At 41.1% G+C, this 288,358-nt stretch overlaps 2 protein-coding genes and 4 long non-coding RNA genes across 12 annotated transcripts; 3 read left to right on the top strand and 3 right to left on the bottom strand.

Annotated features, from left to right (window-relative positions):
• Positions 1-18,848: 18,848 nt before the first annotated feature.
• On the bottom strand, positions 18,849-38,816 carry LOC144291415 (uncharacterized). The gene is made up of 2 exons (XR_013358672.1): positions 36,475-38,816; positions 18,849-19,815 (listed from the first exon to the last, which is right to left on the bottom strand). It is a non-coding gene; the product is annotated as an uncharacterized LOC144291415 (long non-coding RNA).
• Positions 38,817-39,783: 967 nt separating this feature from the next.
• USP38 (ubiquitin specific peptidase 38) lies at positions 39,784-69,721 on the top strand. Its single transcript, XM_077860911.1, has 10 exons — positions 39,784-40,493; positions 42,809-42,944; positions 48,762-48,891; positions 50,097-50,198; positions 53,847-54,005; positions 55,865-56,058; positions 58,037-58,130; positions 60,425-60,531; positions 61,736-63,083; positions 68,013-69,721. The coding sequence occupies exons 1-10, from the start codon at positions 39,812-39,814 to the stop codon at positions 68,172-68,174; spliced, it is 3,114 nt and encodes a 1,037-aa protein (XP_077717037.1). The 5' UTR covers positions 39,784-39,811; the 3' UTR covers positions 68,175-69,721.
• On the bottom strand, positions 60,414-77,314 carry LOC144291414 (uncharacterized). Its single transcript, XR_013358671.1, has 2 exons — positions 77,040-77,314; positions 60,414-62,088 (listed from the first exon to the last, which is right to left on the bottom strand). It is a non-coding gene; the product is annotated as an uncharacterized LOC144291414 (long non-coding RNA).
• Positions 77,315-100,138: 22,824 nt separating this feature from the next.
• LOC144291882 (uncharacterized) lies at positions 100,139-110,890 on the top strand. The gene is made up of 3 exons (XR_013359439.1): positions 100,139-100,308; positions 109,848-109,962; positions 110,480-110,890. It is a non-coding gene; the product is annotated as an uncharacterized LOC144291882 (long non-coding RNA).
• A 1,822-nt stretch (positions 110,891-112,712) lies between these two features.
• LOC144291412 (uncharacterized) lies at positions 112,713-153,030 on the bottom strand. Of its 2 annotated transcripts, XR_013358668.1 has the most exons (3): positions 152,917-153,030; positions 116,278-116,384; positions 112,713-113,973 (listed from the first exon to the last, which is right to left on the bottom strand). It is a non-coding gene; the product is annotated as an uncharacterized LOC144291412 (long non-coding RNA). The 2 variants fall into 2 exon arrangements; XR_013358669.1 differs by lacking the exon at positions 116,278-116,384 and having other exon boundaries at positions 152,917-153,017.
• Positions 153,031-153,946: 916 nt separating this feature from the next.
• Positions 153,947-268,706, top strand: GAB1 (GRB2 associated binding protein 1). Of its 6 annotated transcripts, none has more exons than XM_077860905.1 (12): positions 153,947-154,089; positions 230,484-230,778; positions 241,099-241,324; positions 241,699-241,779; positions 245,280-245,881; positions 247,082-247,167; positions 247,359-247,662; positions 256,814-256,903; positions 258,642-258,735; positions 259,682-259,805; positions 264,776-264,898; positions 266,685-268,706. In XM_077860905.1, the coding sequence occupies exons 1-12, from the start codon at positions 154,018-154,020 to the stop codon at positions 266,841-266,843; spliced, it is 2,256 nt and encodes a 751-aa protein (XP_077717031.1). In that variant the 5' UTR covers positions 153,947-154,017; the 3' UTR covers positions 266,844-268,706. The 6 variants fall into 6 exon arrangements, with proteins under 6 accessions (XP_077717031.1, XP_077717033.1, XP_077717034.1 ...); XM_077860910.1 differs by lacking the exon at positions 153,947-154,089 and adding an exon at positions 161,574-161,704; XM_077860906.1 differs by lacking the exon at positions 153,947-154,089 and adding an exon at positions 205,112-205,129.
• The last annotated feature ends 19,652 nt before the right edge of the window (positions 268,707-288,358 follow it).

Genomic DNA, 288,358 nt, shown 5'->3' with positions numbered 1-288,358 from the left:
AACCAAGAAAAGATAAAGTATACCTATTACCCAGAACTACTATTCTGGACAATATTACTATGATAGGCATGGAGAGAGAAACAAGAAAAGGGACATAGAAGTATATTAAAGTACCTGTCTTATGAAGAGTAATAACATATATATTAATAAGATAAATTAGTTGGGGTAAATAAACATCAGTACCTGTCTTAAGGGCAACAGGCATTACAAAGGAAACCAGCATGAAAATAAAATATAATATATAATTTTAAGTCAAAAGAAACAAATCTGATCTATGTAATAAAAAAATAAGAAAAGGGTGGGGAGAAGGTATAGTAAATAGAAAAATATGCAATGATATAGAGCAATAAATCCTAGCAGAACTATATAACATGGGGATGCTTGGGTGGCTCAGTGGTTGAGTGTCTGCCTTCCCCTCGGGGCATGACCCCAGGGTCCTGGGATAGAGTCCCACGTCGGGCTCCCTGCATGGAGCCTGCTTCTCTCTCTGCCCGTGTCTCTGCCTCTCTCTCTGTGTCTCTCATGAATAAATAAATAAAATCCTTAAAAAAAAAGAGAGAGAGAGAGCAGGCCCAAAATGGAGTCACTTCTGCTAAACCCCATGTCTGCAAACCAAGACTTCATACATAATATAAAATCTAATTACAGTTTCAGCCACCCAGGAGTGTAAGCATGAGCCAATCAATCTGGCATTACCTGATCAGCATTAATGAAGTAATCCACCCAAAAGGCCTTTTCATTCCCCTTGGGAGGGTGACCTTGCCTGAAACAACACATTCTTTACTATTAATCCTCTTTCTGCCCCTTCTCTGCCTTTAAAGACCTTTTCTTTTCTACAGGGCAATGGAGCTCTTTTTGATTGCTAGATGGGATGCTGCTTGATACATGAATCATTGAATAAAACCAATGTGATCTTTAAACTTACTCGGTTGAATTTCTGTTATTTAATAACAATAGGTGGACATATGTGTGTAAATACACACACATATATATATTTATTGTACATATGCATGCATATAAATGTGTATGTACGTACATATATATAAAATAAGAAAATACCATAATGTACTGGCAAAGAGAACAACAGAAAAAAGATACATTTATCTAAATGTAAATGTACCTAACAAGACATCCTCAGAATTAGGTGGTAGCAGAGTTGAGAATGGAGCAGAGTAACTTGAATTTGGGATATGTTTAGAAGATAGAACTGAGAGGACCTGGTAATGGACTTGCTTGGGTAATGAAGAGGAAAGAAAAGAATCAAGAATTATTGAGGAGGGGAAAACTAGAGGAAGAGCCAATTGGCACGTGTAGTGGATGGTGGAAATTAAGTGCTCAGTTTTGAAGTTGTTAAATTCGAGATGTTCATTTGAAGCAACAAGCAGGCAGTTGCATACGTAGGTCTGTGGCCCACGGACAGTGCAGCAATGTAGATAGAGATTTGGGAGTCAACACAAACAGCATTTAAAGTAATGAGTCTAGATTAGATTGCATAAATAGAGGAAACATAGAGAAGACAGTGGGCTAAGCACTGAACCCTGAACACCCACTATGTGCAGATCAAGCAGAGAATGCCATGAAAGCAAAGGAGAGTAAAGACAAGCCAGCGACGTCTGAAGAAATTGTGATGGTGTGTTTTAGAAGCCAGGGACAGGAGTTTTCAAGAAGAGAGGAATCAGCTGAGACAAATATTGCTGAGAATGTAACACAAGGGGAGGAAGTTCAGCATCAGATTTGGCAAGAAGGGGCTATTGGTTGAGCTCAATAAGAGCAGTTTTGATGAAATAGTGGAGAAATCAATATCTTTTAGGCTAGTTGAGTGTGAGGCTTATCACCTCTAGGGAAGTAAATCAAAATCAGTTTTAAAAAAAGATTTCTATTTATTTATTCATGAGAGACACAGGGAGAGAGGCAGAGACCCAGGCAGAGGGAGAAGCAGGCTCCATGCAGGGAGCCCAGTGTGGGACCCCGGGGTCACACCCTGGGCCAAAGGCAGACACTCCACCGTTGAGCCACCCTGGTGCCCCCAAAAGCAGTTTTTTAATTGATTGGAAACTCAAAATTTGAATTGAATTGGAAAGATGAATGCAGTGATCTATTGAGATGCTGCCGCCTGGTGACACCCACTGAGAAAATCAGTTGCCAACCTTTATGTATCCTTCTGTCATGTTTTGATGACTTAGAATGTAAATAGAAGTTTTAATAAGATACTTTAATTGCACTGTGAGACTCTATGCTAACAGTAATCTAACGGTTAATTCCTTTGTCAAGTGAAGAATCCGCTTAAAAACCAATTGATCTCTTTTTAAATAAATAAAAAATCTTAAATATATCATTATTATATCACTTTCATGAAGGATGCACTTGGAGAGCAAAAATGGCAGTACAAATCACAGGCCAGTTGTGCAGAAATTCCAGGCTTATAATAGAGAGTGGAGGGAAAAAAATGGAAGATTTAAGAGCACAAGAAGTCTGCTTTCAAACTCCAAGTAATGGTTTATTCAGAATTGAAAACCTATAGAAATGTGATCACAAAGAACGACACATCCCACTTACTAGAGTGCTGAATCAAGTGGGTGGGGAAACAGGAATGCGCTATAATCCAACAAAGGTCTTTCCTCTCTAGAGGACCTGTGAGCCACAATTAGGGGAGGGGCCGGGGAGGAGAAAAAGTGAATAAAGAAAAATATCTATCCTATCGCCACCATTCTTGGTCCTCCTCCATCAGCTTCTGTAGCTCCATGCCTCATTCCTTACTTTTCAAAATCCGTATGTACATACTCTCCTTTTTTCACCTTTTCTGACCTGACACACCTGTGAAAAAGACTAAAAAAGTCTCCCAGTATGACCAGTATGAGAGAAAAGATGGATAAAATTCAGTGATAATGAAAACAAATCAAAATTGACTTTGCCTATATGAAGCCTTCCAGTATATCTCCTGCATTTCCTCCACTACTTTAATATAGTGGTTTTCTCCATAGACAGAAAGACTAATATTTTGAAGTGAAAGTTGGGTAAGAAAAGCAAGAAAATACAAGTGATTCTGAAAAATAGTGGAGCAACTAGAAAATAAAATACTAGTTAAAATTAATCTAAAGATGAGATTTGTGCTTCATTCTGCATTCCTTCTGCTACTTTAGAACATATTTTCATGACCTCACACTTGGATTATTATGAGATCCTGTGTGTATGTGAATCTGTGGGTTAATATCTGACTTTCTTCCTCTACATGGTTTCTCTTTCTCTACATACGTTGCCAAATCAACCATAGCAGTAGCAGGACACTGCTTGACTCAGCAATCCCCAGTGAAAAATTTACAATTCTCTTTAACCCAAAACCATAAGCGTGACAGTGTATGGCCATTTACAATAGGCACAGAGAGTCTCCAGTGTTCCAACAACTTTCTCCTTATTCATTTCATAAACTGGCTCCATATCCTACCTTTCTAATATTATTTCTCATCATTCCCAAATGGATAATCACATCTATAAGGCCCATCCCTTCCCAATCCCATACTTTTATTCCTGACTTTTTAGAATATAGTAACATTTTAAGAATATGAATAACTTTGACTATATATTATTTATTTAGCATTTTCTATATGTCAAGGATACACAGAGTTCAGAATGGGAGAGAAATATAACATGGAAAAACCCAAGGCTCTTGCCCTGAAAACAATGGATTTTCTCAAATAAAAATAGTGATTTGGGGAGGTAGCTAATCAAGAGGGAAAGTCCACGCTGACAAGAGCATATTCATAGTTACTCTAGGCAGCACTGAAGAAGATTAAAATATTAAAAATGAGACCTAAAATTCAGAGATCCTAGGATGAGAGAACACATTGGTACAGCGAGCAAATCGCATGCATTTATGTATTTAACAAAGTTATTAGGGATCTACCACCGTGAAATACGTGCCAGATCAAGAGAATGCAAAGATAAGTCATTGCTCTTGAAATCATAACTGAAGTTACACAAGTCAAACAAATAGCTCAAAATGTTCCATAATGCTATTTCAGGGTGCTATGCCAGTTGCTGTAATAATCTAGAGGGAAAGCAACTAACTTTGGGAGTAACGGGGTGGAGAGGGGGCTAGTCAGGAAGTCCTTGAAGGAAAGGCAGATGGACCTGGAGTTCTCTTGATGGATCAGAATTCCCCATCTAGAGACATAATTTCCATTCATGGTCCATCAGGTTTGGTGATGCAGCACTTATAAGGATGCTTGGGTATCCAAGGGGTTTCTCTGAATCATTAAAAAGAAACAAAAACCAAACCAAACAAACAAGAAAAACCTCACCATTTAAAACAAAGCGAACAACAAGCCCTGTATTTTGTCTTTTTGTTGTTGTTGTTGTTCCTGAGGAAAATAAATCTTTGCTTGTTCTTTATTAGTTTATGTGATCTGGGACCAAGCTATTCTGAAAATGAAGTTAGAAAAATTCATTCGCAGAAAGGCATTGTTCATCTTGACATTTTATTCAGCTTTTGTAAATTTTGTTTGCAACTGAGTGGCTGGACTGAATCATAAGTTACAAGCTTCTCACAATAAAACACTTAAAACTCAAGAAAGCAAAAGTCATAATAAAGGTCCCAGAATTTTGTAATTTTAGAGCAACTTTTCAGCAGTCTCCAAAATATAGATCTCTGCATCTCCAATGCTCATCACAATGCCTAATACATATTTGATATCCCACAAATATTTGTTAAACTCACATTTAATGAGTTTAAGTGAATAAAAAATAATATAAAGAATATAATATAGGGGTCCCTGGGTGGCTCAGTTGGTTAATCATCTGCCTTCGGCTCAGGTCATGATCCCAGCTCAGCAGGGAGTCTGCTTCTCCTTCTCCCTCTGCTCCTCACCCCCATTCCCCTGCTGGTGTGCTTGCTCGCTCTCTCTCAAATAAATAAATAAAATCTTTTATTTTTTTAAAGATTTATTTATTTATTCATGAGAGACACAGAGATAGAGAGAGGCAGAGACACAGGCAGAGGGAGAAGCAGGCTCCATGCAGGGAGCCCGACGTGGGACTCGATCCTGGATCGCAGGATCATGTCCTCAGCTGAAGGCGGATGCTCAATTGCTGAGCCACCCAGGCTGCCCCTAAACAAAATCTTTTAAAAATGATATTCATATGAAATGTTTGCAGAACCTTGAAGCAGCTCTGTAGCTTCCACAATAAGTGTTTAAAATTATTTAGACATTCCTGTGAATCTCTGAGAATACCCGACAAGGTGCTAGAGTTTGCACAGTAGATAACAAAAGTATAAGTGAATTTATATAAATATTTTATTGGGGGGTCACTTGGATTATACTTATGACAGCAGTGTAAAGTATCATTATCCCACCTGACAAATGGAAAACCCGATTAAATAACTCACTTAAGAAAAAACAGCTAGTATAAGGAAGTTGTGTGTGTAGCGACTACACAGCATGAAAGAAGACATTCGATTTCTCTTGAATATCAAATTCACAATTCTAGGAATCAAAGCATATTTTTCAAATGTCTAATATAAATTTCTTTTCCTGAAGTTGAAGCATGTTCAAAGTGAAATCGGGAAAGTTGTTCACCAAATCATCCCTTTGTAGCATATTTCTACCTTGCTATTCATTCCACTAACAGATTTTTTATTGCTGTTCTATTATTTATTGTCAATAATAAAATTTACTACAAATGCACAATATGTGAAAAGTTGTTAGCAGCAAAAGAATGTTATGAGCTATAAAACTCCACAAAATCATGAAAACTTATTTGTGGGGAATTACAGATAACAAATGATCGTTGCATACTGATGATCTATGTGAATACCATAGGGCCTGGAGCCAGATTCTATTTTTGATAAGCTAGTCACTTAAGTGTGAAATTATGAAGAATGCTTACAGTACATTAAGATCCACAAATTCACAAATTTAATTGGAAAGTGTCCTTAATAGTGTAAATAATCTATGATGAAGATTTGGCTGAGGATTAGGACTTTATTCAGCATTTAAATAACCCCAAGTAAATCAAATATTATTTTTGCCCTCTGACAAGCCATAACTTAAAATTTCTTAAAAGGTGCTTATTTTTTTTTATAAATTCAATGAAATTTTCCATAAAAACTATTTTTAGTAGGTCACCTATTAAGCAACAGTGATTCTAAAAAGTTAGTGTAACTATTGTACATGAGTTATTTCCTTACTCCCTATAGTCTATTTTCTATTGTAGATTGGAATAGTGGAAGTAATCAAACAAAAAAAGCAATTACAAATGAAGGGAATGGTTTCGTGCTTCCGTAGGACCTAAGTAGTCCTTTTATCTGTCTCTACAGTTGTCCCCCCTTCCCCACCAGGGGTGTGTTCCAAGACCCCCAGTGGATTCCTGAAACCATAGACAGTACCAAACTCTTTATATACTGTTTTTTTCCCAATACAGACATACCTATAAAAGAGTTTAATTTATAAATTAGGTAAGAGATAAATGGCAAAAAAAACCCAACAAAATAAAAACAATTAGAACAATATATTGTAATAAAAATTATGTGGATGTGGTCTCTCTCTCTCAAAATACCTTATTATACTGTACTCACCTTCTTCTTGTGATGACGTGAGATGATAAGATGCCTGAAGTAAAAAGACCTATACGGATCTCTATCCAGCCGTCAACTCTTCTCCTTTTGTAAAATAGGTAATTCTCTCTTTTGTCCAAGCTGAAAATCAAATAAAGTGTATAGAACTCAAACTTGCCAATCTTCCTGTGCCATCTCTCTCCAGTGTCTTCCCAAATCTCTCTAAGATGTTTTATTTTACGACATAAACATGTCAAAAATCTCTCCTATCCTGAAAATAACTCCTCATGCCCTGGTATCATTTTGGCAAACCCTTCTCTTCTTTGTAGCCAAGCTCCCGGGAGGAGAAGCCTGCCTTGACTTCCTAATGTCCCGCTGCCTCTGCTGTAGCTTACACGATCCCACTGAAAGGTACTCTCCAAGTCATAGATGACCTGCTAACTGCCATATCTCAGAGGGTCATGTTGACCCTACTTCTGTGAGCAAGAGCAGCATAGTGGCTTTAGAACATCAAACGTGGTCATTCTCAGGGTTCACAACCTTGGTTCTGCCAATTACCTAAGGTATGTTATTTCATCTCTCTATTTTTATGTCCATAAGGCTTGGTTAACAAAAATACCCTTGTCACAGATTTATCTTGCAGAGCTTAAATGCGTAAGATACTTAAAGCACTGCCCAGCATATGCTAAGTGCCATACAAGGGTTAGCAATTTCCTATCATTATTTCGTTGGACCTATTTTTCTATTTAATATTATTAATAATATCCTCCTTGAAATCTTCAATCTTTCTGGCTTCTGTGATATAATTCTGTTAAAATTCTTGTCTTCTCTGTTATCTTTTCAAGTTCCTCTTCCTTTATCGGACTCTTTTTTTATATTTATTTATTTTAGAGATTTTAGAGAGAGAGAGCACTGGGGAGAGGCAGAGAAAGGGCTGGAGAATCTCAAGCAGAGATTCCATGTGGGTTCGATCCCATGACTTGAGCCAAAATCAAGAGTCTCACACTTAATTGACTCAGCCACCCAGGCACCGCCTCCCCATATCTGACTCTTAAATGCTAACGTGCCCTAGAGTTATTCTGAGTTCTCTTCTCTTTTTATTTGACACCTGGTCCTTGGGTAATTTTATCCACTCTCATAGTCCCAAGTACCAACCATACTCATGATTACCCATTCTCTTTTCTTCTCTTCTCTCCTCCTTATCCTCCTCCTCTCTCTCCTCCTCCTTCCTCTTCTCTCTCTCTCTCTCTCTCTCACTCCATCTATCATTTTAGCCAACACATATTCATTGAGAATTATACAATGTCAGGCATTGTGCCAAGCACTCTGGCCCAGATTCCTACCAGAGCTCCAGATCCATGTCATCTATGTGACCTCTATGTGCCTCAAAGGCACCTTAAATTCAAGATGTCCAGAACTGAATATATTATTCTCTAATCCTCCAAACATATTCCTAATTCTGTATTCCTTGAATACAGCACATAGCACTGTACCCGGCACATAGAAAGTATTCAGTACCTAAAGATCCATCTTACTAACATCATCTCTATTGATATTATGTTAGTTCAAACTTCTGTCTTTCCTTTGCCAACATCCTAACTGGTCTGCAGTAGGATTTTCACTGGTCTCCTTGTGTTTTCTCTTGTCCTTCATCAGCCCATTCTTCATATCACTACCCACAAATCTGATCTAAAGCAAATTAGCATAAAATCAAAATGCAGCGAACTACAAAGTGAGCAGTTCATAGTCTCTTAATGAATAAAGCATGGAGGAAAAAAAGTCTCCTATATAGGATCAACCTAAAAATTAGCAGATCAATAACAATAAAGACAAAGACTTACAATCAACTTTCAGACAGAAATCACATTTCCAAATATTAGCAGACTTCCTCCACAGCAAATACCATCCTATCCATTAAGCTTGGCCTACCCAAAGCAAGTAGTTAATCTCATTTATTACAAGACTCTAGCTCTTAGTTGATTGCTCAAAACCTGAAGGAAGTGAACTATCTTCAATACCAAGAGAAGCCCACCAATAAGAAGAGTCAGGTAGTACTGAATTATTGATGAGTACATTTAAACTTCTTGTCTTAAAATTTTTTAAATAAATAAATAAAATTCTTAATTTTCAACAACCTGAAGAACTATGGGGATTGAAAGAGATGCAGCATGAAAAGTAGATTTACCTGGAATTTATTAGTTTATTGTATGAATTTAACCCTAAAAAGCCTGGGCAATGGTAAATCATGTTGGTAAAAAGTTATCATTTTATATATTATGGAAATCTTGTTAAAGAGCAAAATTATACCACTGAAGTTTGTGTTCCTATTGTAAAGCAGGAGAAACCATACAATAAAAGGAGAGAATTCCTTTTAACCTGATAGGCTGGAATAGGCTAATATCATTTGTATCCATAAATACTGCTCTATTAGATATTAGCCTACCTCTTATTGTTTATGGTCAATAACATTTGTCTTGATTGAAATATGATAAACTTGCTTCTATCTGTATTACCCAGACAGGAAAATACTCCCCAAGCAAGGTATGATTTGGTTTAGCAAAGTAAAGGAATTTATCTCAAAATGTGCAGATAACTAGGAAAATTTTTAATCAACCTTACCATGTTCTGAAAAATTGTATAAAATGGCATTTTCTCTAATATTTAATCACATGTAATTAAACACACAAAATTAATATTGTTCTCTATATAAATGAACAAGACAATGTTACTGTCTTGATTATCAACTCCAAAGAGCCAGAGAAAGAAATAATCAGAATACCTTATTTTTCATTCTTGAATCAGCTCTGCTTTGAAAAGATTCTGCAGCAAACCAAATTTTATAGAATAAGTGGTATTCTCATTACTGCTTTCTTTGGAAGTAATTTCATTTGTCATATAATCCCATCTTGAGCTATGTCATTAAAAAGTCATAAAAGACAGAGATTAAAAGATGAAGGTTAGTTCCTCCACAGATGAAACCACAAAATCAATGAAGCAGCATTATTTACACAAAGAAAAAGAAAATGCACAACTTTTACTGCTATTTTACAGATAAAGTTAAAAGGCAGAGTTTCAATATCATCACTCAACAAATCCTAGTCACAAATTTATATCATTGTGTATATATACATTGAGAGTTGGAAGGGAAACTTTTTTTTTGGCTGAATAGTGGAGGAAATTCAAAAAGAAAAGCATTTTTTGAAGTCCTGCCTTACTCCAAAATACAAAAATATTATTTTATTTATTTATTTATTTATTTATTTATTTATTTATTTATTTATTTTTAAATATTATTTTAAAAAGTTGTTCGTAAATAAAGCATGGGATGCTTTCTAAAATATTTGGAGCTCAAATTTATACCTTCCTTAGCTTTGTCTAGAATAAACAAATGCACATATCTAAAGATGTATATGTGTTTACTTTTTAGAACATATGAAAAAACCTGGTATTTAAATCAAATTAATTTTAACAGTGAATATGGCTAATAATATATGTAACTTCTGGCCTAACAATAGTTCCATAGGTGATAATAGAAGAAAAATAGAGGTAAATGTGATGAAAGAAATATACATGACTCCCTTCCAGTTGCTTCTATAGAATTTGATGAAACAAACGTTCATCATTCCCCATACGGCCAATTAAAACTGCTGATGAAGCTTTCAGAAAAATCGCACAAATCATCTTGCACCTACCTTTTGATTTTGGTCTGCACTATTATATTCTTTACAAAATCTCCAGCAATAATCAAATTTTCATCTTACTGAGAAAACTTTGCAAGAAGTGGCTCATCTTTCATTTGATGCATGGACTCTATTTCAAGTGTGTGCTCAGTCTCTAGAGATAAATCCAACGGCTACTCACCACAGTATCTAACTCTTTCCTTTGTGCCAGTCACCAACATTCATTTCTTAAATTAAACTTTGTTTCCTTCACATTTTGTACCGTACAATACGTGCTGGAGAATTCAATTTTCAACACCGTCATTATTATTCTTACCTAACAGTAGGATTTCTACCTAAGAGTAGAAATTACATGAACTTTGACATAAGACAGACCATGGTTAGAATCCCAAGATCAATGATTCCATATATGACCTTGAGAAAAATTACCCTGAGTCTGTTTCATTACCCGTAAAATAAGAATAATACCTCACTGGCAAATTTACTGTTAAAATTAGATGTAGTGCATTTAGAAAGTACCTCACCTCACCAAATAATACAAAGGTTTACTTTAAAGTAGGAAGTTTTCAGTCTCTCTTGCTAACCTCTGTCTTTCTGCACAGATGTCTTTATTACTATATTACCATTTTAATAATCCTAAGAAGGCCTCCATCAATTACTTAACCTCATTCCTCACTCTCCACGTTATCATTGATACATTTGCCACCTCTGCTGCTTTCATTCCCACCAGGTGGATTCTATGAGAACTGGAGTCAGCTCCAGAATTTCCATATAGAAGGAACAATGATCTGGTAAGGAGACATCAGGACAATTGTCTAAAAGCTGAATTTGCACAACAAGGACACTATTTTCAGTGTAGTAGAGGGATTTTTGCATTGATGATGGTCCTTACAAAGCAAAGCAAGGACCCTGTTTTCATATGTGTCATTTGTTTTAGAGACACTTTTTCAGGAGGCTGATGTACATACAAAGGGACCTAAAAATCCCCCTCCTTACATTGTGCCCCGCCACCACGAGCCCATCATCAACCACTAGCCTCTGTGCCATTTGTCAAAATTGCATTCTTAGATCACATTTGTATCTACACCCTGAACCCTCTTCTTTTCTCATAACCTATTTCCTCTTCCATGTTCATGACTATCCTAAGAGAGAAGAAAAGTTATAAACTGTTCATTTCCAATCATCTAATTTTGACCAAAATTTCAGTTTTCTTGAATCACTAAAGCTGCAAATATACTGGCTAATCCTGGAGCCAGAGCACCTGTGCTCAGGCAAGGTGGGACCTTGGAAAAGATCCTTAATCCCCAGCTTCTTCATCTGTAAAATGAAGATAACAGTGGTAATCCTCCCATAGGATTGTTGCAAGGACTAAATAAGTTAATAATGTAAAGTTCTGAAGTTGGTGAATATGTAAAGGTGAGTTATTATTAACCTTCAACTAAGTTAAAATGGTACCATCTTATGTATACGCAGCATTCATAAGGCACTTACCTATAAGCAACTGCCACATAATCAGGTCCTTCAGATATTTGGTAATTAAGTCCCACTGAGTAGTGTCTCGAACTGATTTTTTTTCCTCTTTTGATCTGTAGCACACTGTCATTTTTTCCCATTCATTCTACATATATTTATTGGGTCCTAACTGTGTGCTACACTCTGTGCTGGAAGCTGAGAATAGAACGGTGAATAAAAAGATATTTCCCCTTGTGTTGCTTTGGTACCATGGGGGTGAACACCACCGTTCCGATAATCATAACAAATATAGACACACAGAAAAACAAATAGAAAACATTAACTATGAAAAATGGTACAGGGTGAGGCACGTGATGCCGTAAGAAGGCCAATTTGCCAAAAATCAATTTGCAGAAAGTCAATTTTCCAAATGACTGATTCACTGAATTCCCTGACAGACGATTCACTGAACGCAAGTTTGCCTATGGCCAATTTCTAGAAAATCAATTTGATGAAAAGTAGTTTGCCAAATCATCATTTCACCAAATGACCAATTCGCTGAATTACAGAGGAGTTTTTGAAGTCTTTATTTCACTGAAGTTTCAATGCAGCCCTTGCATGACAGCTCTCCAGTTCCAAATTTGAGTCTATCTGGGCTGATTACCAAGCTTGTGCTTTCACATTCCTGGTGCCAGCCCCTTCTCTAATGCCCAGTGATCTCATGTAAGCAAATGGTGGGCTTCTCTTTAAATGCGTTTTGCTGCCTTCAGACTTAAGCTTCTGCCTGCCTCTACCTCTTCCAGAAAGGCAGCTGCAGGGAACCATCCTAGGCCAGGAAGACGAACCGGTCATCTGCAAACTGGCTTTTGCCAGACTTGTTCCTAGCAAGTCGGTCATTTATGGAATTGACTCTCACTTAACTGTTTCTCAGAGAAATTACCAAAAGGCTATGTCTTGAGAGGCTGTAACTGGGGAATCTGACCTCGTAGACAGCTAAAGGAAGGCTGCATTGAGCAAAAAATAACTGATGTCAAAAGGATAACTTTACAAACACCCAAACAAAAGGGAGAGGAAACAAAGGAAACAGCAAATCAGAAACTATTTGGAAAGAAAAAGCACCAGAATTACACCAGTTTGCAAAATGGCCAGAGTGGCTAGGATACGGGGAACAAGGGGGAGCATGGTGTGAATTGAGGCTAGAAATATATATCTGGGAGCTAAACCATGTTATGCCTCACAGACCTTAGTAAAGGCTTCTGTTATTAAGAACAAAGATCCCTTACGTTGGCAAATTGAATTTAAATTAAAAAAAAAAAGAATGAAAATCTTAATATATTTTAGGTGGATTATGACAAGATAAGGTTTTCATTTTGAAAGATCCTTTTGCAAGGGGTGCACAGACCATATTTTAAGAGTGTGATGCCACAGGCTGTGTTCTCAGCTGGAAATTCATTATTGCAATAGTCCAGGAGAGTGGAGATAGTACTCAGACTAGTAGGCAGAGCAAAGTGGAGTAAAATAAGTCACTGACAGAGGTTTTTACAACGTAGAAACAACAGAACTCATCATGGAATATTGGATATGGGGATAAAGAAGGGGAAATACCGTGAACAACTCCTAGACTTCTACTTTGCAAAAGAAACGATACCGCCATTCCTAGGAAAAAAACTAGAGGAGGTTTGTGTGATATTCTCAATGTATGGCTATACTTGTGTATATTTTATTTATCTATATGAATATCTTCTGCAAGTGTTAAGAAATTAAGTGTAAAAAGAGAAATTAAATGTGAATTTGGTTGAGGATTTTTATGCAATATAGTGCCTCATGCATGTGGGTATTCAACAAACCACAATCTTTGATCCAGGCTCCCTCATTTACTAGTTGGTTGACTTTATGCAACTAATTTAAACTCATTGTCCCTTAATTTCTTCATCCTTAAAATAGGAATAGCACTAGTGCCTGCCTGGGAAGGAACTAGCTAGCACTGTTCCTGTAATCCTTTCTCTCCCTTCACAACGCGGGGGGGGGGGGGGCCCGAAGAGAAGGAAGTTACCCAATATGATCTCCTTATGAATATGCTAATGACAAAACTGGCAAACTCATGAATTATGCCAAATCATCATTTTACCAAACGATGCTAATGAGAATCCTTGTTACAGACTGAACTGTGTCCAGGTTAAAGATTAATCTCTAATATAACTATAGTTGAAGACAAGGCCTATAAAAAAAGACAATAAAGATTAAATCACATCTTCAAGGTGGGCCTTAATCCAGTAGGCCTGGCATCCTTGTAAGAACAGGAGACACACACACACACACACAAAAAAAAATTTTTTTTTAATTTAAAAAATAATGAAAAAAAAAGAACAGGAGACACAAAAGCAATGTCTGCATCTTTCCATACTGCACACGGGAAGACCACGTGAGGACCCAGTGAGAAGGCTACTACCTACAAACCAGGAACAGAGACCTCGTCAGAAACAAATCCTGATGGCACCTTCATCTTGGACCTTTAGCCTCTAACTCTGAGAAAATAAATTCCTGTCAAGCCAACCAGTTTGTGGTATTTTATTATGGTGGTTTTAGCAGACTAATACAGTCCTTATTTATGAAAAGCCTTTAGGAGCATGTACCCCATCTGTTTTGATTGCTTATGGTAGATGAATCTAGAATCTAGGGATTTAGGGGTCAGGTACCAACAACTATCTAAGCATGAAATGGATATGTGTCATTACTGAAAAAGCTACCTTTTGTGTAAATAATGCAGCAATTTGCATTATTTATTTAGAGACTTCATATGTTAATCTCTGCCAGAGTGAATTCTGATGCAGCAAGAAAGGACATGGAGACCTGTGTTGGTGGTCCCAGACCTCTCCCTGTTAAGCCTGTGCTTCAAGATTACTTGTAATAAATATTAGTAATGCTTGATAGAGCTTGATATAATCAATGCTTGATTGATAATGCTTGATGCTTACTTAAAGAGTAAGATCTCTGATTCTTGAGTGTCATCTGATAATGCAATTCTTTGTGTTGAGATCACTCTCTCAGAGAATTGTAGTGAGGATTAAAGGAGTCAGTGCTTGTGAAAATGTAGGGCCAAGTCCATAGAAAATACTAAGTATTGTTATTATTATTATATTGTGATCCTAAGGAATAGTAAGAAGCTATCATTAGGGGAAGCCCGGGTGGCTCAGAGGTTTAGCGCCGCCTTGAGCCCAGGGCCTGATTCTGGAGACCCCGGATTGAGTCCCAGGGCAGGCTCCCTGCATGGAGCCTGCTTCTCCCTCTGCCTGTGTCTCTGCCTCTCTCTCTCTCTCTCTGTCTGTCTCTCATGAATAAATAAATAAAATCTTTAAAAAAATCTTTATAAAAAAAAGAAGCTATCATTAATAGAGTGAATATTCTGTGATACCACTGGAAGTAAATGCCTTCCATGGATTATCTCATTTATTCATCCATAAAGCCCTAAATTCTCTATTACCATCATATAAGAGGCCTGAAGTGTCAAGATTAATTTTTCCAAGGTCATATAGCCAGTAAATTGTAACACTAGGTTTTAAACTCAGACACTAATTGCTCAGATGAGCTTTTATAATAACAGTGCTTTGCTATACTATCCTATCTCTGAAACCCCTTTGGAATATCTGTCTAGATGCTATTTTAGTATGATGAAAGTATATTTATTAACTAGCACCAAAATGGCCATAAATATTAATGCAGTTTCTAAATAAATGTGATTTCCATCCAGGGAGTTACTAACATTAGGAATAATTTTTTAAAATAATAAACTATTATTTTGACTCCATTTCTCAAAATGCAATGAGCCTTTGATATCCCACTGAGCATAACCTTCCCCCTACCCCATGGTACCCCAAAAAGATACATGGGCTGGTCAATTCTGAAACAATAAAATGAGTTTTAAGAAAATTAACAAGAGGTTTAGTGAGTTTATTTTTCCTCTCTGTGTTCACAGATAACGCAAGCTATTTTATCTCCTTGTTGCTTTCTCATATACAATAGGGATAAGCAAAGAAAAAGGAGAGATATAAGTGAATTCTATCAACTTTGTTAATAGCAGTAATAGATCAACATATATGACTAAAATATTATTTTGGAAGATAAAAGAGTATTGATTTGATTTGAAATTATATTTAGAAATGACATAGACCATCCATAACCTTTATTACATAAATGATAGTTATAAAGTATAGGCACTCAATTTTGTCTTATCCCATTTTATTCATTAAGGACATTCATTTTTTTTAAAACATCTGTAGATTGGATATTGAATCCTATTTCCATGAATTTTTACCAACCCACCTAATGCTGGGAATAAAATGATTAAACAATAATTATCCTGGAACTGATGCAGGTAACTGAAAGGAGATTACTTAATAATGCTCATCAGGAAGTATTATGGTAGCCATGTTTCTGCCCTTTGTGGTCCTGTTTTCAGTCTGGGTATTAAAGAAGAAGGAATTTTTCCTACCAAAGGGAGCAGACCATGGCCTTGGTCATTGCAGAGAACAGGGTAAAGAAAACAAAGTGTACAAACGGTCATTGTAGGAAAAGGCCATATTTCAAGTGAGGTCTAGGAACTTCAGATGCATAGGAAAAGAAATTTCTGCAAATAATAAAGGCTTTGATAACGCCAAAAAATGCCACCATTCCATGGAAGATTTGCATGGAAACTTCAAAAAGATTTAGGAAGACTAGGAAGAAAATAAATTTAGATTGGACCACAACAGAAAAGAATGCTCATTAAGAAGAAATGGAAATTGACATCAGTATTCCATTTGTGAAGAATTTATACTTAATTTTATATACATATACATATGTCAACTGCACATGAAAATGCATATTTATTGTTTTAAAAAATCCTAATGTATATTTATTGTTTTAAGAAATCCTAATTTCTTTCCCTAAGCATTGTTAGAAAGAGATACCATAACTAAAAGGACCTATTGGGAGAGGTGATCCGCCATGGGTAGTTAGCAACGTGCACATTCTTACAGAGTATGCCAAAAACCCAAAGCCCTAACCACTCTTGGCCTAGGCCATTTCTCAAGTTTGCATTTAAAGTGAGCGATCTTGAGAGGCAGGGTAATGTCCTCATCCAAAGAGCAGGCTTGCTTCTTGCTTGCTATAAAAACAGTGGATTCCCACGTTTGGCGTTCATTCCTGGTAACACAACCAACTGCAACTAGGCCCTCTGTATCACCCCGTGTGAATGAGGGGCAAAGGGATCTGATGCAAATATACTGATGCTCGTGCAGTGATGAAACGGTACCAGGCTAACCTATTAGCTTGCAAGCACGGTAAAATCAAATCACAGAACCAACAAATGCTGCTTCATCTGTAATAAAGATTCCAGGGCCCAGAAGAGACAAATAAGATAAACAGCATCTTTCATAATGTGATTTTTAATGGATTTTATTTTTTAGAGCCGTTTTAGGTTTACAGAAAAATTCCCCAGAAAGTTTAAAGTTTTCATATGCCCCCAACCCTCAATTTTATTATTAACGACTTGTGTTCATGTTGTACACTTTTACAACTGACAAATATTAATACTTTATTATAATAACTAAAACATAGTTTACATGAGGGTTTACTCTGTTGTACATTCTGTGGGTTTAACAAATGCATAATATACCCATCATTACAGTATCACATAAAATAGTTTGCCATAAAAATCCCTCTGCTCTATCTTTTCATCTCTTCCTTCCCTTAACCTCTGGCATATGTTGATGTTTTTACTCTCTCCTTAGTTTTGTCTTTTCCAGAATGTCATATAGTTGAGATCATAAAATATGTAGCTTTTGCAGACTGGCTTATTTCACTTAGCGATATGCATTTTAGGTTCCTCCGTGTTTTTTCATGGCTTGATAGTTCATTTCTTTTTAACTTCATTGCCTTGTGGTGAGAGAAGATACTTACATAATATCTATCTTTTCTAAATTATTGAGACTTAACATGTCACCTAATATATGGCCAATCTTGGAAAACGTCCCATGTACACTTGAGAAAAATATGTATGCTGCTGTTGGGTAGAATGTTCTATGTATGTCTGTTAGTGCATTGCATTCTTTAGGTCTTCTTTCCTTACTTATCTTGTTTGTTCTATCCATTATGGAGAACATATGGAAGTTTTTCAAATGTTATTATAGAACTGTATTTCTCCATTATGTTTTCCAGTTTTATGGAGGCAAAATTTCCAGTTTTATGGTGTACAAAATTATGATTTAATATACATATATGTGCAAAATGATTACCACTTAAGTTTAGTTTTTTGTTTTGGGGGGGAGGGTATGAGCCCAGGGGTAGGGTGGGGGTTCAGAGCAAAAGGGAGAATCTTAAGCAGGCTCCATACTTAGCATGGAGCCCAAAGCAGGGGAGCTGAAATCCAGAGTCAGTCACTCAACTGACTGACCACCCAGGTGCCTCAGGTAGTTTAACATTCAGCATTTCACATAGTTACAATTTCTTCTCTTGTGATGAGGACTTTTAAGACTTAATCTCTTAGATGGAGCGCCTGGGTGTCCCAGTAGGTTTAAGCATCTGACTCTTGGTTTTGGCTCAGTTATGATCTCGGGGTTGTGGAACCGAGCCCCAGGTCAGGCTCTGCATCAGACTCCATGCTCAGCAGGGAGTCTACTTGGGATTCTCTCTCTCCCTCTGCCCCTCCCTCTGCTCACACTCTAAATCAATCTATCAATCTTTTAAAAAAAGATTTACTCTCTCAGCAACCTTCAAATACACAATACAGTAATATTAACCAGTTACCATGCTGTACATTCCATTCCCCAAACTTGTCTTCTAACTGGAGTTTGTACCTTTTGACCACTTTCAGCTATTTCCCCTACCCTTATCCCTTGCTTCTGGCAACTATTGAATTGTTCTCTATTTCGGAGTTTTGTGTTTTTTTAAGATTAAAAAAATACATACAGGGATCCCTGGGTGGCGCAGCAGTTTGGCGCCTGCCTTTGGCCCAGGGCGTGATCCTGGAGACCCAGGATCGAATCCCACGTCAGACTCCCGGTGCATGGAGCCTGCTTCTCCCTCTGCCTGTGTCTCTGCCTCTCTCTCTCTCTCTCTCTCTCTGTATGACTCTCATAAATAATAAATTAAAAAAAAAAAAAAGAAAATATTTAAAAAAAAATAAAATAAAAAATAAAAAAATACATACAAGTTGAATCATATTTATCTTTCTCTACCTGATATTCCACTTAGCATATTTCTCCCTTTAATTCATATATTTTGCTACTGTCATTGAGTGTGTAAATGTTTATAATTGTTATATCTTTTTGATGTATTGAACCTTTTTTACAAATGCATAATTTCTTCATCTCTTGTAAGCTTTTTTGGTTTAATGTCTATTTTGTCTGATATTATTGAAAACCATCTCTGCTCTCTTTTGGTTACTATTTTCATGGATTATCTTCTTCTGTTCCTTCAATTTAACCTACTTGTGTCTCCGAATCTAAAGTGAGTCTCTGTTACACAGCATATAGTTGGATCATATGTTTTTATTCACTCTGTCAATCTCTATTTTCTGATTATTTACACATAAAATAATTACAAAATAATAATTACTTAATTTTGTCATTTTTTCCAGCTTTATTAAGATATAATTGGCATATAACATTGCGAAAGTTTAAGGTATACGATGTGATCCTTTGATACATATATATATTGTAAAATATGTAATACAATAATATTAGTCAACACACCCTTCACATCACATAATTAACATTTTGTTGCTGTTGTTCGGGCGACAACATTAAAGCTCTACTCTTTATCTACATAATATTTCTTTAAAGTTTTTATTTAAATTCCGATTAGTTAACATAAACTAAGGTTTCAAACAAGGAATTTAGTGATTCATCAGTTTCATGCAACACCCAATGCTCATCACAAGTATCCTCCTTAATACCCATTTTCCCAACTCTCTCTCCACATTTTCCTTTAGCTCTTTGAGCAACTTTAAGATAATTTTTAAAAGATCATTGTGTAATATGGGGTGTCTGGTAGCTTAATCTGTTGAGTATCCCACTCTTGATCTCAGCTCAGGTCTTGATCTCAGGGATGTGACTTCAAGCTCTGTTTTGGATTCCACATTGGGTGTGGAACTTACTTTAAAAAAAATTGAACACCAATAAAAAATAAATTTATAAATAAAAAAAAAGAAAAAATAAATAAATAAAAAAAGAAAGAAAACCCAAAAGACTCCACCCAAAGATTGCTAGAACTCATAAAAAAAATTGTGTAGTAGATCTGCCATTAGATGTTTTCAAGGACAGTTTCTGTTGATTTCCTTTTAATGAGCCATAATTTCTTGTACCTTTGCATGTATTGTGATTTTTTAATTAAAAAGTAGATATTTGTATCTACTGGAAATCAGATTCTCCTCCTTCCTGAGTCTTTATTATCTTACAATATTGTTTTTGGTTGTTGTGACGGTTGTTGATGCCACTGTAGGCTATCTCCGTGCCAGAATCAGCTGCAGGTGTAAAATTAAGATCATCCAGGTCTTTTCAGAGACTTTCTCTGAGCATGTACAGTCCCATTCTAAATTTCCCCATATGTGAAGTTGTTTTCTAATGTCCTAGTCTTTAATGTCTGGTTCCCAAAAGTGAGAGAAAGAAAAAAATTAAGGGGAGAGGAAAAAGGTGTTGACTCTTTGAATCCTCTGGAAGTTACTTCAACCTGGAGGGAAGGGGGATTGTAACAATGGGAGGAGGTACAATAGACACCTGCATCTTTGTGATCAGACCTTGAGATTTGGAGGACAGGGTCTATTTTTGCCCCGTTTGGTTCCTGCAAGCTACGTGCAAACTGCTACAGGAACAGGTGCACAGCTGCTTGCCACAGTGGCTGGTAGTGGGGGATTGGTAGTTACTACTGAAATTGACCAAAATTACCTGCGATTTGCCATCCAAGATATCCCCTGGAATTTACAAGACTTCAATAGATTCCAGAGTTCTGGAATTACACTGATTCTGCAAGTGTAATTGTTATCTCAATGGGGAGACAGCTTCCTGGTTCTTCCCCACCATCTTGTGAGAATCCTCCATAAGGTGTTTTTAATATTTAATAATTTTATTAATTTTTCCCACAAAAAAGTGCCTCCAACAATGTTACATTAAAAACCTAACATTTAATGTATTTCATTTCAACTTTATTATTATGTATCTTTTGTGCATTTATTTCTCTAATTCTTGAAAGTACACAATTAGATATGAATGTAATTTTGTTACCTGGTTCTATATCAGATGCTATTCTAGATTGGCCCTTGGTAATAATGCTTTGATTATGTTAGTGATGTATTTCAATCATAACAGTTCTATTAAATAATTTCATGAGGCATGTATTTTTGCCATGTGATAAAAGTGTAATTGTTTGGCTATTTCATTATGCCATGGTGGTACTTAAGTGACATAAGCAATATGAGTTTTTTTAAAAACATTGGTTTTCAAAAGGTTATATCACTCTTACTTCTAGGATAGGATTGGCTTTGATTAGTTCCTGGGACAATGTATCTCAGTAGTTGTATAACTACAAAATAGTCACTGAAAGAATAAGTGTGATATTCAGGGTAGAAAATCACAGAGATAGAGAGATACAAAAGTACCCATGAGGGGGTTCTTCCTGCAAGAATAACGATATCTATTTTTTCCTGGTAAATCATAATTTTTGTCTAACAGATCACTCCTGAATAAAATATGAACAGAGGAAAATAATTTTCTTGTTAAATTACTAAAATGGGGATATACTTCTAACCACATAAATAACAGAAACGTCTTTCAATAATTTAAAAATGCATATGCCAAAGCGAATTACATGTTAAGGCTAGTTGCACTGGTAACTCTCACTGAGGCTCACTAAGGCATGACTCCTGAGCTACAAGAGTCAAGTGTACATTCTTTTTCATACAGTTTAGACAGGGTAAAGCATATGTTACTTTATAAAGTATTGTTAAAATACTGTGAGCTCCTTAAGGGTAAATAGATAAGATGGTAAAAATTTTATAAAAGGAACACATCTGTAGAGAGAAAGTGAGGAGAATAGAAAGAGACTGATGACATAAGGATATAATTGATGAAGCAAAGTATCACTAAAAGGTGAGAAGAGATGGAAGGCAGAGCATCAGAATTAACAAAAAGAGGACATTTTTTCTTTTCTGAGATTAGAAGAAAGGTGGAAAATATGTAAAAATTTAAAACTTTTTCCCAATGAACAGGAAAATTAATAGAACCGATGTGATAGTCCTCAATCTTTCCAATAAAGAAAGAGGAATATTATAAAAGAAAAGTAGGGTAAGGGTCCTTGGGTACTGGAGGAATATGAAATATTTAGAGATGAACATAAAACTTGTTTAAAGCAAGGAGTACACCTATTTCATGAGTGGATAACATGAACCAGAAATGTAATAGATTAGTCCAGTTTCCTGACTTACTCAATAATATTTCAGCAATCAGGGAGTAACAAAATTTAATTATAGGGTTGGCCCAGCATTTGAAGCCAACTAATAAAAATTTAACTAAAATAATATCTGCAGCCTGTGACTACTGAATATTTGAAATTTCTTCCCTCTCTGTAAGGAAGATCCTTTATTAACCATACAATAACCTATAGGGAGTTAAAGCTACTGTGGTACATATCACTGGAAGAATAAAAACTCTGGACTAGAACAAATGAATCATCTGAATAATTGGAATCTGCATCTGCTGTAAGCTAAATTGAGTAGATTGGTTAATTTATCCTTGTGAGATGCAGTGAAATGCCGGGACACCTGCACCCCGATGTTTATAGCAGCAATGGCCACGATAGCCAAACTGTGGAAGGAGCCTCGGTGTCCAACGAAAGATGAGTGGATAAAGAAGATGTGGTTTATGTATACAATGGAATATTACTCAGCTATTAGAAATGACAAATACCCACCATTTGCTTCAACGTGGATGGAACTGGAGGGTATTATGCTGAGTGAAGTAAGTCAGTCGGAGAAGGACAAACATTATATGTTCTCATTCATTTGGGGAATATAAATAATAGTGAAAGGGAATATAAGGTAAAGGAGAAGAAATGTGTGGGAAATATCAGAAAGGGAGACAGAACGTAAAGACTGCTAACTCTGGGAAACGAACTAGGGGTGGTAGAAGGGGAGGAGGGCGGGGGGTGGGAATCAATGGGTGACGGGCACTGGGGGTTATTCTGTATGTTAGTAAATTGAACACCAATAAAAAATAAATTTAAAAAAATTTATCCTTGTGATTATTCCAGATGATTTGACCAAAACCAAAATATGGAATTATGAGATATATTACACAGAAAATGTTTTGGTTGGATAAATACAGTTGCACTGACTTTACTCTAGAAGCGACATTAAAAGGAGACAGGTTTTCTTTGGCTTTGGAAGAATATACTTAAAGATTACATTCAAAGTTCTTACTACAAGCTTAGAAAAAAGTGCCTCGCTATCCTTTATCTCAAACACACCAATAGACAAGCAAAACAAACAAAAACTCTAGCCTGCACAACCATCCAACCCCTCTCTTTTCATGGGCCCCTTTGTAATACAGTAACTCTGTAATGAGCACTTGCACCTATATGGACTCATGAATAATAAATGTATTTAACAATCCATTAGCTGTTTTCTTCAATGCTTTTATTCCCCAAAACCTACCACAACCCCCAGGTTTCTGAGCTTTCTAAACCAATCCAAGATCTAGACACTGATAGTTGAGAAAGCATGTATCTTTCATTAACCTCAACCCCCCTGCTGATCTTCCTCACAAAGACAAATGACAACCAAAACCACACCCTTTACTTTTCAGACAGAAGGAAGGAAGGAAGGAAGGAAGGAAGGAAGGAAGGAAGGAAGGAAGGAAGGAAGGAAGGAGAGAGAGAGAGAAAGAGAGGGGAAGGGAGGGGGAAAGAGGAGAGGGGAGGAGGGGATCTGGTTTGAAGTGTCCAAGGATATAGTTCAGTAAAATCCTACATTCCTATTTTTCCTCAGCCAAACCACCAACTAATAAAAGAGGGGAGAAAATAAATAAATAAATAAATAAATAAATAAATAAATAAATAAATAAATGGAATGAAATATTTGTTGTGTGCTATTACGTGTCAAACACTTTATGTACACTGGATTGTTTAATACATAGACCATTTCTGGGAATAAGATGGTACTCTCTTCCTTTTGCAGATGAAAAAGCTGAGGACCATAAAAGAGGGGGTAGAGTCACTCCATTTCAGTCTGTTTTGAAAAATAGCAGTATTTTTTCTTCACTAATCTATAACTAAGAGCAAAAAAATATATACAACATATTAAAAAACAGGAAGATAACTTGCCCTGCTTTGTTCTCGATTCTCTGGTCCTTTGTTTGCCACCACTTAGAGCGAGAAGGGATACTTCAAATAAACACTCTGGATTGTTCTTCACATGAAAGTGCTTTACGGCTAAATCCTCCTCAAGTACCATCTTCCTAAAATACAAATATTTTTTTTCTACATTGGAGTCTATAACAAACTGTTTTATCTAAGAGATAAAGCTAGCTGGTGAGAAAAAGTATGTACAAAGCCTCAGAAATAAGGTGATGAGGGATCCCTGGGTGGCGCAGCGGTTTGGCGCCTGCCTTTGGCCCAGGGCGCGATCCCGGAGACCCGGGATCAAATCCCACATCGGGCTCCCGGTGCATGGAGCCTGCTTGCTTCTCCCTCTGCCTGTGTCTCTGCCTCTCTCTCTCTCTGTAACTATCATAAATAAATAAAAATTAAAAAAAAAAAAGAAATAAGGTGATGAAATATTATTTAAAATACTTAATAATCTACAGATTGACAATGCACATTATCTTAAGAAAACTTATATACATTTATATACGTGTGTGTGCGTATATGTATATATTCCAGTTACAGCAAAGGAAGCTAAGATACAGAATTCCTAAAGATTCATAATACCACTGATGAATTTATTTCCTGTCCAATCTCTCTTTAAAAATATGTATTTTTGTCAAATGAGCATATCCCCAAAAGGATCTTTACTAAAACCAAGATTAATTCTTTAATAATTATTGAATGCTGAATCCTGGGAGATACTGTGCTGATTACTGGGTTAGTAGCAGGAATAAAGATAAATATGATCCCTGCCCTCTTGGAACTTACCTCCCCGTGTAGAAGAAGACATTCAAGGATTACAGAAAAAATCATTATAATTGTGATGAGGGCTCAAGAGAGATACAGGATGCTCAAGAATATTTTATAGTACAGCATTAAAGATCCTATCTAAATAATAGAGAAGTTTGTCGCAATCAGAAGTCATTATTTCTGTAACACATTCAAAAATCGAATCGGATAATTTCTCAGAAAATGTTTAAGAAAGAAAGTTCAACCTAAGCCAAGCCCTAGCTTTGTACCTTGCATAATTTATTTAATTTACTTTTACCACAAAATTACGAGGTACCTATTGACAGATCTTGGTTTCATTCTCTAATTTGCCATGCTACCGTGTGTCTTGCACACTAATTATCAGGACAGAAACTTAAAAAATAACCTAAACAGTATGTGAAAAAGTTCTCAGTACTGCTTTCCATCTAAATCGTCAAAACCCGTACACAAACATTGCACAGTTATCCGTTCCAGCTCTCTTCCTGTCTCTGCAAACATGCGTTACCAGACAGTACAAAGACCACAATCACAAAATAAATAAGACTACAACGATGGCCCAGCGCCCTGCTCTCCTGCTCCCCCCACCTCCTTCCAGCCTACAGCACCCTGTGGTTAATTCCTCTCTCCGAGCAAGGCAATACCTCCATTGTCCCCACCCAGAAAATTGCTCCTCTGTCAGCATCCAACAGCAGCAGTGGTAGTTCTGAGTTCTGCTATAAATAAGCGAAGAGGAGACACACAAGTCGAGTCTTAAGGTAAGTGGGTTGACCAAAACAAGAAACAGACAAAATTTAATATTCTCACCCACTGTTTTTTCTTGTATTATTTGTGGATGATTCTAGGCAGCAGAGAGGGAACTGTAATAGCTTTTATGTCCCTATAAATATTTGTCCATTTTTAGGGCCATTTTTGGAGTCCCCCCTACCATTTCTTTATTTTGAATTCATGTTCAGCCAGTTATGACTGCTTTATCTTTGGAGATTTTTAAAAAATCAAATTTCAAGTTTAAGATTTTGTTTGAATGTAACAATAGATAAAATGTCTATAAATCAACAAGATGCTACTGTTATACACTCTTCTCAGGTAAGAGGGGGAAATTATTGCTTAGCTTTTGAGAAAAATCCCCTTATGATAATGAAAACCTTTGAGATAGCAGCAATAATTGCCATATGATGTAAATTGAAGGCAATGATTAATAAGCCTTGATTACCTTCAAGGTCTTCGGATCCCTCCATAACCTCATATACCATTCTGTACCCTTCAGAGGCAGACGTTTTGCCAACAGGCATTTCACTCATGAGTAATCTAAGCCCAAGTTTGTCCTTGAATAGGCGCTAAGGTTGCACATTTCATTGTAACTTCAATTCTGAACTAAAAGCTTTTATCAAAGACTTTCATCAAGATTAATCTCAGAATGCCTTTTATGCCTGTTGATTTTAGTTGTCACAAAAAGCCAAAGTAAACTCTAATCTTCAAGACTCTAATTCCCATAAGGCTCTGAATATCCCTTTTTGACTACATTTCTTATCTCTATCTGACACCTGCAATATTTCTATTGGGCCTTTTGAGACTCAATTATCAGCAAAATGGCCTTCTCTGAACATTCTCTTCACTTCCTGCTTTAAAACCTGATCAAGCCTTCAGCCCTCTTCTCTGCAGCTCAAAGTCCAGACTCTGCTACTAGGAGGCCCGGAGGTAGACAAGATGACATTCTTGTATTTTGTTACTCCTTCCATACCATTCTTCCTCCCTCCTCCATAGACACATTCCATTTAAATTTCATAACATTGCACTACAGCATGAATTCCGGTTTCCTTGCTGCAGTGCTCCAACAATCTTGTCTTCCTCCATCCAATTCCTTGAAGATTTTAGTCCCTAACTCCCCAACACCGTCTCAAACCCTATTCCTGTCATAATTTTCAGTTGACCTCAATGTCCACATAGATGATCGACCCAATACATTGTCATTCAATGCCCTGACCTTCTCTCCTCCAATGATTTTATCCTCGAGAGAATCTATAATTCATTGGTTCAAAAATCGGTGTCCATCGAAAGATGAATGGATAAAGAAGATGTGGTCTATGTATAATGGAATATTCCTCAGCCATTAAAAACGACAAATACCCACCATTTGCTTCGACATGGAGAACTGGAGGGTATTACGCTGAGTGAAATGAGTCAATCGGAGAAGGACACACATGATATGGTCTCATTCATTTGGGGAATATAAACAATAGTGAAAGGGAATAAAGGGGAAAGGAGAAAAAAATGAGTGGGAAATATCAGAAAGGGAGACTGAACATGAGAGACTCCTAACTCTGGGAAACGAACTAGGGGTGGTGGAAGGGGAGGAGGGCGGGGGGTGGGGATGACTGGGTGACGGGCACTGAGGGGGGCACTTGACGGGATGAGCACTGGGTGTTATTCTATATGTTGGCAAATTGAACACCAGTAAAAAATAAATTTATTAAAAAAATAATAAAATAAAATAAAATCTATTGTCTCTCACCCTTTCATACCTTAACTTCTATCCTTAAGTTGTGTGATCAATCATAATCACCTCCTTGCGTATACCCTGAACTCTCCTGCCCTTCTCTTGCCTCCTGTGTTTGGCTAAACCACAATCTTATTTATGTCCAATTCTCTGCCTATTCCATGCTCGCATCTGTGCATATAAACATGGCTGGGGAAAATAAATAAGTAAATTGACTGGTCTTATTTACATTTATGATCTCTAATTTCAAATGGGACCTCAATGCTGTCTAGGAATCATTCTGTATTTCCATCCTCCTAAACAACTATTACATAGCTCCAACTCTCTCCTAAAATTTCCAACTTTGTAAGTCTTACTTTCAACTGATGACCTTGCTTTCTATTTTAAAATAGAAGCAAACAGACAAGAACTTCTACAAACTCTCACAACCACGTTCACCCACCTACCTGCAACTGCTGTCTTACTACGGAGTGAATTCCTTCATGCTCCTAGCAAAGAGAAATCTCTCCATTTGTATACTAGGTTTTTTTTTTTTTTCCCCATCTAGCCCAGGGCATTGTCTTGGCAATTTTTCCTTCTCTCCCCAATATCAATAATTTTCCCTCTTTCCTAGATTTTTTTTCCATTTGCTAACAAATATGCTTTTTCTTTTCTTAAAACTTTTACTTGATCCTGCTTCACTTCATAGCTACATTTTTCCCCTTCTCTTTAGCAAATCTCCTTGAAAAAGTTGTTTATACTTGCTGTCACCACTTTTCTTTCCCATTTTCTCTTGAAAACTATTAAAGCTATCAAGCTCTAATACTCACCACCGCATCCAACCACTCATCTTAATGTTATTAAATCCAGGAGACAGTTCTCAATCTTTATCATATTAGGTCAGTTAGCAATCTGTGATGCAGCTAATTGTTTTCTTCACATGATTTCCAGGATACCACATTCTCTTGGTTTTCTTCCTATACACTATAGCTTCTTCATAACCTCTTTTATTGTTTCCTTCTTGTCTCCAGATATCTTAATGTTGGAGCATCCAGTTCAGAGGGATTTCTCATCTTCTAACTATACTAATTCCTTAAGCAATTTCAATTATCCCACAATAAGCAAATTAGAAATGCCAAACCTGCCTCCTCGCTTTAATGCAAAAGAAGGGATTTAAAGGCTTAGGGAGACTGGAATTGTTAAAGTGGACTTGTCATTTAATATCAACTTATCCATACTGGGAGGGTCCATAGCACATATTTCTTACTATTGTGAGAAATAAACTTGAGAAGGGAACCCCAGCATCTTTGAAATGTTCAGTGATTGCTCTTCTCTATAGGCTAGACCTTACAATGCGGACTGGTCACCAAATTAGAGAACTTAAATGCAATGAAAGTAAATGGACCCCAAGTGGCAGCCCTCAACTGACAAAGTCAGGTGTGGTTACCATAATGGATAGCAGAGTCGAAGCAGTCATCAGAATGGTCTGATTTACATTGACATATGGCATTGGCTAGTCAATCAGTGTTCCTGGTAGCGTAGAATAGAAATAGATGGGAAGTCTATTAAATTCTCACTTTATCTATAAATAGGAAGGTTCTAGGTCATAAAAACAGTCATGGCCCCTCAATTGTTCTCAGAGGTGAGCCAGTTTTTAGATTCAGAACCCCCCTGAACGAAAGGGAGGCTGTGTACCCTTGAGGAAGAACCCTAGTACACTGGCAAAAATTTATACTGTTGGTGATCCCTAGGTGGCTCAGCGGTTTGGCGTCTGCCTTTGGCCCAGGGCGTGATCCCAGAGTACTGGGATCGAGTCCTGCGTCGGGCTCCCTGCATGGAGCCTGCTTCTCCCTCTGCCTGTGTCTCTGCCTCTCTCTCTCCTCTCTCTATGACTATCATGAATAAAAAATAATAAAAAAAATCTTAAAAAAATTATACTGTTAATCTTTCTCCCAACCTTCCTCAAAGTGACCTACAGGCTTTAGTCAGGGTTAACTGCATGGTGGGAAAAAGAGAAAATCAGTTTTCAGAGACTACTCAACACCGACTTAGAACTGACACCAATTCAGAAGATCCAAAGCATCACCGTGATCTACCGGCCAGAGTAGGAGTTTATGAAGGTCAAGAGATCAACAGAATTTTAGGTCAACTCTGTGTCCCGGTGAGCCCAGGGGGTCTCCTACCCCCTTCTGTGGTTATTTTTCCAGCTGCAGAATCCATAACTGGGTCAGATATAGTGGTGAGACATTTGCATGTCAGAGAGGGAGAAATAAATATGCCAAATACTCACTCCTACGTCAGTGAGTTCCAGGGGTCCAGAGGTACGGGTCATGTTTAAAGACGCCTTCTAAGGTAAAGAATGCCTTGCTGCATCTGGCCCCTTGTGCAATCAGAAAGGCAGAAGCTCTGGGGGCCTCCTTGGATTGGGGAGGCAACGTTCTCTTCATGGGGGCATTTTAATCCATCATTTATTGCGTGACCTGAAAAGCTGCTAGTTTCGACTGGGGCCTCGTACAGAAGGCTCTACCAAACGTCCCGGTGGCCGTGCAAGCGGCTCTACCCTGTGCCGTATGACCCGCTACAACCAATGAGCTTGGAAGGTCAGTGGCAGATGCTATTTGGAGCCTCTGGCAAGTCCCTGGAAGCGAACAACACGAGCCCTTAGGATGTTAAAGCTAAACTCTGCCATCTTCGCAAATACTTACTCTCCTGAAAAACAGCTCCTGGCCCAGAACGGGGCTTAGTCAAGACTGGGCGTCCACCCAGGATGCCCGGGGCCCGAGTCGCGCACCATGAACTGGCTGCTATCCGACCCGCCCAGACACAAAGTGGCAGGGCCCGCAGTGTTCCACCCCGGGGAAGGCAGCAGGTACGGGAGTGGCTCAGGCACAGGGCACCAAGGGCCCAAGGCCCTCTCCGCCACACTGCCTCCTCTCCCAGCCGCACCCAGGGCCCCATCGGTGTTTCCCACAAGTAGCCGCCGGAGGAAAATTCTGGCCTGATTTACAGGTGGTTTGGGACAATATGCAGACACTACCCGGAAGTGCTGCAGCATTACATTCCCCTTTTCTGGGACATCCCTGAAGGACAGTGTTGAGAAACCCTCCCAGTGGGCAGAACTTCGAGCAGTGCTGCTAACTGTCCACTTTGCTCGGAAGGAGAAACGGCCAGAATATGACTACACGCTGATTTATAGACTGTGGCCACTCTCTCCCCAGCCACCCGACATTGCCCAACAGGCTCACGAACAAAGTAGCCGTGGTTACAGGGATGGAGGTAATCACGGGCTCAGCTAAACAGACCCCACCTCCCAAGACTGACCTGCTGGGCCACTGCTGGGTGTCCAATCTGTCAACAGAGAAGACAGCGCTAATCCCTGTGACGGCACCAATCCCTGAGGTGGTAGCCAGCTCCCAGGGGGCACACGGATTACACTGGACTGTGTCCACCATGCAAGAGGCAGAGTTTTGTCCTTACTGGAACACCTTCCCTAGATGTGGGTTTTCCTTCTCTGCATACAATGCTTCTGCCCAAACTACCATCTGTGAACTTGCAAACTACTTCACCCACCATCACGGGGTGCTACGTAGCATTGCTGCTGGTCAAGGAACTCATTTCACAACAACGGAACCGGCTCATGGGATTCCCTCGTCCGAACTTGTTTCCCACCCTCGGTTCTGAAGCAGCTGGCCTCAGAGAGCAGTGGAACAGCCTTTGGAAGGCTCAGTCACACTGCCAACTGGTCGACAACGTGCAGGGCTACAGCAAAGCTCTCCGGAAGGCGGTGTGTTCTCTGAATCGACATCTGACATGTAGCGCGGTTTCTCTCATAGCCAGGATTCGGAGTCTAGAAATCACAGGGTAGGAGTGGCACCACTCTCCCCCCACAGTGATCTACTAGTAAAATTTTTGTTCCCTCGTACTGATACCTAATGCTCTGCTAGTTTAGGAGTCTTGGATCCAAATAGAGGAACGCTTCCACCAGGAAACACAAGAACGATTCCACTGAACTAAGAGTTAGGAATGCCACCAGGCCACATCGGACAACTCCTACCTAGGAATCAACAGGTAAAGAGCTGCTGTGCTGGCTCTGCTGATTGATCCTGACCATCAGGGAGAAATCAGACTGCTAGTCTACACTAGAAATAAGGAATATACTCTGCCTAGAATATCAGAAATACTTTAAGGCATTAAAGTATTACCAGCTAGAACCACGTGACCACAGAAATGAGGACTATTAATTATAAGTACTTTTTCCTATTTTGTTACGTTTGTGTGTGTAATATACTTGCATGGTATGTACAACAGTATTTGCTTAGCATATATATTAATACATGCAGCAGATATTTTTTCTTTCCTCTTATTCCCTTATGTAACATAAGATGGTGCAAGTATTGTTAATTTAAAAATTGTTAATTTGACACTATTTGGCATTTATTTATTTAAAAGATTGTGTCTATTTATCCATGAGAGACACAGAGAGGAGAGGCAGAGACACAGGCAGAGGGAGAAGCAGGTTCCGCACAGAGAGCCCGATGTGGGACTCGATCCCGGGACCCCAGGATCATCCCTGGGCTGAAGGCGGATCCTCAACCACTGAGCCGCCCAGGCGCCCCACTATTTGGTATTTATTTATTTATTTATTTATTTATTTATTTATTTATTTATTTTTAATTTTTATTTATTTATGATAGTCACACACACAGAGAGAGAGAAAGAGAGGCAGGGACACAGGCAGAGAGAGAAGCAAGCTCCATGCACCGGGAGCCCAACGTGGGATTCGATCCCGGGTCTCCAGGATCGCACCCTGGGCCAAAGGCAGGCGCCAAACCGCTGGGCCACCCAGGAATCCCTGGTACTTAAATTACAGGATAAAAAGTAGAGAAAGCATCATTCAAGAAGTTTACCTCCTCTTCTGGGGAAGCAGGGAAACGGCGTTTCAGGATCTCTGGTAAAATTATCATTTTCCTTATTTGGAGATTAAATATGGTTTAAGGATCTCCTTAAAAGAGTTCCAAATTCACAGGGGCTAGACCTATGTAGTTAATTTGTATCACCTTGACTGAGCCACAGAGTGCCCAGATACTTGATTAAATAGTATTCTCTGGTGTGTCTGTAAAGACATTTCTGGATGAAATTAATATTCGATTCACTTAACTGTGTAAAGCAAATTGCTCCACCGAGTGTGGGTGAGCCTCATCCAACCCAATAAAAGCCTGAATAGGGGATCCTTGGGTGGCGCAGCGGTTTGGCGCCTGCCTTTGGCCCAGGGCGCGATCCTGGAGACCCGGGATCGAATCCCACGTCGGGCTCCCGGTGCATGGAGCCTGCTTCTCCCTCTGCCTGTGTCTCTGCCTCTCTCTCTCTCTCTGTGAGACTATCATAAATAAATAAAAATTAAAAAAATAATAATAAAATAAAAGCCTGAATAGAAGAAAAAGGAGAGAATTCATTGTCTCTGCCTGCCTTCAGACTCAAGACTAGAACTATAGCGTGGATCTCCTGGAACCCTGGATTACCAGCTGTAGATGTGAAGTATGTGAACTAATTCCTTATAATAAACCTCACATGGTTCTGTTTCTATTCAGTTTCTCTGGAGGGCCCACACTAATAAACTATAAAACTATTTCATCACCACAAAAATCACTCTCATGCCATCCCTTTGGAGTCGTACCCACCCTCCTCTGCCCCAACCCCACCATCCCTAACTTCTGGCAACCGCTAGTCTGTTCATCTCCATAATTTTTTCAATTTGAGAATGTTTATATATAGAATCACATTATATAGAACCTTTGAGATTGGCTTTTGTCACGTAACATAATATCCTTAAGACCCATCCAAGTGATGTGTCTATCAAGAGTTTGTTCCTTCTTATTTTGATTAGTATTCCATAATGTGGATGTACTACAATTTGATTAGTCATACACCTACTGACAAACATTGTGGTTGTTTCTAGTTGTTGCCTATTACGAATAATATGTTTGTAGGAACATTTGTGTAGAAGTTTTTGTATAACACAGTTCTCAATTCTCTGGAATAAAAACCCAGTTTTACGGCTCAATCACAGAGTAGTTGCGTATTTAATTTCTAAGAAACTGCTAAATAATTTTCCAGAGTAGCTGAATGATTTTGCATTCCCACCAGTATGTGTAAGAGATTCAGTCTCTGCATCCTTGCCAGCATTAGTGTAGTCACTATTTTTTATTTTCGCTGTCCTAGTAGGTGTGTAGTGATACCTCGTGGTCTTAATTTGTATTTTTCCAGTGACGACTGCTGTTGGACATCTTTTTCTATGCTTATTTGCCATCTGTATATACACTCTTCAGTGAAATGTATTCATGCTTTTTGCTTTTTATTTTTTTTCCTTTTGCTTTTTAATTGGATTAATTTTTTTATTCCCCATTTTCTAAAAACTTTTTACTGTGGTAAAACATACATAAAATTTATCATTTAAGTGTATACTGCGACATGAAGTACATTCATAATGTTGTGAAATCACCACCACTGCCCAATTCCAAACACTTTTATCCTCCCAACCAGAAATCCTGTACCCGTTAAACAGTAACTTCCAAGTTCCTCTTTCCCCTAACCTCTGGTAACTTCTATTCAGCCGTCTTTGAATTTGACTTTTCTCGGTACCTCCTATAAGTGGAATCGTTTAATTTTTATTCTTTGGTGTCAGGCTTATTTCACTTAGCATAGTATTTTCAAGGTTGATCCATGTTGTAGTATTTCACTCCTTTTAAAGGCTGAATAATATTTTTATCTAGATGTACCTTATTTTGTTTATGCACTCATCTATTAATGAATACTTGAGCTTTCCACCTTTGGATATTATGAATAATGCTGCTATAAACACTGATGTTCAAGTATCTGAGTCTCTGCTTTCAATTCTTTGGGGCATATACCTAAAAGTGGAATTGCTAGATTGATCACATCATAATTCTACGTTTAACTTGAACAGTCATCAAATTGTTTCCACAGCAGCTACGTCATCTTACATTCTCATTAGCAATGCACAATTTCTACATATCCTCACTAACTCTGGTTATCTTCCTCTTTTTAAATAATAGCCATCCTAAAAGGTATAAAGTGGTATCTCATTTCAGTTTTGACTTGCATCTCCCTCCTGGCTAGTGATGTTAAGCATCTTCTCCTGTGCTTACTGGCCATTTGTATATCCATGATCTTCTTTGCAGACATATCTATTCATATCCTTTGCCCATATTTTTTTATTTGAGAGAGAAAGAAAAAAAAAAAACACACACACAAGCAGGGGGAGGGGCAGAGGAAGAGGGAGAAGCAGACTCCCTGCAGAGCAGGAAGGCCTACACGGGCTTGATCTCAGGACCCCTGAGACTTGTAACCCACTGAACCACCCAGGTGCCCCTCCTTTGCCCATTTTTGAATTGGGTTATTTTTGAGTTGTACTTCTTTATATATTCTGGATTTTAATCACTTATCAGATGCAAGCTTTGCCAATATTTTCTCGTTCCACATTTAGTCTTGCCACTCTCTTGATAGTGTCACTGGATACTTCAAAGCCTTTTACTGTTGAATCCTGAGAGTTCTTTATTCTAGGTCTAAGTTTTTTGTCAGATATGTGGTTTACAAATACTTCCAGTCTGCAGCTTTTCTTTTCTTAACTGGGTCCTTCATTGCAGAAGTTTTTAATTTTGATGAAGCCCAATTTATTGCTTTTAGTATCAGGTCAAAGTACTCTTGCCAAGCCTTAGATCCCAAATATTTTTTCCTGTATCTTCTAAAATTGTTATGATTTTATGTTTTACATTTAAATCTATGATCCATTTTGAGTTAATTTTGTATAAGGTGTGAGGTTTAAGTCAAGGTTTTTTTGTCTATAAATATCCAATTGCTCCAGCACCATTCATTGACAACTCTATCCTTTCTACATTGAATGGCTTTTGCATCTTTGCCAAAATCCAATTGAGCATACTTGTGTCTGTTTCTGGGTAGTCTAACCAGTTCCACTGATTTATGTGTCTATCCCTCTGCCAGCACCACATTGTGTTGATTACTGTAACATATGTTATTAAATTTGAGTAGCGTGATTCTACCAATTTCTTTTTAATATTCCAGTTTGCCTTTTCATATAAATTTTAGAATACTCCTGTATCTACAAAAACAAACAAACAAAAAACTTTGCTGAGATTATGAGAGAAACTGTTTCTGACATGCAGTTTGTGAATAATTAATATCTTTACTATGGGTTTTCCGATCCATGAACACAATATGTATCTTCATATATTTATATTTTCTCTGATTTCTTTCATCTGTGTTTTGTCGATTTCACTACAAGTCCTACCCATGTTTATACCTAAGATTGTTTTGTTGTGATTGTAAATAGTATTACATTTTTTATTTTGGTTTCCATGTGTTCATTGCTAGTATATTAAAGTATAATCGATTTTTGTCTATTATTTTGTATCCTGAGACCTTGCTGAACTGTTTTCTAGAAGTTATTTTGTTGATTTCTTGGAATTTTTAAAATAATTTCTTCAGTTAAAAAAATGACAAAAATCTCATTTGTTCGATAAATTAATAGATTGTTTACTTTGTGCCAGATACTGTTCTAACTACTAGATATGGAGGTTACCAAGAAAATTAGGGTTTCTTGACCTCATGGAGCTTAGATTCTAAAGGAAAGATAAGGACTGCAATCAAATTGTCTTCATATCAGTGCCATCAAATAGGCATTAACACTCTCTTATATATGGTAGACTCAGCCGGCGACAGTGTTCTGCCCCTGGAATCACAATGCAAGTTACTATCCTTTCTAGGAGGCATCCTACTAACACACCTCACACTTCCTCAGACCATCTCCCTGTAATTAAATAACAATTTCTTAACTATGGTTAAGTACTATAAAGAAAAAAACAAGAGTAACACAATAGAACAGTACATCATCTAGAACTGACTCTGTGAGGAAGTGACTTTTTTTTAAATCTTCTCATCCCTTTTTTAATGTAAATTCAATTAATTAACATGTATTAATAGTTTCAGAAGTAGAGTCAGTGATTCATCATCAGTCTTCTATAAAACACTCAGTGCTCATTACATCATGTGTCCTCCTTAATGTCCATCACCCAGTTACCCCATCCACCACCCATCTGCCCTCCAGAAACCCTACTTACTTCCTTTCAGAGTCTCTTATGGTGGCACCCGGGTGTTTTAGTGGTTGAGCATCTGCCTTTGGACCAGGAGGTGATCCCTGGGTCCTGGGAGCAAGTTCCACATCAGGCTCCCTGCATGGAGCCTGCTTCTCCCTCTGCCTGTGTCTCTGCCTCTCTCTCTCTCTGTCTCTCATGAATAAATAAAATCTTTAAAAAAAATGTACATGAACATAAACGGCATAAAGTGATTATTAGTAATTATTCACAAGATGATTAATCACAGCTTTTTCTAATCTCCACAACGAGTTTGCTTTTGATTCTATAGAGAGATATAAATATCCCAGGAACGATCTCCTGCGGAAAGATAACTTCATCGTGATGCTATGCAGTTGGCCAACTCTTTCCTCTCTGCCTATCACAAACATATAAACACACGCATATTTTTCACCTGACAGCTATTTACTTAACCTGTCATGCTTCCATCACCTTACCTATAAAACGTAGTCACTAATGTCTACTTCCAAAGTCTGTTTTGAGAACTAAGGATAACAATAACTATATTGAGATAACTATATATAACTATATTGAGACCCAGGTAAATAGAGGGTATTTAATAAATTATAATTCCCTATCATGAGCTTTTTCCTTTTCACCCCCATCACTTAGATCCCACTTCCAGATATTTATAAAACCATTTAATTCGTGACTAGGGTCTTAGGGGAAATTTTTTTACAAAATTTTAAAGCCTATAGCAAAGCACCTATTAATTCAATGATCAGTGGCATAACACACTTTAACAAAACCTCTCCATAGACTTCCGAAAATATTTTAAGATATTGAACAAGAACATGGCACTGTATGTGACTTTTAGTTGTGGTACAACACCAATTATGTAAAGTTAGCCACTTTCAAATGAAATCTTGTAACAGCAGAAGAGCATATTGTGTACATTTTTGTACCAATGGCAAAATCGGAAAACATGCTTTGAATATTTTAGCATAGAAAGTATGAAATGTTTTAATTCACGCATCTATCACTCAAGAAGGACTTTAAGAATACTGAGTCATGGTGCTTTTGGAAGCTACACTATCCGTATTACGCAGACTGAGAACAACTTGCACCACGTTCTCTCAGACATCTTATTTTACAACACTGAATTTCTCAAGACATAATATTAACAGAAAGATTATTAATGATTCAAAGTAATGTGTTAGGCTTTTAACTAACCAAGATCTTTGTCCTGCCTGTTTCAGAGCAGGTACCCTACTGCTGTTACTCAGCAACCTTCAGAGATCTTCCCAATCTCCCCTCAACCCCAGTCTTCCCACTCATTCCTCTGTACTTTCTACAGTATTGTCTTCCGGTGGGACACCATTCCCAGGAAAAGTCCAACTTTTCTCTGTAGTTTTACTATGTGAAAAGTTCCAGAGCAATCCCTGTGCTCCGGCATGATGTCTTTTAGAGCCACCAAATGCCTTATTTCTCTTTTGCCTCCAATTTCTTCCCGCAAAACTCGGTCTCAAGCTTCCTCTGCTCAGCTCCATGTTGAACACATCCGTGTGCTCACTGTGTCCATCGGCAGAAGCAAAACAATAGGTAGCAAAGTAAACCACTTACAATCTTGTTCATTTTTTAAAAAAGATTTTACGTATTTATTCATGAGAGACACAGAGAGGGAGAGGCAGAGACCCAGGCTGGGGGAGAAGCAGGCTCCCTGCTGTGACCTGATGCGGCCTCGATCCGGGACCCCGGGGTCACGCCCGGGGCCGAAGGCTGCGCTCAACCGCTGCGCCACCCGGGCTGCCCTGTTCAGTTTTCTCTTGGAAAATGTTTCTATCTCTTCTCTGTCAAACCATCTCAGTTTTATCATTATCACGGGCCATTTACGCCTAATTTCACAACTATCCTGGCCAAACCTCCACGGGGCTGTATTTACGCAACGTTTTTCCCAATTTAAAGGCCTCTGGTTAAAGCCTGCGCTCTAACTCTAAGTGCTTGGAAGGTGACTCGAAAGAACAGCGCGATGACCGCAGCTGTCCGCCCGCACCGCCCTCAGAGACTTCAGAGACGCCTCCAGAGACGCCCGAGACGACCCCAGACTCAGAGACGCCCCCAGAGACGCGCCCCAGACGCCGCCGTGTAGCCCCGGGGGCGCCGCGGCGTCCGGGAGCCGGGTCTGCGGGCCGGTTCCCCCGCCACCGCGGACCGTCGAGTCCGAGCAGACACACGCCGGGTCGCTCACCGCCGCCGCGCATCCCGAGCTTCCGACGGCCGCGACCGCCGCTCACGAAGGCGGGGGCAGGAGGCGGCGCGGACGGCCGGGCAGGCGGGCGGGCAGGGACCGCGGGGCACCGAGACGAGGCGGCAGCCCGGAGCGCCCGCCGCCCGCCGCCCGCCGCCCGCCCCCGTCGCCCTCCCGCCCGGGCAGCGGCTCCGAGGCCCGACACGCCCGAGCGGCCCGAGCCCCAGGCTCCCGCGGGCGCACCTCCGAGCGGCGTCCCCAGGCCCGCCGGGCCCGCCAGCTCCGCTCTGCCCGCCTGCACTCCGCCTGCGCCCCTCCCCCGACGCTCGCCTCCCGCTTCCGGAGCTTCGGCACCTCCGGGCCCCGGAGTCAGCTGCCCGGGCGCACCGCGGCGGCCGGAGGACGCGAGCCCGGCGCCCCCGTGACCCCACACGCGACCCCGGTGACGCGGGCGGCGCCGCGCGACTCCATTGGAAGCGGCCGCGGCTGCGCGGTGGAGCAGAGGCGGGCGGGCGGGGCGGGGCGGGGCCGAGCCGGAGGGGGCGGGCCCTAGTGTAACCCGGGCGGGGCGGGGGCGGGGGCGGGGCGGGGGCGGGGGCGGGGGGGACCCCGGGAGGAGGAGCGCGGAGGGAGGAGGCGGGCCGGGGGCCGGGGGCCGGGGGCCGGGGGCCGGGCTCTCGAGGGGCCTCCGTCCCTCACTTCCGGGTCGCGGACGTCTGGATCCGGGTCACGGGCGTCCGCCCGCCCGTCGTCTCCCGGGCTGACCCGGCCGCTTCGGTGACAGCGGCTGGTGACTCGGCGCGAGGCTGGTTGGGTCCTGCGGCCGCTGCGCTCGGCGGCCCCGTCCGCCCGCGACGCCGGGCGCGTCCTCCGCCTGCTGCGCGCTCGGGCCCGGCCGGCCGCCGCCGGGGTCCTCCTGGGCGTGCCGTCGGCGCCGATGCTGAGGGGGGCGCGGGCGCGGGGCGGCGGCGGAGCCCCAGGTCGCCGGGCCCCGCCGGCCGCTCGATGCGGCTGCTGAGGCGGCGGCGGCGGTGCTCCGTCCCGCTGCCGCCGCGCTCCGGCCGCGCCTACGCCTGCGCCTGCGCCGCCGCCCCCGGGCCCCCGCGCCCCGCGACCATGGACAAGATCCTGGAGGGGCTGGTGAGCTCCTCGCACCCGCTGCCCCTGAAGCGCGTGATCGTGCGCAAGGTGGTGGAGTCGGCCGAGCTGTGGCTGGACGGCGCGCAGTGCGAGGCCATGTTCGGGCTGACCACGCGGCTCATCCTGGAGGGCCCCGACCCGTTCCGCCGGCAGGTGGGCCGCCAGGTGCTGGAGGCCTACGCGCGCTACCACCGGCCGGAGTTCGAGGCCTTCTTCAGCCGGCCGTTCGTGCAGGGGCTGCTGCGGCAGGGCTACGGCTCGCTGGGCGGGCAGGACGTGGCCATCCTGGACTACATCCACAACGGCCTGCGGCTGCTCAGGAGCTGCCCGTCGGTGCTGGACCTGTTCGGCCTGCTGCGGCTCGAGGTGCCGCGGATGCTGTGCGAGCGGCCGGGGCCGCCGCTGTGCGCGCGCCTCAGCGACCTGCTGGGCGACTTCGCGCAGTGCATCCCGCGGGGGCAGCCGGCCGTCGCCTTCTGCCAGCAGCTGGTGCGGACCATGGGCCACTTCCAGTGCGCGTCCACGCAGGAGCGGGAGCTGCGCGAGTACGTGTCCCAGGTGACGCGGGTGGGCGGCCTGCTGCAGAGCATCTGGAAGGCCGAGCCCAGCGCGCTGCTGCCCTCCCTGCAGGAGGTCTTCGCCAGCCTCTCGGCCACAGGTAGGCGCCGTCACGGGCTGCACGTGGGGCTGCCCGGCCGGGGCCTTGGGGAGCGCGGGGTTAGGGCCCTCACCCCGTCGGGGCGGCCCGAGGCCTTGGGGAGCACGGATGTTAGCGCCCTCACCCCGTTGGGCTGCCCCGAAGCTCCTTAGGGAACATGGTGTTAGCGCCCTCACCCCATCCGGGCGCCCGTGGCCTTGGGGATCACGATGTTAGCGCCCTCACCCTGTCGGGCGCCCAGTGCAGCTTAGGGAGCACAGATGTTAGCGCCGTCACCCTGTCGGCCGCTCTGAAGCACCTTAGGGAGCACGGTGTTAGCACCCTCACCCCGTCGGCCGCCCCGAAGCACCTTAGGGAGCACGGATGTTAGGGCCCTCACCCCGTCGGGCGCCCAGTGCGCCTTAGGGAGCACGGATGTTAGGGCCCTCATCCCGTCGGCCGCCCTGAAGCACCTTAGGGAGCACGAATGTTAGGGCCCTCACCCCGTTGGGCGCCCAGTGCACCTTAGGGAGCACGGATGTTAGGGCCCTCACCCCGTTGGGCGCCCAGTGCACCTTAGGGAGCACGGATGTTAGGGCCCTCACCCCGTTGGGCGCCCAGTGCACCTTAGGGAGCACGGATGTTAGGGCCCTCACCCCGTCGGGCACCCGGTGCGCCTTAGGGAGCACGGTGTTAGCACCCTCACCCCGTCGGCCGCCCTGAAGCACCTTAGGGAGCACGGATGTTAGGGCCCTCACCCCGTTGGGCGCCCAGTGCACCTTAGGGAGCACGGATGTTAGGGCCCTCACCCCGTTGGGCGCCCAGTGCACCTTAGGGAGCACGGATGTTAGCACCCTCATCCCGTCGGCCGCCCTGAAGCACCTTAGGGAGCACGGATGTTAGGGCCCTCACCCCGTTGGGCGCCCAGTGCACCTTAGGGAGCACGGATGTTAGGGCCCTCACCCCGTTGGGCGCCCAGTGCACCTTAGGGAGCACGGATGTTAGCACCATCATCCCGTCGGCCGCCCTGAAGCACCTTAGGGAGCACGGATGTTAGGGCCCTCACCCCGTTGGGCGCCCAGTGCACCTTAGGGAGCACGGATGTTAGGGCCCTCACCCCGTTGGGCGCCCAGTGCACCTTAGGGAGCACGGATGTTAGCACCATCATCCCGTCGGCCGCCCTGAAGCACCTTAGGGAGCACGGTGTTACCACCCTCACCCCGTCGGGCGCCCGGTGCGCCTTAGGGAGCACGGATGTTAGCACCGTCACCCCGTCCGCGGCCCGCAGCCGCGAGCTCCGGCAGCAGTAAGCGGCCTGGTGCCGCGCAGCAGAGCGCGTAGGCCCCGAGCACCCGGGCCGCCCTTCCGCCCTCCGCCGCCAGGGGCGGGGGCGGGGGTGGGTGACGCGGGGTGCAGGGGGGACACGGGCGGGGGTGACGGGGCGGTGACGGCTGGGGTACGACCTGGCCCGGCGGCCGCCCCTTGGGATGTGCGGAGGACTCCGACCTGCACTCCGGTGCCTGTTGGACCCTGAGCTGTGGGCGTGGAGGCGGGGAAACGCCCAGAGCTGCGCCTGCTGGGCCTGGTGACCGTTGTCCGTGGCTGTTTGGAGCTAGATCTGCGAAGGCGGGTCCTGACCTTGGGAGCCAGAAGTAGGGCTGGGGGCAAGCGCCATGCGTTCTGCTGCACCCAGTGTGTGTAGGAAGATCCACCAGCCGTGTGTCCTCACATCTGACGGGGTTTTAAATTGTGATTTTTCTTGTGTTCCCTGTGTTGCTCGAACTGTTAGATTCCCCCAGAACTTTTTCAGCAGTGGCAGTAAAGGTGCTTGCCTTGAATTTGCTTGATGATTATATAGTTTAAGAAAAGTTCCCTCAAAATTCACCTTAATTTCTACTTCTTTCAGAGATTTTTGAGGGAGCCTTAGAGCCATGTGCTGCTAAAGTAATTACTAGTCATCAGTTACTATGGAAGGTCTGAAGTCGGGGATTTATAGGATACCTTGAATGTGCTTTCTGACTGCTGACTTACAAATGAGTATTTTAACACAACAGTGACTTAATATTAAATAATGCAAGAAAATAAAGTCGTTTATGGACTAAATACAGTGAGAGTGAACAACAGCTTTTATATTCCAGCAGTGCTCTCTATAATGAGCCATCATTGCTACCCACCCTTCAACTCATTTCTGCAGTTTAACGTTGCTTGTATGTTAGAGTCTACCCAACTGTTGCTGCAAGTACATTTTTTTTCTTTTTGTAAATTATTGTTTCTTTCTAAATAATTCACTTGAACTTTCTTGCCATATTCCTTTTTGTTTTTAATTTAAAAAACAGATACATCATTTGAACCTTCTGTAGCACTGGCAAGCCTCGTGCAGCATATTCCTCTTCAGATGATTACGGTTCTCATCAGGAGCCTAACTACAGATCCAAATGTAAAAGATGCAAGCATGACCCAAGCTCTTTGCAGGTACTTCTTCATGACACTATAGATGGTTTTGTAGATTTGGGAGGAGGAGCTATGTTGCAGTATTTTGTGGGTAATGAAAAACTTAGTTGTTTAAAACTGAAATCATAGAATCAAATACATATTCTCCAAATTAATGAGAATGAATTATTTGCCTTACTATATAGGTTTGGCAGGCATCCTAGTAATTCAAAGTCCATTTTTAGTTCAGCTTTTTTCAATTCAAAAATATACATATGTATACACTTACTGTACAGTAAGGAGTTGGTTGGATTATCAATATATTTAATTTCCTTAGTCATTATGGTTTCTTGCAACTTGTTTTCTTCTGTCGAGGTTTTTTGTTTTTTTAAGCTAAGTACATACTTTTACTTTCTCTTTCAACCAGAATCCCTGGATAATAAATTCTGCCTTTGTTTAAAATATGCTTTTTCTTCCTTGTTTTTCAGTAGATGATTTGGTAAGATACAGAATTCTAATTTGGTAGTCATTTTCTCTTAGCATTTTGAAAATAATACCGCATTGCCTTCTGGCATTTATTGTTGCTGATATAGAGTCTGCTGTCAATCCAACTGTCATTACTTTGGGAGTAGTTAGGCTTTTCTGGTAATATTTATGTCTCTCCTTGATGTTTTTCAGTTAATTGTTATATTTCTGGGCATAAACTTAATATTATTTATCATTCTCAGCATTTTCATGGTTTTTTTTTTTTTTTTAATTCATTTGTTCATTTATTCAAAATCTATTTACGGGGGATCCCTGGGTGGCTCAGTGGTTTAGCGCCTGCCTTTGGCCCAGGGTGTGACACCGGAGTCCCGGGATCGAGTCCCACATCGGGCTCCCTGCATGGGGCCTGCTTCTCCCTCTGCCGGTGTCTCTACCTATCTCATGAATAAATAAAATCTTTAAAAAACAAACAAACAAATAAATAAATAAATAAATAAATAAATAAATGCAAATGAACAATGAAAACTTTACATAAAGACTTGGAAATTTAACCACATAAGAATTGATAAAATGATAAGAATACAGGGAAAAGGAAAAATAAAACGATAGGCTATATGAAGAAAATCCTAACAACATGGTGTCACAGGATTTCTAGAATTTTAGAACTATGAATACAAAGATATCAAGAAGATGAAAACAAAAATACAGATCACTAAATACGACAAGAAGGTCGCCATACATTGAAAAGTAACAGAGATAGAGGCCATACAGCAGGAACAGCATTTATATAGATTTTTCTCCAATATATAAAGCATGTTCACATATCTGTGGAAGTCAGAATGAGCAAAAAGAAATTGAAAGTAATAGTTACAGCTAAATTGATTCAGTAAATTTAAGAGCACAAGGAAAAAAGGAAAGCTAGAAGGGTCTTTTTAAATACTAGACAAAACAGAGGAAAAGGTGAAAAAAATCCAAGTCAGGCAGAGAGAGACGCAGGCTCCATGCAGGGAACCCGACGTGGGACTCGATCCTGGAACTCCGGGGTCACACCCTGAGCCGAAGACAGATGCTCAACCACTGAGCCACCCAGGTGTCCCTGTTCATTTACTTTTAATTTTAAGAAACACTCATATCAGGGCACCTGGGTGGTTGAGCCTCCAGCTCAGGTGTGATCTCAGGGTTGTGAGTTCAAGCCCCACATTGGGCTCCATTCTGGGTGTGGAGTCTACGAAGGAAGGAAGGAAGGAAGGGAGGGAGGGAGGGAGGGAGGGAGGGAAGAAAGAAAAGAGAAGAGAGAAGAGAAGAGAAGAAAAAAAAGAAAGAGAGAGAGAGAGAGAGAGAGAGAAAGAAAGAAAGAAAGAAAGAAAGAAAGAAAGAAAGAAAGAAAGAAAGACCCATAGTTTAGACCCATAGTTTAGCTGGAGTATTTATTCTTATATTGCAAATGTAATCAAACAGGATAATGTTTGTTTTTATCATACTCCCACCTTCTACTTCACCATAATATATATTTCCTTACACATAGCACTTACATGCTTGAACTGTTATTTTTTGTAATTCAAAAAATGCAAATACCATATCAGCAACAGGTAAGTAACGTTAAAGTATGAAATTGGCCAGATGCAACTGAAATAACAAGGAATGGGGTACACAAGCACCTTCTAAAAGAGAAAACTGATCCTTAACTCCAGTTTTCTTCTTGCCACAAAGAAATTTGAATTCAGTATTGTTTCTTTTTTCAAAAGAAGCCTATAATCCAGTTTTTTATGTAAAATTTTCCAATTTGTAAAACAGTGGAACAAGGTAAACTTGAGGCTAGATCTAGTCATGAAGGTATCATCTAAATGTGAAAATTGGTTTTATTCTCTACAAGTTAAGAATAAATCTATTATTTTGTCTCCTTTATAATATTGCCAATTTTAATGTTAAGATTTTCTTTTTTTTTTTTAATTTTTTTTTTCTTTCTTATTTTATGATAGTCACAGAGAGAGAGAGAGAGAGAGAGAGGCAGAGACACAGGCAGAGGGAGAAGCAGGCTCCATGCACCGGGAGCCCGACGTGGGATTCGATCCCGGGTCTCCAGGATCGTGCCCTGGGCCAAAGGCAGGCGCCAAACCGCTGCGCCACCCAGGGATCCCCAATGTTAAGATTTTCAAGTTGCATTCTGTTTTTTCGTTCTAGAAAGAAATGGTTTCATTAACTCAACAAATTTGAACTCCTTCTCAGTGCCAAGCCCTGTAGCCCTGTGCAAGTACTGGGGATCCAAAGATTAAAGATTAAAAAGGAAAAAAAAAAAAAAAAAAAAAAGATCATTGCCCTTAAGCTCCTGGTCTAATAGAGGAAAGAAAATTTCAAAGTGCATAAATTATAACTAGTTAAATGTCTTTTAAATACTAAGAAATTAACACAATATATCAAGGTTAAGTTCTGTGAAATTTCATGTAGTGACCAATACGTGGTGGACAATATTAATGTAGTTAACTATAAAATAACTCATCTTACAATGCCTGTGCCTGAAAGGATTTGGATATGTGCAAGTTAAATCAAATTGAAGCAGAACTGGAATATAATTAAAGAGAAGCTAAAAGCATAACATTTATATGCCAGCAGAGCTTAGTGCAAACACCAGTACTGCTGTTTATTAATTGTGTAACTGTTGACAAATTTCCTAACTTTTCTTACCAATTTGAAAGCAGAAATTGTAACTACTGTTATGTTTTCAGCACTTAACGAAGTAGTTGTTATATAATGGGCACTCAAATATTTGTCCAGTGAACAGCTTCTAAGGCATGTTACTTCTGACTTAAAGTTTTTTTAGGATGATCAGGAGATTGAGTACATTTGGGATAAGGTAAAGGGTAAAGGCTTATGAGATGGGAAGCTAGAAATGAGGAGGAGAGGAAAAAGCTGATGGGTGATTAGGTATCATGAAGAAACATAGCCAAGTGGAATTTTCTACTCTGCTCTTAGACCTATGGCCCTGTGTTCTACAGGGTATAGTTTCTTTCTACACTGGTGGTATCATTCCCGTAGGAGCAGAGCCCACAGAGCCAAGGAGATGTGCTTACATATACTCCTTCTCTGAACCACATCTTTTTTTGTATCCATATTTGTACTCAAAATATATGCAGCATTGGGACGCCTGGGTGGCTCAGTGGTTGGGTGCCTGCCCCTGGCTTGGCGTGATCCGGGGTCTCGGGATCGAGTCCCATGTTGGGCTCCCTGCATGGAGCCTGCTTCTCCCTCTGCCTGTGTCTCTGCCTTTCTCTCTCTGTGTCTCTCATGAATAAATAAATAAAATAAAATCTTTAAAAAAAAATGCAGTATGTCCTAACATGATTTTTTTTTTAAACAAGAACAATTTTTAAAAGTCTTACTGGCACTTTTTTTTTCCTTTAATTGAATAGTATCTCAGATCTTTCTGTGTTAGATCCGCACAGATAGATTCATAAAGATCCAACTCATCCTTTAAAATTCTACATAATGTTCCATAGTATATTTAGCCCTTATTTTTTTTTTAAGACTTCATTTATTTTTTCATGAGAGACACAGAGAGAGGCAAAGACATAGTGAGAGCAAGCTCCCCATGAGGAGCCTGATGGGGAGCTCAATCCCAGGACCCCAGGATCACAACCTGAGCCAAAGGGAGATGCTCAACCACTGAGCCACTCAGATGTCCCTAGCCATTCCCTTATTGATAGGAATTTAGATTGTTTGCATTTTTCCAAATCCTAAAGATAGTGCTACAGTGAACTTATTCATACACAAATGCAAGTGTCTCTCTACTCCACATATGTAGAGTGTCTACAAACTTTTATGAAAATCAGCTTAAGAACAGTTGGAATATGTGGAACAGCTGTCAGAGACTATTTTGATGATTTATAACCGAAATTATTTGAAGAAGGCACCCAGAAAAACAAGAAGGGAAATAAAATATGTGTGGGGAACACTGGGAACATACAGATAACTTGTAGTTAACATGCATTTGGACTTTGAGCCTCTCTTAGTATCTGATGGAACATGTAATCTTAAGAGCAGAAGCTTTAAAAAAGATAACACTCCAGTGTTAATATAGTTATAATCATTGTGAAAATAACTATATCAGTTTTGAAGTCAGTTTTTTTAACATGTTAGTTGCGCTTTTGGTCATATGTTTTTGTACTTAGTATTTATGATTGACATTTTCTCCAATTATCTATTTATTGTCACATTGATATTTGGTAGAAAAGAGGTATTCATAATGAGTATTTCCAGTGTCCTATATTAACTCATGTAGTCTTCAAATCAGCCATGTAAAATAAACATGTTTATTTATAATCTACAGATGAGGATACTGAGACACAGAGGTTAAGTAACTTACATAGGTATTAGGGACCCCAACTAAAAAATGGTAAGTTGAGATTTTGAAACCAGATCACTCTTGATTTTAAAACCTTTTTCCCCCCTACTACTATTTTCTTATGTAATCCCCAAACTTGGATTATTGGATCAAGTAATACGAACATTTGACCCAAATACTTTCCAAAAGTGTTGTACCACTCTTCATTGTGATTGATATTTAACATTGAGGACAGGCTCCATCAGACTTCATATTACTTTGTTTTTATTTCTATTAAACTGTGTTGATACTCAAGAAGAACACTCACTAATTCAATATGAGGCCATTTAGAGTATTTATAAATCAAGTGCCCCTTGATCTATATAAAGCATCCTTTTTTGTCTTGGTGTAGTAGGATATTGAAAGGGAGAAAAGACCTATTTCACAATTCAAAATACAGTCTTTTTTAACAGTGCATTTCATATTTAGACTGCAGTCACCATTTTGTTTCTAATAGCTATATTTGAACTGCCCTTTTTAGAGTAAATTTGCCTGATGAATTCTAGATACCACTATGTAGCATCAAATTAAAACCGCATTTAGGGATCCCTGGGTGGCGCAGCAGTTTGGCGCCTGCCTTTGGCCCAGGGCGCGATCCTGGAGACCCGGGATCGAATCCCACATCGGGCTCCCGGTGCACGGAGTCTGCTTCTCCCTCTGCCTGTGTCTTTGCCTCTCTCTCTCTCTGTAACTATCATAAATAAATAAAAAAAAATTAAAAAAAATAAAACCGCATTTATGGGGAATGACAACTTTATCGGAAATTCTGTTTCTTGTAATATCTTATGTAAGAAAGTATCGGCTTACAAGATTGGAAACTCTTTGAGTACAAGCATCTGTTATACTCAGTTCTGTATCTTGAACAGGGCTTTTCCTCAAGCAAGCTCAGTAAAGATGGAGTCACAGAGAGTGGTTCTCTACTATAACTTGTTATTCCCCACTAAAAAATGTTGAAAATATTTTCAAGACTGATAGTTTTGGTTTTCAATTTTCAGAATGATTGACTGGCTTTCCTGGCCCTTGGCTCAGCATGTGGATACGTGGGTGATTGCACTCCTAAAAGGACTGGCAGCTGTCCAGAAGTTTACTATTTTGATAGATGTTACTTTACTGAAAATAGAACTGGTAAGTGGGAGTATAAAAATCTCTTAGAATGAATGGTCTTAATCTTTTTATCTTTGGGTAGTCCCCTAATAAAGCATCTAATGTTGAATATATTCTTGGTTTTGAATAATAATTTTAAAATAGAATTTTAAAATGGTATTTAGTGTCAGTAATTAAAATAATTTTGCTATTTTTTAGTATCTAATATGAAAACATATCCCTCCCATTACCTCTTAAATCCAACTAATCAAGGTTTTACCACCATTTTTCTACCAAAACGGTCTTTGACACCAGAGCTTTCCAGTGTTGCTGAACTCCGGAGTTATTTCGCAGGCCTCCTCTCATTTGACCTATCAGCAGCATTTGACACAGTTGATCAATGCCTCTTGAAACACTTGCCTCACTTACTTTTTGTCCTACTTCTCTTGGTTTTTTTCCTAGTTCCCTGGCACCTTAGTCTCTCTTAGCGGATCTTTCTAACTTTAGAGAGCTTTAGAGTTTCATTTTTGAGCCATTTTCTACTCAAGCCATACTCACAGCATATGTGTCCACTTCTTTAAATAAGTTTCTAAGTTAATGACTGCCAGGTATATATTTCTTATTCATTATTTGCCCATGAACTCCATATTCTGTTCTCTTAGATATCTGCCAGGCTTACTTTTATTTCCTTCCATTTTTTTATAGTCAGATGTCACCTTTTATATGACACGTGTTTTGAATACCCTAATTAATAGCAGACCCCTTTGCTACTCAGCAGTGCCTTTTCTTTGTACCCTGTTTTCATAGTACTTCTCTCCATATTGCTTTTTATTGTCTACCAACCCTGGAGACAGTAAGTCCTATCAAGTCAGAGATTTTTTTTTTAATCCGCTTCTATTCTCTGCCCAGAACAATGCCAAGTAATAGTAGGTTCTCAATCAGTGTTAAGTGAATCAAATGAAGTGTGGGCCAATGAACAATCACTTTGTAAGCAAGGTTTGATGGGTTCTTATTTGATAAAGGGGTTTTGAGAGTTGTTTAGGCCACTTGATCTCTCATGTTGTTATTCCCCAACTTTCTTTCCCAAAGTTTAATAACATGTTATGATAAAACTTTTCAGTAAGTTAGTCACATAATCCGTGACTTCAGATAGTCACATAATATTTTTGGTCCAAGGAAAGTAATCACTGATTGGATTTATGTTTCCCCTACAAACTCTTAAGGTGGATGTCTTGTCTTTTTTGAAGGTTTTTAATCGACTTTGGTTTCCTCTTGTGAGACCTGGTGCTCTTGCAGTTCTTTCTCACATGCTGCTCAGTTTTCAGCATTCTCCAGAGGCGTTTCATCTGGTAAGTTAGGGCACAAGCTTTCTACCCTGAAAACCTTTGTTAAAATTTTAGTTTAATATGGAGTCACATTTGTATATAGTGAAAAGATTTTAGGTTAGTCCTGAATCTCTTTTCTTATAACTTTATGATTTCTTAGAAAACTGAGGTGATAGGGTTTCCCTCCAAAGAGTATATTTTCAGAATATTTTGAGTCTCCCAAAACTGTTCCGCTTGCAACCACTCAGCAATTGAAAGTTATTGCTCTACATGAGATATGTCACATGTTAGCATCACTGATGGTTATCTGTTGCACATGTGAACAATGTAGAAGAAAAATGCTTTAGAATTTCAGAAACGTGGAAATAGCAAGTAGTTTTATTTAAAGAAAAATGCTTTAGAATTTCAGAAACGTGGAAATAGCAAGTAGTTTTTATAGCCCCAGTATTAATGCTTCATCTGTCCCAACTCATAGCCTACAAATCCTGTTGATTCCACCTTTATTTTTTTTTATTCCACCTTTAAAATATATCCAGAATCCTACCACTTTTAATGAGCTACATCACTGATTTTGATTTGATTTGATTTCAGTTCTTTTATCATTCATTACAAGCAGAAATGACAAAATGTTATTTTGAGAATCTGCCCATTTATCTATCTCGTGCATCACAGGAAAGCAGTTCTTTATGTCATTATTTGCTTCCTCCAGGGTCTGATCCTCAGTTTTATAGGACTAGAACCTCATTATCAGTACACCCACGATATAAATATCTTGGGAATGCTGACCCTATACAAGCAAATTCAAGGGAGATTGATGAAGAAGGGCTGAATTCTAGTTGTTGATTATTAGCCAGAAATATAACTAGTTTCAAAAACCATATATATACGTAGGCTCCTCAGTGCCTCACTGCCACTGAAGGAAAGTCTGCAGTCTTTGTAGAAAGTAATCCTTGTCAACAAGTAATTATATATTGTCACTTAGAATGGAGTATTCTGAGAATTTCTACCGTTAATTGCATAATTGGTGATCTTGACCATTAGCCAGTAATATCTGTTACACAGAACTCAAAACTTGAGCTGAGATAGCACGTGTAGCAGCCACGTCTAATGAGGTAAATAAAGAACATCAGTTATTTGTGTCTGTCTTCAGGCACAATCATGTATAGGCCATTTGAGAAAAGGTTCATAATCAGAATTTCTAGGAAGGAGATTCTCTAATATAACTTACTCATCCATTCTAATGTTTATTGTTCTTCATACTGAGGACATTTCTTAATCTCTGATTAGTCATTTGTCTGATTAGAGTCATTTACTCTAAATCTCTTTCTTTGCTCACAGTTTTTTAAAAGAAGATATCTCCATATGTTATATTGTTTTTTTTTTCTGAAAAAGTTAAAATAAAAATGGTTGACTTTGAAATATTTTATCTTATTGAAATATTGATATGAAATCATTTATTTAAGGATTAGTTAGATCTGAAATTGAAAATTGTCATCTGGTTTAGTAAATTCTAAAAACTAAAATCTAATCATTGCCTACGTACTATGCATAGCCTGACTGGCTACTCAACTAAATGAACGTGGGCATCTAGTACTGCACTGGTCACGCGGTAGTTAAGTCAACAATAACTCTCACTCAGTGAAGGACTCAGGCTTAGACGTTGTTAAGTATGAGCAGTAATCTGGAATCACCAACATCGTTATTCATTATATGCTTACAGCATTTTAGAGCAAATCAAGATTGATGTTACAGTGAGTGTTATTACAGACAAAATCGCTTTTCATATGCTTTTTATAAGTGGAAAGAAATTTATTTTAAACAAAGAAAAATATCAAAGTTTCTAATAAGTTATACACATTTTCTCAAATAGTAACTTAAGTTTAATGAGTATTACAGGAATGTCTACAAATATTTAGATTTGCTTTTTCAAAAAAAAAAAAAGAAACTTTTCAAACATTTAGAAGGTAATTATAGCCTGCTTGGACATAATATCTATATATCCATGAAGAACTTAGTGTTATTTCTATGTCAGTGTTAATTTTGACCACATGAGATACAGTACTAGACAACTCTATTATTACCTAATGCAAAGACCGAATCTATGCTAAGGAAGCTTTTGGAAGATTTTGAATTGTCAATTAAGTAATCATTTTTAAAAATTATTTTCTCTTCTCTTCTATTTCTCTTTTTAGCAAGAAGGGTGTCTGGTAAATATGGCTTTATGGGCAAAATTATAATTCAGCTTTGCTTAGAAATGGAAAGATGAAAGCAGTAGGGTGAACTGATTAGGAATCGATGGTTTCATGATCAAATTAATACCTTTGATAGAGGTAAGATTAAAGAAGGTAGTGCAGAATCTAAAATGTGACTTTAAGGCCTAGAATCAGAGCAAAATAGCAGTGTTAATTTAAGAATATGATTGTTCTTTCTAGGAGGAAGGAAAGGGAGTTGATTGTGATGTTTCTATAATTGTTGTTATTGCCGTTTGGTGATAAGACCATAGAGTAATAACTTCATTTTTATCACAAGTTAGCAACCAAAAATAAATGTTCTACAAATAGAACATAATATTATAATTGCAGGCCTTTTACATATGAAGTATAAATGTATATTATTAGATTATGATTAATGGTTAGTGGGAACAAGGATACCACTGTATTAATGGCATGAACCAATTCTGCAAAACAGAGTTTATCTTGTTAATCTCTTGAATTTGTGATGACTCTGCATTGACTTTAGTCTAATTTTTTTTTTAAGATTTTATTTATTTATTCATGAGAGACAGAGAGAGAGGCAGAGACACAGGCAGAGGGAGAAGCAGGCTCACTGCGGGGAGCCCGATGTGTAGGACTCAATCCCAGGACCCTGGGATCACCACCTAAGCCAAAACACTCAACTACTGAGCCCACCCAGACGTCCCAACTTTAATCTAATTTTATAATGAAGGGACACTGTTGTGCTTATTATCAGTACTAAGTTTTCTGCATGATTTTGAACAATGAGCATTTTAGATTTCCCTTTTATTTTTAACTCCAGTTTCTTAAAAATAATAGAAATTTCTGATTCCCTTTGTTTTTAGAACCATCTCTCTTTGGAGGGGGGGAATTGGAATCATTAGTAAGGATAACCACACTAACATAAGACATCTTCCCTATAATTCTCAAAAAGAACGTGATCCTATAGTCTGAGCTGTAATTTTAGTTACTTTAGTTACTTTCTTGAAGTGGACTTTAATGTGCAAAGTATGTAGTTTCTTTTCAAGTGAAAAATCTAAAACTCACACTAGATGGAGCTCTTAAGCTAAATCTAGGTTTATCTTTTTAAAAGTTTGTTCCTGTTGAACAATCTGATATAATAGTCCTAACATTTTTCAACTTAAATCATTTTTTAGAGTGGCAGAAATGACTAAGACTTCTATTTTGCATCTTAGTTTGTGTTCTAGATGGAGTGTAAGGATGAGGAGAGAGGAGGAATTAAAATTTTATATGACATTGAAATCGACTTACTATGATATCCTAGAAATTTTAACTCCTAACTCTTTTAGAAAAAGACTGTGACTAAACATACAGAAAGGTACTGGCTGATCATGTAACATTTGCATTCCATTTGTAGGCTAGAGAATTTGTTGCCAATTTGTATACATTGAGAAATGTTTGTCTTTTTTCTCTTCAGATTGTTCCTCACGTAGTTAATTTGGTTCACTCCTTCAAAAGTGATGGTCTGCCTTCCAGTACAGCCTTCTTAGTGCAGTTAACAGAATTGATACACTGTATGATGTATCATTATTCTGGATTTCCAGATCTCTATGAACCTATTTTGGAAGCAATAAAGGTATGATGATAGTTGGACCAGTATCTCTACAGCCACGGACCATGATGTGATGAATGTAATGAAACATTTCTATACCTAGGTGTTCAATTTACTATTCTATGCTAATATGCTTGTTATTTGAAAAATTTAATTGGAATCATGATTCATTAATGTTTAGGGAGTAATCTCTTACTTGCTATAACCTAAATTATTAACCATATTTCTTAAGTTCTACAGTGCCATCAGTTATAAGGCATATCTTCAGATTTATAACAGCTTGTGGGGAAATATGTTTAAAAAGAAATGCTACATTAAGTGAATACATACATCACCATCGTATCCCAGTATCAGAAGTGTTAAAATATTTAGGAACATCTTAGAATCAAGAAAAGGCAGTTTAATAAAATACTTGACTTTGTTTCCTTACCGGTTTCTATTCCATTTTTGCTATAGACTGTTCATGAATTTCCATATTTTGTAGAATCTTGAGTTCTTTGTGAACTTACCCTGTTTTTCAACTTTATATAGATATTAGATCTAAGAAGCACTGGTTCTGTTTGTCTCAAAGGATGGATCACAACATACACACTTTTCTCTTAAACTTACTGAGTAATCAAGGTGTCACAAAAGAATTGGAGAATTTGCCTCAGGCAAACCTAATCAGAAGTTATTAGAAATCAGTTCTATTAATAGTGTTCCTTTTTGAGATCTGAAAAAGTCTCATTATCTTTATTACTACTTATGTATCTGAAATGAATACAGAGCTTATTCTTTTTTCTATATAGCTAGCTAAATTAAACTGATTTTGGTCGAACCCAAAACACAAGACTGTTGAACAATTAATGTATACCACTAGTATGACACTTTGATACTTCAGAAGTGAATGGTTTTATGTATAGGAGCTTTTTATCATGGATTTAATAGTAATGTTAATCTCTTCCTACAGTCCATAGATGAAACTTCTTGCTGTTAATTGCCATTTTTCAGTGCTTTACATCCTGAGAATTCTGGTAATGAAATAGGCTCAGAATAAGCAGGGTTTTCACTCTCAATCCAAGGGCAACACACTTCTATTGGTTGTCAACAAAAACAAGAAAAATAAGAGATTAAAATTCCTTCAGAAAATGCTTTTCTAAGGTCTAAGTACCAGATGGTAATAGCAGTCTAAAAAAAAAGGCTTAACAATGTTACTTTCATTATTCTCCATTCATGCTTGAAATCACTTAGATTTAAAATTGTATTTCAAATGTCACAGAGCAGATAAAAGAATCTGTGTCTTCTAATAATTTTCTATATTGTTAAACACAAGATTGAGTTTTATTTTTCGAAGTTAAAGCTATTTTTGTACTTAGGTGCTTTCATTTTTCATCCTCTGATTACTTTGAGCTTTTTTTTCCTAAGGGTTAATGTTGAGTAAATATTAGTAGTGAATGAAGAGGAAATTTTTTTACTTTCACTTGAAAATTTGAAAGCAAATTATTTAAGTTAATCAATTGTGTGATAATTTAAGTCCTTATTCTACTGCCTTTGAGTAACTGCACTGCAGTACACTCTCTGATCTCAAAGATTTATTTTGAAACGTTTTACTGGCAAATTGGAAACAAATAGCTCAAATGTAACTTGAATTCCTGGTTCTTGAATATTTCTCAACTTGATAAACTCTACTTTTAGGGCACATTTATTTTTTAGGAGATAATTATTTTTGCCATGTAATATAATGTAACTTTTCTGATGACTGGTCAAGTACTAGGGATGATTCCAAAACTAAGTAGAAGAAAAGAAAGGTTAAATGTCAGTGGAAGAATCTTCTTTATGTTGTTAATTTAATTAAAAAAATAGTTTATATTTTTTAACCTATTTCTCCTCTTGATGATGTACAGGATTTCCCTAAGCCCAGTGAAGAGAAGATTAAATTGATTCTCAATCAAAGTGCCTGGACTTCTCAGTCCAATTCTTTGGCCTCTTGCTTGTCTAGACTTTCTGGAAAATCTGAAACGGGGAAAACTGGTCTTATTAATCTAGGAAATACATGTTATATGAACAGTGTTATACAAGCATTATTTATGGCTACAGAGTAAGTTTAAATTTGAACCTTTTTTTTTTTAACTGTAGAGATTGATGCATACTGATGAAATATAACCTGGTGAGATTGTCTTCACATTAATTTTTTATTAATATAGAAATAATATTTTTATATAATTGTCTTATTCAGAAATAAAAGTGCTTAGGAACTATTAAGATGTTAACTTATATAAATTCTACTTCTTATATATATTATATATATAATATATGTATAATATATATATATTTGCATTGAGAATCTTTTTTAATTATTCTGGCTTGATATTTATCAAAAAGTGAATTTATTTGAAAGAATTTAAGTGTCCTCAAGTACTAATTTATTATTTTATAAGAGTATTTTTTTTTACCTATATATCTTTTAAGGGATTTATGTTTAGTTTTTTCTACTTGTAGATATTTTACTGTTTATCAGATTAATAACTTCTTTGTTACTTTTAAAGAAGCTTAAGCTCTATTTCCCACCACCAAGTTGACAGATACTGAACAAATATATAAACATATATATTTTTTTGTCCTCTTACATATTTACTTTCAAATTCATTTTCTTTTGCAACTTAGCAAATATAAACTCAGAGGTTGTTAGCTATGTGAGTGTTGTCTGTAAAAGTACAAAATAATGATAAAGTTTTTCTAAAGGTAGAAACATTTTTGGATTTTTCTCTTCAATGCCAATAGAGTATTTATAGAATTTGACCAAAAATCATTACAAATTGAATTCTGTGCCTTTGTAAGTTTTTATGCCTACTTAGAGGAATCATAAACTAAAAGATGAAGAGTTAGACTTATTTTATTTTCTGGACCCAAAATATGCTATCAACACTAAGGTGGTTTTTTTTGTTTGGCTTAGTGGCTTTTTGTTTGTTTATATTTGAGATTTTTTTTTTAAGGTTGTTTTTTACCCTTTTTTTTTTTTTTTTTAAGGTTTTATCCATCCACTCATGAGAGAGAAAGAGAGGCAGAGACACAGGCCGAGGGAGAAGCAGGCTCCATGCAGGGAGCCCGACACAGGACTCGATCCCGGGTCTCCAGGATCATGTCCTGGGCCAAAGGCAGTGCTAAACCACTGAGCCACCCAGGCTGCCCCTATATTTGAGATTTTTAATTTTTTTTAAATGTGTACACTTAGATACAAGTAATACTAAGCATGAAACTAAATTCAAATCTATATTTCACCACCAGAGGTCATCTAGTTCAGCTATCTCATTTTACAGATGATAGTGAAAGAAGAGACCAAAGCAATTGTAACTAGCAACAGCAATTCAAAGAACCACCTTATTGGGATCCCTGGGTGGTGCAGCGGTTTGGCGCCTGCCTTTGGCCCAGGGCGCGATCCTGGTGACCCGGGATCGAGTCCCACATCGGGCTCCCGGTGCATGGAGCCTGCTTCTCCCTCTGCCTGTGTCTCTGCCTCTCTCTCTCTCTGGGACTATCATAAATGAATAAAAATTTTAAAAAATAAAAATTTAAAAAAGAACCATCTTATTGATTAAGCCAATGATACTATCTAAGAATAGGCACACAGCATATTTTATTTCTTTGGTAATATGCGAATTCTTTGTGGTTTAAAAAAATAAATTAAAAAAAATAAATTTAGAAGTATATAAAATAAAAACTCAGACATAAAATTGTTTTTTTAATCAGACATTTCCATTCCTAAAAGTAACTTGTTAACAGTTTTGTGTGCATTATTTCAGATCATTCCTTTATAGTTATAAGATTTTATCTAAGGATGCCTGGGTGGCTCAGTACTTGAGCATCTGCCTTTGGCTCAGGTCATGATCCCAGGGTCCGGGGATTGAGTCCCACATCAGGCTCCCTGTGGGGAGCCTGCTTCCCCTTCTGTGTCTTTGCTTCTCTGTGTCTCTCATGAATAAATAAATAAAATCTTTAAAACAATAAAATGAAGTGAAAAATGTACGTGTATATGTATGTATTTACATGTATACAAAAATCACTATGCTTTTTTTCAGTTTCAGGAGACAAGTATTATCTTTAAATCTAAATGGGTGCAATTCATTAATGAAAAAATTACAGCATCTTTTTGCCTTTTTGGCTCATACACAGGTGAGTGAATAGTATGTACATGTTAACTTCATGGACACTACTGTTTAAACTTCACATTATACCAAACTTGGTGAATCTGTTTTAAATAATTATATTTGACACAGTACAACAGATTCACTTAGATATACTAAAGAGATCCTGCCTAAGATCAGGATATGTTCTAAGTTTTTATTTCTTCCTCCTGTTTTCCATTCTTGTAGATGAACATTATGCTAACTGTTTGTTCTAATTATAGATGAAATCTGACTTTCTATCCAATAAATAAGCTTCTTCATGAAGAAGTCTTTAATAGTTTATAAATATGAAATTGATAGATTTTTCACAGTAATAAATAATTTTGTGGCACATTGGCTTCTTTTTTTTTCCTGTTTCTAATATAAACACCCTCTCTTTATGACCAAAATTTTAAGATCTAGAATTTAATGGATAAACAACTTTATATTTTCTAGGGCTTAAAATTTTATGATGATCTTTTATGTCCATAAATTCATCCAAGGAAATGAATTTCTGCTACTGGCAAGAAAGTCACACATAGTAAACATTCATTCAAGAGACATTTATTGAGAAACACAATATGGAGTCTGATAAGTATTCAAAGGGGAGAGGAATCCTTATGCTCAAGGAACTCTAAGTTTTGAGCAATACATATGAATAATATATATATCATTTATAAATAATATATACTGTTTTCAGCTTTTCTGATTGTCTTACATTTACAGAGTTCTAAAGTTCAGAAAAGGTAGTTTTAGGATTGGTGGGATTGAGTTGATAAGAATGCCTTGTTTCCTGTCTATGAGCTGTGAAATAGATCAAGTATAACTTCTTAAGTGGAAGAAAACTAAACTAACATATGAGTGATGGCCTATGAGTAGTAATATACTCAAAGAGATTAATTTTATTATTCTCTTTCTGAGGGAAATGTGTTCACAAAATAAACACCTCAGGACCAAGGGAGATGAAATCTCTTCCCTCCTACTGGCAAACGTTAATTTTCTAGTAAATTGACATCCGTTCTTGCTTTATCACTAGTCCATATTTACCATATAGTCTCTATATATGTATCTGTGTGTATAAGTAGATATAAATACATTATATATAGATATTACCTTATTAAATCAGAGCTGTTAGAAAAAAATTATAGGAGGGTTCCATGCTCCCAAGAAAAGAAAGGAATTCACAAGAGAACGTAATGAAAGTTGTCACAGTTGAGACCGTCTCTGATAGCAAGCCAACAAGGATTGTTTTAGGTAGGTAGATTTCCCTATATAATTGAAAAGACGTTTTTCTTATAATTGAGAAAGCTAACGTTTATTGAGGATTAAAATTTGCCTAGCTTTGGTGCTGTTTACATGTATTATTAATCCTCAAAAACAATCTATGTGTAATAAGGTATAGTATCCCCATTTTACATATTGAAGAAACTGGGTTTATGTTACCTACTTTTCATGGTCATACAAACAAATGGCAAATTGGAGTGTGAACCAAATGACTCTAGAGCTCATGCTCAACCAGTATCCTAAAGTGCCTTCCTTCAAAATTCTATCAACACCTCTCTTGATGAAATTTTTCTTAACTAAGGATTCTGTTATATACCACAAATATTCAAAATGTCAGGAGAATTCCAAATTTTCAAGTTACAATCACATCTTTTCAGATGCCTTCTCAGTTCCTTTTTGTTGTCACAAAATCTAGGATTCAAACCAAGATTGCTTCAAAGTCAATGAGCAACCACTTCACTAAGCCTCTTCCATACCAAAAAAGTAAAATCAGCAAGGACCCTAACGATACACTTACATTCTGTGCATTTATGGACTATGTACCTAGTCAAAGAAATTTTCACCTAAAGTAGGTATGCATGGCCTTATAGAGTACTCCCCGTATTACTTTATCCAAAATATATATTCACTAATATGTCTTTTTCAGATTTTGTTTTTCAAAAAATTATGGATGCAAGCACATGACTGTCCTAGAGGGATAGTGCCAGTAATATGATATTAAGTGTTCGAGAGACCTGGGTTCTAGTGTGACTCCCTCTGGCACTAATTTATCTGTATGACCTTGGGTATGTCACATGTTTCTCTAGTTGTTAATTCTTATCTGCATAATGAGAAGTTATAACCGAAGATTACCTAAATTTATTTCTAATTTTATCTGCATCATTTTTGGCACTTTGTAGTAGGGTTAAACGCAATGTAATTTTAAGTTCTCTTTATTAAACATTGGATATTAAGATTTCAGTTATTTAATTCATAGTGTGAGAATCACTTCCTTATATTTTCTGTACTGATATCAAGAGAGAAGCATATGCCCCTCGGGTGTTCTTTGAGGCTTCCAGACCTCCATGGTTTACCCCCAGATCACAGCAAGACTGCTCTGAATACCTCAGGTTTCTACTAGACAGGTAAAAAGTATTTTGAAAGTTATGATTTGTTTTCTTTCATAACAGATTATTTCTATAGCATATTGTTTTTGCCTTTAAAAACATATTTCAAGTGTTAACCTTTAAAATACCTTGCATTTTCTGTATATATTTAAGTGTTCTTTTGTTTTTAATTGGCTTCTTTTTTGGTTTTCTTACTTTGGACCAGCTGTTCTCAGAGTGTGGTACAAAGACCTCCTAGGGGTTCCTAAAACATTTTCAATGGTCTCTCTTTTCTATCTATATATCTGTGTATATGTAATTGAGACAGATTTTCTTCATATGTTTCATCCAGAAAAACATACCACAATATATTAAACACAGAGCAGCTATGAGGATCCAGCTGTATTCTATTAAGCCAGATACTTAAAATATTTGCAAAATGTAAAACAATGACATTCTTCTCACTAAATTTTTTAGTTTTAGAAAATATAACTTTCATAATGAATATTATGAACATTAACATGTAATTGGTTTATTTTTGTTTTTAGATGTATTATTTTATTACTATTATTCTCAATTTTTGAATATAGTAAATATTGATGGATATAGCCACATGAATGAAAGCTGTTGGGTTCCTCAATTTTCTTCAGTTACTTTAAGAGCATAAGGGTATCCTGAGACCAAAAAATTTAATAGTTGCTCCTTTAGACCACTTTGTAACCAGATGAGTTTGGTATATTTTATTGTCTCTTTGCCACTTACTTAATAAAACCTTTATCTTCTTCTCTAGATCTTTGCCTCCCTGCTGTTACATGAATGACTAGTAAGGTTACTTGAACTTAACATAAGCAATCTTCCTTTGATTCAGCTAAGGACGTGTTGGGTGACTTCTTTGTACCAGGCTTGTCTGAGATGTGAGGCAAAGATAATATAACATAATTAATGAGCATATATCACTATCATGTAATAAGTGCTATAAAATAGTATGGAGAAAGTATGAGGCTATATAGTAGTGATAGCCCCTAACTTCTAGTCCTCATTCTTACATTATTCCATATTCCTCTTGATTAAAAGAGGAGAAACTTGATTTTTTAAATTAAGCATTCTATTTGATAAAAGTAATTTGGCTATTCATATAAGCCACCAATATTTTTATTTTTATGTATAAACCACCAGTATTTTTAAATAGCAATGACATTGAAATGTAAATGAAACAGCTGTATAATGATATACTCTCCTGCAGGCTACATGAAGAAGAAAAGATCTTGAAAGTTCAGTCCTCACACAAGCCTTCTGAAAGTCTGGGGTGCAATGAAACTTCTTTACAGGAAGTAGCCAGTAAGGCAGCTGTGCTAACAGAGAACCCTTGCACAAGTGATGGTGAGAAGACTTTAATAGAAACAATGTTTGGAGGAAAACTACGAACTCACATATGTTGTTTGAACTGCAGGAGTACCTCACAAAAAGTAGAAGCCTTTACAGATCTTTCACTGGCCTTTTGTCCTTCCTCTTCTGTTGAAAACTTGTCTTTTCAAGATCCAGCATCATCGCCCAATACACAAGACGGTGGTCTAACGCAAGCCAATGCACCTGGTCCTGCAGAAGAACCAGCAACAGCTGCCTTTATTTGTGACTCAGCTATGAATGAGAGAATGTCAGGCAGTCCTCCTGATGAATTTTGCTGTACTGAAAACACTTGTGTCCCCAATGAATCTAGCAAGATTCTTGTTAATAAAGATGTACCTCAGAAGCCAGGAGGTGGAAGCACACCTTCAGTAACTGACTTACTAAATTATTTTTTGGCTCCAGAGATTCTTACTGGCGACAACCAGTATTATTGTGAAAACTGTGCCTCTTTGCAGAATGCCGAGAAAACTATGCATATCACAGAGGAGCCTGAGTACCTTATTCTTACTCTCCTGAGATTTTCATATGATCAGAAGTATCATGTGAGAAGAAAAATTTTAGACAATGTGTCACTGCCACTGGTTTTGGAGTTGCCAGTTAAAAGAACTACTTCTTTCTCTTCTTTGTCAGAAAGTTGGTCTATAGATGTTGACTTCACTGATATTAGTGAGAACCTAGCTAAAAAATTAAAGCCTTCTGGAACTGAAGAAGCTTGCTGCTCCAGATTGGTGCCGTATCTATTAAATTCCGTTGTCGTTCACTCTGGTGTATCATCTGAAAGTGGGCATTACTATTCTTATGCCAGAAACATCACAGGTACAGAGTCTTCATACAAGATGTGCCATCAGTCTGAAACTCTGGCATTAGCGTCCTCCCAGAGTCATTTACTAGGGAGAAATAGTCCCAATGCAGTGATTGAACAGGATTTAGAAACTAAGGAAATGTCAAAAGAATGGTTTTTATTTAATGACAGCAGAGTGACATTTACTTCATTTCAGTCAGTCCAGAAAATTACGAGTAGGTTTCCAAAGGACACCGCTTATGTGCTTTTGTATAAAAAACAGAATAGCACTAATGGTTTAAGTGGTAAGAGTTCAACCAGTGGACTCTGGGTAAATGGAGACCCACCGCTACAGAAAGAACTTATGGATGCTATAACAAAAGACAATAAACTGTATTTACAGGTAAGTTGGAAATAGAGGTTTCTTCGTTTGCGGAAAATATTTAAACAATTGACAGTGGTCAAGTGAGTGCCCCAATTTTGAAATCCAACCTCTACATTTTCAAAGAATTTACAGAGTAGCAATTCTGAAATTGGAGTCTGGGTTTATGTAAAAAGGGTTCAGCCTATATAAATTGTCTTACTTTCTAATGTTAGGAATTAATTATGAAAAGTTGCAGTTAGATGCAATAGAAAATATCTCACTTGTTCTTAATTACAAAAGATGTAAAAAAACAAAACAAAACAAAAAACAAAAATACAAAAGATGTGATTATAAAATCATTCCATACAGAAATATAGGAAACTTAATAACGAAGTATCTTCCCTCTCCTCTTTAGTCCCACCTATCAGGAGAAACAACTGCTGAATTTAGTGTTTATTCCTTTTAGACTATTTCATAAATATTTTAAGGGCATTTATTAACATTCAAGTGGATAAGATAAAGGGCATTGAAAGGTACAATATGTAAAAAAAAGGATATTTGTATCCTGTAAGGACCCATGCAATAAAATCAAGGTAATAATAGAAAAATTAGTAAATAAAAGCCATGGAACAAAGTTTTCATATGAGCTGCATTTACTTCCAAAAATACTTATTGCAGGGAGTTAGTGATTTTATTACTTAAAAGTTAATAAAGATCTTGCTGCAAGTATTTTTCTCTGAGATCTGCCATCTTGCCAACAGCATAACAACAAACACTAAATTGTAATGAAATTGTAGGTGTTATTAATTGGGTGGTCCAAGTGATTTTATGAGTTTACATAAGTAAGTCCTAAAAGTTTTGTGTTTGAAAATCACAAAGCTGGAAGAGAGAGTAAAAGAAAAAAAAAATGGGTCACTATAGTACTGATTTTTTAGAAGGAAGTCTTCTCAAAAGTTTTCAAATTTACTGTATTAAAAATATTCAGATAATGATACATGACAGCTTGGTAAAAGCGTATGGCAATATTCTAGAGTAACACAAAAATAATATATTTTACAGAAAAAAATTAAAGACAATATTTATTAAACATGATTTACCAGCAAAGATCCTTACATCCAGTCAGAAGGCTTATGATCAAGGCAATAGGATGTATTCAACTGTATCCTTCTTGCTAGATACTAAATAAGCACTAGATATTAATCAGGGTCCTTGAAGATGAGAGGAGGAATATGGGCAGGAGGTTGAAACAGAAACTTTCTGTGATATAGATAGAAAATAAGGTCCAGGACAACTTGACTTGCAGAAATAGGCAGATTATTTATGTATCGATGATTGGGCTAAATAGTCTATTTATCAGAGGAGAGATGTGAATTTTAAAATGATGAGGAACTACTTACTCTATTTGTGATTGGATTGCCAAAAGCTCTTATAACCATAACTACTTTATTACAGCCTACCTCTAAATGATTTTCTTTTTCTTACTATTTACTCCATTACAAGATAAACAATATCTGAGTGTGATGAGCCATTCTTTTCATTATTGTTTTAAGGCCCCCTGTCACTATAATGGAAACCATTATGTACTTTGTTAATTCAGTTTTTCAGTATTTATAGTTCTAAATTCCGTCTGAAGTCTCAGATTGGCAAGTTGTTTAATGTAAAAAATACATTGCCAAATTTAAATTAAGATATTTATGTTCCTGTATTAAGATGGGGTAGTAAAGCTTATTACCAAAGTGCCTTTTTAAAGCAAATTATTATAAATATTCTGTTCTTACTAAAAAACTTAAATGTATTTATACATTAAATTATTTTTTAAATACAATAATGTAATCGATTTATGTTGAGGTTTGAATTGTGATGGTTCTCACATGATCTGAGTTGTACTGGTATTTTAAGTTCGTGTTAAGGGACTATTGAATACATGGAACACATATGTGTGTTTTTGTTCTTTTTTTGTTTTTACATTTTTGAGATATTAGTTCAAAATTGTGTTCATTCCATAGTAACAATGCTTTAAAACAGATTGCTATGTCAAGAATACACCTTTAATTTTAAAATACAGCTTTATATTTATCTATAAAACAACTGCAAAAATTTAATCAAATCTTAATAAAAGTAAGGGTGTGGAGTGAACATTTTGAGTTCCTTTGCTCCTGAGGAGTACTGTAAATGGATTTACCATCATAGTTCATATCAGGGTAGCTACTTTCTTTTTTAATTCTTAGAAGTTCACCTTGTATAATTTTAACAAGCTGCTTCTGGGATTCCACTTTTAAATTTTACTAAAATCACATCTCGATTGACATGTGTTGGAAAGAAACTATTGTTCTTCTTAGTGTTGGTGAGATTGGTGGTTTTGAAAAGTGGACAAAAAATCCTATGTGACCAAACCATTTTCTGCTGTGTATCATAGCCTGACATATAGGATAGCAGAGCAGAAAAAAAAAAAAAAAAAAAAAAAAGGATAGCAGAGCAGATGTGGATCTCCAAGTAAATTTTGGGAAGGGATTTTTTTTCTTCATTTATTTCTTTCACTTCAGTCCAACTTGCATAAGAATAAGAAGAATCTCTATTATCTTAGTGTCTGGACTCCAAAAATTATGCTTTTAGTTAGGATCCAGTGAGAGAAAGGTGATACAAATAGATCACACATCAACTACAAACAGGGCTTTTGTCCTTTCTTGTTCAGTTTCTTTTCTTTGTTTCTGTGGAGGAGGTGGTACTTTGATGTCTTAATAGTTTTCTTTATTGTTCATACAGAAGAGTACACATGATATATGTGTTGTTTAAAGAAAAATAAAAGATGGGTTAATTTAATGTTAACGTATATCCTTGAATAAGAGATGTAATCTAAAAATTCTCAAGTTATTTGTTGCAAAGCAACAGCAACCAGGCCTATAAGTCCACTACTGAAATAATTTTTAATATTTGATATTAAATGGGCATGTAAATTATATACACGATGAGAATCATAATTTTGACATTATACACAATGCTCTCATCTATATTAAAGAAGTCAAGCAAAAAGCAGTCTTCCCTGCTTCAGTTCATTAAGCTTATCTTCTGAAAATAGGATATCAGACATTTCTGTCTGTCACCATATATTTATTTAAGTAGATGAAAAGCAAAGAAAGATTATTCCTTTCCTGGGAAGCCCTCTCTTAAAGTACAATACAGTTTTCACGAGTCTCAGAAGCAGTGGAGTTAATTTTGTATTGTGTGTCCTTTAACACTCCTTCTCAGGGGAATTACTTTATAACAAAATTTGCCATATCTCTTGGGAGCAGAACTTCTTGAACTCTACCTTGCATACTCAGTTTTATTTATTTCATTAGAGAATATGATTTAAAAAAAAAAAAAAAAAGAGAATATGATTTATACCTGAAATGAGATCTTAGGTACAGAGTCATATTTTCATTGCTTGTTTGGATAGTTTAATAGATCAAAGAACTAGAGCAATGAGAATTTTGTTTCTTATTTTAGTGTCTATTTCTTACATTCATACCTATAGTTTTTATCTTCTATCTGTAAAACTAAAAATTTTATTTTCTATTTTAATTCTTAATTTTACAGATTAAAAAATAGATTGTGTCTTTAAAGAAACTATACAAAAGAACCTGCACAATAAATTTTTAAAAATTTTTTGAGAAATATCTTGCAAATTAAGTTTTAAAAGCTTCTCTAAGCCCTGCCCGAGACTGGTTAATTAGGCCATTCTGTTACAAGGATTTCTTATCTAAGGTCACATTCAGCTATAAAAATAAGTGATTCTTGATCATTTTTTTGTATGGGCATTGCACAGCTGTCACTGTATGTTACTGAGAAATAAGTGAGAAAAATAGATGTCCAAGCAGGCCTGCTTTTTTACTCCATAGTAAAAATTGAGCATCTTGTGAAGAGAAGAGAATAGTTAGCTAAAAATACTTAGTTAGAAATTATAAAATAACACTACCTTGTCAGGTGGAACAAAGTAACTGAACTTTTAGTTGAACCTTTGAAATAGTATAGTTTTTATGATTACTGTTAAGGGTATTTTTTAAGTTCTTCAGGATGATGATGCCTAACAAGTTAAAAGTAGCTTTTAGACCTAATTGACACTGACTTCATTCGAAAGTTATAGAGCCTTTCCCAGAAAAATGGGCATATGCTAGAGTATTTTGTATTTTCTTCCAACGCGATTGTACCAGTTTTAGAATGCCAATTTGACACCTTGCCAAATGAATTCACCATTATTTATTTACAGTTGCTCCTCCTGAAGCTAAATAGCTGATAGTGTTCTAATATAAGATTATTAATATTTATTGAGCACCTAATATGTGTCTGGCACATAGACAAATATGACTGGTTCCTGATACAAAAGTTCTGATAATCTGGTGGGGAAAAGTTACAAGTAATACTGTAAGGAGATAGGCTCCATTTTCTTTAGCAATGTTATTGAAATCTTACTTGTATTTACTGAGAAGCTTCTAAGGAAAGGGTAGGCAACATTCAGCCTTCTTTCATTATTGATACCTTTTACTATATCACCCACTTACACAATATTCCCACCTAATAGAGTAGATAATCCATCGTCATAGCCTTTAAATTCTGCATTCTGTGTATTAGAAAGGAAATCTATTCCTGTGTGTGTCTATGAGTATTCACAATAATATTTCTGTAGAGGAATTTTAGGATGTGGAGCTTCAGGGTTCTCATCTGCAAACTGAGTGTTGAAACAGAACGGCCTGTAAGATCTGTTATTCAGTGTAGTTGCACCAGGATTTTGCACTCTATCTTACCCTTTCCATCTGTGATTATGCACTTTAGTAAGATTGGTAAGGATTAGTATAGTCAGTATTTTTTAGATTACTGAGATTTGAGGGATGCTTATTAAGGGTTAAATCAGTTTTAAAATATTTATATAGATGATATACTCATCCATTGTATTTAGGGTTTTAATTGTATAAAAATTCTTTTTAATTTTAGGAACAAGAGTTGAATGCTCGAGCCCGGGCCCTTCAAGCTGCATCTGCCTCCTGTTCATTTCGGCCCAACGGATTTGATGACAATGACCCACCAGGAAGCTGTGGACCAACTGGTGGAGGGGGTGGAGGAGGATTTAATACAGTTGGCAGACTCGTATTTTGATCCTGAGAAAATCCAAAATGCACTGGTCACAAAACATCTAATACTATGACTGTTAAAATGTCAGACTGTAGCAAATATCATACCTATCCTTAATTTTTCTTTTCATTAGGCCCTTTATACTTTAAGAAAAGACATTCAGTGCTTGTTTTTATTTTCCTGACAATACGTGTATTAACAAATGCATCATGGGAAAAAAAACTACCTCTTAAAATTCCACTTGCTCTTATGGTTTGAGATGCTTGACCAAAAATTTTCAGAGGAAAATATGTACCCGGTCCCTAATTAAGCTGCATTAAATTTAGCAGAGACATTTAAATGGTCTCATTCTCAGTTTTATTAAACAAAAAATATACTTAACATCTTTTATAAAAGAATTGATGCTAGAAATTATGGAAATATTGCTTAAGAAGAAAAAAAATCCTTTATTTCTTGCATAGTAGCCCATTATTAAATTCAAATCTTTTAAAATGCTAAAGAGAATACAGTCTCTAATGAAGGCAATAACAGAATTTATCAAGCTATAGTACTTTTCAGGTTTTTGTTTAGTGCTGTCTTCAGCATCAGTGTATCTGCGTTTCAAGTACAAATGTTTTAAAAAAGGATTATTTATACATATATGCTGAACTGATTTTAAGAAAGGTGCATGATCCTGTAGGAACAATGTTTTTACCTAAAAATTGCTAACTTTGTAGTATTTCTAATTGTTTAAGGATTTTCAAATTCTATTTCAGGGAGTATATCTTCTGTGTGTTTTGAAGGAGGTGTGTTCTATATGTGCCTTGCAGTACTGTAATTCAAAAATAGGAACCTTTGGCTGCGGAAAAGTTTTTTAAAAATGAAATGTTAGGAAGTAATTTTTGTGCTAACATTAAAATTATAACTTTTTGAAAGATACTAGATTTTCCTGAAGTAAAATCCGATGGTTCTAAATCAATAAGTGTGATAGATTATTTTTAAATCATAGAAGAATTCAGAGGAAATGAACCTAGGCAAGTAAAAGATCTTTTTTGTTTGTTACTTAATCCTCAGATTATTAAACGTCAATTACATATTTTTTAGATTGTACATTTGGGTTTTTTTTTTTTTTTTCATTTGAATCTTGTGCTCTGCACAGTTGTTTCTGTTTCATAGTTTCAGATAAAATGGTGAAATGTCAGGCCCTGCCATCCCACATTTTCTTTTACCAGGGAGTGGGAAACAAATCAGTCCTCCTGGATGTTGATTGTACACTTTCAGGAGTTACCCCAGTTGTCCCTTTTCCTAGAGGTTTTAACTTATCTCTGGTTGTACATTGTTCTGAAATCGATCTCCTGTTTATTTTGAAAACATTTTAAGGAAAGAGTGTTCTTTGGTGATTTGGAGTTTATCTTTTTCCCAAGCTCTTAATGGTGTTGGTTAAAAGCAGAACTCCTCATGTGCATTCCAAATGTCCCACTCCTAACCTGTTTCCAGTCGCTGGGAAGATTAGGAAAACTGACTGGATTAAAGCTAAAAATTCTTTGCAGAATTGATTGAAATTTGTCTTTTCTATAAATGAATGAAACAGATTTTTATCACTGTCCTTCCTGTGGGCTTCCTCTTGTCTTAATAGTGAATTCCTAAGCTACCCTATTTGTTCAGTTATCCACTGGCTAGTAATTTATTATAGGATTATATCAGTGTTAGCATTTATTGAAATTGGTAAAGTCACTTAATACTTGATACATTAATATTGGGCTCAGCTGCTTTGGGGAACTTTCTTTTTTAAAAAAAAAAAAAAAGATTTTATTATTTATTCATGATAGAGAGAGAGAATGAGAGAGGCAGAGACACAGGAGGAGGGAGAAGCAGGCTCCGTGCAGGGAGCCCGATGTGGGATTTTATCCCGGGTCTCCAGGATCACGCCCTGGGCCTAAGGCAGCGCCAAACCACTGAGCCACCGGGGCTGCCCTGGGGAACTTTCTTAAAGACAGACCTACACACCATTTTATCAATGAATACCATATCATTGAAGGACTTTATGCGTCAAGGTAATACATACTGAATTTTCAAAATGATAAAAATGAAATTCTAGCTATAGAATAATACTGGGACTATTCAGATGATAATTTTATACCAGTACCAAAGACATGAAATTAAAGGCATCCTTTTAAGATTAAAACTATAATAACATTAATCATTTGCTGAATTTTGAGTATATCTACAGAATACTTGAAATTGAAACTGGAATAGCCAGAGGCTCCATTCCCCATACTCCTAACCCTTGTGCTTTCCTCTGCCTCTTGCACATTCTGTAAGGTCTGAGTCTGCTAGAGTACTATTTGCTGCTTCTCTTTAGTTCATTCCAAAGTAATCATTTCAAATGAAGCTGCTCAGTCAGAGATGCTCAAAAGAGCACGTTAGGCCTCACCACTAACGAAGATGAAAAACTGGAAATCTAGGTCTGTTCTTTTCAAAGACCTTTATTGACACATTGTGAAAAATAGAATTTTTCTTTTTTATGCAAATAAATAATATATATAATATGGTCAGTTATGCAAGCCCTTGTAATCCATTTCACTAAGCAGGTGCCTGTGCACCTCTGACTCATGACATTTGCGTAGCTCAACTTGGAGAACAGAATCTAATTCGTTCTTTGCTCAAGCTTCTTCCTACCACCTCTCTTCCAGCTGAATAATCGGAAACAGCAACATTGGTCTTGAGATCCCTGATTTTTGTCTCCCTACCTTTTGTCTCCCTACCACAAGAAACCTTTGGGTAGAAATCAAGATTTCCTCATGATAGCTAGAGGTATTGGGGGGAGGAGTCCTTGTAACAGATTCAAAAAAGCCTATTGTTAACTCACATCTAGAAAGAACAAAACATATTTCAAAACTAAGTTAAAGCTGAAATCTGTCATGTTCCTTCTCAATTAGTTCTCTTTATGATAATGTTATTTACAAAGTTGCTGTCTTTTCATATGCTGCCTCTTTAAAGACTTTGCTAACCTCTCATAAGAAGGAGTTGATTGCTTCTTGTGTGTGCAGCACAGTTGAAGGAAAAAAATTGGTATAGTCTGTCCAGTACACAGATACTGATGGAAATCACCATTTTGATGTTGTGTACTTCATTGTAGTTCTTAGTTCTCAGTATATCTTTTTCCTGTGATTGTACACTTCACATACTCTATTCAAAGGGAGCTTTTTAAGTGACTATTTCAGAGGAAATAATACTGTACATTTACATATGGTATCTTTCTCATATGAATGCTATACTTTCTCTGTCCTTTTGTCCTCTGCTTTTTTCTAGTGAATGTAGATTTCTAGAAGTATTGCTGAAATAAAGGACAAGTTATTCAGTTATTCACATTTTATAAAAACTTACCAGGAAGTGTTAACGGACTTCTATTAATGCAGTAACATCATCCGGGAGAGTAAGGCTGAACCTTGGGTAATGTAATCTGAGACCTTATAGTGCAGCAGTTAGCAAATTTAAATTAAAAATCCTCTCAATAAGGCTAAAAAAAATCTAAGCTGCTCCATATGTACATTCTTAAGCATTTACCAATCTGTCATGTACCATCATACTGTTAGTCTTACTTTGTTTTACTAAGTTAATTTTCTTACAGAGTTCTTTTTAGGAGTGAGTGAATCTCAAAATGAATAGGGGATTTAAAAAAACAAAGATTTAAAGTAAATAGTACTTAAAAAAAACTATCTTGTAAAGAAATTGCAGTTTCTCCTTATAAGAAATTGCTATAGAAATAATTTCAAAAGAAATAAAGATTTTTATAAAAGCAACAACCTGACTTTTACAGATTCAGAGAGATTTGTTATGTAAAAACCTGTAGCCCCAATGTTATATAACTAGCGTGGATTTGACATTAAAAATAGAATCTAAGAAGTCAGCCAAGTGTGTTGCCAGCATTCATCAGTGTCAGTTATGGCCTGCAGTTGTTTTTCTCTTAATAGATCTCATGTTTTCATATTTTGCTTTGTGTGCTAGACGCACACATACGCACGCACTTTAATTTCAGAGGGATGAAAAAGTCTTCAGTAACTAGATCAACAGTTTTCAACTTTGCAGTCATGTTAAAATCACTCAGAGAGTTTATAAAAATAACAGTATATCCAGGCTTCACCCCAAACCAATTAAGTTATGTGGGGACTGGGCATCAATATTTTTTTTTTTAAGTTCCTCATGTAATTTTGATGTGCAACATTGGTTGAGAATTTCTGGGCTAGAAAAGGACGTTTTTCTAGGGGTTTCATCCAAGAGCACTAACATATTGACTGTCTACCATGTGCTGGAGACTGGTTGATTTTTATAGATCTTTTTCCTCATACCTTTGCTCTCACCCCATTACAGATCAATAAATAAAGTCATATTAAGAAACTTACTCAAAATCATGCAACTAAAAAATTAAAAATTGAGATTTTTTAAAAATCTGAATTGAGATTTTAATCCAAGTCTTAAGAACTCCAAAGTCAGTACTCTAACAGAGACGTAGTAACAGGTGGGAGAAAAATGTGACCTAAAGACTTATGCAAATTATGTATTAATAAAGGCTTGCAATAAATTTTATGAAATAAAATCTCTATAATATTTCACTTCTCTTTGCCCTTCAGATATGATTCCAAAAAATAAAGTGAGATCTGTTTTATTAAAACTTTTGTAGATAATGATCTAAATGGTTGAGGAACATGGTTCTTAGCAAACTCATTTCCTAGACCCGTTTAATTCTTTCTTGCCTAATTTCTTCCATTTTTTCCCTTTCTGTCCTTCCTCAGTCATACTAGATCTTACTTACATTGTGTACTCTAGGCTTTTGTATATGCAGGTCTTAGTAGAACATACCATTCCCCTTACTCCTCCTTCCCCTCCCTGTTTTCTGTTGACTAATTTCTGCTCACCTTTCACTGTACTCTAGTCTCCTCATACTACACTCCCAAACTGGTTAGTGTCTTATTTTATCCTGAATTGTCTTACTACTTCTACCTGAAAAAGCCATGGCTTTAGTAGTGGAGCGAAATTAGCCCTAGAGTAAAGGCTGATCATTTACAAAGATTGAAAGCAAGCCTTGATCAAACTCCTCTGTAAGTAATTGTAGTACAAACTCCCAATATTTTTTATTTATTTTTTTAATTTTTTTTAACTCCAATATTTTTTAAAAGAGCACAACAAACCTAGCATTTAAGAAAGTAAAATTCCAGCATCTGTTAAAAATAGCAGGCATTCAGAGGAGGAAAATATATCCAGGGGAAAAACAATACAAATAGATTCAGAAATTATGAAAGGGAATTGACAAACTAGGAGCTTAAAAGAATGTAAAGAAAAACATGAGCACAATTAAGAAAGAAGTGGAAAATTCAAAAAGCTCCATCCTAGCAGAATAATATGAAGTCACACGATGACATCATAATCAAATTACTTTAAAATAATAACAAAGAAATTCTTAAAAGCAGCCAAAGAAAAAGAACACATATAGGTCAGCAAACTGTATACAACCCTCCAGCCAAATCGATCTGGCCGCCAAGTTTTTCATAGTTTTATAGAAACACTGCCCCGTCTGTTTGTTCACCTGTTGTCTGCGGCTGTTTTCACACTACAAAGGCAGAGTTGAGTAGTTGTGACAGCAACCATAGGGCCCGCAAAGCCAAAAGTATTTACAAGAACGCTTTATAAAAAACAGTGACCCCAGAAAAAAACAAGGTAAAGTCTTATAAGAATATATGCAAGCCAGAAGGCAATGGAATGACTTAGATCTAAAAAGTGCAGAAGTAGGGAGGGTGGGGGGGGGAAATGCAGAAGGAAAAAAAATTGTGAACCTGTGAGTATCCACTGTATCAGTAAAAATGTCATTCGAAAAGATGTTCATAGACAAAAGCAAGAATTTTTCCTTGAATATTTGTACTATGTAATATGTTAAAGAATTCTTCAGGCTGAGGGAAAAATGGTACCAGATGGAAACTTGAATCCACATAAACGAATGAAAAGTACTGGGAACAGATTTGGCACCATTGACTCAATTTACAGAATATACAGGAGAGGAGGGACAGCTTTGGAAAACCTCAAGACTCACACTGTGCCCGTGAGCAGCAGTTTGGGTCTCCTGCTACGTCCACCTCTGGCACACGCCTGAGGCAAGAGACTCACGTGTACACCTGGCCTAAAGCAGGGTTTGGCAAACTACCCTGTGAGAGCCAGCCACTTAATTACACAGAAAATCCAAAATACGAATATTACATAACATACATAAGCTTTTAGAATTTAGAAGTAAGTTTAGCAAGTTCCCTGAATATAAAACAATATATAAAATTCAAGTGTATGTCTATACGTCAGGAGCAAGTATTAGAAGATACAGTTTAATAATGATATATACAGTAATATAAAAAAAATCCATTTTTTAGAAACCAAACAATAGATATATAAGACCTCTGTAAAGATTACAAAACATTTAGGAAATTAGAGATGACCCAAATAAATCATGTCTGAGAAAGCTCAATATAGCTCATTTGTCTCAACTGATGGATAGAATCAATGCAGTCCCAATCTTGGGATTCTTTTTTTTTTTTTTAATTGAGAAGCTGACTCAAAAATAAAAATCGAAAACTTACAAAAAAACAGCCAAGATTCTTGAAAATGAACAAGTTAGGATAACTTTATAAGACAAGACTTATTATAAAGCTAAAATAAATATAGAGTGGGCTAATTATTCAGAAGAAAGAATGCAGACGTAGACCTGAAATTATATGCACATATGATTTATGACAAAAGTAAGATGACCTAAACTAAAAAGACTAATACAGATTATAATATGTTCAAAACTTAGGAATATGGAAAGATTTCTTAAATAGAATTCAGAAAGCCTTTGTCATGAAAAAAAAATTATAAAATGGATAAAATAAAATGAAAAACTTATGTTCATCGAAAACAGCGTTAAGAATGAAAAAAGGAAAAAAAAAAAAAAGAATGAAAAAAGAAGGGCCCCTGGGTGGCTCAGTGGTTGAACATCTCCCTTTGACTCAGGGTATGACCCCCCGGTCCTGGGATCGAGTCCCACATTGGGCTCCCTGCATGGAGCCTGCTTCTCCCTCTGCCTGTCTCTGCCTCTCTCTCTGTGTGTGTCTCTCATGAGTAAATAAATAAAATGTCGAAAAAAAGAAGAAGCAGCAGCTACTGCAAGAGCCCTAGTGATGAATGATGGGTTCAAACTAAGAGAGTTGCAGAAAATTGGAGAGGATGAAAATGAATTATTTACATATATCTAAACTGAGTATTTTAAAATTTAAATTAAAATGTCAGTTTCTCAGGTGCATTAACCACATTTTAAGTGGTCAATGGTCCCATGTGGCCATAATGGACATGATTTAGTGGTGGTAAAACTACATTTTGTAATTGTATGCCTTGTTTCCAACCTGGATACCCATTATCTGGATAACCTTTTAAAAAATTAAATACCTATCTATTCTCTAATTATGAAATAAATGAAAATACTTAAGAAAATGACTCCGGGTACCCATCTTCCTGGAAATTTCAGACTGATTTCTACTTAGAAAATGAACCCTATGTGACCCCTAAGAGAGGAACTTAACGGCAATATTAATGACTTCCCAATTATTAAGGCTACAGAGCAATAGACTTATTTTAATGCTGCTTCTGTTGACCACTTAGTGACTGCTCTGCACATGACTATGAGAAAGAAAATAGCTTGTAATGCTCGCTTGCCTCTTAGAACATCTCTTTTCAAGTGCATTTTTATTTCTTAGGCTTGGGGTTATACTCTGTCCACTTGCTAGCCCTGATCCTAGTTTCTTTAAGTGGACAATAGCAGGGGTGAATATTTTTCATGATATCTGCTTTATGGTTTGTGCTCCTAACAATATCAAAATCACAACATTCCAGTAGAGAGCACTACTGCCATCTAATTTCTCTGGGGTGATCTATATATACTTCGGCCAAGTCCAAGGCACGTGTTTATAAATACTACTCATGCTGTATTTTTAACAGCCTATATTTCCAGAGAACTTCATCATTTTCAGGTGTGAAAGACAGGCTTGACCTTCATTTTGTTCCATCTGGAGCAGTTTGTTTTCACTGTCCAGAGTTAATGAGCAAAATATTGAAATCGAGGTTCAAAACATGGAAAAGTAATTTGCGATGGTAACTGATAGTCACCTCCGTATGTCTCTGCTGAATAGTTTCTTGCCTTGAATAATGTCCACCCTCTTGGTTTTCAGTAATAGCAGAAGCAACAGCATAATCAAATTAGCCAATGATCAGAGACAAGTTTATTACCCTCCTCACCCATAGCTAAGACGAGCACAAAACTATTAGTAAAATAATAATGGTAACAATGCAAAACTTTCCTCACAGTCTCCACTGGCCTTCCTTATATCCTGACAAAATAATAATAAAGAAATCATTCCTAGCTAAACTAAGAATCTTGCTTTGGGAAGTGCTTGCTTAGAATATTCTATTTTGTCTTCAGCAAGGACACTGGCTGCCAAAACAAACAGGTCAGCAATTGTCTGAAACTGTTCTGAATACTCACTGTCCCTTGTTGGAACATCATGGTTGGACACATGTGAGTATATAAAGTATGTAAGAGCTAAGTTTGTATTAAATACTAGAGACAAAATAATAGATTGGCTGCCAGCTGGCAAATAAATCATCTTCCCAGATCAATTACTGACTCGGAATAAGTGCCTTAAACAATCCGTATCTCCATTTTCTAGGCAACCCGGCGTCAGTTAACAACACCTACTACATTGGAGACTTGTTTTGAAGAAAGAACAAGAGAGTTAATAGTGTCTTTTAATAAAGAGAATCATCATTTAAAAAAAAAATCACAATTGGTGAGACTTCAGAGATCACCCTAGAGGCTCACAGTAGCCAGTGGCTTACCTTAGTCTCCACAGAATTTGAACAGGGCGGCCCGCAAGGACTTAGATGACCAGCCTGAGTGTACTTGAGCATTGCTCTGGCCTTCGTGTCCTGTCTCCTCCCACTCATCTGAAAGAGGGATTTTAATTAGAAAACAAAGTCCCCCGGAAAAAAATAGGCAACAGAAAAATGGAAATCCTACAGATCTGAATCATCTATAGATGCAATAATCAGGCACTTGGAAGAGTGAGTTGGTTTTCTTCATCACTAGGAACATCTGGAACAAACAGAGGAGTGTTTCATGGTTGTCACATAGCTTTAAACATCAATCATTAATGTATGGAGTTATTTGTAAACATTTTTCTCTGATTTTTAAGAGAGGAGTTCGCTTTTAATATTCAGACTTCAAGTAAATTGGTGAATTTGAACTTTTTTTTTTTTTTTACCATTACAGGTTTTTTAAAAAATATATTTAACACAATCCCCATCAAAGCAATGAGTACAGGAAGAAGGACTGTTTGTTTATTTGAAAATATGATTGTAAGTAGATTGAATTCCCTCTGAAGGACACCTACTTCATCTTTGCATCCCAGCGTTCACCACAGTACCTGACATTTAGCGGGTGGTTCAAAACCAAAGAGAAATATGATTGTGAGGCAAATATTTCTTCAAAATTGTTTTTTCTGAGCTGGCTGTGTAAATGATAGTCCAGAAATAAAAAGTGCTAAAAAAAAATCACAGATTGGAAAAAGTTAAAAACTCAATAATTATATTTAATTTTCTACCATTTATGATATTTAATTATATTTTCTGCAAATGTATTTATAATGTCTCTGGAGAAACACACAATAAACTGTTAGTATTAATGCTTCCAGGGAGAGAATGGGGGGACTACAGGTAGAAGGGAGACTTGTTTTAACAGTATATTTTTTTTTACTTTTTGAATTTTTATCATGTGTATGTAATTCCATCTTTTCAACTGGTTCTTTAAAAATCACCATTTACCCGAGTAGACCAAAGCTTAAATAAATTCTGATCATTGGCACAAAATGTTTTTAATTGGTAGTGCCTCTCCATTCTATGGCTTTTTGGTTAGACCTTTTTTAAAGATTTATGTTTAGGGAGGCCGTAAGTGTGTTTACTATAGAGATGATTCTATTCTATTAGCCTTATGCTATCGGAAAAAATAATACGGTAGTGACTATAATAGTCTAAGCATGAATTAGCAAAAGGGTAGAATCAGGCTGGTGGTAGCAGAAAAAAGAAAGATGAATGAGGGAAGCAAATTTTGAGGCCACTTTAAAATCAGCGGGGCCCACGAGCCTCTGAATTCTGATTTCCCAAAGCCTTCATCATTCTTTCGTGCTCTGAAAAAGTACATAATCTCTGAGGAGTTTGGATCTCACAAGATGGAACCCAAATCTAACTAAAGACCTCAGTTGTGTGAAGAAAACTACTCATAAAACTTGCAAATGTACCATTCAATGAGAATTCTCTCTCCTGCTGGCCTATATATAACTTATTTTTTAGACTGGAAAATTTCAAAGATATAAAAAGATAAGACGTATAAAGAGCCTCCATGTACTTATCACCACTTCCCCTCTCCCGGGACTATTTCGAAGCAGTCCCAGACTTCATTTTGTCTTTAAATGTTTCTATTTATTTCACTAAGTCCTAATAATTCTTTTTAAAATAATTTTTTAAAGATTTTTATTTATTTATTCATGAGATATACAGAGAGAGAGGGAGAATCAAGTTCCCTGCGGGGAGCCTGATGCAGAACTCGATCCCCAGACCCAGGACCACGTCCTGAGCTGAAGGCAGATGCTCAACCGCTGAGCCACCTAAACTCAAATTTAACCAAAAAAGCTTCCATATCTAAAAAATTAACAATTGTTTCTTAACATCATGAAATTTCCAATCAATACCATTTGTCCTATTGTCTTAAAATTTTTTTAGACGTTACTTAGAAATGTTTTGTCTTGGAATGTTTGTTTTTGTTTGAATCAGGATCCACATATGATTCACCTATTACAGTGGATTTAGATATGCCTCTCAGACTTCTTAAGTCAATAGGTTTCCCTCTGCATCTCTCTTCCTTTTATTTTTCCTTGCAAATTTTTTGTTGATGTCATCATTGTTGGCTAAACCAGTTTCCCTGTTTTATAGTTTCCCGTAGAAAATCTCCCTCTGGGATTACTCAAATTACTGCAATAAGGAGTCCTTAGAATAGTTACTTACTATATGGTTATGCCTCTAACTTGATTCAGAGTTAGATTCATTTGTCTTTTTCTTAATTTCTATTTTTGGGAATTGATTTTTAATTTATTTTCTTATTTTATAATAATGTAAAATATGCATGATTCCAAAATCAAAACCATAAAACAAGGTATATTCAAATATCAACTTCTACCCCTTTCCCCATTCAACTCCCTCCCCCATTAGTAACCTATTTTGTTTAATTTTATAGCTTATCCTGCTGGTTTTTTTTAAAGCAAATATATATTAGATGAAGATGGATAGGTAGAGATAGATAGATGATAGATAGAAGCACACTTAGATAAATGGTAGCTCACTATCCATGATTTTATCCACCTTACTTTTTAAAAAGCATGTCCTGGAGATCACTCTGTAATACTACAGAGAGATAGTGTTCCCTCCCTTTTGGAACTAGAATCATCCCATCATGTGACTAGACAACGGTTCATTAGACTAGTCCGCATCGATGGGCATTGGGTTATTTGCCTACTGGTCTTTTTGAAGTGTTGACCCCTTGCACTCCTAAGGACCACAGAGGGCTCAGGGCCCCACCACTTCACACAAAGATCCAGACGGCAGTTCTTTGGACTCCCATCATTCCTTCTTAGATGCTCTCCATTTCTCAGCCTTCTCCTTCTTCTGTTTAGGGGAGGCTTTAACATCCTCTTTTTTTCTCCTACTCTTAACCTATTCTCCTGCATCATCTTCACCTCCACTTGGTGGGTGGGAGGTGGGGGGGGGGCACAAATGTACTTGGCAATATTCTCCAAAACCTCATCTTTTCTTCTCCTTTCTCTCTTGGTGGAAGGTTGAAGGAGGTCTTTATTTTCCTTCAGAAACCTTGTTATTTTGACAAAATAAGTGGGTTGTGGGCAGCAGCATCAGAAAGAAAATCTCCTCAAAAAATGAAACTCTCATGTCCAGCACTTCCTGGTTTCTGCGAACAGAAATCATTAAGCGTTCTCATGTCAAATGTTTCTAGCCACAGCTGCTCAACACGCTCTGCAGTGCGATCCTCTCCTGATGCTGGGCAGGGACGGGGACCCACAGCTCCCAGTCAGCCACGCACTCCCGGGGTGAACAACCCAGACACTTACAACCACTCTGTACACGTGCAACCCATTCTGTTTTTCACCCCAGTACGGTATTCAGCAAATTACATGAGATCTTCAGCACTATTATAAAACAGTCTGTGTTTTAGAGGATTTTGCTCAACTGTGGGCTAATATAAGTGTTCCGAGCATGTTTAAGGTAGGTTAGACTAAGCTATAATGTTTGGTAGTTTGGGTGTATTAAATGCATTTTTTCACTTATCAGGTTCTCAACTTGTGATGGTTTCATCAGGACATAACCACATCCTGAGTCAAGGAAGATCTGTATTGATGGGGGTGGCCCACCTCAGTCTGTTCAAAGGGCCTGGGGGGGTCCTCCCTTGATCTTCACTCTTGTTAGAATTTATACACGTGCAAGAAAAGAAAGCAAGGCTGCTGAGAATCCAAAAAACAGGACTGAGTGGCTGAGATAGCACCTCAGGCCCATGTCTCAGTGAACAAAATAAAAGTAAGTCTGCAGAAGAAGACTGAGGTGTGGCTTCTACCATAGAGGTGATGTGGATTGGAGATAAACATTTAGGAGGATGACTTACAGTCTTGACCTGGCATTTATTCCTCTCCTCCTACTTTAATCTTTCATCATCTTCTCCTCTCAGTTGGCTCAACTAAATCCAGGGGGATTAAGAAGGGGCAAAATAAGAACAAAAATAGGCCACGGTGAAGGTGAGGCACAGACCAAACCCTCACTCACCTCTTTCCCTCTATTGCTAGTCTTCCCAAGTTATTTTTATATTATTATGAGTCACTCTTTATAGATAAAGAGTACAAAGGGGTATAGAGTGAAAAGTAAAATTCTCCTGCCCCACCCTACACCCTACACAGGTTCAACTCACTAGAAACAATTATTAAGGGAAAAACTCCCTGATTTTTCCTTCCATGTGGGGATGTGTCAGTCCTGGCCTCTCTCCATTCCACCAGGGAATTTGTTTTTTAAATGGCTTAATCGAAGTGGTAAATCTGAGAAAGAGAAACCTGGGGCTGGAGCCTCAAGGGGAAGCTGTGCTCTGCTGCTCGCCCGGATGTGGGCTCCGCCTGCTATGTGGGAAGAACTACCCTGATCCAGCACTTTTATCACTGCAGGGATCAAGTTCCTCCTCCTGACATGCATTAAGCAAGCCTTTTAGCTCTCATAGCCACCATGTACTCCATCTTGGCCTTTCTGAATAATAAAGTAACATTGGAATCTCCCATTGACCCTACCCCTAACCTTATTCCCCAGTTTGTTCAGAAACTGATTGTGAAAGAGGAATTCCATTGATTAGTTCTCTTCAGAGGCTCCAACGCCACTTACTTATGACTCTACTATTCATAACTTTGAAACTTTAAAGAACTGTAGCTTCTATTTCTCTATTCACCTGATTCGGATAGCGTTTCTCAATCCCCCAATTTATAAAATGAGAAATTAGTTCCCCACGTTTTTGCTCCAACTCTCCAGCTCTACATTTAATGTTTATGCTATTGAAGTTTATAGTATTTTTATTTTATGTGTATTTACATACATGTACATACATGCAATTATAATACAACATTCTAAACATTATCTTAAAGTCAAATTTAAGAAAACTAAAAAGCAATTATGAATATTTAAAATATAATTAAGGAAATGCAAAAAATAATAAATAAATAAATTAATTAATTAAATATAATTAAGGAAATGCTATTCTCAGCAGAACAAATGAAAAGTGAAACAGAAGCTTATGTCAATAAACATGTGCTCCTTGAAGGAACTTTTCCAAAGTTGCAATCAAATGAATATTCTTTTCTTATATTCCATCAATCAGTCATTATAATGCCACATTTTTTTGTTTGCTTCATATTTAGACAATGAGTTTTCTAGAGATGATTGTTTTCTCCCATTGTATTAGTCAGCTGAGGCTTCCATAACAAAACACCACAGGCTGGGTGACTTAAACAGCAGATATTTATTATCTCATAGTTCTGGATAATGCAGGGTTGGTTTCTGATAAGATCTCTCTTTCTGGCTTGTAGATGGCCACTTTCTCACTGTGTACTCACATGACCCTATCACTGGAGAGCTTTCTCTTCTTATGAAGACACCGTCCTATAGGATTCGAGCCCCACCTTTATGACTTCATTTAACCTTCATTGCCTCCCTAAATGTCCATTTCCAAACATAATTACATTGAGGATTAGAGTTTCAATGAATGAATTTTGGAAGGATACAATCCAGTCTGTAACAGCCATGTTTGTTCAAAGTCTACGCACTAAATACTAGATACACACTACACACTAAATAACTAGAATAGGTATTCCCCTATACCCCGTAAATAGAGAAAAGTATCACTTACAAAATGTCTTGAAGCTAATCTGAGGATGCCCTAAAACTAAACCAGGGGTTTGTCTGCTCTGGAAAATATGTATGAAGTCGTAAAATTCCCAAGCCAAATTACTCTTGTCCTTGGAGAAACCCAAAATCTTATTTAAATCCTAGAGCTCCCCATTAAATGATCTAGAACCAGACAGTTGTTCTTGAAGACACTGAGGACTATGCCCTGTGCCCCAATCTCCTTTCTCCACCTCCCTCACATCCTAGTAAAGTTATTTAATGACAATATACCTACATCCAGGAATGAAGAGGCAATGTCTCAGGTAATCACTCTTCATAAAATCAGAGTGAAAGTCATCTTAGATATCAGTTTGTCCAAGTCTCCATTTCATAGTTGAGAAAACTGGAACCCTCAAAATTTGGATGATGTGTTACGCCCGAATTACAGAGCAAGGCGTATTAGAACCCAAGACTTCCAACAATTTGTTCTGTTTCTTGTCCATGTTTCAATTCCTCTCAATGAGCAGAACTCTGGAATTCGGGGAAGCTGCCTGATTGTTATGGATAAACATACACTCAGCCGGGAGTAAGACCTGGAACTTGTATCTCTGTTCCAAAGTCTGCGGTCTAATTACTGTCAAGAGCTACACTGACAGATGTCGCGGTGGTCAACCAGGACAAGCCACTGAAAGTATGCAACAAGCCTACACTGACTCGTCACAATAGTATAATAAAGAGGCAAAATAATAAAAAGCGTTAGCTCCCTCAGTGTTCTGTTTTCCCCTCAAAGGTTAGCTCTAGGTGAGAGTCATATGTATCCATACAGATGAGGGATTGTCCCATACCAGGAAGCTCTGGATGAGGAGGAGGACAAGGAGCGGAAAAGTACCGAACACTGACCCAGAGTATAGAGAAGGGTCTTGAAGTCCCCTTGAGAAGGAAGCCTCTGAATGGGGGCATTTGGACTAGGAATGTAGATGCGTGTAACAGCACAGATGGCCTGTGGGGGAACCGAGGGTCTGAAACACCCTCCAGGCTGCACCAATGGTGGCAAGGGAGCCTTCCTCTAAGAGGCCTACAGATAAGGCCTCGCTAACTGCCTGTGATTGTGCTTGAAAGAGCCCAATCGGAATGTTGGTCCAGAGCCAGACTCCTCAATTACATGTGCTCGCAGTACCTTTTCATGTCCCTAGACATGCTGCTTAATGTGTATTTTAATTATCACAGTTAAACTAAAGTCAGAATAAAGCTAATTACCACCAAATTTTCTCCAGGGTGAAGATACCAAAGATGATATAATTGGACATTATTATGTATTATTATCAGTGCTTTTCTGTGTTCAAATACAGAGCTGGGCACATTGAAAAATCTTAACAAACACACGCATATATTTCTTTTCTTGTTTAGGTTACTCCAAAGATACAAATGTAAGCAATACTACATTATATTTTCATTTCCTACACTATATGGCCTTTAAATTTACTTTAATCTTATTATTCCATTCGTTGTCTACGGCCTTAATTTTTTTTTTTTTTTAGATTTTGTTTATTTATTTGCAAGAGAAAGAGAGAGAGTGGGCACAAGCAGAGGGAGAGGCAGAGAGAGAGGGAGAAGCAGGCTCCCCATTGAGCAGGGAGCCCAACATGGGGCTCGATCCCAGGACCCTGGCATCATGACCTGAGCCAAAGGCAGGCAGATGCTTAACTGACTGAGCCACCTGGCGCCCCTCGTGTTTTAATTATAATCTCCTCATATCTTTCTTAGTAGAAATGAAGAAGATATTAAAGATATGCTGATTGGTTATAAAAAATTGTAGATGCTGCCTAAGGAAATTTCATCCTAAAAAAAGATATCCTATGTAGTATATAGGAACCTCTCTTCCCTCTTCTTGCCTCTGGCTTGGAACACTTTTCTTCCTGAGTGTTAAAAAACTTTATTATTATTTTATTTACATGACATACCATGAAAGTAATTTCTCTGTTGGTGTACTGTCCTACAAAGTGGTTTTTTTTTTTTAATTTTTATTTATTTATGATAGTCACAGAGAGAGAGAGAGAGAGGCAGAGACACAGGCAGAGGGAGAAGCAGGCTCCATGCACCGGGAGCCTGATGTGGGATTTGATCCCGGGTCTCCAGGATCACGCCCTGGGCCAAAGGCAGGCGCCAAACCGCTGTGCCACCCAGGGATCCCCTACAAAGTGTTTTTGAGGGTTTTTTTGTTTCTTTGTTTTTGGCTTGGGTTCTTTCGTTGGTTTACGACAATTCATAAGCATTATTCCAAGTAGGCCTCTAGTATTTCCTTTCTTTGTAGTTTTTTTTTTTTAAGGATTTATATATTTATTTGAGGCAGAGAGCAGGAGGGAGAGGCAGAGAGCCTGAGTCTCAAGCAGATGCCCCCGCCGAGCACAGAGCTCTACGCTGGTTAGACCTCACAAGACTGAGACCATGACCTGAGCTGAAATCAAGAGTCGTACGCTTAACAGATGCAGCCACCCAGGCGCCCCATCCTTGCACTTTTTTTGGTAACTGATTTAGAAGTCCTCCCCACTATCTTGCTCTTTTTCTCTCTGCCTACTCCCTTCACAGTTTTTTGGTCTTTCCCTACCTAGCTCAGCAGTCTGTTTCTATATGCAGCCAGGCAACACGATACACACACCGTAAAATACAGTTGTCCTGACTTGCTGTTTTCTCCCTGTCTGGACAGAGAATAAAAATCTGGAAATGCATGTTTCCCATCTTCTGAAAAAAAAAATCCACGCAGTCTTAATTGGCCTAAATTTTTAAAATCCAAGTTCAGCTGGCCTACATTATGACTTTAATCACAGGTTCTTTTGAATAGAGCCAAATCCCAGCTGCTCAAACCAAACAGCTTTTAGGCTGGAAATAAGCAATGCTATTGCCTTGATCCCCTTGGCTCCTCTGGCCCAGACCAGCAGATCTCCCCTTGCCCGCTGCCAGCAGGGCCCTTCTCAGCCCTGGTCAAGGCATCAACTGAAGACTGAATAAGGAAATAAAGGCAAAGGCATTATCTCTGGGACTCTTTACCACCCAGAAACACTAACAGCCCCTGGTTTCCTTCTGGCCACTCTTGGAGACCAGGGGTACAGTGACTGCTTCAGCCTTCTTTATTCATGAGCAGAAGTAAAATTAACCTAAATGATGTTGGGTGAATTCTCCCCCTCGTGTATTAAATTTACTAGGAAGGACCACATATATACATGAAATCAATACTTTTCCATCACTTACCCACAATTAAATTACTTAATATTTCAGAATTGTCATGTATTAGGATTAGCTATAATCCTTTCCAAAGAAAATCTACCAAACATAGTCCTAAGTAATGAGTCAGTCTCGTTACAGAAATCACTCGAGGTGGCATATGAGCAAAGATAATGAGGACATTTTCATGGAAATATGCCAAAAACAAGATATAGAATAAGAAACCACTCCAGACTGTTTTAAGTCTAAATATAAACAATAACCACAATATTATAAACCATAGACAAGAAAAAACTTGAATGAGTGCCATTGCATATTATCCATCTCAGTAGAACAACTTGCTAAGACTTGGGGAGAAACTATGCCTGACTCTTCTACTAATAACGAAGAAGAAGTTTGGGTCTTCACACAGGAAAAAAATCTGTCCCTATATGTATGTGACATTGAGTAGCAAGGAAGATAGAAAGTGTCATCCCAAGAAGATGGGGTTCATAGGGCTTTGGCCTCTATGCTTCTCCTTTACATGAAGAATCTGTTTCCCATTTGGATCAGCAATCAGGACTGGTTATCCCACCAAGAATAATTGCCTTAGTCACAATGAGGTACTTAACAGAGAAACAAAGGAAACAGCATCCAATCTTAGGTTTCAAAATCAAATCAAAGCAGTGAGAAGATTAAGGCCAGGATTTCTGCCTGTTTTGTTCCCTGATACACCCCCAAGTACTCAGTGATTCCTGACATCCAGCAGGTGATCAATAAATATCTGAGTGAATGATGCACGCAAGAATGAGTAAGCAGTGATACAACATGATCATTATTGTATCACACTGAAGGATAAACTATTTCTTGGGGTGTATGACCATCAGACATTCGGCAAAATGTTTTGGAAGTATAGTAGCCTCCTTTATTTACTATTCAACTACCAAATATTAAATCTGAAATGAATTTAAAGCAAGAACCTACGCATAGTTAGGTTTCGTTCAACAAATAAGTATGGGGGTCCTACCGTGTACAGACCATGGGGGTCCTATTGTGTGCAGACCATTGTACTATATAAAAGTGAGAGCTCTCACATGAAAAGCAAATCGCAATACAAGCAAGCAACAGAACAGGAGTAGAACACACGAAAGAGGATGAGCAGAAGGGGCAGCATCAGGAAAACCATGGTTCTTGTTTTGATTCTCTGAGCCTTAGGTGTAGTAACTAAAATCCCATATCAAAAATCCACACTTTCACCCTTAATGTCACTTGATTCTATAGATTGTATTAGTCAGAATTTGGTCAAGAAAACAGAAACCACTCTTGGTGTTTCAAGCAGTAAGGAATTTAGTAGAGAACATCAGCGCTCTTAACACAAAACCGCTGGAAGGGTGAGGAGAATAAAGGTCAGGGGAGCTACCCACAGCTTCAGAAATCAGGAAGTTCAGGGTTCAGAAGAAACCTCTGCCAATGACCTCAGCTTTCCACAGCATCAGAGTGAGTGATTTCCAGTAGAATACTTGGAAACGTCTGGCAAGTTGTCATGTCTGCCCATTGCTAGTTTACATGCTTGTCCACAGCAGCTGAGTCGATATCTCCTACTTCTCTTTTTTCGTTCAGCTGTGTTCTAAATCTCAAGGAGTGCTTCCCATTTCTGGAACCTATACTAGAAGCCTGATGGCAAAAAGTAGTTTCCAGGGCTCCAAACCCTACTCTATTCCCCTACCCATACTCGGGGGAGGGGAATAGAGGGAAGTTGGAATGTTGCTTAGATCCCAACAGAAAATCCAGCACAAAGATTTAAGGTAAGACTATATCCAAATGTAAATCGTTTTCATTCATCACGTGGATTCAGTCATCTTCCTTTTGTAGATCTGTTGTTGTTTTTGTTGCCTTTCTGAAAATCTCAAGTTCAGGAACCCTCTAAGTACCATCCCAGAAAGCTTCGTGGGCTGGGTAAGCCCAACTGACTACTTGGTCTGTTATTCCAGAAGGGACAAAAACCTGGTACGCAGCTTGCCTGTGAGCTGCTTAGAAAATGCTGTTTAAATAAAGCTTTATTTCCACCAGGTAAGGCACTGGGAAGGCATAACAAGATGGGAAGGAAATGAGTTCCCAGAAGGATTTGCAGAAGAGGACTGAAAATTGAAAATTGAAAATTTAGTAGCAGTTCTCCAAGCAGACAAAGCAGGGGATGATGAAAGCAACAGAAACAGCATGTGATGAGCCTCTACTAGAACTTTTTTTTTTTTTTAAGATTTATTTACTTATTTGAGAAAAAGGGTGCAGGGTGGAGTCAGAGAGGCAGAGGGAAAGAGAATCCTCAGGCAGACCTCCCACCGAGCCCAGAGCCCAACTCTGGGCTGGATCTCACAACCCTGAGATCATGACCTGAGCCTAAACTAAAACTCAGATGCTTAACAGACTGAACCACCTAGGTGCTCCACCTCTACTAGAATTTATCAGAAGGGAGGAGCTGCGTCTCCTCTGACCACCTTACAGTTTTCTTATATCTACTCAAGAAACTGTCATTACAAACTCTTTTCAAATTAGTGCGATCAACTGAGAAGAAAAAAAAAAAAGCACATTCTAGAAGTAGGGTTGAGGAGAAGATGAAGAATGGAATGATACCGTCTTATTTCTCTCACTTAAAACAACACGGGATAGTGTCCAGCAGCCCCCCCGGCGTGAGCTCCCACGGAAGGCCTGCACTCGGGGAAGAAGGAGCAGAGCTCACCTACCTCCCCGGCCTCAGCCCGGCTCCCAGGAGGGATCTGCAGGCCACCCAGGCTGCGGGCAACACTGTGCTGGGGAGGGAATGCCTCCCGCCTCCGGAATGGGGCCGTGACCTCCTGGACAACTCCCTGCCCTCCCTCTTCTGGCTGATTGCCGTGGGTTAGGGAACATTGAAAACCAAGCTCAAGGCTCAGGTTCCTATTTTGATGTATCAACTAAGAAAAACCCTTTTAACTTTTTCCTTCCAATCCCTAGAGAGTTTTTCTCCTGTAAACACAGTGTTTCAGGAAGTTCAGGCTGCGAAAAGCCACCTAGGAAGCGGACCTGGCCAGCTCAGGACCCACACCCCTCCGGATGGCCAAGCAGTCACTGTACCAGACTCAGCCAAAAGCAACATGGCAGGAGCTGCACAGGGAGACAGTGAAGGCGTGAGAAGGTGTGTTAGGGTTTAAAGTTACTTCTTCCCAGGGTTGCATTACCCAGGATGGGTAAAAATAAAGCACTTGGGGAACAAAAACACCTTGAGAAGTAGACAAAACATTAGAATCCTTTTCATAAAAGAAGGAAAAAGGGGGACCCTGGGTGGCGCAGCGGTTTAGCGTCTGCCTTTGGCCCAGGGCGCGATCCTGGAGACCCGGGATCGAATCCCACGTCGGGCTCCCGGTGCATGGAGCCTGCTTCTCCCTCTGCCTGTGTCTCTGCCTCTCTCTCTCTCTCTCTCTCTATGTGACTATCATAAATAAATAAAAAAAAAATTAAATTAGAAAAAGGAAGGGAGGGAGAGAAAGTGAGTGAAAGAAGATTTTAATTTTCCCTTAAGGTAAACTGAAGTCTCTGCTACGAGGAAACCTAGATTTAGGGTTGCAAACATTATCTTTTTTTTTTTTAATTTAAATTCTATTTAGTTAACATACAGTGCAATATTGGTTTCAGGAATAGAATTCAGTGGTTCATCACTAACACACAATACCCAGTGCTCATCATAACAAGCCCCTTCTTAAGACCCATCACCCATCTAGCCCATCCCACACCCCGCTCCCAGGTTGCAAATACTTTCAAATACATGAGTAGTGTGGAAAAGGCTAAAAGGAAGTTGATGATCTATCTCTTTTCAATGTGGTTACTTGCCCTCAGCTTGATAGATGGTGTGCTTCAATTTGTTTTCCTCATTAAATATAAGATAAAATGCAATTAAGGAAGGGTCATCACTAGACTAATTCTTCCCTTATATTAATCCTCTGTAACAACCAATAATCAGTCATTAGGAAAAGAAGATTAAAATTAAAAGGCTTACTCAGACCCTAAAACTACACTTTGAACACATAGCTGCAGTTGTGTGTTGCCAGGATACCTTTGCATGAAGCTCACAGATGAAGAGCCTGTGTTATAGAGACGTCCTTGTGCTCAGTAAGTCCATCATGCAATAGTTTTAATTCAAAGCCTATCATGCTGCATGGCTAAACACACTAGTACAAACTCAACTATCCCCAAATTGTACAAAAAAAAAAAAAAAAAGAAAGAAAAAAAAAGAGGCCGAAAGACCTTTGGACTCTTTTTTGGAAGTGTAACCAACATATAATACCGAACTAATTTCAGGTGTACAACATAGAGTTCAACACTTATATACATTAGGACATGATCACTAAGATAAATGTCGCTACCATTGTTGCCAACGTTATAATAATATTATTGACTATATTCCTTATACTGCACATTATATCCCTGTGACTTATTTATTCCATAGCTACAAGTTTGTGCCTTTTAATCCCGTTCCCTCATTTCACCCATCCCAAGATGGCCTCCCCTCTGGCAGCCACCAAACTGGTCTCTGTATCTATTAGTCTGTTTCTGTTCTGTATTATTTTGGTGGTTCATTTGTTTTGGATTTTTAAGATCCCACATGTAAGTGAAATAATACCATATTTGTCTTTCTCCGATTTACTTCACTTAGCATAATATCTTCTAGGTCCATCCATATTATCACAAATGGCAAGATTTTATTCTTTTTTATGGCTGAGTAACCTTCCATCGTGTATATATATATACCACATCTTTATACATTGGATATTTTTTTATCTATTGGATTGTTTTGAGTAAGAATTAGACTCAAAAAATGCAAACGAAAAGTATTCTTTATCTCTTTGGTATTCTCTGTGTTCAAATTTGCCATCCATCCCAAAAGTCTAGGTAAAATTTCAAGACCTAGAAAAGTAATAAAGACTGATAAAAACTCCAACAAATATGTTTTTGAAACCTGATTTTTATAAGCTTCTCTTTAAAATAAATCTCTTGAGCAGCCCAGGTAGCCCAGCGGTTTAGCACAGCCTTCAGCCCGGGGCGTGATCCTGGAGACCCAGGATCAAGTCCCATATCGAGCTCCCTACATGGAGCCTGCTTCTCCCTCTGCCTGTGTCTCTGCCTCTCTCTCTGTGTATCTCATGAATAAATAAATAAAATCTTTTAAAACTAACTAAATAAATAAATAATCTCTTGGGGAGCCTGGGTGGTTCAGTTGGTTAAGCATCTGACTCTTGATTTTGGCTCAGATCATGATCTTGGGGTCATGGGATGGAGCCCTATGTTGGGCTCTGCCCTCAGTGGAGAGTCCACTTGAGATTCTCTCTGCCTCTCTCTCTGCCCCTCTTGTCTCCTCTATCTCTCTGTCAAACAAATAAATCTTAAAAATAAAATTAAAATAAAACAGATCTCTCAACGTCACCACTTTCAGAATGCATCTAACCAGCGAATTCCAAAGCAGCTGGTTTCTCCCTGGACACAGTGTTACATAAGGGTCTCTAACAAAACATTTCCCAACATACTTGGTACATTCCAGCATTGTTTAATCATTACCATCAAAACAAAACTCAATATTCAGAGAAGTGTGTTTTTCTTCTGCAGTCCCCTTCCTCCTTCCATTTTTGATGATAATTTCATAATTATTCCCAGCTTTGATCTTCTAGTGTGCTCTCATAGGGTCATTATTGGAATTTTATGGGAGATAAAATTCACTGTTCAGGACAGTCTATGACATTGTAGGACCACATTAGTATTCCTAGCCCTTGCTCACTACATTAAGCAACATCTCCTGGTCATTCTGACCTCACACATTCTCCCCCACATTTCCAAGTGCCTACCAAGGGGTGGTACTCATTGAGAACCGCTGTCCATACAATACCTCTAATGTATGCTTCAACCCTAAAAGGCAATTTATACTTCTTGTGGCTGGAACACAAGATTTCTTACTCACAATGCAACGATTCTCTCCAGAGATGCATTCCTCTCTGCTGAAGGCATGGTTCCTATTGCACCTGGGCCCATGCTGATCATGACACATGATCATCATTTAGAGTTTTCTTATCTTATACAGAGACGTAGAGTAATGTGGAAGTAGAAGTAGACGTATTTGCTTCACCTTGGAGTTCCTTCTCAAGTTGTCTCAGCCCAGCTCTGCCCACATTCACCACTTTCTAGCACTTCTTCATCCAAAGGGGCAAATGAAAGTGTTTTCTAGATATTGCTATTGCACTTTTTTCCAAATACATTCTTTTCAAGAAAAGGACGCTCAGTTCTAGTAAGAGGAACTAGTTTATTCACTGAGATCTTTTCCCAGCTGCATACGTGGTGTGTCTTTGAACAAACCTCCATGTGAGTGCACTTGAGCAGGCCTAGGAGAGGACTCTTTAGGCTCAGGTATTTCCCCAAGGATAAGAGGCAAATGGCTGCCTGGTAGACAACAGAGAGAAATTATGGATTAGGAAGAAGGTAGGCCACTATGATGCCATGTGGACACTACATCATCAATCTTGCTAAGGCCTTGAAGAGCTTTGTGATGAACATTTCTGTCCCGTGTAATGGTGGTCAGTTCTCGGGTCTGTTCTCATCAAGAGTTTTCCATCATTCAGATTATTCAGCATGAGAACATAAAACAAGCAAATTCTCAAGTCCATATGTTTGGAGGGAGGGGAAACATTTATTTCTATGCTTAGGTGGGGATATTGGCATAACACAATCCTTGGCATGAATAGTAAAACTCTCTGGAATAAGATGGAACAAATGAAAGAGATCACCCTCAGCTCCACACTGCTCCAAAAACTATTTTTTATTTTTTCATGTACTTTCCAGATCCTGTCTACAATTGCAATCATAGTTTACATATCATTACACATTGTGCTTAAAAACATACATTTTCTGTATTCTTACTAGCTTACATAACCATTATACTTGATGGTTGTACTGGAGTCCCTCTTTACAATCCGTAATTAACCACATTATTTCCTTATTGTTGAATATTTAATGTTTTTCTGTTCCTTTTTTTTTCTAGTATGGATAAAAACATCTGTCCTACATCTGTCAAAATATTTCCTTAGGAAAAATTCTCTGGTGTAGGATTACTTGGTCGAAGGACATGAACATCTTTGTAGCTTTTATTCGGTGTTAGGTTACACCTTTTAAAAGGAGATATGTCCATTTGAAATGCTCTTTGCCACATATTTGTATCTAAACTTTACCTTCAACTCAGGTGACATAAACTGGTAGCTCTGAATTACCTTTCTTTGGTTACTAGCAAAAGCACCTACCTTTTTTTTTTTTTTTTAGAATTTTATTTTTTATTGGTGTTCAATTTGCCAACATATAGAATAACACCTAGTGCTCATCCCATCAAGTGCCCCCCTCAGTGCCTGTCACCCAGTCACCCCCACCTCCTCCCCTTCCACTACTCCTTGTTGGTTTCCCAGAGTTAGGAATCTCTCATAGTCTGCCTCCCTTTCTGATATTTCCCACTCATTTTCTCTCCTTTCCCCTTTATTCCCTTTCACTATTTTTTATATTCCCCAAATGAATGAGACCATATAATGTTTGTCCTTCTCCGATTGACTTACTTCACTCAGCATAATACCCTCCAGGTCCATCCAAGTCGAAGCAAATGGTGGGTATTTGTCATTTCTAATGGCTGAGGAATATTCCATTGTATACAGAGACCACAGCTTCTCTATCCATCATCTGTCGATGGACACCGAGGCTCCTTCCACAGTTTGGCTATTGTGGCCATTGCTGCTAGAAACATTGGGGTGCAGGTGTCCCGGCGTTTCACTGCATCTGTATCTTTGGGGTAAATCCCCAGCAGTGCAATTGCTGGGTCGTAGGGCAGGTCTATTGTTGACTCTTTGAGGAACCTCCACACAGTTTTCCAGAGTGGCTGCACCAGTTCACATTCCCACCAACAGGATAAGAGGGCTCCCTTTCTCCACATCCTCTCCAACATTTGTGGTTTCCTGCCTTGTTAATTTTCCCCATTCTCACTGGGGTGAGGTGGGATCTCAGGGTGGTTCTGATTTGCGTTTCCCTGATGGCCAGTGATGCGGAGCATTTCCTCATGTGCTTGTTGTCCATGTCTAGGTCTTCCTCGGTGAGATTTCTGTTCATGTCTTTTGCCCATTTCAGGATTGGATTGTCTGTTTCTTTGCTGTTGAGTTTAATAACTTCTGTATAGATCTTGGAAACTAGCCCTTTATCTGATACGTCATTTGCAAATATCTCCTCCCATTCTGTAGGTTGTCTTGTAATTTTGTTGACTGTATCCTTTGCTGTGCAGAAGCTTCTCATCTTGATGAAGTCCCAATAGTTACCTACCTTTGATTAAGCTGCGCTCAAATTACCTCCTTGCTCATTTGCAATTCTTTCTCAAGGTATAGAAAATCACAGCAACAACAGTTGATGAGCTGGTGTTGCTCTCGTCCAGCGTTAAGTCAAGTTGCAGAGGAAAACCCTCAAGGAAGACAGAGGAAATATCATCCATCCTTTGTGTTTTGATGAACCTTTCCTGACTTTCTCCTACAATATAAAAAGAAACCTCAAATATTTTGTGAAAAGCCTAATAATGAGTTAACAAGCCTATATAATAAATTAATGTTTCTTTGGCAGCATAAAATATAAATTTACTTTGGTCACCCAAGAAGGAAAAAGAATCTGTAGGAAGTATACTAGTCAATCTATGAGACTAGAAGGAAGATCTGGGTCTTTAGGGTCTACCGTTTAGGGTACCTTCTGTTGCAAGTAACTAAAAATTTAAGGGCGGCTTTAGAAATAAAGAGATTTAATTATCTGGCAAAATAACATTCCAGATATTCTGGGACTGGTTCTGCCACTTGACTATGTCATCAAGGAGCCAGACTTCTTCTACCCCTTGATTTCTTCAGCCTCAGTGTGCTTGCCATATTTGTGTTTAGTTCTCCCACGGTCACAAGATGCCTTGACACCACGCAGAAAGCAGGGGGTAAGGATGGTGGCTGAGGTAGAGGGAAATTGATGTCATTCTTCCTCTTTTCCTCAAGGAGTAAGTATTTTCAGAAGACACTTAGCAGAATTCCTATTATGCCTTATTAGAGAGGAGTTTTTGATTATTATTAGATTGAATTTGGTTACAGGTTTATGACCACCCTGAGATTTTCCATGAGATCAAGGAATCTTCAGCTAAATCCAGAGGGAAACCGTGATGTTTGATAATGGAAAAGAATAGGAGCGGTGCCTTTAGGTACAGAGCCAGAGCATGTGCCACATTTGGGAACCGGGACTTTGTGGACCTTCTTTCTTCTAGAGTGGGTTTCCACTGGCAAGAAATTCAAATGTCTATTTTCCTTAGGTCAAACTAAAAATGTCTAAGAAAAAGAATCTTATTAGTTCCACTTGAAGTTCAGGGAAAACCTCAAGGTGAAAGTATGGCTTCTGGTGCCATTCACAGGTGGGAAAGGGAAGAGCATCAGCCCTAAAAAAAGGGAGGGGTTTATCTTGAACTGGCGGTAAGAACATGGGCATCCCTTACATCTAAATTAAACAAAACACCATCAAAGGGTATTTATTGACTTCCTAACTTGTGCAATAAATTGTACCAGATCCTGGGGATGCCATCTAGGTCCTCTTGGCCTTGTCCCGAAGGCAACTACAATCTGTTTGAGGAGAAGCAGGTGTAAACAGCACTATAAGGAACAGACAAGAGCTAATTCTGAGATACAGGCAATGATTGCTTTGACCGTGACAAACATTGTGTTTTGTTTTTTTAAGATTTTATTTATTTATTCACGACACACAGAGAGAGAAAGAGGCAGAGACACAGGCAGAGGGAGGAGCAGGCTCCCCGGGGGGAGCTGGATGTGGGACTCGGTCCCAGGAGCTGGGATCAGCCCTGAGCCAAAGGCAGACGCTCAACCACTGACCACCCAGGCGTCCCCGTGACAAACATTGGTGACGAAAATGGCACGTAAACTATTTCAGGTGAAAGAAGAAAAGACTTGGACGTGTTTAATTGATTCAGCCAACCCTCATGGAGTCCACTCTGCCAGAGCCCTTTCCTGGCAACCGCCACCGAGAATCTCCACCTCTTCTGACAGTACATCGCCTGGTCCACCATGGACCGACGGTGAGGCCTTGGAGGTCGCCTCAAGGGATCCTGCTTCCTTCAGGCAGCTTTCATCCGGCCTTTTTCAGGACATTCAGTTTAACTCCATCTCCCACCTTGAACCTTCATTTTCTGAATGGTTGGTGAAAACTCTATTATTCGGAGCAGAGCTTTTTAATTCTCTTCTATAGCCACAAAGCAGGCATATAACACAGGATACCATCAATGATTCTGCTGCATGATAAAGAGTAGGTCTCTTAAACTTGATGTGCCGAAGAAATCATTGAAAAAAAATAGAATCTGTTTCCCTTTCATATTTTCAGCCAGGCTCCTCATGAAAACCAGTAACATAGCCCACCAAAATTTATAGTATTTTAGCAAAATATTTTGTGAAATGTGTAGCCTTTTTATAAGAAAATACCAGAGTTTAAATGGATTTCTTATATATTCTCTCTTTTTGAGAGACGTAATAGTCCTTCAGTTGGAAAATCCAATCACAGAAATCTGTATATTTTCTCTTGGTCATCAGAGCATTCAGAAACACAATGAATCCAGCTAGAAAAAATGTTCACAGCTTTGAATGAATTATAGTAAACAGGACTAAGATCAAATTAGAAATACTGCTATTACCTGAGATTATTTGTGAGCCAAAAACCAATTGCTTAAACCAAAGCAGAAAGACACGCAAAGGCCCTGGACTAGCATTTGGGTTGAAAATTCTGTTAACATTTTTATTCCAGACTGAAGCACCTAGATCTGGATCCATTATTATCACACAGAGGTTCTTGTTTTTAAATCATTGAATCCTGTTTAAGACTCTCCACAGGAAGCAGACCCTTAGTAACAGAAAGACTTTCTAAGAATTTCTCCTTTCAGGAAAAAGACAAGAAGTCAAGAAAAGGGGAATGCACTCTAGAGGAGGAATCTACCATAGATTAGACGGCATGATTTTCAGATGCAGCTGAAAACCACTTCCTCTGTAAAGCCTCCCTGGTTCCCATAAATTAGCAATTAACTTCCCTTTGTTGGAGTCTACCAGGGCTGATAATTTTAATCTCTTCCTAGCATTTAGGCCAATGGCTTACACTACTGTTAGTTATTTTCCCATCAATCTTCCTCGCCAAAGTTTTAAGTTCTTGGGGAAGCAACCAGTTCTTTCACATATGTGACTCCTCCTTACTCCCCACGGCATCTGGAATAGTTAATAACAACACCTACTGTGTGTCAGGCACTGTGTTAGCTTCCAGACAGAACACGGATAACAAAATTAGCACAGTTCTCTTTGCCCATTGGTTAAAGTCTAGAAGGCATAAGAGATATGATCGAATAAGCAATAACAACAAATGCCATGCATCCGGGGTAGAAGTCCAGGTGTTCAGTGCCGGTCCGTTTCATTTCCACGGCATGCCTGCGTTATGAACCGTACCTCAAGGATATGGATACCTGAGGTGTGGTTTGTCAGTGGCATTCCATATGAGGATGAATATAAATTCATGGGAAGCTGAGCGAGTTCGGAGGACAGCTCCTAGTCTTTGAGTCTGATAAGAATCATGCGAGCCTCATAGCCAGACTGCATATGCACTAAAATGAAAAGGGTCTCTGCAGGCATCCTGAGGTTTTGGGGTGGAGAGGAACTTCAGCTCCCAATGCCCTAGCTTTGCTGATTGTTTCTTTTAATGAATGTCTTTCTAAATATTCTTAAAGTCCATTGTTTGCTTGTGCTAACATATGTGCAGGCTCCATCTGTCATCGGAGGAGTTCAGTGAACTGGGCTAGTAGCTATCCCTTGCATGAAGGAAAGTATAGGAAATTGTGGAAACCCACAGAGCATACAATTTAGTTTTAATATATATTCATTTGTATTATGAGTAAATGATTATCAAAACCTAAAAACAAAAATAAAACAGTATTCAGATAACACTAAGAAAATTAAGATGGAAATGGAAACGATGAATTATTCATTCAACTAATAATTATTGATGACCTCTTGCATGTATGTTGTTTTACAACCATGAGACCTGTAGTTACTTTAGAGTTTAGGGAGTGTTTTTTTCTTCTTCTCCTCCTTCTTTTTCTTTTCTTTCTTCTTCTTCTCCTTCTTCTTTAATCCTCAGAATCCAGAGGGCTCAGAAATCTATATTTTTAAAATGTCCCTGGGTGATTCTAATGTGGGTTGTCTAGCACCTGTACTTTAAAGAAGTAGGTCTAAGTTCCAGAATAGATCTAAATTCTCTATTCCAGCCTGGCATTTCTTGATTCATTTTTTAAAAATTTAATTTAATTTCATTATGGATCAATTTATTAAACTAAAACAAAAACAGTTCACCTGTTTGTCCCACCTTCCACCCCTCACCTCTGGCAACCATCAATCTGCCTCTGTATCTACGATATATAATATATACTATATATAAACAAATATAAATGACTATTAATGATATATACATTGTTGTTACAAATATATAGATCACTAATATATAATTATATTAAATATATTAATGTATAAATATATATATATATATATATATATATATATATATATATATTTAGATTCCACATTTAAGAGAGACCACACAGTATTTGCCTCTCTTTCTGTCTGACTTCTTTTCACTTAGCATGATGCCCTTGAGGCCCATCTACATTGTCACACTGGTGGAATGTCCTCATTTTTTTTTGTGGCTGTTTAATATTCCACTGGGTATATACAATTTCTTTATCCAAAAATCTATCAATAAACACTTAGACTATTTCCATATCTTGGCTATCATAAATAATGCTGCAATGGACATAAGGATGCAGATGTCTTTTCAAATTAGTGTTTTCATTATCTTCAGATAAATAGAAATGGAATTTCTAGATTATGTGGTAATTCGGTTTTTAATTTGTTGAAAATCCTCCAGACTGTTTTCCGTAGCGACTGCACTGATTCACATTCTCACAAATAGTGCACAGGGCTGCTTTTTCTCCACATCCTCACCAACACTTGTTATTTCTAGTCTTTTTGATAACAGACATTCTGACCGACCAAGTGATAGCTCATTGTAGTTTTGACCTGAATTGACAATGAATGATGTAGAGCATCTTTCTTGTACTGGTCGGACATCTGTATGTCTTCTCTGGGAAAAGGTTCAGATGTTCTGCCCACTTTTTAACTAGATTTTTTGTGGGGGAAGGGATTGCCACTTATCTGTATGAGTTCTTTGCATAATTTGAGCATTATTAGCTCCATATCGACATGATTTTCAAATACTTTCTCCCATTTGGTAGATTTCCTTTTTATTTTGTTGATGGTTTCCTTTGCTGTGCAGAAGCTTTTTGGTTTGCTGTAGTCCTGCTTGCTTATTTTTGCTTTTGCTTTGGTGTCGTGTTCAAAAAATCATCACCAAGACATATGGCAAAGAATCTTACTGCTTATGTTTTATGGTTTCAGATCATATGTTCAGATCATATGTTCAAGTATTTAGTCCATTTTGAGTTGATTTTTGTGTATAGTATAAGACAAACGTCCAGTTTCATTCCTTTGCACGTGGCTGTCCAATTTTCCCACCACCATTTATTGAAGAGATTTTCCTTTCCTCATTGTATTTTCTTGACTCCCTTGTCATAAATTAACTGACTGTATCTGCCTGAGTTTATTTCTGGGCTCTACTATTATGCTCCCTTGATCTATGTGTCTGTTTTTAATGCCAATACCACACTGTTTTAATTACTATAGCTTTGTAATACAGCTTGAACTCAGAGAGTGTGATGCCCTCAGCTTCGCTCTTCTTTCTCAAGATTTCTTTGATTATTCGAGGTCCTTTACGGTACTATATAAATTTTAGGATTTTTTGTTGTGTTTCTGTAAAAAATGTCACTGGTATTTTGATAGGGTTTGCACTGAGTAGACTGCTTTGAGTAGTATGGACATCTTAACAATGTTGATTCTACATTGTGTTCATGCATGAACACAAAATACCTTTCCATTTTGTGTCTTCTTCAGTTTCTCTCATTAATATCTTGTGGTTTTCAATATACAGGTTTTTCACCTCCTTGGGTTAAATTTGTTCCTGGGCATTTTGTTCTTTTTGATGCCATTGTAAATGGGATTGTTTTCTTAATTTCTTTTTCTGATAATTCATAATCAGTGTATAGAAATACAACAGAATCCGAGCAAGATGGCGGAAGAGCAGGGTCCCCAAATCACCTGTCTCCACCAAACTACCTAGAAAACCTTCAAATTATCCTGAAAATCTATGAATTCGGCCTGAGATTTAAAGAGAGACCAGCTGGAATGCTACAGTGAGAAGAGTTCGCGCTTCTATCAAGGTAGGAAGACGGGGAAAAAGAAATAAAGGAACAAAGGCCTCCAAGGGGGAGGGCCCCGCGAGGAGCCGGGCTGAGGCCGGGGCGAGTGTCCCCAGGACAGGAGAGCCCCGTCCCGGAGGAGCAGGAGCTGCACCGACCTTCCCGGGGGAAAGGGGCTCGCAGGGAGGTGGAGCAGGACCCAGGAGGATGGGGATGCCCTCGGGCTCCCGGGGACAGTAACAGCAACTGCGCCCCGGGAGAGTGCGCCGAGCTCCCTAAGGGCAGCAGCGGGCACGGCGGGACCCGGAGCAGCTCGGGGGGCTCGGGGGCGGCTCCGCGGAGGGGGCTGCGGGGCGGGAGCGCGAATCCACCAGCGCAGGCTCCGGAGCACAGGGCGCCGGGACACAGGCCAGGATCCGGCCTCCCCCGGGACAGGCAGAGGCCGGGAGGGCCCCGGACAGCGAGGACGCTCCTGCCCCAGCTGAGCACATCAGCGGCCCCGCCCGGAGCCTCCAGGCCCTGCAGACGGAGTTCCTGCCGGAGCTGAATCCAGGTTTCCAGAGCTGCCCCGCCACTGGGGCTGTTCCTCCTGCGGCCTCACGGGGTAAACAACCCCCACTGAGCCCTGCACCAGGCAGGGGCACAGCAGCTCCCCCAACTGCTAACACCTGAAAACCAGCACAACAGGCCCCTCCCCCAGAAGACCAGCTAGACTGACTGACAACTTCCAGGAGAAGCCAAGGGACTTAAAGTACACAGAATCAGAAGATACTCCCCGGTGGTTCTTTTTTTGTTTTTGTTTTTGTTTTTGTTTTGTTTTGCTTTTTGATTTGTTTCCTTCCCCCACCCCCTTTTTTTCTCCTTTTTCTTTCTCTTTTTCTTCTTTTTTTTTTTTTTTTTCGTTTTTTTTTCTTTTTCTTCCCTTTTTTTTTCTCTTTCTCTTTTCTTTCCTTCTTTCTCTCCTCTCTTTTTCTCCTTTTCCCAATACAACTTGCTTTTGGCCACTCTGCACTGAGCAAAATGACTAGAAGGAAAACCTCACCTCAAAAGAAAGAATCAGAAACAGTCCTCTCTCCCACAGAGTTACAAAATCTGGGTTACAATTCAATGTCAGAAAGCCAATTCAGAAGCACTATTATACAGCTACTGGTGGCTCTAGAAAAAAGTATAAAGGACTCAAGAGACTTCATGACTGCAGAATTTAGAGCTAATCAGGCAGAAATTAAAAATCAATTGAATGAGATGCAATCCAAACTAGAAGTCCTAACGACGGGGGTTAACGAGGTGGAAGAACGAGTGAGTGACATAGAAGACAAGTTGATAGCAAAGAGGGAAACTGAGGAAAAAAGAGACAAACAATTAAAAGACCATGAGGATAGATTAAGGGAAATAAACGACAGCCGGAGGAAGAAAAACCTACGTGTAATTGGGGTTCCCGAGGACGCCGAAAGGGACAGACGGCCAGAATATGTATTTGAACAAATTCTAGCTGAAAACTTTCCTAATCTGGGAAGGGAAACAGGCATTCAGATCCAGGAAATAGAGAGATCCCCCCCTAAAATCAATAAAAACCGTTCAACACCTCGACATTTAATTGTGAAGCTTGCAAATTCCAAAGATAAAGAGAAGATCCTTAAAGCAGCAAGAGACAAGAAATCCCTGACTTTTATGGGGAGGAGTATTAGGGTAACAGCAGACCTCTCCACAGAGACCTGGCAGGCCAGAAAGGGCTGGCAGGATATATTCAGGGTCCTCAATGAGAAGAACATGCAACCAAGAATACTTTATCCAGCAAGGCTCTCATTCAAAATGGAAGGAGAGATAAAGAGCTTCCAAGACAGGCAGCAACTAAAAGAATATGTGACCTCCAAACCAGCTCTGCAAGAAATTTTAAGGGGGCCTCTTAAAATTCCCCTTTAAGAAGAAGTTCAGTGGAACAGTCCACAAAAACAAAGACTGAATAGATATCATGATGACACTAAACTCATATCTCTCAATAGTAACTCTGAATGTGAACGGGCTTAATGACCCCATCAAAAGGCGCAGGGTTTCAGACTGGATAAAAAAGCAGGACCCATCTATTTGCTGTCTACAAGAGACTCATTTTAGACAGAAGGACACCTACAGCCTGAAAATAAAAGGTTGGAGAACCATTTACCATTCGAATGGTCCTCAAAAGAAAGCAGGGGTAGCCATCCTTATATCAGATAAACTAAAATTTACCCCAAAGACTGTAGTGAGAGATGAAGAGGGACACTATATCATACTTAAAGGATCTATTCAACAAGAGGACTTAACAATCCTCAATATATATGCTCCGAATGTGGGAGCTGCCAAATATATAAATCAATTATTAACCAAAGTGAAGAAATACTTAGATAATAATACACTTATACTTGGTGACTTCAATCTAGCTCTTTCTATACTCGATAGGTCTTCTAAGCAAAACATCTCCAAAGAAACGAGAGCTTTAAATGATACACTGGACCAGATGGATTTCACAGATATCTATAGAAATACAACAGATTTTTGTGTATTGATTTTGTATCATGAAACTGTACTGAATTTATTTATTGGTTCTAATAATTTTTTGATGGAGTCTTTAGGGTTTTCCTCCTATATTATGTCACCTGCAAATAATGACAACTTTACTTCTTCCTTTCTATTTGGAACCATTTTATTTATTTTTCTTGTCTAATTGCTCTGGCTAGGACTTCCAATAATACTTTCAGATATGACCCCTAAAGAATAGGCAACAAAATTAAAAATTAGAAAATGGGACTATATCAAACTAAAAATACTCTACACAGCAAAACAAACCATCAAAAAAGTGAAAAGACAGCCTACAAAATGGGAAAAATATTTGCAAACCATATATCTGATAAGGGGTTTATATCCAACATATACAAAGAATTTATACAACTCAATAGGAAAAAAACAACCCAATTTAAAAATGGGCAAAGGACCTGCATAGACATTTCTTCAGTTAAGATATATGAAAGGCCAACAGGTACATGAACAGATGATCTATCACTAGTCTTTAGGGAAATTCAAATTAAAACAATGAAATATCACTGCATGCCTTTTAGAATAACCATCATCAGAATGATGAGACAATAATTGTTGGCATGTGTATAGAGAAAAGGGATCCCTTGTGCGGTGTTGGTGGGGAAGTAAATAAGTATGGCCCCTATGGAAAACTCTATACAGGATCCTCAAAAAAAAAAAAAAAAACTGTCATATGATCTAGGATTCTACTTCTGAAAATATATCCAAAGGAAACAAAAAAAAACTAACTCAAAAAGATATCTGCATCCCCATATCCCCATATTCATATTAATATTATTTACAATAGCTGAGATATGGAAACAACCTAAGTGCCTATCGATGGATGAATGGATAGAGATATATATACAATGGAATATTACTTAGCCACAAAAAAGAGGAAATTCCACAATTTGCAACAACATGGATGGACCTTAAGGGCATTATGCTAAGTGAAATAAGTCAGACAGTGAAAGACAAACACTGTATGTTCTCACTTATATGTGAAATCTAAAAAGAAAACAAATTCATAAAAAAGAGATCAGACATATGGTTACCAGAGGAGGAGAATTGGGAAGGGGGAATGGGAGGAAGGTGCTTGAAAGGCACCAACTTCCAGTTATACAATAAATACGGACTAGGGATGTAATGTATAACAAGAGGGCATAGCTAACACTGATGTATGATACATAAGAAAATTATTAAGAGAGTAAATTCTAAGACTTCTCATCACAAAAATATTTTTTCTTTTTCTTTTTTTCTTTCTTTTCTTTTTTTGTATCTATATGAGAAGATGGATGCTAGCTGAACCTGTTGTGGTAATCATTTCACAATATATGTAAATCAAGCCATTGTGCTGTATGCCTTAAACATATACAGTTATGTGTATCAATTATCTGTCCATAAAACCAGAAAAAAATGCTCAAGATTCAGGAGACAAAAAAATCTAAGGAAATCTGAATAAAGCATGGACTTCAGATAATATTTAAAAAAAATAAAAGAAAACCAAACAAAAAACAATTCCCTCTATCTATCTATCTATCTATCTATCTATCTATCTATCTATATCACACTTAATATTCTGATGGGTTGTATATGATTTATTCATTACTTCACTTATCCATTCTTTAACAACAACTTATTTACTGTACATAATGAGTTCTATTCAAGGAGGTGAGTGGATGGTAGTAAATAAGACAAACAAGTCTCTGTTCTTATGGAGACTATTTCCTAGTGGTGTTGGGGAAAATTGATGATAATGCTATTAAGAAAACTATGCAGAAAGATATTATGGACAGTGAGTGGGCTTATTTGGATGACTAAAGAGGAAAGCCTTCAAGCTAAGAGTTGGAGATTAAAATTGCCACATGATTTCCAAGGACAAACATCCCAGACTGAGAAAATCCAAGAACAAGGGCTCTGAGGCAAACATTAATTAGCTTAGCGTGTTGACAGACAAAGGCTAAAGCATGGGAGCAAGAAAGAGAGTGGTAGGAGGTAAGATTGGAGAACTACATAGAAACAAAACAAAGAGTTTTTGTTTCTGATCTATGTGCATGGGAAGCCACTGGAAGATTTTAAGTAGAAAAGTGACCATTATCTTATTTATGTTTTTAAAAGGATCGCTTTCAGAAGAATGGACTGCAGGAAGCAAGAGAAAAGCAGGGGACAAGTTAGGAGAATATTTCAGATTACAGCTTGCAGCAAGCTTTTAAGGGATGATGCATTTTGATTTCCTTTAATATGTATGTAAGCACCATGGCTGAGGTAAATGGGAAAATGGAGGAAAACTATAGAAAGGACAGAGATGAGCGAAGAAATTGAGAAAGATCTGAATCTGTGAATGGGCATAGTATAACTAGCAGAGATAGGAGACCTTAAATAGGACCTCTGTGACCCAGCCCATCTTATTATAGAAAAGTAAGTAAAAGTGACAGAAAATAAGGTGGTGCTCGAAACCAATGAGAACATTTTAAAATATTGTAGGAGTCAACATGAAGGGGAAACCACTGACAATGTTCTAGACTGTGCTTTCATCAAAACTAATACCAACTGGAATGGATATTAGCTGAAGAAGAAGGATCTCTGAAGTTTATACTGATATTGATTTAAAAAAAATTTAGAAAGTCTAGGTGGAGGAGGAGTTCTTCTTTGCCAAAAAATGCCAGCCAAAAAAGTGCAAAATCACAATGGAAGTTGAAAATTTACATTTTTACAATTTTACAATCACTAGAGTAATAACTGATGCACCAAGTGCCCATACATAGGTGCCAAACTTACTGGGTAAAAGATTGTGTGAGAAAAAATATTCACATGGTCACAAGATTTCACCCCAGTATTAGTTATTATTTTGAAAAAGAAATGTTGTTTTTATCATAGAGAAATCTGGTAGAAATTACCTTAGCCAAATGATCAAATTCAACATTACCCATAATGACACAAACGGACCCTGTTTGCCCATGATGTGATTCACTGAGAAGGCCCCGTATGTGGTATTCCTTTCCAAAACGTTTTACCTGCATCGAATCATGAGAAAGCAATCAAATTAATCTAAACTAAGGGACAATCTGCAACAATTACCATCCTGGACTAAAAAAAAAAATGTAATTAAAAAAAAAGGATAAGAAACTGCTCTGGATGAGGAACTAAAGAAGTATAACGGCTAACTACAATGAGTTACCCTTTTTTGGATCCTGGATTTAAAAAATAAGTAAATAAAACTATAAAAGATACTATTCAAATAATTATAGACATTTGATAATGGGTCACATATAAGAGAATAGCTTCATATACAAACTACCTGTACCTCCTAAGGGCTGATAGACTATGCTGTTTGCAAATGGCTCGGAAAGAGAGACATAGAAGCAAAGAATAAAAATGAGTGAGTCCACATAAAGAATATATAGTTGCTCACTGTCTTCATCTTGCAAATTTTCTATGCATTTGAAATCTTTCCAAATAGGAGAGGTAATGAAAAGTAGACAAGGCAATGCCCTGTGTGCTGAAGTGGAGATTTATTTCTTTTATTTACTTAATAATTATTCTCCAGAAGTGGAGAATGGCTCTCTCCATCCACTTGCTGTGCATGGTGAAGGCAACGTGGTGTGGTGTTCAAGGAACAGGCTCTGGAGCCCAAATTCCTGGGTTCCTATTGCAACATTTTTATGTAGTAACTGTGTGGCTTTGGACACATTAGTTAACTTCCTTGTGCCTCAGTTTCCTAACTATAAAGTGGGGATTAAAAACAGCACCAACCACATAGAGTTTTTGTGAGGATTAAAGCATGTGGCAAGTAGCAAGCAGTCAAGAAATGAGCGCTGTTAGTATTTCTTTCCAATGGTCTCTTAAGGCAAGACTGAATATCCTCAAAAGATACCAATGAGAGAACACATCTTTTAAAATCTCATAAAATCTCATAACTGTGGATATCACCAATAATAAAAATTAGCATCTGGGAATATTTTTATCATTTTTTCTTCCCCGATGATCTCAGAACTTCAGTTTAGTGTTTTATGCTTTTTTAATGAATAATTCTAATAATATCTGCCTTGTAGGGTTGTTGCTATGATTAGAAGTTCAAGAATATTCATAATGATTATTCTGAGTAAGCAAAAACAAGTTAAATTATGCTTGATATTCTCTATTAAAGATAACAGGGAAATATTTTAGAAATATTTTCACTTAAAATAACTTAAATTTTAGTATTCAAATTCAATTATGCTTTTAAAAACATTTCCTTCAAGATTTTGCTTTCTCCTAATCCCACAATGGGGAATTGAAATAAAACCCAGGGATGAGCTAATGTGTAGACCTAACAAAATTTATTCTTTCCCTTCCCCAACCTGACTCTGAGACCCAGAGGGCTATATTCTTGCTGTAAAGGTAAACTCAAAGTAAATCTGTTCTTGACCCCCAAAGAATTGCAAGAGAAATCAATTATTTCAAATGTGGCCCTGAAAAAGGGGTGGCGGGGGGGAGGGCGGTGAATGATGCTAAGAATTTGGATACGAAACTCAGTTCTCATTTGGTTTTATATCTGAAATCACATATGTGTAGTGCAAAAATATCAAGCTAAGAATTCAATGTAGTGTAACCCCTTACTGGTAATACCCCTGGTTCCTGAAAAAGGCAAGTGGAAATACACTCTGCAGAAACTCAACTTCCAGCCAAGCCAATGAGAATCCTCACAAGCAAAGTTATAAGGAAAATGAACAGTCCACAATCAAAAATAACAAAATAAATTTTTTAAAAAGGCACCAAGAATGAAAACCAGGGCAATGATATGGCCCACAAAGTAGTCCTATAATAAATTCAGATTGTGGGGTCATCTCTAATGGGTTTGTAATGTGTCGACTTCACTAGGCTGCAGTGCTTTCCCTGCCAACATGTAGCATAACACCCAGGGCTCATCCCATCAAGTGCCCCCCTCAGTGCCCGTCACCCAGTCACCCCCACCCCCCGCCCACCTCCCCTTCCACCACCCATAGTTCGTTTCCCAGAGTGAGGAGTCTCTCATGTTCTGTCTCCCTCCCTGATATTTCCCACTCATTTTTTCTCCCTTCCCTTTTATTCTCTTTCACTATTTTTTATATTCCCCAAATGAATGAGACCATATCATGTTTGTCCTTCTCTGATTGACTTATTTCACTCAGCATAATACCCTTCAGGTCCATCCACGTCAAGGCAAATAGTGGGTATTTGTCGTTTCTAACGGCTGAGGAATATTACATTGTGTACAGAGACCACAGCTTCTCTATCCATCATCTGTTGATGGACACCGAGGTTCCTTCCACAGTGTGGCTATTGTGGACATTGCTGCTGTGAACATCGGGGTGCAGGTGTCCCGGAGTTTCCCTGCATCTGTATCTTTGGGGTAAATCTCCAGCAGTGCAACTGCTGGGTCGTAGGGCAGGTCTATTTTTACCTCTTTGAGGAACCTCCACACAGTTTCCCAGAGTGGCTGCCCCAGGTCACATTCCCACCAACAGTGCAAGATACATCACAATACAAGCATCCATCCAAACACTGGAAAGAACTTAAATACACAAGCTAACCTTGCATCTAAAGGACTGGAGAAAGAATAGCAAACAAAACCTACACCAAGCAGAAGAAGAGAGTTAATAAAGATTCGAGCAGAACTCAATGAAATTGAGAGCAGAAGAACTGTGGAACAGATCAACAAAACCAGGAGTTGGTTCTTTGAAAGAATTAATAAGAGAGATAAACCATTAGCCAGCCTTATTAAAAAGAAGAGAGAAAAGACTCAAATTAATAAAATCATGAACGAGAAAGGAGAGATCACCACCAACACTAAGGAAATACAAACGATTTTAAAAACATATTATGAGCAGCTATACGCCAATAAATTAGGCAATCTAGAAGAAATGTACGCATTTCTGGAAAGCCACAAATTACCAAAACTGGAACAGGAAGAAATAGAAAACCTGAACAGGCCAATAGCCAGCGAGGAAACCGAAGCAGTCATCAAACACCTCCCGAGACACACAAGTCCAGGGCCAGCTGGCTTCCCAGGGGAGTTCTATCCAACATTTAAAGAAGAAACCATACCTATCCTACTAAAGCTGTTTGGAAAGATAGAAAGAGATGGAGTACTTCCAAACTCGTTCTATGAGGCCAGCATCACCTTAATTCCAAAACCAGACAAAGACCCCACCAAAAAGGAGGATTATAGACCAACATCCCTGAGGAACACAGAAGCAAACATTCTCACCAAGATACTAGCCAACAGGATCCAACAGTACATTAAGAAGATTCTTCACCAGGAGAATTCTCTTTCCTGAATGTTTCTGGTAGCCCTACGAGGGAAGTCCTTGGGGTTTGGGAAGCAGGAGGCAAACAGCAGCCGGACTGCAGGGCGTGTGCAATGTTGCTTTGCCGCCTCCCCTCTCGATGGGAAGCATTAGCTGGACCCCAATTCCTCTGCCTTCCCTTCCACCCTTTCCCGACTCCTGGGAAAACCATGTGTACACAGTTCAGTGACTCCCCAGCAAGCAGGGAACCCAACATGGGGCTCAATCCCAGGTCCCTCTCGCCTCTGTAAAATGCCCTTGTCCCCAGCAGCAGAGACAACAGGAATGGAAACACCTTTCATTCCCCTCCTGGGATTGCAGCTCCCACGGGTGGCTCAGACTGCTCCTGATCCTCCGCCGCTGCCCTGTGCCCTGGAACTTGACTCAGAAGCAAAGCCCTGAAGTAAGTCTCAGAGCCATGCAGAGACTGTTTAGCCAACTCTCCAATTGTAAAAAAAAAAAAAAAAAAAAAAAAAATTAAAAATGTGCGGGTGTGTTTGTTGTCCATATTTCCTAGTGGAGGCTTCACATCGCTGTTTGACACTACATTATGAGACACAGATTATAAAACGATTGTGTTCAGTATATTTAAACAAGCATGAGGGTGTTGTGCTTGTGCTTTGGATGTAAAAAGCTGCTCCTGTTCTAACGGGAAACAGAAAATCAGAAAATTAATAAAATTATAACTTTTCTTAAACTCATCAGAGAGGCGAGGTCACAAGATAACCAAGTTAACTGAATTCCAAAGAGTGACAATCCCCTCTGCAGAGAAGCAGAAGTGTTTTGCCTTTGAGAGAGCATGTGCGGAACTATCATAAAGGTAAGCAAGAAGAAATTAGATAAGATTAACAAATCCTGGTTTTAAAGGATTTTATTTATTTATTTGAGAGAGAGCCCACAAGCTTGGGGAGGGGCAGAGGAAAAGGGAGAAGCAGACGCCCCAGCAAGCAGGGAACCCAACATGGGGCTCAATCCCAGGACCCTGGGATCATGACCTGAGCTGAAGTCAGATGCTTAACTGACTGAGCCCCCCAGGTGCCCCAAATTCTTTTTTTTTTTAAGATTTATTTATTTACTTTAGAAAGAGGGAGAGATGGTGTGTGAGAACGGGGAGAGGGGCAGAGGAAGAGGAGGAGAAGCAGACTCCCTGAGGAGCAGGGAGCCTGAAATGGGGCTTAATCCTGGACCCTGGGATCATGACCTGAGCCAGTGTAGACACTTAAGTGACTGAGGCACCCCAGATTAACACAGTTTTGAAGGCTAGCGTATCAACTGAGAATAACTGGGAGCCCCAGACAGAAAAAAATATACACTCACTTGCAAGATGCTTCCTGCAGGTTTCCTCTCGGTGTTCCCAGGAAAGATGAGGCATAGGGCAGAAGAGTCAAGAGAGTCCCTACTCATGGAACAAGTGTGCGATCTACCGGACTGGTGGTAGAGGAAAATGTGGGAAACGCTGCCTGCTTCCCCAGACTCCTCTTTCATATGAAGCAAAAGTCCTATACCACTTGGGTAGACGAAGCAAACCCTTGTGCAAAGATCCACTTCTGGAAGGAAAAGGGAGAAACAACAGCTTGCTCTTGAGAACAACACAGTGAGACCTCTTGGGCTCCGATTCTGATAAAAGTCAGAGGTCTGCTGCCACTGCAGGGAGAGCAAGAAAATATGAGCACTATTGGATTAATAAATAGAAGAAGAAAGATAACACTTGGCAAAAAATATGTACGTGGGTGTCATTAAAGAAGAAACTTGGGCTGAGTGAAGTAAGTCAGTCGGAGAAGGACAAACATTATATGTTCTCATTCATTTGGGGAATATAAATAATAGTGAAAAGGGAGACAGAACATAAAGACTGCTAACTCTGGGAAACGAACTAGGGGTGGTAGAAGGGGAGGAGGGCGGGGGGTGGGAGTGAATGGGTGACGGGCACTGGGTGTTATTCTGTATGTTAGTAAATTGAACACCAATAAAAAAAAAAAAAAAAGAAAAAAGAAAATGATCACAAAAAAAAAATTTAATTTAACTTTTATTTTATTTTCTAGAGCAGCCATTTTTAAAAGCAGTTTTATTGAGGTATAATTGATGTATTAAAAACTGCACAGATTTAACATGCAGACATTGATGAGTTTGGACATAGGCAAACGTCCATGATACCAGTATACTCAAATTAATAAACATATCCAGCATGTTCCAAAGAAAAAAAAAAAAAAAAGAAGAAACTTGGGATCCCTGGGTGGCTCAGCGGTTTGGCGCCTGCCTTTGGCCCAGGGCACGATCCTGGAGTGTCGGATCGAGTCCCACGTCAGGCTCCCGGAATGGAGCCTGCTTCTCCCTCCTCCTTTGTCTCTCTCTCTCTCTCTCTCTCTCTCTATGTCTATCATAAATAAATAAATAAATCTTAAAAATAAAAAAAAAAAAAACAGGAGAAAAGAGTTATAAAAAAAAAGAAGAAACTCAAACGGCAAACATATTAAAAATACTCAACTTTATCAATAATTAGGAAAATGCAAATGAAAACTGTAAGACACCATTCCATACGCTTCAGGTTTACATAATTTCAAAACTCTGGCAAAACCAAATGCAGAAGAAGAAGTGAATCATTAAGAATTCCCATGCACTTTGGGGGATAGAAATTGGTAGGACTGCTTTGAAAACCAATTTTTCATCACTGGTAATTGTAAACTTTGCATACACTGCGGTGTCATCAATTTTGCTCCAACATACATGCCCTGAGTCAATTCATGCAGAGCACCTGGGGACAAGGAATAAAGGGGAAAGGAGAAAGAATGAGTGGGTAATATCAGGGAGGGAGACAGAATATGAGAGACTCCTAACTCTGGGAAACGAACTAGGGGTGGTGGAAGGGGAGGTGGTGGGGACATGGGGGTGACTGGGTGACGGGCACTGAGGGGGGCACTTGACGGGATGAGCACTGGGTGTTATTCTGTATGTTGACAAATTGAACACCAATAAAAAATACATATATTAAAATAAATATAAATAAAATAATAAAAATAAAATAAATTTTAAAAAAGCAGGATTGTTCACAATAGCTCCAAACTCAAAAGAACCCAAAATCCTATCAACAGCAGAATGGATAAATACAATGCGGACAGTGACCAGTAATGAAAAGGAAGAGATGACATCTACGTGGAAGGATATCACAAACACAACATAGAATAAAGTGAGCAAGTCATAAAAGTGCACTTAAACTACAGTTGTATTTACAGAAAATACAGAATCAGGCAAAACTGAAAAACGTATTCTTTAAACATGCAAACATTGGTGGTGGCAAAAATAGAAAGAATCAAAGAATAGACATCAAATTCAGGAGAATTGTTTTTCCTGGAGAGAAAGGAAGAAGTGGAATTGAGAAGAGGTATAAAGGGAAATTCTAATAAACTGTCAATGTTCTTATTTACAAGTTGGCTGTTGTGTAAAAGGGCAGTTGTTTTATTATTAAATATATATATATATTTTTAATGCTCTTTTGTATGTGTGATGTGATAGATTTCACTGTAAAAAAGAAAAAACTAGTTAAAAAATAATGAATGGTCACTGCAGCCAAGGTGGAGTATCAGGAACCAGGTTTATTTTACTCCTTTAAACAACAGAAATCAGAAAACTGTACCAAACAGGTAAGACAACAGTTTCAAGGTGCTGAACGCCAGGCCTTGAAGGTGACATTCCCGAGAGGCAGGCACGGCGGCAACGGCCCTGCAAGTGGCCAGCTCAGGCCTGGGGACAGGGCCCTGCTCCCGGAGGGGCCTCCCCAGGCAGGTGCCCGTGGGGTGGGCCGGACACGCCGGAGCCCTCCCGGGAGCACCAGGCAGGGGGCAGCTGCGGGGAGGGAGCTCCGGGGAGGACTCTGTGCAAGTGGGGACATCATCAAGTCTGGGGAAAGAACCATCTGGAAGGGTCCAAGGGGACGGTCCTGGGCCCCAGAGGTGATGCCGAGGATGCCGAGTGAGTGACTCCCCCAGGAGAAGCAAGGCCGGGCATCTCTTACCTCCAGGCTCTTGTAAAACAGGTGGAGCTGAGGCCCCCACGGGCCGCACAGCTAATAACCGTCGCACCCAGACGCCAGCTGGTCTTCTGACCCAAACACATGCCTTTTGCAATTTACTGAGCTCTGTCTCCTTCCACTGTCGCCTGCGATTGACAACGTTCCACGAGCCTGATCAGCTTTCCTTTCCTGCTGGAGATCGTCTCCCTCCTTAACGCACAATGGCTTGAAACTTGCACAAAACACTTCAAACGTATGGGCTCAGCATATTCCATGAACGCTGTAGCTTTTCTCCATCAATTTTTTTTTTTTAAAGTAAGTAGGCCCCCCACCCAGGGTATAGACCAATATGGCCTGAACTGTAAGCGGGACTTGGATTCTCGGCCCTAGATTAAGACCCGCATACTTTACAGCCCGAGTCACCACGGCGTCCTGCTTCCCTTCGTATTTTGATTCCGTCAATCATCTCTTAAAGAATGATTATAGTTCTATTTGATTGATTTTAAAATGAACTGCCTACAGTGCGCCAGAACAAACTGCAAAAACATTTACCGAACTTTAACTATTTGCAGGGTTTTTATTTTTTAATGATTTTCTTCCTACAAAACCTTTTCCATCTTCAAGAATGTCAGTAAGATCCACGTGCTTTAGCTAAGGCATCCCTGAAGCTGCCGTCGCGCAATGTCCCATTGGGGTTGCTGGAATAAATGAACGAAGGCCCCGACTGGAGAGTCAGAGTTGGGGCTGGTATGTGCTGTCTGCAGCTGGGCAACGCGAAAGATCTGGAGCACCCTGGGGCTGGCAATCCTGAAGGTAGACCCAAAACTGCACATTAAAAAAAAAAAAAAAAAAGATTTTATTTATCATCAATCTATCATCTATTATCTATCATCTATCTACTATCGGTCATCTATATGTGTATCTATCATCTATCTACCTATCATCTATTATCTATCATCTGTCTATTATCTATCATCTATCAATTATCTATCATCTATCTATCTATCTACTTGTCTGAGAGAGAGCCAGGCAGCACAGAGCAAGGGGAGGGGAAGAGGGTGAGGGAGCAGAGGCTTCCCGCCCAGCTGGGAGCCCCAGGGCACCCCCGTCCCGGGACCGAGGTCATGGCCTGAGCACCAGGCGCCCACACTTTCACAGCCCTGAGCAGCTCAGCAGGAGCGGCCTGCAGCCTCCGGGGCCCAGCCGGGGGCCGCTGCCTCTGGGCCGTGGGGTGCAGCAGTTCCAGGACGGGAGGTGGAGGGAGGGACCGGCCGTCGGAGCCACGAGGCCACAGCAGGTGCCCGCTGCAGAAGGTGGGCCGGGCGGGCTCAGCTGAGCGCTGACTTGGAAACAGGAACTCTGTCCAGAAGCTATTTTCACAGGTCGTGGGGTTAGAGACCTGCCTGCCCTGAGCAGGTACCTGCGAACTTGTGGCCCGCCAGGCGGACACCAGGGACCTGGACACCGGGGACCCCCACCAGGTGGGAAGGGCGCACTGGGGACACGGCCACTCCCCGGTTCGAACTGCAATTTGAACCTGACGAACGTCTCCCTGGAACGATGCCAGAAGGTTCAGGAGGAACACGCTTTGCGTGTTAATTCATCTGTTCGTGTGGGAAAGGTTATGTGTCCATTGGGCTTCGGACATGCGAACTGCGAGTCGGGAACTGCAGCAGGAGCCCGCAGGAGCGCCTCTGGGTGAGGAAACCCCGGTGGAATGAAGCTAAGGCGACTGAGAAAATCGGATTTTCTTTTAAGCTGTTATCTATTTATTCCTGAGAAGCGGGGAGAGAGGCAGAGACCCAGGCCCAGGGAGTTGCGGGGACCCCGACTCAGGCTTCGATCCTGACCCCGGGGCACGGCCTGGGTCCCCCCCCCCTCCCTGCAGGTGCTCAGCCCCTGGCCTGGGGCCCTGGAAGATGCGGCCTGAGGCTACGGCTGCGGCTCAGGGCTCCCCGCGGATGCCCCCGTGACCTGGGGACACCCGGGCCCAGCGCGAGGCCACGGCCGGGGACCCCCAGATGCCGGCCTGGCCACGGGGGACGTCACCGAGGCCCCGAGCTCCCCCGCTGGAGCCCAAGCCCCGCGCTTGTCGCTGGCACCCTAACTTAGCAGCAGCAATTTTTTAAAAATGTCCTTTAAAAAAAATCATAATCCAGCATTCGCAGGCTCACTTTCCTCACAGCAGCCGTGACCGGTGTTCCGGGGGCACGTGGTCCTGGTTTTGGACACGGGCTAGGTCCCCCGCTTGCCACGTGCCCCCCCGAGGAGCCTCGGGCCTCCACCACCTGTGGGTCGCCCTGAGCCACTTTGTCTTCTCATCGAGTGCCAGCCTGCGGGGGGGGGGGGGGGGGGCGGGGGGGGCACGAGCCACGCAAGCCTGGGGACCAGCCGCGCTTCCCTGACCCGACAGCACTTTCCCCCACCCCCAACCCCTTTCCGGGAACCCCACCAGGCCAGGAGGGGGAGCACACTCAGCCGGAGCACGACGGTGTATTTTTGAAGTCACCTAATCTTATGACTAGAGAATAACAAAATTGCGCGTAGTGACCACCACCGGCCGCAGCGCAAAGGGAACAAAGAAGCCATCGCAAAATCCTACCTAGCGAGGTATGTCGTCTTTAGTGTCTTCCTCCAAGGCCCTCTGCTGCCTGCACCTCCCCTGACAGTCCCTCTGCGCCCCGCAGCCTCCTTGTAGGGTAAGGCGGCACCATCCCGGAGCCGCCTGGGCCCAGTCCCCCCTTGAGGCTCCGGAAGCTGCACCTGCCGCCCCTGGGGCCCCACCTTGTCCCCACCGAGCCACAGCGATCTGCCCCAGCGCTGGTGCCCGCTCTCCCTGCGAGGCTGCCGGGTCGCTGCCCAAGGAAGTGCTCTCGTGCACAAATTCTGTTTCTCTGCCCGCCCCTCGGTGGGGGGCTTAACCCCCCATCCTCGGCCTGAGCTCCATCATCTTCCCACGGGGACAACGTTCCCAGCTACCTGGTACGCAGCCAGCTTGCCATGGGTCCGCTCCATTTCTCCATGCCCCCGACCGCCCAGATTTCTGACACATTTGAGATTTTCTCAATCCTGCTAAAGTCCAACGAGTTCCAAAAACGCCTACTGGACCCGTTGGGCCTTTAGACCCACCTGATGGGACGCGGTTGAGCTTTGACAGGCTCGCGGAAAGGAAGTGACTTAAATCAGAAGCAGGCTTTTGGTGTCAAATGGTCTTGTCTGTGTGGTTGTTTTTCTTCCTAGATGGTTCCAGAAAAAATAAATACGGTTCTTTGTGAGTGTCTACTTTGGAAATTGTTTCTTTTCCCTTCTTTGTCATTCTCTGTGTGAATTCCAAGGGGCCGCGAAAGAGGATTTTCCAGGAGCAAAAGGAAGAGAAGAGCCAGCGAAAGACTCTGCATGCCTGGGTCTGTAGCATGTCACGCTTGCGGGTGAGCCACCGGCCAGCCAGCCACAGGGTCACTGTTAAAAGCTCCCCTGGCTCCTTGGCTTCAGGAAAATAAGTACCCTTTAGTTATAAAATCAGCTTGAAAAGTTCTCTTTAAGATCCTGGTAACTGGGGGCACCTGGTGGCTCAGCGGGTGAGCGTCTGCCTCCAGCCCAGGGCGTGACCCCGGGTCCCCGGATCGAGTCTCGCGTTGGGCTCCTGCATGGAGCCTGCTTCTCCCTCTGCCTGGGTCTCTGCCTCTCTCGGTGTCTCTCATGAGTAAATAAATAAAATCCTGGTAACTATGCCAGAAATGACTTAGATAACTAGGCGGTTTAAGGCCAAACTTTTAACATATAAAGTATTTTAAGGAGAAAAAAAGATTTTTTAAGAAGGCCAATTCCAAGGAAAGCAAAGATGACGCCTTGCAATGTGGGAAGGAGCTGAGTCGGACCCAGGCAGCCACGCTTCCCCGGGCCGGGGACTCGGAGCAACATGATCCGAAACCAAAAAACTGACACAGCAACTTTCATTCAAGGATCTTGAAGTTTCCTTTTACAAAAGGAAAACCACCTAAGAGTCCGTGCACGGGGCACGTTCGGGACTTTACCCTCGTCCTGGGAACCAGTTTCTTGGCCTCAGCATGACTGGCCCTCAGGGCTGCGACGCTTGGTGGTGGGGCGGACCAGCACGCCCGGCCCAGCACCCCCCACCCAGCACCCCCGGCCCAGCACGCCCCGCCCAGCACCCCCGGCCCAGCACCCCAGCCCAGCACGCCCCGCCCAGCACCCCCGGCCCAGCACGCCCCGCCCAGCACCCCCGGCCCAGCACCCCAGCCCAGCATGCCCTGCCCAGCACCCCCCGCCCAGCACCCCCGGCCCAGCACCCCAGCTCAGCACGCCCCGCTCAGCACCCCCGGCCCAGCACGCCCCGCCCAGCACCCCCCACCCAGCACCCCCGGCCCAGCACCCCAGCCCAGCACGCCCCGCCCAGCACCCCAGCTCAGCACGCCCCGCCCAGCACCCCAGCTCAGCACGCCCTGCCCAGCACCCCCCACCCAGCACCCCCGGCCCAGCACCCCAGCTCAGCACGCCCCGCCCAGCACCCCCGGCCCAGCACCCCAGCTCAGCACGCCCTGCCCAGCACCCCCCACCCAGCACCCCCGGCCCAGCACCCCAGCTCAGCACGCCCCGCCCAGCACCCCCGGCCCAGCACGCCCCGCCCAGCACCCCCGGCCCAGCACCCCAGCCCAGCACGCCCTGCCCAGCACCCCCCGCCCAGCACCCCGGCCCCACCCGACGCTACTAGTGCCACGTCCCCTTCCCTGGTCCTGACCACCCTAAGGGCACCAACAGCCAGGTGCCCTTCGGCCGACGACGTGGTCCGGGTGAGAGGCGCTGTCGCGCAGGAGGAGCCGTGGGCCGCCCCGAAAGCGTGGCCTAGCTGCCCGGAGGGGCGGGGTTCTGGGGCTCCAAGCGTGCGGCCCACCTGCAGCGCTGCCTGCGGGAGCCCATCTGGGCCCGTTCCTTGGGCTGCTGGGTTCTGGGAGCGCATCCACCAGCACTCGCTGTCGGCATGAGCGCTCCCTGTGCCCGCCGGCCACGGGGCTGTGCCTGGCGCTGGTCCCCTGGGGGCCACGGGGACTCAGCCTCACGCGTCTCCAAGGGGCAAGTCTGTCTAAGGGGCCTGGACGGCTGCGGCCCCCGACTGCACATGCAGAACCACGGGCGACGCAGAGGGAGTCGCTTGAGGGCCGGTGCGGTGGTGTGAGGAGCCCCAGGACCACCTCGCCATGACGAGGAACCTTGAGGTCTTGTTCCCGGGTAGGTCCCTCAACTGCATTAATTTTCTTTGAGACTGTGGCTTGGAAACGATGGCAACATATACTCTCGTGAATCGATTTATTTAAAAGATCATTTCATTTGCATCTAAAATTTTTGATGTGTCACTGCTTGTCTCTTTTTTTTTGTTTTTCACTGCTTGTCTCTTGATACGTTATAAAATGCCTGTGCCCTCCCACTTCTTTATTCACACCGGTGCGTGGCCTCGCTGATCCCTGCAGGTGAGTCAGTGAAACCAGGAACACGCTAAGTTGAGCAATGCACCACCTCAAGCGTTTTGGGAATACAGACAGGTGTAAAAACTCATTTTTAAACCACGGGCTCCGGAAGACACAAAAGCAGAGTGGGGTGGTGTGCTGGCGTGACCGGGACGCAAGGCCGGGCGTGAGCCGGAGGCGCTCGGCTCCCTATGTATTCGGTGAACACGGGGCGAGTGCGCGGCGCCGCGGCCCGTGCTGGGGAGCATGAGGGGGGCCCGCGGCCCGTGCTGGGGAGCATGAGGGGGGGCCCGCGGCCGGTGCTGGGGAGCATGAGGGGGGGCCCGCGGCCCGTGCTGGGGAGCATGAGGGGGGCCCGCGGCCGGTGCTGGGGAGCATGAGGGGGGCCCGCGGCCGGTGCTGGGGAGCATGAGGGGGGGCCCGCGGCCCGTGCTGGGGAGCATGAGGGGGGCCCGCGGCCCGTGCTGGGGAGCATGAGGGGGGCCCGCGGCCCGTGCTGGGGAGCATGAGGGGGGGCCCGCGGCCGGTGCTGGGGAGCATGAGGGGGGGCCCGCGGCCCGTGCTGGGGAGCATGAGGGGGGCCCGCGGCCCGTGCTGGGGAGCATGAGGGGGGGCCCGCGGCCCGTGCTGGGGAGCATGAGGGGGGGCCCGCGGCCGGTGCTGGGGAGCATGAGGGGGGGCCCGCGGCCCGTGCTGGGGAGCATGAGGGGGGGCCCGCGGCCGGTGCTGGGGAGCATGAGGGGGGGGCCCGCGGCCCGTGCTGGGGAGCATGAGGGGGGCCCGCGGCCCGTGCTGGGGAGCATGAGGGGGGGCCCGCGGCCGGTGCTGGGAGACATGCGGCGGGTGGCTGGCGCGTGCGTGCGCGTGAGTGCGCGTGCGAGCGCGAGCGTGTGCTTCACGTAGGCCGACAGGAGAACTGCTGCGTGTGCCTCGGTAGCCACAGTGTGAGGCAGACGGTGATCCGCGCTCCGGAGAGGAGCAGGCGAAGCGGGCGTTCTCGGCGTTCCGCAGTTTTTGGTCCCATGAAGACAGAGCATCAAGTTTTCACCATAAGAGCTGGTGTGGAGCAAGAAATGCCCTGAGTGTAGGGTCAGAATCTGGGACGGATCCTCGTCCTTCCGTTTGCCGGTGGCGGACCTTCGAGGCTCCTTCCCTCCTCTGCAGAACGGGGACAGTAGTGCCCGGAAGGGTGAGTGTGAGGAGCGGGCCGTTGCCGCGTCCTCGGGAACGTGGCGCTCCGTCGGGCTTAGGGAGCCGCCTGCTAGCGCCGCGGAGGCCCGGGGAGAGCGGCCGGACTCCCCTGCCGCCCCATGACCCCCAGCGCGGCCTTCCCGGCACGGGTCCGGCGAGCAAACGAGGCGGCGGCCCGGAGGCCCCTCGGCCCACCGACCGGGCAGCGAGCCCCAGGCCAGGCGTCCCGCGGCCGCCCCACTGGGCCTGTGTGCGGGGCGCGAGGGGGACCCAGACGCAGGCAACGTGGCCCTCGCCGCCGTGCGGGATGGATAACGTCACCGTGAAGGAAAACAGTAACTTACCGTCTTTCAAGGAAAAAAAAAGAAAGAATGCAAGTTCCCCTCTGCGGCATTCCAAGAAGACGGGACGAGGTAGCTAGAGCGGGGTGCAGCGGGGCCGGGGCTCCGCGGGCTCGGGGCCTAACTCTGCGGCCGGCCGGGCCGATCCACACCCGGGCGGCTGTCGCGAGGTCACGCTGGGCTCGGCCGCGGTGCCTCCTGCCCAACGGGGTGGCCTGGCCACAGGCAGCTCCCCCCGGGGGTGGCCTTTCCTTTGTGGCCACAGGCTCACGTGTCAGGGGCAGATAATACATTTTTATGCTTCACAGATTTAAAGTGTTGCTTTTCTGGGAGAGAACAGGGAAATGGACTCATGGGGAGTACGCGGCCGGGAGGGACGTGGGGAGAGCCCCTGGGCCCCCCGTGGGCTGCCTGCGGCTTCCGCGCTGCGTCCTCGGCCGCGGACGCACAGGACACGCTGTGTCTCTGTCTCGCAGATGACAAAGCTGAGGCTCGGTGACCCTTGCATTTCTCCCGAGGTGTCTCAGGAACAATTATTCGCGTCGCTTTGTGAGAACCAGCCACCTTCACCACGCAGCGGTGCCCTCCTTGCCCAGGCTGCTTGCCCCGAGCACAGAGCGCCCTCTCGCCCCCCTGCGCCCCTCTGCTCAGCCTGCACCCGGCCCGCAGTGCGCTCGGCGGGCGCCTGAACGAGCAGCGAGGGTGTCCCCGCGGCCGTGACCTGTGAACCGGCAACATTTGACAGCAACTGTCAGTCATCTGCATGAGAGTCTTGCACATCTCCTTGCACATTCTGCACATCTTGCACGTCTTGTGCATCCCCTCGGCGCGCTCCTGCCACCTGTGCATGCCCACAAGGCGAGAGGAGGGGGCTCATGATGAAGGGAGTTTTCACTTTGGCACGGGTGCAGGATTAGGAAGGCACGTCTGCAGGCAGAAGGCATCCTAGGAGGCCTCCCAAGCAGAGAAAGGCATCCTCTCCCCGTTATCTGTGACCCTCCCCCACCACGGCAGGAGACTGGGGTTACAGGGATCCCCAGCCTCACAGCAGAGCCGAGCTAGGCGTTAGTCTATCTTTACGGATGATGAAAATAAGTCTCAAGGGCTAAGCAACCCCCCCCCGGGCCACACAGCTGGCAGGGGCCAGAATGAGGCTCCGGTCCACCCTCGCCTTTGGTCGGGCGCCCCCTACCCAGGGAGGCAAGCTGCGGGGGGGATGAGGGGCCGCACTCCTGCTCTCAGTCGGGAGACAGAACAGTCAGCACTTGGGCACAGCCGTCCAGCCTCGGAGCGGGTCGGCCCCTCCCAGCGCCTGCTACTTCCTATTCTGGCCTTTTCCTTACACCCCATCACCTTTGGGGCCCGGTACACGTATGTGCTCACTGACAGAAGAAGAATATTAATATTAGCCCTAAAACATGATATCGCAGAAATAAAACCAAAGTGAGAAAACACATCAAAATATCTGATTCATCCCCCAACAGAAAAGACTTCCAACTTGAAAAACCTTGGCTCTATCATTTCATTAACACCATTTAATAAAAATCACCATTAAGCATCAATCATGTCAGCTCCATCCGGGTCGTAGATAGTATTATCCCTGTATGCAGCTGACGAGCTGAAGTTGGGCCCCTTGCCCCCGGCTGCCGGCCTGGCAGGTGCTAGAGCCGGGATCCACCCCAGGTCTCTCTCCGTAGGCCCCCTCCTTCCCACGGCCTCAGCTCCCAAACAAAGAGCTGTTGTAGTTCCAGGGCCTCACGTGCTCACTTCGCGGCCCCTCTTAAATACACAGTGATAGGAAGTCTCAAGTCTGAGAAATCCGAACGGGTCCTGCGGCCAGAGCCGTCCGGGGGGCCTGAGCGCCAGGGTGCCGCCTCCGCTGTCCGCAGAGCACCAGGTGCTGCAAGAGCCACCGGGGTGGTGGGCGGGAGGCTGTGGCTGGGCCGGGGACAGTGGCCGGACGGGGCCTGGCTCTGGAACACAGGGCTGGTGTCCACACCGCCTGCAAGAAGCAGATGGGGCGGGAGTCCGATTCCACAGCAGGTCCTCGGGGCGCTGCAGGGCTGAGGGGTACAGGGTCCCTGGGCCCGGTGCCCCCTGGGGAGCTGCGTAGGCCCGGCCCCCTCAGTTCAATCAACGCTGAGCCTAGAAGTAGGCTGAGCCTCCCAGGCCGGTGGCTCTCCGACTTTGGCCTGCAAACGCGTCCTCTTGTAGGCCTGTTAGGACCTCCTGGGCTCCCCCCCAGAGCTGTGGTTCCGCGGGCCTGGATGGGGCCTGAGAACTTGCATTTTTACCAGTGCTTTGATGATGCAGACGCAGCTGGCCTGCGGGCCGCATTTTGGGAATCATCGTTACAGACCCACACTCAGACCTTGGCCCCGGAAGCAGGAAAAGACGAAACCAACTCCAGGCAAGAGCTTCCACGCAGGCGAGAGGAGCTGGCCAACGCCTTCCTTACTCACAGCCCCATCCGGGTCCTCCTAGGGCTCCCAGAGGCTCCAGGGGCCCCGCCAATCCACAGGCTACCCGCCTTCACCCCCCTTTGAAGTAGCCACGTGGAAAAGAAAAGAAAAAGGAAAAACTTGAAAGGACGATCTGAAGAACAGAATAAGCCTCGGCGGCCTTCCAGAGGACACCCCACGGAGGAGGACGGGGTCACCCTCCCTGCTCCTCCCCCAGGAGCACGCTCCGTGTCCCGAGGAGCAGGATTGATCCCTTTTCATGGGGGAGCCAGCTTGACCTTAGATGGGCCATTAACACGTTTTGCAGCCTCACACTGGGTCACGTGAACTATATTTTGCCAAGACGTTGGCCATAAAGTAAAGGAATTGACACATCTACTAAAAATATTGTCTCAGAAACTCTGACCATCCCGAAGACAAGCACCAAAATGAATGTACGCGTCAACCCATGGTAAGTCCCCAGTTATTTTTTCTCCTTATCCCTATGGTTTCTGAAAGTGCTTTTAACCATGCAAATGAGAGAGGCTGCAGTTAATTCTAGAATGTATTAGATGGCTGCTGGGATAGCTATTGATTTTTTTTTTTCATCTCAAAAGACATTCAATTAAGGAATGCGAACAAATAAATCATCGCTGCTTCCGGCTTGAGCGGTAATTCGTGAAGGCTTAGGGGGTAGAGTGTGCAGAGGACTCTGAGCCTGGCCGATGTGTTACGGGCGGGAATACGGGTGGGAAACATCCTCTCCGTGAGGACTTTCTGCTTCAAAATGCCTTGATGACTTAACAGAAATAGCTCTGAGGAAGAAGGGACCAGCATCACAGGCCTGGGAGGCCCCTGGCTGAGTTCTCTGGAAACTACCGCGAGGCCGGGCCTCGTCCACTCACGGCTGGTCCGAGTCCAGGGAGACGCCTTGGGCCTCGGCGGCTCTGGAAAGGATCTGCTCTAGTTGGCGGAGACCCAAGGCCGTTTCTGCTGCTCCCAGGTCCCCTGAGAGAATGAGTCAGCCTCGGGCCTCGAGGTGTGGGCTGTGGCTGAGGAGGCCTGCAGGGCCCCTGAGGATGCCCCAAGGCCTGCTCCCCACCGTGACTGTCCTTCCGGGATTGCAAGGGAAAGGCAGCCTTACGGGGAAGAAATGTAGTGTTTGCGCTCAAGGTATCCGCGGAGCCTTCAGCCACACGCTATTTTTAGTTCTCACTTTAACCTTGCAAGACAGGCTTGTGGCCTCTTCTATTACACGTGGAAAGAAACAAAAGGGCGTTCGGAGAGGCTAATAGGCTCAGCATCCCAGAGCACATTAGTGACAGAACCAGGTTAAGGACCAGAGCCCGTTTTATGCAAATGAGCACTCTCCTCCATCAGATCCTTCTAATTAACTACAAGAAAGGGGAAAATTCAAAACAGCTACAATATTTATTTTAAGCCACTCGGACATTGAGCGAGGAACAAGACGCTCGCAGGTTTTCCGTGAGGTCGGGGGTGACTCCAACCAGTAGGTTCCCAGGCGACACGGCAAAGTAGGTAATGTTGGGTCCACAGACTTGTCATCTCCCAGGACCCCTGGGTGCTCAGCAGTTGAGCATCAGACTCCTGACCTCAGCTCAGGTCTTGCTCTCACGGTCCTGAGTTCAAGCCCCCGTAGGGCTCCATGTTGTGCGTGGAGCCCAAGCAAACAAACCAAACCAAGCAAACCCAACAAACCCTCCCATGTCCCAACCTGCTGCCCCCGCCGTCCGCGGCCTGCGTCGACCCGTGTCGGAGCTCCCCTCCAGCGCCCGGAGTCTTCCGGACGCGGCCTCATCCTCGTGTCCACTCCTCTGAGCAAGAAGCAGCCCACGCGGTCGTGGTAAGGAGGCAAAGTGCCCGGCTCCCAGTGTACCGGCCCCTCCCGCGGCCCGAGCAGGCCTTCCAAAGCGCCCCTGGGCCCGGCCTCTTGCAAAAGGACAGTGAACTCTGAGGGACGGGGCGCCACTCGAATGATGAGTGGGCTCAGGCGTCCGTGTTGCCTCTACCAATGTTCCCTCACCCCCGCGGAGCCGGGGGGCCTCTGGAGTCCCCGCGTGGAGGTTTGTTAGACTCCGACCTAACATATTCAGTTTCGATTCGGTGAGATTTCTGCTGCTGTGAGTTCTTCCAAATAAAGAGATTTAGTGTTTCCATAAACAAGGTTCTGCCTAGAAATGCGATAATGCCAAGAAAACCCACTGGAGTCAAGGCATCCATGGGACCTCGCCAAGTTCCAGAACCAAATGGAGTAGCTTCCCCTGAACAAGTATTGCGTTAAATACTGTATGTCGCAAAGCCTTTTATGCAAAGTGGTCAAAATCTTTGTTCACACCTGCTACCTGCTCGGGTTGTGGGATGCTGCTAGGTCCTGTCTTAGCCCGAGCACGTCCAGCCACAGTCACTGCGGCCTCAGGGCCCCGGAGTGTTGCCCTTGATGTTCAATCAAAGCAAAATGTGCAGAGCGCGGCCTCTACCTGCTCTTCTAGAAAAGTCACCAGTGTTTGGAGAGGCGCTGGCGTGTGGGGCACAGCGGAATGGCCTCGGAGCCTCCTGGGTGCACAGGGGCCCGGGGCCCCCCAGTCCCTGGGAGCAGTGGGGCGGGGGGAGCAGGGAGGGCAAGAAGGGCAGGGGGGCCACCCCTGCCTTCTGCACCCGCCCCCCATCCCCCTGCCCCCTAGGGCACCGTCAGCTGTGGGGGGGGGGGCCTCTGCCCTCGGTCCTCCCGGTGCTCCCAGGGTTGGGTACGGTCCTCCTGGTGCTCCCCAGGGTCACAGCTGGGCCGCAGGGACGGGGGGGGGGGCACCAGGGTCACAGGGGCGGCACCTTGCAGGCCTTACCTGGGCTCCTGCTCGGTGACCTGTCGGCCTGCGCTCCCCCTGCGGGTCCGCCTCCTGCCCCGGGCTGTCCCACCCCATCCACTCCGGTGGGCGCCCCTGCTCACCTGTCCCACTCCATCAGCTCCAGTGGGTGCACCTGCTCACCTGTCCGACCTCATCACCCTCCGGTGGGTGCACCTGCTCACCCGCCCAGATGCGTGGGTCCAGGCAGCTCCTTGGCCACACGCCCCGGGAGCTCACAGGCAGGTGGGAAGGTGGCCAGGGGTGTGTCCCTTGCCCACGTTGAGCCTCTCCGCACTGTCGCCAGCGCAAGGGGAGCGGAGGACCGAGAGGTCAAGCATGAGAGTCTTGAAGTCAGAACATTCTGGGTTCAGGCCGCGACCCTGCACGTCAGGAGTTTCAGGGCATTAAGCCAATTGCTTGACCTTTCCTGGCCTTTCTTCAAGTGAACAGTGGGGATAGCGTCTCCCTTGCCAAGCGCCCGAAGCCAGCACCCGAGGGCCCTGGAGCTGGGGAGGCCGGGCCGCGGGGACCCGGGATGTGGGGACAGGACAGGCCCCTCCGCGGTGGCCTCGAGGGGCAGCGACGGCTGGCAGGCAGATGCTCAGCGACAGCAGCACCTTCGACCCTGCCTAACGCAGGTGGCTCCAGGCCCCTGTGCAGCCAGGGAGGATGACCCCCCTTCTCTAGCTGTTCTGTATCAAGGGAGTAATGCTACCTTGCAGAAATGCATTTTTTAAGGATTTTATTTATTGATTGATGAGAGACACAGGCAGAGGGAGAGGCAGGCTCCCCACAGGGAGCGGAGTGCAGGACTCCCCCCACCCCCAGGACCCTGGAGATTAAGCCCCGAGCCTAAGGAGTTACTCAACCAAACCACTGAGCACCCAGGTGCCCCACCTTGAAGAACTTCTTAAAGGAAAATCTTGCATTTTTAATTAAATACATACCTTGGACTTTTCAAAAGAACACTGTAAAAATAGAAATGTATTTTACTGTAAGTTCATGTCAGGAAAAGCTAGAACTTCCGAGATGTAATAGGGTATTAGGCGAAAACAGGAGCAATATTATGCAGATGAGACATAGACACAACGAGTAGACATGACTGTTACCAGCAAGGAGGTTCTAGAATAAAGAGCGGGGCTTCTTGAGCTGAGAGTCACGGGTGAGCCTGGAACCACGAGTCTTCTGAAACTGTGTGCACCACGGTGGGCGATCCCTGTCAAATCCCCGTCGGAAGGCCCAGGGGTGTCTTCATATTCTCAAAGGGATACACAAAACGGCGGTGTGTGTGTGTGGGGGGGGGTTAGAACCACAGATCAAGACTAAAAAATCATTTAATTGTAGCAATTTTCCTATGGAATGCTACGAAAATAGACTACTTACAGTCCTCTAACCCTGGGTTTCTCACTGGCTTAGATAAAGGACAAGCTGAATTCTTGGCCTGCTGAGTTTGAAGATAGTCTGCGGCTTTCATTCCCTTGTAAACATGTGATTTTTCAATACATTTGGATTTCTCAGAAACTATTCACAAAACCTGTGCCGAGATCTACGGCCCCCTCGGTCCCACATCTGGGTGTCTTGAGCCGCGCAGTAATTTATGACCAGCCCGCTGGGTTGAGCCCTCCTCCCGTGTGACTAACAGGAAGGGAAGTTTGGCAGCAGCACAGTCTTAATGAATGAAAAATGCAAACCTTGCAAATCCCTCTGCATTTAAATCCCCCAGAGTCCTGATGCAGACACATTTCCAAAAAGCCTGCATTTCCAAGATGCAATTTACTGCTCTTAGAGGTTTGGTGTGGGCCACCTGAAGGCCATAGGCCTTATTAAAACAGAGTTTCATCAGCCAAGAAGATACAGTGATTTTTATGGTAAAATGGGAGAGATGTGTTGAAATGAGAAGCTTCAGTGAGAGTGAGAAGTCACATGTTATCACTCAGTGTGATTTGCACGCCAGGCCAGGAGAGCGAACTGACCTCTAGCCCCACACTGCTTTGCTGCATTCCCACTGCTGTGCCTTGAAGAAGGCTTCCAGCAAGGTGTCCCCTTATGTGGGGTTTTCTTCAGAAAAACAAATAGATTCTGAGGGAGAAGCTACCCCTGAATTCTCACTGCTGGTAGCCAGTAATTTATTTATTTATTTTTATAGATTTGAATTCAGTGCGGTGGAGACTGTGGGGAGATGCTGGACACAGAAAGGCTGCCACTTTGCTGGCATATGGGAAACAGGCACTCCTGGAGTGTGAGGCTGCTACTCACCCTAGAAATGGGACTGCATTGCCCCATGCAGGATACAAATTTTTTTTTTTTTTTGATAGTCACATAGAGAGAGAGAGAGAGAGAGAAAGAGAGGCAGAGACACAGGCAGAGGGAGAAGCAGGCTCCATGCACCGGGAGCCCGACGTGGGATTCGATCCCGGGTCTCCAGGATCGCGCCCTGGGCCAAAGGCAGGCGCCCAAACCACTGCACCACCCAGGGATCCCCAGGATACAAATTATAGCAGGGATGCAGGGCCCATTATTTAAAACTCTTGAGGCCAATGTGTTTCAGAATTTGGAATATTTCAGATTTTTTAAAGGTTAATATGGAGCATATACTCTACTCCTCCGAGAGTGTGGGCAGCACCCCATAATCGAAGAGACTCCACTTTTCTCTTTTTTGAACATTATTATTTTTTAATTTATTCATGACAGACACACATAGAGAGAGGCAGAGACACAGAAGAGGGAGAAGCAGGCTCCCTGCAGGGAGCTGGACACGGGACTCGATCCCGGAACTCCAGGATCACGACCCGGGCCAAAGGCAAGCGCTCAACCGCTGAGCCCACCAGGCTGCCCCTCTTTTGTGAACATTAAAGAACTGGTCAAAGTCCCACGTCCCAAGGTGGGCACAACCGCTACGAGACTATTGTTCTCCTACAATCATATTTAAGAGTAGGGAGAGAAGGACATGGGTTTCTCCTCATGGAGAAAAATTCCTAGAAGCCCCAAGGAGACTCTCCCCCAAATGCTATTGTACAGAACTGGGCCTGAGATATATTCAAATGGGAATTCCAGACAAGAATTCCTTCCCCTTGGAAGAAAGACAGTCTCTTCAATAAATGGTGCTGGGAAAATTGGACATCCACATGCAGAAGAATGAAACTAGACCCCTCTCTTTCACCATACACAAAGATAAACTCAAAATGGATGAAAGATCTAAATGTGAGACAAGATTCCATCAAAATCCTAGAGAAGAACACAGGCAACACCCTTTTTGAACTCGGCCACAGTAACTTCTTGCAAGATACATCCACGAAGGCAAATAAAACAAAAGCAAAAATGAACTATTGGGACTTCATCAAGATAAGAAGCTTTTGCACAGCAAAGGATATAGTCAACAAAACTAAAAGACAACCTACAGAATGGGAGAAGATATTTGCAAATGACATATCAGATAAAGGGCTGGTTTCCAAGATCTATAAAGAACTTCTTAAACTCAACACCAAAGAAACAAACAATCCAATCATGAAATGGGCAAAAGACATGAACAGAAATCTCACAGAGGAAGACATAGACATGGCCAACATGCATATGAGAAAATGCTCTGCATCACTTGCCATCAGGGAAATACAAATCAAAACCACAATGAGATACCACCTCACACCAGTGAGAATGGGGAAAATTAACAAGGCAGGAAACCACAAATGTTGGAGAGGATGCGGAGAAAAGGGAACCCTCTTACACTGTTGGTGGGAATGTGAACTGGTGCAGCCACTCTGGAAAACTGTGTGGAGGTTCCTCAAACAGTTAAAAATATACCTGCCCTACGACCCAGCAATTGCACTGTTGGGGATTTACCCCAAAGATTCAGATGCAATGAAACGCCAGGACACCTGCACCCCGATGTTTATAGCAGCAATGGCCACGATAGCCAAACTGTGGAAGGAGCCTCGGTGTCCAACGAAAGATGAATGGATAAAGAAGATGTGGTTTATGTATACAATGGAATATTACTCAGCTATTAGAAATGACAAATACCCACCATTTGCTTCAACGTGGATGGAACTGGAGGGTATTATGCTGAGTGAAGTAAGTCAGTCGGAGAAGGACAAACATATGTTCTCATTCATTTGGGGAATATAAATAATAGTGAAAGGGAAAATAAGGGAAGGGAGAAGAAATGTGTGGGAAATATCAGAAAGGGAGACAGAACGTAAAGACTGCTAACTCTGGGAAACGAACTAGGGGTGGTAGAAGGGGAGGAGGGCGGGGGGTGGGAGTGAATGGGTGACGGGCACTGGGGGTTATTCTGTATGTTAGTAAATTGAACACCAATAAAAAATAAATTAAAAAAAAAAAAAAAAAGAATTCCTTCCCTGCACTTGGGACGGACATGCTCTCCCTGAGCACACGGCTGCCACAGCTGGACAAAGACGGAGCCTTACTCGAGGACTGAGGAAGGAATGGTGTCGGCCGAAGCGACTAATGGCAACAGTGACCCGGATTATGTCAGAAAGCCAAGGCAGGATCCTAGATCCTAGGGCAGGAACAGCAGAAATGGCCAAGCTGGCATCTGATCAGAGCGTTAACCACCTGGGACCCTAATCTCTGCTTCCTCTGAGAAGCCCCTACAGACACCGAGATAGGCCTGTGCCTCAGGCAGATGGACTTGTATAGCCAGGGGGGTCTCTCGCCCTTCGGTGGGCTTGATAGGAAGCGGTGGGGTGCACTCTCAGCAACATAAGGGTGGGGAGTGAAGGTGGGAGAGGTCAAGGCGGGTGAGTAAGAAATGAAGCAATGAAGGCACAAGTTATGGTCTAGACCGGGGGGAGGGGGGAGGGGGGGCAGGGAAGTGCAGCTGCTGGGCCAAATGCAGCCTGTGGCCTGTTCTGTAGCAAAAGATGTTCAGGGACACGATCATACCCGTTGGTTTGCGCCTTGTCTCTGGCTGCTCCTGGGCTGCAACAGTGCAGCTGACTATTGGTGAGCGGGTCACACGGCCTGCAAAGTAGTCCTTTACGGAAAATGTTTTACAGATCCCTGCTTTAGAGCACCTCGCCAAAGCAAGATGACGAGAGACCAACTGTAAGGCAACATTCTCCGTTCTCAGCTCAAGGAAGGGTCCAGGAGGAATGAACAGGGATCACAATAGATGGGCTGCATGGCAACAGGGAATCTAGGTTAAATGTCCTAAGATCTGGGCACAAGGCCATAGGCATGTGGGAACTTGGAAGAAAGCATAGCTCAATCCCAGAACTTACTCCGGGACTGCAGGATTAAACAGATGACTTGGGTGGGAATTTAAAATGAAAGCCAAAGTAGATGCACGGTTCTTTCTTTTCTTTTTTAAAAAAGATTTTATTTATTTACTTCAGAGAGAGTGAGACCACAGAGTGGGAGGGAATTGCAGACTCGCCCCTGAGCAGAGAGCCTGATGCAAGACTCAGTCTCAGGACCCTGAGATCCTGACCCAAGCCCAAGGGAGCCACTTAACCAAAGGAGCCAGATGCGTGGTTCTTCCAAATTGGCTTATGCACAAGGAAGCAGGGGAGGGTGTGTGTGTGCACGTGTGTGTGTGTGTGTGTGTGTGCGCGTGTGAATGTAAATTAAAAAATCTGAAGGCAACTACCCCATAATTAGGGTGAGAACCCCACAGATGAGCAAGCTACAAATCCGGAAACTCCATAGTCAGTAGAGATTTGCAGCACGGACCCAGTGCTTGGACGCTATGTTTGGGATAAACCTGCGAGTCAACTAAACAGTGATCCTTCGCTGCTTTGGGGGAACCTGGGGCTATTGAAAGGACTCCTGCCTCAAGTCAGAATCGTTCTGGGAAGTGACCGGAACTGAGCCAGGTGGCAAGAGACCAGCAGCTCATCGGAGTGTACTGGGGTCGCTCAGGAGGGACACTAGGTGGCTCAATACACCACCCCTGGGAGTGATTCCCTCAAAGTGTCGATCTACAGTCACCACCTTCTACATTAGCAGTAAGGGAAAGACAACTATTTTCCAACTCTCTTTTGTCAAGATTCCCTTCTATTTGTTTGAGTACAACATCAGCTACCTCCCACTTCCCCACTCTGTATTCTAATGATGTCGCTGTAACCTGTTGCAAGATTATATTTTAGGTGAATGTTTCCTGGTGGCAGCTGAAAAGGCACCTTAATATCAATATTAAAAATACTTGGAAATTGCATTGTAAGATGGGCTTCCTGCAGACCGTGAGTCCACCCCACGGTGTGGGGATCATTACAGCTCCATCAAAGAGGGTGTTCCCTTCCGGGAGGCAGTGTCCTTCCCTCTTCCTGTTCGTCTGCAGCCCAGATCTCATAGGAAAGCCTCCCTAACCCTTAGAGAATTAGAAACACTTGGCTTGAACTCCCAGAGTCATGGCTTATGCGAGTCCAGGCCCTCCTAATTTTTTCCCAAGAATTCCTGGCCTTTTAACCTCCTGGTTCCCTCTATCTTTGCTCCTACGTCTGTCTCTATAATCTGGATCTCATCTTGAATATGAGTTGAATTGCATCCCCTAAGAAAGATGTGTCCCTCCAGAACCTTAGAATGTGACCTTATTTGGATATAGGGTTTCTGCAGATATAGTCAAGTTAAGATGAAGTCATAAAGGTGGATTTTATCCCATAGGACTGATGTCTTTCTGAAAAGGGGAATTTTGGCACAGGGATAGACTTGCAGAAAAGGCCCACGAAGTCAAGAGACACAGGAGAGGAGAGCCATCCGTAAGACACGGGACGCCTGAAGCTCCCAGAAGCCGGGAGAGATTCTTCTCCAGCGTCTTCAGAGGTAGACTAGTCCTGCGGACACCTGAATTCTAGACTTCCAGGCTCCATAACTGGGACACAATACATTTGTGTTGTTCTAAGCAATGTGCTTTGTGAATGTAGTTATGGCAGCTTTAGGGAACTACTACGCATGGCCCACAGGCCGGGCTCAAAACTCTGCCTGGGCCCTGGCCAACAACGCCCCTGCTCGTGTGTCAGGCCTCCGCTGAGCGTGCCGGTTAGGGCCCTCAGAGCAGCCACCTCCCAGCCCATCACCGGACGAGATACGGTCAGTCACGCCATCCCCCACTCCACACCTCCCACCCCGGCATTTTTCTTGTCCTCCTACATCTTCACTTGCCACCACCCTGACTTAAGTCGCTATTGACTTTCTGTAGCAGCCACCTAGTGGGATCTACCTGCTTCCCGTCTTGCCCCTCTAATCCACCCTCCACACTGTAGCCAGTGTGATCCTAAAACAAACAAATCATCCACCATGCAAACTCCTAAGACAAGATCTAAAATCCCTAAACTGATCCAATCTTTTCTCTGGCCTGAAACCCTGGACAAGCCAGGGTTTGTCCACGACACTCCAGTCATGTGGAGATCCTTTAGCTCCTCAGCTACTCTAACCCTTCTGCCCCCCGCCCTCCCCCTCCCCCACCTTTGCATGTGTGGTTCACCTTCTTCCAAGGGCACACTCTTCCACCTCCTTGCCTGGCGAACTCCAACTCACTCATCAAGTCCGACTGAAAATTCCCCTCCCCCCAACCAGGGCACTCCCCGAACTGGGGGCCAGGCCCTGTTTCTGGCTGCACACCCCGTACCTCTCCTAGCGTGGCCTTCAGCCCTGGAAATGCCTCGTTCAGTATCCACCTCCCTCACTAGCATAGGAACTAATCCCCGCTTACAGCGTAGTCCTCACGCCCACTACAAAGGCCCGCATATCCTAGGTACGTAAGAAACATTTGTAAGAATTCATGAATTGGACCATAGACGTACTTATTTGTTTATTCATCTCATTAACCTAATCCATTTTAGGAAATACTGTTCCATTTGGTAAAACTGACCTCCTTGCCTGGGATCCAAGACGGTCCGGAATCATCCCACCTTCCTCATCAATGCTCCCTCTTCCCCTCTGGCGTCTGGGCCCTAAGGATAGATAGAGTTCTCTCCACTGGAATGCAAGATTCTGGCCTCCCAGCTGCCCCAATGTGATCACCCCTCAAAGCCCCGCTCGGGTTCAACCTCTTCCAGGGAACCCACTCTGCCTCTGCAGCTAACTAGCACTATTTCTCCCTCCTCTGAACACTTCTAACAGCACTAAAAGTCTGGACTAGTAATTTTGTATCTAGTGTTCATGGTCTTTGTGTTTTACCCTTGTGTTTTTCAAATATTAACCACTATTTTCTCCCTGGATTTCCCCGATTCTTTCCTTTCCCTGACCCACTTAAGCACATAGTCAGACCTGAGGTCTGGCCACAGGAAAGGAAGCAGGAGAAAATAAATCTCTGAGTTTTGTGACCCAGAAGAGTAAATTTCCAGAATGATTTTACAAATTAGAGCAAAGAGAAGAAGAGAGGAACAAACCAGGTCCCGCAGACCAGGTGGAGAGAAGAGTAAGGATGGAGAGGCGCTAAGCGAGAGACACCAGTGGATCCCAGAGGGTTTCTCCACCTGCTTCAGGGCAGAAGCCTGGGAATGAAGCAAGTCCTCTGAGAGGTGTGGGAACCGGAAGCAACAGGCATCTGCAGGATGCTCACTGCACGGAGCTCCAGGGAGACAAGAAGACTCCAGAAATCTGTCTTTAAGTTGTGTCTGAGCAGATAAGGACATGAGCGTCACAAACATCTCACCTCAGGTGGCCGAGAAGGAAGCAGAATAACTCCTGGGCCCATCGGGCACAACACGGGGGTATCTGAGAGATTTGTAGGATCTGAAAATGCCACACAGACTCTTTTGGAAGGAAGGATATCTCAGTGGAAATCTGCATGCAGAAACAACTAGAACAGTGGATCTCTCATGGACAAATGATTCAAGGACAAACAGATCATTTCCCAACATCCTGGCACTATTTACACCCTCTAGAATTTAGGCAACCTGGAAATTAACTCTACTGAACTGTCAGCTTCTTGATGGCTGAGATTTCGTGAAATTTCCTTTTGGCATCTCCTCACATAGTGGCATCTTTTACCAGAAAGGCCAATGAATAACTGAATAAACCGTGTTCCCTGGAAGGAAATTCCAGTTCTCTAATTAGAGTATCCAAGAGAAATATATTACTAAGCCAACTCAGTAATGCCCTGAAGTCTAGGCAACTACACAATGAACGTGGGAACCCAGGAAAAAGACGATCTCATCCCACGGTGAAGAGAGAAGGCTATGTGAGCACGGAGAACCCACCAGCTGCTCCTGGAACAGAGACTGGTGAATGTGTGGGGCCACGCGTCTCACCGTATCAGGACTGTGCCCCTATTATGGACCGTAGGCCACGGAGCGTTTGGCAGTGCTGGCCATTTCAAGTAGGCCTCAGAGTTCCTACTTTTCTCACAGACACCAGAGGAAGTGGACCAAGTGCCTTTATTGGTGATCTCTCTCTATCCTGTTGGTAATGCATGAGTTTCCATCAACCTACTAAAGATTTTTATTTAGGTATCTAAGTGCAGAGATAAAAGAAAGGGGGAAGAAAAGAAGGATTTTTGTTGGAAAAGCACTAGTGCATTAATTCTTAAGTTTAAATGGCCTTAGGAAAAATTTTAAAATTTACATGACCTTAGGAAAAATTTTAAAAATAAATCCTGAGAAAGTACGAACAGGTTGTAATAGTTTTATACTCCACTGCAAAAATAGCATACAGTTACGTGGTAACTGCATGAAAAATCCTAAGGTATGAAATAATAGGATAATAAAACCTTGACTAGAAGGCAACACCATTTTTGGAAGTCACTAGGAGTGTACCCATTTTAAACATGTTAATTTCCTTTTTTTGGCCCCAAAGAGCTCACAACTGTGACAAGATAATAACGATGGTTTTGTTTTACTCTTTGCTCATCGCCAGTTTCAACTTTTTGTCGTGTGACCAACAATCTGAAAACCATTAATCGCTTATCCAGGAATTTAAAGATGTAACTATTTCCAGATAAATATATCAGTGAGGGGGGATCCCTGGGTGGCGCAGCGGTTTGGCGCCTGCCTTTGGCCCAGGGCGCGATCCTGGAGACCTGGGATTGAATCCCACATCGGGCTCCCGGTGCATGGAGCCTGCTTCTCCCTCTGCCTATGTCTCTGCCTCTCTCTCTCTCTCTCTCTCTCTCTCTCTGTGACTAGCATAAATAAATAAAAATTAAAAAAATATATCAGTGAGGAAATCGTTGAATTAACATTTCATAAAAAGATAGAAAAGGAAAGAGAATCTACAGTGAAACGTGACTAAACCATTATAAGTTGTACAAAATAAGTTTTATAATGAAAACAGTTGGACACTGGATTCAGGAAAGCATACTTTTTAAACTGGGGGTCGGGGGGTTGGGGGTGAGAGGAGGACGTTGGAGGTCCGAGGTGGAAGAGCCAGCACTCACAAATCCCCACCGCTGAAGCAAAACTCTGTTAGGGTCTCCCTTGGGCACTTGGACTTGCACCTTGGACTCTTGCTCCTATTGGGATTCAGTGTCTCCTTTCTCTCATGCTTCCTGACCTCAGCTTTTAGTAGTTTTATGGATCTAGCAGTATCCAGGTCCTTAGCGGCTTTGCCTTCCATGCTTTCCTGATCTGTGCTTTTAATCAAACAACTTAGAGGAAGGCTGGGATGAGGGAGAGGCTGCTCCCGGTGACCAGGTCAGTGAAGCCAAGGAGTCAGCAAAGATCACTCATTCACATGTGCAAGAGCAGTTCTGGGCTGAGGCCTCAAGCAGTACAACTGGGTTCCTCGTCCTTCCCTCCTGGGTCACCGGAATTATATCTGCAGTTCTCCATAGTGGTCATTCCGTTTGGTTTGCAATTCAGCTTTGGCCCTGGCTGCAGATTTCTGACACCTCCTAGAACCCGGCTCAGTGCCTCCCACAAGCATACCTGTAGCCAGCTCAGCCTTCTGACCACAGTCCAGCCTTGTAGGTATTGGGCAACATCTGATGCCCCCTCAACACCCCAGATGCTGGCTGAGTATGCTCCTAGACTGGGTGAGACTAATCATGCTGGGGTGCATAGAGGAAAGTTTTCAGATCTGTGAAGGCACAAAACTAGAAGAGATGGCTCATATGATGAAGATGTTTAAAAGCTCTTGAGAGATCGGAAGGCTAGCTCAAAAGCAACAGAATGAGATTTAATAGCCTTGAGTTTGGGCTCCAAATACCATCTCGTAATTGCAGATGATGGAAAGATGGCTTGACTACTTTATGTGAAGAGACTGAGGTGCTTTTGTTGATCATAAGGTCAGTGCGATGTGACTTAGCCACTCGGAAAGCTAATCCTCCTGTAGGCGGCACTAATAGGACTGTGTCCAAATCACGCAAGGCGATGACCTCAGTAGTCTCACCTCCAACTAGTCGAGCAACAGCTGACTACTCAGCCATGACCTCCGCTCTCCAAGAGGGTCATTGGCAGCCAGACAACTCGGAGGAAGCAGACGGACAGAGAGGCATGTGCTCTCCGCTGCGTAGGGAATCACTGGGCGACCTCAGCCAGAGCAGTGGCTCTACATCAGTTCAAACTCTTCAGCAAATTCAGCAAAAAACGTAGCTGGTTTAGGCAAAGATGGGGTCACGAATCCTCGGGATGACAGGGCCACCATCCTGGTGAGACGCAGGGGCTGGCAGAGCCAGTCGTTTCTTGGTAGCATCTGCTCTGATTCATTGGTGCCCACAGAGAACCAGCTTTAAATATTTTGAATATCGCCCCTAGAAACAGGAGCGCCTCATAGGATCCAAGGTAGGAACGTGGCTGAGCTTTGGGAAGGGCTGGAGCCAGGAAATGGAATGTCACCGGGAAGGCTGGCAGCACTGGCTCTCTGCTCCTCCCTGTTGCTCTCTTAGTCTTTGTCTGTGTGAGACGGCTTCTCCAATTCCTAGTCTACTTGCCCTAAACTGGCTTTCTCATCATCCCAGCCCCAAGTTCCTAATAGAAGGGATTCTGTTTGGCATAGCATGGGTCAAGTGCTTACCCCTAGCCGTCAATGTGGCCAAGTGGATCGTGTCCATTGGACAAACATGCTGCTAGAAACTCACTCTCGTGAATTGAGACGGGGATGATTAATGAATCAATCTGTAGGAGGCAAGTACCCAAAATATTTTGTATCAGTTTTTTAACTTTCTTTGGTGTCACATGCCCCTTTGAAAAGTTGAAGAAACATATATTTTCCTCTACATAAAAATACCCGCAATTTCATTTATGTTTGCAGGAAGTTCCTAGAACCTTGGAATGAATCTGTGAATCCCCAAATAAGAAACCCTGGTCCAGATAGTGAAATACTGAGGGGAAAAAGTATGAATATCTGCCTTCAAACAGCTGAAGAACTGTTGGAGGAGAAGAGTAAAATATGTAAATGTATGTGAGTAAGAAGATTAAAATGCTAAGACTATCCAGTGGAAAAGGGACAGTCTCTTCAATAAGAGGTGCTGGGAAAGTTAGACATCCACGTGCAGAAGAATGAAACTGGACCATTCTCTTACACCAGACACAAAGATACACTCAAAATGAAAGATGAAAGATCTAAATGTGAGACAGGAACCCATCAAAGTCCTAGAGGAGAACACAGGCAACACCTTTTTTTTTAAATTTTTATTTATTTATGATAGTCACACAGAGAGAGAGAGAGAGAGAGAGGCAGAGACATAGGCAGAGGGAGAAGCAGGCTCCATGCACCGGGAGCCCGACGTGGGATTCGATCCCGGGTCTCCAGGATCGTGCCCTGGGCCAAAGGCAGGCGCCAAAGCGCTGTGCCACCCAGGGATCCCCAGGCAACACCCTTTTTGACCTTGGCCACAGCAACTTCTTGCAAGATCCATCCATGAAGGCAAGAGAAACAAAAGCAAAAATGAACTATTGGGACTTCATCAAGATAAGAAGCTTCTGCACAGCAAAGGAAACGGTCAACAAAACTAAAAGACAACCTACAGAATGGGAGAAGATATTTGCAAATGACGTATCAGATAAAGGGCTAGTTTCCAAGATCTATAAAGAACTTATGAAACTCAACAGCAAAGAAACAGACAATCCAATCCTGAAATGGGCAAAAGACATGAACAGAAATCTCACCAAGGAAGACCTAGACATGGCCAACAAGCACATGAGAAAATGTTCTGCATCACTTGCCATCAGGGAAATACAAATCAGAACCACAATGAGATCCCACCTCACCCCAGTGAGAATGGGGAAAATTAACAAAGTAGGAAACAACAGATGTTGGAGAGGATGTGGAGAAAGGGGAACCCTCTTGCGCTGTTGGTGGGAATGTGAACCAGTGCAGCCACTCTGGGAAACTGTGTGGAGGTTCCTCAAAAAATTGAAAATAGAGCTGCCCTATGACCCAGCAATTGCACTGCTGGGGATTTACCCCAAAGATACAGATGCAGTGAAACGCCGGGACACCTGCACCCCGATGTTTCTAGCAGCAATGTCCACAATAGCTAAACTGTGGAAGGAGCCTCGGTGTCCATCGACAGATGATGGATAGAGAAACTGTGGTCTATGAATACAATGGAATACTACTCAGCCATCAGAAAGGACAAATACCCACCATGTGCTTCCCCGTGGATGGACCTGGAGGGGATTATGCTGAGTGAAGTCAGTCAATCAGAGAAGGACACACATTATATGGTCTCATTCATTTGGGGAATATAAAAGAGTGAATATAAAAAATAGTGAAAGGGAATAAAGGGGAAAGGAGAGAAAATGAGTGGGAAATATCAGAGAGGGAGACAGAACATGAGAGACTCCTAACTCTCAGAAATGAACAAGGGGTGGTGGAAAGGAAGGTGAGTGGGGGTGGGGGTGACTGGGTGACAGGCACTGAGGGGGGCACTTGGTGGGATGAGCACTGGGTGTCATACTATATGTTGACAAATCGAACTCCAATAAAAATATACAAAAAAGATTAAAATGGTATAAAAATGAAGATGTGGTTCTCTTTGGGGAGAGTATAATGTGCAGTTTTACTTTTTTGTGTGTTTCCCAACTATCCTACCAAGAATACATATGTTTAGTTTTATAATCAGATAAAGCATTTTTTATTTTTTTTTCAATTTTTTATTTATTTATGATAGTCACAGAGAGAGAGAGAGGCAGAGACATAGGCAGAGGGAGAAGCAGGCTCCATGCACCGGGAGCCTGATGTGGGATTCGATCCCGGGTCTCCAGGATCGCGCCCTGGGCCAAAGGCAGGCGCCAAACCGCTGCGCCACCCAGGGATCCCTAAAGCATTTTTTAAAAAAGAAAAATAATTGATTTCAAATGCTTCAGACAGGGTTTAGAATAATGGATGGAATTGGCAAGAATACAGATTTTTACTCGGCAGTACTGATTGTCTTAGGAATAATTACCATGTCCCTTAATCTATCCTTGCCTTCCTATAACCTATTTTCAAAACAAAAGCCAGTTGTGTTAAAACAAGTCAGAGGATGTCTCTCTGCTCAGAACCCCACGATGGATCTTGGGCTCACTCAGAGCAAGAGCCACAGTTCCTGCATTTGCCTACAAGGTTCCATATGACCCGGCCCCTCTTCTGTCTCCCACCTCATCCTCATCTCCTGCAACTGTCCCTCCAGCTTATTCTGGTTCTTTTGCTCCTTAGATGTCATCGCCTCCTTAAGTCTCTGCAAATGGCCTGCTCTCAGTAAGGTGCACCCTGCTTTAAACTGCATTCCCTCCACCCTCTCATTACTCTTACTCTCCACCCCCGTTCTCGTACTCACTTCCTTTTTCTCATATAGCTTATCACCTTCTAACATGCTGTGTCTGTTCCTATATGTTCTTGCTTATCATCTAATTCTCTTCATATGAGTGTAAGCTCCAAGAAGGCAGCAGATTTTTTTTTTTTGCAAGGAATGGCCCAGGGCGGCGGGCCCCAGATTTTTTTTTAATTTAAAAAATATTTTTTTGATTTGTTCAATCCTAAGTACCCAGGAAGTGCCCAGCTAATCGTGGACAGTCAGTAGACATGTGTTGAAGGAAAAGAAGGAAGTGAGGAGGGAGAAAAGACCTGAAGTGGTCATCAAAGACAAAGCAACTCTCTCACAGAAAGAATTCCTGAAATGAGAGAGAAGTTTGGCCTGGAAAATTGAAAGTTTACTTTCAAATCTTAAGTTTCTACATGATAGGACTCTTCTCTTCTTTCACCATAACCCAGATTTTTACTTACTTAAATTCATTACTTGCCAAACTTCTCAGACAGAAAGCATTTGGTTATGAGGAAGAGAAACCACCCAGGTTATATCAAACAAAAAGGGAAGTTTTACTTTTGCTCATAGACTCTCATGGATCCCAAGGGCAAGAACTCCAGGGTGGTCCCTTGAGAGGCTGCAACCCGGATTGTCTCTTTGCCTTTTTCTGGTTCTTCTGGAGTTCTTCCCTCTCTTTCCCCAGAGGACATAGCCTTCCTTACCAGAGAGCTGCAGGACCTCCCAGCTCCAGGGCCCACCTCTAACTAATTAGAGTCTCTGTCTCAAATCCAAAGCCTTCAAGAGTGAATCTGATTGGCTTGGCACAGCTTATCAGTTGTTTCCCCATATGTCAAAGGGTCCCCTCAGCTGTCACCAAAGGCAACAGCATTAGAGAGTGGAACCATGACCCAGGAAGCCACCCTGGTGGGTCCCAGAGAAGCACATGAGCTGAAGAGGCAAACCGGCTGGCGTGCCAAGGCACCACCCCTCTGGAATCAACGGCATTAGCATTCTCAACAATCTAATTTCATTTCCCCAGCAATTTCCTGTCTGGAAGAGGTTGCTGATTTCTTTGAAGCTAAAATAGGCACATCCCTCACTTATAAAAATAATAAGCAGCTTTCTGAGAAACTTCTGAGGAAATTTTTTACCACCTGGAAAAGCACAGTAAGAGGAGTTCATCTCCCAGAATAAGAGGGACAGAGCCTTTACCCTGAAATAGACCTTCAGCCTATCGCAGATTTCCACGCCATGGGGGCACCAGAGTGCTCAGCAGTTGGGTGTCTGCCTTTGGCCCCGGGCGTGACCCCGGGGTCCCGGGATCAAGTCCCGTGTCGGGTTCCCTGCATGGAGCCTGCTTCTCCCTCTGCCTGTGTCTCTGCCTCTCTCTCTGTGTGTGTCTCTCATGAATAAATAAATTAGAAATCTAAAAAAAATTTCACACCATGATCACAGATGTATATATAGTTGTTTTTTATAATAAGTAAGCTTTTTAAAAAATTAAAGTATAGCGTAAATACTGAACACCAATTACATTCAGCTTGATGAATTCCTGAAAGGAAACACTCCTGTAACCAACCACCTGATCAAGAAATCAACACTACCACGCTGCCTGAAGAAATTTCTCCCCTGCCCAGTGCTTAGCAAAGGTAACCATCCTCCTGACTTCTATAGGTTAGCTTTGCCCACGTGTAAGTGTTTGGCCCTTTGTTCTTACTGAGTTGCCTACTTTGTTGTTGTTGTTGTTTTGTTTTTTTAAGCAGCTTTACGGAGGTATAATTGATATGCAGTAAAGCGCATGTATTTCAAATGCACAATTTGATACATTTGTACACCACAATCAAGCTAGTGAACATATCCATCCCTCCCAATCCCAACTAACCATGGATTCACTTTCTGTCATTATTTGCATTCTCTAGAATTTCTATAAATTGAATCATGCAGGGTGTCTTTATTTCTACGAGGTTCTTTCACGCAGCATAATTATTTTAAGATTTATCCTATCATTACATGGATCATTCCTAGTTCATTCCGTTTTATTTCTGAGTAGTATCCCATCGTATGGATATACCACACTTGGTTGATAAAACCTCTTATTTGGCATTTGAGTTGTTTCCAGTTTGGGGCTATTTAAAATAAAGCTAGTAGAACATTTTTGCACAAGACCTTGAATTAACATATGTTTTCATTTATCTTGGATAGATATATCTGGATCCTATGGTACATGCATATTTAATGTAAACCACCAGAATTTCTTCCATTTTACACTCTCACAAGCAGTATGAGAGTTTCAGTTGCTCGGTCTCTCACTAACATTTGATGTGATCAATCTTTTTAATTTTAGACATTCTAATAGATGTATAGTGATATCCCAATTGATAGGAATTTGCATTTCCCTAAAGGTCATCTTTTGATGTGCTTGTTATCTATGTGCCTGTTTTGGTTAAGTTCTGTAAAAATCTCATTTTTACAGAGAGAAAAAGAGAATGTGAGCGAGCAGAGGGAGGGGCAGAGAGAAAGAGAGAATCGGAAGTAGATTCTTCTGAGCACAGAGCCCCACGTGGGGCTCCAACCCAGGACCCTGAGATCATGACCTGAGCCAAAACCACAAGTTGGACGCTTAGCCAGCTGTGCCACCCAGGCACTCCTCTTCTGCTCATGTTTTTTATTAGGTTGTTTGTTTTATTATTATTGAGTTCTAACAGTTATTTATAGTATCTGGATACAATTTCTTTATCAAATATGTGGTTTGCAAATAACTTCTCTCAGCTTGTGGCTTTTCTTTTCATTTTCTCAGCAGTATCTTTCAAAAAGCCGAAATTTAAAATTTTGTAAAGTCCAATTTATCATTTTTCTCTTTTGTGGGTCATACTTTGGGCATCATATCTCAGAGATCTTTCCCTAACTCAGCATCACACAGATTTTCCCCTATATTTTCTTTCAGAGATTTTATTGTTATTAGGCTTTACATTTAAGTCCATAATCTATCATGAGTACATTTGTGCATGTCCTGAAGCTTAAATATCAAAGTTGGTTGTGTTTTTTGTTTTTATTGGGTGTTTTTTTGCATTTTGATATCCAATTGCTTCAGCATCGATTATTAACAAGACAATCCTTTCTTCTTTGAGTTGCCTGTGCACCTTTGTCAAAAATCAATTGACTATATATGTACGTCTATTTCTGGACTATATTCTGTTCCATGAATCTATCTGTCTATGCTGATGCAAATATACACTGACTTTATTATTGAGGCCTTGTACAAGTCTGGAAATCAGGTAGTATAAATTCTCTAACTTCCTCCTTTCTCAAAGTTGTTTTAGCTATTCTAGGTCCTTTGCATTTCCAAATGAATTTTAGAATTAGCTTATCAATTTTGCAAACAAACGAACAAACAAAAACCTTGCCGAAATATTGTGTTGAATTTATAAAATAAGCTGGATAAAACCGGACAACTTAATAATATCATCTTGTGATTCATAAACTCGGTATATTTTACTTAGGTCTTTATTTTTTTTTTAATTTTTATTTATTTATGATAGTCACACAGGGAGAGAGAGAGAGAGAGAGGCAGAGACATAAGCAGGCTCCATGCACTGGGAGCCTGACGTGGGATTCAATCCTGGGTCTCCAGGATCGCGCCCTGGGCCAAAGGCAGGCGCCAAACCGCTGCACCACCCAGGGATCCCTTACTTAGGTCTTTAATTTCTCGCACCAATGTTGAGTCTTTATGGGTTTGCAGTTGCAACAAATTTGGGTAATTTTTGGCCATTATCTGTTCAGATATTTTTCTATGCCTCCCCCTTCTTTTGGAGACTCCAAATACATGTTCATTGACTAGTACAAGGGATCACATTTTTATTGATGCTCTGTTTATTTTCAATTTTTTTCTGTGTTTCATCCCGCTATGTGTTTCACTAATCTTCTGTAATGTCTAATCTACTGTTAATTTTTCATGTCATTGTATTTTTCATCTCCAGAAGATTTATTTACATCTTTGTGATACCTTCCATGTCTCTACTTATGATGTAATCTCTCTAGCTTCTTGAACTTATAGGATATAGTTATAATAGTTGTAATAGCTTCTAATTTTGTTAATTATTTTATCATCTGTGTCATTTCTGGGTTAGCTTCAGTTGATTTTTCTCCTTGTTTTGGGTCATACTTACCTGCTTATTAATAATTTCTGATCGGATGTCAAATACCGCAAATTATATCTTGTTGGGTGTTGGATATTTTTGTTTACCTATAAATATATTGAGCTTTTATTTGGGACATAGTTAAGGTACTTGTAAACAGTTTGATCCTACAGTCTTGCTATTAAGTTTTCTTAGGTAAGATCACAGCAGCATTTAATCTAGACCTAGTTTTGCCCCATAATGTCTTTTTTAAGATTTTATTTATTTAGAGAGAGAATGCAAGTAGAGGGAGGGGCAGAGGGAGTGGGAGAGAGAATCTCAAGCAGACTCCAAGCTAAGCACGGAGCCCGATGTGGGGTTTGATCTCATGACCCAGAGATCATAACCTGAGCCAAAATCAAGAGCTGGAGGCTTAACTGACTGAGCCACCCAGAGGCCCCTTTGCCCCACTATTGAGACAAAACTCCTCCAAAGTAGTCTACAGAGCCCTGTGAGTTATGGAGGCTTTCACTCTGGCTGGGAGAATAGGAACTATTTCTACCCTGTGCAATTCCCTGGTGATTTTTCCCTGTAATCTTTTTTCAGTGGTTCTTTCTCTAGTGTCGAGTAGTTTCTTCACCTGTACCTGCTGATCAGTGTTCAGCCGAAGACCTGAGGGGACCACTGGGTGGGGAATCTCCAGGACGGTCTCTCTCTGTAGCTCTCTCCCATCTAGTACTCCATTCTGCAAGTTCCTACTTTGTTAGCCTTCCCAAATTCCCAGATCCCTCTTCTCAACTCAGAGAGAGTGCAAGCGCCCTGTGCTGTGACCTAGAAAGTCTCTTGTGGGCAGTAAGTTAGGGCAATTGTGATGTCCACCTTGTTGGCTTCCTGCCTCCAGATATTACTCTCCTTCAATGCTGAGGCTTAATGTCATGAAAATTGTTGTATCATATATTTTGTTCTTTTGTTAAGAGGCTGTTTCGGTAAGGTAGGTAAATCTAGTCTCCTTTACTCAATCTTGGAAGCTGAATTTTGAATTGTCTATCATCTTCTTACTGATTCTGGTATTTCATATATCCTGGTTACAAGCCCCATGGCAAATAAAAGTAATCAAATATCTTCTTCTCTTCTGTGGCTTGTTTTTGTATTCCCTTAAACATGATTTTGATGAAGAGATATTCTTAATTTTAATGTTGCCCAATATATTACTTTTTTTTAATTTTAGGACTGGTGCTTTCTGTTTCTATTGACCTTTTCCAAAATCAAAGAGATAGTTTTGAATGTTTTCATTTAGAGACATTCTAGTTTCTTCACTAAAATTTTTTTAAAGATTTATTTATTTGAGAGAGAGAGAGAGAGAGAGAGAGAGCAAGCGCATGAGCATGAGTGGGAGGGGCAGAGAGAAAGAGAATCTCAATCAGGCTCCACCCTGAACCTGGAGCCCAACAGGAGGCTCAACCCCCAGGACTCTGAGATCATGACCTTAGCTGAAACCAAGTCAGATGCTTAACCCTTAGCCGATTGAGAGACCTAGGTGCCCCTTTCCACTTTAATTTTTAAATCTACAAATCGTCTGGCATGGATTTTTGTGTATGTTGTAAGATAGGAGACAAGACTTCTTTTTTTTCCATAGGAATGTCCAACTGACCCAGGACAACTTACTGAAAAGTCTATCATTTCCCCACTGTACTGTACTGTCAACTTTGTCCTCAATTTAATGACTAAATATGTATTGGTCTGTTTCTTGGTTCTCTGTACCTATAGTTTTTATCTCAGTCTAATAAATGGAACAGGTCTGAAGCAGTCATTTCATAATTTTCAGTTTAAAAGAAAACTGAGTTGGGGCACCTGGCTGGCTCAGTTGGTAGAGCATGTGACTCTTGATCTTAGGGTTGTGAGTTTGAGCTCCACTCACTGGGCATGGAGTCTACTTAAAGTAAAAAAAAGAAGAAAAAATAAAAGAAAACAGTTTTCTTAAGTATATATAACTTTGACTTTGTAGAATATTGTTGCTCATCTAAAATACAGTTTGAACTCAAGAAGAGTGAAAAGGTAATTATTATATTAAATTACTCTAATACCATTATATAAATGTTTTTTATGTTACAATCTCAAAGGCATTTTGGTTTACATTCTACAAAATGACTACTTTCTTTTAGCCTAGTTAATAACCTTCATTTTGAAGTATTAGGTTAGAAATAAAATTATGCAATGCAGGCAGTGTTATCATAAACTGTTTAAATTTTTCATGGCCCCTAATAATTAAAATTGAAATACTCTAAAAACAATATTTTATTCCTTGGTCAAAAAAACATTTTCTAATTATAACTGTGTAAATCTTATTCCAAGGATATTTTCATTCCAGGATTATTTAAACACAACTTCCTTAAAAATGCATAGATGTATGAAAATCTCAATTTTTAAAGTTTAGGTTTAAGTTTTTGTTAACTAAAAAATATTACATGCCTTCTTTTTCCTATTATGAAAGTGATGCATTTTTGTTATAGAGAAAAGATCATATATACATAAGTGGGAAAACTTTAAAAAAGTGAGAAAAAAAATCCCACCTTTAGGTAATGATCCATAGTATGGTTTGTCACTTTTTGGAGTCTGTTTACTCAGGAGACAATTTCCACCTGTTGTAGTTCTTTTGGACTGCTATAACAACAACAACAACAACAACAACAACAACAACAACCACCCAACTGCGTGGCTTATAAATAACAGAAATTTATTTCTCGTAGTCCTCCTGGAGGCTGGGGAGTCCAATATCTAAGCATCAGCAGATTCAGTGTCTAGAAAGAACCCTATTTCTGGTTCATAGATGGTGCCTTCTTGCTGTGTCCTCACATGGTGGAAAGGGGTAAGGGAGATTTTTCTGGCTTTTTAATAAAATTATTAATTCCATTATGAGGGCTCTGCTCTTTTTTTTTTTAAATTTATGATAGTCACAGAGAGAGAGAGAGGCAGAGACATAGGCAGAGGGAGAAGCAGGCTCCATGCACCGGGAACCGGACGTGGGATTTGATCCCAGGTCTCCAGGATCGCGCCCTGGGCCAAAGGCAGGCGCCAAACCGCTGCGCCACCCAGGGATCCGAGGGCTCTGCTCTTATGACCTAATCACCTCCCCAAAGCCCTACCTCCTAATACCATCACCTTGGGTGCTAGGATTTTGATATATGAATTTTGAGGGCACATAAACGCTCAGACCACAGCACTGCACCTTGATGCCAGCACCATCTCGTTACCACGTCAGTAGTAAGAAAACCCTGGCTCACTCAGCCCCCTGATCAAAGCTTCCTTCATTCATTAGCTCACTCAATAAGTATGAGTTCAGTACCTATTATGTGCCAGGTATCCAGTTAGGTGGTAGGAGTGTAAATAAACTGAATAAACAAACTAAACACGGTCCTTACCCTCCTTAGAGTCCATTACCTAGTAAGAGAAGTAAATATCAATAAAATAACCTCAGAGACAGATGTAAAATGACAACTGTGACACGTATTCTGAAGGAGAGAACAATAAACAGCATGGTAAGAGGGTAGAAAAGGGAGTATAATTCTACCAAGGTAGGAGGAAAAGTTTTCCTGTGGGCGAAATGGGTGGCCTGAGATCTGAAGGGTGGGTGAGGATGGAAAAACGAAATGAAAGTCCCAGGGCGGGGGGAGAGGGGGACAGCATGCCCAACACGAGAACAGCAAGAATGCAGGCCTTGTAGTAGGAGGCAGGAAGTGCAAGTTGGTGGGAGGGGGGCGAGGTGGGGAGTTTAGCACAGAAGGAGGTAGAGATGGTACAGGCTGAGGCCATGAGCATCTGTAGACCCACCGCACTAAGGATTTACACCTTTATCCTGTGATCAACGGGCAGCTACTGAACTGATCATATTTGTGTTTTATAAAGATTACTCTGGCTGAAAAGTGGAGAATCTACTTATCAGGGGAAATAGAAGGTGTATGCTTTAAGAATATAACCAAAAATCCAAGTGAAAGATGAAATAACTTCAAAAAGAGTGGTAGTCCAGAAGTGGATGAGTGGGGAAATGATTCCATAGGCCAGCGCATCTCCGTTTGGTAGGGGCTGGTGATGGAAGATGAGAGGAGATATAAAGAATGACTCCAAGAGAAAATAAAGGAAGCAGAAGAGGACTAGATTTGGTGCGATCTGGAGACCAGGATTTTGATTTTGTTGATGTAATTGAGCCAAGCAGCATATAAAGAAGGCAGTTAGATTTATAGGAGGGTCTATCAGAAGAGAGAACTAAGCTGGAACGGAAATTTGTGAAGTGTTTATGTGCAGATAAAGCACAGAGACCGCCACACAGGAGAAAGCACAGAATGCGAAGAGAGGGGGCTGGACTTTAGAACGCCAAGGGCTAGCAGAAGAAGAGCCTGCAAAGAGATCCGAGAAGGAGCAAGGAGACAGGGAGGTCCAATGCTGCAGTGTCTCAGAGAACAGGGTACTGAGTTTTAGGAAGGAGAGATCAAGAAATAGGAAGATTAAAAATTCTGGTCTGATTTAGTGATGTGGGGGTGACTGGTGACCTTGGCAAGTACAAGAGAGAAAGTGAGATGGTCGCTAGAATGAAGGCAGGTTGAAGAATGATGGAGGATGAACTAGAGACAGAAAATACAGCAGCACTCAAGAGCGATCTGGCTGTGAGAGAAGAGAGAAGAGCTGGTACCTGAAAAGAAATATGAAAAGTGCAGCGTTTTCCACACCATTTTGTTTTAACAGAAAAGATGAATGTTTAAGACATGATGGATAGGGGTGCCCAGGTAGCTCAGTCAGTTAAGCATCTGCTTTCGGCTCAGCTCATGCTCCTGGAGTCCTAGGATCAAGCCCCAGATCCAGCCCCATGTTGAAACCCATGCCCGGCTCCCTGATCAGCAGAGTCTACTTCCCTCTCCCTCTGCCCCTGCCCACTTGTGTTCTCACGCTCTCTCTCAAATAAATCAATATAATCTTTAAAAACAAAAAAAACAAAAGCCATGATGGATAATTTAACTTGGTTTTCAATTAAAACTGAAGAGAACTATAATCTCTTGCCTTAATCCTTTTGTCAATTACAATGCAGCCAATTTTCATTTTAATTATATGGCAGTTTACTCAGAGGAATAGCGCTAACATTAGGGAAGAATTAAATAATCTGCAATTGTATGTTATCAGCAATTTCATATAAGATTCCCCTCACAATAGCTATTAAAAGGTATTATAGTATACTAATGGTTCACTTCCATTTTAAAGTGTAGTGTAGTGTGTGTGTGTGTGTGTGTGTGTGTGTGTTTTAACGTGCACCCAAATAGATCATGATGGCATAAAGCAAAATTTGGTAAACTATGGCCCTTTTGCCAAATCTGGCTCACCATTTGCTTTTGTAAATAAAGTTTTATGGGAATGCATACATCCACAAAGGGCAATGGAAAGGACTACATGGAGAGTATTTAGATAAAGAAGAGATCATTTGTAGGGTGAGGTTCTTGAGAAGATGTACTGGGATGAAATCCAAAGCATAAGTTGAGGGATTGGCCTCTTGTAGGAAGAAAGCGATGTTTTCTATATACCATAGGAAGAAGGGAGAGTAGGAGAAGTGAAGATAATTTGTAGGTTTGCATATTTGATGGCTACAGGTTGAAGGAGTTTACGTGTGACCACTCTGGCATTCCAGTGATGCTGTAAAAAAGATCTTCAGTTGATAAAGATGGTGGGGGAGTCGGAATTAGAGAAGTCTGAAAAAGTTTAACAGTTACTACAAGCACTATTTATAATAGCCAAAGGGTAGAAACAATCTAAATGTCCAACTGATAAATGGATAAGGAAAATGTGCAATATCTATACAATGGAATGCTATTTAACAATAGGAAGGAAGTACTGATATATGCTACAACGTGGATAAACCTTGAAAACATGCTTAATAATGAAATGCAAGCAGTCACAAAAGGCCACTTATTGTATAATTCCATTTATATGGGATGTCCAAAAGATGCAAGTAGAAAGATTAAGAGGTTGTCAGGGGCAAGGGTGGAGGGGGGAATGGAGAGGGACTGCTAATGGGAATTTCTTTGCAAATGGGGCTTCTTTTGGGGGCAATGAAATATTCTGAAATTAGTGGTGAGACTCAAGAATTTCTTAAGTATACTATAAATCACTGAATTGTGCACTTTAAAAATATGAATTTTATGGTATGTGAATTATATATCAATAAAGCTATTATTATTTTTTTAAGATTTTATTTATTTATTCACAAAGATAGAGGCAGAGACACAGGCAGAGAGAGAAGGCTCCATCCCGGGAGCCCGACATGGGACTCGATCCCTGGTCTCCAGGATCAGGCCTGGGGCCACCCGGGGTGCCCTATTATTTTTTTTAAAAAAAGACAAGTTATTGCAGGGAGTAGGCTAGTGCACTGTCCAGATAAAGGAAGTGGAACTACCAGGTAGCAGGGACATCCATAAAGCTAATGAAGCTTTAGCACAGGTCTCCCATGGGAGTAGGAACTGCTGGGAGAGGTGGAGAGTCCTTGTGGGAGGGGAAGCCAGGATGCACTCAGGTGGCATGTATGTGTAAGGGCTCTGGTAAATCACCATGAAGATTTCAAAAGAAAGGCGCCTGTATCTCCACGGCTCCAGTAAATATGTCTGTCTTTTATTTCTTCATTCTGAATACATATTCGTCCTAATTTTATATTTGTAATTGTATATTCTTTTTCTTTAAAAGGACTCTGCAAACTGTATAAGCTTTAGGGTCCAGAAAACTAAGACTTGCCCCTACAGATAGTTGAGGATCTATTTGAGGTCTTGGAACATGAATTTATGGTGATGCCGCTTACCCTGTTGGGTGATTCCCTCCACTCGGTTGTGTGGATGCAGAGGAAAGTAGAGTTGGGCTCATCCAGAATTGGGTTTTGTGAGTTGGGACCACGTCATTAAAAATACGGACCATGGAATTTAAACTGGACAAGGGGGAAGTGGAGAAAGGAGAGCTCTGATGGATCACGAGAAAGCAAAGCGTTAATAGGCTAGAAAGCTATTAAGAAGATTACATAGAAGATCTTCAGAGATCAAGTTGGAAGACATGTGGTTAAAGGAGGATGCTGGAGGTAAACGACAAAGTCCATAGCAGCGATTGTTTGAGGTGATTTGAACCACAGGAAACGATATGATCATTTGCTGCAAGAAAACATTTAAACTCTAATCTGCAAGCATCTGTGCAAGCTGTCCCTTGTCTGTAACCTCACCCAGTGCAACGTCCCTCTCACTTGCCTCACACTGCTGCCTTCATTCAGGTCCTTCTAGATTGAGGACTTGTGTGCCTAGTAGCTCCTGTCTGGAATGTTCTCTGCTACTTTGCCAGGCTAACTGCACTCAACCTGAGGATCTCCTTTTGAAGTCTTTTCTTCAGGGAAGTCTATCCCAACCCATCCATTCTCTTCCCAGGGGTAGATCCTCCAGTTATATGCCCAAATAAGACTCTATTTTTCTTACATACCATTTCACACCACACATGACTGTACTGTAGAAGTTACAGGGCTAATTACCTGTAAAATGTGTTTCTCCAGGAGAGAGGGATTCTAGAAGAGGTCTGACTTTTCTCCCTATTGGATCCCAGGTCCTCTGGGACTTGGACATAGGATATTCCATAAGTATTTGTTTTTGAATGAAATTCAAGATTCTTAGTTGGGATAACTTTTTCCGGGATATGCTTTAATTTATGAATATAAAATGTGATTTAACAGATAATCTAAAACGGTATACGTTAAAATAATGCAGATTTCCTTTCTAAAGTAAATACATGAAGATGTATCTATCTTCAACCTCTCCTCGCCCCTTATTTGATCTCCAGAAATACGAATCTAGGGGCGCCTGGGTGGCTCACGGCTGAGCCCTTGCCTTCCGCTCAGGGCGTGACCCCGGGGGTCCCGGGATCGAGTCCCACGTCGGGCTCCCTGCGTGGAGCCTGCTTCTCCCTCTGCCTGGGTCTCTGCCTCTCTCTCTCTCATGCATAAATAAAATAAATAATAAAACAATAGAAATGCAATTCCAAAACAGCACAGTTGAAAGGGAAAATACTTAAAGATTTCTTCAAGTATTCTCCTGTCTCATGGAAATTAGATAATCGAATCCTTTATTTGAAATAAAGAAAAGATTATTGGAACTTACAAAAGTTAAGCAGTATAAAGCCTATTACAATCTTCCGTTGAAAAGACTTTATCAGTGGAGATAGTGATAACTCTTCTTAAGCCAAGGGTGAACTAATCTCATGTTAATTACAAATGCTTTCGACTCAGTGCATACACGCTTCCTACGGGAGAAGTGGAAATCTGCGTTCACACACTTGGAAAGAACTGGCCTGGCTTATCAGCTGCTGTAAGAGTGACAATCACTGGTGTTCCGAGCCCTGAAATTTCAAGAAGAGCAAGTCCCGCCGGTCGCTGGTTCCGTCTGCCCTGGCCCAGGCTGTCCCCCAGGCCCGCGCGGCGTCCCCAGCGCCTCCGGGACCCCGCGACCCGGGCGCTCTCCGCCTCCCGCGTGCTTCCCTCGGGCACAGCGTCGCGGCCGCGGGCGCTCGGCGGGCCCTCGCGTTCGGGTCGGGGGGTCGCGGTCGCGGTCGGGTCCCGGGGCCGCCGGGAGGCGAAGGCTGCGCGGGCCACAAGCGGCCCGGCAGCTCCCCGCCGACGCTTTCAGACTTTCCCTGATTCTGTTACCTTGTGAGGATTGTCCTGGGCCTTGGTTTTCCAGAAACAAACGGGAAAGAGCGTTTCCACGACAGGGCAGCGCGGGGCTGCGGACCGGGTGCCCCCCCCCCCCCCCCCCCCCCCGGCGCGCGCGGGCAGAGCCTCGGGGCCGACACCGCGCTCCGGGGGTCCGCGAGCAGCCGCCCCGCGGGGGGAGGGCGCCGGGGCGGGGGGGGGCCGGGCCGAAGCGCCGAAGCGCCGAAGCGCCGCCCTCGCCCACGCGGGCCTGCCCCTCGACCCCGGGCTCGGCCCTCAGCCCCCCGCGCCCGCCCGCCCCGCAGCCGCGAGGCCGCCCCTCCCCCCCGGGCCCGCCCCAGCATCCCGCCCCGCCCCGCCCCCCCCGCCCCGGGCTCGGCCTCCCCGCGGGCCGCGCCGCCCCGAGGCTGGCGAGGAGGGCGCCCCCGGAGTCCGGGCGGCCTCCCCGCGGGCTGGAAGTGCCGCTGCCGCCGCGCCGCGCAGTCGGGCCGCCGCCCCCGCCGCCCAGGGCCCGCGCGGCCGCCCGGACTACACCTCCCAGGGTGCCTCTCGGACGCCGCCCCCCGCCCGCCCCGCCGCTCCCTCCGCCCCCTCCGCCCCCGGCCCTTGTTGTGGCCGCGAGTGCGGCGGCGGAGTTTCTCAGAAAGTCTGCAGCGCCCGGGCCGCGGACGGGAGCCCCCGAGAGCGCGACGCGCCGGACCCTGCCCCGCGCCCGCCCGCCGCCGCCGCCCCCGGACCTGCCCGCCGCCCCCGCCGCCCCCGCCGCCCCCGCCGCCCCGGGCCTCCGCCTCCCGACGCCGGGCGCAGCCGAGCCGGGGGCCGAGCCGGGGGGCGCCGCCGGGGCCGGGCCGCGGGCGCGGGGGAGCGCGGGCGGCGTCGTCCTGGGCCGGCGCCCGGGGAGGCCCGTTCCGGGGGCGGAGCGCGCGCGGCAGAGCCCGGGTCCGCGGGCAGGAGCGCTCCGGGCGCCGGCGGGACGGGCGCGCTGACGAGGCCCCGCAGCCCCGGCCCCGGCCCCGGCCCCGGCCCCGCACGCGCCCCGCCCGCCCGCCCGCCCCGCCGCCTGGGGCCGCCGAGGTCCTGCGGGCGGCGCGCACCATGAGCGGCGGCGAGGTGGTCTGCTCGGGCTGGCTCCGCAAGTCCCCGCCGGAGAAGAAGCTGAAGCGCTACGTAAGTGCAGCGGCCGCGCCGCCCGGGCCCCCCGCCCCGCCCGCAGCCCAGCGCCCCGGGGCGCCCGGACCCCCGACCTGCCGCCGCCCCCGCCCCCACCCCCACCCCCTGGGGGCACAGCCGAGGGGGCGCCCCGCCCTCTGCCCCCCGCCGGGACCGCAGCCCAGGCCCGCGGAGCTCGGACGGCCGCGCCGGGACGGCCGAGGAACCGGCGTCGCGGACCCGCGGGGGACGAGGGCGGCGGCCTTCGGGCCGGGGGGAGCGGAGGGGACCGGGGACGAGGGGCGGCCGGGCGCCTGGGGTCCGCCTCCAGGGCCGTCGGGGGGCCGGGCTGCGGGCGTTTGGGCGCCTCGGGCGCGCTCTCCGGCGGGGCGGGGCGGGGCGGGGCGGGGGGGGCAGCCGAGGCCGCGGGGTCTCCGCCTTGGACGGCCTCGCCCGGGCCGCCGGGATCCCGACGCGGCGGCGGCGGCGGCACCGACACAACCTGCGGAGGAGGCGCTGCGCTGTTTAGCTGCTCCGAGAGCATTCCTGGAAAGAACCAGCCTTGCCACCCGCGCCCTCCTCGGGGCCCAGAACCTGCCCCCCCCCGGGGTCCCCGCTGCGCCCTCCTCGGGGCCCAGAACCTCCCCCCCGCCGGGGTCCCCGCTGCGCCCTCCTCGGGGCCCAGAACCTTCCCCCGCCTCCCGGGGTCCCCGCTGCGCCCTCCTCGGGGCCCAGAACCTTCCCCCCGCCGGGGTCCCCGCTGCCGCCCTCCTCGGGGCCCAGAACCTCCCCCGCCCCCCCCGGGGTCCCCGCTGCCGCCCTCCTCGGGGCCCAGAACCTTCCCCCCGCCTGGGTCCCCGCTGCGCCCTCCTCGGGGCCCAGAACCTTCCCCCGCCCCCCGGGGTCCCCGCTGCGCCCTCCTCGGGGCCCAGAACCTTCCCCCCGCCGGGGTCCCCGCTGCCGCCCTCCTCGGGGCCCAGAACCTCCCCCGCTCCCCCCGGGGTCCCCGCTGCCGCCCTCCTCGGGGCCCAGAACCTTCCCCCCGCCGGGGTCCCCGCTGCGCCCTCCTCGGGGCCCAGAACCTTCCCCCGCCCCCCGGGGTCCCCGCTGCCGCCCTCCTCGGGGCCCAGAACCTTCCCCCGCCCCGCTCACCCGCTGACTCTTTGGCCTTGCCCTCTGCAAAGGAGAAATGGCACATTTGTCCCGGCATATGGAGCCAATGGTGTTTTAGTGAAAAGTGTTTTCAAAAGCGAATATATGCCTCCTTAGATACAGATTTACTCCTGGGGGCCCGCGCCTCCGGTGAAACTGGCCTCTCGTCCGAGGGGATCTACACCCAGTGGTAGAATCCAAGTTGATTTTGTGAGTCACCCCTGGATAGTGAAGGGCCTGTTTCACCGCGCGGACTCAGCGGTGAGTCCTGGTGCACCCTCTGCCAGCATCTGTTGCTCACGTAATTCTCATTCAAGAACTTGATGCCGCACATCCTAGAAAGACTTCTCCAGAAATCTTGACTCCTTTCAAATCCTGTCTCTTCTCACAGCTTCCTGAACGTTCTGGTAAAGACGCTAACTAACTTTATTTCAACATTTCTGGGAGACAGTGGTTTATTTAGTTCTTCTATAAAGAATGTTGTGTGTGTGAGAGGAGAGGGCGGAGGGAGACAGGCTATTTGTTTTCAGAGGAGCAGCCCCGGAATCCCGTAGACCTCGGTAGGTCCTCGGAAGAAACTGCAGGACGGGGGATCCCTGGGTGGCGCAGCGGTTTGGCGCCTGCCTTTGGCCCAGGGCGCGGTCCTGGAGACCCGGGATCGAATCCCACGTCGGGCTCCCGGTGCATGGAGCCTGCTTGTCCCTCTGCCTGTGTCTCTGCTTCTCTCTCTCTCTCACTGTGTGCCTATCATAAATAAATAAAAGTTTAAAAAAAATTAAAAAAAAAAAAAGAAACTGCAGGACGGTACGTTTGCAACACAGGTGGTGGTTATAGGGGCGTGATGGATTCTTTTACATGGTTGGTTGGGTCTCTCAAAAGATACCTAGCACTAGCCTAGACCCCCTAAGATCAGAAAATACCCGTAGGAGAGAAGCCTGGCTCTTGGGCTCACAAGTTAATGTGGTATAACCGAGGACGAGAATCAGCAAAAAAGATGGTCTTAGCAAGGACCAAGAAAATGAAAAGTCCCAAATAAAGGAATGTGTATTATTTCATTCAATCATTACAACAGGTTTATGAGATAGGTACTACATCTGCTTCACAGATGAGAAGGCAGTTTCGGTAACCAGATTGTGCTGCAGACAGAACTTGAACCCAGATCTGCCTGACTGGACTATAAAAAGTACTAACCTTTTATGTGAACTTTTATATGGACTCTGACCTAGTTCAAGTCGAGCTCAGACTAAATCATCTTTAAAGCTCTTTTCAGATGATGACTTTCTAGGAGTCTATGGAGATTAGTTGAGGATGCAGGGAAGAAGCAAGCTGGGAATGAGGTGTGGTGCTGAAGAAACAGCTTTCTGAGTCTTTGGGGAAATGAGACAAGAATACGGGAACAAGTGAACCAACATAAAGTGGTTTCAGACTGTGTGCCCAAGCTGTTATTTATTTTTTTAATAGATGTTTTGAGGAACAAGCTCAACGTAGTCTGAAACCACGGGGATACTTTAGAGAGAGAGTGGGCTTCCTAAGTTATGTTTTCAACAGGGGGAAGGATATGCCGAACAGCTGGGTGGAGGTGGGGCTTTTCTTGCTGGCTGAGCACCAGTGTTTTTTTTTTTACGTACAGAGCTGGCCCAGGAAGACAGTGTGCAAGCAGAGTGGCTACCAGAATTTAAGGGGTTGCAGAAGACTAGAGTGTTATAATTTAAAATGAGGCCTGTTTAGCTGTCATGTTGTTGCCTAGAAGTTTTTGACATTTCTGGATTTATTGGTCTTTAGGCCGTGGTATCAAATTCAGATTGTTTTTGCTAAAGCAGCTTTGACCCTCAAAGACATATATATGTGCATGCGTTTCATATTCTTGTTTTCATGTAAGATTTTTATGAAAATAAAGGGTAAAAGGAAACATTGTCGGCCGTCCAATAGGCAAAATGTTGCTTCATAATGATTTTTAATGAATGGATTTGCTGTGAATAGATATCTTGGATGAGCGCTACTGTAATTGTTAAACGAGACATCAGGGAGTTTGAGCATTGATTCTTTTGGGGAGCATTTGGCTCATGGGATTTTGACAGTTGTCTCACTGCTTACGGTATTTATAGGGTAGTCCAAACATTGATTAAGATGATACTTAAGGGCTTTTATGTGACAAAAAATTGTTTTAGTTTTTATCTTTAAAGTCATCTCATGTTATGGCCCCAGCGCATTTCCATTTACAAATCCATTTTATGTTTACTGTTTCGTAGTCAACTCACACAGCATTGTGTTCTTTGCACACTAGTGTTTTCATTTGGTATGAAAGTGTTTCTTAAATTTTCCAAAGAGAGTAAAAGGAACATAAAAAAGAGAGAGAGAAAGGGAAAGCCTGGATTAGCGCATAGATTCCTTGCCTTGTCATCTCTTTTTACTCTTTTCTATATTTATTTGCAAAAGGGTAAGAGCCTCTTGTATGTGTTTCATCTTCTGTGAATTTTTTTTTTCTGTGAATTTTTTGAAGTCTACTTAAAGTGAAGGTAAAAACATTCATGCTTTCTTTCAGTTTTGTTACTACTGTGCTTTGGTTTTTGTTCTGTGTTATGTATGAAACAGCTGCTTTTTTACTTAAGGACTGGAGTGGAAACATATACAGATCACCATCACTCAGATTACAGAAAACAAGTAAACTTTTGATAGTATGCACTCAGCGGTGGTGCTCAGATTTTTAAAGAGTATTTAAACATAAATCAGCCATTTGAAGTAATGGTGGGCTTTTCATCAGGACTTGAAATTTCAACTAAGATAAAATGTAAGTCTGAAAACAAAGGATTCATTCAAGCCAGCTGGCTCTCACCATATCTCTGCAGGAGGAGCTTCCCTATGGCCTGCCTCAAGTCTGGACACCAAGTTTGGGCTCCTCCAGAGCCCAGCTGTCAGCAGTGGGCAGGTGTGCCATCTCCGCAGGAGAACCTGCTTCTGAGGCCACACCAAGGTGGCCTGCTAGCTGCCAGCCAGCCTGGGAGCAAGACCTCGGCCAGTTCTTGGGTGTGCAGTCTGCACCTAGCTTGAGCTCTACTCTCAGCTGTCAGTTAATAGGATGGTTTTTGTCCGGACTTCCAGAACATGCCCCTGATTTTGGAAATGGGCTTGGGAACAGAGATAGCCTCTTCTTCTGGGCGGGCACCTGACATCTTACGTAGAGGAGAAGGAGGGAAGCAGGCAGAGTTAGCAGCATCCCTTTGTTCCAGGATAGCCTGGAGTCTGTGCTGAGCATTAGGTCTCTGTTTATAGTGTCACCACGGGAAAGGGGCCTGTGATGTCTGAAAGAAAGTCTGGACTTTTCTGCATGCATGCATGCATGCATGCAGTTACCAGTAGCAGTCAAGGGACTCTGAAGCTTTTGCTCACAGTGACTTGAAGGAATTTTTTTCTTGAAAACTTCAGGATAGTAAGCATTCCATTCAAATTTTTAATGTTTTCTTTTTACTTTTCTTATGTGGCAGGGACACTGTTTCTGTTAACAAAGATCATCAGCTACCAATTACAGTAAGCCTTCAAGATAGGTAATGATAGTTGATTCTTTCATTGTGCCTGGACTTAATGAAGAGTATAAAACTCTCCATGTAACATTTGATGAATTCCTAAATCTGATGGTTGTTTTTTTGGATTTAAAATGATCACTTGGGGGGATCCCTGGGTGGCTCAGCGGTTTAGCGCCACCTTCAGTCCAGGCGGTGACCCTGGGGCCCTGGGATCGAGTCCTGTGTCGGGCTCCCTGCATGGAGCCTGCTTCTCCCTCTGCCTGTGTCTCTGCCCTTCTCTCTCTGTGTCTGTCATGAATAAATAAAATCTTTTAAATAAAATTATCATTTGGAAGTTGTATCGGTTTGGAAGATAGTTTTAGAATTCTGCTGTTTTGAAAATTTGGTTTTAAATTTGTAAAAAGATATCTTTGAACAAAAGACAGTAATATGACAAGAGTTATGCTTGGATAATCTGGTTGACAGCTGAATTGGTTATTTCCATGTATTTTGCCATTATTAAATCTGCTTAAAAATATGAAAGAAAGAAAACAACAAAGAACTTTTTTATGTCTAAATAAAATTTCATATATATATGTTTTTTTAAAGTTTATTTTCAGTAATCTGTACACCCAACATGGGGCTCCAGCTCATGACCCTGAGGTCAGGAGTCGCATGCTTTTCTGACTGAGCCAGTCCAGGTACCCAGGTAGAATTCCATATTTTGTAGTCAACATGAAAAATATGTAGGTAAGGTCTCAATGATTTGCAGATTGAGAAAGTTTAAGAGGTGATAGATTCAAAGCATTAAGGGCCATCACTCCTAATTTTCTTACAGAAACTAACACAGGAGAAGGGACATCACGGCAGGTAGACTACTGCTTTATTTTTGAAGGATTTGAACTAAATTGTGCTGCTGTCGAAGGAACCCTGGACTGAGTGTCAGGACCTGGGATTCAACTTGACTTTGCCATTATCTACAGGATACTTGGACCATTCTGACCCTCAGTTTCCTTATCTGTAAAATGGGGAAGGGGTGTGCAGATCTAGATTGTAAACTCTATTGCGGCTTCACATTCCTTAGATATTTCCTTGGAAGTGAGAGGCAGAGGGAGAAGCTTCTCAATAGGCCTCTTTTCTTGGGAAATAAATTTTACTTTCATGCTCATTTTAAACAGTTAAGTGAACTGCTTAAGCAGATTTCTTTGGGGACCCTCCTGAGCTTGCCTTAGCAGAACCCAGGCTCACTGAGCACTGGGCTGTGGAGTTGCTGCTCTGGGTGCCATGGTGTTGTGGTGTCCCCAGCACCCAGAGCAGTGCCCGGCTCAGGATAGAAGTGGCGCAAATATCTGTTGACTGTATAAACCAACTGGTATTTCTGGAGCTCTTGCAATGTGTCATGTGTGGAATACAGTGCAGGGAAAGGCCCCCTCCCTGCCCTCAAGGAGGTTCTAATCTATTTGTGAAGACAAGCTGTAAAGGCACCTACCTACCTTTAAATTGTTTTACAAGACGTGTGTTGTGAAGTCCTGTGTGATTCCTTGCCAGATGACTGATTCAGACAGTAATTGCTGAGGAGTTCAGATCGAGAGGGGAGTGGAAGGGGGCTGCCAGGGGAGGATTCACAAAAGACTTTTCAGGCTCTGTTCCTGGAAGAACTGAGGTGCTGCTGGCAGGAATGGTGAATCCTCAGGGAAGCCTGGCTTTACAGGAGGAACAAAGACTTCGTGTTGAGTTTAGACCTCCTTGGGAAGAGAGCAGCCTCGGAACACCTCCGTTTCAAGCGTGGAGCGTGGATGTCAGCAGTAACGCCGAGTTTTGAGAAGTTTCTGTTTCTGCCTTGACACAGTGCTCCTGCCGGGAACCTGGCCACAAGTGAATGATACGTGTCAGACAAGAAACAAACAACACGATTCGTTGGGTCACCTGAACTTATTAAAATTCCAAGGGACATGTATTATTTAAGATTTCTTTATGTCTGTTTTGAGCTAAATAATTCATTTTGGCAAGCAGTTCGTTTACAGCAGAGAGGGAGCATGTTCTGGTGGGAGGGAGAATAAAAGAGCCTTTGATTCCCTTGCTGTTGCGTTCCGTGGGCTGTGCTGCCTTGGGCTAGTGGCTTATTTTGGGCCTTGGAGGCCGTCTTAGCCCAGCTGCATGCGCGCCAGGAACCTCGGGGTCCGTTGAACCCCTCTGACTGCTGGTCGAGGCTTCCTCTCATCTCACATTCCTCAGATTAACATGGGGGCTAATTTCCACCAACTTCGAGCTTCCATCTGAGTTTGCCATTTGAACTTTGGCTTGAAGTCGCGATATTTCTGTGACTCCCTTTATCTCCGGCTGTGGACTTGAGTACAGGAAACTTATCAAGTCACAGGTCTCTTTATTGTCCCCTCTTTGGCTACAAGCACAAGTAAAATTAGCCTCCTTTTCTTCTGTAGATAACTCCTGGGGAAAAGTGGTTCTTTGTACCGTGGATTTCCACATCCATTAAATAAGTAGCCTCTTCCGCGGCCAAGTAGGCGGCTGGGGAGGCCTGAGCGGTGGCGGGCGGTGGGCCTGTGGAGCGCCTGGGAGCAGCCGCCGGGCCCTGCGCCGGTCAGGCTTGGGCGTGTAAGCACCTTAACTCTGAAATGCAAGAGAGATGCTCTTCTGTTTTCCGCTGTTTTCCGCCGTCCTCCGCTTCACAGGCGCAAAGCTGTCCTAACCGAAGAGAATAATTCTCATTACGGCTTCTGACCCTCTCCCTGCCTGCTTTGTGAAGAACAGTTCACGCTGTGCACTGGGTGCGTGCTTGGCTGTTATCTCTGTTACATTAGCTCTTGAGGCGTTCTGATTACAGCTTGTGGCTGCCAAGCCCCGTCCTGCAGTATTATCTGGAACAAAAATTTTCCATGTGGTTGTTTTTAGCAGAGCTGCTATATGTAAACTGCACGTGAAGGTGTAAGTTGCAAAGAGATAGAGCTTCTAGAAGGGAAAATGTGAGTTATCTTAAATTCTTTCTACCTTTTAATTGTTCTTTCTATGTATTTCAGAAATTTTTATCATATTTCTGAACTGAGTTTTATTTTCATAGACTGGAACGAATGCCAAATTCCATGAGTTTTTCTTATAGTGGTATTTCTTTTTTCTCTCAACTTTTTACTTTGAATTCATACTTGGCCTAAATAATTCCCTATGTGTTCAAAAAGAAAAAAAAATGTCCTAAAAGGAAAAAAACAAATGGCTACATTGTTCCATGAATTAAAAACAATATACGGAGAGCCCAAATATTTCTTTTCAGTGTAAAAATCTTAGGTCATTTTTTTTTAAAGGAAGAAAAATATTAAACTTTGCTTTAACTATCCTGTTCATTGTTTTTCTTTTCCCTTCTTTATTTTTCTTTGACTAGTGTAGTTTAAATTTTTTTTGAAAACAGTTTTATACATTCTTTAAGAATACCACACGTGGAAAAAGAAAACATTACATTTCAAGAGAAAAGTCAGAGGAGGGCATCTATCCTGTGGTGTGAAAAGGGAAAAATGTCAGTTGACCTCACAGCTTTGTACATTACTTTTCCTGTTGCTTGGTTGAGTTGGATATTTGTTATTTGCCTACAGATATTTTTCGCTGTTATACATGAAATAAGCAGATAAATAGAATTTTAGTCAAGGTTTGCTTTTGTGTAATAAGGACATAGGACATTAGCTATCAAGAGAACGTTAAGAACGCCATCTGTTCTTGTTTTTATTTTTGTTTTGTTTTTAGTTTATTTATTTTTAGTAGTTTCCAAACCCAGTGTGAAGCTCGAACTCATAACCTGGAGATCAAGAGTTGCATGCTCTGCTGACTAACCCCGCCGGGCACCCCTTTATTTTTTGTTTCTAATGCATCCATCAGTTGGCCAGTTGCTATAACATTTTGCTTGCTGACTTTTTTTTTTTTTAAGTGGGAGAGAGGCAAAAGCACTGTTTGTCTCGTGGATCTCTGTCTACCCCTCTTGCTCTTTTCTCTTTGTTTTCATTTCTTTCTCTGTAATGTAAGCCTAGCCACAGGTATCACAGACTTTTTGTGTCAGAATCCTGACACACGCGTTCTTTCTTTTTTTTTTTTTAATTTTTATTTATTTATGATAGTCACACAGAGAGAGAGGATGGGAGAGAGAGAGAGAGAGGCAGAGACATAGGCAGAGGGAGAAGCAGGCTCCATGCACCGGGAGCCCGACGTGGGATTCGATCCCGGGTTTCCAGGATCGCGCCCTGGGCCAAAGGCAGGCGCCAAACCGCTGTGCCACCCAGGGATCCCCACACGCGTTCTTTCATCTTTTCTCTGGAAGGGGGCAGTTATTTCTGTCCCTGTAATGTGGCAATCAAGGTCCAGAATAATACTGTTCCACCCAGCATGTAGATTGTTTTCCTCTCTTGAAATTCAGTTTTTAGTTACTCCTGTATTGGGAAATGTGGTCAGGCCACTTTCCGAGCAGCAGAACTCCTCCCTGAGATGACTACCTGATTAAAGAATTAAGTACCTGGTGTGCTTTCTCAATCCCAGTCCACCACACGTTCCCATTAGTGCTGTGGCCACAGTCATGGACGTGCTTCTGGCTGGAGGGATGACCCGTCGATTAGCGGCAGAGAAGTTTTAACCTTCCACTCTTGAAAGGGGAACACTTGGTAAAATGCTGCCTCCAGTGTTTTGAATTCCAGTGGCGTTAGGTAGAACTTGAAGAGGGATGATCACCTCAGTCGGTCGAGGAGGTATTATTTGAGCCCCCTTCCCTCTGGCAAAGTCAGGATTGACCCCGAAGTGGTTTTGGGAGTATTAGGATTTTATAAGTTCTCCCTGACAGTTCCAGGTTTAGATGTTTGAGGTGTTGAGAAAAGGTAAAAGGAAGTACTGAACTAGTAAGAATGCAAAGTATTTAGGAAGGTAATTTGATCCTAGTGATGCTGTTACATAAAACCAAAGCCTTCTGAGTAATCTTCACTAGGTATATAGGTCATTTATCTCCGAAGAACAGGGTGCAAAATTAAACTGGTGCTATTGAACAGTATCCCCTTTCTTCTTTTCCTTCACTTCAAGTAAATAGTCAAAAAAGGAAAAGCAAGCCTAATATGTTTTTATATTTAATATATTTTTTCTAGATGATTTTCATAATGACCCACAGTATACACAGTAGGAGGTATATACACATGATCTCTTTACAAAGAAAATTACGGCTTTAATGATCATTCTTTGGCGTTTGTAATAGGACATTAATTTCCAGAGGACAAAGATGGCTTTTATTCTCAGCGTCTAAAGGTACTGTGTGATACCGTGCATGATCTCTCGAACAACATGACCAGATAATTATAGAATTTTAAGCCTAGAATTATAAGTCACGTAGTTCAGTGTTTTTTGGCGCTTCTAACCCATTTTTTTTTTTTCACGTGTTGTTTGGAGGCCTTTGGCTTTTTATCCTGTTTTTCTTTCTATGATTTGCATTCCCAAAATAATTGCTCTATTGAGTATCTTTTCCAATTACACAAATATCCTTCTTTCCTTGTCAAGAATCCAACCTCCTTGTTTTACAGGGAGTGAGAATTAGCTCCTGGAATACTAATTGATTTGTCCCAGGTCGTACACACTGACCAGCTGTTCTGAGAGCCAGATCTTCTTACTCCTTGGGTCAGATACTTCAGGTGACTGAGGGGATGCCTGCTGTGAACAGGTACTGTCAAGAACTGAGAAGAGGACCAAGAGGGCACTGCCTCCATCTTTTGGGAGTTTATATGCTACAGAGGATGCACTTAGTACTGGAAATTATATTTTAACCAGTGATGTTTGAGGTAAGACTCTAGAAGAATTTAGTAGAAGGAGGTGAATTCATGGACTCTGCGAAGGCTTAATGAAAGTGTTTAGTTTTCTCACCGGTACCTTAAATAGTGGATTCCGTTTTCAAAGCCAGACTCTTTGTATTCTCCTTTCCTAGCCCGACTCTTTTTTTTTTTTGGTAGGCTCCACACCTAATGTGGAGCTTGAACTCACAACCCTGAGATCAAGAGTAGCATGCTCTCCTGACTGAGCCAGCCAGGCACCCCCAGCCAGAAGACCCTTGAGTGGGTTTTGTGCGCTCTGCTGCCTCCACCTGCCATGCATTTCATAATGCAGGAGAGCCTGCGTCCCTTCCCACTACCCTTACCTAACACTTCCCTCTGAGGTCCCCAGTGACCTCCTGGCCGCCAGATCTAACAGAACTAGATTTGAACTTTTTAGGTCTTCCTTTTCATGGCGCTCCTGACTACAGTGATGGACAGATGACCGGTCCTTCTTTTCAGAATCTTCTTTCCTATGCTTTTCTGATACCGGCTCTGGTCTCTCCTTATGTGTGGGAGTTCTTCAGCATTCTGGGGCCAGCCCTGGATGACCTCTTCTCTCGTCGCAGGCCGTTAGTGGCTCTTCATCCTTCGTGAGTTCATGAACCCCTTTGAAAATTTGATAAAAGGTCTGGGCTCTCACTTTCTGCAGAATTCTTACAAACTTACCCACAACTGTTAAAGATAACCTTGCATGTTTTCTAACCTTTAAAGCTCATCTCTGGATCTTACATGGCCCTGAATTATACACTGATGGTTCCAGGGTGTTATCTCAGTCCGCAGGTCTGACTGCTTAGATTCAGAACTAATTAGATTCCCCACAGCAGCCCAGACTCTGCGCATCCACAGCCGACCTTCTCACCCTCTCCCTGTACCGGGTCCTCTCATTGTTCCCTCAGTCATTCAGTCGCTACACCAAGCCCTTGTCCTGTGGCTGGAGCCAGAGGATTCTGTGTTGTTCCTCCCTCATTCTTCATACTCAGTGACAAATCCTGTCGTTTTACCTCCCAAATATCTCTTGAGGGGCGCCTGGGTGGCTCAGTTGGTTAAGCGCCTGACTCTTGATTTCTGTTCAGGTCATGATTTCAGGGTCATGAGATCGAGCCCCGGTGTGGGGCTCTGCACTGGGCATGAAGCCAGCCTCAGTTCTCACCCCGTTCCTGGCCTTCCTTCCCGCTGCCCACCCCCGCTGCGTGCTCCTGCATGATCTTTCTTAAAAAAAACCAAACCACAAATACCTCTTGAGTTGATCGATTGATCGTACTACCTAAGATGCCTCTGCCTTTCTTCTGGATTGCTGCAGGAGCCAGTGGCCTCGCTCCTTTCATTTCTCCACTCCCCCTGCTGTCTTCATTAAAGCAGCCAGAATGGCCTTTGGAAACACAGGTCTGCGCACATCGCTCCCCAGTTTGTAGCTGCTCTGCAGCAGTTCCTTTGCCCTTCGGGATGCCCAGACCTCTTCTCTCAGCTTGCCAGGCCCTTGTGATGGGGGCCCGCCCCTGTGTGTGCCTCCCATTGTCCTTGTTGCTGCCTCTCACTTGGGCCCTGGGTTTCAGCTGTGCTGACCGTCCACAGTCCAGTCTGGCCGTGTGGTCTGTCCCTCTGGCCTTTGCCCGTGCTCTGCTCTTCAGGAGTTTTTGGTCCTCCCGTCTGCCTTCACAACCAGGCTAACTTCTGCTTGTTCTCTGCCCCCGAAGCCTCCCAGCACTCTCACACGTCCACAGAGTGGGCTGCCAGCCTCTGTTTTAGCCTTTCTTTATGCTCTTCCATTTGCGAACCACGGCGCCCGTCACCCCTGATCATACATGCTTGTTTTAATTGCTTACTGCTCCTTCACGTGGCAGGGCCATACGGGAACTTTTGTGAACTTTAGGTACTTTTGCTTTCATGGGCTCCCCTTCCTCTACCAAAAAAAAAGAATAAAAATTATATTTTGCAACTGTGTCAGTATAAAGATGAATATGTTCCAAGTCGGTGTCATTATTATTATAGCCATTTTTATCCTAATTTTAAAAGAAATTAATATAAAAACACTTTTTATGGGCTCCTAAAAGTCTCATGGGCCCTCGCATAGTGCCCCCATGGCGATAGATAAGTTGGCTCTGTTAAATAAAAAATACTTTGGGCCTACTCAGTTATTTTATTATATGTCTCTTTTGTAATGGCTTAGCTAGTTTTTTGTTTTTTGGGTTTTTTGTTTTGTTTTTTTTTTTTTAGATTTTCATTTATTTGAGGGAAAGAGAGCGAGAGTGAGGGAGAGGGAGAGAGGAAGAGAGGGAGAGAGAAAGGGAGAGGGAGGAAGCACAAGTGTGGGGCAGGGGGAGGGAGAGGCAGACACCGCTGGGCAGGGAGCCTGCTGCAGAGCTAAATTCTCAGGACCCAGGGATCATGCCCTGAGCTGAAGGCAGACCCTTAACTGACTGACCACCTTGGCACCCCCTTGGATAGCTTATTAAAACAATATTAAGGGCCCCTGGGTGGGTTGGCAGCAGTAGAGCATCTGCCTTTGGCTCAGATCATGACCCTGGGGTCCTGGGATCGAGTCCTGCATCCATTCCCCGCAGGGAGCCTGCTTCTCCTTCTGCCTGTGTCTCGGCCTTTCTCTGTCTCTGTCATGAATACATTTTAAAAAATCTTTAAGAAAGTATAAAGATTTTTATATTTTAGCCCCTGGTAATAGAAAATTTTATGGAAAAATAGAGTGATATACTTAAAAGGAGTATATTATATATATATATTTAAAAGCAGGACTTGTGAGGTCTTTTTATGATTTCAGAAATATGTTGTATGAGCTATTTTATTAATACAAACTTTTCTTCATGATGGTTCTGTATGCTACAGTGGTTTTTAGTGGGAGTGGGGGAGGTGATTTTGCTCCCATAGGGGACATTTGAGAATGTCTGAGAACATTTTTAGTTGTCACAGCTGGGGGTACTCCTGGCTGCTAATCAGTGGAGGCAGGGGTGCTGCTAAACATTCTACATTGCACAGTATGGCCCTTACAACAGAGAATTATCTCTGCCCAGTATATCAGTAGTGCTGAAGTTGAGAAACCTTGATGTAAAGAAATTCTTCATGAAGCTTAGTTTTTACGTGTGTATTATTTGGTTTATTTCCCTGTGTCTGTTAAAAGCTAAACTGTTCACCCCTGAACAACTCAGATTTGAGCATGAATCCACTTAGATGTGGACTTTTTTCAATAAAATATTGGAAAATGTTTTGGAGATTTGCAACCATTTGAAAAACTACAGACCAGGCGGCAGAGGGTGGGGGTGGTGGTGGAGGAGGGGGTCTTAGGGGGCTCAGTCTGTTAAGATCTGACTTTAGATTTTGGCTTAGGTCATGATCTCAGGGTTAGGGAATTGAGTCAGGCTCTATGTTGGGCATGGAACCAGCTTGAGATTCTCTTCTCCCTCTCCCTCTCCCTCTGCCCCTTCCCCCCTAAAAAAAGTGATAAAGAGAAAGAAAAACTCACAGAGGAACCAAGTAGCCTAGAATACCAAAAAAATTTTTTAAAAGATACTATTGTAAGAATACAGAATATAATACATACCAGACACGTGTTAACTGCTTTATTGGTAAGGCTTCTGGTCAGCAGGAGGCTTTTAGTAGTTAACGTTTTGGGGGAGTCAGAAGTTATATGCAGGATTTTCAATTGCATGGGGGGTTGGCACCCTTAACTGCTGTGTTCAAGGATGAGCTGTATTTCAGGTGTGGGATTGTGTTGTCCGACTGGAAGCAAACATTATTATTCTTTTTTTTTTTTTTTACCTCAGTAAGGCTGAGAATAGTCATTGAGGTGGCTGAGCTTATAGACACTAGAGGTTGGTGCTGCAGAACTCTTCCACTGGGGTTTATCTGATAGACAAAATCTCTCTGAAAGGGTCTGTCATTTAAATCATTACCCAAATACTCATTATTGCCCTAGCTAATCCTAACCAGAGTACAACCAGTTGTTGTCTGGGTGGGGAGGGGGATGTTGAGTCGTTTTTCATGATTTTTATTACTTCTTGGCTTGAATATCACCATTCATTGTTCTCAAGCCGCCCAGCTTGTTTACTCTTTATAAATTACATGTAATCAGCCCTCTTGCAGGTCTGGCTACTGTAATTGGTAGTAGCCACGGAGCAGGGCTGACGAGTCCACATTTGTGCTGATGTCTCATATTCAGCTCATGTTCCACTCTCCGTGCTTTCTCCCTTGCCTCTTCCTTCTGTTTTTTAAAAGGAAGGTAGTGAGGGAATTGCCACCATGCTCTCTTCTCAGAGGCTCTGATGGTGCTTGTTTATAGTTTGGTTCAGTCCCTGTGTCTTTTGGGAAGAATCCATCCAGGGTTAGAGGCAGGGGGCCTCAGACTTCTTCCCTGTGCATTATAGTCACCTGGGTAACTGCTAAAGTGCAGATTCTTGAGCCCTACCCATTTCTGATATTTAGTAAATTTAGGTAGAAGTCCAGAATATTTTTTACTTCAAATCCTTTATGATTCTGATGTAAGTGGTTCTTAAATTATACTTGGGGAAATCCTCAGTTAGGAATGGAGAGAAAAAGGGAGAGGAAAGAAAATCCAGTAGAAGCCCATGTGTATGAAGAGTGGGATAGGAAGACAGGAACCAAAACTCAGAAAGTAGCATTAGCTTCTCTACTGTGAGATAAGGGAAGTATGCCGTGTTGCTGTGTGCTCTGTTTTCTAGCAGTGATTTAGATTAAACTGTCCCATAAAAAGGACACACTTAGAGGAAGACAAAAGTGAAACGGAATTTTTAGAAAGGTTAGAATGTGAGAAAGTGCCTAACTGAGCCCGCTGAGAAGACCTTATTAAATCAGGGAAGGTATTATGTAACTATTGATTTTAAAAAAGATTGTGCATTCTTGAATTAAGCATTTATGAATGACTTAAAGAGGTGAGATGAAGAAGGATTTGCTCTTTGCCGGAACTTCTGGTTATTCTGGTTATTGGATCTGAAAGCATGTTATTCAGATTTGGTCCTGATTTCCTAGAATAGTTCAGATTTCAAACATTCTTTCCCATTGTCTTTATTATTTATATCTGGTTCACCCTAATTTTGGCTAGTTGAGATGTGAGCACCAAAGCAGTTGTACTTGACTAAAGAAGTTCTCTTGTTTTTCAGTCTGTGTTTAATGTACTCTACTCTTTAAACCTAAACTCTGATTTTAAAGTCCATTTTATTTATTTTAAATATTTTAATAAATTTATTAGACAGGGAGCACAAGCAGGGGGAGCAACAGGAAGCTCTGTGCTGAGCGGTAAGCCTAATGCAGGGCTCCATCCCAGGACCCTCGGATCATGACCAAAGTGGAAGCCAGGTGCTTGGCCAGCTATGCCCTCGAAGGCGCCCCTTAACGTCCATTTTAGAGAAAGAGCAGAGAGATGGACAATACAGACTGTATTTAAAAAACTGATCAAGAAGTAGACTCGATGGGAGTGACTATTTAACTAGCAGAGGAATGAAGTAAACCACTTACTTTATTTCCAATTGCCTGCTGAACTCCATTTCTAGAAAGCTGTCTCTGATTTTTTGGCATTTTAGTTCTTTAGGGGAACTTCATGAATCCGTTTAGTTACAATGCAGAAAGCTCTTGACATCCCCCAAAGTAAAAGGATTTTGGAGAGTTACTTACAAAATGATGGCTCTCAGCTTTTGTTAAATCATCGTTTACCTTGCTCCAACCTTGTCTTTGTTCCCGTGTTCGTTTTCCCATGCTGGAAATCCAGATGGTACTGTAGAGCTTCTCACCAGTGTGGTGTTGACGGGCTTGCTAATCTGTCCCTCCCTTCTTCAGTCCCTTCATGCTCTCTCCCTTTTCCATTGATTGGCCTAGGAACCCTTCAGCCTCTCTCTACTCAGCCCAGCTACTCGCAAGATCTTAGAGAATCTCCACATCTGCTTCGTAAGTGTCGAGTATCATTACTGTTATTATATGAAGTGCCCGCCACACCCTCTCCTTGCACTGTGAGCCCAGGTAGGTTTGCTTAGTAGATCACTGGGCTCCTGAAGTGAGTAGAAGGGCTGGTGAAGGGTGTGCTGGCGACCCAGAGCCGGCTTCTGGCCTCTGCACCGCCGGACAGGCGAGACTCCTGGGCGCTGCTCCCTACAGAGAACCCACGGCCAGGCCAGGCCAGGCCGCCACTTGCTCTCCTCATTCCAGGTGACCTTATTTCCTCACTTCCCTGTGCTTTCTAAACCGTATACTTGGTAAACCTCTTTTCTGATAAGTCTCTTAATATTTCTAATTATTTTTTCAGGTTTTCTTCCTACAATTTATTCCAATCCCATATGTTGTTTAACGTAGTGATAGATGTTTCCAGTGAATATTTATATTTGTTGAAAACAGAGATGAATGCTCTTAGGGAAAACCATAACTTGAAGTACTGCTACAAGTGCAGCCTAAAAATATATATATATAGCTTATACATTATCAGTGGGAGTATTTTTTTTACCTTAAAATTTTCTGGTTTAGGTTTAACTTGGAAAATAAGTTATAAAATCTTAGGCAAGCAGATATATTGCCATTTGTATAAGTTACTAAAGGGAAGTATTTCTTTAGTAATTACATATGATTTACCTCTAAAGTTAATATACGTAGTTAGCCTTATAATAGTTTTACATTTACTTATATTTGAATAAAAAAGTGTATAAATTGACTTAAAATTTTAGTAAGTTGGTGCTTTATGTTTTTTAATACTCAGACATATTTGAATGTTTAATATCTCCCTACTGATTTTAATGAGTCTTGAGCAGTTATTGATACTCTTTTCTGGTAGATTCTGTGTATATTAAATTTTGAGGAAATTGGTTTTTATTGCTGAGTTGGAGAAATACTATATGTTAAGAAACCCGCATTTTTACTAAGGGAAATTTAATTGAACATGGATATTGAAATATTTTCAATCTTTCAAAAAAGGTCCTAGTCTTAAAAACATTCATGTACGTTTTCAAATAGAATCTCTTGAGTTTCTAAGCCATATGTTTCCAAAGCAGAATATATTCTTATAACTTTGAGGTTTTTATTGGAAACCTTAGGGAAAAGAAAATGACTCAAGAAAGATAAAGGCCAGGTTTTCTTAAAGTAATGAAAGGGGGGAAAAACCAAATTTCTAGTACTCTTCCTATTCCTAATGAGAAAAATGAGGTCCAGGCAGTTGGACCTAGGAAGTACCCTAAGTGCAAGGCCAGCTGGTTTCAGCAGGCATACATAGACACGAGCCCAAGCTCTGACCCAGCTTGGTACCATCCTAATCTGCCCCCTACCCCACATGGGCACAAGCTCTGGCCCAGCCTAGTACCATCCCAATCTGCCCCTCACCCCACATGGGCACAAGCTGTGACCCAGCCTAGTACCATCCCAGTCTGACCCCCTCCCCATATGAGCACAAGCTCTGACGCAGCCTAGTACCATCCCAGTCTGACCCCCACCCCACATGGGCACAAACTCTGGCCCAGCCTAGTACCATCCCAGTCTGCCCCCCTCCCCACATGAGCACAAGCTCTGACCCAGCCTAGTACCATCCCAGTCTGCCCCCCACCCGACATGAGCACAAGCTCTGACCCAGCCTAGTACCATCCCAATCTGCCCCCCACCCCATATGGGCACAAGCTCTGACCCAGCCTAGTACCATCCCAATCTGTGCTCCCCCTCCACCCACCCCCCGCCCATCTTCAGTAGTTTGGTATGATTTCTGACATTCTGACAGCTGGACACTAAGAACATTTTCATTGTTAGGAGCCCTGGTAATATGGTAAATTGACCCCAATCTCTCTCTCTTTTTTTTTAATTTTAATTTTTTAATTGTAAAACACACATAGTATAAAACTTGGTATCAGTTCAGTGGTGTTAACTACAGTCCCAAGTGTCATGCCACCTTGGTCTCTTGCCTCTCTGTCTAGTCTCTGCAGCCTGGAAAACTGAAGGGGCTTGATACCAGCACCATTTGAGAACGTTGTGCACCTCACCTATGTTTATACTCCTTCACTGTAGTAGGAAGTTAATTATGTGGGATTTGCTCACCTGAGCCACATGGAAGATCCTAGTGTACATTTGGAAATCCCATGCCCCTTTCTGCCCCTGAGGAAAAATTCTTTCATGATCTAGAGTCAGTGTTCAGTTTAGTCTTGAGCATATGAGAATGAGTCACCCTAGGTAACTATGTAATCCCATTTATACCTTCCTTCCAACCTCCCCTTGATTTTTAAACCTAAGATACTAGATCCTGATTTCCTGTCAAGATCTTGTGACTAGGGACTACTTTAGGGCCTGGGCAGTGTTGAGATTATTTTGGAACTGGTACTTTCTGTTCTACTGAGAAAGAAGCAGTATGGCCTAAGTCTTAAAATTCAGACTATGTGTGGAATGTCTGTGGGGATGAAGAAACAAGTCAAATGCTTTTTTGGAAGGCAAGGGGAAAGTGAAAATTTTAAGCTAACCTGATTTTGTGGGGGAAATTTTGAGATTTTTAGAATATATACAAACCAGACATAACTGCTCTGTGATTTCTTTGTACACACAGAAGAAATGCTTGATATTGGGCTAAAAAGACATCGTTGAGTAGTTGTGTTAACTCATAAAATAGCTGAGTTCTTTTGATTCCAATTACCATTATCTAAACAATGTGTAACCACTACTTTTGTTTCCTCATTTATAGAATGAAAAATATTTCACTGGGAAATTATTTTAAAAAGAATACTTGTGAAGTACTTTGGAATCCTTAAGGTACTTTGAATGTGGTACTTAAAGAATATAAATCATTAATATTTATGTTTTCAGACCTGTGGGGGTATATGGCAGTGGGAATAAACCTCACAATACCCATTTTTCAAGACAGCGTGCATTTGGACACGCCGTTCTCCCTAAATGCTTATTTTAAATTGGCAGTGGTTTAGCCAGCAGTCGGGAATCTCACATAGCAAGCGTTTGGCACGCCTGTTTTAACCTGCACAGGTTCACTTCGCACAAAGAAGGGGAAGGTGGGGTTACATGGTGGAAGCACCCTGTTAGCCTCATTAACATATTTTGAATAACTGTATTTGAACATTTGCCAGCTAAGCTAGGCTGTTTGGATGCTTGCCAAAGGAGCAGTGGGAACTTGGGAGCCTAGCATAGAGATTTGAGCCTGTGAAATGTTTACTTTTTCTTCTTGGAGGGGAAACATTTTAGAAGTTGCTATTTAGGTTATTTCCCTTATTCTCCCAACAGAACAACTTTTTTTTTTTTTTTTTAATTCTGCAGAAATTTGAGATCTTCTCTTCCCACTGCCTCTATTTCTCTCTCTCTCTCTCTCTCTCTTTCTTTTCTTTTCTTTCTTTTTTTCTTTTTTCTTTTTTTTTGAATATGTACCTTAGGACTTGTCACAGAAATCCCTTTGATAATCTCTCCCGGATTAGATTGAATTCCTACTCAGCCTGTCTTTGGTCTTTGCAAAATTAGTCCTAGCTGATCTAGAGAACCTCTTCTGCAGGCTCATCCTGTGAACACAAATGGTTGGAACAGGACAGACAGGATAGACTAGGGTGCATGTAGAGTCCATTCCTGCCCAGCGGATGCTTAGATCATAAAGATGCCAGCCTGGTTCAGCTCGATAGAGCACAGAAATGGTTTTTACATGGTTATAGTTTTGTGGCTTGTAACTGTGTCCAGAAATAACTCTTCTGACTTTGCATCAATACCTCTGGCTGAAACCACAACTTGGGGCTTTAAGTACTAGTTAAGGTAAATAATAGTTAAAGCTGTTAAAGCTTTAACTATATTAAGATTATAGCTATTTAAAAACTAGTTAAGGAAATAATAGCTGAAACCAGGGGTCCTTGGATATTGTGATGCAGCAGATTTTAGGGGCACAAAAACGAGGCAGCCCTTATGTTTAGTTCTGTAGTTCATTTGTGGGGGGCCAGGTTGAGGGAATATCAAAATCATCAGGGAGCTTTTTTTTTTTTTAAGATGTTATTTATTTGTTCATGAGAGACCCAGAGAGAGGCAGAGGCAGAGACACAGGCAGAGGGAGATGCAGATGCAGGCTCCGTGCAGGGAGCCTGATGTGGGACTTAATCCCAGGACCCCGGGGTCACGCCCTGGGCTGAAGGGAGATGCTTGACCCCTGAGCCACTAGGTGCTCCTAATAGGGAGCTTTTTCAGAAACCATTCACCTTGATTGTTTTTTCCTATTCACACTTATTGCAGTAAAGGGTGGAAGGACAAGGTAATGAGGGCGCATTTGAATCTACAATCTTTGAAACCGTGGGTGCTTTCCACTGGGTGGTGGTTTCCATAGTTTAGGCCAGTTTGCAATGCTGCCTCTTGCTTATTTACTCTTTGGAATGGAAAGATACAGCCTGATGACACCAACTCTCACTGCTCCTATGAAAGATTTTGAAGTAATATGTCAAATGCGCATTTAATAGGCTCACCAAAAGGGGTTTTCTGCCTGCTTGGAGCTTTTCTTTTCTCTTTATCTCTTTAAAGGTGGTTCTTAAGACCAACTTTTTAAAATCAGGCAAATACAGTATATCAAAAACAAGAAAGAACAAATTTGATTATAGCCATTTAAAAAAAATTTTTTTTAAATGAGAACTTAAGAAAGAACTCTGGTACATTAAATCAAGCCTTAAATTTTTAACACGTATTATAATGAGCATATGTGTTTATATTTTATATGCCAATCATGTGTATATAAGTATACATGCTTTTAGATTTCTAGACTGAAACTCTTAAATTTCAGCTAGCTTTTGTTGAATTTCATTGATTTACTTGTAATTTTGTGAATACTATGTGTGATTTATATATTTACATAATCACCATCTAGTATTAACTACGTAAATATATCTTGAAGTTTTTTTTCTTAGTGATTCATAACAGCCTGCTTAAAAGAAAAAAACTATAGGTCATTGTAATTATGAAGCAATGTAGGGTTAATGAATACCTTTGATCGTTTCTGCATTTATATTTTTTATCATAAAATGTTAAATTTGTGTTTGTGGAGCTTCTCTGTTGTGTCCATTTATTGTGTTGCAGAAATATTTATAGAATATTACCAGTTCACTATTTAGTAGATGTTTAACATCTCAGAGGGTAGTAGATATAAAATCTATTTCTCAAACAGGTACTTACATGAAACAAACAATTTATTCAAGTCCTCTAACAACCCTAGTGAAACTTGAGTTCTGGCACCAGGCCCACATTTAAGCTGATTGTGTGTGTGTGTGTGTGTGCGCGCACAAACAATACTAATCACTCGTAGTCTCTTTAGAACGTAGAATGTTTTTACGTGCAAATATGAGTTATTCGGTAGGTACATCAGATTTTGAAAACTAAACGAAATGTAAATTGTATTGACTTTTGTTTGTATCCCATTTAACTAATTTTAGTAACTTACTAGGTGGTATTTTTAGGGATACATGTAACTTCTTCATTGGTTGTGTTTTCCATATTTTAGTTACAAAGGGCTAGCCATGGAGTGTGAATGAAGAGGCTACTACCTTCAAGTATAGTGAGGATTGAGCTCATTTAACCATTGCTCCAGCTTATCCTCCCACAAGTATGCTCCCCAGCTCCCTGGCATATTTACATATTATATAATCCGGACTGGTTTGTCCTGTTTGGTAGGTTTGTTATAAACTGCAGAGCTAAGTAAATGTGTGATAACATTTTAAATGGCATTACAAGTTAAACAGTACTTGAGGAGTGATGTAGCAGAGGGCCCCAGCTGTCAGGTGCCCTGGGGTCAGCCTCCTTTGGGGCCGTTTCCGTTTTTTTGTGGGTAACAGGAAATAAACATGAAACTGTAGTAATGCCTGACCAGAGGACCACTCCTTTTTCCAGGTGACATCCTGCCTGTCATATCTGATACTGAACATGTCTCATACTGAAAGTAGACGTTGACTATGTCCATTAATGACTTTTGTACAGAAAACCAACAGGCAGAAACCAACATACTAAACTGTTTGTGCTCAGGATGGAAACAGGGAGGAAGGTAACTCAATGAGTTTTGTTCCCCTCCTCCCTCAGCGTCTAACAAGAGAACGTTGCCATGTGCTTGGTGATGAACATTTCTTACGGCTGCACAGTCCTGGGTTAAGCTGACACACGGTGCCTAACTTATCCCCAGTTACGGGCTACTGGGTGTTCTAAAGCATCCTCTGGCCTTACCTGTTTACCTTTATGAAAGGTGTGCATCTTATGTGAGTACTCTAAACCTTCTAGGTCTGTGCGTCCCCCTTCAATGCTGAGTGTATTCTTCTCACGTGCATTTACTGTTAGGCCCACTTGGAAACTGGGATCTAATGATGGGTGTGGAAGTCTTTTCTGGAAGGCCTCTCTCCTCCATACAGGGCCTCTCTGAGATTGCAGGGGTTCTAGTGCCCCAGACTGGTCGTGATGCCTGCCCCCCTGCCATGCTACATGCCTCAGCCTCTCACTCTCTCACCTGTTCCCATGTCAGAGCTTCTCTTTGAACCAAGAGCTTCTCTTTGTCATACCTTAACTTGGAAGGTCTCAGTTGAATAGCAACCTGGTTTTTCCTTGTGAGTCAATGCTTAGTTTGAAGTATACTAAAAGAGGTTCTTATTTCTGTAGGTCAGGCAGGTTGCAGCCTGCTTGCGTTTTTAGTATCTCTGGTTAATAATGACTTTAGAGCATGGAAGAGGAACTGGCTCTTTTATGAATGTTGCATAAAACTCTGTGGCCTTGTGCAAATGATCTAACTTCACGTGAATCATGTCTGATAGACAGTCTGCATTTGTGTGGATAGATTCACCACCCTGTGTGCTAGTCTGAAATAATGAGGGACAGAATCATCCTATATATGGGACATACATTTTTTTCATTATTTTTGCTGTTTTAAATTTGCTTTTATTGATATCAGAAATATATTTTTTATTCTTTTAATTTTTGAACTGAAGTTTTAAAACTTATATCCATGGAATTACCATCTTTTCAATGGTTGATTACTGAAGTTTATAATCAGAAGATTGTGAGACCTTTAAAGGATAAAATGGAAAATAAAATTAGGTCGAGGACAAGGAATTCTACTTGGATATTGCAAAAATAGAAAAAAAAATAAGTGAATGAATAACTGGCAATGCAAACTCTTTTTCCTGTAAGTCCCTTTTTCCCAAACCCTTGCCATCATGCTAAAAAAAGTTTTCTTGCAAGTTGATTTTTCTCAGAATCCTGCTGCTTACTGTTAATAAGAATTTTTTTCATGTGCCAGAGTTTTGTTTTTCATGTGATTTCTGCATCAATTTGGGTCTTACTGAAAATATTTTTTTAAGTGCAGTGGCAAAAGTTATTGATAGTAAGCCAAAAGGAAAATTTAACATGAACTTCTGTACAATTTAGTTATAATGATGAGGGGAAATTAAATGCACTTTCCAAGGTGAATGATGTTAAATTATTATAGGAGAAATATCAATTCTAATTGAAGATGAAGTATGAGTGCTTATTTCCAGTTTCAAAAATGACATTTTTCACTTGCCACCTGGTCTCCACCCCCCCCCCCCCCTCCCAGGATGCATATTTTTAAGGTTTCTCTGTCAGGCTAACACAAGGTGATGCTACTCACTGAGCCAGCTTACTGGAATGACATCATGGTTTCCCTGGGAATAATTAAACAGGGTAAAAATTCAAGTTTTTTAGAGGGTGTGATTGGGCTTCTTGAGCAATGTGATACCTTGGAGCAAACAAGAAAGTAACTGAATACTTTTAAGGGGATAGTGTTCTGTATCTCTCAGTCTGATAGGAATAAAGAAATCATGTTTTAGATACTGCTATTAAAACAGCATGTGATGTGTTCATCCTGTTAATTCCTTTTAAGAAATAATTTCAGAAGTGGTCAGGAACATCTTGTTCAGCAGTTTGCTGTGACTCCCCGACTTACTGGGAGGATCTCACTAGATTTGTTTGCTCTGTAAATCTCACAGTGGCCTTCGACCAAAAGGAATGAAATGTTACCTGACCTGCTATATCTGTCAGGATTCTGAGTTGAAAGTAACAGAAACCTTGGCTAATTTCATCAGAAAAGGGGTCTATTAAAGTTATTAGCACACAGTCTCTCTGGGAAAGCCACAGGCCTAGCTTTGAAGCTCATCAGTCAGCACAGTGCCCCTGAGTTGGTCCAAGGAGCCGTGACCGTAGGCCCTGCATCTTACACTACCAACACCAGGGACACGGGGTAATGATCATTGCCGTTACTGCCGCTGGAAGCTGCATTTGCTGCCCCAACCCCAGACTCAGATTTTGTCCAGTTCTTATTTCTTGAGATTTCTTAAGATTTAAAATCTGGAATGAATTTGTTTGGTGAAGCCGGTGTACCTAAGTGTATACCTGCACTCTGTTACAGGGAAACTAAGAAAAAGCAATTACCGGAAATTTTCTGCTTTTGTAGTCTTAGGGTTAATGATTTTCCAAACATAGGGAGGGAGAGTTAAGGTGCTAGACAATCCAGAGGAATCCTATAAGTCTTCTCTTTCAGGCATATTGGGGGTAGAGGTAGGAGGATTCAAAACAAGGACAACTACCCTGCTGCAGAACTTACAATGTCTGCTAATAATAAATATAGGGAACAAATGTTATCACAAAACCCATAATTTCTCAGTATTCTCATATCAACAGCTTCCACGGACGTAAGAGGAAGTACTTTGTTTAAGAAACAGCTTTTATGTACTTGGTGGTGTTTTTGTTTTTAAATTTTTATCTCTAATCCATACAACAACAGCCTTGAAAAGTAGATGTTATTGCCCCCATTTTTACAGGTAAAGAAACTAGGGTTCCAAAGTACCTTCCCCAAATGACATAGCTAGTAGATGTCGGTGCTGAAATTCAGACTCATTTGTGTCTGTGCCAGAACCCCTGTGCTTTCTCTTGTATCAGCTTCCCCATTCATAGAAATTTTGTGGAAGAGCCCATATGGCCTCCCTCATTTAAATCAGAAATTTTTATGAGTGCTTCTGCATTGTTTCCCTTAGTCCAGCACTTGCCATTTATCATGAGTCTCCTAGGCTCAGGAGAGTGACTGGGGCTAGAGCTGGGCACCCATATGGTCATCCTGGAAAGGTTCGTTTGGGTGAGAGAAGGGATGCTGAGAGCTTGCAGAATACTAGTTTGATAAATGGACCAGAAGGAGAGGAACCAGCAAAACACACGGTGATTTTTACTTGGTAGGAGGAGGTTCAGAAAGGAGACTTGTTCAGGGAGCCAGAGATCATGGTTTCAGAAGGAGGGTGTGGTTGGGAGTCAGGTGCTTCAAGAATCAAAATAGGATGAGGTGGGGGAAAATAGCCATTGAGGTGAACTGGCCAAGCAGGAAGTCGTGGCTGCCTTTTGTAATTTGAAATAGTATTCTCTGAATCTTACCCATCTCTGTTAATCAACCATGAAGTGTAATGATGGAAACACCACACAGGATTTTAGTTTCTCATACTCCATGGACATGTACAGTTTTGTGTTTAAACTTTTAATTCCTTTTTAAATAATGTTTTGGTAGTTGTTGGGGCCACACCTGTATAGTGAACAGTCCAGATGGACTGAGATTTCCCTACATCCTGTTCTGGAGTCACATTTGTTTTATTTAGAGGCCACTGTCCCTCAAGAATGTCTTAGATTGACTCCCTATCAGTCTGTTATTTTATGTCTGCCCACATAGAAGCTAATGGTCCACTTTCCTTCCTACTCACTCAGCCTTGTGAAATCTTCCAACCACTTATGCTATTTGTTTGTCTTTTTGCAAATCAAAGGAGCATCATTCATGTCACCTTAAAACATCCTTCTAATTAAACTTCAGAAAGGATGAAGGATGAGTGATTAAAATGTAGTTACTCATAGTTTATTTAATTCTTCTCCCGCTAGAGAACCTCTTCAGAGTACACAGGCATAGGAATAAAAATAAAAGTATTCCTAAATGGGTTACAGAAAATCATGGGGAAAATTGGAGAAGCAGTTGGAGTGGATTTTAATGTCTGTAAGGTTGTGTGTCCAGAGCATGGGCCCTGAGCAGGATGGCCTTCTCCTGACTGAAATGCAGCCTTATCTTGTCTGTTGTGATCAGAACACAATCTCTCCTTTATTCTGGAGTGATAGGATTTCCCTGCTGGCAGCCTGTTCTGGTTACTGCTGCAGCCCCGGTGCTCGCCGGTTCACTCCCCCTCCCTTGTCAACGCCAGTCCTCTCTGCCCTGCGCTGGCTGGCCCTGGGATCTGTAAGGAGGAGTGGGAGCAGGGAGATGAAAATAAAAGTTCTTCCTGCAGCTGCTTTTTAGTTACTTGTTTCTGTCCCTCATTTCCTCTCACCCCAGTGATGAAATGAATGCAGATGAAGGAGAGGGACATGGTACCTCATATTTTTAGTAATCTCTTCCTTTTCTCATCAACCCTCCCCACTCCCCGGGTCCCTATTCTCGTTCTAACCCTCCAATATCTATCTTTTCTGTTAGAATAGAAGCTCCCGAGGTAGAAAAACCATGTCAGTTTTGGTGTCTGCTGTGCCCCCCACTGCCAGCACAGGGCCTGCTGTCTAGAAGACACTCATGTGCTTGCTCGATGAGTGAGTGAGAGGAGGTCAGGGAGTGAAGCATCACGTCCGTCGGCATCATTCTGATTTCTTTCTTTCTTTTTTTTTTTTTAAGATTTATTTATTTATTTATGATAGAGAAAGAGAGAGAGAGGCAGAGACACAGGAGGAGGGAGAAGCAGGCTCCATGCTGGGAGCCCGACGTGGGACTCGATCCCTGGTTTCCAGGATCGCGCCCTGGGCCAAAGGCAGGCACTAAACCGCTGAGCCACCCAGGGATCCCCATCATTCTGATTTCTTACTCTTCCCCCCAGTTCTCTAGCCCTGCAGGGAACCTGCCTCCTGGGCAGCAGCAAGAGGATGGCTCTCCCGGTGGGGTGCTGGACACATTTTCCTATGGTGCATTTTTCTGTATAGTGATTAGTCTGTTGGAACTTTATACTTAAGGAGGCTTTTGTGGGCTGGCCAGAGAAGTGAACCCTTATGTACAACATTGTTTCTATGGGAAAATGCTTTATGACTTCAAGCGAATCTACTTACATACAAACTTTTTTGTATTACAACCTTTCCTTGAGTTGGGGACTGCCATTGCATGATCTCCCATTCAGGCTTTTTATTCATTACGAATATATAAATGAACAGTAAGTCATTTCTTTGTAGAAGGACCAGAGACAGAAGTCTTTCCTTCTGAGATTACAAACTATTACATTAAAATGAATTTAATTCATCCAACATGGTAGTTTGTTTCCAATGTATTTATAGAGTGACTGGCATATACTGGGCTTTGTACAGAGGATTCACACGTGAATAAAATAGGGACTCTATCCTGGTAAGGTCACAGTCAGGTTTCCATTTTAATAGTAATTGGATTCATATATATCCCACAAGGTCACTTCCAGCTCTGAAATTCAGTAACTCTTTGGTTTTGAATTGCTGTATTCATTGGCTCATTTTCCTTGACATCCGTGGTTCTATTATAAAATGTATTTTTAGATAACACTAGAGAAAGCATTGAGATATGAGTAGCAATTAATAGCAGCAGTCTCGGGATCCCTGGGTGGCGCAGAGGTTTGTTGCCTGCCTTTGACCCAGGGCGCGATCCTGGAGACCCGGGATCGAATCCCACGTTGGGCTCCCAGTGCATGGAGCCTGCTTCTCCCTCTGCCTATGTCTCTGCCTCTCTCTCTCTGTGACTATCATAAATAAATAAAAAATTTAAAAAAAATAGCAGCAGTCTCACCTTTATAACTTTTAAGTAATTGTAAAACTTTTTATTATTAAAATGGGAAATCCTGGAAAAAAAATTTATTTTTATTCTAGCTTTTACCATAAAAAATGAAGCCAGACACATCATGAGCTTGACATAAAAATATATTGAGTGATGGGGGCTTTACTCTGAAAGTGTAAGAATTCCACAAGGATAATATATATTTAGGTGTTGGGATTAGCAAATATTTTTGTTTTTTTCTAAATGCTTTCCTGTAATTTTTAAACAGTTTATAGCAAGTATATGTTAATTCCCCACTGCCACTATTGCACATATTCACATGTGCAATATATGTTATATGTGCATATAACACAATATTTTTTTCAGTTAAGTAAAAATATTTTAGGGAGGTATGCTTCTTTCCCCAAATCATTTACCCGTGTGTCTTAATAAATACTTGATGAACAAAACCTAGTTTCTGGGAGTTGTAATGTGGGAAATCTGAATGTTTATATGAGAAATTCTATAGCTATTTATAAAATATACTTAGAACCCCGTGGCATAAAAAATAAGCCTTTCTTGAGCTGAGTCGTGACTTGGGTTCTGTGGAAATGGTCTTATTCTGCACTGAGACTTGAAAAGTTACCTGGTAGTTAATTTCAAATATGTTTGAACCACAGACTTCCTTATTAGAGGATCTCTGGTTTTTAATAAAAGTCTGTAATTCAAGTAATATATTAACCATCTCTGGCAAGTGAATAAATGACTCCTCCTAGCACCTGGAGAAAAACAGGTACTCTATCTAGCTGCTAGAACTCCAGGTAGTGATCAGGGTAATCACTGAATCAGTGTTTAGAGTTAAATTTCCAAATACATTGAGTGTTATTTTTCTTCTCTGTAATAACTACTAATAAACTACATGTTTTATTGCCTTATTGGTTTCCTATTTCTCGCTTTAGCACTTTTTTTTTAAAGGTTTATTCATTTATTTTAGAAAGAGAGAAAGAGGGAGATCAATCACATATGGGGAGGGAGAGGCAGAGAGGGAGAGAGAGAGAGTCAGAGAAGCAGATTCCCCAGGAGCAGAAGCTTGGAGCTCTAGGCGGGGCTTGAACTCAGGACCCAGAGATCATGACCTGAGCTGAAACCAAGAGTCGAAACCAAGAGTCAGAGCTCAACCAAGTGAGCCACCCAGGTGCCCCAGCAGTTTCTCTTAATGTAAAAATCAACCTCTACCTAGAATCTGGTACCCATAATTATGGGAGATTGAAAACCCACATTTGAGGAGTAGTTTAGTTTTAGAGAAAGAACAATTCACACATTATTCAGTATTTTGCTTATGTGTCCTTTGTGTATTCTTTGCTATCTTATTTAATAGAGAATGGTAACTCCATGCAGGTATACATCACTGTGCTTCTCTTGACAAAAAGAGATCATTATCTAGATGGCAAGAATCTCAAATTATTAAAATAAACTGGTTGCATATTAACACAGTTTAGTCAGTGTTTATTATTGTTTCACCATTATAGAAATTGAAATAGAGGTACTTCCACAAGTTCATTGGAAGATTGTTTGTAGTTAAGGTTTCCATTTTAGGAAAAGTCACATTGCAAAGTCATGAATCAAATTTAAAATGAGAGAAATAATGCCTTTCTTGATGACTGGCAAATAATAGATAAGCAATAAGTAATGGGTTCATTTATGACAAGGTAAATATTCAGATTTAGAAGGTAGGGTCATCTCAACAGTCCACAGGTCTGCACATCATGAGGCATTTTCCTCCTATTTGTGCCTTAAATATGTGCACATGGTGCAAAATTGGTAAGCTTTTTATCGTTTTATATGCAGTTCTGTTTTTCACTTTCATATGCTTTTACCTTTTTTCTTTTTCTTCTCTTTTACTTTTGCTTTTTTTAAAAAAAAAAAAAAGATTTTACTTATTTATTCATGAGAGACACTGAGAGAGGCAGAGGCACAGGCAGAGGGAGAAGCAGGTTCCCTTTTGGGAGCCCAGTGCAGAATTCGATCCCAGGACCCCAGGATCATTACCTGAGTCAAAGGGAGACACTCAACCAGTGAGCATCCCAGGTGCCCTTCATTTGCTTTTACTCTTAAAATGAACTTTTGCTTAAGGTAGATTTTTATTTGTTATGAGTCAAGTTTTGCTTATACTTGAGTTTTTTCTAAGTTCACTGTGTATAGCAAAGCACACAATCAGAAATTTATGGTAAATATGACTCAGAAGAGGAAATTGTGAGCTTTCTAAAGTCTTTGGGTCTTTTTTTTTTTTTAAGTTTTTATTTATTTATTCATGAGACACACAGAGAGAGAGAGAGGCAGAGACACAGGCAGAGGGAGAAGCAGGCTCCACACAGGGAGCCCGACACGGGACTCGATCCCGGGACTCCAGGATCATGCCCTGGGCTGAAGGCGGTGCTAAACCGCTGAGCCACCTGGGCTGCCCAGGGTATAATGTTTTTAAAGTTGATCCATGTTGTGGCATATACAACAACTTCATTCCTTGTTATTTATATGGATATATGAATTTGTTTATCCAAAATGGATTAAACTTATTTTTGAATTGAAAATTTGACAATCCTCAAAGCCCTCTGTAATTTTCCCAGACTTCTTTCTCTTACCTCTATCCACATTCCACATATTTCATGGCTGGGTTTTCATTGTATAATTTTTTTGTTTTAAGGATTATCTCAAATGCTGTTTCCTTTCTGAATTTTTTTCCCTTGATTGCTTGAGTAATAAGTAATCTTCCTTTAGATTCTCACAGTTCTTCATCTTTGCCATAGTTTCAACATGCACTTTGGTTGTTTATATGCTTGTCTCTCATTTCATATTTTAATGCATGAGACCGGGGACATTTCTGTTGCTATCAGAAATAACCCTGCAAATAGCCAAAAATCAATACATGGTTTTTAAAGTAATGAATGAGGTCATTGAAGATTACTGGGTATCATAAAATAAGGCTGTCATTGGTAGTTATTATTTCTAGTTGGGATGCCAAAAATTATCTCAGAAATTAAAGAAGATAACTATGTTTTTGGAACAACCCGTCTTCTCATTAGTGCAGTGACTTAGTGTCTGGTATATATTTGGACCTCAGTAAATGTTTGTTGAATTGGACCCAGTATCTGGTAACAGGACTGGGTAAATTTTCAGTGTTTCTAGAAAGGAAATTCTGTGTTTTCTTATGAATATATCTCGAAGCCCCAAGCTTAAAAGTGAGAGTGTATGTTGGTCAAATGAGGAAACGGTTTGGAGAACCTCTTTCCAGGAGCAGCTGCTTTTCACTGTCATTTTGGAAGTGTCATCTTCAGATATGTCAGTCAGTGTTTGCCTTTTTCTTTTCCCTTCCAAAGAAGTAAGTTCTGGTTACCACTGAAGACTAATGAAACAGACTGTAATTCGTTCTCTAAGTGTAAGGACTAAAGGTACATCCTTTTTGAAGCCCTGTTTGGACCAGCCTTAAGTCAGAGGTAGAATTGTAAATTCAGATGAAGGTCTTTAAGTTCTGACAGTGGGGCAGTTCACAAGTGCTCTTCTCCGGTGCAGCAAGGACCTTGGTTCTGGGCGTTTCCAGCCACATCTGCAGGGCTTTGAAAAGGAAGAAAGATGTTACTGGTAGGTTCTGTCTTTGAAGGATAAAAAAGAGTAAAAGGGGTTCCTGTCAGCATGGCAAATAACTTCGGATATTCTAGCGCTAATTAGTTTATGTGGTCAAAGGTCAGAGAAAGGAGGCCCAGGATTGGAAGAGGTAAGCACCAGACTTTTGGGGTTCTCTTGGTTGCTTTTTCTCCCATGACATTTGTCCCCAGAATAGGACTGTGCTGTTTTTAAAATTTTTTTTTAATCTTTTATATATTTTATTTATTCATGAGAGACACACACACACAGAGAGGCAGAGATGCAGGCAGAGGGAGAAGCAGGCTCCCTGCAGGGAGCCCGAGGGTGGGACTCCATCCCAGGTCTCCAGGATTAGGTCCTGGGCTGAAGGCGGTGCTAAACCGCTGAGCCACCCGGGCTGCCCAGGACTGTGATGTTTTGGAGTAGATGCTGCTACTCCATCATTTTGTGATTATCTAAAACTTAGATTACTTAAATAGTTTGAAAATTTATTATAGTAGGAATTGTAATACAAAATAGTTATGGTTTTCATTTTTATCTTCTCTATTCCCATCCCTCTAAGTTACTACAGATATGCCAAATTTCCGTAACTATATACAATTAAGATATTTTAATTATATAATACATAAGCAGTTGTTCTTGCCAGTCAATTCCTGTGGAGGTTTTTCCTTATATTTTGTGCAGCTCTCAGATTTTTGTCCCTTTTTATTGGATAATAACTTACAAAGTTGTCTTTATTTCCTTTGTCTAAATTCAGATGGTTTTATGTGTACTTTTCCCACCTGATCTTTTATTTGCTTAATGTTTGCTGTGCCTCTAGAACTCATAAAGAAACACTGGGTGTGAGGACGGGAGGCGGGGGGCGCGCCTGGGTGGCTCAATCAGTTAAGCATCAGTGTCCTGGGATGGAGCCCCACGTGGGTGGCTTCTGTGCAGCGGGGAGTCTGCCTCTGCCTCTCCCTCTGCTCCTCCCTCTGCTCATGCTCTCTCCCTCTCTCTCAAATATATAAATAAAATTTTAATAAAAAAAATACTGACCGACCATTACTAAACATTTTCATTCATGGCACTGAGCAAAGATAGCATTTTCCCACTAGGTACATTCTTTACAAGGTAAAAATCAATGCAAGGTGAAAATATCCTATTGCTCCAGTCAGGTCGACCTCAATAATAAAAGATGAAAAAGAGAAGTTTGGTAGTGTTTGTTCTTTCACAAATTCATATCTGGAGAAATAACATAATATATACATGATTTCCTGATAACTGCCTTTGGTGTCCAAAATCTGATATTGTTGCATGATAATCTGACATTGCTTCCTGTTTCTGAAGGGATGATTGGATGTGAAGCCAAAATGCTTGCTAAACCAGGAAACTACTATTTCAGAATGCACAGGAACTTAGGCTGCTTGAGCAGTTGTGCGGGGACACAGGCTAACTGTAAACTGTACGGGCTGAATGTCTTCCCACTGTCGTGGCTGCTTTTAAAAACTGGCTCCAAATAAGTGAAAGGCCTAGTGTTAGCATTATAGTAGCATTAAAATTAATGAGCAAGAGAACTCAACCGAAGCCCAGTGTGCTCCCACCAGTCCCTGTAAGCATTCACGCAGACACTGGATAAGGACCGGCTCATGTGGTGATTGGTCAGCAGCCTGGTGGGAAGCAGGTTGGCAACAGTCCATGATTTGGGGGAACATTTGGTCAAAAGACTACTTACTAGAATATAGAGTATAGTGAGAATATAAGGGCCTGTAAATGGGGTGGGCAGGGGCTAGTACCTATACTTGAAGAGGAAAGAGGAGAGAATATTACCAAACCCCAAGAAAGATGGATTATGGAGAAATAGCTGTCAGGGCGCCTGGGTGGCTCAGCCGGTTAAGCATTGGCTTTTGGCTCAGGTCATGATCCCAGGAGCCTGGGATGGAGCCCCACTTCACATCAGGCTTCCAGTTCAGCAGGGAGCCTGCTTCTCCCTCTCTGCTGCTCCCTCTGCTTGTGCTCTCTGGATCTCTCTATCAAATAAATAAATTTAAAAAATATTTTTAAAAAATGATTAAAAGAAAAAAAGAAATAGCTGCCTTGCAGAGACTGAGGTCTTCAGTCAAGGGACATGGCTGTCCATTGAGAACGCAAGGATGCAGCCAGAGAATCAGTTCCCTGCCCTGAGGCCCGTCTGTATTATCCCCATTGGCCAAACCTGACCCAAAGCTAGAGAACAAGGTTGCTGCAGTCCTTCATAGTTCAGCCCTCCAGGTGCAGAGCAGGATGGAGCTAGATGGAGGGTGGGGCTGGAGGGTGGGTGGCAACTGCCCACCCAGATCTCCTAAAAGATTCCTGTAGTGATTGGGTGGGGTATTCCCCCTCTTCCCTGTTGATACGATGGAACTCATTTCTGTGTCATTGGGTCTCAAAAATAGGTAAGGTTACCTAGTTCAGGCATGTAGAAAATGTCAGCATCTATTTTAATATTTTTCAGTTATGAGGAACTAAATCTTCAAGAAGCAGCCTGTTCTGTTGTTAAACAGCTCTAATTATTAGGAAGGATTTTTTTGCATTGGAACCCACCTTCCTATGACTTGTCGTGATTGCCAGTTCTCTCTTTTGGAGGTACACAGAAAAAGGCTACCCTCTTGCCATTTATCTTCTATCCTCATTTTAACTCTGTGCTGTTTAACAGTCATTCATTTATTCAACATATTTATCAAATGTCTGCTATGGGTTTGGGCTCGTTCTAGGTGCTGGATATTCAGCTGTGAACAAGACAAAACTCCTGCATTCATGGAGCTTCTGTTTTCATGGGTGGGGCAGACATTGGGCAAATATATAATGTGACGTCCAGCGGTGATAACTGCTGAGACTATCCACTGCTAACCACCATTCACAAGAGAAAACTGTGGTTGAGTCGGAGTTAACCGTGTAATGCGGTTGCCCAAAAGCCTAACTCCTTCTCTGGCTGTGTAAATAGAATGCCCAGCGCTGGCGAGGTCATGTCCTCATCCGTATGATTAATATAACTGTTCAGTTAAAGAAAAACAGTGACACTGGATCATTCCTTCAGATTATCACAGATCAATAATTAATATTCTTTTAGGATGTGTTTCAAATAATTGTGAGGCCCCCTTAATTATGTCATCCGCCTCACACTTCTCTATTTTATCCAGACCTTCTTGAGAAATGAAGATGTATTTTGTTTACAGTATTTCTCTCTGATACCAGGCTTATCAAAAAACATATTAGGATAATTGGACATGACACTGGAAATACAATAGGCTATTACTACCCCTCCCGTACCCAAGTCTTACAGTTTATTGCCTTGAAAATCTAAGTTAGAATTTTGTTCAAATTGATCCCAAGCTTACCTCTGTGTGGTTTCCTCATTTTCGTATGTACCCTTTTCTTCTTTTCTGGAACTTTACTTTCATGTATAGGGAACTTGACAGTAGTGATTCTTTGGTTCTTGAAGAGGAGATGAAGCTAAAATTTAAAAGTGGCCTTTGTTCCCTCTTTTCAGGGTGGGCTCCCGTTTCCAGTTTTACGTTTCTTCCTTGATCAGATCCAGAACATTGAGGGGCCCCTGGGGGGCTCAGTAGTGAGCATCTGCCTTCAGCCCAGGGCGTGACCCCAGGGTCCTGGGATCGAGTCCCACGTGGGGCTCCCTGCATGGAGCCTGCTTCTCCCTCTGTCTGGGGTCTCTGCCTCTCTCTCTGTCTCTGTGTCTCATGAGTAAATAAATAACATCTTGAAAAAAAAAAAAGTCTAGAACATTGAGGCAAAATAGCAGGGGGATTATTCTACATTCTGACTTCTGTGACGGTTATGTCATTTCCCCCGGGATTTTAAAAGGGAATGGGAATGGCTGTGTGCCCCGATTGCTGCTCCTGCTGGCTGTACCCGAGGTCTTCCCGGGCCCTCTCTAGCCTCCCTGAAGTGCCTGCAGGGAGTGAACTCTTAGGTGTGTGTCCAGAGCATTAGTACATGTGTTTGGTTTGGTTTTTAATTTTTGTGAGCTTCCTGTAAGACTAGAGTATGGTTTTTTTTTTAGAGGCCTCTGTATTTGTGGGTTAGAAAAAAAAGACGACAGTATTGACCTTATTCTTCATGGGAATATTTTTATTTTCTAAGGAGTTTTCTAGGACTTTCTGGATCACATATATAGCATCCTGACTGTGCTCAGATGCTTACGAGCACATACATCTTGCTGGCAGTGTGACCTTAAAGGGGACCGTTACGGAAGCTGTCTCGTGCTCTGTGCACCAGTATCCGCGGACCTTGTGGTTAAACCTGCCAAACCTGTGAAGTCAAGTGACTTTTAACTCAGGGTTTGAATTGACTGCAGATACTGGAGATGTGCCTGTGCTGACTGGGAGATCAGTGTATTAGCTGAGTTTAAAGACCAGAAGCTGTTTAACAATTTTCCTTGCTTTTCACATACTGCAGAGAAAAGGCTAAATCCCGTCTGGTGCGCGCTATCATAGGAATCTTACACTTTAGATTCATAAACAGTATGTTCGGGTTTTCTAGATTTGGCATTTGTTGTGTTCTGGGTTGATTTTATAGTAAGTGTCCAATTTCTTGCCTTTTAACTATAACTGAATTCTAGTTGACTAAAGGGGTAGAATTTGAATTTGTGTTTAGTACCTGCAGCTGTTACTAGGCTCATGTGGGCGTCACTGTCCCCCTGGGGTCTCTTCACAAACAGACATAGCGGTCATGCTCTGGTGAACACTCCCCTGGCGTACACCAGTGTTCTGGTGTAACTCCCTCTCAGGAGTGTCCTGGTTTGGAAGAGAAACTGTGTGGTTCCCTTGGGTACATCCCCGAGCCATCCTAGAAAGCACATGGCTCCCACTGTGTGTCATTGCTCTGACCTCTGGCCCTTTCTTACTCACCGTTCCCTACAACAAGAACCAAGAATGACTTGTGGGACCAGAAAACCCAATGATCCTTGGAATCTGTTCATCTTCTTAAAGGGACATTTGATGACATACTTCCTTAGAAGGACAGGGCTGGTACTCATGGCTAAAGAGCAACTTCCATTATGTTGTGACATTGAAAACTCATTTTCTCAATGTAACTGAACTTTTCTTGCTGAACGGATCTGATTAAAAACTTTATACAGTGATGGATTTTTAGTAATATTAGCTGTTTAAATGCAGGATCTTTTAGGGGCACCTGGGTGGCTCAGTTGGTCGAGCATCCTACTCTTGGTTTTGGCTCAGATCACGATCTCAGGGTTGTGGGATTGAACTCATCGGGTTCCATGCTCAGGGTGAAGTCTGCTTGAGATTCTCTCTCTCTCTCTCTCTCTCTCTCTCTCTCTCTGTGTCTCCCTCTCTCCCTCTGCCCCTCCCCCCAAAAATAAATAAATAAAATCTTTAAAACAAAATAAAAAATAGGGGTGCCAGGGAGGCTCAGTCGGTTAAGCATGTCTTCTCTCAGGTCATGATCTCAGGACCTGGGATGGAGCCGCGCCCCCCCCCCCCCCCAAAATCAGGCTCCCTGCTCAGCAGGGAGTCTGCTTCTCCCTCTCCTTCATGCTTGTGCTCTCTTGCTATCTCTCTCTCTCTCTCAAATTAATAAATAAAATCTTTGGAAAATCAAGTAAAATTAAAAATAAATGCAGAATATTTTAACCCATGGGCTTTTGCAAGCCACATTGCATCTTGTTCCATCCAAATGCTGACTGCTGTCTCCTCTGATAGTAGCTCCTGGAGGGCAGGGACCCACCCTAGCTTATTCATGTTGCCTCCCAGCACTGACCATTCAGTAGGTGTGGCTGAGAGAAAGAGGGAGGTATGGGGGAAAGGAGGGCTGTGAATTAGCCCTACTGCTTTCTGCTTCCCTTTTAAGAATTGAAGTGTCTGAGCTGCATGTCTAGGAGTATGAAGGGTAGTAAATATTTTAGGAAATGGCTTTCCCAATTTTCTGAAAGGACACATCATTTAGTTTCCCAGGGTTGCTACTCTCCAGCCGAACTTCTCAACCTCAGCACTATTCACAGGCTGGCCTGGATGATTCTGTTGTACGGCTGGCTCCGTGTGCATCATAGGACACTGAGTTAGCAGCATCCTTGGTCTCTACCCACTGGATGCCAGTAGTATACCCCACCCCCAGCTCTGACAACCAAAAATGTCTCTAGACATTGCCACATGAACAGGAGGCAAACAGAGACCTACCTACTTCTTGACAACCATTACTGTACAGAAGTTCCTGTCTTGAATAAATGCAGACCAAAGAAACCAGCAAATAATAGAAGTTTGGAGTTGGAAGGGAACTTGGAAATCATCCCCCATGCTGTTCCTCCCTGTGCTCCTCACCCCACCCCCGTTGCAACACATACCACTGTTTTATCCCTAAAGAACCTTATGACCCAGGGGAATTATTGAATATAAAAAAATATATAAGTATTTGAAGTAATAATTGATTTTGGACTGTAGACTTATTTTTGTTCACACATCCTTGGAAAGAGAAGTGTCTCCTCACAGATCTTTGGAAGGAGAAGTATTTCCCTCTAACCAACTCGAAATAAGAAAACATAAGCTTCTGGAAAAAACATAAGGGAATAATGATTCATATTGCAGAAAAATGAAAGGGTAGCACCACTAAAAAGGAATTAAAGACGTATATTGAACATTTGTTCAGATTAAAAAGAATAGTGCAAACTCACTAGGATATGGCTAGGTTTTTGGCATAGGCTTGTGGAGCTGTATGTGCTTCATATTAGGCTATTTTAAGTGCACGTATCTAAAAATAAACAGAAGAGTATTTAATGTATATAATTATTTGGCTTTTTCAAAATGACTTTTTACATCTAGTTATGATAATGGCCTACCCGATGAGATATTTCTACTGTAGGTTAAGTTGTATTTTATAAGGATATTTTCTATCTTGCTAAGAATTCTCACATAAAGGTAAGAACTCCAAAGTAAATATTAGCTGCTTGTGGTTATTTTAAGACTCATCTCCAAAAAAATGAAAAATAAAAAAGACTCATCTCCATAACCAAGAGAATTTGGTTCTCACACTTTGTACCTTTTGATTACAAACAGCTCTAAACAGGTTTATGTTGTACTTCATCGAAGATTATAGAGGATCGGCAGACTGAGACGCTTTGGGACTGAAATTGGGCAATTCAGAGTTTCTCATGCATGCAAGCCACCTTTTGTTTTGATCCCTATCATTCTTGGTCAGTCTGTCTCAACATTCTGCTGGAAGGACTGTCCTGAGTGAGGACACAGAGAAAATGGCAGGATACTGAGCCACCAGGGCCACACAGTACCTGCTGTTGGAGGTAGGGTAACATCCAGTTGGCAGACTTTGGTCAGAACTTTTAGTTGGAGAGTCATGTTTAGAATCCGTTGGTCCTTTCTTGTAGTGTAGGTTTGGTTTCATTTAAGCACAATACAGTCACAAACTTAAACAAGAAGAATGTTTCTGAAAAATCATAGGTATGTTCATTTTTAATAAATCGAAGTATCAGGAGAACTTGCCAATTAAATTTATCCTAATGATCTGGTTCCCTATTGCCATCAAAAGACACTGTGATCACAGCCATGCTCTGATTTATCTTTTTTGTATAAGCTGGAGCGTTTTGTTATTGTTGTTGTTTTTTAATGTTCTGAAACCTATTTTGTGTGATTCTCAGTGAAAACACTTTCAACCATGTATGTTGGTAATTTGTTGAAAATTCATAACTGAAAACCTGCCACTCTGCTTTTAGTACTTGAAATCCCTTTGCAGAGAGACATTTTTCTCAAAACACATTGTTCGGAGGACCTCAAAAAGTTCATTATTGTGGCAAGAAGTCCTTCCTGAACTTTGGATCATTACAATAGTATGCTGATTTATGTCAAGAGTGGATGCAGACTTGAATAACTGTAGAGTCCTGGCAAATGTGAACATGTCAGATGTCTTGGCACAGTTCGGGGGCAGAAGGGGACTTTCCCACTTCTTTATGTAATCCACAACCATAGTATGTGGGAGTTTTATGAAATTTCTTCCGTTATACTGAAATGCTTAGCTTTTCATACCGTACATGCTGCACAGTGAGAGCAAGCTCTGTGTATGTATGCATATATTTAAATGAAAAAGAAAAATGAGATCCAAGAAATTCCTTAAGTTTGCAGTGCTGATTATTTTTAGACTGTGTTCATGTGTTCCAAAAGATCTCTTTTAAGTCAGTTGATTGGAACTTGGAACAGAACTTCCCATAGAAACAATAGTATATGTGGTGGTAAATTTTCCAGATGAGGCCTCAGAGCTTATTTAACCCATCATATGCTAACATGCTTTGCAGTACAAGGGGCAAGGTTGTGTTGCCTGTCAAAACAGTGTTTAATATTATTCAAATTGCAACCTGTTTCAATACTAGAAATTAAATAAAATTTAAGAATTTTTAACAAGAAATAAATTTTATTTCTATTAAAAGGTGGGTTTGAGGGAAAGTAATTTAAGGAGACTTGGTATGGTAGAGAGCTGCAGGGCGACCTGAAGATGCGACACTTAGTGTAGTTTGGGCATCTTGGACATGTAAATGGACCCCTTGAGCCTCAGTTTCTTCAAATGTTGTGGTTGTGAGGGTCAGAGCAGAAAGTGCTCGTGATGGTGAACTGTAATCTGCAAAGCTCTTTACAGATACTCAGTGTAAGTTCTTTCTTTCATTATGAAAATCCTATGACTTGATCTTTCTTTTTCTTGACGTAGGTGTAGTGGTAGCAAAACTCTTTATGCCTAACAGTAATTAATAGGATCCCATTTAGCTCACAGACACAACAAATGCATAGTATTTTGGCCCGTTTCGAAGACAATAACATTTGCTTTTTTGAGACAGATGAAACTCCCAGAGTAACCTCTCTCACACATTTTTCTAGTCTCCAGATCTCTCCTGTCCTTTCCTTGTCTGTGTATCTCTTACTTAATCACCTTCTCAAATTTCACACTAGGGCTCACACTCTAGGCCGGCCCTCCCTGTGGCCTGGCCTCTGTCTGACCTGTGCCTCTGGCCTCAGAGCAGCTCCTTGCTGCTAGCAGACCCTGCAGTTGACCAGTTCTGACCGGGGGCCCTCTTCTGCGTGGGGTCTCCCTGGACACCAGACAGAGGCAACCTGTCCGGGAGGACCCGGCCTTGCTACAGTGCGGCTGGTGTGATAGGCCCAGCCTGGGGCCCCGGGGCCAGGTGTAAGGCTAGAAATGCTTGGGCCTGATCTCCCAGACCTGAGGAGCTTTTCTGGTGGAAGTGGGGTCAGGAAGCAACAAGGGGACTGTGGCCATCACAACAGAGCAAAGCTTTCCCATTTGCTGCCTCATTCACTGGGGAAGCTGGGTGGGGGGACTACTGTATGCTTGTGAGAGTCACAGTAACTCACCAAAGAAGCAAATTGAAAGGGGCTTATGAAAGTATTATTTTTTGGGTCAGAGTTATAAATTTAAGACCAAACATTAAAATAATAACATTTTATACTAGAACAAGTCTTAGAGATCAGGAAATCCAACTTACTCTTTTTAGAGTGGAGTCTTAAGCTGGACGGCTTAACTGATTTGTAGGTGTCTCATGCCTTCCAGTTTGAAACATTTCATAGGACATCCCGAAGACTCTACGTCTGCGCCTCACTATCCCTCTGTTTTCTCTATAAGGTTGGCATGGATTTTGCACAGCTGTGTGTTGGGATCCCTGGATCTGCCGAATAGTCTACAAAGACCAGAAGGGAAGGAGTAAGGAGCCTGCTACACAGTCTCTGATTCCTTCTCCCGGCATAGTCTGAATTAGTGATATTTATTAAAGAAGGCTATTTGTAGACGTTGTAGAGAAAAGAAGTCTGACACAGTTCCTGTTCTTTCAGAGCTTACAGTACTGTATTGTATATCAGTAGAGGGAGCTCATTCTGGGCCTTGCGGCACCCACTGAGTAGGATATTAGCGCACCGAGTTCTAGTTTTGTTTATTCCACTGATTTTTGTTAAGACTTCAAATTAAATTGTTCTTTTTTTTTTTTTTTTTTAAGGTTTTTATATTTACTTGAGAGAGAGAGAGCACACAGGTAGGCAGAGGGAGAAGCAGACTCCCTCCTGAGCAGGGAGCCCCATGAGGGGCTCAATCCCAGGACCCTGAGACTAAGACCTGAGGCTGAAATCAAGAGTTAGATCCCCAGCCGACTGCGGCACCCAGGCACACTGAGTTCTCGGGCCTTAATTTTCTTATCCATGAAATAAGATTAAATTCTGAAGTCTTTATATCTGTACTTTTTGTGAGTCATGTGTCATGATACTTTATTTTAATCATTGGGCTTTTGAACCCTATTATTTATTTCAAGAAATTCTTAGCCAGGATGTGGACACTAATTAATTTATATGCTGATGTGCTAGACAACGTAGCAATTTATTGAACCACAGGCTTGAAAGTGTCTGGAAATGTATAATGGTCCATAGCTTCAATTTTAAGGCAGAACTAGATCCCAAACCCCTATAAAATAATTTGGATTATTATATACCTCATTAGGTTTATAGAATAGAATATGCCTACTTTTGAATATTCACAGGCTTAGAAAGTAGAAAATGATTATTATAAAGAGATTTTGACTTTACAAAGGGATTTAACCACTGAACTCTTTGCAGTAGTGAGTTCTTGTGCATATAAAATATAATATGGTTCGCAGAAGCGTAGTTTATGTGCATCCGGGATATATGGTGGTTTATGTTTACAGTGCGTAGTTCTCCGAGGTCATGCTGAGCATGTGCATACCAAATATGCTTTCTGTTACCTAACTGGGAATTTTGTGTGGTTTGAGAGGCTTTTTTGCAGTCGCGTTGGAATTTTACAGACCTTTCTGCCCTCACTCTCGGTGTTTCTCCCTGTTCATGCAGCATTTGGGAGATCATTTAAGGTCATTGGATGAGGCACCAGTTAGGAGATGAACCTCTGAGTGGGGAGGTCGGATACTTTCTGTAGCAGCAGGAACACAGACCATGTACAGTTTTAGGCTCCATCGCCAGGACTGCCTTCAACTAGCTTTAAGCAAGGTACTTAACCCCTCAGAATCTCAGTTTTTCATTAGTAAAAGTGGGAATGATAATAACAATAATAATAGTATTAATAATGCTCATATGATGGGTGAGGGCATTTATCTTTTCTGAAGGAGCTGACGTAAAGCAGACACGCTGCCTTCTCCCTGCAGCGCAGGGGGGGGGGGGAGCAGCCAGACAGCAGGAACGAACTCTGGGAGTAAGTTCCTAAGGCTGCCCTGCGGTTTAGGCTAGAGAGCTGCTGGTCTAGCAATGTGGGATGGTCTGGTACGGTGGTTAAACCCTTGACCTCTAGACCCAGGAGCCTGGGTTCTCCCTATTAGCTCTGCGCTCTTGGAAAAGTGAGTTATCTGTTTACTGCCTCAGTTTCTTGATCTGTAAACTGAGGCTATTAGCACTTCAGTCGTCAGGTTGTTGGGAGATCCCATGCTAATCTGTGTAGTGTTCAGAACAGTCCCCGGCACGTGATAAGTCTGTGTTTACTGCAGTCTGTTGCCATGCAAAATCTTTGTTTGTTAGAGTTTAATGCAAACTACAAAAACGTTGCATGGAATGACGACCAGCTTTTAAAGATAACTGGTGTTTTCTATTGAGGAGGCTGTTAGTTCTGAGCTAGGCCAGTTTCTGTAGCAGGAGATGGGGTTGCTCTTAGGAGTCTGCATCAGCTTTCATCTCTTCCCCTCTCCCTGCATGGCCACTCGGTGCGGCTTTTGTTATTAATGTGGAGCAGTTGAAGTCACTGCCTTGGGTGCAGGCCAGGCCAGTGTTTCTGTGGGCATATATTACTTCCCTGGACTCTGGCAGGAGCGGGATGGTGGGAGTCAGAGGTACCGGGAAGCTGTCCTTTAGAGGTGTGTTTGCTGTCTTTGCCGCATTGATGCTGATAGATCAGAATCCTATTTAATATCTTGGTAATGTTTTCTCTTACCCTATAATCTGCCCATCTCTTTGAGCTGTCATCTTGCTCGTTCTCTGGTTAGACAGACTAATGCTGTTTGCTATGCGTCTTTCTCCATTGTTGTTTCATTGTTGAAAATCTCTTCAGTTAACTAAGCATTTGTTTCAGGCAGGTAAAATTTCTCTATAAAGATGTATATTTCTGTAAGATTATATGTATCCTATAGGATATATATGACATTTGGCGATTATACAATACAGATGATACAATCTGTATTGCTTTTTTTTTTCTCTGTAAATAAAATAATCCTGTGTGGGGGGGGATATTTATTGAAATAGCAAGTGAAAGTGTGCTTTCTCTCAGGAATGGTGTAATTCGAGAACACATTTTTATTTTCTGCTCTACTTTCGTATTTGAGGCTTGGGAGACTATGTTTTTGTTTTAGAAAAGCGATGGAATTTTATCATTTTCCTGAAACTCCCTACCTTCACCTTTTCCTGAAATATTTTTTCCAAGTCCAATTTTCTTTTGTTAAGAGGCTCTATCATTTAAAAAGTAAAGGAGTCTGGTTAGTTTAGGCCTTTTCGGTGATCCTGTTGGCTTTTTACAAAAGAAGAGACTGTTTGTCTGAGCAGCAGCAGTTGGAGGATCATATGACCATTAGTGTGAAACTTGGGGCAGTGATTTGTGAGCTTGAGCTTTTACGGTTTTTTGTTTTGTTTTGTTTTCTGTTTTTTGTCTTTCATTATCTGCAAACAGATAGGTTGCCTCAGACCCTGTTGTGCCTCGTGACTTGGGGTAGGAGATACGTTCTCCGATTTTAGACTTTATCCTAACTTCTCCCAAATTGTGGGGATTTTCTAAGGTTTTAGTAACTCCCATTGTGAAATGGAAACTGATTTCTAGTTGATTTTAGCTACTGCTACATTGTGACATGCACAGAATTTCTTTCCAATTTGACAGTTGTTTTCTCAATTTGAAAGCAGTAATTGTGAATTAGAATTCCTGGAAATATTATTCTTCCATAATGATATGTCACAGATGTTTGAGTGCCACACATTCCTCGTTCCATTTTTAATGTCAATTTAGTGGAGATGAAATGTGGAGAATAGCTGTGTGTTGTAATAGGTGTGGGCCCTCTCTCCAGTGGCTTGCTCTGTGTGCTCTGGTACCCCTCCGTTCTTCCTCAAGTGTCCACTCTTGGAACATTGAGACTTGGTGTGTTGTTAAATATGTCCGTTTCTGAGACATTTATACCCATAGATGTGGACCATTCCCCAAACCACATTCTGCATCCTCACAGAACGTAGGAGAAAGCTGTGCTGTTAGTGTCATGATAGTCTTTCTAGTTCTTTTAAAAATGTATACTTTCGTGAGATGTGTTCTAGAAGACTTTGGAATGCTGAGAAGAAAATAAAAACCACTTAGTTTTTATTAGTTTTACCACTAAGAGAAAAACTGCTGTTAAAATGTTGAGGTATTTACTTCCTAATTTTCTGTGTGTATTTAAATAGATACATAGTTATTCTTTTATAAGAATGTAAACCTTTTTGAAACCTTTTTTTTTTTTTTTTGGCATAGCAATATAATGTGAGAACATTTTCCGCATTCCAAAATGTTCTTTGAAAATACGATTTTCAGTGGCTCTATGATATGGCATCTCTTTGGCTCTGGAAATACTTAAAGATGTGCCAAATTAAAAAGTCCATTTTGAGGGTAAGGTCTTACTTCCTATTTTAAAAATAATTGGCTTACAAAGTAATTGGGAACGTGTTAATTTTGTGCTCAAGATAGATTTACGTATTCTTCATTACATTTCTGTAACAAAATATTTTCTTTATGTAATCCTTGATACGGTAACAATTATAATAATTAATTTTTAAGTAGCCACTCATAACTGAAGTGAAATTTTCAAATATCTACTTATCCTATTCAAGAAATCAAACTAGTTTTGAAATAGTTCCTCCCTTCAAATTTGAAATAAGGTTAAAATTTTTTGCAACTGAATTTTGTGTTCATCTATGATGAACAGTTGGTGCCATTGGCTGTGCTTTAATTTTGGGGTCAACTTGACTTTCCTTGTGCCTCCAGGCTTTATAGAACAGGAAAGGCCATGTGGTCCAGGAAATGGAGCCAGATGGTCCCCACAGTGGGTGGTGGGTGCCAGGCCCCCAGCAGAGACGGATGCTACACCCGGCAGAGTAGGGTCAACAGCAAATGTCGGTGGCATTGCTCACCCTTTCCTGGAAAGAAAAAATCCTCCCCTCTGCTGGCATAGTTTGAAACTACTTTGCAGGCTCCATTCAGCCTGGTGTAGCAGGTGTCCAGACAGTTGACTGCTAATGGGCAGTGGAGGAGGAGGTGGTGGCACTAGCAGGGACCAAGTTGGCAGCCCCCGTGGCTCTCTCATAAAATCCACATTCTGGCATTCTCAGTGTCTTTCAAAGGAATCTGGGTAAGCCATTAAACTTATGTCATTTTGGTTTACTTGGCTCTTTAAGGGGGGTGGTAATTAAACCAAGTAGAGTAAATTTCAGTGGTACTCTTCAGTTGAAGATTGAAGCCTGGAATCACAAAACCATCTCTAAATATCACCCTAGAATTGACAACTATGGCTTGTCCTTGACACAAGGGAGTTGATTTGTGGGAAAATGTACGTTTGAGAGTCACATGTCCCCAAGTTTACATATCTGAGCAGTTACTTAGCGGTATGACTTTGGGCATATTTCTTAATGTCTCTGAATGTCAGCTCAGATGTAAACATGATCGTAATAATAATTGCTTTCAAGATAATGAGAGCTTGTATAAGTGCACGCAACAGAATAAGCTTTCACTTGATATTAGGTCCTGTGATGATGACAGATTGGTACAGAGTCATCTGACCAGTGTGTGGGTTTGTAATCCTTCCACAGCCCTGCAGCAAGTCATTTGGTCTTGAGAATACAGCCTCATACACTTGAGCTAGACCTGAAAATGCAAAGCTGTATAAAAACAATGTACCAAAAAAAAAAAAAAAAAACAATGTACCAGAATACGGTGACCTAATAGGCTAAAAGGTTTGGGGGGCTTTTTTCTTCTCATTCTGCCTTTGAATAGTCCAGATGGTCCATCCTGGTTCAGGACTAGTTTTGGTACTTCACTAGACATATTCCTTCCATCTTTTTTCTCTGCCATCCCGGGGTGTTGCCCCCATCTTCACAGTCAAAAATGACTCCCCATGATGTCTTTTCAGCCCAAGAAGAGGGGGCTGATCTAGAAGTTGTACAGATCATTTTCACTCCCAGCCTATTAGCCAGAACAGAGTCACATGACCACAGCTAGCTGTAAAGGAGGCTGGAAAACATCTTTTAGCAAGTCAGCTGCTCTGTGAAAGCTTCTGTTAGTATAGAACAGGGGTCAGCAAAGAATGGTCTGAGCATCAAATTAGCTACCTGTCATTGTCAATAAAATTGTATTGGAAAACAGCTACTCCCATTTGTTTATGAATTGTCGGTGACTGCCTGCACACTGTAATGGAAGAGTTACGTAGTTGTGCCACATACCGTATTGCCTGCAAAGCCCAAGGAAGCTATTACCTGGTCCTTTATAGAAGAAGTTTGCTGGCTTACTACCGAAAAAAAAAGGTGTTACTGAATGGTCGGTCTATCACAGCCACTAACTCAGGAAGCAGCTAATCTCTGGCGTGGTGCCCCAGCCAACTGCTTGTTCCCAGGGAATCCCAAGGGGGCTGGACAAACCAAAAGCATAGCACCTGGCCGGGCTGGCCAACACTGTTGCCGAACAAACTCGAATAAACTTGGCAAGAAAAGCCAGTAACTCAAGAGGTGTGGGTTTGGAAAAAAGAAAGAAGAAATTTATTTCTGGTCTGGTAGTGGGGGAAGTGACAGGCTCAAGCCTTAATTGAACTCTCCACCTTAAGATGGACACCTAGAGTTTTCTAGGAAGAGGTTCAGGGTCTTCTAGGCATTCCATTGCTATCAGGGCTTTTCTGGACTAGTGGTTGGAATGTTTCACCAATTGTCAGTGCTTCAAGAAAATGCCCCAACTCTTGGGGTCCATAGTTGAGCAAGAGGGTTCGTTGATAAGAGGAAATGAGTATTCTGGGAGCAACTGGTAGTCTCTACCACTGTAAGGGGCCTGGTAAGTAGGGTGAGTCACTGCCTTAGAAATTCAGAGTCAAGACTCTTAAGACTAGTAACCCACTGGGCAGTGAGCTGGTATGCAACTAATTGTTGAAGAAGCAGTGTTTAAGGAATGATTAAAGGCGCCTCAGCATGAAGTGATTTGGTGGAGGTGAAGGGGGAGGATACAAAAGGTTGGTTACTAAAATGAGCTTCCATTTTTAAAGTAGAGCATTAGGGCAGCCCCGGTGGCGCAGCGGTTTAGCGCCGCCTGCAACCTGGGGTGTGATCCTGGAGACCTGGGATCGAGTCCCGCGTCAGGCTCCCTGCATGGAGCCTAATTCTCCCTCTGCCTGTGTCTCTGCCCCTCTCTCTCTCTCTCTCTGAATGAATGAATGAATGAATGAATGAATGAATGAATAAATAAATAAATAAATAAATAAATAAATAAATAAATCTATCTTTAAAAAAAAATAAAGTAGAGCATTATTGGGGCACCTGGGTGGCTCAGTTGGTTAAGTGTCCATCTTTGGCTCAGGTCCTGATCCCAGGGTCCTGGGATTGAGCCCGAGCTTTGCCCCTGGCTCCTTGTTGAGCGGGAATCTGCCTCTCCCAATCCCTCTGCCCCTCCCCAATGTATACTCGCGCGCGCGCTCTCTCTCTCTCTCAAATAAATCTTTAAAGTAGAGCACTATAGCTCAAGTATCCTCCCTCCCCTACTTGCAGACCACTTCTCCAGCTTGCATTTGACCTTGCTGAATTCCCACTGTCAATCTTCTTTGCTCATCGTCTTGTCCCTGGTCTCCTGGCCTGATGCCTCAGCCTCTTCCATATCTGCTAAGTAACCTCCTTTTAAAGTGTGGCTCATATGTTATTCTCCTTTAAAGGATTTCCAGTAGATCCCATTACCTACTCAATAAAGGCTCAGCTCCTTGGGTTGTCACTCCGAGTCTTCCGATTCTTTGGGCCTAATCTTAATTTCCTGTCCTGTTTTTCTTCACCTCCTCCCACTGGGGGCTGTAGCCTCACAGAAAACACCTCCTCCTCACTCTGCTCTTTTGCTATTTCTGTGTATTTGCTCTGGTTGTCTCCTTAGCCTCACACTATTGAAAGCCTTTGGGGACCTAGGACTAGGACTGGCACGTGGTAGGCACATTCACAGCTGGGGCAGATGGGGGTGCTGACTTCCTTCTGTTAGCTCCCACATTTCTGTTTCCCTTTCTAGCTGAGCCCATTCTCCCAATCTAAGATAAGCTTTCCCTCCTTGAAAGCTTTGCTTGTATCTCTTGTAGTACTCCCTGCTTTCTGTGTGGTGTTTGAGTAACTGTGTATTTCTAGTTTGGCAGAGGCTATTAGGTTTCTGAGGCCAGGTCCAGAAGTCACTGGGCTGTGCAGTCTTCACTTTGACATAAGACAGGTTGGTCGGTGCTACAGTGATGCTGTTTACAAACGGTGCCATCTACAAATTAATGCCTCTCACTGAAAACTGGCATTTACTACCTGGAGGAACTTAGGTACAGATGAAAATAGAGCTCTAATAATTGCATTCAAAATGAGTGCCAGTTAAGATTTTAAAAACCCAGAGCCATTTTTAGCTAGCTTATAGTGAAAGAACACTATATTTTTAAAAGTGTTTTTTTAAGACCTGAAGCAGCATTTGAATGCAGTCATATTTGGAAGTTTTAAACAGTTCCTTGGAAAGCCAAGGCTGAGCCAGAAATCAGATAGTGCTTTTTGGGAGGCATAAGGAGGAGCATGTGTGCAGAACTCCCTGAGAGCAGGAGCTGGGCCACCTGTGGGGAAGCCAAGTGGGCCACTCCCAGGGCAGGATTGGGGCATTTTCTCAGCCTTCCTGCTGGAGACCTACATTATCACATGGAAAGCCTCTCAAAAGTCACCCCCATAATACTCACAGAAAGTAGTATTTTCACAGCTTTGTCTTTCCATAGTTGGTAATCAAATGTAAAAGAGCTTTTATTTTTATAGAAATGATTGGCACGGTAGAGTGCCAACTCTCTCTTCTTCTGTCTTTTTAAGCAAACCTAGAATGAGGAGACCAATCTAAATAATGAAATACTTGCTTATGCTGGCAAGGAATTCATGTTCACTCATCTCCTGTTAATTAAAACCTAGTGAGGTTGGCGACAGTGTTGGGAAGCAGGTGGATAAGGAGGAATCTTCAGTGTGTATTCAGACCTTGTAAAGGCTTGGAAGAAAGTATCCTCCCTAGATAGTGGTGAGGCTTCCCCTGCAAGTCCAGGAGCTGATGCTGAGAGCATAAACAAACACACAGTACTTGCAGCCCTTCTGACAGAGTCAGGAAAGGACGGATAGAAGGGTTTTCTTTTCTTACAGGCTGTGCATTTTGCCATTATTAGAATGTAAGACAGTTTATTCTGGAATTTTCGCTCAAGCTTAAGTTAAGGTCAGAAACCATTACCATTATGAGAAAGTCCCAATGTTACCTTGGCCTCCTAGGATTCTTTTACTTACTGTTCTGGGTCCAGTGTCTGGTACAGACTCAACAGACAGCAAGTGTTCAATGCATATTTATTGAACAAATTAATAAATGGAGTCTGGCACTTAATTGTAAGAACTTTCTAGAAGATTAAATGGATTCTTAAGAAAAATGATTTTTTTTTAAGAGCTGAAATAAAGTCCCCTTCATACCTTCCCCTCTCACACCTCTCCTATACATACGTCCCTAGCAACTCTCCTGGTTTTAGTTTGAAAAGTTTGGGAGGAGTGGGTTTGAAGATGTGTGGCCTCATATTACTGAAGGGAAAACCCCAATGTTGTGTAAGTATTTCATGGGCCCTTTCATAACAAACACAATATTAAACACAGCCAAAAAGTTTGTTTTGAATTAATCCTGTGTCTTAACAGCCCTGAACTGAGGTACAGATCTAGGCTTTGTGTGTAACATAATAGAATGTTGGAAATGGAGTAAAAAGTTTCAACCAGAAGACTGTTTCAATCTGCCGGCTTGCTGTGTGATTACTTTGAAGTTTTGGGGTTTTATACAAATTTAGCTCTTCAATATACTAAATTAAAGCTTTTTGTGAATAAGTCTAATATGATTTATATTCCTTAATTTTGAGCTCATAATATTTCTCCTGTAGGTATGTAAGAGATAACACAGAAGAAAAATCTCAGTAAGAGTGAGATACTTGCATGGTAAGGAGTAGTTTCCTTTTAAGAAACACTGTGGTATGGTTGGGCATCCGAACTATGTGTTGTACAGATCTATAGTTGACCATTGCACTGTCCTTCCTACTCTTCCCTTGGAAAACTCACTTAACCCTCTGAGTCTGTATTTCTTCAGCTGGAAAATGGGAATAATACCATACTTTCCTTAGAAGCTCATTAATGAGATAATTCATGTGAAGCACTCAGAACAGAGATACATAGAGTGTTTGCATCAATTACGGTAAAGTCTATGCTGCTGAAATGAAGAGACCCCCCCCCCCCCGCCACCTATAGTGAATTAAAGGAGATATAACTTTACTTATTACTCGCATAAACCGGGAAAACCTTGCCCCCGGCATCACAGAGTCCCATCTACATGGTTGAGGCAAGCCACATCTGTGTCCCAGCTTGAAGGTCATGGGGGGGCGTTGGGTGGTGCAGGGAGTGTGGAGACATGCTCAGTGCATATAAGCCCAGATCCAGAATTGGTACACATCCCTGCCATTCGCTTCACCTGGTCGCATCCGGCTGCTGGGGAGGCTAAGAAATATCATTTCTAGCTGGACAGCCCTGTACCCAGTTAAAATTCATTCACTGTGAAAGAATGGAAGAGCAGATTTGGGCGAGCAACGTGGAGTCTGCATCACAGTACCTAATAAATGCAGCCATTATTTATCTATTAAAAAATAACATTTTATATAAGAGTTTAAATATCCTTGTTCCAGGGGAAGAGGAATCAAAGACCTGCAGCAGCAGAATTTTTTGTCCCATAAGATCTTAGTAGTTTTGGGGAAGGGGGTCCTTGAGTATTGAGGCTCAAATCCAGGTAAGCCTTGAGGATGGATCAAAAGGTCAAGAGGGTAGAAAGGGTGGATAAAAGGTAAATGGGGTGGGACTGTGGTAAAGGAGTGAATGCCCGTTTAGCTGTGCTCCTCCTTCCTCTCTGTCGGCCACTTAGGGGAAAGACTTAATCTGTAAATTAAACTTAACCCTTTATCTGACCTGGCAAGGACAAAGTACAACAGCTTCTAAAGAAAGTTTTTCTAGGAGCAGGATAGTCATCTTAAAGCACAGAAAGGAAGGCAGGGAAGAGGGGACTTGCACAGGCCATACAAAAGTACAGCATTTTAAGAAGCACATAAATACTCATTGAGATTATATCTGATTTGTTACTGTTGTCATTTTAAAAAATAGAGGTAAAATGCATATGTTCCTGAATTTAGAAGAAAGTGCTTCAGGTAAAAATTATGAAGTAACGAAGTTTTCTCCAGACAAAATGTACAGATTCTTAAGGACAGCTAAGTTGAGAGAAAATATCCAGTGTTTTAGCAAATATTTTTAAACCTTTATTAATGTGATCTCCTCTAGTTAATTTATCTGTGTGTATTTACCAATTGCTGAGAAATAATTATAAGGAATGAAATCATATCCTGATTTGCTCCATATATTGCTCCGTAGTATATTCTTTTAAATCTGCATTTTTTAGGCTTGCTGGGTAACTTGCTCTGGACTCTTTGTCTGCAAGTAATGCTCATATGTTTGATAACGGGGTCATCTTAAAGAGCAGACATCTGTTTTTGTTTTTGTAAGTAACCCATTGCCTAACTGCTAAAAATAGTTGTAGTCATTTTAAACTACATTTTAAACAGATGGTCCAAAGCTGATATGAAAGAAAGAAGTGAATCTGTTTTTGAATTTTTATTTTCCCCCCACCAAAACGGCAAAAATAAACAGTAATACCCTGAACCAAATCTTATCTAAATGTTTATCTCTAAGGAATAAGTTTCCTAAGAGGTGGGATTTGTAGATTTACCTGTTTGAGTTGGTAGAGTCAAAAGCCAAAATAAAGTGCTTAAATTCCTACTTTCTGATTGCATTTATCAAAATGATTACTTCATTGTTGAAATAGAGGGGGTTTTTTGTTTGTTTTTGTTTTTGTTTTGTTTTTAAGAAAAGCGGTGGTAAAATGTATGAGGGCTAAAAAAAAAAAAAAACATTTAGAAAATTCTGAAATCTTAAGAGAGCGGTAAGTGGTGATGACATGTTAGTATTTCATGCGAGTAGGACCTTGCCAGAGGATCTGGAAAATTATCGATTGATGAAGTTCATTTCTTATGATTTCCAAGTTTTTCAGGGGTCTTGAGCTAATAGTTAATTAGCTACTTCTCGTTAGTTTCTAACATTGAAGATAATCTTTTGATAAATCAACAGTGAATTTATATTTATGAGGGACTTTGAAAAAGAAGAAATTTCTTTAACGTGCAGATATTCTTAGAGACATCAATGAGCAGATTATAATTGTAGTTCTGCCCAGCAAATAAAATAAGGAAGAGAAACATCCAGAGTTTTCTACACGTGAATACTAGGTTGTTGAAGCTCACCTAGATTTTTGCTTTTCATTAATTCCCATTAGTCATAATTTTGCCTGGCTCATGTGACCTTGTGTGAGCGTCCACAGACCACCCACAATTCTTTGATTTTGTTGTTTGCATTTTCTTTACATTTACTGTTTCAGCGGCAACCCACAATTGATAGCTCTTGGGGATTCGTGGACTATGGGTTGTAAACTACCTATCTGGAATCTTTCACCTTTGGTTCTGTCTGAATTTGTCTAAATAAAAAATAGTAGGCTGGCTCACAGAAAAATAAAATCATAGCCCAGGAGTCAGCAAACTGCAGCTTGTAGCCCTTGAGAAGGGCTGAGAAAGGTTTTTACATTTTTAAAAGATTATTTAAAGAGAGGAAGAAGAAAAAGACAATGAAATAGAGAGCACATGTAGGCTGCGAGGTCTAAAATATTTACTAGCTGGCCCTTTACAAAAATGTTTGCTGTCCCCTGTCACAGGTAGCATAATAGCAGTTAGGAGCATGGGCTCTGGGGCCAGGCTGCATCGGTTCAAATTCTAACTTGACCACCTCCAGTATGACCCGGGACAAGTGACTTCATCTCTCTGTGACTTGTTTTCTCCTCTGTAAATTGCAGTGCATACCTCATAGGCCTGCAGTGAGGACTGTGTTAATGAGGAAAGGACTTAAAACAATGTCTGATATTTAGTATTCAATAAATGTTAATGATTATTATTACTGTAGTAGTGGTGGAAAGTCTTTAGAGATTATCTAAACTGGTCCTTGCTGTCAAGTTATGAATGTCCAAATTATCAAAGATCCCTATCTGTTTTCTGCATCAAGAATGAAGGACCATTTTCTTTTTAATAGTGCCTGCTTTACTGAAAAAAAAAGTCAAGACGACCTATACTCAAATGTAAAAAAAAAAAAAAAAAAGTAATAAATATACCTGTTTTTAAAGTTAAGAAAAGGATATTAAATGACAATCTGACAACCTGACAGACACTTAAACAGAAATTCCTTGATGTATATGTGACAAAGTGTCAGAAGAAATGAATTGGATGGGAGACATAGAAGAAAGAATTAGGGGCAGCCCGGGTGGCGCAGCAGGTTAGTGCCGCCTTCAGCCCGGGTGTGATCTTGGAGACCCGAGATCAATTGAGTCCCTCGTCAGGCATGGAGCCTGCTTCTCCTTCTGCCTGTGACTCTGCCTCTCTCTGTGTGACTCTCATGAATAAATAAATAAAATCTTTTTTTTTTTTAAGAGAGAATTAATAGTTAAAAGGAGAAAGAAATAAGAATAAGAAAGGTAGTTAACAGAAGAGGAGAAAAATTTAGATGAACAGGAAGGTGGAGGTTCCTGCAGGATGACCAGTGTTAACATTCCTACTTCCCGAGGGACCCCACCTCAGTTATTCTGTGTGTCCAGCTTAATTGCTCCTGTTTGAAGGAAAATGTGTCTCCTTTTGCTTATTTTTCCTTCGCAGAGATAATTTTTCAGCATCAAGTAATGCTTACTGAATACAAGTTGTATGTAAGGTATGTTCCCTGGGAAAACTGTCACATACACAGAATCATCATAATCTGTGTATTTATTTTTTAGGCCAAATAATTTCATTATCTTTAGCCACTTGGCTTATCATCATACAATATTTGTTGGATTTCCTAATACTTTTCTTCGTCTTCTCTAATACCTCTTTATTCGTTCCCTTGTTCTCTCTCAGGTAGAGTAAGAGCAAACTTTGTCATTTACAAAATGTAGAAAATGTTAAAAAAAAAAATATATATATATATATAAAATGAAGGTTAATTCACTCCCCCCCATTTTTCACTCGAGTTGTTTATTCTGTTTATAGATTTCAGACTAGAGAGATCAGTGTTCCAGGACTGGTATTTGATGATGTCAGGGGACTGAAGTAATGGCCTTGTGTCGAGATTACACGGTGAAGCTGCACATCAATTACCTCATCTTATTAGCTGATGGAGACCTTTGAGAAGACAAGATTGCAGAGCTTTCAAGCCTGTACTCCCAGGATCTGATCCTGAGAGCTTGATAATTGTCCCTGCCCAGTGGGACTGCGTTAAGAGTAGTGTGGCTTAGTGTACAACGATACTTTCTCTGAGAAGATCATAACGGTTCCATACATCCTTTGGATTATTTACATAAGATTAGGACTATCAGATCAACTTTAGGTTTCCTGTCTAGCAGTTATAGAATTCTAAAACCAGTATTGCTTGTTTCCTTGTTTTTGTGTTTCTCCACTAGAAATTGAGTTTGTTGAGACAGGTGAATTTTTGTTTCTTGAGTTACTGCTATTCCTCCAGTAGCCGTAACAGTGGTACATGTAGGTGCTCAATAAATATTTTTGGATGAGTGAATGAATGAATAAATTGAATATAGTTACTCATTTTTCCACTGAAATATCCTCTCCAAACTTTTTAGGTTACCAGTTGATATCATTTTAGATGTTTTTGTGCTAAGAAGAATATTTTACATTTTGAATGAATTCTGTTTAACAAATACACAGTTGAGTACATAAAAGAAAAATCGAATACGAAATTCATGTTTTCATGGGTTAATATTCTTGTAACTTAAATGATTAGTAAGATTACTAGGTGCACATGAATTAGGTAGTTAAGGCCTTTAGTTGCAACCAAAGGAAGTTTGCAACTTTTAAATACCATTGTTCCCTTTAAGAGAATAGCATAACAAATACTGATTTTTAAAACCTTTCTTTCAAATGGAAGGGAATTACGAAACATTAGTGACCATTGTGCTATGCTTTATGTTTTATGCTTTATGTTTCCTTTAAGCATGCCTTCCAGGTGCCTTTTCTCAAGATTTGGATGTGGCAAAGTGAGGAGTAAGCCAAGGAAGAGGAAGACATGGCCTGCAGGGCTTGGTGGGCCCACTTGGGGAAGCAGTGCAGGAATTCACAGATGAGCCAGGCCTGTCAGCACCCAGTCCTGGTGGAGGAGGAGGCTAGGGAGGTATGGGGTGGGGAATGGGGGATTCCAGCAGAGTAGACCTAGGAAAGGAGGGAACTGATAAGAAGTAGAAGTTCATAAAGACAGTTGGTGAGATAAAACAAAGAGAATCCGTTAGACTTTGACTGTAGGAGTATCCCCCGTCATGTGGCCTGGGGTCGTGACACTGACACTGGATAAGCTTGGAGGCAAATGCTGCCCTAGCCCCAACCTGGGACTGTAGAAAATCACACACACCCATTGTCGTGATAATGTTAAGTGCCCCTCATTGATTTTAAACTCTCAGACTCAACCCTAGGTTCCAAAAACAGAGGTGCGAGGTGGTTATAGAGCAGAATAGAGCTGCTATTACTTAGAGCTATTACTTACTTAGAGCTGTAGGTGTTACAGCCTTGACAGTGTAGAAGTATACATACAGCAGGAGATTACTGGGCAGTGGGAGGGCACGAGGAAAGATGAAGGCAGGGGCTGCACACGCATCGGTCCTAGAAAGTTACACTCCATCTACGCTAATCACAAAACTGGCCCAACCATGTGCCTGGACGCCCCTCTGCTTGAGGGAGTAGAACTGATGGCCTCTGGGAGGAAGAAGGAAAAAGGCAATGGGAAAGTGAGCTGACAGCAAGGTTGGGTAGATAATGCTTAAAAGTAGTGAGTCCTGTGGAAGTATAGCTTTTGGAAATATGAGGTCTCTTTTAGGGTTAATTCAACTCAGAAGGTTTGAATGCAGACTTTAATGAAGAACTACTTACTTACGGTACTGTGGGCTGGGCTTAGATGAGGGTCCTTACACCTTCATGGCTGGAGGGACAGGGGAGGATATAATAGACACTAATTTTAAAAACCGTGTGCATAAGACCCTTGAGCTCTGGAACAATGTAGGAGCGACGACTCAGGGCACTGTGCTTAGGAATTAGGCAGCCACCACTGGAAACTAGGAGTTAAAGCCAGGAGAAAACAGTAAGCACACTTACCCCTCCCCAGACACAGAGGAGGGCAGAGAATGGTTAGGGATGGAGCAGGGTGGGGCTGGTGGAGGGGTTGGTTCAACCAAGAATAACAGGCAGGAGTAACTACCAAGAGAAACCAAAATTAGAACATGCCTCTCTTGAGGCTAGAACTGGGGGCTGAGGATGCCTGGGGTGGGGATTGTTGTGTTATCTGATAGTGTAGAATTGTCCTTTCACCTCCTGTAGGTATGAATTTAATAGGACATTTTCATATAAATACTTTTGTTTATATTACTACTATTACATCTAATATGCTGTGAGCGTGGTAGACAGGAGTGACTCAAACAGTCTCTGCTGTTAAGTTGCTTAAATGCAGTCTCCTTGGAGAAAGAAGATGCCAAGCAAAGCAGCAAAGAAGAGGATAAATATGATTACAAATTGTGATTAATTGCTAAAGTTTAATTTCATAGCATACAAAAAAGTGTTGCTTGTACAAACTTAGGTCTTTTTTTTTTTTAACATTTTTTTTAAAATTTATTTATTTACGATAGTCACACTCAGAGAGAGAGAGAGAGAGGCAGAGACACAGGCAGAGAGAGAAGCAGGCTCCAAGCACCGGGAGCCCGATGTGGGATTCGATCCCGGGTCTCCAGGATCGCGCCCTGAGCCAAAGGCAGGCGCCAAACTGCTGCGCCACCCAGGGATCCCCCAAACTTAGGTCTTTACCAGTGATACTGCACTCATTTTAAAAATATGATTACTTGAGAATGGGAACAATTCTTTCTTGAGTAGCTTATTTTGCTCTTTTTAACTATAAGTACACAACATGCTGCAAATTGGATACAGAAATTGAACAGCTGCCTCTTCATTGTTTTGTTCCTTTGTTACTGTTACTTTAACAAATAATTTAAGCAGACTCCAAAACATAGAATTAGATGTATAAGCGTGCTTTAAGAATTGTATCATAATGTATTTAAAACTTGGTAGTGATTTCATTGCCTAAATATAGTAAATTTTTAAAGTCAATTATTTTAGCTGCTTTCTCTCTATAAATAATCTGGTAGTAAAACAGAGAAGAGATAAAAATTAACCCATGGATCCATATCCAGGGAATAGGGAAGTTCCCTCCACCTTCCTGCTTCCTGACATAGGAACCTTAAATGATTTGAATGTCTTTTTGTGGGGGGGGGGGTCTTTGGTTGGAATTTGCTTTTTCCTGCTTTTCTAGTAGAGATTTGAGCATCAACAGAGAAATTGGGAAAAGCATTACAAGCAGAGGAGTTTTATCCTGTCTTCCTTGATACTTCCTGTCTCTGTGGGTGTTACCCAAAGGGGAAAGATAAATGAACAAGGAAGATGAGTGTCTGCTCTCGCCTTTCAGAGCATTCACAGCCGTCTGAGAACAGAAAAACTTTAAGTCCTATATTCCAATGTCCTCAGCATTTGGTTGTTAAAATAAACCTTTGAACATTTTATCTCTCCTGATTTAAGCTACTCTGTTTCCTCCATGAAAAAACTGGTGAGGGTGCTTTAAGCTGATACCACATCCATGTAAAATGTAGTCATAAATCACTGGAAGCTCACTGCTTTTAGAATGACCAGAATTATCATACTAATGCACTTCTTCAAAGGTTGTTAAAAATGGTAATTAAGTAAAGTCTGTTTGTTTTTGTGCATCTCGGAATGTTTTTTTGTGTGGAGTCTCATTTGATTTTGAGAGGGTTCTGGGAAGCGGAGTTCCCACTAATGCAGGAGGAGTTTTATATGCTCAAGTAGTTAAATATGGGAGAAAATCTAGAATTGCTTCTCTAGAAATCATTTTGTTCCTAATAATCATGAGTTACGCATGCTTACTGCTCTAGAAATTAAGAAATTGAACCACGAGATCACTGTAGTCCAGAAACTATGTCTAATACTTGCATCTTCCCTTCAGGGATCATTTTTTGATGTTTTCTCCAGGGACTGTAATTTGTATAACCCTGGCTGGTTGTCTTGCAGATGTGTGTCAGCAGTCGCAGGGAGAGAGGAGAGGGCCACGTGATTGTTTGTGTCTGTCATCTTTGTATTCCGAGAGCCGAGCGTGTTAGTGCAAAACTCTAGTATAAAATGGGCAGACGGTTTAGAGGAGAGTCCGCTCTTGCTGCTGATGAGATCATAACCAAAACCCACACTCCTCTCTAGACGGAGAGATGCCCACGGAGATAAGCATGCTTTTTGAGAGGAGTCACTCAGCCACACCATCACGCCATCACTGAACCACGGTCTCTCTCACTTTACCTGTTGTTCCTTGACTTGAAGTACTGTGGATGTAAATCGATAGTTCTCCAGAATCTTTGTTTCTTTGAAATGATTTTGTTTTAGCTATTTATGCCTCAGACATCTGAAAAACAAGAGTGGCCAGGCCATGTCAGCTTAGAAGCTAGCAGTTGGAAGTAAGTTGTTTGTCTTCTGAAATACTAAGGAAGCCGTATGCTACCTAGATTCAATTTACAGAAGCTGACTCTTCCTTAAAAGGCAATGATTAGAAGTCCAAAGGTGCTCACGGAAATAGTGAACCTACCTAGGTTGTTGATAGAAGTTTTGTCTTTGGAACATGTGTTTAAGAGGAGTTCATAAGCTAACGTGCTGTCCTTGAGTCACTGATTTGTAGAAGTCCAGAGTAAGGGCTTGCTGCCTTGTTTTGTTTTTGTTCTGTTTTTTTCCATTTGTGTGTTTTTGGGTTTTTTCCCCATTTTTGTGGTATGTGCCTTTTTTTGTTTTCTCTGTTTACAAGGACTCCACTAGGGGGCAGACGAAAGAGTGGAGGAGAAACCCATACCAGTGCGTCACATTCACTATAACCGTAGGCCCTGTGTTTGCTACTCCTTCTGGATTCCTGGGGTGAAAGTTCTTCTGTGTAGTTGTATTTCATGTAGTAGTATCTAAAGTGGCTTTTCGTATGCTTGTTTCTACGTTCAAAGTGTAAACATATTTATACAAGTTTAATGATAACTTTTAATCAGTTCATTGTCCTAGTGTTTGTTTTGCTTTTATAGCGTGTTTCTACCCTCAAACCACGTAACCATCATCTGTTGATGACTGTAATGATCCCTGTATGGTTCCCCTCGTACGTGCAGACCCTCGCTCGTTTATTCAGTCACCACACTAAGTTCCTCCTCTTTGTCAGCCATTCGATGTGTTGGGTTGAGAGCAGTGACACGAGAGAGCCTACGAGACTGAGTGTAACAAAGGGTAAGTTAGGGTTGCCCTCTAAGCCATGGGAAGGAAGAACTAGGACCAGAGGAAGCAGAAGAGCTTCTTGATGGCCACAGTGCCGGACAGTTTTTATTTCCGGTTTGTTTGTTTTTCCAAAGTGCTCATGAAGAGGAGAATGCCAAGTGGGGTTGGAATGGGGACTTCAGTTGTTGAGTGAGTGAGACCACAAGACCTTCCTCTTAAGTCCGTGCCGTGTCTAGGAAGACGGCTGAAGATGTTGTGCTTTTTATTCTTCCATTGTCTTTGCTCCTCCAAGAGTTACATCTTAGTTACCAAAAAGTCGTTTACTTCAGCCAGCCTACGGTTACATAATCTGAATCTTTAAATGAAAATCTCCTTGCTCTGCCGTTTCATGGTCAGTTACTCAACAAAATACAGAGGGGTGCTTTTGGTTCCATTTCATTTTTAAAGCCAGTCAGATTTTCATGAGAGGTACTTTGTTTCTCCTCAACTTTCCCGCTGTTTTTGGAGCAAATATCCTTTGTTCATGGTAGATGATAATCTATAAGTAGATTGCCTAATCTTTTAATTTTTAAAGAATAAACATTTAATGGCTAAGAAGTGGAAGTATTTATTTCAAGAATGTCTTCAGGTTATGATGCCTAACACAAGTGAAGTATTTGACTTTTTAATTTTTAAATTTTAATTGAAATACAGTAGTTATAATAGTAAATTAGTTTCAGATGTATAACATAGTGATTCACGGATTATATACATTACAGAATGCTCACTAAATAAGTGTATTACAGTAGTATTATTGACTATATTCCCTATGCTGCACTTTTCATCCCTGTGACTTATTTAACTGGAAGTTTGTGCCTCTTAATCCCCTTCACCCATTTTGCCCATCTGCACCCCCTCCCCTTTTGGCAACCACTAGCTTGTTCTTTGTTATGAGTATCTTTTTCTCTTTGTTGTTGCTGTTACTGTTGTTTGTTTTTCAGATTTCATATATAGATGAAATCATATGGTGTTTGTCTTTCTCTGCCTGGCATATTTCACTCAACATGATACCCTCTAGATTCATCCATGTGTTCACAAATGGGAAGATTTTATCCTTTATTATAGCTGAGAAATATCCCATTGTGTATATACATATACACAATGGAATACATACATACCACATCTTCTTTTTAAAAAAAAATATTTTATTTATTTATTTATTTATGAGAGGCACAGAGAGAGGCAGAGACACAGGCTCCATGCAGGGAGCTCCATGTGGGACTTGATCCCGGGACTCCCAGGATCATGCCCCGAGCCAAAGGCAGATGCTCAACTGCTGAGCCCCCCGGGCATCCCTACACCACATCTTCTTTATCTACTTGTCTATCCATAGACAGTTGGGTTATTTCCATATTTCAACTATTGTAAATCATGCTGCAATAAACATAGGGGTGCATTAGTGTTTTCATTGACTTCAGGTAAATACCCAGCAATGAAATTATTGGATCATCTGGCACTTCTGTTTTTAGCTTTTTTTGAGGAACCTCCTTATTGTTTTCCATAGTGGCTGCACCAGTTTGCATTCCCACCAGCAGTGCACGAGGGTTCGATTTTCTCCACATCCCTGCCAGCATTTGTTATTTCTTGTGTTTTTGATAATAGCCATTCTGACTGGTGTGAGATGATACCTCAATGTGGCTTTGATTTGCATTTCCCTAATGATTAGTGATTTAGAATTATCTCACTTTTTTTTAAGGAATAGAATGAAAATTAAAATAGTTTCCTTCAACATGCCTGTATTCATGTAGCAGCTGGGACTTTTCCAGATGTGTGTATACTCCACTTGACTTCCGGTCTACATTTATCTATTGCAGCAGCATCTATAGTCTCAGGAATGAGGAAGGGGTAAGAGATTGGATTGGAGAATGGATAGATTGAGTGGAAAAATACAGACAGGATATCCTCTCTCAGAAGGTCACGTCCCACCATCAAGAGTTGGGGGTTTGTGGTATTCTGAAGCCCTCTCTCTAATTAAATGGGGGAAGAGGTGCCACGTCTTTTCCTCTTCTGCTCATCTCCCCCATTCCAAATCCACTCCTCCTTCACTCTAGTTAAATACCACCAATTGCATATTTAAAGTAAAATACTGAAATGTGAATTTCTGTGGTGAAGTGTGGGATGTCCTGATGACGTCCCTGAAAACCCAAAGCCAATCCCTGTGCTCCGAACTCAAGGTTTATATTTAGAAGACAGTGTGGATCCTGTCGTTTCAAAATGCTGTAAACATGTTTGTGTGGTTATTTTTAGCTTTTACAGACTTTAGTGAACTTTCAAGTTGGCAAGTCAGACACAGTCAGTTGTCGTCTGTTACCTCAGATGCCGGCACTTTGTGAATGACTCTGATTGTCTCATAGGGTTTCTAACATATTTAAAGCAGATAAGTGTAAGAAGTTATCTTGCGTCGACTGTGTATTGGGGTGTATCTATATCTGTACGATTCTGCATAAGGCACATAATTTTTAAGCATTTATGAACTGTATAACTTGGGTAACAGTTTTGCTTGGAGTTGAAGACGAGTTGGGTGCTGCAAATGGCACTGCTATTCCTCTGGCAGAAATAGCTAGTCATTTTCTCCTTCTCCAGCCTTTCTCTCCTGGTCTTCAAGCATTAAATCCTCATACACAAATCCTTAAAGTCACTGTTGTTTTCAGCCCCTTGTATCTATTTCCTATTGGTCGAAGGTTATGAGGCTTGAGTGGTATAGAGGGAGAGATAGAAAGTTGACAGAAACAAGAAAGCTGGGCTCCTTTTTAGGGCCAGCACTCCACAGAATGGGCAGGGGAGCACTGAACCGTTGAAAACAAAAAGTAGTAAATGACTAACAGCTTTTCTCATATGATGAGATCATTGTCTGCATGTAGCATGAATGAAAAAGTGACTTCACTCAAAGAATGATGCTTTAGGGAAGAGCGACACCCCCTCTGTCGTGGTGGGGAAGGGGCAGGGGGTCAGCAGCAGCAGTACCCGGGCTGAAGCTCCCACGTTTGCATCAGAGATCTTCCTGATTTCATTATCTTGGAGTAATTTTTGTACATGTTCAACTTTGCAGTTAGTTCCCCTCTTTGCATGAGGTTATTCTTCCTTGCATCTTGAACTTGCTATATTTCATAGTTGGTGTCTCCAGAATGCATAATTTATGTATTTGGAAGTGTCATCCTAAGGAAAACTTCCAATGCCACATTTCTTTTGTTCTAGAAGCTTTGGTGTGAGTTTTATGTTTAGAAGAAAATTGTACTAAGCGTTATTTTGGCTTATTATGTATAAATGTAATTATGGAAATTTGAAATTTGTTTTTGTAACACTTCAGTGCTGTTCCTCTGGTTCTTAATGTTGTTTTTGAACTGTGATCCAAGTCTCAATGTATCCATGTTTTACTTTATTATGAATTGTGAATGTTCAATAAGAAACATAGAACAGAAAATGAGAACGTTTTTTGTGTGTTTTGCTGGAAACTCAAAACACTAGCTCTATTCCAACATTAATTATTTTGGATTGGATAGCTGAACAAGAAATAGAGTTTAGAAATTTGTTGGTTTTATGGAAGATAATTTTTTTACATTTTACATTCCAGATTTGTTATTGGTATTCTATTTTTTTTTAATCTCAATTGAAGTAAGCATGTTCCTTTCCAAATAGTAATAACAACATAGATGACATGCATTTGTGGGGCAAAGTGAGTTTGTGGAACACAGTAAAATCAAGAAATAGGTTCACATAATCATCACCATCCTGGGCGCCCAGCTAATGGCAGCGCACCACAACACATGATGGGCCTAAACCCTAAGACTCTTCAGCGGTTGGTATTGCCTGTCTCGCAAGTCAGACAAATGGACTGTAAGACTGCGCTGTCCATTTAGCAGTTAGTAGCCGCAGGGGACTAACTTAAATAAATTAGAAAATCAGTTCCTCAGCTGTTCCAGCCACTTTTCAAGTTTTACATGGTGCCGTGTGGCCAGTAGCTGCTGTGAGGGCCGGCGTCGTCCTTTCTCGAGTTGCGGAAAGTTCCGTTGCACAGCATTGCTCTAAACGGCAATTAGAATGTATGTCTGAGCTAGAAGATCTTGTGACTTTAAGATGTGATACCAACTTCCTACCACTTCGGCAGTAACATTTAATTGCAATTCTCACACCTTACTTTTCAGTTAAACAAGGTACAATTGACATCATGCTTCGAGCACATGGCAGTTTGCCCATATTCTCTCTCGTGACGTCACGTTCCGCCCTTGGGCACTGGAGTATCATTTACACAGGCACACATATGTGCAACGACACTGAATGTGTGTGCGGAGAGAGGATTAACTATAATTAAGTCCACTACCACAAGTAATATTTCATAACTAAAATATGTGGAAGTCCTAATACCGTAGGCACTGTCTGAGGTTGTAGTTTCGCAAGGTTTGTACATTGGCGGGGTTCATACTGAGTTATCTCTTGATTAAGTTAGTTTCACTTTTTGTTGACTGAACCTTGGAGAGGAGACTTGGTAGGATTTATGGCTGAACTCTTACCGAGTAAGAAGGCCTGTTGCTTTGGTGGATCACCCGTTTATGCGGAGACTCAGTTAGTGGACAGCAGAGCCCCTGGAGTCACCAGGAGATGCTAGTCCGTTTCTTCAGGTAACAGTCCTCACGCCTCTTAGGTCACCAAGCCCTTGATGCTGCGCACTATGCGCAGCACGTAAAGAGGAATAAAACAGGATCTGCGGGAAGAAAGCAGCCGTACAAAGGATACTGGACCTGCCAGAAGAAGAGGGTGCTCAGGTAGCAGTGTGCACCAGGCGTTGGGGCCACCCCGGAGCAGTCCGCTCTACCTGGCACAGGTGACAGGTGACAGTAGAAAGGAAAGCGTTGCCAGCATTCTTTCACAGTTTCCAGTTGTCCCAAATGGAAAAGATTAGTTCCTTGCCAAAATCTCTCAGTATTTTGGAATTATTGTAAACAGTAGGGGGAAGAAGTCCTAAGAATGGTTTTCAAAAGCATTTTAGTAAAAAAAAAAAAAAAAAAAAAAAAAAACATTTTAGTGACTATGTCAGCCTGCTTTATGGAGATGGAGCATATAACTCACTTACTCGATTCCTACTGTCACCAGCCTCACTGGTCTGCTCAGGACAGAGGGGTTTCCCAAGGCATAGAACTTTCAGTTTTCTCAAACAGGAATGGTTCTGGGAAAACTGCGATGGTTGGTTACTCTACCTATTGTTGAATATTCCATCGTTTCAGTTATTTACTCATATAAATAATATTGTGTTGAATATTTTGATGCTCACGTATTTAGCTGCATTCTGCATTATTTCCTTAGATGAGACTCCTAGACATGAAATTAATGGCTCAGTGACTCTGGACATGTTTGGAGCTCATGTTGACACTTCACAGCCCTTTATCATACTTTTGCCGTTTTTAGCCAGATTGGTAAGAATCTGCTTGGACATTTTGTGCTACCTCTGCCTTCACGGGTTCTTAGGGAAATACGCAGGAAACAGGTGCACACTAGCTGTGGCTCCCTTTCTGAATCTCTAACTGGCCAGATTATGTACGATTCCAACTACATTTTCTTTTTTTCGCTTTTTATTGTCTCCCTTTTTTCACGTAAGCATGTCTTGAAATTCAGTTACACTCAACAAGCATTTATTACCTGCTCTGTGTTTAGTTTCATGCAGGACAAGGAATGTCCAGAATATCAAATCCGTAGGAGATACTGTCCCAGGTCCCCGTTAGAGTTCAGGAGCACCTGCTGCTCCGAGGCAATCCAGCTACCTTGTCAGGCAGGGCTGAAGTCCTGCTCCAGGAGGTGAAGTGGACGCCCTGACCCCATTCACCCATGACTGCATCCTGGTATGAGCTTCCTGACTCTTAAAGCACATCATGGAGAGAAGAGGGGCGATCAGAGGAAACCCCTAGCCGGCAGTCTTTCTTCCGGGTGCGGTTTCAGCTCTGTGTCCCTCAGGCCTTCGCCTCGGCCACTCAGGATGTTGCAGACTTTTCTTGGACCTGCAGAGCCAGGCCCTTGCCCCTTTCAGCCTCTTCCTGGTCAGGGGAAGGAAGCCAGAAAAGCCCCAGAGTCAGAGTTGCCCTTGCAGCCCTGACGTTGAGAATGTGATGAGCTCCAGGAAGGAGCCCTCACAGGTGACAGTGCCTGCGCCCTGCCCCTGCCCCGTGCAGCAGTCACCGCCCCAGGCGACCTCCGTCCCCTTGGGGCTTGAAGGAACGGGTTTCCCTGGTTGGGGCCCAGGTCTCTACCAAACTCTTCTTTGTAGTAACCAGTATTGAAGTGTTGTTCTGGTTCCGGCTTTCTTACCGTGAGCCGCGGGGGTCCTATGGACCCCTGAAACTGTGTACAATGTCATTTCTGTGCCTTTTTCTAAGAAACAGTTCCATTGCTTTTATCAGATTCCCCGAGTGGCCTGTGACCCAGAAAAGGTGTAAGAAGTGCTTTGTGTACGTTAAATACCCAGGAGTTTCCGCCGTGGCTTCTTTCGTTTGTTTGTTTGTTGTAGGACGGATGCCAGGGCTTGGAGGTCGACATCAGTTTAACAGTGATTTCTACAAGTAAATGATACATACTTTTAATTAATGACTTACAATTCCCTGATTTTTTCCCCTCAGGTACTGTAGTATTGATTTCTGAGTAAAATTTGGTTTTGTTGTTGTTGTTTTTGCTATTATGAAGTTGTTTCAGGTCCAGCTACTTTGTCTTTGTCCAGGCAATATATGTAAACTCCTATTAAGAGGTTTGTGGAGCAGTTGTTAGCCTACATCTAGGCATTGTTCTGCATTATTTTTGGTGTATTCTTTTGTTTATATTACTAAGCTAAAGTTAGCACAGATAGCACCAGGCTAGAAAATGGTGACAATGGTTTGAAAACAGGAAATTTTAGGCTTGTGTGTGTTTGGAACAGATGATCATAATGATAGAGCCAGTGGAGTGGAAACTTCCACCGAGCCTGTTTTTTCCTTATTTTGCTCTGTGAGAAAAGATGGTGCTTCCTGGAAAACAACTCAAGTCTTTTAAAGCAAGTGGTTCTCTTTTGTCCCTGTTTCATGGCTAATTTGTTTTTCTTTATTTTATTTACCCTGGTTGTATTATTATGGAAATTCAGTATTTTTAATAGGTAAAGTAATCCCCAAAGTGCTTATTTTAGATATTTAATATTTAGATATTTAGTTCATTACCATTTACTGACATGATTTTTAAAGAAAATTAAAGTAATTTGAATATTACAATCACCAGATTTTATGGGAAGTCTTTTAAGTATTCCCTACTTGCCCTTTTTTTTTAACCCCCTAAATTCCAGTCTTTAAAACAAAGTAGTCATACTTTGTCTAAACTATTTCCTGACTAAGACTCCTTCCAGATGTATCCTGGAATTCTATATTTAAAAGAAAGGCTAAATTCATTCACTAATTTCAGAGTAAAGAAAAGAAGGTATGTATTTCCATGTGTATATAAACTTGTTTTATGTACATCATTCCTTAGTTTTTAAATATTAATACTTTATTTTTTAGAGCATTTTTAGCTGTAAGCTTTTTAAGCATGTAATATTTTTTAAATTATAGAAGTAATAAGTGACAGCTCCTTGAAAAAAATCAGACTATGACAAAAGTATGTAAAATACAAATAGGAAACTTGTCTGACCTTCCCATCCCTATTTCTGGAATTAACTGCAGTTAAGGCTTCCAGTGTGTCTCCTTCCAGACACATGTTATCTAAACATAGTTTGTGTGTACAAACAAACACACAATAATGTCAGACAAATGGTAATTCTACTGTATGTTTAATTCTGCAGGTTGCTCTTTTTTTTTTTTTCATTTGACAATTATCTTGTGGACATTTTTCATATATAGATTCTATCTCACGTTTTAAGTGCTTTGCATCAATTTGTTACTATATAGATGTCTCATCATTAATTTAACCATTTACCCCAATGAAGAAATTTAGATTAAAGTCTGTCTTACCAAAAATGGCATTTTCATCTTATGAAACACATATCTTCAGCACTAACATTTTACAGATTTCGGAGATCATACATAACTTTTGAATTCTACCAAAGAATTCATGGTAATGATCTTCTTTCCTTAACTGTCAGTTGTGAAGTATCATTTAAGAGATTTCAAATAAGAAAGTTCCACTGTCTTTTCTTTCCCAGCTTTCAAGGATGATACAGGGTTAGTAAAATTACCATGGTGATGTTTCTAGGGTAGTTGGCTCAAGAAAGTAGAAAGTGCTGTTCTGCAGTTTGTCACATCAAGGCAAACTTTGTTAGGGTTTGGCAACGATCAGGGACCTAAATTCAGTCATCAGAGTTCTCTCTCAAGTGCTCTAAGGGCTGGTTAATGGGCTGCTTGGGACCTGTGTACTGAGAGTTCAGAGGAAGGTAGTCAGGAGGTCCCTTAACTAGGCCGGAGTTGAGGAAAGCTTCAAAGAAGAGGTCTTGAGCTTGGTCTTGAAGAATGGGCAGGAGCCCATTGAGTGAGAGAGGTAAGATGTGTTAGACTCAAAACAACAGAGTGTGGGTGTTTGGTGCAGTCGTCTGTAGAGGTGAGAGATCGAGGGGGGGTGGTGAGTGGCAGGTAAGTATGGTGTTAGAGAACCCTGTATGTCATCCTATGAAAGGAGTTTGCACTTTATCCTAATAGCAACTTTGGACTTTTTTCTTTCCCTGAGATCTTCTCCTCTAAGTTCACTGACTCTCTGCAATCATTCTGATGAACAGAAAACTTCAAAAGCATCCCCTCAAGGCTTTGAGGGCTTCGCAATGTGTAAAGTGTTGTTGCAGATACAGAAAAATTTAAGGAATGGTCTTGGTCTTCAAGGAACTTGATGTCTAGTTGGGGAAATAATTCATAAACATTGGAACATTTGAAAGTGTGTGTAGCAAGATAACAGATGGTTCCACACTATCCCATAGCAATGTAAGAGACATTTCAGAGTAGTAACTGCTGAATTGCCAAGAGTCCAGAGGGAAGGTGAGAGGAATGGGGAAGGTTTGCACAGAATCTTAAAGAATGGATTAGGTTTCCAACAGTAGAAAGGAGTTCAAACATTTGCCAGTGGGATAAATATTGTAAACAAAAACAAGTAGGGAGATCTATTTAACCTCACTGGCAACAGTAGAAGGCATAGTGAATTCGATAGAAATAAGCTTAAAAGGAGCTCTGATGGTTTTTGAAATTCTGTTTCATTGAGCAACCTAATTCTGCCTATTGGTTGGACCAGTGGTTCTCAGTCTAGGGGGCACTTTAGAATCATCTGTTGAGCATTTACAACTAGCTACGCCTGTGCCAGGGCTAATGCCCCAGACCGACGATCTGTCTGAGATGAGGTGCGGCCCAAGGCATCATTTTTTTTTTTTTAAAGTAAGATTCTCCAGTTATTTCTTATGAGCAGTTAGAGTTGAGAATCACTGGACCACCTGACCTCTTTTTTTTTTTTTTTTTTTAGTCCACCTGTATATTGATTATTTCTTTAGTAATTAATTCTTCCAGTAAAGGATTCAGGAAAGGGGTTAGGGAGTCTTGGCAAGCATTTACAGCACGCATCAAGAGATTGGTTATACCACAGAGAAGTCAGAAAACAGCAGAGCAACAGTTATAGTGTTTTTATTTAAAACAGAGCCCATTTGCCATTTTGGGCCAATTAGTCCTATTTTGTGAATTTATTAATATTATTGCAGGTAATGGTTTGAGGCTAATCTGGATTGAGATTTTATTTTTCTCCCCATGAGATAATGGAACTCCATCTGTGGTTTCCAGGCAATGGGTTGATACCCACACTCTGTAGGGTGTATGATAAACCTATTTTAAGACTTTGATTCAATGTGACAAGCCTGTTATCAGTTTAACTTACATAATTTGCTTAAGTACAGAAAGTATGTAAAAGAATAATTCCTTTAAAATTAAGTTTTAAAAATACATCTCATATCTGTAGAGTTTTTAAGACAAATGAAGCTTATACACCTCTAGCTAGCCTGACAATTTGTTTATAAATGGGTGGGGCAGGTTGCAGTTATGTCGTTATCCCCATAACACATAAATAATGCAAGAACTTCCATGTTTTTATCCTTGCCTCCTTTGATTGGCGTATTCAGCAGATATAGACTGAGCACCTCCTTGGGGCTGGGCAGTGGGAAAAGAAAGATGAAAGGTGAAAAACTATGGCTCCAGCCCTCAGGAAACTCACTTGTAGAAATGTCAAACACCATAACTAGGATCGGGGTGGAAATGGGGAGTGTGGAGGAGCCCATTCAGGGATGGTGCCCTGAGGGGTCTGAGCTGAGTGTGGGGAGGTGGGTTATGTGTCACAGGGCAGCATTGTCAGGGCCAGAGGCAGGGCAGAAGCAGAGTGTTAGTGGAACTGCCATCATTTCTGGTGTGTTGGGAAGGCAGCAAGGCAAGAGGTGAGGCCGGGGAGACAGGGAGAGGCTTGGAGGGCGCTGTGTGCCCTATCCTGTCGGCGGTCACTGAACACAGGCAGTGGGTAAACGGCAGTGCAAATACTCCAAGCATTATGGATATCTAGTTTGGTATCTATATCAATTTATCTCCACTGGGATCCATGGACTATATATAGTCTCTTCTCCTTGGACGTTAATGTAGTAGCCAAAGTTACTCTTAAAACCCTGGCATAAGACAATGTCACTAGAGTAGGGTGCTTTACAGCTACTTCAAAATGCAGACCTGTTGAGGAAGTCTTATTCCTGCATCATTTATTCAACTTAAAATTGAAATGATGATTGCATATAAGAAAAGACAACAAAGTAAATTTGCATTGTTCCTCTCAAGCAAACCTTGTAATGGAAGTCCAGTGTGAAAATTATTTGTCACATGAATTTTGTTTAAAATTGCTTTGAGTGTTCGGTTTTGAAGGTTTCTAGAAAACTTGCCCTTTTTTGTCTGTTACTGCTGCAGGATTGGAGAGGCAACGTACAGCTTTCTATGGGGCTACCAAGGCAGCAAGGATAAAAATAGGGCAAACTTTAAGAATCCCAGATATTTTCAGATAACAAAGACTGATTTATGTGGGCCCATTTTGCACTCTGACAAAACATAGAGAAGCTTTTGTGCTGTGATTAGCAAGGGTGCTGATGTCAGTTCTCTTGTTGAGCATCAAGCTTTATTCCGTAGCTAAATTGTGCTTTGTACCATAATCCAGAGAACCTTTGTATCTGCCTTATTAAAGTGTGTAGTTTATGTAATTGCTTTTGTTTTCCAGTTTAATCTGTGCCAGATTCAATGAGAGTGACTCATTTTGTGACTGAGACAAACATTCACATTTGGACCATGTTAAAAATAAATAAATAAGTGGCAGGTGCTGTTGGCTAAAGTCTGTGTTTTAATGTTGTAATTTCCTGCTGTAAGAGTTCATCTCTTATCCTCTGTAATCACTAGTGCAACCTATCTACTGCACCCTGATTGATTGCTACTCATTTCTTGGCTATTTATTTTAGTTTCCAAGAGCCTTTTAAATTTGAACAGTATCATTTGAGCAGAGAAGCAAAGAAATGGCAGGGGAGCCACCGTTAACCGGAAGACAGAGTGACACATAAGCTGTAGCAGAAGGACACATTCCATTCTTTTCTGTTGTTCTCCTAAGGTGTTTTGTGCATGTGTTTTGGTAAAGCTCTTAGCTATGTTTATTTATTATATATATGTTCAGTATTGGAGCTCTTTTTCTCAAGTGGAAGAGTTTTTGAAAGCACACCTTTCTATTCAACGTGGCCCATCTGCCTAATCTAATATGATCAAAATTTTACAACCATAGAGTCTTAGGGGAATTCTTTCAATTGTACCGGATGCTGTGCTATATATGCATTGAGTATGTAATGACAAATGGTCATAATCTAATATGATCAAAATTTTACAACCATAGAGTTTTAGGGGAATTCTTTCAATTGTACCGGATGCTGTGCTATATATGCATTGAGTATGTAATGACAAATGGTCACTGTCTTCATGGACTTCACAATCTGCTTAGAGAATTAGGTACTAAATAAACACAAAGAAAATTAAAATTGCAAAATGACGATGATAATCACTACATAGGTAATAAAGTATATTACATAGATAATAAGGTCCCTAAAACTGTTCCCTACTTTACATTGGGGGTCGTTGGGAAGGGAAGGCCTAGAAGGTCATAGCCTGGCAAAGATAGGGAAAGAACATACTAGACTCAGGAAAAGCATGCGCAAAGTCTCTGAGGCAGGAAACAGTTTGGCATCCTATTAACTGTATTATTAGAAGAGAGCAGTGACAATTGATAAGCCTAACTATATTAAAAAGATTATAGAGGAACTTAGACAAGCACGGCAGCATGGCGCTATTTAGTATAGGAGCAGGTGATCCTCCGTACAATACAGGTCAGTGGCCTCGGAGAGCTGGAATACTTGGTCTGAGTCATTGGGGAATGGATGGATTATGTTCAATGGCTTATGTCGTAAGGCATTTTAGAGAGATTTCCATGCAAGACATTAAAGTTTTAAAAAGTCATTTCTGTATTTAAAGATGGAACCTTCACTATCTGGAGAAATCACTTACTAAAAGATAAGATTCCTTGATAGCCCTAGATAAATGACATAATACTGTATTTTCTTTTCTCTATTACATTTTACAAGGTTTACTGCTTGAGAGGGAGGTATCCATAGAAGCATAACTTTATTAAGAGATGACATGTATTTATTTTGAAATAAATAGATGTCTTATGTATTAACTGAGTGGATGTTTGTAATCCAGAAAGCAGTGCTACATTCATGTGAATTAACACATTAATGCTTTTTTTCAGTGTTATCTAAAGCATCTGTAAGAACTCTCCACTGCCTTTCCCTGGACACTGCTAATAGTTTACTCTTTACTTGGAGCTAGAGTGAGACTGAGATGTTAATTTAAAACCTTGATGACATTATTATTTAAAATTTTATTTAAATTCAATTTGGCGGCATACAGTATAGCACCCAGGGCTCATCTCATCATGTGCCGCCCTTAATGCCTGTCACCCAGTCACCCAGTCACCCCATCCCCCCCAACCCACGTCGCCTTCTGCAACCTTCGTTTGTTTTCCAGAGTTAGGGGAGTCTCTCATGAAAACCTTGATGATATTAAAGAACTACATAATATTTTTAGGCCTTTGTGATATTTCTATTAATCTTGCTGAAGGATTGCACCTAGTTTTTCCATGAAGGAATGCCTCACCATTTTGGGATAGTTCTGCAGATCCTTGGCCAGGTTTGCTGTATTCTCAGATATTTTCATGCATAGTAAATATTTCATCATAATTAGTCAACTCCTTGAGAGTGGCCATCATGAATTACCTACTTGTGTTTCTTCCTACATATATTTACAATGTAATCAGTAACTTACTGAATGATTAACTGGCTGATTTACCATTTCCTTGAATGGGTGCAATTTAAATACTCCATTAAAATGTTGAACCTTAAGTTATCACCCAAGTTAATTCAGTTATGAGTACGGTTTAAGTTCTTCCAAGAGGAAGACGTTCAAAGAGGAGTAAAGCTTAGTATTGTTTCTGGGCAGAGTTGTTGAGTTTAAAGACTGCTGAAGTGGACTGTTGCGGTTATTTGGTTCTGCTTTTCTTATTTCATCAGTGTAGATTTCAGGGAGAGTAATAGTAAAAGAATTCTAGGCTTCCTGATTCAGGCATTGCATCAGACTCAAAATTTAGCAAATCTTGCAGAGGGAGTATGTTGTGAGTAGGTATCCAGATTGCCACTATGTTTGTTGGGAAGAGAAGGAAAAAGAGAAAGGAGAAGGAAAATTGCAGCCTACACTCGGGGAATATAGATCTTATCCATATGGTCTTTGAACAAATAGACTGTCCAGAAGGACATATAGTCCATTTCTTTGCTTGCTTTTCAGCTGAGAAATCAGGAAAGCTTCTGAACCCCTTTCCCCTTCCTCCTTGCTACTTATGCCCCACCACCCCAAGAGATGAAAGAGAGAGAGAGAGAGAGAGAGAGAGATCGATCTGTGGCTTAAAATACGAAGGACTCTTTTGAAGTATCTTTATATTTTTTTAAAAGATTTTATTTATTTATTCATGAGAGATACAGAGAGAGGCAAAGACATAGATAGAAGGAGAAGCAGGCTCCATGCAGGAAGCCCGATTCGGGACTTGATCTTGGGACCCTGGGATCACGCCCTGAGCAGAAGGCAGACGCTCAACCACTGAGCCTCCCAGGTGTCCCATGAAGTATCTTTATTCTTTATGGCATGATATTAAGGCATGAAGAAAGTTATTGTTTTTCTTTTAATGTGGCAAGATATACCTAACATAAAATTTACCGTTTTAGCCATTTTCAAGTGTAGTTTCAGCGGCGTGAAGTACATTCACTTTGTTGTGTAACCCTCACCAGTGTCCATCTCCAGAACTCTTTCATCTTCCCAAACTGAAACTGTACCCACTAAACACTAACTCCTTATCCCTGCCTTCCAGCCACTGGCAACTACCATTCTGCTGCTTGTCTCTGTGAGTTCGATTGCCGAAGGTACCTCATATAAGTGGAGTCATACAATTTTTTGTCCTTTAGCGACTCGCTTATTTCATTTAGCATCACATCACAAGATTGATCCATGTTACAGCGTATGTCTGATTTTTCTTTCCTTTTAAGACTGAGTAATATTCCATATGTATCTATATACCACCACATTTTATTAATTTCTTCACTCATCAGTGGATACTTGGGTTGCTTCTACCTTTTGACTATTGTGAATAATGCTACTATAAACATGGGTGTACAAATACCTGTTTGAGACCTTGCTTTCAGTTCTTTTGGATATTTACTCACAACTGAAATCTTTTGAGGAACTGCCATACCATTTTCCATACTATTATGGAAACAATTTTACATTCCCATCAGCAGTGTACAAAGGTTCCAATTTCTGCCATTGTCGCCAATACTTGTTATTTTCTACTTTTTTGATAACAGACATCCTAATGTGTATGAAGTTGTATCACTGTGGTTTTGATTTGCATTTCTCTAATGATAGTGATATTGAGCATCTTTTCGTGTGCTTATTGGTCATTTATGTATCTTTGGAAAATCTGTTCAAGTCCTTTGCCCATTTTTAAATTGCTTTTGTTGTTATTATTGAGTTGTAAGAATTCTTTATATATTATAGACATCAGTCTTTTATCAGAGAATTTATTTGCAGATATTTTCTCTCATTCTGTGACTTGGCTTTTCACTCTATTGATCAAGTCCTTCAGTGTATAAATTGTAGATTTTGATATATACCTATTTTTTCTTTTGTGTTTCTTCTGCATTCTTAGTGGCATATCCGGTTAGTCATTGCCAAATCCGATGTTGTAAAGCTTTTCCCTATGTTTTCTTCTAAGAGCTTTATAGTTTTAGCTCCTATGGTTAGGTCTTTGATCGTTTTAAATTTATTTTTGTGTGATGTAAAGTATCCAACTTCATTCTTTTGCACGTGGATATCCAGTTTTCTTGGCACCATTTGTTGAAATCACTGCTTTTTTATGTTTAATGAAAACTAAGTCTTCCTTGGTTGGTTGACTTGATATTACATATTAGTATAATATCTTCTAATATCAATCAATATCTTCTAGTATTCTATTAGAAAATCTAATAAAAATAATAAATATGTATATATAGACACACTGTTAATTGATGCATCAGTAAACTTTGCTGGAGTGGTAGATTCTGTGGAAATGAATAATAAAACACATGACTTTCTCTACACAATGTATTTGTAAAATTGGTTTGATGAGTGAGCACCTTCTTGAAAAATGTCATAAATTAATACTAGATGGATATTTTGTTTCGTTCCTAGGCATGGAAGAGGAGATGGTTTGTGTTACGCAGTGGTCGCTTAACTGGAGATCCAGATGTCTTGGAATACTACAAAAATGATCATGCCAAGAAGCCTATCCGTATTATTGATTTAAATTTATGTCAACAAGTTGATGCTGGATTGACGTTTAACAAAAAAGAGTTTGAAAACAGCTACATTTTTGATATCAACACCATTGACCGAATTTTCTACTTGGTAGCAGACAGTGAGGAAGAGATGAATAAGTGGGTTCGTTGTATTTGTGATATCTGTGGGTTTAATCCTACAGAAGAAGGTAAGCTCAAGATTTTATTATTCAGCCAGAGTTCTCCTTTATTACTGCATTTTTAGAACAGTTATAAAATTCTTTGTTATTTCAGTTACACAATATAATATTTTGTTTATTTTTTATAATAGCTAACAACATTTGGAATCAGTTTGGGGAGAAATTTTTAGGAGAGATTTAACCATTATGGGCCAGTGTCTAAATAAATGTCTTCAAAAGATGACAAGAAGACATACTTATTTAAGAGCATTTCTTGAGTCTATATATATCAAGTTGAACCTTATAGTGCTGCTGATGTATGACTATTTTTCACCTATTAAAAACATCATTTTCATGTGGCTGTATTCTTTAGATGTTCTCTTAAAAACTAGGGCAGCCCCAGTGGCCCAGTGGTTTAGCGCCGCCTTCAGCCCGTGGCGTGATCCTGGAGTCCTGGGATCGAGTCCTATGTCCGGCTCCCTGCATGGAGCCTGCTTCTCCCTCTGCCTGTGTCTCTGCCTGTCTCTCTCTCTCTCTGTCTCTCAGGAATAAATAAATAAATAAAATCTTTAAAAGACAAAACAAAAACTATATTGGATTATGAAGTTAGGAAATAGCCAAAATGATTACCAGTACCTATGAAAAGCAAGTGACTGACTATCAGTCACAAAACATGATGAATAAGTAGCAAATGAGTTGCCTTAAACAGAGGTCCTAAAAAGAGCATGGAGGGGGATGGGGCTCAAGGTTTGGATAAGACATAGTGAAGAAAAGCTTCTCAGGTAAACTGTAGGCTTTTGAAGGAAGTAGAATTTCTACATAAGTGAAAAAAGGGATACAGAACCCTCTAGGTGTTGAGGCAAGGGAGAGCAGGGACCCAGAGATAGAACAGCATCCTACTTGACTCTAGAGCAGGGGGCTGTGAATGATAAGGGAATGGGGAGAGTTGCGTGAGGAGCTGAGATTTAGAATGCCTGTCCTGGGAAGACCTGAGTGGGTTGAAGTTTCATGAAGAATTCTACAGGTGGAATTCCTTTTCAGGTGCTTTAATATAGCTGTTCTGACCATTTATTCCCTGTCAACCTCTCTACTTCTCTTTCTTTTACAACAAACACATATCTAGGGGACTGCAATACACATTTAGGTTTGTAAAGTCAAAAGTCAGAAATAAAGGTGACCTGCGGCCTTTAACCTTACCATCTTCATGGTTATGCTCACATTTACAGTGTGCACTTCCAAATATCTATATTTAGGAGTGCTGGAGGTTCAGTGAAGGCTGGAAAAATTGCGTCAATAATCAACATCAAGTTTTGGATTGAAGTGAAAGAGCAATCATCTCTAATTAGCTCAGGTCAGCCTGCTGTTTCCTTTCTGGCCAGTCAGCAGCCCACAAGAAGGAGCCTTCCAGGACTGGGATTGGCCCAGTGGGGTGGGGAAAACCCCTTGACGAGGACGAGGGGATCCAGAATCCTGAGGGGGCAGCACTGAGACAGGAAAGGAGGCATCCAGTTTAGATAGGAGGCAGCTAATGAACTCGAGCTTTTCAACAGAGCTCTAGTGATTGAGAGCCTCAAGAAATTGTTCACGTGTGGAACTGTGGAACTAAGGCTTTGGTGGTTTTTGTGAAGTTACTAAATATGTTCACATTGTAAGTGGGTGTGGGAGTATTACTTCTAACTCCATTTAAACTCCTTTCCTATCTTCTTGCATATATATAGTCTATATTTGAGTGTAGTGGAGGATTTTAAAGAGAAAGTCACAAATGAGATAGCTCTCTAATGGTTACTTAATGACCACTCAGTAATGATAATTTTGGGATTAAATTACTACATTAGTTTCATTATGGGATGGATTTTTCAGTTAAAATAATTTAAGTCCTCATATATTCTTTTGGTCGATATTCTTTTGCCTGCTACCTGTTCAGTTTAGAATTTGCTTTTAGTGACATAAAAGTAGACCTCTGTCCTCGTTGGTGCCTGTACGGATTCAGCTGATCTGAAAGACTAAGCAGTAGGTGTTCTTCCATCTGTCTTTGTTTTCTGTATAATTCTCCTAAATACAATTAACAAAGGAAATGAGATACCCTCGTAGAGATACATTCTTTAGCCAAGGAATAGGTCTAGTTTTTGAAAGCCCATTCAAGGGTGGGTAGAGTTGAGAATAAGGGTTTTGAATGCACAAGTATCTGAGAATTTTGCAAGTTTCAAGGCATGAAACTGGTCCATTTGTCCACCTTAGAACGACTCTCCTCATCTGAGAGTTTGATGAACACCCAGTCATCTCTGAGAAGAAAGAAATTTTTGTCAGCATTTGAAAATTGGTTCATTAATTGGCCAAATTATTGAATTTGCCAGAGCTCTACTAGGCTTTGGACATTCTTTCAACTTACGGAGGCAGATGGTAAACATTACAGACGTGGAACTGAGTGAGCATCTAATGTGGAAGGATTCATATGTAGAATAGTTCATACAGTTGATGAGTCCAAGATACATACTGTGTGCGCGTATGTATATGTGTGTGTACATGTATATGTATATATATGATACGTAATCATACTTTATTAAAGTATAATTAAGTATGATACTATAGGACTGTGTTAATGTAGTTCTTACCTTCATAGAGCTTACAGTCAGTCTAGTAGAGACAGGCAAATACTCTAGGAATTGTAATACTGGTGGATAACTATCCCAGTAAAGAAGAAATAAATAAGGACAGATAGCAGGTAATTTAGTTTTAAGAAGGTCAGGAAAAGCCTAGGTAGTTTTAAATGGCTCTTGACTGTAGCTGATAATGGCCTAAGAACTTTATTTTGTACTTAGTGGAACATTTTCATTGATATTAGTAGCCAGAATCAGCCACAATATCTATTTTTCACTTTATAAGCATAGTAATATAAGGAGGGGGGCAAACTCCCAAATCCTTTTAAAACAGATAAAGTACATTTGCCCTGAATGAAACTCTCGATTTGTGAATGTTTTATCTTCACAATATCAATAAAGGGGAGACTGTAAGAAAATTAATAGTATTAATCAAATTTGATACATATAATGAGTTGGTTATCAAAACAGCTATGCTAACCATAACTCATCTCTTCATTAAAACAAGCCACTAAGGATTTCAATTTGCCAGTGTTTTTTTTTTTTTTTAAGATTTTATTTATGCATAAGAGACACACAGAGAGAGGCAAAGACACAGGCAGAGGGAGAAGCAGGCTTCATGCAGGGAGCCCAATGGGGGACTTGATCTCAGGACCCTGGGGTCACGCCCTGGGCTGAAGGTGGCACTCAACCACTGAGCCCCCAGCGCCCCTTGCCAGTACTTTCTAAATGTAGTTTACGAGCTATATCTAAATGCAACTGCATTGTTTTTTAAATTCTACAATATGGATTTTTTTACAAGTTCATCCTGGCCTTCTCCCAAATAGCCACAGTTAGAAATATCTTACCATGATGTTGAAGACTGGGGCTTCTCTTAAATCATAAAGTTGTAAATAAATCAGTAAGTCCTAAATCATTGAAAGATGAACAGTCCTTCATTGTATAGTATCAAGGAGCCACAAAAATATTTTACTGTATAATTTTTTGATTTTTCGTGCATAGTAGCAAAACTGTAAAAAGGCTTTAAAGTTAATCACTGTATTTCTTTATTCATTTGTAGTATCTGTAAGATTTATATCAAATTCTAAACTGCAGAGAACTGCTATTATCCTTTGTGATCACGTTCATGCAGTTTATATGACAAGATAAATATCAAATTACGTGTGTTCTTCTATTTACTTTACCACCTACTTTATATTCTTTTGCTTCCAAAAAGATCTCACCACCAATCACTAAATAAAAGGTGTTTTTGTTTTTACCTAGATCTGTCCCTAGAGCCGTGTGCTCTTCCCATATCAGAGCTGAGTATGCTCTCACTCTTGGCTTAAAACTAATGACACAAAACCGTGTTTCACTATACTCGTGTCAGCCTAGATGTGGGAAGAAATATCCTATGCTTGGATATTACAGTCTGAGAAAACAACTATCTGCAGTCCCTATGAGAATAACTAGTTTTTGCTGAAAACAAAAGGAAAGAGGAAAAATCTGACCTGTGTTTTGATTCCAGGAACCTCTCAAAATATCGTTACCATGTTATTTCCGCTGCCCCAGGTGACCACTGCTATTATTGAATACTCAGAATGCTGGCAAGCTGAATCTGTTTTTAAATTCTAGCTCATTGAACTGTGTGCAGTTCCTATGAATGCTTTTATTTAGCAGATTTGAGGGTAGAAACTAATTTCTTTTGTTTTTCTTGGAAATGTGCAGATTTATTTTTGTTTCTACACTGAGGTGGAAGCTGTTAAATCTACTAAACAAGTGCCAGGAAACATAGCCTAAGGACTCTAAGCAGCTAACTAACTTGGCGCAGAGGTTCCTGGTCTAATTTCAGGGTAGAAGACTAGAAAGTTGCCTTGTATCAGTCAGTTGAGTTGCTTTTCTCAAAATGCCCAGATAATAGTGGCTTAAAAAGTAGTATAGATCTATCTAGAATAGATCCCTATTTGATACTCTTCACTTTAGAAAAGTAGGCAAACTAATGTAAGAATATACATATGCTCTCTTTCCTGTAAGCAATTCTTAATTAGAGAACTTTTAAATTTCTTTTTATTTACTTTTTTATTCAGGTATAATTTAAGTAACAGATCTTAACTGCACAGTTCAACATAGTTTTATATATCCATGTATATCTGCATATAGAAATAGAAATTTGTATAACTGCCACTCAGATCAAGAAACGAACATTTCCAGCCCCCAGATGGTTATTTCATTCTTTTTCCCAGTAAAAACTCAGAAAAAAAGCCCAAATGTAACTATGATTTTGCTTCTATAACCATAGATTAGTTTTGCCTATATGTAAACTTTGTATGAGTAAAACCATTGAATATGACTTCTTTTTTTCCCCCCCAATAAAAGGCTGTGAGTTTTCTCCATGTAGCATGTGGTGAGAGTTCTTCATCTTCTGTATCTTACATCTTTTGATGGGCATGAACCCCCAGTTCTTGTGGTTGTGTACCAGTGGGTGGAATTGCTGTATCATAGGTTATATGCTAGTTGCTTTCTTACCAGCAGTGTAAGACACTCCAGTTATGCTACATTCTCACCTACATTTGATATTGTCTGTCATTAATTTTAGCCATTCTAGTGAATGTGTAGTGTGGTATCTCATTGTGGCTTTCATTTGCATTTTCCTGAGGACCAGTTCAACCAGAGCATTTATTCAGTTTTGGTTTTTGTTTTCTTACACATTTTCAAGCTACTGCTCTTGAGATCTTGATTCACCGAGTCTCCTGAGATGGGGCTCAGGTACTAGATCTTTAAAAAAGTGTTTCTGATGCCATGGCACCTCTGGATAAGAACTAGGGTGTTTTCAGTACGTCCTAAGGGTTTTAAAAGTCTCCCAAGAATGTTTGTACAACCTGTTATGGAGATAATCATGACAAAGAAGAGAAAATATTTTAGCTATGATTGGGCTATGATTAAAGATCTTCAATTTTTGATTAAATAAATTGAAGAAATTGGGACGCCTGGGTGGCTTAGTGGTTGAGTGTCCACCTTCAGCCCAGGGCGTGATCCTGGGGTCCTGGGATTGAGTCCCACATCGGGCTCCCCATTTGAAGCCGGCTTCTCCCTCTGCCTGTGTCTCTGCCTCTCTCTCTCTCTCTCATAAATAAATTTAAAAAAATAAATAAGTTGAAGAAATTGCAGGTTGCTTCACTGAAAATTGCAACTACTGCTATTTCTTGTTTGTATCTGTCAGATTTACTTTTACAAAATACTCTTCTATGAAAAATGGTGTGTTCAGAAATGAGGAGATGGTTTCTTGAGCATCAGTGATAATGCATACTCTTTGTGGGTAGACTTACTTGCTAAGTAGACATACAGCCTATCAAAATGCTTCTCTTGACAAAAAAAAAAAAAAAAGTTGACAATAGACCAGGTAACTAGAAATTGATAGAAACAGAGTAACACTGACCTAGTTAACCTTTAATTGTGAACATAGAGGTAAAATTTTTGCAGTAGAAACCCAAAAATATCCTATCAGCAAATGTAGCCCATCTGGAAAGAAAAGGATCTCATCTAGTCTCTTGACAAGGACATAAGCAGTATTTCAGTTTTATTACCAAATGCTAGATACAGTATTGGCAGTAGTTATAAAATCAGAGAACCGGTCACATTAACTTTGAAATATTCTACTTATCAATGAGAAAGAGTAGATTTGCTTCCCTGGGCTTAAGCTCTTATGCCTTTTGATGTATGTGTATATATACCTACATATGCATGTTTGTGTAGATATGTTGTTATTTTGAATGTTTAGAGGCATTATGTGGGCACCCCAACTTCTGTGAGGGACACTAACCCCATGGCATTATGATTCCAAATAGGATAAAACAGTGCATTAAGCTAGGGATCATGTGGACCAAATTATTATTTGTGGCTCTCCTCACATTATAATTTGCTTCTCTTCACTAAAAGATGATTAAGGCTTACCTTACCATTACTTATTAGCTTTCTTAGTAAAATTAAATTAAGAATTTGCTCTAGCAGCTTATGAAGTCTTTAATGGATGCTAATTATACTCTTTATGCCTTCTGAATTAAGAGATAGGGAATAATTTTACACACACAAACAAACCCTAAACTGATACTTGGTTCTCAGAAACTTGATTACCAGCATTACTTAAAGCAGTAAGTTAGAAACCCAGGTGAGGCAGAAAGCAACAAACTTCGTCTGCTCAACTACTTGTTTGGTAGAATGAGGCAAATCACGTCTTTATAAAGTGGAAGAGAAGTTTATTTTTTCAGACCAGGTGGTTAGCTTTGACCAGAAATTTTATATTAAGAATATTCAGAGGATCCCTGGGTGGCTCAGCAGTTTAGTGCCTGCCTTTGGCGGGGGGCGTGATCCTGGAGACCCGGGATCAAGTTCTGTCAGACTCCCTGCGTGGAGCCTGCTTCTCCCTCTGCCTGTGTCTTTGCCTCTCTCTCTCTCTCTCTCTCTCTCTCTCTCTCTCTCTCTCATAGACTAAGTCTATTTTAAAAGATATTCAGAAACACTGCAGTGCTTGCATTAAAATGTGCAGAACTAAGTAATATTAATATGCGTAAAATAACCCCAAAGACAACTTTGAAGGCAGTGCATTATCTGAGCCAAAGTGGTAGAGCAGTGTTCCCTTTCCTTTTAAACTCCTTTGTATGCCTTGTTATTTAGAATGGTTGGGCTTGTTTTTCATGGCTGTTTGAAGGTCTTTTCTTTCGTGAGCTTGCTAGTGAATATAATGCAAGTTCTCTCTAGTTTTTGCCTCTTAGAAGTAGATGTAAGCCTTCCCATATTGTGATCAAGATATTACATATTTTTGGATGGTGCTCTTAGAGTGTATGTATTATGCGAAGTGAAATAAGTCAGAGAAAGGCAAATACCATATGATCTCACTCCTATGTGGAATGTAATAAATAAGAAACAGATGAACATACAGAGAGGGGGAGTGGGAAGGAGAGAGGGAAACAAACCACCAGAGACTCTGAACCATAGAGCATAAACTGAGGATGATAGAGGGAGGTTGGTTGGGGGTGGGCTAGATGGGTGGTGGGTATTAAAGAGGGCACTTGTTTGTAAATGTGGAATCACTGAATTCTACTCCAGAAACCAATAGTGTACTTACTGCCTGTTAACTAAAATTTATATATATGTATATATGTTTATATATATAGCTCTGCACCAATGCCTTCACTGTGTAAGGATATGTAATAGCATGAAAGTAGAAATAGCATTAATGTCTATGAGTCACAGAATAGAATAATAAATTAGAAATAAAATATATTCATTGATAAAACACTCTCTCAATGTTTAATGCATCTAAATTCATCTTTTTTCCTAAGGAGTGAGCTCCAAATATCAGAAACACTGAAGAGAAAAAAGAGTTTTAAAAATAATGCATATTGTATAACACTATTTTAATTTCAATAAAACACTAACAAATACCAAAAAAAAGGAACCTTTGAATCCCAGTCTTTTTTCTTTTTTCCAAATATTGAGAGAATCTTGCGTCTATAAAGAGGGTAAGAGCTTTAGTCATTCACAGATGGGAGAAATGGAAGGTTAAAAATGAGATGGTCCCATTGTATTAATAAAACAAGGTCAAGGTCAGACAAATGTGATTGCCTGGCTAGGTGATTCTTTTCCTACCTAAGATGAATCACACAGTTCATTTAGTGTATAGCTATCAAATTAAAAAAAAAAATTAAAGGGCGAGTGTATCTATAAAAATAGCCACCTGGAAAACTTAAGGAGTTATAGTGGAAAATTAGAATTCTCATATTGTTTTACAGAGTGACGTATTTTCAGTGTTGAGTTTCATTTGTTTTTGTCAGAACTAAAAATGGAATGAGCTTGTACAATTTTACCACACCTCTGTGGTATAAAAAAGAGAAGTATGTAAATTATGTTTGTGAATACAGCCTGTAGGGTATAGTAAGTGCTTTCTGACCACTCTGCTTCTTTTCTCCTCAATGTTGTATATGTTTTTCCAAAGACTTTTCTTTAAAAGGTAAGTATTTTTCGTAGTTCTTTTTTTTTTTTTTTTCATAGTTCTATTAAGTTTAACAATCCACAAGGATTTACTGAGTCACTGATTAATCTATGGCCTTTAAAATTCCCTTAAATGAATCTTTTAGATTTGTAATTGAGTCAGAAGAGTAAAACATTATTTCATAAGTATATTATATATACTATATTTAATCAACATCTGTTAGACATATTAAGATATTTATGAGTTCCCACTGAAATCATAGCATTATGTCACATAAATGCCCTGCCAAAATATTATTCTATTCTCAGCATTTTCTTTTCTCACCTTTTGTAAATAAGAAAGATATAAGTAATAAATTTGTGGCATAGAATGTTCGATTTTATTAGATGAGCTTGTATGAAGATTTGCCAGTGCATGCAGCATAACAGAGATAAAAATGTTAGAAATTAGCTCAACTTTTATTTACTCAGGCTAAACTGTCCAACTGAAAGAAGTCTTCAGACTTTTAATTGGCATCTAATAGGGCTCAGATATTTCTTAAGGAGCAAATTCCAAACTGTACATTCAATTGAATGGGTCTTGAAGATTTGGAAGTATCCTTTGCCTTAATTTCTTCCAACATGACATAGAGAAAGTGCTATGTGAGTTTGCACTGGGTAAATGAAACAGTTCTGAGCACCTACAACATGGAGGGCAAACTGAGGTATAGGAGTTCTGATCCTTTTCTATTCTGACACAGATAGTAAACAAATTTGTTTTTTCATATATGAGCATTTATCTTTTTCTGGGTTTATAGCCTTGTATTCCTATCCAGACGAACAGAATTTTTTTCTTCTGGGCTCCTCCACGTTTATTTGGTAGTGTCAAAGGGTTTTCAACTTGTTTTCAGATTACTTCACTCTAAACAATTTAGCTAGTTCCATAGGTCTTCTCAGAACATTGTTAAGTGCTTAATAAATTATTTCTTTACTTGCTAGCCCCTTTTGCATGAAAATTTTTTACAGAAGTCCAGTAAATGGTACTTGAGGCTATAAGCTAAGGGAAGAGGAAATGTCTTAAAGACAAGTTCCTTCCCAGAACATGAATCCCACAATTAGACCTATTTCTCCTTAATCTGCTGAGGAGTTGAAAGGAAAAAAATGAATAGCAAAATAAAGATGGGACAAAGAGGTAGTCCTTGTGCCTGTAGATGCCACATAATAAAATGGACCTCCTTGGAAAGTTGGCTTGGCTTGGGAAACACTTTGGTTTGTTGTTTTGTTTTAAAGATTTATTTATTTGAGAGAGAGTATGGTGGGGAGGGGCAGAGAGAGAAAGAATCCTCAGGCCGACTCCCTGCTGAGCGTGGAGCCCAACCCAGGGGTTGATTCCAGGACCCTGAGATCATGACCTGAGCTGAAACCAAGAGTCAGGCTCTTAACTGACTGAGCCAGCCAGGCACCCTGACTTTGTTTTTTATCATAGAAAAAATCTCTCTCTTGTGCTAAGATGATAGAACATCTTCATTGTCGGTAGCCTCAAAACTAAAGACTGTTCAAGGCAAAGTTAACCGCTTTATTACAGCCTCTGGACAAAAGAACCCTATTCTTCAGATCTCTTTGACAAGAGCCAATTATTACCTGTATAATGTTGCTATTTAGGTAGTATTTGTTTCAACTGACATTGTCATGATTTATCATGCTTTTGTGTGTTTAAACAGTTTATCTCCAAACTTTGAAGTAGCTTTATTTGAGAAAAAATTCTTTAATTGGAATAGATGATGATAGTCACATTCTGGTGTTGCAGATCCTGTGAAGCCACCTGGCAGCTCCATACAAGCTCCAGCTGATTTACCTTTAGCTGTAAATACAGCGCCACCATCCACCCAGGTGGATTCATCCTCCAGTGTTCCACCTCCTCCGTATCAGCTAATTAACCTACCACCACACCTAGAAACTCTTGGCATCCAGGAGGATCCTCAAGACTACCTCTTGCTAATCAACTGTCAAAGCAAGAAGCCTGAGCCCACCAGGTAAACCACAGATGCCTGTGTCTGCGTGTTGTGAGTGTGTATGTGTGTAGTGTGTGCACACTTAGAAGTCTTACCTTTAAACTTTTTAAATTCTGATTTGAAGGTTTAAGAGAAACACAACTATATTGGCTTATATCTTAGGCTTATTATATTTCAGGGTATATTCCTCTAACATTTTTGATATTCAGGAGATTTATTGAAGAAACATGTTCTCTACTATCTTGGCAAAGGAACACTTGTACGTACAAGGCTCTCTTGGAAATCTGTCTCCTGTTTTATAGTCTTTGTTGCAGACTCACAGTATTACTTGCTTAACAGATTTCACTGATTATAAATGGTGATCTTGCTCCATTTCTTATGTGATTGTAAACCAGCCAAGGGTCATCTTTTGTTTCTGAAGAAGGAGAGGAATACCTACTACTAGAAGATTTTGAAAGCAAAACGATTCCATTGCAGTGAGTGTGTTGTGGTTGCTTTGGATCTGTGTGAGAAATTAATTATACAGGTAAAATCCCAATATAGCAAATTCTGTAGGATATACAAATTGGGTTTTAGTGAAATTTTATGACGTCCAATATATCGCTCAAAACTAAAACTCTCTGACCATGATACCTAGCAATGAAGCAGAGCTTACTCTGACTTTATACATTTTTAAGTAGAAGAAGCATATGGATTTCAGTGCTTGTCCCAAGGTATTATACGTAAAGCCTTTCCCAAATCCTTGGTTTCCCCATCATCTTCATTCCTACTCCCTTCTTTTCTTCTAAGCTGTATGATATTTTAATTTGGTCATCCTTGTCATTTGTTGTTTAGTAATTGGAAGGCATGAGGTAACGGTGAGAATTAGAGCCAGAAAATGAAGATCCAGGAGCCCATTTCTGCCATTAGCAGCCGTGTGATAGTAGTGATGTTTGGATGTTTACACCTTGATGTGCAGTATATAAAAAAGTGGGAATGAATTGCATAGTAGATGTGAAAGGTATTTTTTTTAAACAGAATGATTGGATATTAAGCATATTATACTGAAAAAGTTGTTGTTTTCATGGAGAAAGTGACTGTTACTGGGCTAAGATCATACAAAGTGCTCCTTCAGTTTTTATATAGAATTTGTCAAGAACCATGGTTTAGTTACTGCAAATTATTCCCTGAGATAATGGAATACAAACATTCCATAGATGGGTTTCTACATGTTTGTTGTAATGGGATTTTACCTGTTAGAGCAAAAAAAGAATCTTTTTATAAATCAACACTAGTTAATAATATCAAATTCTAACTTGATTTTGCTTGTTTGCTGTGAGTATTTAAAATTACACATTCGCAACTTTGTTACCTGTGCTACTAACTAAGATTTTATTATGGAGATTCACAATTATTTTTTCGACATCAGCTTTTAAAAAGCCAATAGCAAAATGGCAGTTTTTAGAACATTTTCTTTTTATATGGTATCTTTCAGTGATTGGTATTACAGCTTTCCTGTCATAGTGGAAATTATTCTCAGAATCCTTGCTCAGATATATTTTGAATCTATATTTTGCAGAAGTGACAATTAATTGACAAATATTTATTAAGTATCCACTATGTGCCCACTATTTTGCTAGGTGCTGTGAAGGTACAGACTAATTACATAAGATACAGCCCCTCAGAGTTTACAAGTGGAGCTTGTGAAGGAGTCAGAACGTGCAAAGCGTTAAGTGTTTGTAGATGACAGCAGGAGCATTGCCTCACAAACTTTGATTCATCCTGCAGGACTCAGCTCAGGCATGTACTCCTCTAGAAAACATTCCCCCCAAACTCCCAGGCTTAACTAAATGCCTGTTTGGGTTTTCATAGCATCCTGGTTGTGCCTCCTTATCTGTATTTTATCACAGAATTAGAAGTAGCTTGATATTTTAACTTCTTCTTCACCAAACTATAAGCTAGCCAAGGGCAGGGTACTTATTACTCATTGTACTTCTAGCTTCTCTTAATTCACCTGTTTGAATTCAGTGAAGTGCAAACTTTAGAATATGTGTAGGCTCATTAGAAGTTCCTGAAATGGACAGTGCAAGTGTTTTTTAAGGTGGAGGGTGAACGCTTCAAAGGAGGGATAGGATTTTGAACTACCCAGATTGGGTGAGAGAAAAGGACCCTGTCATTAGCAATCTGCATAAGAATTATTTGAGGGAAAGGCAAGGTGAGAGTGAAGGGTGGGAGAAAGGTGAGGAGGAGCGCCTGCCTGGAGTAGAGGGTTCCACTGCAGGAGAACATAGGGTACGCCCGGTGGAGCCAGTGATGGTAGCCTCAACACCAAGTAGAGTGGCTTGTTGGCTTTTTTTTGGTTCTCACAGCCTGTTGGGACCCTTAACAGGATTTTCTCAAAGTAGATGAGTAATACGGAAATCACATCCTGAAGATACAGACCTTACAGCAATATAGTAATGTGGTCCCTTGGGTCCATTAGGAGGAGAAACTGGAGGAAAGAGATCCTCAAGGGCTTCTTAGGATGGTTACTGGTGTGAATCTTAGCAGAGACCTGGACCTGAACACAAGATGGTGACAGTGGGAATGCAGCAGGGAAATAATTAACTTTGTTAGAAAAAGGGCTTGGTGCCTGAGTGATGGTGGAAATCAAAGAGTATGGATCAAAGCTGATTACGTTTTGGGCCTCAAGAATCCAGATAAAGATATTTCTTTTAATGGCCAGTCAGAAAGGACAACCAATTTGAGAAGTAAGTTGAGTTTGGTTTGGCACACACAAGCAAGGTTAACACTGGGATAGCCAGGTAGAAATATATTTGAATGGTTTGAAAATACGGGATTCAGAGTTTGGCAAGAAGATGGGAGTTGTCAGCATTCAGTGGAAAGTCAAGGTATGAGAAAGGAGGCTTTTTAAATGATGTGCGTGGTAAAGCTTCAGAAGACTGAATTCTGTTGGCTGTTCCCAGGTGGAGACCCAGGAAGAAGGAACCAGTCAGCAGAACAAGGCAAAAATCAGTGAGAGAGAAGGGATATTGCACTATGGGCTCTGTGACACCAGAGGTGGAGAGTTTCAATTAACAAGTGTGATACACGGTGCCAGGTGGTACTAAGAAATCAGGGAATATCGGACCTTAAAAAGACTATCACAATTTATTTTTTAAAAGATTAAGTTCAAGTTCCTACAGGACTTTGGACAACACTCACAGTAGTAGTTAAGGTATCTTGTTAACCATTAAGGAAGTACAGTGTGCTGTTATTGTTAGCTTCATTCTGGATTTTGCCCAAATTTTGTGATACCACAAAAGGCAGAGACTAGGAATGGACCAAAAACAAATATATTCTAACGAGAGTTCTGAAGGTTCCTTTTTTTTCTTTTTTTTTTCGGAGTTTGCAAACTCTGTGGCTTATATTTTGATCATCTTTATAGTATTGGCTAAATGTTTGTTACAGAAAATTAGTAGAAAGAAAGATATACAAAAGCCTTCAAGTTGCCACCTCCTTGTAGATGACATTGAATTTCTGCAATCCCACAGTCTTACGGAACAGCAGGTGCCAGAGGTGGGCTGAGTAAGGAACAAGTGGACCTACTTGGTAAACGGTGTTGGCCCAAGGGTTCTGCATGCTCTTCAGAGGAAATGCTCTTCCTTGTGTCTATGCCTTAATCATTTACCTTTCTTGGAGTTGTGTACCTTTCTAATTCTAGTGCCTCAGGGATCAGGGTTTTATGTGTGGATTTAATAGGTGCCGTTGGGGGTGTGGGCTGGGACAGGACAGGAATTAGAGAGAATGCTTTTGGTGGTTTTGTGGTGGTGGTTGTGTTGTCTGGTGTAATCATAAAAACTAAGAAGCATTCATGCTTTAAATCTTACGGATCGCACAAAAAAATCGAATGAGAAAAGCCATGTATTTTGATTGCTGAGCTATAAATATATTTATTAAAATGTAGTCTTATGTCTTCACCATGTTTTATTTTCTGTCATTAACAATTTTTATTTAGAACACATGCTGATTCTGCAAAATCCACCTCTTCTGAAACAGACTGCAATGATAACGTCCCTTCTCATAAAAATCCTGCTTCCTCCCAGAGCAAACATGGAGTGAATGGCTTTTTTCAGCAGCAAATGATGTATGACTCTCCACCGTCTCGTGCTGCCTCTGTTTCTGTAGACTCCAGCCTTTATAACCTGCCCAGGAGCTACTCCCACGATGTTTTACCAAAGGTGTCTCCATCCAGTACCGAGGCAGATGGAGAACTCTATGTTTTTAATACCCCATCTGGGACATCAAGTGTAGAGACTCAAATGAGGCATGTATCTATTAGTTATGACATTCCTCCAACACCTGGTAATACTTACCAGATTCCACGAACATTTCCAGAAGGAACTTTGGGACAGACGTCAAAGCTAGACACTATTCCAGATCTTCCTCCTCCTCGGCCACCGAAACCACATCCAGCTCATGACCGATCTCCTGTGGAAACGTGCAGTATCACACGCACGGCCTCAGATACTGACAGTAGTTACTGTATCCCTACAGCAGGGATGCCACCATCACGTAGTAATACCATTTCCACTGTGGATTTGAACAAATTGCGAAAAGGTCAGCTCTAAGTGGCTTCTACTGTGTTAGAGGTTAATGATAGAAAATCTGTGCATCTGAATATTTGTTCTTTTTAGCATAGTATGATGTTAAATGATAGTCCTTTTCTTCCTTCAGCTCTGGAGTTACCCACTCATGTAGCGAAGATATCAGAGTCTCAGTAGATCCTGGGAAGGGTGTTTGTGCATGCAGCGTGCACCTGAGTGCATGTTCTGCTGGAGGGAGAAAGAGTTGGAGTTTTTCATCCCTGAAGAAGTATGGCCTTAGAGATCCTTTCCTGCCTCAGGAAGTGTGCACCCCTTTTTTCTGCTTTCCATGTATCCTGGGTGGGTAGACTCTCTGCTGGGACAGAGACACAGGAAATGGAGCAGCCACAAAGTTCTCCAAGTCATCCCTTTCCTGTATTTGTGTGCCATTATGGCCGCTTCTGTGTCACATCTGCTGGGCTCCATTTCCTTCCTTCCTCAACAAGCAATTTGTATGTAGTGTCTAACAAGTATACTCAGTTCCAGTCGTGCCATTCTGCTTTTTTTTGGTTTTATTTAAAGTTCTGAATCTTCTCTCCCCTTACCCTAGCCACTTCACTTAGTCATATGCCATCTCCTAGAGCTTGCCAAAAGTTACCGACCTCAGAGGAGAGAAGTTCAGTCTGGGTTACACTCTAAGGTTCTTAAAGTCCTAGAAATAGAAAGCCAGAGTTTAAGATGCACATGCCCTAAAAACTATGTGCCAACGTTTCTATATTTTGTGGTAGAGTTTCCCACCAGTCCTAAAGAAAATAAAGATTTGATGCATCATGAAGAGTACTAATGTGGAGATTTGACTCAGCCATCCAGCACCAATTTCTAATTCCCATCTCAAAGTGGCTCTGTAATCTCATTACGGGTTAGTGAAATATGAGTTAGACCCAAGGTGGTGCAGAAGACGAGAAAAGAGTAGTATTTAAATAACCCATCTCATCCCAGACTTAGACATTCATAATCAAATGCTGGTACTGGTTAGCATTTAGTGAGTGTCTGCGTTTGCCGGTGGTTTAATGCACCCTTTCAAGATATTATTCTGTTAGTGTCTTTTTAAAAATCTGTGTGTGTGCACGCATACCCGCATGCATGTGTGTGAAGAGAGAGAAGAGACCATTCTGAAAACCCTGAGAACTGGTAAAAATGGGAGGAAATGCTGATCGTTTGTTTTCTGTTTTAGATGGTAGTTCTCAAGACTGCTATGATATCCCACGAACATTTCCAAGTGACAGGTCTAGTTCACTTGAAGGCTTCCATAACCACTTTGTAAGTATACTTGACCTTGGTGTCATCAAATGCATTTCATTGTCAGGATCTCCACACTCAGTGCCCTGAGACTAAATGAGGTCATTAGATAAAAGTCCCCTCAGATCCGTATGAATAGGTGTGACTTAGAATCGTGTTCTCACGTTGGATAATAGTTTGTGTTTATTAAGAGAAATGTCTGTGTGTTTTAGAAAATCAAAAATATATTGACAGTGGGAAGTGTATCAAATGAAGAACTGGATGAAAATTACGTCCCAATGAATCCCAATTCTCCTCCACGACAACATTCCAGCAGTTTTACGGAACCAATTCAGGAAGCAAATTATGTGCCAATGACTCCAGGAACATTTGATTTTTCTTCATTCGGAATGCAAGTTCCTCCTCCTGCTCACATGGGCTTCCGGTCCAGCCCAAAGACCCCTCCCCGAAGGCCAGTTCCTGTTGCAGACTGTGAACCACCTCCCGTGGATAGGAACCTCAAGCCTGACAGGAAAGGTAGGGAGGGCACGGTGCAATGCAAGGGGCAGGGGGCAGGGGTGTTGCCAGCTGCACTTACCGGTCATTAAATCCAAAATGGAATCGGGACTGGAAGTTCTGAAGTACATCATAGTACCTTAGTCATTAACTTGTTTTTAGTGCAGTATTGTTGTTTGTAGATTAATAATTGTTGTATGTCGATGCCCAGGTGAGATTTCTGTCTCCTGTCTCTAGAGCAGAGGTTACAAACTAAAATACTCACAAGGTTGGCAAACAACAGGAGAAAATTAGGAGAAACTCAAATGCACTTGCCCGCTCCAAATGGAGTAACTGAGTGCTCCTGGGCGGTAGTCCTTTGTTGACTTGTGAGTCTGCTGTGGCCCCACACAGGCAAATCATCTGATGTATCAGGAGAAGCCAGAAGTTTCATCTCTTGTGCGTATCATCTTTTGATTCTTGAGTTTGATCAGTTTGTTTAATTTAAAAACAAAAAAATAAAAAAAAAGTACTGCAGACCAAAGCAAACACTTGTACAGACTAGACGTGGTCTTTGGCTGCTATTTTGTAACCTCTTCTCCAGAGTACAGGATATCCAATCAGACTAGAGATCAGTAGTAGGTTTGACGTCATTCTCTAAGAACAATGAGGTTGCTTGTACAATCTTTCCAGTCTGTCCATATAACAACTTCTTAAATATTATTCTGCCTTTGCTGTGGTATAGATGCTTCTAGTCTGTTCCTTCATACTGGCCTTCATAAAGTAACATTAAATTCTAGGGTTTGTTAAGAATTTAGTATTAAGGAAACTTTTAAAATTGGTAATACAGATCCAGGTTTTTAAATTTCGGGTTTGAGTGGTTAAACCGCAGACAACTAGCTGTGTTGCAGCATGCTGTTAATGTGATTTAATCTTGACAACCAAATAAGTTAGTATATTGGCTGTGTGATGACTTGGCACCATTTCTGGGAAATTCAGCACATTTGAAGTCTCCTGTGCTGTCTATAGCTTTTTAAGGGCATGCAATATCGGATTAAATTTCTCATTAACCTGGCTTTAGATCATTAATATATTTCTAATTAAGTTCCAATTGTGAGGAACAGAGGATCCGAAGAAAATGAGTTTTGTTATGTTTTGCCTTTAAGTAAAGGAAGTAAGGCTGGTCCTGTGCTGGAATGAGAAAGTCACTAGAAACAGAAGCACTCCCAGGGGACCATCACTGTGTCCCGCTGTCTGCATTTCTGTCCTGTGGGAAGGCTTTGCATCTGCTTTGCTCTCTCTCACATTCTTTCCATCTTTTCTGTTTCCTGCCCTGTATCCTCTTTGTGGCTTCTGCCTTCCAGGAGCTGGGGCCTGTAACACCCCTTTGTGGCCTCACTTCTGCCTTCTGGCTCCCTTTTTACATGCATGCAGCTTCTTGTATCTGCCGGACGTTGCCTCCATCATTATTCACTCACGTTAGAGGGCTCACGGAGAATCTGATGGGTCTTATTTGTCTTTTCACGCAGGCTCTACGGTGGATTGTGGGCCAGCCTGTGGATTGGCTGCCACTGGTCAGCTGCCCACCTTTGGGCTGACAGCTGGGGAGATGGTCATGTATATAACACCCATGGCCACCCAGACAGCCCCAGCAGCAGGGCTGTATTGCAATCAGGGATGGTTATCTTAGAAAGGGTGTGAGCATCACAGGCTTTTTGACAACTTTTCCTTTGTCCTCGTTTGTCTTTAAATCTGGTTAGGCATTGTTAGTCATTTTCTTTGCATACAAAATGCAAAAGTATGTTTAGACATGCATAGATTTATAATTGAGTTCACAGGTTGCTGAGGGATTAAGGTCCAAGTGTCATGAACTCTTTGCAATATTGAAATACTCATTTTTAATGCTAAACTAGTTCTTATCTTTCTGTATTAGCACATTAGCAGCAAATCTGTTTTTTAAAGATTTACTTATTTTAGATAGAGACCTTCTGATCATGAGTGTGGGGAGGAGCAGAGGGAGAGAATCTTGAAGCAGATTCCCTGCCAAGCGCAGAGCCCCACATGGGGCTCAATCTTATGACCCATGAGATCATGACCTGAGTTGAAACCAAGAGTCAGACACTTAACCGACTGAGCCACCCAGGCACCCCAGCAGCTCTCTACTTTTTAACACCTAAATGTAAATTTTATGTCTAGAGGGCCTCCATAAATGTGGAGGTGGTATTGTTAGGGTAAGTGTACAAAGTGCTGGGTCCTACCCGCTGTGCTTCTCTGCTTGCCCCTTCCTTTCTTCAGGCTCTGCAGAACACAGTTTGAAAATTCCCAATATAATTACACAAAGTAGGCATAATGAAGAATCAGAAAAGATATCCCTGTGTATATGTTAGAGAAGTTTTGAGATCACAATGATATGCTTTTAGTAATTCTCTAGGTCTCACAGAGCTCATGTGCCTCATATTATGGAATATATCATAATACAGCATGTATGCTATATGTCATCTGTATGATTATACCTCCCTGTGTATATAGTGGAAGTGCTATATATTCTAGTACATTAGCAATTAATTGCCCTAGAGTTGTCCCATCCAAGTACTAACCAGCCCCGACCCAGCTTAGCTTCTGAGATCAGACGTGTGTGGCCGTAGACACCCTAGTTCTCTAAACCAACCTAAAGTGACTTAGAGTAAACAGAACAAAGTGGGTTCTTGGTTACTTCTGAAGGTTGTGTTCAGTCTTTTAAAAAATTAAATGAACCGTTGAGAGACAATCCTGAGCTCACTAGCCAGGTTGTTGGTTTTTTTCTTTTCTTTTCTTTTCTTTTCTTTTCTTTTCTTTTCTTTTCTTTTCTTTTCTTTCTTTCTTTCTTTTTTTTTTTTTGTATCTATGCTGAGATACAAAATGAACTGAGAAAACACCTAGAATAAAATAACAGGTTTTGACAAAATCAAGGAGAATATAGGTTTAGCAAAATGTTGGAGATTACTAAAATCATAGTAATAAAAAAAAAGTTTTGCTTTTTCTTAGTATTGTGCTTTTTAAATAAATATGGTACAAGAGAAAGCATGAGAAACCATTTAACCTAGCAAACTTTGTCAACTCACTTTAGGAAGTTATAGCTATTCAAGAAAAACATAATGAAAACCCAAATTCAGAACTTGGAGCAGTTTATCTTTAAAAATGTAAACCAGGGGCACCTGGGTGGCTCAATCAGTCATCTGACACTTGATTGTGGCTCAGGTCATGATCTCAGAATCGTGAGATTGAGCCCCATGTCAGGCTGCGCACACAGCATGGAGTCTGCTTGGGATTCCCTCTCCCTCTGCCCCTCCACCACCACGAACCCCTCTCCCCTGCGCATGCCCACTCACTCTCTCTCACTGAAATAAATAAATATATCTTTAAAATAAAGAACTGAAAATAAAAAATTGTAAAACAAGTGTCTTATTCACAAAATTCTTCTCACACATAGCATCAGATGAGTCTGTTTTACTTCCAAATTTTGTGACATTAGATACATGATTCAATCTATTCCACTATCTCTTATTAACTAAACTTCGTAATTAGCAAACCGGATTCTATCAAATATGGCTTGATTAGTTTCAAAGCCCAAAATAGCTAGTTCAACATCCATTGTAACCAATGTCCATGATTGTCTTCTTTGGAAGAGTCTATGGTAAATGAGTGACATTCTAGTCTTGTTTATCCCCCCAATTATATCTGTCAGCTGCTGTAGTTACTAAAACAGATAGGTTTTTTTGAATACTTCTGAGTAATTGAAGCTTCAAAAATACATAGATGCTCTAAACACTTATGTTTAATGTATTTTCATGGGCCCTTTTGCCCATCATCCAACTTATGGTAGCTATATTTTCACCCCTACTATTTCTGTCACAATCATATTTGTTATGAACCAAGTTTTGTGTGTATTAATAGAGGAAAAAAAGCATAATTCACATATATTAAATATAGAAAAGCAGATGAGTCATTGTAAAGGCAGGACAAATTATGTTTTCATTACTTCGACTGAAAGTTACATTTTAATTGAGAAGCAAGTCTATAAAGTTTTAGAAACTTCTGTAAGATATCTGTTGTAGCTTCTCTTAAAGTAGGTCATTGCCTGAATCTACCATATTTAACGACTGCATTGACCTAGGTAGGCCCCCTACCCCATCTAGTCTCCTAACATGGTGTGGCAGCCATTTGATCCTCAGACACTATCTTTATACTTTGTTTTGTTTGGCTTGTCCAACCACCACTTTCTGCAGTAGTTCTGGCCATTAGTTATTGTATTGATTCTGGAAAAGTGCAAATTTACTTCTGGTGGTTTTGTAATTAGTCTGATTAAAGTATCTTCAGGTATGTGTCTTCACTTCGGTATAGGAAGCATCCACAAGACCAGTCCAGATGAGCTTCCCTAGATGGGTCTTTTTGGCAGTTGACATATTTCCTCTAGATGTTTTTCCAAGAGATCTAATGAAGTTTCTGAATGTGATTAAAAATTAACATGCTTTTTATTTCTATTTTTTAATATGCTTTTTTTAAAAAAAACTTTTATACTATAATAAATGTTTGGAAAATGGATGAATGACACTAGTAAATATAAGTCAATTTTAGTAAACAAGTATGAAGTCTGAATCTCAAGTCAGATTTTTGGTTTGATGTTAACAGTTTAAATACAAATACAGTTGAAAGGAGTACATTTTTGGGGTGCCTGGCTAGCTTAGAAGAGCAAGCGACTCTTGATCTCAGGGTCTTGAGTTCAAGACCCATGTTGGGTGTAGTGATTACTTAAATAAAATAAAAACTTAAAAAAAAAAAAAGAATGGAATGCATTTTTACAGCATACCGTTTACATGCAGATTATTTCTCCTAAATATTCTTTACCTTCCGGTATATAAGTATCATTATTATATTCTTTTTCACATAGTCAGACCACTAAAACAAATGTAAATGTTTTTCAGTATACTACCTGGATTACTTTTTGGAATTATCAGAGGATAATGTTGTGAATTATCTTTTTTCTTCTTGATTTTTGAGATGTGTAATAGAAATAGTATAATCTGTAAAACTGTAGAAGAGTAAATAATTTAGGCTAAGTTAAACTGGTAATAATACAGAAAATAAATTTTCCACTTTGTGTTGAATTTATATAAGCAGTACCTGTGAAAATAATACTTAATAGTGTATGGACTTTGCAAAAAAAGATTGCATCTGCTTATTTGAAACATGACCTCATGTGACTACCTTGACCATATATATGGGATGACCAACTTTTGGAACAGTTGCTCTTTTTTTTCCACTTAAAGGACAAACAAAAATTATGATACTGATCAGATTAAACATCACTAGCTTTAAGAGAACATAAGCTCATCAACATAGATTTAAGTGCATACCAATTTATAGGATATACCCTTTGCTAGGTCTTGGGTCTCTAAACACAGGAAGAAAAGGTGGCTTCTCTGAAGAAGCTCACCGTCTACTGGAGGAGGGAGAAAAGTAAACACGTTATCATAATTGCTGTGGAAGGGGCTGTGGTTGAGGTAAGCTTCTGGCACTGTTACTTAACCTCCCCTGAGGAAAGCCTGGGAGGGTGAATGGCAGTTAAATGATGGTGGAGGAGGGGGGATGGCAGAGGCTCCTTTAGGCAAAATAAACAGCATACCCAGATCCTTTAAACGAGGGCATTTGGGCCTGGGTGAGTCGCCAGTGGAGGGAGGGAATAAGATTGGGCGAGAGGGGAGCAGAGTATGAATGGAGGAAGAAATGCCAGATGCCTTGCAGGTGCCCGATCCTGAGGGTGTTATAATCCATGCTAATGAGCTAGGGCTTTATTCTGAGTTACACCGTAAGGGTTTTATGCAGGCAGGTAATGTGATCAGGTTGGTGCCTAGGAAGCTCATTCCATGATTTAAGGATATGATAGGGAAAGAAAACTGTATTCTCTAATGTAAAATGTTACAGAATTCACATTTTTGCAGCATCTTCCCCCAGAGAGTGTTTTACTCGGTTTTCCAAATCCAGGGTTCTTAATGCCTTGGTCTAGAAACGATCAAATGAGGAAAGACGTAACAGAACCCCTTTCCTGGCTCTCATGTGGTCCCTCAACTTGAGGACTCACAGGGATTTTTGAAGTTTTGTAAAGCATTTGGAGTATAGGCGGAGGTTATTTAGCCATACAGTGTGAGCTCATCACTTTCAGGAAAACAAACCAAGTAAGTAAGGTACACATTAAAAACAGGAAGGTTTTAAGAAAGTACTTCAGACCTGCAGATTTTTTATTTTCTTAGGTAAATGAAAACAGACTATCATACTGTCATTATAAATACAAAATTTATCAAACAAAGATTAGAGGAAAAGTGGAATCTAGGATGACTTTGAAGAGATCTGCGAGGGCAACTGGTAATAGAGGAAACAAAGTGGGCTTGTGATGAGTCAGAGGAGAAATTGTGTTTTGAATAGGTAGCGTGACGCCTGCAGAGCAGCCCTGTGGGGTGTTGTGTAAATGTGTAGATTAGGGTGTCCAGAGAAGGAGCTGAACCCTAGGTGAAGGATTTATCAACCTGTACTCTGAATTAGAGAGCAAGTCGCGTGATCCAGAGATTGACCCCCAGAAGGGTTAAAGCACAGTGGGGATTTCACCCCTAGGTAGGGCTCTCTGTTAAATGACATAATGTTGGTTTCTTTGTTCAGAGGTAGTCTAACTAAAGCCAAGCTGTGAACTGCCTTGGATTTAAAAGTTGAGGCGCCAGTGAGTTACCTCCGAATTTGAGAATCAGTGTATCTCCAAAGTTGGTTTATTTTTGCCTTCACTTTATTATTTCCATCTCTTACTCTTTATATTCACGCTTCAACAATCAGGAGAACATCCAGATTTTGCCTGTAGACAGTAGAGAAGAAGACAGGGCTGAGACAAGTGTACTGACACCTTGGGCCTTTTTTTACCTTCCCATCCTCATAAGTAGTACTGAGCCATCATTTGGGTATGACTTTCATTTCCGTCTGGAACATCAATGTTAAATTGAGTCTGGAGGGGTATAAAGAAATAAAGCTAAGAAAATGCCTAAGTGACTCAGTATAGTTCAGTGCCACGCTTCCACATTGCAACTTTTGTCCCAGAATTAACCTTAAGCTTTGCATGGAGTGGAAAGTACATGTAAATTTTATAAACAACACTTTAAAAACTTCACTTGATACAGTATTTTTCTATTAAGAAAACTAAAGAGTACCCTTGAAAATGCTTAAAAGGTGGAATTGGTTTGGAGAGGAGATGATCAGGTCAGGGTCAGGCGTCAGAAGGCTCACTGGGGAGGTCTGTGAGACAGCAGGAGAACGGAGCGGCATCATGGGCGGTGGACTTGGCAGTCCCAGGACCTCGAGTACTTAACCACAAGCATAGATGGAGATACCAGGAGTGCGGAGTTAAGAAATGCCAAGGGAGATCGCTGGGAGAGAAGCAGAGTGAAAAATCAAGAGGAAGCCGAAAGCTAATGAAAGTGAGTCTTTCAGAAAGGGAGGAGGACAGAGACACACTGAGGGAACATCGACGAACCAGAAGCAGCCCTGAGAAGTGAATATTAAACTTGACCTCGCTCACGGATAAACTCTCTGTCATTCAAGTAGATGTAAGATCTCGAACTGAACTGAGCAATTCAAAATTGACCTCTAAGCACCGGTTTCCTAGGATTTTCCATTGCCCAAGGGGATAGAGAAGTACAACAGCCGGACAGCACAGGAGCATACGCCAGCAGGCAGCTATGGGGAAGCCTTCGTTTGGCCTCCGTAATTAATGTCATGACCCAAGCAAGTCACTTAACCTCTTTCATTCGTCAGGGTTATCACATCCATAAAATGAAGAAGTTAGATTTGATCTGTAAAAAAAAAGGCTTTTAGCTGTAAAAATAAGTATATTTTTTTGTAGCAACCCTTACCCTCCGCCTCTTACTTTTTTTGAAGGAAAGTACATTGTTTCGGGGAGTTTATAAAAAACTGACATCCTCCGTTGTTTTTAGGAAAGTTCCCTGCCAGCGTGGGCCCTGGATAGGTATTCAGCATTAGGGGTAGGAGCACAGCCCTAAATTTTCTCACTCACATTTTAAACTATACCTGCCTCATTTCTGAATGAACTCAATGTATTAATTCCCTAACTTAGAAAATTGGTTCATTAGAGAATTGTCACGTTTTATAACCTAGAGATTCATACTTTAAGAAACTTAACCTGCAGTAGAGAAGGTACTAGATATTGACACTCAATCAGCAAATTCTAATTCTGCTGTCTAATAGATGTTGACTCAGTTTTGTAAATGCCAAAAAAAGAAGAAAATTTGGTGCCACTGAGAAGAGAGCAGCTTAAGTTACTAATTTAAATGATATTTCTACTCCGGCCTCCAGGCTTCCTATGGGAAAAAGTGAGGCCACTGCAGGATGTTAACCCTATCCTTTTCATGAGGCTTTCCAGCAGTACCTCTGTGTGGGAGAGTACATGAAAAGAAAACGAGGGCGACTGAATCTATGTTTTCAGACACTTAACATCGAAGCTAGACAGTCACTTCCAGAATTAAGACCTCTAATAATTACAAAATGATGTTGCCTGGGACCTACCAGTCGGTATCCAAGGGAAACAAACATTGGTCTCGGTTTTGGTCTTGGATTACCAAACAGTGTAGCGTTAACCTGCTCCTCTAGAAGGGCCCTTGGTCAGGAGGTGAAGGAGTAAGTTAGGTTAAGGGTTTTTAAATACCTACATTAAATTAAGAAAGTAATATTATAGGGATATAGGCTTTGATACTTTCTTATCAGACGTCAGACTTTGAAGAAAAGATGTACTTTGAGGTATTTTATTATTTTTTATTTGATCCAGTTTTCTAAGGCATGTTAGAGGAATAACTAACATGGCACATGTCTTTCCTCCCTTTCCCCAAATAAAGATAACCACTAACCAGTGTGGTTATCCCACTAAAACCCTACCATCTCTTAAATACTTTGCTTGTCACACTGTTGCATGTAAGTTCTTCTTTCCATTGTACCGAGCATGAACGATATACTGAACAAGATTGAAATATTTTCCACAAACTTTTGTTTATGCTTTTGAGATTGTAACATTTCTGCTCAGGGCTCTGTATGCTTTTTTTACAGAATCCATTTTTCCCATTAAAAAATAACATTATATTAAGAGAGTCTTCTTTTTACCAATTAGGTCAAAGTCCTAAAATTTTAAGACCCAAACCCCATGGTTTAGAGCGAACTGATTCACAAACCATAGGTGACTTTGCTACAAGAAGAAAGGGTATGTACTTTAGCACCGCATGCTGGATGGGGCATTGGGAATTTATTTATTTTGTGATGTTTTTTTCTTAAGAAGAGCCTTAAGTACTACTGCTGTTGTAAATAAAGCTTCCTAGCATGTTATTTCTAAAGTGAATGCTTCCTATAATGTGTGTCTTCCCATTGTGTCTTTCCATAGACACAGTAAGTCTACTTGTTATGCCATTAACAGCAGCATGTTAAATTTGATAATACATAATATTTAGTCTTGTCCTTTTGCATTATTCTCTTAAACTTTTAGATATCAATACATTATTGTATTTAAGCTTATGAACTACTTGTGAGTTCCAGATGTCTCCCTTATTTATATATGATGTGGTCTGTATTCTGTTCTGAAACAAAATACAGAATCACTTCCCGTGGATTAATTATTTTATGCCATTACTTAGAATTTGACAGCTAAACTGCCATTAGCCTTTGGGTTTCGAAAAAGTGAAACATGAGAGTTAAAGAAGTACATTTACTCAGCACAATATTCTGTGTCTGTCCATTTTAAGTATATGGGTGAGTAAGATTTAAACTCAGACTTAACCTAGTCTTCAGAAAATCACATTGAGTTTTTTGTTTTGAATAGACAAAAATATTTATAAGCTCCAGTGACTCTACATAGTCCTTTAAAATGACCACCTATTTTATAGTTTGACAGTAATTACAACATAGTTGATTAAAAGTATGAGTTGAATAAAAGTATGCCCATATATGGACTAAGAGTGGAAGAAAGAAACCTAGAAAAATGAAAAATTTTTCTTTGGAGTGGCGAGATGAAATGTAACTAGAATATTCTCCTAATATGTTTAAAGAGTCTCCTAAAATATAATTAATATTAACATATCACATTTGTATTAGTTCTTTTGTCCATTAATTTCTGAAATGTTTTACTTTTTAAGTGCTGAGAGCTCTGTGGTATTTACTAGCATGATAATTGTCTATGGTAATAATGAGGTAAATAAGCAGAGACCACTTATAAGTCAAGCTAAAAAGAATATTAGTGTTTATTATTGTTTGATTTGGTAAAGGATATTTTTGGTTATATTAAGCTAAAAGTTCAAGGTGATTTTTAATTATGGCCTTCTCTCAGAGCTGAGTTTGAGTCTTAAAATATTATTATTGCTTTCTTTGTTTTCAGACTGGATTTGAAATAATTTAAAAGATTTGGTCAGTTATTTTTCAGTTTTTGATTTTGGCAAAGTTTTGTATTTAATACTTTCTATACATCATTTTATATATATAATTGTATAACTGATGCATCAATATTGAAGAGTAGAAATGTTTTTCCATAGAAGACTAAAGCTCTATACTTGGAGATAAAATTATTTTTTAAAAAAGGATATAAGGAAATAATAATGAAGGATATAAGGAAATAATACATCAAGTAACTATAAAGGAATTGGGTCACATTACCGTTTCTTCTCATTTAGTTTATTTTCATAAAATATTAAGAAGTAATGTGTTGTAAAAAAGCTTCAGACTTTGAGTCAACCATCATGAAGCATTATTGGATTTAGCTTTTGTCCCTAATCATTTAGCTGTGTAACCTTGGGCAAATCACAGAACATCTGTGAAGCTCATCTCATTTGTGAAGCCAGCTGCTCTTAGGTGTACTCTGGCCGTATTGTATAAGGAGAGAGAGAGAGTGAGGATCTTGTTTTGTTTTCCAAATTTCCGTGTACTGAAGCCTCTTTTTCTCTCTTTCATTTCAGCCAAGCCAGCGCCTTTAGAAATAAAACCTTTGCCAGAATGGGAAGAACTACAGGCCCCAGTTAGATCTCCCATCACTAGGAGTTTTGCTCGAGAGTAAGTCTTTGTTTAAAATATGTACCTTGGTTGTTCACTATGATGGAAACTACCAGAACAGTGGCTCCCAGGGTATGGCCTGGGAAGCCCCCCCTCTCTGGAGTTCTGTGAGGTCAAAACTATTTTCATTAAGATGATAAGATATTTTTTGCCTTTTCCACTCTCTTTCTCTCATGAGTGTTTGCTGGAGCTTTCCACAGGCTACATAGTATTTGATCATATCCTGGGACAGCTAATAAATAGAACACGTATTTGTGTACTCTTGTGTTTTTAAAAAATGTTCTATTATTTGTAATACCGTAAATAGATATATAACCCAAATAAATGAAGTTCCTTGGGGTTCTCAATAATTTTTAAGGGTATAAATGGTTCATGAGGCGAGAAATTTCTGAGAACTGCTGTTCTGGGAAAATACGGTAGTTCTGGTGGGGGTTATTTAATTAGCAATAATCACGCCTTGGATAAACCTTATTTCTATGATACTGCCACTGCACAATGTTTGTGGGGGTTAATTTAATCAAGATTTGTTTAAAATGTGTACAGGGAAATGAAAGAATATGTGAAGGTATGAACCTACATTAAATAAATATGTGTTTGTGTTTTATGTGTTCATATAGCTAGGTTTTTTTTAATAGGAACTCTTAAATCTTCCTTTTCATATCTGTGACTTTCTACTTATCCCCCAAATTGCCAGCAGTACTTTTTTTGTTCTACATAAGGGATTCGATGCTTAGAGATATACTTTTTTACTATATAGTTATAAATACTAGGTGTGCATTTGAATGTATGCAATAAGTTGTATTAAAATAAAGGTGTACAATAAATTATTGTAAACTTTAGTGAATATTTCTAAAAGAATGTTAAACCATCACTCATTTTTATCTTGGAAGTGATTTTGGAAGTTGTGGTCCAGGTGTAGGTTTGTAACAGAAGCTTGTGTCATTAGCTCCTCTAGGTTTCCCTTGTCTCCCCGACCAGATTCAGTGCACAGCACAACGTCCAGCAGCGACTCCCACGACAGTGAAGAGAATTACGTGCCCATGAACCCAAACCTGTCCGGCGAAGACTCGGTATGTAAAGTCTGCATCTTCACTTCTGTCTTTCTGAGCAGCTCTTCCAAGTCTGGCATGCTAGGGCCTTACTTCTAATCTCTAAATCTTACCCTTACGTCCTTCTTTATATACTTAAGGGAAAAGGATAGAAGACAACTTTTTAAAATGCTTTTTAAATTATAACGTTGTAAAATTTAAAACTGATAAAGGGTCAGAGTATATCAGCATCTATAAAGTAGATAAAAAGTTAAAATCATCAAAATCTTAGAGTTCTGTTTTGTTTTTTTTGTTTTGTTTTGTTTTTAAGATGCATTCGATTTTTGAAACTATTGAAGAAAATATACTGGAAGTATTTCACAGTGCAGTTATCCAGGCCCACCTTATCGCACTCTTAGAGTGAAATGATCTTGTATGGAGCTCTTTTGATAGTCTTTCAATAGCATACTCTTAGATGTAGCTTAAAGATTAAAGACCTGTTACAAACCTAAATTTGTTTCAGATTGACTGTAGTACTGTAAGGCACAAAATTTTATAATTGTAGCCAGCCTGTATTCACCAGAATTTAGATAGCTGCCTGAAAATACTTCAGATATTTAAGAATACAAGCTAATTTTAGTGTCTAAAAATATTTTGCTTTTATTTTCCCTCAAATCAGATTCAGTGCTTGCTCTGTTTTAAAATACATTGTATTTTAGTAGATGAGTGTATGATTAGGTTATGATTAGTTATGATTAGGTTCACCTCTGAGTAACAAAAGATAAAAAACAATGACTTAAGAGAGACATTTCTTTCTTTCTCATGTAAAAGTCCAGAGAGTCAAGCCAGGGTTGTGGTAGCAGCCCTGTTCTTCAAGGTCCTCTAGGTTTCTGACCCCTTCTATCTTCTGGGTATGGCTCACATGCTCCAGCACGTCCTGCGCCAGCAATTCACGTTCCAAGCTGCAGAAAGAGGGAAGCCTATCTGCCTTATGAAGAAGGTTCCCAGAAACTGCCCTATATGCCATGTGGCCACATAGACATGAAAGGACCTGGGGAACAGCCTTTGTTCTGAGGGACAGTGGGCCTGGCTAAAAGTCCCATTCACATGAGACAGGGAAGGGCAGATATTAGGGCACAACCAAGTGCTACCTGCCAGGATAAGCAAGTATCTGGTATCAAATTTGGAATGGGTAACACTTTAATGGCAATTTTCTTTAAAGCAGGAACTCCAGAGATCCAAAGTATAAAGTCCATTTCTATCATCTGTAATGTAACTTTAGGCAAAAGCAGGTTCCTCACAACTATATGTCATCAGGAAACAAAATTAAGTGATTCGAAAAGCTTGATTGGTGGCTTAAAAAACTTAAAAATTAATAAAATTCATACATTGTTCAAAATGAATAAGATAGTTAAAATAATTTAAAATATTTACATCAGCCCTGGATTAGAAGATAAATTAGCTATATCAATAATGTTTTCACTAATTTTTTAAGGCAGAGCAATTTTTATTAATTGGCTTCTGCTTTTGGATTCACTATTTTTCAATTTGACAAGTGATGTTTTATTGTTTTTATTAACCTACTTTTTTCCTCATTATAGTAAATAGACTGGCAAAAGTCTACATAAATCCTCAATGCTATGTTAGAATGAATATTTTATCTTTAGGTGGTAGAATGGATTTTTTTTTATTACAAAAGTAATTATTTTCTGAGATACTAAAGAGTGTTCTTTTGCCCAAAATAGTTAAACTGCCATAAAAATCTTGGAAAGGACATGTAATAGGCAAATTTGGACATGTAGTTTGTCATCAGTAAGGGTTAGGTAAAGGGAAAAGATGAGAAAGAAAATTCTACAATCAGAAAGTCAGGAAATAAGAATATAAACTTGTTTTTTATACCTTACAACATTAAGCCAGAAAGCTACTTTTGCCGGCCAGCTGATGATTTTCTACTACTTAGGTCCTAAGTATTACAGATAAGCAAAAGTGTTCCAGGTGAAGATATCCACTCCCCCCACTCTCATCGTAGAAAGTCCAACCACCGTTTCCATTTCCTCATGCTGCCAGCTGTAGGAGTTCATCATGGTCCAGACAACTCTTCCTTAGGAAGAACGTGGTAGCTAGATCAGTGTTTTCCATACCTCTTGAAAGGTAGGGTGTTAACGGAATACCATAGAAATTCACAAGATCTCATTGCACTTGGACTGATAAAGTCAGTAAAAAAAAAAAAAAAAAAAAATTGTCTTGGAGAAGTTGAGACAGGATCAGATCAAATCTGGCTTAGGCCTGCAATGAAGATTAGGACGTTTTGCAGTATGATAGATACATTTTCCATACTGGTGGTCACAGGGCAGGCAGTTTTTAAAGAAACCATGAGTTGGTGCTGCTGCCTATTAATTTATACAAGGATCCAAAGTCAGGCATTTGTGAAGTGAGCCCTTAATATGGCATTTGAAATTTGAGTGATGGTACATCACTACTAAAGACATAAATATCGTTTTATAACAACAAAAATATGTTCAATAATTTTTCAGTACTTTAAAAAGAATTTAGAAAAGCAAAGCACTACTGTTATTTTCTTTTTGAATTCACAGAACATTTATGATGGCTCCTAGAATCTTAGAGTTTTTCTAAACTGTTTTGGGAAAACACTGGGTTTAAGGCTAGAATACAGAGACAGGCTGTTCCCAGTTGAGATTAGATCAAGAACAAATGGACCACCTTGCAGGGACACGAATTTTAACAATATTTAAAGATGAAAAAATTTCCAATTCTAATAATAACTAGACAGAAAACAGTTTAACCAGCAATTCGGAGAAATTCTCTTTAGGAACAACTTGTTGAGTTTAAATGTGTACATCATATGAGCTCATAGGTTCCTTTCATAGACTTTTGATACTATGAACAACTGTAGGCATTTCCAGGTAGGGGAATTCCAGGTATGGGTTCTTTCAGGAGTCACATTTGAAGACAAGTTTTTACATACAGTTCTTTTTTTTTTTTTTTTTTTTTTTTTTTTTTTTAATGTGAGAATGAACTATGGAGTCATTCAGAAAAAGAAAAATCAGGTTCTTTATGTATTAGGAAGAAAAGGGAGAGGGAAATGGCTATTTGTACTAAATGAGAACCAAAACTTTCTTACATCTTTTTGTGCTTTACATGTTACTGTCAATATTTTGTTAATGTTATATCAGTAGTAGTTGGTAAATTTGGTTTAAAAATCTATCCCTTGCAAATAGAGCTCTCACATTCAGTCATGCGGCTTGCTCACTGCGTAAACATACTGCGAACAGTATGCGACTTGTACAGCAGACTGCATAGTGTTGCATTTGTAGGTACACGCAGGTCAGACCGTGTCCCGCTCGTCAGGCCAGGGGCCCTGGTACAGAGCTAGAGCTGTGTGGGTCCACGGGCAGGAGCACCTTTTTCTAATTCACAAAACTGTTTCACATGGGCTCTCAGCAGCCCTGCTCCAGATGAGGAATTAAATTTACTATTCTTCTAGCAGTTGTCCATTCTCTAGATCACAGCTTACTCTGTTTAACTTGAGGAAAAAAAGAGTAGCAATATAAAAGAACCAATGGGGGGCACCTGGTTGGCCTAGTCTGTCAAGCTTCCAACTCTGATCTCGGCTCAGGCGATGAACTCAGGGGCCTGAGCCTGAGCCCCGCGTGGGGCCCTGTGCTGGGTGTGGAGCCTACTTAAGACCTGTCTTCTCCTTCCCCACCCACCCCACCTCACCCCTGCTTGCATGCATGCCCACACTCTCCAAAAAAAAAAAAAAAAAGAACCAGGTTTATGCAGTTTCCAAATTGTTTTGTTCATGATGACAAACACACATTTTAAATCTATTACATCATGATGGTTTTCTTCAGAGTATGAGGTAATATGTGAATATTCATATCTATGTGATACAAGACCCAAGGATGGAATCTGCTAGTGAATATATAGGGAGTTTTGCCTATGAGAAGTCTTTGAGAACATTTTTGGGGGAGGTTAAAAGCAGCAAGGAGGGAGAGAAGGCATTTGTTGGCACACATTTAGGGCCGTCGTAATTGGCATAGAGGGTAGAGGTAGGGGTATAAGTTCATGTTATCCTTTTTTCTTACTTCAGCATTGATCTTCAAGTTCCTAATAGCCTGTTGCTTTTGCATTTTTCTGCCTCGGGCTGTTTCATTTTTTTCATTTATTGCTGTCTTCTAGCTTTTTTTAAAATCTTTTTTTAAAGAGTACCCCTATTATTGTACAATTCCTATTAGGACAGAAGGGATAAAGCTAAAGAGAGCAGACAAGTAATTCAGTGGTAAAAATTCCAGATAGTTGAAACAAAACAGACTTTGCCAATGGAATCATTATTCATGGCCTTTAGTTAACATCCTTATTTTAAACTAATTTCAGTGTGAAAGCCCTTTTTTTTAAAGATTTATTTGTTTATTATTTATTTAAGAGAGAGAGAGCACAAGCGTGAGAAGGGTCAGAGGAAGAGACTCAAGCAGACTCCCCACTGAGCACGAAGCCAGTTGGGCTCCATCCCACAACCCTGACATCATGACCTAAGCTAAACCAAGGGTCAGACTCTCAACCAGCAGAGCCACCCAGGCGCCCCCAGCATGAGAGCCCTTAAACAAAATATAGAACTTTAAAATAATTTAATTAGTAAGCAAGGGGGGTGAAAGGATCCGGTAGTTTAAAACTGTAATTGAGTATAACAATATCATTTTAATAATGTTCTGGTAGAGCTATTGCAACTGATGATAGCTTGAGGTTTTAGTCTTAATTTAAACCAAGTTTGACTTTTGAAAACTACCTTTGACTTGCCCTAAGCTAAGTTGTAACTAATTTTATTAATGTTACTTATTTTCCTCCAGTCCTAAAAGGTTAATTCTAAGCAGACATTGTTGTAAAGCCTATCCTTTTGAAATAAATATTTTTGCTTTAGTAGATGGCAAACAAGATAAGCAGGATATCTCATGGACATCCAACAGTTGATTTCATTGTATCACCATTTTCAGAATCTTTTTGGCAGTAACAGTCTTGATGGAAGAAGCAGTCCTATGGTCAAGCCCAAAGGAGACAAACAAGTGGAATACCTAGACCTGGATTTAGATTCTGGAAAATCCACACCACCACGTAAGGTAAGGGACATCTCTTTTTATAAACACGATTAGCTCATGTTTTAAACCCCCAAAATTATGTTTCTTTTGAGGAAATTTTATAGTATGTTTAATTTAAACTCAGTAAAGTCTATTACTCAATGTTTCATAAACCACAATTAACAAGGTTATGGAGAAAAAAAAGTTCATTTTCCCCTTTTTAATGGTATAGAAATTACACACTTCTCTTTTAGTGATCACTGTCGAAATGCTTATTACTTAACAAAATCTAAAGTTAATCATTGTCTTTATTTTTTTCTTCCTCCTGAAATACTTCTAGAAAATTCCATTTGTGGGGGTTCTGTCTGGTTGATGTTAAGATCTTTTCTGTATCTTTGGTATTTTGTGGATTTACTACAATGTGTCTAGACATCTAGTCATAGATTTCTTTTTATTTATCATGCTTCATGGAAATTGTGCTGTTTTTGTGTCTGGATTCATATTTTTTATTAATTCTGGAAAAGTCCCAGTCATTCTCTCCTTTTTTACCCCTCAGTCATTATCTCTTTAAATACGCTTTTCAACTATTCCTCTTATTCTCTCATTTAAGGTTTCTTTTTAGAGATTAGTTAGAACTTATTCTATTTTCCACACTACTTTTTCACCTTTTGGTATTTTCTCCCATTCATCTCTTTGTATTTACTTGGATAATTTCTTTAGATCTATCACCAAATTCACTAATTCCCAATTATTCTGTTTAACTCATTGTTTAATTTCAGTTATTTTTTATTTCTAAAATGAAATTTTGCTAATTTTTTAAAAAATATGCCTAGCTATTTTGAATAGCTTATTTTATTCCTTTTATTTAGTTTTATTTCTTAATTCCTTTGAAAATTTTACACGTACATATTTTATACTGTTTCTTGTCATGTCAGAATCTGAAGTCCTTAGAAGTCTGAATCTGTGTCTATTATTTCTGCTCACTCTTGATAGCTTGTTTCCTTCCATGTTTTATAGATTTTTTTGCAGATTCATTTTGCTGAGCATATCTGTGCGAATCCTACAGACCTAAATTTCCTTCAGAATAATTTGCATTTTCTTCTACTGGGAAGCAATCTAGGACCACCTCAGTTCCCTTCAGGGGTCCCTCGCTTATTAACAGGATGGTCTCAGAGTAGGCATGCCCTCCCACGTGGAGCCTCCTGATTGCATCGCTGAGATTGATATTCATCCCAAAGACAGCAATGCCTCTAAAGTTTACCTTGAGCAGCTCTTTATCCCTTCTGTTTCCCTCACACCTTGGGTATTTTTCTTATTTTCTAGAGAGCCTGGCAATACATTAATAACTATTTGTTGTAAGTTGGTATTTAGCGGTATTTTGAAATGAAGAGGTACTGTCAGCCTATGTCATTTGCCATTCTTGAAATGCTGCCTTTCAAAAAACACTTCTTAGCTCTGAAGGTGAACACTTGACACATGTTCTCAGGACTTGAAAAACTGAAGCTTAAGCTGAAGGGAGAAGCAAGCTGTGTATCTTAAGGTGAACCAGGTGGCTGTGATCCCTATTTTGTAAGAATTCCATCTGTGTTGGGAGCATTTTTCTGCATTCTTAGAGTGATTTTAAATTTAACTGGAAAACAGTGTACTAGTAGAAAAACAACATTGTTAAACTGAAGTGTGCGTGTGTGTGTGTGTGTGTGTCTGTCTGTCTGTGACGGACCCAATAGAATTTCAAGAATTATTCACAATGTGTGTCTATGTTTTAAGACTAAATTTCACTCAAACTCTTTATCTGTCAGGCTTTATGGTATTTTTCTTTGCTTTTTAGCAAAAGAGCAGTGGCTCAGGCAGCAGTGTAGCTGATGAGAGAGTAGATTATGTTGTGGTTGATCAACAGAAGACCCTGGCTCTGAAGAGCACCCGGGAAGCCTGGACGGATGGAAGACAGTCCACAGAATCTGAAACACCAGCCAAGATCGTGAAATGAAAATAATTGCTTTGCTATTTCTGAAAAGAGAACTGAATTGTAAAGATAAATCCTGTTTTACTGAAGGTGACTTGACACTTCTAGGTAGATCCTCAACTGCGTAGCATTGAAGTCAAAAGACCTTTCAGACATAATCAAGCAATTTAGACTGTAAATGGTGCTTTGTGGTATCTGAACAATTCATAATGTGTAAATAATGTGGGAAAATAGTATTGTTTAGCTCCCAAAGAAATCTTTGTTCCATAGTTAACACACTTGTAGTATTACTGTATTTATGCACTTTTCATTTAAAGCGTTGGTTTGGGTATTCCCAAATGTTCCTTAACATAATTCCTTTGGGAGTTCTTGTTTTTCTTCACACTACTCAATATAACAATACTATATACAATAAGTACAACAATACAATATAACAGTAAGTTAACTAAGCTCCTTTTAGATTTGGAAATTGCTCTTTAAACTGCACTCTAACATTACAATGAGAAGTGGACCCACAATTTACCTTTCTACCTGGGTCTTCAGGTGATAGCCATTAGCTTAAACTACAGAGTGTAGTTGGACTCATCATTCACTCCCTTCCAAAATCCTGAGGACAATATATGTACTGATGTCAGGAACTAATTCTCTGGTTCATGTACACTTAGTTTTCAACGGTAGAACTTTATTATGTTTTGTTAACTACAGTGTTTTTGGTTCACTGAATGAAGATTCAGCCGGGTGGGATCTTGCACCTTGTAAAGACTGAATAATTACACTCAGATAAGCCTGCAGATCACTTACGGCATGCGGTGATGATGTGCTCTCACACCTGTTAACATGTAGTAAACTACACATTACTTCAAAACGTAGGTTATATAACTAATCAGGTACGTACCAGGCACTGATGTGCTAATACACTGATCAGGATTAGACAACAAGCTTTAGTTGTGTTCTTTTAAGTCCTAATACTGGTTTCCAGTTTTGACTTAATGAAACATTCACTGTTAGTTATAGCAACATACTGTGATTTTTTTAAATTAGACAGTAATTCAGATTTATTACTCTATAGAATGAAATTCTATCTTTTGACACCATAGTGCCCTTTCTATGATTTTTTAACTTTACTTTGTATTCTTCTTGGCCTTATATTTAAATCCCTATGCAATTAATATTTTATATCTACATTTTTTAAAAGAAAATAGATGTTCTATAAGTGATTCTCATATGTAGCACCTATTGCTTTTCCGGTAAAAGAATTAAGGATTTTGTACTGTGATTTCTGTTCACCGCCCTAATTTGAGAAATACTGAAACATTGCTATAATGTGAAATCTTATAGTTACAGATCTCTTCCAACCAGATTTCTGAAATGACCAGAGAAATTATATAATTCTGTCTCACGTATAATATGGTCCTGTGACATGGATATCAAAACCACAAATTTTGTATGGTGAGACTACAATTATATTTATCTGTTTGGGCTTTGCCGTGTAATTTAGAAAACCGGTGTAGTTGTTTGCTTGTTTTTTTTTTTTTTTTTTTTTTTTTTTTTTAACTAAGTTACATACAATCTCTTACTGATTTGGGACTTACTAACAGTTTCTGGAGGGGGCAGAGATAGGTGTGCCCACGGTTGAGGCATGACTCCCTCCATTCAGACCTCTGTTACCTGAACACACAGCTGTGCCCTGATTTCTGGTCTTTGGCCAGAGTTCTGTGCCTAATCAATGTAATGGGTTTATTTCCCCATGAACTAAAAATGTTCATAACAAGATGAATTGTAGAGTAGTAACATTTGATGCTTTTAAATGTTTGCTTCTTTTTAAAGAAAAACTAAAACCCAGAAATGAATTTTCAGATGGAATTCTAAATAAAAAGATTGTTTGAATTTGGTTTGTGCAAGCTGTTTTGTAATGAAATCACAAAATAAAATCCAGAATTATTGAAATGTGCCTAAGCTATTAAAACACAACACAGTTGATGTGTGAAGACGTTAAATTGTGTTATATGGAAGATAAAACATCTTTTCAGATTTATAAGTATATTCAAGAAGTACATTACTAATTCAAGAATGGAAATCTTGTTTAAAGCTGCCTATCAGAAGAGTCTAAAGCAAATAGACTGATGTTTTTAGTGTAGTTTTTCAATTTTTTACAAGTTATCTTTTTGGAAGATCTCCAGTACTCTAATTTGTAGAAGTTTTCCCACTGTGCAGAGTAATTTAAGAATTGAAATGTATCAAGCAATTTGTTTTAGAAAATGAAATTATGTTAAACATTGTATTAACAAATTAAAAGACAGTTTCTTATGGAGCATTATTTTCCAAACATTTTTAGCAATGGAATCTTTCTTCAATAAAATTTTGTGTAACTCCAAACACATAAAGCCTGAAAAGTTCATTTTATCAGTATAAATATTTTGGGTTCACATTTAAGTTTATTTCTCTTAGTCTGTTACTAGGAATAAAATTTGTGAATAACACAAATGTGTAACTGGCATTATAGAGTTGGTGAAAACCTCAGCAGCCAATTTGTTTTATTTGCATCCTCTCAAGGTTTTGATTCACACAAGCATAAGCAAGTGTAAATAATAGCAGGTTTTAAACACACATCTCAGAGGCTTCTTCAATTAGAGATAGTAAAGTTGGATTCCAAGATTTAAAAAAAAAAAAAAAATCTTGTAGTGGAAGTTGATACATAAGCAGCCTCCAGTATGGTAAAAAAAAAAGGGGGGGGGGGTGGGATGGGGATGGGGGCTATGTAACACGTTGGAATGTGCATGTTTATTAAATTTTAAAAATACACACTTATAAAAACCAAATATTTAAAAACCATAATCATCTCCAAGAAGCTGAGTTTTGGGCAGGCAGAAGTTGTAAGACACTGGTTAAGTATGTGGCAGTTATAAGTCAAATCTTTTTCTCCCACATATTTCATGTTCTCTATTTTTTATTCCTTACTTTGAAAAAACTAAAATTTTATGAAGGTTTGAATACCAAAGCACAGTTCTGCTTTTAAGAATTGAAATGTAAACTTGAATAATTTAAGCTACTTAGTAACCCACAGAAGGTATCACTTAGTAAGCTTAAAAGATGATTTTTATCTACACTCTATACATTTTCATCTTTATTTTCATCAATATATAAGCTACTGTGAGCATTTTAGAGAATTCCATAAAGATACTACTACCTGTGTGTGTGTGTGTGTGTAGCGTATTTAATCATAGACTGAATCTGATCTAGAAATACTGCTGTACTTGCACATTAAGGTCACAAGTCAGTTTCTTCTGGACTCTAATTAATGGCAGTCACGGTCTTCATATTCCTAAGTGCATTTAAACTGGAAATTGAACACAGTGTTTTTTCTACTACTAGTGGGAAGTTGTCTGCTAACCGCCCCCCTTTAACGAAAACAGTATTTTTGATACTTTTTAAAATGCTAGCTACTTTATGCCTATAGACTCTACTACTACCATAGACCGTGATCACAATTCTTGGATGCTTTTAAATGCTCCTAGGGCCACTTTCTTTGGCCCATTGAAGGTATTGGTATTAGTATTTTGAACGAATACAAAGTGTGTAAAATTCAAGAGACAAGGTAAGCCGATCTCTCCTAATCCCTCATGCTGGTAGGTCTTGTCCGTTGTTGTCGAGTAAGCAAGCCGGTCTGTGGCAAGGATTGTCCCTATGCCCACACCAAGTGGATACAGGGAGAGAGATGTATCAGGGTAAGACGATTGTCGATAGCATCTGCTATATTATATGTAAATCTGTATATAATTTTCAAATACAGCTCTGAGATGAAAAGCCATGGTGTAAATGAATAATGTAGGCGTTACAGACTTGGTTGGATGAAAAGTTGGTGCCAGGTTGTGGAGATAATTGGTTTTTACTGCGACTACATATATTACTACAGCTTGAAGTAACTTAGTTTGGCTCCTCTTCCATAAACTTAACTTTCTCAGGTTCATGATAATGTCTGTTATGAGGTTCAGAAAACTGTTTAGTCAAGGGATCAACATAGCTTCTTAGCTTCTACTTTCTTTACTCAAAAAGCCACGGCTTTGTGTAAGTTGTAACCTCCTGAATCAGTTGTTGATAATCCTCCCAAATTTCAACAGCAAAATCTTATGTATGTATGAGTTTATTTCCCCCCTCTTGCACAACTTTTTTGGTAAAGATCCTATTGTAGATACTTGCTGCTACCAAATAAAACTTTTCAAACAGTTTGGTTTCAAGACTTTAGTTTGGGTACTGAGACTGTGAACCAAGAAAGACATATAAATTTATATTTCTAACCCTTCCTTAGAGTCTCTAAATCAAAAACCCAATTTTGCCATTAACTGTACATTGTCGCTTGAACAACACATGTTTGAGCTGTTTGGGTCCACTCACTCACGGATTTTTTTCAGTAAATACAGAACAATACTCAAAATGTATTTTCCTTATTTTTTAATAGCATTTTTCTAGCTTTATGTATTGCAAGAATACAGTATATAATACACATAACACAAAATATGAGTTAATTGTTGACATGTCAGTAAGGTCAACAGTAGGTTATTAGTAGTTCTGGGAAATCAAAAGTTACATGTAGGTTTTTGATTATGAAAGGGGTCAGCCGCCCTTCCCGGCCCTACTTGCATAGGATCACTCTTCTGCAACAGAAATCTCACCAGGTCACGCTGAAACACAGCCCTCGTACGCCCTAGTGATAGCTTCCTGAGGCCGATGCCGTGTGCCTAGGCCCTGGCTATGCCTTCATGTAGCCAATACTCCTGGCGTTTTGTTGAGTAAAAGGCTGATAAATAAGGGTCTGTATGCAAGCTTTCCCGTCAGAAAGTACTTTTTATGAATAAAACATGACTTGGGAAAGGACAACCGACTGGGTTTATTCATTTCTATGAGATTTTCAGACCTCTCCAGTCCGTCCTAAAACCCCAGGAATCACCACACCAGCCCTTTGGCCTATTCATTATGGCGTTTTGCAGCTCTGACCCACTAGATCATGTGTGGGGTGGGGGGAGGTTGGGAAATGTGAGTTTATCTTCTTTGAGATCGTTCTCTCCTCATCTGTGTTCCTGTCACCCTGTAAATGGTGACACTTAGGACTATTTGCATGTTCTTTCTTTGGGGAAAAAGCTGCTTTCTCTGATAAACACTTTTTGAGATACAGTTTTATTAGGAGAGTTTTGTGGAAAATAACTTGGCAATTCTGTGGATGTGTGTTATTGCATATTTAAAAGCTGAGTCAGTGATGGGAGGCATTTTATTAACTTCTGATGGTTAACATTCCTCCCTTATTTTCTTTCTTTAATATTAAAAGAATATTTCTGTCATAGAAGAAGTGAGCAAAAAAAAAAAAAAAATGTGAGCATGTATAGAGAACTAAGCTTCGGGGCACCTGGGTGGCTCAGCCAGTTAAGCCCTCTGCCTTTGGCTCGGGGCCTGATCCCAGGGTCCTGGGGTCGAGCCCTGCATCGAGTTCCCGCTGAGCAGGGAGCCTGCTTCGCCCTCCCTCTGCCTGCCTTCTGCCTACCTGTGTGCTTTCTCTGTCTAATAAATAAATAAAATCTTAAAAAAAAAAACACCCTAGTTTCTAAGATGTGTTTGTATACCCCATTAGAGCAGGATTTTATTACCATCACAGTGATTATGTTAGAGATGAACTTTAGCATAATGTGTCTCTGATTTTGTGTCACACGTAATGCCCGGAACATTCGGAATACTCGCTGTGAAGGATGTCCAGGTACAGAACAGAAAAAAATCCCCAAAAAGCCCACTTTCTCACATACGGTGTTGTCATGGTTGCGTCAACCTGGCCAGGCCGCGGTGCCCACATGTTTGTCCGAGCCCTGGTCTAGGTGTGGCCATGAAGGTGTGTGTGTGACCGAAGCGCACGGCCTGCGGGATGTGGCCTCATGCAGCCCGGTGGAGGCTGTGGGACAGCTGCGGCCTCCCTCACGATTGGGCCGCAACTCCGTGGCATCGGAGGCCCGCCGGGTCGCCAATCTCCAACAGGCCAGAGCCCACAACCCACAACCATGTGGGGCAGTGCCTGCAAGTGAATGTCTCCCATAGACAAGACGGGGGGGGGGGGCAACCTATCAATTCTGTTGGTCTGTTTGGCAAACACGATGCTCGTATTGACTCGTTCATCCGGGTGCCTGTGATGCATGTACCAAGTGAGGATCTTGAGGTTTAGTTTGAAATATTGGCAGCCTCTACTCCAAAATTATTTTCCCTTCTAAAATTAAAGTGTTGATGAATTTCTGAAGCCCTTTACTATCAGTGAGACATGTTCCTACTTACGCTAGCCCTGACTGTCATCTCTCAGGAACCATGAAATTAGCATGAGGGAGACCCTAGGCTTGAAGACCCAAAGAGGATTAGGCTCCTGCTGGGCGAGGCACAACATCTTGGGAACAGAATTTCATTTGCTACGCTCAGGTTGAGGTCTTTCTTGACCTTAACACATTTATTTAAGTATTCCTGCTTTAAATTTCCCTTTTGTATGTAAGACACATATCATGTATAGCTCAAAAACTACTTTTTAATTGTTCTGTTAAAAAACTTTATAAAAATGATGACACTGAAAGCTGCTTATTCCTATACGTAGATAAAGCAAAAATTCTGGAATTTAGACTAAGAAGAAAGTACTGTTGTCTCACATTTCAATTCCACTGGACGGTGGCCTTAAAAATTAAATTATTTCAGTAGAGTAGCTGCTACGTGTGTGGCACCTTGCTAGGTGCTATGGGAAGTTTACGTCATCTTTATCTTTATGAGTTAATATATGAAATAAATTATAGGAGACAGTAAATTACTTCTGAGGCACCAGTGAGGAGCTACTGAAGAAGACTCAAAAGTATAATCAAGAAAAGCTTCAAAGAAATGGAGACTGAGCTGGGTTTTGTAGGATTGGCAAGAAGGACAAGGGGCATCTGAAAAGACAACAGTACGAACAATTGATTAGTTTGCTATTAGTTTTGTGAGAAGAGGATGTAAAAATGACAGAAGAGGCAATACACGGAGAGCTGTTCATCAGATGGGAGGTTATAAATATTGTACCAATTATCTAATTATGTAACAAACCAAAATGTAATTTATACCTATAGGTATAAAAAAAAAGTCATTTATTCTCAGTTTCCATGCTCCGAAATTTAGGATTATCTTGGCTGGGCAGTTCTGGCTCAAAGTCTTTGATAAAATGACAGATCAGCTGAGACTATAGTCTTGGGGCCGAAGGATCTGCTTCCAAGGCAGCTCATGCACGTGACTGGCACATTGGTAGCGGCCGGTGTTCTTCACGGGGGCTTCTTCACAGAGCTGCGTGACAGCCCTGCGACGGGGTTTCCTCGAAGCTGGTGATCCCTGGCACCAAACACAGGCGTCCATGTCTCTCGTGACCTAGGCTTGGAAGCCACACGCGGTCACTCTGGTGGACTCAAATGGGTCATAACAGCCCACCCCTGACTCACTGTGGGAAAAAACTTACAAAGACATGAATGCCAGGAAGTGAGGATCTCCGGAAGCACCTTAGAGGCTGCCATCAGAGGCAGCGCTGGGGGTTAGAGATGAGGCCAAGGATGGAGGGTCTCAACAACCAGGTGAACTCAAGTGCTTTGAGAGTTAAAGACTTTAAAACATCAGAACAAATCTGAGCATTGGAAGAGTGGGCCACGGAAAGTCAGGAAATGGTCCTAATGAGACTAGCTGTGTGTTCTCACAAAATCCAAAGCTATTCAGTGGTTATTGAGACACTGTGTTTTATATTTATTCCTAATCCCCGTAATACTGTGAGCTGAGTACTGCTATTCTCTCCAACTTTGGAGTTCCAGTGGAGACAACCCAATGAGTATTTCCCTCAGCTTTCCTACCCAAACGTAATGGCTCCTTCCTCTGGGAAAAACAAAATGGTAGCTCTTAACAGATTTTTCTTATTTCGCTTTTAGGATGGTGTGTTAGTTGCTAGGGCTGGCTGCCATCACAAAGTAGAGACTTGGCAGCTTAAAAACAAACTTATTTACTCACAAGTCTGGAGGCTGGAAGTCCAATCGTCAAGGTGTTGGCAAGTTTGCTCTCTTCAGAGGCCTCTATCCTTGGCCTGTAGGCGGCACAGCCATCTTCTCTCTCTGTTTTCTCTGTATCTTTCTGCTGTTCATGCAAGTCCTTGTTTCCTTCTTATGACACTAGTGTCATGATTAGAGCTTATGCCTATGAGAGCAGAGGATCACCCTTATGACCTCAATCAACCCTAATTACCTCTTTCAAGGCCCTATTGCCCAAAGCACTTACATCCGAGGTACTGCAGGTTAGGACTCCAACGTTAACTTGGGGGAGGGGCAGAACAGAATGTGCTGCGTAACAGGTGGCTACCTTTATCTCATCTACCTGGCTGGATACACCTTGGAATAAAAACGGTCTTATCCGTCATGATATCCGTTACACTCCCGGCGGGAAAAGATGACACAAAGAAATAATTGAAGAGCGTCAAGAGAGGGGACTTCTGCAAATCTGTGGGTGACGTTAAGGGACCCTCCAAGGGGGGCTTAAAAATGCCTCATGACAGTAAGAAGCCATGTGAGGGCACCATAACTGCTGCCCAGCAAGAGCCTGCGTCCCGGGTACCACCACCCAGAGCGGAACAGGAATGAAGGAGTCAGATCACTTCTTCCATGACTTGGCCTTGGGTCAAGGGTCAAAGTGACCAGCCGCCAGGAGGAACCCAGGGATTGAGCGCGGGGTCGGCCTCCCATGGCACAGTCCGAGGGAGGCAGACAACTGGTGGGCCTCGACATTGCTAAATCAGCAGCTTGCATTTAGGAAAAAAGCCATGAGCTCCTACTCCTTGGCTCACAGCCGAGGGGGGTCGTCCCGTGCAGTCATGGCATTCTGGCCACAGGATCCTGGATTCAAAAGCTGGTGCAGTGGTTTCCTGAACCAGATTTCTGATTGTTCCGGTGTCTTGTGGTCCATGGCATCGTTCTGAGAATCAGCCCTAAAGACCTTCACACCTGTCAGCGACTGTGAACTCTTGATTCTCTATCTTGAATCCCTTTTTGTTTAAAACTGTTAGAGTGACTTAAGCCTGTTGAAAAACGACACAGGAGCCAACCCTCTTGCATTCTGGCCTTTTAAAAAAATTTCTTACCCTCATATTGTAAAACTGTAATTAAAGAAAATTTGAGGGATAAACAGAAAAAAAAATGTCCACAAGCTGTGTTACTTCCTAGGAAGATCTTTGCCTGAATGTGCAGTTGGGTTCTGGGGTTTGTTTTGCATTGACTGCTGTCATAAATAGGTTCGCAGGTGTGAAGGCTCTGAATCATCATCTTTAAACACTGCATAATATTCCTTCCAATATTTTCAAATACTTAATGATAATACCCAATGTTGATATGGGTGTGGAGAATAGAACACGATCATGTACCACCATGAGGATCTTAAGTAGGTACAACATTTTTAAACAGCATCCAAACCTCCCTTCTCTTTGCTTTAGTTGGGGTACCTCCACTTTTTCTATGTTGAAAGATAAAAATAAGATTTTATTTGAAAAACAGTTTCCACGACATGAAAAAGTTCAGGGTATTGCAATAGAAGAATATTTTATGTCGTGAATGGTTTTTTAAGATACATTGCTGTTTAAAAATTAAGGCTATGTAGCTAAATACAGGAAATTCTATGTTTGCATTTAACTAATAGGATTAAAACAGCAGAATATCGTTGCAGATATTACAGACATCAAAAAGACTAAAAGGATGGACAACCTTAGGCCAATAAATTTGGGAATTCTATAAAATGAACAAATTGATGGAAAAAAATAAGTTACTAAAACTGAAAAGAAAATTTGAATACTTCTGTATCAACTAAAATGAATTTGTTATTAAACACTTTTTCCAAAGAGAACGCTGGGTGCAAAAAATACATGAATTTTACAAAACCACTAAGAAATAAATAATGCCAATCTCACACAAGTTCAAGAAGGTAAGACGACACACCAAATCAATAAGATAAAGGGTGAAAAATTACACAATTATCTCGGTGCCAAAAGACAGTGATAAATTTAATATCTATGCATGATTTTAAAAATAAAATGCTTGGCAACATGAAATAAAAGGAGAATTTGTTATAAAGAAAAGAGTATTTTTAAAAATCCATCTGCAAACCTCACACCTAATGGTGAAGTATTGACAACTTTCTCCCTTTACCATAAACACCCCTAGTATGTCCACTTAACCATTTCTGTTCCTTAGCGTGCTGAGGGACCTAGCCAGTGAAAAGCATAATATTTGCACATAATAAATAACACTGCAATTGTTCAGAGATAATATGATTGTGCATGTAGAAAATCCAAAAGGACTAGGACTCTTGAAAAAAAAATATGAAAGACATACAACACAAAATTTGAGAGTCATTATAAAGACATGGCAATTAATTCAGTGTAATATTGGTACACGGAAAGAGCACTATACCAATAAAACTTGACAAAGCCCCAAAACAGAAGGACATAAAAGATGGATACCTGATTTATGACAAGGTACTCTGCATAGCAGTGGAAAAATAATGCTATTTTCAATAACTTGTGGTGGACAAATTGGATATCCATATTAATAAAATAACATTGACTTGTAGCTTGCACCATAAACAATAGCAATTCCCAGTAAACCATAAATATCATGAGAGGCAAAAACAATAAAAAAAGTTAATATGGGGTGATTCTATTGTGGTTTTAGGAGATCTTTTAAAGAAAACAGAAAAGAACCAAAAAGGAAAAGATTGATAGATGGGATTACGTCAAGATTAAGAACATCTGTTCATCAATAGACATCATGAAGAGAATCAGAGGCAAAACACACTGTGGTTGTGTTACATTTGCAACCCATATAATTAACAAAGTACTCATAATCCAAATGTATTTAGGTTATAAATCAATAAGAGAAATATAGTAATCCAAAAAGGGGAGGGAAAAGATAAGAGAAATAAACAGAACTTTGACAAAAACATCTAAAGACTCAAATATGAATGGTTCAACCTTAATTTTCTCAAGTATAATAATAGTATTATGGCATTGTGGTTGATATCTTTCATCAAATAGCTGCATGCTGAAATATTTAAGGTTAGAGCATCTGGGAAAAAAACTTGAAAGAAATCTGGGAAAAATGTTCACATCACACATAATTGTAGGGAAACAGATTTAAGCAAATGAAACAATTATTAATGTCAAAATGGTGAGTACTTATTGTCATAATTTTTTCGAACCTTTTACTGAAGAATTTTGTTGTAGAAAATTGGAAAACAATTAAACGATCTTCCCTATATGTGGAAGGAAAGAAAGAAAAAAAAAAGGAAGAAGGAAGGGGAAAGAGAGAAAGAAAACAGAATGGTAATAATAAATAACGTGGTAAGATTCTTGAGTTCATTAGAAAAATGTTTTTTTTAAAGCTATTAGTATGAATTGGCAATCATTTTTTAAACATTTTAAAATCATCTCTATATTTTACATATATTCTCACATCCTTTTTATCAAATTCACATATTAGTCTAAATAACCACAAGATAATTTTCCTTATATTTTTTCTATGATGTTTTGCATAAACAACACGATAGTTTAGAACATAAAAAGCATAAAATAGTATTCAACAGAAAGTATCCCTCTTATGAGGAAACCCTTACGCACTATTGGTGGGAATGCAAACTAGTGAAGTCACTGTGGAAAGCAATATAGAGGATCCTCAAAACCTTAAAAGTAGAAATTACATATAATCTGGTAATTCCCCATGCTACTGGATATTCACCCAAAGAGAGTAAAAACATTAACTTGAAAAGATATATATGCACCCTTATGTTCATTGCAGCATTACTCGCAGTGCCAAGGCATGGAAGCAGCCTGAATGCCTACTGACAGGCAAATAGATAAAGAATATGTGGTATACATACCGCAGAAAAATTTTTTTTGATAAAAATATTTGATTCTCCCTTTGTCTCTGCTCAGATAATAAATATTTCTTTCTCAATCAGCCATTAAAAAAAAAAGAATGGGATCTTGCCATTTGTGACAACATGCATGGAAGTACAGGGTTTTATGAAATAAGTGAAAAAAGTCAGAGAAAGACAAATAAATGATTTCACTCTTACATGTGCAATTAAAAAAAATGAACAACAAACAGTAATGTCGGGAGATGAAAAGAACAGCATAGGAACATAGTCAATAATATTGTAATAATGTTATATGGTGACCAGCGGTGCCCACACTTACTGGGTGAGCTCACGGAATCGTCCCATCACTGAGTCGTGTTCCTGAAACCAACATAGTATCGCATGTTAACTATACTCAAATAATAAAAATAAAAACAAATCCCCAAAAAGTATCCCTCCCATCTTTGCCCATGTTATTTGCCTCTCTAGATTTTGTGCACTCATAAGCAAATTCATGTATATATTAATGGAACTTGTAAATATCAGTTGTGGGTTTTTTATGATATGGTGTTTTTCCCGGAGATTGTATTTGCTTACTTTCTGGCAGCCTTGAACAAGTTTGTCTCTTGGTGGAGAGTGCTCTCTGGTGCATAAAACTGAATCTACACGTCATGTCCTGACAAGAAGTGGAAGAAACTTGAAATTCCTTTACAATTCTAAAACACCCTTTAGGTCTTACGACGACGATCACCACACCATCATTTACTTGGAAGTGGCCAGCTTCAAAATAATAGATCTTTTATTTAAGCCCTCGAAGAAGGTGTCTCCATGCTTCCCTTAGTGATTTCAGACATATTTAGCAATTTTTGGTCTCCAAAGTATTCTCACATCCAAAATTCGGGTTAGAGTTAGGGTTAGGGTTAGGGAATAAGGATAGGGATAGGAAATACAGTTAGGTGTTAGGGTTCGGGTTAGTGGTAGTGTTAGGAGTTAGGGTTTGGGGTAGGTTTCGGGATCGGGTTCGGGTTCGGGTTCGGGTTAGGGTTAGGGTTCGGGTAAGGGTTAGGGTTAGGGTTGGGGTTAGAGTTGGGGTTAGGGTTAGGGTAAGGCTTAGGGTACGGGTACGGGTTAGGGTATGGGTACAGGTTAGGGTTAGTGTTAGGGTAGGTTAGGGTTAGGGTTAGGGTACAGGTTAGGGTACGAGTAGGGTATGGGTTAGGGTACGAGTTAGGGTACGGGTTAGGGTATAGGTTAGGGTTAGGGGTTAGAGTTAGGGTTAGGGTTAGTGTTAGGGTTAGGTTAGGGTTAGGGTTAGGGCACGGGTTAGGGTACGGGTTAGGGTTAGTGTACGGGATAGGGTACAGGTTACGGTGAGAGTTAGGGTTAGGGTACGGTTTAGGGTTAGGGTACGGGTTAGGGTACTGGTTAAGGTACGCGTTAGGGTACGGGTACGGATTAGATTTAGGGTTAGGGTACGGGTTAGGGCTAGGGTTAGAGTTACAGGTAGGTTAGGGTACGGGTTAGGGTTAGGGGTTGGGGTTAGGGTTAGGGTTAGGGTCAGGGACAGGGTTAGGGTTAGGGGTTAGGTTTAGGGTTAGGGCTATGGATTAGGCTTAGCACTAGGGTTAGGGTACGGGTTAGGGTACGGCTTAGGGCATGGGTTAGGGTTAGGGTTATGGTACGGGTTAGGGTTAGGGGTTAGGGTTAGTGTTAGGGATAGGGTTAGGATTAGGGTTAGGGGTTAGGGTAACATAAGGGTTAGGGTAAGAGTTGAGTTCAGGTTAGGGTACGGGTTAGGGTTTAGGTTAGGTTAGGGTTAGGTTAGGGTTAGGGTTAGAGGTTAGGGTTACGGTTAGGGTTAGGGTTATGTACGGGTTAGGGTACCGGTACAGGTAAGGTTTAGGGTACTGATTAGGGTACGGGTTAGGGTACAGGTACGGGTTAGGGTACGGGTTAGGGTACGGGTTAGGGTACGGGTTAGGGATTAGGGTTAGGGTTATGGGTGATGGTTAGGGTTAGGGTTAGGTTTGGCGTACGGGTTACGGTTAGGGTTTTGGTTATGGTTCGGGTTAGAGTATGGGTTCGGGTTAGGGTAATGTTAGGGTACGGGTTAGGTTACGGGTTAGGGTACGGGTTAGGTTACGGGTGACGGTACAGGTTAGGGTTAGGATTCGTGTTAGGGTACGGGTTAGGGTTAGGGTTAGGTTTAGGGTACGGCTTAGGGTTAGGGTACGGGTTAGGGTACGGGTTAAGGTACGGGTTAGGGTACAGTTAAGGGATAGGGTTAGGGTTAGCTATGGGTTAGGGTGTGGGTTAGTGTATGGGTTAGGGTATGGTTTAGGGTTCAGGTACGGGATAGGGTTAGGGTATGGTTTAGGGTACGGGTTAGGGTAGGTTTATGGTTAGGGGTTAGTGGTTACGGTTATATTTAGGGTTAAGGTAAGGGTTAGGGTTAGGTTTAGGGTTAGGGTTAGAGTTATGGTTCGGTTTAGGGTTAGGGTTAGGGTACGGCTTAGTGTTTGGGTACGGGTTAGGGTATGGGTTAGGGTTAGGCTTAGTGAACGAATTAGAGTTACGATATGGGATAGAGTACGGTTTAAGTTATGGGTTTGGGTATGGGTACGGGTTACGGTTAGGGTACGGTTTAGGGTACGGTTTAGTGTTAGGGTTATGGTTAGGGTTAGGGGTTAGGGTTAGGTTAGGATTAGGATTAAGGTTAGGGTTATATTAGGGTTAGGGTTAGAGTTAGGATTAGGGATAGGGTTAGGGGTTAGGGTTAGGGTAATGTTAGGGTTAGGGTACGGGTTAGAGTATGGGTTAGGATACGGGTTAGGGTTAGGATACGGTTTAGGGTTAGGGTACGGGTTCGGGTTAGGGTTAGGGTTCCGGTTAGGGTATGGGTTACAGTTCAGGTTAGGGTACGGTTTAGGGTTAGGGTATGGATTAGGTTAGGGTTAGGGTACGGGTTAGGGTACGGGTACGGTACGGGCTAGGGTTAGGGTAAGGGTTAAGGTACGGGTTACGGTTAGTGTGTGGGTTAGGGGAGGGTTAGGGCTAGGGTACGGTTTTGGTTAGGGTTCGGATTAGGGCATGGGTTAGGGTTAGGTTTAGGGTTAGGTTTAGGATTAGGGTTCGGGTTAGGGTACGGGTTAGGGTTAGGTTTAGAGTTAGTGTACGGGTTCGCTTATGGGTTAGGGTACTGGTTAGGTTATGGTTATGGTACGGGTTAGGGTTAGGGTACGAGTAGGCTTAGGGTTAGGGTATGGATTAGAGTTAGGGTACAGGCTAGGGTACGAGTTAAGGTACAGGTTAGCATTAGGGATAGGGATAGGGTATGGGTTAGGGTACGGGTTAGGGTAAGGGTTAGAGTTAGGGTTAGGGTTAGGTTTGGGTTTCGGGTTAGGGTATGGGTTAGGGTTAGGGTAGGGGTTATGGTACGGTTTAGCGTACGGGTTAAGGTACGGGTTCGGGTTGGGTACAGGTTAGGTTTAGGGCACAGGTTAGGGTACGGGTTAGGGTTAGGGGTTAAGGTTATGTTTAGGGTTAAGTTAGGGTTAGGGTTAAGGGTTAGGGGTTAGGGTAAGGGTACGAGTTAGGGTATGTGTTAGGGTACGTGTTAGGGTATGGGTTAGGGTTAGGGTATGGGTTAGTGTACGGGTTAGGGTTAGGCTAAGGGTTAGGATACGGGTTAGGGTACGGGTTAGGGTTAGGGTACGGGTTAAGGTATGGGTTAGGGTATGGGTTAGGGTTAGGATTAGGGTAAGGGTTAGGGTACGGGCTAGGGTTAGGGTACTGGTTAGGGTTAGGGTAACGGTACGGTTTAGGGTTAGGGTTTGGGTTATGGTTAGGGTATGGGTTAGGGTTAGGGTACGGGTTAGGGCTAGGGTATGGGTTAGGGTTAGAATACGGGTTAGGGTTAGAATATGGGTTATGGTTAATGTGTGGGTTAGGGTTAGGTTTAGGGTTAGGGTACAGGTTTTGGTCCGGGTTAGGGTACGGTTGAGGGTTAGAGTTAGTGTTAGTGTTAGGGTTAGGGTACGGTTTGGTACGGGTTAGGGTTAAAGTTAGGGTTAGTGTTAGTTTACAGGTTAGGGTACGGATTAGGGTACGGGTTAGGGTTAATTTTAGAGTACGGGTTAGGTTACGGGTTAGGGTTAGGGTACGGTTTAGGGTTAGGGTTAGGGTACCGGTTAGTGTTGGGGTAGGGTTAGTGTTAGGGTTAGGGTACGGGTTAGGATAAGGGTTAAGTTTAGGGTTAGGGTTAGACTTAGGGTTAGGGTACGTTTTAAGTTATGGGTTAGTGGGGGTACGGGGTAAGGGTAGGGTTAGGGTTAGGGGGTAGGGTTAGGGTTAGGGTAAGGGTTAGGGTACGGGTTAGCGTTACGGTACGGGTTAGGGTCGGGTTAGGGTTAGTGTTAGGGTTAGGGTTAGGGTACATGTTGGGGTAATGGGTTACGGTTAGGGTTCGGGTTAGTGGTTAGGGTTAGGGTTAGTGTTAGGTTAGGTTTAGGGTACGGGTTAGGGTTAGGGATAGGGTTAGGGTACGGGTTAGTGTTAGGGATAGGGTTAGGGTAATGGTTAGGGTTAGGGTTAGTGTTAGTGTTAGGGTTAGGTTACAGGTACGGGTTAGGCTTAGTGTTAGGGTTAGGGTATGGGTTAGGGTTAGGGTTTGGGTTAGGGTATGGTTTAGGGTTAGGGTTAGGGTACTGTTTAGAGTGAGTGTTAGGGTTAGGGTTAGTTTACGGGTTAGGGTTAGGGTACGAATTAGGGTTAGGGTTAGGGTATGAGTTAAGGTTAGGGTTAGTTTAGGTGTAGGGTTAGGGTTAGGGTTAGGGTTCGGTTTGGGTTAGGGTTAGGGTACAGATTAGGGTTAGTGTACGGTTTAGGGTACAGGTATGGGTTAGATTAGGGTAGGGTTAGGGTTAGGGTTAGGGTTAGGTTTAGGGTTATGATTAGGTTAGGGTTAGGGTTCAGATTTGGGATAGGGTTAGGTGTTAGGATTAGGGTAAGTTTAGGGTTAGGGTACGGGTTAGAGTACGGGTTAGGGTACGGTTTAGGTTTAGGGTTAGGGTTAGGTTACGGGTTAGGGTTAGGGTTCGGTTTAGGTTACGGGTTAGGGTTAGGGTACGGATTAGGGTACATTTAAGGGTTAGGGTTAGGGTACGTGTTAGGGTATGGGTAAGGGTACGGGTTAGGGCACGGTTTAGTGTTAGGGTTGGGGTTAGGGTTAGGTTTAGGGTTATGATTAGGGTTAGGGTTAGGATTTGTGTTAGGGTTCGGGTTTTGGTTAGGGTACGGGTTAGGGTTAGTGTACGGGTTGGGTTAGGGTTAGGGTATGTTTTAGGGCTAGGTTTAGGGTTAGGGTTAGGGTTAGGGTACTGCTTAGGGATAGGTTTAGGTTTAGGGTTAGGGTAAGGTTTAGGGTACGGGTTAGGTTTAGGTTTATGGTTAGGGTTAGGATACGGGTTAGGGTTAGGGTACTGTTAGGGTTAGGGTTAGGGTTAGGTTTAGGTTAAGGGTTAGGGTTAGGGTTAGGGTACTGGTTTAGTTACGGTACGGTTTAGGGTACGGGTTAAGGTACTGGTTAGGGTACGGGTACCGGTAGAGTTAGGGTTAGGGTACAGTTTAGGGTATGGGTTAGGTTTAGGTTAGGTTTAGTGTTAGGGGTAGGGTTTAGGGTTAGTGTTAGGTTTAGTTTTAGGGTTATGGTTAGGGTTCAGATTAGGGATAGGGTTATGGGTTAGAGTTAGGGTAAGTTTAGGGTTAGGGTACAAGTTAGATTATGGGTTAGGGTACGGTTTAGGTTTTAGGGTTAGGGTTAGGGTACGGGTTAGGGTTAGGGTTAGGCTTAGGTTTGGGGTTAGGGTTAGGGTTAGGTTACGGGTTCGGGTTAGGTTTAGGGTTAGGGTACGAGTTACTTTACGAGTTAGGGTACGGTCAACTCTCAGAGTTGTGCTTATGGCCTGTACCTCCCACAATCTGACTGCCTGTACGGTTCGCTTCCACAGTATTTTGTTCTATGCGGGACAGTAAGGGTGTGGGAACCAAGTGTCTGCCTTATCAATTTTGCGACTACCAGACACCTTCCTCCAAGTGATGCACACTCCTTTGGATGAGCTTATGGCTTGTACCACCCACATGCTGACCACCTGTACGTTTCACTTCCAAAGGACGTCGTTCAATATGGGACACAAGTTTTGTGAGAGGAAAGTGTCTCTTAGCTCAGTCCAGCGACTTCTGAGGAATTCCTCCCTCAGATGGGAGCTACATACTAACTTCCAAACCTGAGTACCTAGTTGAAAGCTGTCTCTCTGGGGAACTTCCTTCTGCAAGATGAGCTGACACGCGGTCCTTCCCAGTTCCACACTGCCTGCAGATGGAGTTACGAACATCCTCACTAGACATGTTACAGAAGCTCATGGGATGCAAGGGGCAAGCTGCAGGCTTCAATGGTTGTGTCTCCAGGTGCAGTAGAGCGGTATTCATGGAACGTCCTGACTTCCAATGCTGCTACGTTCTCATGGCGATAAGAACGCAGCTAGTAGAAAGCTGGTTTTGAGGCATGCTTCATTTTAAGAGCTGAGCTTAGGGCAGGACCCTCCTGCATCCTGCCTGCCCGTAGACGTAGCTGCTAACATCCTTATGTTAGGTACTGGGAGAGGGTGTGAGAAAAGCATGTGGAAGCGTCAGGCCTGAACACGTGTGTATCTGACCTGAATACAGCGATTTCCAATGGCCTTCTTCAATTAGTGTGTAGCTAGGTTCTTACTCCCATGTATGAGTGGGTAGCAGACATCTGCCTCCCAGGCATACACACTTCTGGGAGTTGAGCTTATGGCCTGTACCTCCCACATCCTGCTTGCAGGTACACTTTGCTGCTAACAGCCCTAGGCTCGATGCATGACAGAAGTGTTGTGAAAGGCAAGTGGAATGTGCCGGCCCACAAGACTAGCGTCTCCAAGCTCAACCCAGCGATTTCTGAGTAATTCCTGTCTTAGAGTGGGCTACATACCACGTTCCATATGTGAGAAGCTAGCTGAATGACTTGTCCAAAGGCAAGTTACTTCCGAGAGTTCAGCTCATGCCCAGTCGCTCACAGTTCCACACTGCCTGCAGAATGCGTTTCGAACATCTTCACCAGTGACATTTGTCAGAAGCTCGTGAGACGCAAGTGGAAAAATGCAGGCCTGGAAAGTGTCTACAGGTGCAGTAGAGCAGTATTCATGGCACTTCTTCACTTAGAATGCTGCTACATTCTCACACCAATAAGTCCGCAGGTAGTTGAAAGATGGCTTAACCCCTATCCCTTACCCTAACACTAAACCCTAACCCTAACTGTAACCGATCACACTAACCCCTAACCCTAACCCTAATCCTAAACCCTAACCCTAACCATAACCACTAACCCTAACCCATAACCCTACCCCTATCCCTAACCACTAACCCTAACCCCCAACCCTAACCCCTAGCCCTTACCCTAACCCCAACACCTAACCCTAACCCTAACCGAAACCATAACCCTAAAGCAACCCAAAGCCTATCCCTAACACTAACCCTAACCCAACCCTAACCCTAACAACTAACCCTTAACCCTAACACTAACCCTAATACCTAACCCTAACACTAACCCTAACCCTAACCAGCTAAGCCTAAGCCTAACCCTATCCCTAAACATAACCGAAACAATAACCCCTAACACTAATACACACACTATCTCCCAATGCTAACCCTACCCTAACCCTGAACCCTAAATCTAAACCCCAAACACTAACACTAACCCTAAACGTAATCCCTAAACCTAACCCAAAACCTAACCCAAACCCTAACCCCTAACACTAAAACTAAATCTAACCCTAACCCTAACTCTAACACTAATGCCAAAACCGAACGTAACCCCTAACCTGACCCTAACCCCGAAACTTTTTTTAAATTTTTTCCTAACCTCTAACCTTAACCCTAAGCCTAAACCTAACCCCTAAACATAATCCTAAAACTTAACGCTAACCATAACACCTAACTCTAACCATAACTCTAACACTAACCCTAGAAAAGTAACCCTAACACTAACCATATCGCTCTCACACTAACCCTAACCCTCACACTAAACCATAACCCTGAACCCAAAACTCTAAACCTAACACTAACGCTATCCCAAACATGTAAAACCTAACCCTAACCACTGACACTAACCTTAACATCTAAACCTAACCACTAACACTAACCGTAACAACTTATCCTGACACCAAACCCCAACCCCTAAACCCTAACCATTACATTAACCCTAAACCTAACCCTAACACTAACCCCCCACACTAACCCTATCCCCTTAACCCTAAACCTAACCAACTAACCCTAACAACCCTAACCCTAACCCTAACAACCCAAACCCTAAACCTAAGAACCCTAGGCCTAAACTTAACAACCCTAACCCTAACGCTAACAACTCTAACCCTAACCCTAACAACCCTAACCCTAACCCCTAACCCTAAACCTACCCTTCGCCCTACCCCTAAACCTAACGCTCACCCCTAACCCTTATGCTAACACTAAACCCTAAAACTAACCCTAACACATAACCCCTAAACCTAACCTGTACCCTAACCCGTACACTAACCCTAACCCGTACCCTAACCCTAACCCGTACCCTAACCCTAACCTGTACCCTAACCCTAACCCGTAACCTAAACCTAATCCTAACCCGTAGCCTAACCCGTACCCTAACCCTAACCATAACCCAAACCCTAATCCTAACCCTAACCCTAACCAGTACCCTAACTCTAACCCTAACCTTAACCCCCACCGTAACCCGTACCTAAACTCTAACCCTAACCCTAACCCTAACCCAAACCTGTACCTTCCTTAAACATAACCCTAACCCGTACCTGAACACTAACCCGTACCCTAACCTAACCCTAAACCTAACCCTAACCTATACCCTACACCAAAACCTAACCAGTACCCTAACCCATACCATAACCCATACCATAACCCTAAACCTTAACCCCAACCCTATCCCTAACACTAAACCTAACCCTAACCCGTACCCTAACCCTAACCCTTAACACCTAACCCTAACCTGTACCCTAACCCATACCCGAACCCTAACCCAGACCCTAACCCTAACCCATACCCTAAACCAGACCCTAAACCTAACCCTTACCCTAACCCTAACCCGTACCCTAACCCTAACACTAACACTAACCCGTACCCTAAACCGTACCCTAACACTAACCGTAAACTAACCCTAACCTCTAACCCCTAACCCTAATACTAACCCTAACCCTAACCCATACCCTAAAACATACCCTAACATGTACCCTAACCCGTACCCTAAACCGTACCCTAACCCGTACCCTAACCCTAACCCTAACCAGTACCCTAAACCTAAATCTAATACCTAACCCTAACCCTAACCATAACCCTAACACTAACCTGTACCGTAACCCTAACTCGTACACTAACTCGTACCATAAAACTAACCCGTACCCTAACCTGTAACCTATCCCGTACCCTAACCCTAACCCTAAACCTAATGCTAACCCTAAACCTAACCCGAACCCTGACCCTAACACGTACCCTAACCTTAAACCTAACCCTAGCCCATACCCTAACCCTAACCCTAACCC

This window comes from Canis aureus, chromosome 20 (assembly GCF_053574225.1).
Source record: "Canis aureus isolate CA01 chromosome 20, VMU_Caureus_v.1.0, whole genome shotgun sequence".
Classification (NCBI taxonomy): Eukaryota; Metazoa; Chordata; class Mammalia; order Carnivora; family Canidae; genus Canis; species Canis aureus.
The sequence above is the reverse complement of the archived record's forward strand: the minus strand, read 5'-3'. Positions and strand labels throughout refer to the sequence as shown.

Excerpts from the sequence above, each read along its gene's own strand:
- USP38 (XM_077860911.1), top strand. The coding sequence starts at position 39,812 with ATGGACAAGATCCTGGAGGGGCTGGTGAGCTCCTCGCACCCGCTGCCC. Across the intron at positions 60,532-61,735 it reads CTCAGGTTTCTACTAGACAG|GCTACATGAAGAAGAAAAGA; the intron begins GTAAAAAGTATT and ends ACTCTCCTGCAG. Across the intron at positions 63,084-68,012 it reads ACAATAAACTGTATTTACAG|GAACAAGAGTTGAATGCTCG; the intron begins GTAAGTTGGAAA and ends TTTTAATTTTAG.
- GAB1 (XM_077860905.1), top strand. The coding sequence starts at position 154,018 with ATGAGCGGCGGCGAGGTGGTCTGCTCGGGCTGGCTCCGCAAGTCCCCG. Across the intron at positions 258,736-259,681 it reads ACTAGGAGTTTTGCTCGAGA|CTCCTCTAGGTTTCCCTTGT; the intron begins GTAAGTCTTTGT and ends TTGTGTCATTAG. Across the intron at positions 264,899-266,684 it reads AATCCACACCACCACGTAAG|CAAAAGAGCAGTGGCTCAGG; the intron begins GTAAGGGACATC and ends TTTGCTTTTTAG.